At 41.1% G+C, this 259,908-nt stretch overlaps 5 protein-coding genes across 10 annotated transcripts in view; 3 read left to right on the top strand and 2 right to left on the bottom strand.

The window, feature by feature from the left end:
- Nucleotides 1-20,551: 20,551 nt before the first annotated feature.
- On the top strand, nt 20,552-35,696 carry Slc19a2 (solute carrier family 19 member 2). The gene is made up of 6 exons (XM_036202514.1): nt 20,552-20,970; nt 27,764-28,366; nt 29,327-29,552; nt 30,571-30,763; nt 30,956-31,097; nt 33,674-35,696. The coding sequence occupies exons 1-6, from the start codon at nt 20,767-20,769 to the stop codon at nt 33,800-33,802; spliced, it is 1,497 nt and encodes a 498-aa protein (XP_036058407.1). The 5' UTR covers nt 20,552-20,766; the 3' UTR covers nt 33,803-35,696.
- A 14,344-nt stretch (nt 35,697-50,040) lies between these two features.
- Nucleotides 50,041-63,744, top strand: Ccdc181 (coiled-coil domain containing 181). Of its 2 annotated transcripts, none has more exons than XM_036201730.1 (6): nt 50,041-50,257; nt 52,412-52,552; nt 53,825-54,766; nt 56,490-56,636; nt 61,912-62,063; nt 63,402-63,744. In XM_036201730.1, the coding sequence occupies exons 2-6, from the start codon at nt 52,436-52,438 to the stop codon at nt 63,562-63,564; spliced, it is 1,521 nt and encodes a 506-aa protein (XP_036057623.1). In that variant the 5' UTR covers nt 50,041-50,257; nt 52,412-52,435; the 3' UTR covers nt 63,565-63,744. The 2 variants fall into 2 exon arrangements, with proteins under 2 accessions (XP_036057623.1, XP_036057622.1); XM_036201729.1 differs by having other exon boundaries at nt 61,909-62,063.
- A 3,116-nt stretch (nt 63,745-66,860) lies between these two features.
- Blzf1 (basic leucine zipper nuclear factor 1) lies at nt 66,861-86,105 on the bottom strand. Of its 2 annotated transcripts, none has more exons than XM_036202063.1 (7): nt 85,866-86,105; nt 85,117-85,195; nt 77,142-77,575; nt 75,198-75,397; nt 73,242-73,370; nt 70,641-70,860; nt 66,861-68,388 (listed from the first exon to the last, which is right to left on the bottom strand). In XM_036202063.1, exons 2-7 carry the CDS (start codon nt 85,145-85,147, stop codon nt 68,203-68,205), a joined length of 1,200 nt encoding a protein of 399 aa, XP_036057956.1. In that variant the 5' UTR covers nt 85,148-85,195; nt 85,866-86,105; the 3' UTR covers nt 66,861-68,202. The 2 variants fall into 2 exon arrangements, with proteins under 2 accessions (XP_036057956.1, XP_036057957.1); XM_036202064.1 differs by having other exon boundaries at nt 85,893-86,105.
- Nucleotides 86,106-86,146: 41 nt separating this feature from the next.
- Nucleotides 86,147-207,174, top strand: Nme7 (NME/NM23 family member 7). 4 transcript variants are annotated; one of them, XM_036202060.1, is made up of 13 exons: nt 86,147-86,468; nt 86,794-86,984; nt 93,656-93,750; nt 129,182-129,289; nt 131,126-131,292; nt 140,577-140,687; nt 143,317-143,367; nt 145,258-145,465; nt 148,442-148,547; nt 179,501-179,565; nt 181,626-181,694; nt 186,127-186,228; nt 206,950-207,174. In XM_036202060.1, the coding sequence occupies exons 3-13, from the start codon at nt 93,679-93,681 to the stop codon at nt 207,106-207,108; spliced, it is 1,218 nt and encodes a 405-aa protein (XP_036057953.1). In that variant the 5' UTR covers nt 86,147-86,468; nt 86,794-86,984; nt 93,656-93,678; the 3' UTR covers nt 207,109-207,174. The 4 variants fall into 4 exon arrangements, with proteins under 4 accessions (XP_036057953.1, XP_036057952.1, XP_036057954.1 ...); XM_036202059.1 differs by having other exon boundaries at nt 93,653-93,750; nt 206,950-207,173; XM_036202061.1 differs by lacking the exon at nt 93,656-93,750 and having other exon boundaries at nt 86,148-86,468; nt 206,950-207,168.
- Nucleotides 207,175-247,809: 40,635 nt separating this feature from the next.
- Atp1b1 (ATPase Na+/K+ transporting subunit beta 1) overlaps nt 247,810-259,908 on the bottom strand; it is a 20,467-nt gene continuing 8,368 nt past the window's right edge. The window contains exons 3-6 of the mRNA XM_036202058.1: nt 253,749-253,904; nt 252,565-252,749; nt 249,985-250,065; nt 247,810-249,238 (exon numbers count right to left, since the gene is read on the bottom strand). Coding sequence (XP_036057951.1) covers nt 248,975-249,238; nt 249,985-250,065; nt 252,565-252,749; nt 253,749-253,904 — 686 coding nt within the window. The 3' untranslated portion in view covers nt 247,810-248,974. The remainder of the gene's footprint in view (nt 249,239-249,984; nt 250,066-252,564; nt 252,750-253,748; nt 253,905-259,908) is intronic.

The raw sequence follows: 259,908 nt of genomic DNA, 5'->3' as shown, positions 1-259,908 counted from the left end.
TGCAGCTGTGGCACATGTGTGTGCCCACGCCCACATACAAACGGTAAATAAAAGATTCTACAAGCCCATCTTTCTACGTCAACCACGAGTCTTTTAGTTCTCCATGAGCAAAGACACACCTGAGCATGTTTCTCACATTCCAGCTGGACTTGTAAATCTGCCTTGGCTGTGTTTGGGGCAGGTTGCACCCATCGATGTCCAAGAGTACCAACCATCAGACATTAAATAAAGCCCAAATAACCTAGGGAGACCTGGTCATGTGCCTTGGCTTGATCAAAAAGCTGGTGTTGTGTCACATACTGTTTCAAAACTTGGGTTCACCTAAGGGAAGGCACTTACCTGTAAAGAAGAACACAGGGACTGTTGGCACAAGTGTAGCAGTTCCTGTTGGAGCTGCTCCGGGCCAAATTGGCAAGTGGGTTAAGATTCCCTCTGCATCCTTCTTTCTTGTCTCCCCTTGCTCGACAGCTTCTGTGATCATGCTTTTCTCTGAATATTTGAAATCTGGTGGTGCTGCACTGCCTGCCAGTCTGTGAAGCCTTTCAAAATCTACAAAGTCGCATGGGATGGACACTCCATACAAACAGGGTAGTCATTCAGACAGATAGTCAAAACTGTCTGGTTTTGTGAAATAAAACACCCCCAAAGCTTAAGCAAGAACTGTGCAAAATATACATAAGATATAGAAAAGATAGATGGCTAATTTTACAGTATGTACGTATACAAAAACATCCTTATGTATCACAGATACAAATTTTCTAGATTAAAAAATTAATGACAGAAACAACATCAAATGTATTCTCTTTCACGGTGCTGCGGGTTCACAGGACTGAGTTGGACAGTTTCATTGCTGGCTTCATTTCGTGTCACTCCTGTAGTTAGAGTAAAAGCAAGGCCTCAGGGGACTCCTAAGGGGGGAAAGGAGGGTCTTTTCTCTCTTGATGTGTCTCCAATCCCCACTACTTGGCTTCTGCATGTGGTCTTCCACTCAGTGTCCCCGGTGAGTAGCTGGCTTTTTATAAGGGTGGTTCGGGTGACTCTAGGCAAATGCTCAAATGCTGGGGAGAAGAGACCCTCATTCTTTTGATAGTCTAGGCTCAGAGCAGAGGCAGAACGTCACTTCTGCCATGTTCTTTCAGGTGAAGCAAGTGAGGAATAGGTGAACCAAGATTCAGTGTAGGAGGTACTCTGCAGGGTGTGCTTACCAGAAGGCACTGCTAACTGAGGGTTCCTCAGAAACTACGGGTTACCTGTTGCATCTTCCAGTGAGCCTTGTAGATACATGGGAGAGCTTTCAGCATCCTTAGAATAGTGGCTTCCTAGGAGTATTCCTATTTCTGCTGTGACTTTTGTTTTGTGATTCGTGTTACTACCCTACCAAAATTTCTCTAAGATTTTCATTTTGTTAACAGCAGCTAAGAATCTGAAATTTAAAATATATATCTCTTTTTTCCAAGTCTGGCCTTGTGGATTTGCTATTGATTCATCTACAAAAGGCCCTATGTTCAGGCATCTGGACTGAAGTTACTGCTCAGCTGTCATCTTCTTGAGACCTTTAATTTTAGGATAAAAATCTAATACTTTCATTTTTTAATAAGCCCCATAGATTATAAAGATAGTCCTATGTATCTCTACCGTACAATTAGATGGCCTCCTCTCTCTCTCTCTCTCTCTCTCTCTCTCTCTCTCTCTATATATATATATATATATATATATATATATATATATATATATATATATATCACTATATAGCCCTGGTTGTCTTGGAACTCACTAGACCAGGCTGGCCTTGAACTCACAGAGATCTACCTGCCTCTGCTGGGATTAAAGGCTTGTGCCACCATACAAATCTAGGATTTCTCTTGAAATCTACGGAAGTATAACTTGGGTAATAAATATTATGCAGTACCATAAGCAGAGAAATAAATGACAATGTAGTGAAACACTTAATCTGGTTATCTAGTCCATGAGATAAATAAGACTCCAAAAGAAAAGTAAAATTGCTCAAAACTCTTATTAGTGTCAGAGCTAAAGTCAGTCAATCACAGCATAAAATGGAAGTTATAATGTGCATAAGCCACGCCCTTAGACAGGTAGATGTGAGGGTTAATTAGTGACACATAATTGATCTGAAAAAAAAAAAAAAAGTAATTGAGTACCAAGAAAATGTTAGGGCTATAAGTGACTTTGAAGTAAAATACAACTCACTTTTGTCCCTCCTTCCCTGTGAAGTTGTTCAGCTTGGGTACCTGGTATCTCCTGCTCCGACTAACACAACGCACTGTTTGTTATCTCCTAACTGGTTACTGTGGAAAGAAGTGACTCATGGAGGATTTATGATTTGCAAAGAGAAACCAACAATTAAAATCCTAGACATTATTAGTCACTCTAATTGAAAGTCGGAAAAGAATGGTTGAGTGCATCACAAAAATAAAAAGTCCCCAGTAAATGTGGAATTACTTCTTCAGAAGTATTTCAAGTACCAAACAAAAAAATCATGCTACTTTTTATAACACAATTGACCAAGTATCATCTTTTGTGATGAGGACCAGTATAACAACTCAAGGAGAAATGTTTGCCATATGTGAAAAACAAAATGATTGATAGCTAGGACAACCAGAGGGTATAGCTGGCTGGTAACAAGACTTTAAATTGTTTATGTAAATGCTGTGTCTTCCGGTCCCTATTTAAACCATCTTCAATTCATCTGCACTTTTCTATTTTTATAGTAACGGAAAGCTTCTCCGTGTCTTAGGGATGGTGTACAGTAAGTTCAGATTCTTGCTTATTTTTTATTGGCATGGAATTTGGTGACAGCCTCTGGTGTACCTATTTTCAACTCCTTGCCTTGAGGACTTTCCCATGGTTGAGAGCCTATCACCACTGTTCCCCACTCTTTGTTCATGTGTTTGCTTGTGACAGAGACTTGTGATGTCACTCTGCCTCATCTAGTATTCTATTTGTTTGCAGACCAAGTTGGCCTCAAACCTGCCTGCCTCAAGCGCTCATTGCTTTTAATTGCTGCTCTGTTGTCTACATGACTTTTCTTAGGAGTTGGCATTCATCCATAGCTCCAGGATTTTCACAGACGTTAAACAAATGACTGAATGCCATGCCTGAACTTTTTTTTTAGTAGATTTAATAGACCTAGTTATGCTTTTCTCAGGAATAGGAACAGTTAATGTTTGTTTATATACTGAGCCCTCAGGCCTTCTTTTATGAGATTCAGAAAAAATACCCACATAGAAAATTGGAAAATTTAAATGGAATTGCTTTGGTTAGTGTGCTTTTTCTGTGAAGAGATGCCATGACCAAGGCAACTCTTATAAAAAGAAAGCATTTACTTAGAGCTTGGTGACATTCAGGAGTTTAATCCATTATTGTCACAGTGGGAAATAGGGCAACATGAAGGTTGGCATGGTCCTTGAGAAGCAGCTGAGAGTTCCACTTCTCTATCATCGAGCATCAGGAAGAGAGAGACACTGGGCCTGGCTTGAGCTTTCAAAACCTTAGAGCCCACCCCCAGTGATGCACTTCCTTCACCCACTAACAGTAACACTCCCTGGTGACCAAGCATTCAAATTTATGAACCTATGGAGGCTATTCCTATTCAAACCACCACAGAAATTAAGTAAAAAGTTTATTTCAAGAAAAATTGGTTGTAAAAAGAGGAAATAAGCCGGGCGGTGGTGGCGCATGCCTTTAATCCCAGCACTCAGAAGGCAGAGGCAGGTGGACCTCTGTGAGTTCAAGGCCAGCCTGGTCTACAGAGGAAGTTGCAGGACAGCCAGGGCCATACAGAGAAACCCTGTCTTGAAAAACCAGAGCAGAGTTTAACAAAAAATAAACTAGAAAAAACTAGTCAGCCCAATAGACTATAATGTGCATTGTGAAGATCACTTTTTTTTTTTTGCATACACTGAATAGACTAGAACTTTATACACTATTGGCTGGTGGTGATAATATGGTCTGACAGTTCTGGGTATTATAAAGAATGCCCTGAATCCCCTAGCAGCTAAATTAGAAATGAATTGTGAAGCCAACACTCTCATCTAAAAGTAAAATTCCAGAAGATTGTTTGGGGCTGTAGCTCAGTGAAGTCATGCCTACCTAGTACATGTGAGTTCCTAGATTCAATCCCCAAAACAATAGTAATGATTATGATGATAATAATAATCCCAACACATTTTGCGTATGAATGAATGTTTGTCTCTTATCTTGTCCCCAGAAGATTTAAGGTTATTGGACTGAGAGGAAGGCTGACTAGGTAAAATTCTTGCCATCTGTACAAAAGCCAGGTAACATGTGTCTGTAACCCTAGTGCTGGGCAGGAAGAGGGGGTTTAGCCACAATGGTGAGCTCCAGGTCTAGTGAGAGACCTCTGAAAGTAAGGCGAAGAGTGATAGAGAAAGACACTGACTTTGACCTCTGTGCACACACAGATGAGTATACTCCCATACATGTGCACACACACAGGTGAATGTATCCCATGCATGCACACACACAATTAAGGGTACCCCCATACATGTGCACACACATCTCATACACAAAGGATTTAAGTTTGACTGGAAGAAAACATAAGATACTAGTAGCTAACATACCTTAGAAGTAGGAGAGAAAGCATGATTACATGTCAGATCATAAAGAAGCTTAGAAAGGCTGACATGAAAATATAATTCAGTTCTCAAGAGTTATATGGCTTTCGACTTTCAGTGGCCAAGTACCCTTGGGCAAATTGTTTATCCTCTGTCTGTCTAAGCGTAGGTATCCTCAAGTGAGAAAGAATATAGCATTGTTTTAACCATCAATAAGGAAAATTTAATCTATATATCCTTAGCCTTGCTGTGGATGAGCTTGCATTTAACAGGAATGTTTTAATAGTCAAAGCACAAATTAAAACCTTATCATGAGTTATAGAGTGCACTGTTCCCAAAAATATTCAGAAGAAGCACACTTTTCTGGAGACTGAAATTAAACGTAATTTTCTTCCAAAAGGCCCTGAAAGGAGGCCACCATCCAATGTGAATGATGTTGGATAGTGTCTAGCTGCTTTCATGTGCATCCCTCTGAATATGAACCCTTTCAATAAAACACAGTCAAGTGAAAACAAAGCTTCAGAGGTCAGTGCTCTGTGCTCTGTGCCTGGGCTAGAGCTTGGGGTCTCTAAAGTGAGCTCATGTTCATATACACGCTCCAATCATAAATATGTCTCCAGTCATGGATTTGATGGCCATTTGGTGGCAATAAACTCAAGACTGCATTCCCAACTGTGATGACCACATTCCTGCAGGTATGTTATCTCATCTCATCCTAATATAAGCAAATGTTAAGAGAAGTCAGATGCTTTGGGGAGAATAATGGGGAATATATAATTTTATAAAACTGTTTTCATTAATCTAACTTTCTTCCTGATACTTTAGAAAAGATTATCATCCTATTTTGGCAATAGAATATTTTAATCTTTCACACTCAATTCCCTTACACTCTGTCTACACCCTGTGATAGGGACATCAATATCCAAGCATTGTGTGCACACATATATTCTGATTCTTCTTTATCAAGTACACACTAACCATTTCTGAGAATCAACTTTTCTGAAAATGAATATAACACACAGAGATTCTTTCAGCTTGGTTAAAGAAATATATATTGTAAATAAGCTCAAGAAAAGATACCACAAAAGGTGGTTCTGACAGAACCTTCAGTTCTCAAACTTATTTGAAAACCTCTAATGATGGGCAAATACTCTGCCCCAAGTTCTACACTCAGCCATGCACATTTCTGATTCTTAAGGCCTGGTTTTACTAATCACATATGCTTCTCTTTATAATGCTTTGTAGTGTGTTACCATACACTCAGCACAGATTCTAGATAAACTGTTTCTCCCAGTTTGAGATCACGTGGACTATAACCCAGATGTTGAAATACAAATATAAGCTTGCTCCTCAAACCCAGTGTTTGCTTTAAGAAGTTACCATTCAACAAGATTAAAGCTTTGAAAACCAAGCCAGGTTTATAGTTAACCATCTCTCCCCATCCTCTTCCCCAACACATTCAATTCCCTCACACTTTATCTACCTACAATGTTTCGACACTCAATGGGTAAATTATCCCCAGCTCCCATTTCTATTTTAAGAGACCCTCTTTCAAAATAATTTTTTTCACAAATCCCTACTTCTCTCTAAAGATCTGCTGGTAATTGAAAGCTTGTTGGACAAGAAATTAGTTTTCTTTAAGGGTGTGGGCCCTGATAGACTGAACACACTTTAGTGGATGGCCACACACCCAAGAGTGGATGGTCATCACTCATTAGTTGGACTTGATGGGCTTAAAAAAATGAAGACTCAAAGTTAGGTGGGTATGAGATGAAGGATAGATCTGGGAGGAGTTAGGGGTGATGGTGAATATATGAAAACAGGAAATATTAAATTCTCCAATTAATAACTAAAAATAGGGAAACAGACTAAATATAGAATTATAGATAAGACTGTAGTACTCCACTACTAAACTCAACAATGATCTGGCTTCAGCAAATTAATGTAACCCACTATGTTAAATTAATGTCAGTCATTTTTTTTTAAGGAAAAAAAATCACTTTTGTGATACATTTTACCAAAACACATTTTGCCCCATGTTTAGCCCTCAAAGTGCTGGCCTACTTAAGCCTTTCCTGATAAGGATCTGCAGGACTTGCAATCTAAATTCCTTTGAGTGTGCAGAGCTGTTCAGTTATCCCAATGTTTTTTGGGGGGTCTGCCAATTGTTAGCAGCCAACACTTTACCTTCCACCCTACCTCAGTGGCCAGTTCCCAGGAGCAAGCCTGAACCTTGTGTTCTCAGTGCAGGCCCATGGAATGTTAGATCGACCTGGCTAGAAACTCCTGGAGCAGCTCAGCTCTAAAACAACCCTGAGCCACCCAGGCTCAGACCTCTTACACCACCGGATCTCATACCTCTGCAAGACTCTGACTTCATGGCTTCACTTCCATGATTGCTACCTGCAATCCTTGGACGACTCTGGCTTGTTAGCGCTACTTTCCTCTCTTACCTCCTTCCAGGAGGGGGAGGGCAAGCTCTATTTTTCTTCAGCACCTAACTTCTCATATCAGTTCTAACCCCCATCACTGCTCACAACTCAGAGGACTATTTCAAAAATATTAGGGTCTCCCAGTGGTGGCAGTATACTTCTATATATTTGTCAATGCTTATTGAACTATACACCTAAGCTTAGGTGATTTTTACTAATTGAAAATTATACTTTAATAAAGTTGTTACATTTTCTTCTCAAAAAGAGAGGACATCTGAATTCCCTCTGCTCCTTTCTCCTCTGCTTATGAATACACTCCAGCCTCTGCAAGAATAAACAGAACACAAGGGAGATGAAAATCCATTCTATACCCGTTGTCTGGACACTTAAAGAACTACTACTTAATTCTCACATTTATCGTCAGTACTTGTAGAGGTTGACCCATTATGGTAATTAGGTAATAGCAGATCACGAGTTTAAGGTTAATTTTTTTGTGTGTGTGAGGCTTTGTGCAGAGCATTTAAGATGGATGGTCCTTATTTTGTCCTTTGTACTTCCTTCAGAAGCAAATACTTTGCATCAGAGAAAACTGAGCATTTAGGAGGGAGAACTGGTGGACCTTAACCTGAGGCTACCAAATGCTACAGTGGTGGCTGGGTTCTGAACCTATTCTCTCTGGTGGTTGCTTATCACTAAGCTCTTCATTGTAAGTCACATGACGATGTCTCAGAGAATGGGATGGTAAGATACAGAATAACCAGTTACTATGGTTCCGTGTATTTCTCTCCTTCTTGTGTAAAATTTTCAGCTTTATGACTTGATCACATCAAACAGAGCTGGCGATGTAGCTCCGTTGGGAGCTTGCCGAACATGCTCAGGGCCTTGGGTTTGAACCACAACTCCGTAGTAAAAAAAAAAAAAAAAAAGAAAGAAAGAAAGAAAACAAGTGGTTGGAGAGAGAAGAAGAGAGAAAGGAAAAGAAATGAAAAGAAAAATATTCCTTGGCAGGATAAAGAATTGAAGTTCAATGGTCTGGGTGAAGCAGCAGCCACATCCTAGGTCTGTACATCTTTTCTCCTCACCCCCTAGTCTAGAGACAGAACCTGACACCCTACACACACAAGTCAAATACACTACCACTGAGCCACATTTCAGGCCCCATGTGGGTCCTTTTTATGTTTCCAAGCATGAAGAGCTTCTGCCCTAGAATCCTGGAATACAATGAGAAAAGACAAGGTTAGAAATACAAAATGGTATGAGTTGTCAGAAAATGTATAAATCAAGATAAGGGATTTCTGTGTTCTAATACAAAGATGGGTCCTTTCACCTCATGAGTACATAATAGACTCTAAAGTTGGTTTCATCTACAGATTTTTACACTAAAATAGAATAGCTAGGCTGCCTATGGATACAGAGTGCTTCACTTATGTATTGGTGTGACATTATAAATCTACAAATGATCTTCAAAAAAATATTAAGATTGAAGGCAACCCATGAGAATTCAGAAGTTTGTCTACCAACAGACTTATTAAATAAGTCCTATGCTCAAAATACCAGAGTAAACACAAGAAAAGATAAAGAGCACATCTGGTTCTTAATCACACACACACACAAACAACAACAACAACAAAACACGTACAAACCTATACTCCCAACACTCTGGAAGTTGAGGCAGGTGGATGATGAGGCCAGCTTGATCTACACAACAAGACCTTCTCTCAATAAAATATAATGATAATAATAATGATAATTAATAATACTATAACATCAACAGTAATTATCACAACTTGTAAAATAGGAATTCATGCATCTGAGGACTAGAAATTATTTACCTGACAGAATATGGCAAGGGCATGCATGTGGCCTAAGTAATCATGCCCCATAATACCTAAAAGTCTCCCTCACTCTTAAAGATATTTTCTACTGAAACTCTAACCAAGATTCCTCCTCCTCAGAATCAGGACCAGGAAAATACACAATGGGAAATTTTCAGTTCTGGGATTTTTAGTTCAATATTCAGACTGAGGTTCATGAAGAGTGTGCCCTTACCAGTCTCTTCTCTCTGGGATTGTCTGTCACAGAAGCCACAGGAAGAATCGATAACTGAGAGGAGAAAATAATAAGAGTGTGCTGGTGTGTTCAGTGTGCTTGTCTACTGTGAAAAGAGAAACAGGAGAACGCCAGAGCAGAAACATCTTAGTAGATACGGCCCATCTCTGTGGTGCTGGGAATGTCAATGCACTTGGAAAATCTGTTCCTTCAGCCGATTAGTTTGCCACGATGATTATCTCATGGGAGACATCGACACGCCCTTGTTTTGGTTCATTCTGGATTTCTTGTGACTCATTCTCATGTGACTGTGAATGCTGCATTTAGAGATTATCAAAAGAGCGCGCTTACATCGTCATAGAAAACAGGACTTAACACATTTTCATCCAAAGGCTCGGTACGGTCTTTTTAAAAAAAAGAAACGGAGTATCAGAACAGAAATTATTGGCTAGTAGTCCTGTCCATACTTATCCCGTCTGAAACCTGTTCTCTAGGGGAAGTCTGTCTAAATGTGAAGTCATGAAGAGGCTGCCTTCGCTGAGTCAAAGGTGATGAGTCTGAGCCTGGCATTTTGCAAGTGACTGACTGTCTCATCCCTGGGAACTTCCAAAGAACACACCCTGAATTCTGGGTCACATCAGTGCTAATTGTCAGAGGAAACCCAGCAGTAGAGCTAAGATGGCCAGTGAAATGCTGGTAAGTCAGCCCTCTCCTGATTAAGCTCTTCTCCTACCTTTCAAACCTGGCTAGCAGTGCGTTTCGCCCCTCCCCTCTTCCCATCCCTCATGTTGGGAGCCTATGTGCTTGATTCACGTGTGAAGAAGGCAGTTGTGTTAGCAGGAATGGGGAGACAAATGGCATGTAAAGCCTGCAAATGGGTCCGTCTCTGTCATCATACCATGTCATTTGCTGTTGAGTTGATCTATTCCTTTTCCAAGACTCGGTGTGTTCCTACCACAGGGATACAGTCTCCTGGCTGAATCAACACTGGAAACCTGACAGCTAGGAAGACAGGCAAAAACCATCTAGTGCAACTCTCATGTTAGAGGGACTGAGGGTGCAGTCTACAGCCACTTATCCAAAGGCGTGTGACCGACTTGACCTCCTGGGGCCGGACCTTACAGATAAGTGTCTCCTCATTGGGTTGCCTTTGGCTAAAATACATCTCCTCCCCAGATTAGTGTGTAGAGACTTCATGACTCACACTACCCATCTGGGTGGCCAGTAAAAACAGTGTTCCTAAGAATAAAAATTCCATTTTCTTATTGAATCACAGAGGTTAACAGTGTTTGTGATAAAGCCTGTAGGTTGGAATTGTTACATGTCAGCCTGCTTTTCAACTTCAAGTATAATTGCTACCCACATGGCTTTGGGAGTTTCAGGAAAGCTAAAACATTTTAGGAAAGGGAATTTGGGGAATAGTGGATGGGATGGAGATGGATTTTTCTGTGTTCTATTCTAAGAAAAATGCCAAAATTTAGTATGAACACAGCTTCCCAAAAGAGGGATTAATAAACGCCTCATATCCACTTACTCTAGAATCCCCATTGTGGTTGGACCATTTTGTTTCTTTTGCCATTGGCCATCTCATTTTCACCAAATTTGTGCTGGGTGTCAATGGATATGGAGATGGGTATGACATCTATTGCTGGAGATTTTATAGGTGGATGAAGGCTGAGAGACAAACCTTATAATAAAATGTGAGAAGTATAGTACAAGTTAGTTCATAGTTCCAAAGTAGAAAACAGAACAAGTGCCCAAGGAGCCGGGGAGGAACTGATGTCACATCCACTCATTTATTCAATAAATGTAAATGAAATGCATGAGCATGTTGCTAAGCACCATTCTAGAGCAGCAAGTCAAAGCAGAGTTACTGCTTTCATGGGGCTCTTATTTGAGTGCTCCCTGGAAGAATATGAAAAGTAAACATGTTTGCAGTAATGCACATGGAGATGGGTGATAAGTGGGGGGAAGATAAAGTGGAGTATAAAAGCAAAGTGTCTGCGATGGGTTAGTGTTCTACTTTAAACAGGAAAAAGTACTAATTAGACATGAGGGCTGGAAAGATGGCTCAGAGGACCTGGGCTCAGTTCCCAACACCCAAACTGTGGCAATGGCAACAACCATCTGTAACTTCAATTCCTAGGGATCTGATGCCCTTTTCTGGCCTCTGAGAGTACTTCGTGCACATAGTGCGCAGACACATTTCTAGGCAGAACACCCATACACATAAAATTTTTAAAAAACATAAAATAAAATAATTATACATAAACTGAAAAGCAGTCAGGGTGAGTATCTAGGAAGAGAGTGTTGTGGGTGGAGGCAGCAGCCAGTGCAAATCTCCTGAGGTGGGAGCATGCTTAGAGCATTTGGAGAAGGATGAAGAAGTCCACATGACTTTCCCAGAATAGGAAGATGGAGAAGAAGAAAAAAAAACTATCTGTCTATCTATCTATCTATCTATTTATCTATCTATCTATCTATCTATCATCTATCTATTATCTATCATATATACATAAAACCTGTTTATCATTTATCTATCTATCTAGATATAGACACACACCAGTGGGGGAGAACGGACCACGCAGGGTTTTATATGTTACTGTGGTTTGAATTTACCTGCCAAAACTCACTTGAACTTCCCCATTGTGAGGTATGAAGAGTTAGGATAAGGTGGGGCCTCTAAAAAGTGATTAAGTAATGAAGATTCTGCCCTCCATAGTGGGTTTATCTAGTCACGGAGTAGTGGATTGAGTTGAGGGGCTTTCTCAAGAATGGGACTGTAATTTTAAAAAAAAGTCTAGTCCTGGCATTTGTGTGTGTGTCCCTGTAACAGTCTGATGTCCCACACTGCCTTGGAAGTGCAGAGTCCCCAAGCCAGCAGGGAGACTACATCGGAAGCCAAGCTGACACTAGAAGTATGCTGCCAGAATCATGAACAAAATAAACCGCTTCTTTTGATGAATGACTCAGTTTGTGATTTTGGTTCCTGAAACAGGAGAAGAAAAAAAAAAGGACTAAGACATTGACCATAGTAAAAATTTAGGATTTAATTTTAAGTTTTCTGGGACTGCATTGGAGATATCTAAACAGAAGAATGATAGGGTTTATTTGGGCTTTGGGAAGACACCTCTGGATGCTGTGCACGTGGTGGAGCCATTTGAGATTGGCTGCATTCTAATTCAGAAGTCAAAAGATGGACGAGGTGCAGAGCCAGAGTGGAGCAGGGAAATGCTACCGCAAAGTATATACTGGGCATGCTCCAAAGTCCTTTCCCATAACTCCCTGGAGGTGTGACAATGCCTCTCCTGCTTGGTAACACATTCCCAGCCCACACAGGCTGAGCAACAGGTTAATAGGCAGCCCTTTTGTTAGGATGCAACAGGATACAGCTCAACATGTAAGATGGTGCCTTGCTGACTACATACAAAATTCTGGGTCAGGTATTCAGGAAAAGGGGCGGAGATTCACTTAGGAGCGGAGTAAGCATTTTGCTGCAACGTATAGTCTTCTAGCCACCAATTTTTGTCAGGCTACAACTTGCTTCTGTGTGTGAAAGCCATGACAAATTTAGGGACATTTCAAGGACACAGCCTACAGTACCTGGGTGACTGATTCACAACTGATTTATCATGAGTCCTCTGACAGTGGTCTGTCTTATGAAACTAAGTGCAATGCCTTAAACAAGGGGTTCTCAAAAAAACATGCTGAAGGAATAGATTGATATGGAAGATTGATATTCTTTGTGTTCCCAGCCGTAAATTGGGGTTGGGGGATGCGTAGTTTTAGCTATCATATTTAAAGAACTGTAGTAAGACTCTAATACCCAGGGAATGAATTTGAAGGCATTTCAATGTGTTGTTTTCCAGAACTGCATTACAGTATGGAACCATTTCCCCCCCACTCCCCCATATGCATGAGGAATCGGTCCCAAGACTCACACACACTATGATTCTTATAAACAGCCTAGGCACATCCTCTTACAGGCTTTAAGTCATCTCTGGAATATTTATAACATCTAGTACAAGGAAAGGCTATGTAGACAGTTGTTAACCTATGTTGTTTAGGAAAAATGAAGAGAGTTTGTGCCTATTCAATACAGATGCAATTTTATGAGTTTTTTTTTTTTTTTAACATGATAGCCAGCTTTCTTCAGAGTCCCAGACAATTTATATTCTGGGGGTTAAGAGAGGTCACATAAGTAAAGTTCTCATGAGTTCGAGCTGTACACAATCACAAGGACAAGCCACATGTGGGAACATGATTTCCATAGAGGAATCAAAAGGATCGTTTAGACATTTAATTGAAATAACAGCAGCAAGCAATAATAAGTAATGTGAAGTAAACTTCCTCCTATCTGCTACAGCTGGGAGGAACATCAAAGATGTGGTGGGCAGTAAATTCTAAAGATACATCCTGAAGACAGCCATTTCTTCAAGATGCTCCATCAAATGCCTCTGTGGTCAAACTTAACAAAAGGAAAAAAGGGGCACATGTCAGACTTCTCACTTCAATATGTGTGTGTGTGTGTAGATCTGGTAAATAAAATACCTGAGTAGATATGGAAAAAGAAAGTCTTGTGACCTCAGTTTCATCAAAACACAGAATTGTTTTTATGAGTATTTAAAACCCACTGTTAGATGAAAACATGGATGTAGAACCATGCAGAGGAGAAACAGACTGCATATTGAAAGTGAAGAGGTACAAATTAGGAGAGAGAACATAGGGGTTGTATGGTGTGGAGCAGCATTAGAGTATATGTGTGAACAACCATACACTTTTTGAGTTTGTTTCTGACTCTCTTGGTGAGGCTGGTAAGCTGATTTGTAATATATATACCTAATTCTATTATTTATACTGTAAAATGCATTTTAAACTGGGCCCAAAACATTTTTCAAGTTTTATCACACCTCATTTCCCTTCTCTGTTTCTTCCTCTGGAAGTGACGCAATGAGCAAGCCGATCTTAGTTCTTCCTTTTCTTATAAAGTCCCGTGGGCTAGGGATGCAGCTCAGTGGTAGAACATATGTCTAGTATATGTAAGGCCTCGGGCCTATTCCCCAATACTGTGATGAATCATTCAATAAATACAAAAAATAAAAATAAAAGTCTGTATGACACAGAATAGGCCTCTCCGGCCTGCAATAGGCCAAGCGTTAAAAATGCTTGACTTGTTCACACTTTTTAGGTCACTGCTTGCTCGTTAAGCTGCCCTGAAGGATTGCAATGAGTCACATAGACAGCATCAGAATTGAGATCCGCAGAGGAGCATTCATGCTCTCAGATTCATTAAGCTTCTTCAACTCGCTAGTTCCTGTGCTAGATAAACAAGAGATACAAACACAAGGTTTCTGGTGTCAGTTCAGCCACATTTTCAGTGAAATCAAGTTAGTGAATATGTTCATTTTTTTCTTTCTCCTTTGCCACATCTTATATTAATGAATTCTCTTTCTTAGTCAAGTTTTCTCCTTGTCAACCTAAAGTACTCATGTGGTCTTCCAGACTTTGTGAATTATGTCCTTTTACGTCGTTTACATTTCTGTCGTTTGTTTTTACATGTCTCCTAATATTGTTTCAAATTTTCTGGGGATGTGTCTCAATGGCAGGGTGTTTGTCTACCATACACAAGGCTCTGGATTCAAGTTCCAAGAGTATAACAAAAAGAGTGCTTCAAACATGAGTAGATAGACAGTTTTTCTGTGTTATTTATTGAATTACCATTATTTTTAATTGAACAAAATAAGTAAATTCTCATAGACATGAAAACCAATTTAAGTTCCCTGTTCTGTTTCATCTTTATACCTGTTTACTCTGTGTCAAATTGATTTGATTACAAAGCTTCTAAATTTTGTTTTGATATCTGATGAGGCAGAACTCTATTAGTAATTTTTCTTTGTATGATTTTACTGACTATTCTTGAACATTTAAATTGTGCTTTATAAACTTTAAGATACTTTTGAATTCTTAATTGAATATTTCTTGGATCCCTGTTAGAATTTTATTAGAGTTATAGACTGACTTTGGGGAAAAGAACAATTTCATCATATTATGTATCACCTAATGGCATAGTGTGTCCGACAAGTTGTTGAGACCTTATTTTATTATCTACAAAATGATTTACTATTTTGCATACACACTCCATAAAAATCAATAAAACATATTTTTGAAATGTTTTCAATGAAGATGAAAATTACTTATAAAATATAAAGGGCTCTTAAAATTAATAAGGATAGAAAAAAAATCAAAAGAAAAATGGGCAAAGGTCATGAGCAGTATATTTATAGAAGAGTAAGTCCAAACAGTTACCAACACACAGGAAGATGCTAAATACAGCTATAAATGTTTTCAAATTTATTATCGTTATTTTGTAATACTGGGGATCGAATCCAGCATCTCTCACATGCAAGGCAAGCACTCTACTAGCCTCATTTTCCGATCCTCAGACCAATATTTCTCAACTTGTTATATGCTGTCTCTCTTCAGTAGGTAACCTGTGCTGGATAACTGCTGTGAGGAATGGGTGTGCCTTGAAGATTGTCCAATATTTAGCAGACTCCCCAGGTTTGCTCAGTGGGAGTTAGTAGCACCCATTATAGTAAGTAAGTTGTATTATAAGTAAGTATATTAAATTATAGTAAGAAAAAAAGAGAGGCAATGACGAACATCTCCTGTGGGGCAAAATCATTACAGTTTGAGAACCACTGTTTTCTACCCATTAGAGAAACTAAAAGTGTAAAAGCAACAAACCAAATCCTCTTGTCCCTCAACTATTTCTGACTGCCTTTTCTGCTACCAACAGGAAAAAATAATGTGCCTTTAGAAATAATCTCACACCAGTGGTGGTGGTGGTGGTGGTGGTGGTGGTGGTGGTGGTGGTGGTGCACGCCTTTAATCCCAGCACTCGAGAGGCAGAGGCAGGTGGATCTCTGTGAATTTGAGGCCAGCTTGGTCTACAGAGCAAGTTCCAGGAAAGGCACAAAACTACACAGAGAAACCCTGTCTCAGAAAAGAAAAGAAAAAAAAAAAAAAGATAGAAATAATCTCCTAGTTGAGTAGGAATGGATGGGGGTGCAGACAGAAGAATGGGACGAGCTAAAGTACAGGGTGTTGAAAATGTTCGAAATGCATTGTGTGAAATTCTCAAAGAATGCATAAAGCTATTGCAAAAGAACAAAGATAAAGAGAAAGGGAAAACACCAACAAAACAGCTCTCATGACTACCCCTGTAATCAGGATGGAGTAAAAACAAATACTCTTATATTTGCTAGTAAAAACGTAAGCTAGCCCAGCTTTAGCTTGACTGGAGAACAGCTGAGAAACATCTATTAAAAATTTTTATATATGTAGTCTTCAACCAGGCAATTCCATTCAGGGAGTAAATGAAATTAAGCACATATAAACATTTATTGTGCAGTGGTTTCATTATAGCACTGTTAACAATGACCAAAGAACTAGAAACAGTATAAATGACCACAAGCAGGGAACGGTTAAGTAAATTATAGTACACCCACACAACAGACTGCCAACTAGAAGGAACTAGAAGTATAATTTATTGTGTGGGATGTTCTCCACGTAGTACTCCTCAGCAAGATACACAAGAAGCAGAAAACTGTATAACATAATCCTACTTCTTTCAAAATGTATACCCCTACATATGAGTGAAAAAAAACTTTTCTCAATATTCTACTTACTTGTATTTCTTGGGAGAACATAGTATGCAGAATATATAAAGAACTCTTGTGATTCAATAACTAAGAAAACAATTTGAGGAACAAAGACATTGAATGGATATTTCAAATATGCTCAACATTAGCAGTCTCTAGGGAGGTTAAAAACCAAAACTATGAGCTACCACATCATGGGTAGCTAGGTAGGCTACACCTTAGAAAGGAAAATACGCATTGAAAGGGTGCAGAAAAACAGGATGCTTTGTATGTTGTTTGTGTAAAGTAAAATGGTACAGTTTCTATGGAAAACAGTTTGCTCCTTCTTCAGTCAAAACAGAATTCCCAAGTGATGCATCAATCCCTCTCCTTGGAAACACACATCCAAACACTTACACACAAATGTTTATAACTCAAAACAGCCAAAAAACGTGAAAACAAACCAAATGCCCATCAACTGATGAATATATAAACCAAATGTGGTTCATGGCTCAACTATAAAACAGAAAGATGTCCCAACTTATGTAACAGTGTAAACAAAACATAAAGTCCTTGTGCTAAGTGAAAGAAGCCAGAAGTGAAAGTTCACATGTATGAAACTTTCAGAGTAAATACATTCTTAGAGGCAAAGCACATTAGTATTTCCAGGCACTGTGAGTAAGGGATGAGAGGGGACTAATGGCTTCTTAAGTGTGGGTTTGCTTTATGGAGTTGAGAACAGCTCTTATTCCTACAGAGTGAGGGCTCCACCTAGTATAGGAAGGTACTAAGACCATTGAGCTGTCTGTTTCCATATTGCTTTTTTTGCATTATGTGACTATTGCCTCAAGTTAAAAATACATATTCTATGACCATACTGTCCTGAGCATGCCCACTTTCATCCCATCTGAGAAGCTAAATGGGGTTGGAAGTAGTTAATACTTGATTGAAATACATATACGTATATATGAGCACATATATATGTATAAACTTACTTCTGCATTAGTTTCCCATTGTTGAAAATTCACACAAATTTAGCAACTGAAAACAATTACAACCGCTAAGCTCACAGCAGTTGTGTACAACCAGATGGGCTTAGGGAGGATCTCTGATGTTTCACCGATCAAAATCAATATGTTGACTAGACTCTTCTCTGGAGGCTCTGAGGAAGAACCTACTCCAAGCTCTTTGAGCTGCTGCATGGCAGCACTGGCAATTTTTTGAGATAGGGTCTCACTAACTGTCCTGGAACTCCTTATATTGTTTATGTTATCCTTCAATTTAAAAATCCTCCCACTTCAAGTGCTGGGATTGCAGATGTGTGCTACTATTCCTGACCCTTTGGGGATTTTAGAGTCAGGTCCATGTGATTGTAGGGCTGAGGTCCCTGCCTCCTTGCTGTCAGCCAGGAGCCAGACTCTGTAGTCACAGGCTACCCACCTGTCTTGGTTCATAAGCAGCAGAAAGTCTGACCCTTCTCACTCATCAAATGAATCTGACTTCCTTTTCTGCTTCCATGGACATAAAATTGTGTGCTTACAAAGGGCACCTGTGTGAGCTGGGATCATGTTTTTGTACACTGTGAAGATGTCTCTGCCTAAGGTGCCTTCTGATCGGTTTAATAAAGAACTAAATGGCCAATAGCTAGGTAGGAGAGAATCGGCAGGACTTCTGGGGAGAGAGAGGAACTAGGGAAGACTCTAAAGGTCCTGCAATTAAGCCAGCGAGACAAAGAGGGAGAGGGATGTAGAGTATGGAGGAGAGGTAGCGAGCCACATGGCAGAATGTAGATTGATATAAACAGATTAAGTTATAAGAGCTAGTTGGGAGCAAGCTTAAGCTAAGGTCAAGCATTCATAATGAATAAGAAGTCTCCATGTCATTCATTATTGGGTGGTCCAAAGACTGACTGACTACGCCTGTGATTAGGCTAGCTATTTTTGTCATAAAATGTTATGCAATCACATGGATATTATCAAACTCACAGCTTTCATGCTACACTAAAATGGATAGAAGTTATATAACGAAAAAGTTCATTTTGGATCATCGTTAGAATTCTGCCTTTTTCAGAAAAATAAGAAGTCATTTTCTGCCCAGTTCAAGAAAAACTGTTTATATCCACATCTGCACTCATTGCAAAGAAGATTGGAAGTACTTCAATATTCCACCTATAGCAAAGAAAGTGATATATAGGTTCAGTAGGTTTCCAGGACTCGAGGAAAAGATAGAAAGCTGACTTTAGTAGATAGACATCTCAATGTGAGGCCCATGATGGCATGTGTTTGGAATTTAGGTGACTGTATATTTAATAGACCAGAAATTCTCAGTGTTTTTGGTCTCAGCCCTCGTCATTGGGAGCTTTTGATTTGGGTGGGTTAGAACTACTCATATTATCAGGTAGTAGAAATTTTAAACATAACACACAAGCACACATTCTTTTAGCCTACAAACTGATGATGATGGTGAATCATCACACATTATACAGCCTCTGGGGTGTACAAGGGAATGAAGTCTTCCTACCATCCCTTGAAAAGACTCCGTGAAAGAGGCCAACTCCTTGCACTTTTGCAAACTAAGCCACTCACTCATTCTGGTATATTCACTCATGCAGCTTGATCTGCTCTGACATTAGGACAGAGTGAGCCTGTGAGCCTAACAAAGTCACGCAGAGGTGATGAAAGGAAGCACTGGGGATTCCCATCACGTTTAGCCCTTGAAAACAGACAGTGCTTGTTATCTCTGCGTTTTCTGTTTTAGTGAAGAAATGTTCATGGTTGTTTTAGTGATTCTAGACACTAGACAATTGAGTGTAGAAGGAATTACAGGATGAAAAGTCAGATGTAGATCGCCCTCACCAACAGCAGACTTTACCAGTCTGAGAGGGGAATCTCAAGACAGGGAGTCACTGTGACCAGGGGTTCAGAAGGGTCCGCAGTCCGCGGTCTGAGCCAAGGGTTTTGTAGCCAAGGGTAGGGAAGGGGAGTGCAGGGGAATTGAGTAGTCTGTCTAGGTAAGATATTTTTCTTGAAATGGTGAGGTGGGAGATTGGTTAAGAAACCTCCCAGTGTGGGGTTGGAGGCAAGCTGCTTTTACTTTTGCAACCTCGGGGAATTTCGTGAGCTGTGCGCTTCCTGGAATTTGGAGCCTATTTTAGGGGCTTGGTCTTTAGGGGGATTTCCTTTACATAGGCTACACTGTAGTTAATTGCTCTGTATATCCTGCGAATAAAAACAGTGACGAAATAAAGCAAAAACCTCTTGCTGGCTGGCTAGCTCGCTCGCTCTCGTTTTCTTTCGGTCTGTAACAATTCAAGCTTAGCTCTCCGGCTTGAGTCTTCCTAAGGCAGAGGAATACAATGTTGAAAAAAAGAAAAAGCTGTTGGAGGCAAGGGATGGCATTTTCCCGCCTCAAGGTTAAAGGTATGCAGCAGGCCTGTGTCACTAGGTCTCCTGGGAGGAGCACCGACTAGCCATCAGAGTGCTGGCGGAGAAGATTAAGAAGGCTCACCGGGCTGCGGAAGCGCACATCCGGGGATCCCGCTCAAAGGAGCGTTCCGGACGCGTGATCGGCAAACGCCAGGTGACCGAGCCGACTAAATGGTGTACGGTAGGGGGGCGCTGGCACGTGGGATCCCGCCACAGTATCCAGACACCACCGGGACCTGTCGGGCGTCGGAGAGACCCTCACGTCAGAGGGCTGGCACGCCGCCCGGGCAGCCACTGACCACCGGGAGAAGCAGAGACGTGGGCTGTGATTGGCTGTGGCGAGGGGGGGCGGTTCCAGGGGGCGTGGCTCGTGCGCGCCCTGCGGCGGGCTAGGCGGCTGGTGGGGCCTGGCGCGGAGCAGACCTGGGAAAGGGCGAGCGGCGGGAGGGAGGCGGCCGGAGGCGGCTGGAGGCGGCCGGGGCTCGCAGCAGCCTGACCCTGGCGCGGGGCAGTGTCGCGCGCGGTTCCAGGTCCCCGCGCGGGGCCGCGGCTGGAGCGAGCTCCAGTTGGCTGAGAAGGAGGAGGGAGTCGGCTCGGCGTCCACCAGCCCCTGGAGCCCAGGATGGATGTGCCGGCCCGGGTGTCCCGGCGCGCGGCGGCGGCGGCGGCCACTATGCTTCTGCGGACCGCCCGTGTCCCTCGCGAGTGCTGGTTCCTGCCGACCGCGCTGCTCTGCGCCTACGGCTTCTTCGCCAACCTTCGGCCGTCCGAGCCCTTCCTCACGCCCTACCTGCTGGGGCCGGACAAGAACCTGACCCAGAGAGAGGTAGGCGCGGCGGGAGGGCGGGCGAGCTGGGAGGCGGAGCGGGAAGCGAGTTTGCGGAGGGCCTGCGGCGGAGCCCCCCGAGCAGGCTGCGCAGAGAGCTCATCTGTTTTCTGCTGCCTTGGAAAAGCACTTCGTGCTCTGCGTTGCCTTGCTCTTGAGTTTCTAGCGCTGACGTTCCATGCGGGACTGACTGAGCAAGAGGGGCCGCAGCCCGCGCGTGCACGTTTGTGTCAGGCCCTACGTGAATAGGGCTGGATGGTGGCATAACCCGGCTCTGCCCGGACACGTCCTGCAGCAGCTGCCGGGGACAGGGGGCAGTGACTGGATTAAAAACAGAAAACAGTAAGCTCTACTTTGGATGGAATATATCCATACATAACCTATGTATATGTGTGTATACAAATGTATGTTTACATACACACAAGTGTGTATAGATTGTATACCTACACACAGTGTGTGTATATATATATATATATATGTACACATATATATGTACACACATATATATACACAAGTGTGTATGTGTATATATGTATACTTATGTATGTAAGGTAGCGCTGCTTTTGTGTAAAGGTTCTGTTTTCCTTTCCTTGACTTTGTTTACCTTTGACAAGATAGATATACTCTATCCCATAAGGACAGAACAGTAGTACGCCATCGGAATTGGACTTGTTTTAATTAGGTGAGATTGTGTTCGAAGATACCCTGCCCCCTCTGAAGTCCATCTCTGGGATGAAAGCAGATGGTATCACATAATTGGCACTGAGTTTTTCTTGTCTTGTGAAATTGTTGCTTCACCTACAGCTTTAGTTACTTACCTGCATGTGGAGGTTTTGTGGGCTTTAGTGCCCATGGTCCACGATCAAGAACTCCTGCACATTTATTTACTCAAGGACTTGTAAGCACAGCACCTCAGAAGTGCCAAACTCTTCCTACTAAGACACATTATCCCAGCCCTTAGTCTTGACAGAAGAATATATAGACCGAGAGAGAAATGAAACTGTTCCACCCCATACTCTTCCTCGAGTACAAACGAGGGTGAAAGCTGGGGGCTGGTGTCTGACAGCGACTGTCAGCCAAGTGGACAGTGGGTAATTGTCGCCTTTTTCCTACATCTCTTTCCTTCCTTACCACCCAGCTTCCCTGCCTGAGTTGCTGTAGAATATTACCCCCATTTAAACCTTCCTGGTATTGGCAGTCATCTCCTTTGAGGGGCAACTAACCCAATACTCCGCATGACAGGTCAGAGCAAGAGGCGGCACTTCAGACTGGCAGGGCAGAATTACTCCCGTGTGTTGCTGCAGTGTGCCTTTATTCAAGGTCAGTTGGGAAAGAATTGAGAGTCCGTGTTGATTCCCAGATTCTTTGATAGTTAGCAAGTACAGCAGACGTCTACCCCAGTGTTAACTCGTGTTTCCTGGTCACATGGGTCACGTCACAGTTACTCATTATCCGTATGTACTTGGTACTAGTGAAAGGAAGAGACAAAGGCTTCTGATCAGAGCGATTTTTCCAGGAAGAAAATTACCACATAGTTAGAAGAAAGTCTGATGCTGGAGACCCAGAGCAACCACTGAACGTGAGGTGTAGACACCGGGGCAGACATGACTCTGCGTGTGAGCTGATCTGTGCAGTGTGCACTGGCAGAAGCACGTGAGGAGAAACACGCTCTTGGTTTTGATATTTGAAAGCTGATCTCTTTTGTCCCGGGCCCTGGACTGAGAGCTGCTGTGTGCTGTCAATCACATGTTCTGCCTTACCAGAAGGCCTTACATATATATGGTTAGGAGGGTATAGGAGCATATCAGGGGGCTGGGCCCAGTACATACTTGTCTGTTGTGTAACAACAAAGGATGCTTCTCGGTGCAAATTAGTGGAGGCAAGGCGCAGGATATCGGAATGATGGCTGATTCTGTTGGTTATGCCCGTGTTGCCCTTCTTTCCCGTGGAGACTCCTACATTCAAAACAAAAACCTAGTGGCTGAACTAGAACCACACTGTTGTCCTGAAGGAATGAGTGCTTGCTCTCAGCAATGGGTGTTGCATGATTTTTAGTCAAAGTAAATCCCACGTTGTAGTCAGTGACATTTGTATTGAAGTGTGTATTTTCCCCTTGAAGACTTCAGAAATGCCAACCTGGATCATCGTAAATAGTGCTAAAGATTACCTAAGACCCAAGGGCAGAATTTCCTCTCTCCCTTTGCATTTTAAAGATTTTTTAAAATAGAATTTTAGGGAAAGTATTAATTTTCATAAAGTTACCACTTTAAAAGCTGAGGCAGGTTATAGTTGGACTATATCCCAGTCGTTGAAAAACCAAACATTAATAAAGCTATTTATTTATTTTTTGGTGCTAGGGGCTGAATCCAGGGCTCCTTCTGCGTGCTGCGTAAGCACTATACTGAGCTGTATTTCCAGACTTTTTTTTTTCAATTTTGTATTTACATGCATGCCTGTGTGAGTGTTTGTGATGTATGTAGGAGCCTGTGGAGGCCAGAGGAAGGATGCTGGATCCCCTGTAGCTGGAGTTACAGGAGGATGTGAGCCAACTGACAGGTGCTGAGAAAGGAGCTCTAGTCCTCTGGAAGAGCAGCAGGTTCTCTAACCACTGAGCCATCTCTCTAGTCCCATTGACCATTTTGTAGGGATGTTCTTATTAAGTTGCCCAGAGTACTCCTACACTTGTTATCCTTATGTCTCAGCCTACTAGGTGGCTGAGATTACAAGCATTTTCCACCGTACCCAACAGTGATTTTATCTCTTCTTGGCAGCACATGATTTTGATGTGTAGTGCTTTTCTTTGACTTATAAAATCATTCCACACATTCTGCTTGGTACTCTGAGGGAGCCTGGTAGATTCCTTTGCCCCTTTAGTACACCCAGGCTTCATTCATTTGCCAATCCTGAATCTAGCATATTCACCAACTCACGCATGGTCTAATACTCAAACGCATGGTCTCTGCTTACAATAATAATCTGTGTGTGTGTGTGTGTGTGTGTGTGTGTGTGTGTGTGTGTGTGTGTGTGTTTCTGGGCCCACCATGTTTTCAGTTTCCATTTTTAAATGTGTGTATATACGTGCTTCTTATTTGGTTCAGAACTCTTGAAGCTGAAGGTTATTTTACTCTTTTTTGTTGCCTCTACAGAGATTAAGTAGTGTTGTATAAATATGTGTTCATTAAGTAGGACAACAGAACTGTTGACACTATTTTCTTAAGTCTAAAACTGAATAATTTACTTAACTGTGACATACATCTCAGAAGAAAATGAAGACACACAAGTTCTGCCCAAAGTTGTGAAAGAAACTTTGAATAGAACAAATTAATTCCTTTTGATCACGTGGCAGATTTCATCTGAGATGAGAAGTTAGTTATGGACAATTAATAAGGGTATGTATTTTATATATTTTTATCTGTGAGAAGTTGCCCTTCAACAGCCAACAAATCTATTAAAGGAATGTTTTCTGGTGTTAGGACTTCTCTACCGGAAATGTTTTAAGAGAATGTCCTTTGAGAACCAGTCCTAGAGAATATGCAGTCTTGATCTCTTGAGAAATCCCTGTCATGGCACATCCCCAGAGATGATAAAACTTCTGCAGGCAGTAGAAGTAAATTTAGGACATTCTGAATCAATACCAGTTTTCTAATTGAAGAAAGTAGATGTTTTGGTGTGGTGGATTGGGGAGATCTGGTTTAGGTCTTCTCTCTGCTAATCCTGACTGTGATAACTTTGTATAATTCAACATTCTCTAACACCAACTTTCCTTCTTGTAAAATAGCGATGATAAAGCATTTACTTCTTAGGATTGTTGGAATTAACTGGAAATAATTGAGGCAAAGTTCGCAGCGTCACATGTGAGATACTCTCAGAGATGTGCTGCTCTGCTGTTGATACTGGGAGAGTATTTTTTTTCTTGTTTGGTGTTCCTTGTAGGAGAAAAACAGGTCTCTTAATTAGAGGGAGTTAGAGAACCCATCTGGTCTCTGTGTTCCACCTGCCCCATCCCTTACCATATTTAGTTGCTATCACAAGGCTGGTAGCATTACTTTCCCTCATCTTCAATTATCTAAATTGTGGGTTTGTGTTAGTGTAGTGTTAGCCTCATAAGTGTTATTTATTTTGAAACAAGGTCTTACTATGTTACCAAACTAGCCTGGAACCAGTTAGTGGTCCTCTTGCCTCAGTCCACAGGCGTGGGCCACCACACCCTTTAAACTGATAAAGGTTAGGACTTATACAATGAAACTTGGGCAACTAATCATTTAAGGACAGCTACTGCTGAAAGTTACTTGTCTAAACATAAGCAGTATTACTAGAGTGGACAGTTGAGCAAAACTTTGGAACAACAGAAGGTGGGTGCTGAAGGAAGCAATAGAGAACATTGTGAAACGTTTTATTAGCTTAGTAACTGTATGTATTCATGTATTAATTTCAACACATGCATACAGGATACGGGGATTCACCTCTCCACCATTTCCTTATACTCGGAGCCTTTCCGGTTGTTCATAAACTATATAATCAGTTGTTGTTGACTACAGTCATTCCAGAGCATAGTAGGATGACTGTCCCAGGTGTGCTCCGACCTGTCACCTATCCACACTCCATCTGTCTTCAGCCGCAGCCGGAGATAATCACAGTTCTGAATTTATATTGGCTTGTTTGGGCTTCCGCGGATGAAAGTGAACGTGCAGCATTTGTCCTTCTGTGTCTGGATGATTTAACCTAAAGTATATGGTCTGATTCCACCCATATTGCTGCAGGTGGCAGGGTTTCCTTCTTCTGTATGGTCCAGTAATAACTCATTGTGCACCTAGACCACAGTTTAAGGATTGTTGGCCAATAGCTTCTTGGTAGGGAAAGACATGTTAGGGACCTAGGAAGGCACAGAAATATGCTGAGTCACACAGGAGACCGTCAAACTTTAGAAGACGTGAAGGAGAGTAGTATCTGGAAGAACAGGGGTGAGGGGGGGCTGGGAGTTGCTCATTGGAACACAAGTGACAATATCTTTTTGCCTCACCTCACAGCTTTCTCTCAAGGTGGCCTTGATAAGGGAGACAAAGACACTTTGTTTCTCAATTGTTAGAATTTGCACACTTTGACAAAGAATCCCTTCTACAGTTCTTAATTATGATTAGGAAAATTTCCAGGCCACTCTGGTCTGCATAGCAAGTTCCAGATCATTCGTGACAACTGCATAGCTTGGACCCCGACTCCAAGAACCCAAAGCAGCAAGGACAAAACAGAAGCCTGTAGGACATTGCTAGGTGGTGCGCTCCTTGTAAAAGCACATTTTCCGGTATTCTTGTTATCTGGAGAATGGGGTTCACAGTCTAACTGCTTCTAGTCATATAGTCGAATGTTTTCAACTCAGTCTTCAGACCTGTGGAAAAGTAGAGTAAATAATTGATTATGTAATCCTTCATTTAATCCTTGCAACAGACAGTCCAATAGTACAGGTTTTATCCTCTTGTGCTAGTGATAAAGATGAATTCTGAGGGGAACTGAGAAACTTACCTATTCACAACCCCCTATTTTCAGTTAGCAAGCTTGCCTTTCAATTTCATGATCCTATTAGAACAGTACTCATTCAGTGTATTATAGTCTGGATTTTGATTTTGACCTTTTCCTGAGCTAGCAATGACATTTTGTTGTAATGCCAGGCATAGCAGTGAGTCACAGTTCCCTTTCAGCGATTCATTCATGAAGGAAAATAACCAACACTCTGCAGAATACTGTGCTGCCAGATGATGGGCTCTGTAGGTGTGTATATTAAATACGTTTTTTTAATGTGTGTGTGTATGTTTTCAGGAATGAGGGGTGGTACATTTAGCCTGAGTTAAACATAGGATGTCTTCCTCAGTCACTCTCCATTTTTTTTTTGAGACAGAATCTCTCACTGAATTTGTAGCTCATCAATTTGGCTAGGCTAGCTAACTGGCCAGCAAGCCCCAGGGAATCTCCTGTCTCGTCCTCACCAGTGCTAAGATTATACAGGCTTGTGCCTCTGTGCCCAGCCTTTTACATGGGTATCGGGGATCTGAACTCGGGTCTCCATGGTTGCATGACAAGTACACTTTACCAGCTGAACTGTCTCCCCAGCCCAGATACATTTTTTTGATTTATGTTCAGCTGATAGCAAGTTTATTAGCACTTACCCATCCTGAGTTGAAGAACAGTTCTTGTTTACATAAGCAACGAAACTAGAATTCCAGCTGCAGTGTTTCTCATTTAAAATACATTTTAAAGGCTTTTTATAGCATCCCAATTTAAAATTGTGCATAAAAAGAGAAAATAGCAATAAGTTCCAGTTAACTTTATGTCATATAAATCAAAATAGCTGAAGCAAGGATTCTGTGTTCTTACTATAAAGAAGTGATAAATGTTTGTGATAATTAATAACCTAAATATCTTGAGTTGAGTATTGCATAATGTATTCATGTACCACAAGATACACTGTACCTCAAAATTTGTACAACTATATAAATTATTTTTTTGATTTAGGAAAAGAAAAATAAAACACCTGAAACTTACATTTTATATCATGTTACAAATGAGTAAGAAGGATACATGTTGCCTGTAATACTACCACCAAGGGAGAGTTATTCCATCGAGGCATAGACAAAATAATGGTGTGGGACTAGGAAAGGCTGTTCAGGTAGTTATCTCAATTTCCTGCAGCTAGTATTTCTTTGGTTGCTAAGGAAATGTTGATAGCAGATTTGTAAGCGGGAATTTTTGTGACTGGTTGGGTCTTTCGATCGCTGATGAGCTTCTATTCTCTCCTTTCCAGGTCTTCAATGAAATTTACCCCGTCTGGACATACTCTTACTTGGTGCTGCTATTCCCTGTATTCCTTGCCACAGACTACCTCCGTTACAAGCCTGTCATCCTGCTTCAGGGACTCAGCCTTATTGTTACATGGTTCATGCTGCTCTATGCCCAAGGACTGCTGGCCATTCAGTTCTTGGAATTCTTCTATGGCATTGCCACAGCCACTGAAATTGCCTATTACTCCTACATCTACAGTGTGGTCGACCTGGGCATGTACCAGAAAGTCACAAGTTACTGTAGAAGTGCCACCTTGGTGGGCTTCACAGTGGGCTCTGTCCTGGGGCAAATCCTCGTCTCAGTGGCAGGCTGGTCACTGTTCAGTTTGAACGTCATCTCCCTCACCTGCGTTTCTGTTGCTTTTGCTGTGGCCTGGTTTCTGCCCATGCCACAGAAGAGCCTCTTCTTTCACCACATTCCTGCCTCCTGTCACGGAGTGAATGGCATCAAGGTACAAAACGGTAGCATCGTTACCGATGCCCCAGCATCTAACCACCTTCCTGGATGGGAGGACATTGAGTCAAAAATCCCTCTAAATTTAGACGAGCCTCCCGTGGAAGAAACGGTAAGTTTAGCCTTAAATATGCAGTTGCTATTCTGGGCCTTGGCTAATGGTAGTGACACAGACAAGCAAGCCCATTTCATTGGTTCATTCATTCATTAAGATGCAACTGATTGGTGTAATGGGTCACCAATGTACTCTCCTCTAGAGTGCCTGGTTCTCAAAGTCAGGCTGACCTAGCATTACTTAACACCTGGCAGAGGTGTCTTGGGGCTGTGTCTCCATTTTTGTATCCTTACTGCTTGGTGTATATAAAGAAACCGCTCAGAATATATACATACATACATACATACATACATACAGACAGACAGACAGACACACACACACACACACACACACACATATGCTTAATGGGTATCTGAAATGATTCCGTTGGCAATTTGTGTCTACTTGTAGCTTCTGAATTGAAGTTCAAAGTACTTAAAGATACAAACTTGTTTTCCTTTTCTATGCTAGAAGTGATACTTGTTATTTTTTCCCAATGATGCTTTGTTGTTTTGTTACAGAAGGGCAGTAAATGAATGGTAGGAAGAGAATAACAGAAAATTACAAGACATGATTATAATGCTTTCTTAGAAGAGAGGGTCCATCACTTAATCCACCCTCTGCGTTCTTTGTAACCAGAAAGATGAATTAACTCCCCAGTTTATATTTTTAATATGAAAGGGGTGTGTGTGTGAGAGACAGATTGATTGATTCTACGGTGGAAACGTTGGATAGTGAATGCTTTGCCTCAGGTCATGTCATTGCAAACAGTGGAGTCAGGATCAAAACTCCTAGTGTCTTCAGAGCTCATGTCCTTGATAATACATTGTTGTTCTTTTCAAATACATATTTCACTTGAGTGAAATAAGCAGTTGGTTTTTACAAAGGAAAAACAGTCTCTTGAGAGAGAGAACTGAGTTTGCACAGCTGTCTGCACAGTCCCGCCGAGGTGTTTGAGCTCTTTCCTTTGCTGTGTAGGAGGAGCCCAAGGCAGACCGGCTGCGCGTGCTGAAGGTCCTGTGGAACGACTTCTTGATCTGTTACTCTTCCCGCCCTCTGCTCTGCTGGTCTGTGTGGTGGGCCCTCTCCACCTGCGGCTATTTTCAAGTGGTGAACTACACACAGGGATTGTGGGAGAAGGTGATGCCTTCTCAGAGTGCTGTTATCTACAACGGCGGTGTGGAGGCTGTTTCAACCTTGCTGGGTAAGCAGTGAGGAAATGTGGGAGAGTCTGCAGGCAGTGAAGCCAGCCATGATCAGGTTTCCTCACGCCTCCCAAATCTGAAGGAGCCCCAAAGGAAGGGTTTGTTTTGAGCTCTGACTTTCTAATTTAGGAGAAAACTTGGATGTCATCAAGTGGTAGAGGGCAGTGACTGACCCACACGTTGGGGAAATGGAATGCACTAATTTTCTAGCTAGTTTTCTTTGCTTATCCCTGTTCCACTTCCCCATGTTTACTGAGATTTTGAGTAGCAGTATACTATAGTTTGTGACAGTAGCTTATGTTTGTTGAGTGGTAATATGTACCGGACACCTATGTTCTATAGACAACATGTATATTTGTTGTATTGCCAAATTCCCAAGATGGTTGCAGATATTACTGTTGTTTTACATTGGAAATTTTGGACGTGTTAATAATTTGCCTAAGATCACATAAATGGTAGATAGTGAAGTAAAGATTGGGACTCGGGCATGGCGGCTTCAGAGCCTGTGTCCTTGAGGACACGTTCTCTTATCCTTCTTTCATTTGTTGCCCTGGTTCATAAGGTTGTTGGAAGAGTCTACCCCTGCTAATTATGGCACACAGAAAGCACTCCTATATTGTGTGCAGCTTGGGCAGCAGGAGAAGAAGCAATTTCACATATACTAGATTGCTGCTTGGTCTGAAGGACCAAGACTCACCCAGCCATGTTGCCACAGCAGATGCATTGATTTTCTGTGACTGCAGCCTGTGCGTTAGGCCAAGCAGTTATCTCCTTAGCAACATCCCTAGGTCTGTGTCTTTTCCCATCTAATTGCCACGTACCCTGACTGAGTCTCATCTCAGAGGCACCGTACCGTCCCCCCAAGTTCAGAATTCTCTGCTGGAGTTTCAAGGAACTCCATATTCTTGAGCTCCCTAATTTACAAGTTCAAAGATTTTAATAAAATAAGAATTTTTAATGTGTTGAACTAGAGTGTGTTTAGTCAATAACTAGATTACTTTTTTCTTTGTTTTGTAGGCGCTAGTGCTGTGTTTGCAGTTGGCTATATAAAAATATCTTGGTCAACTTGGGGAGAAATGACGTTATTCCTGTGTTCTCTCCTGATCGCTGCTGCAGTGTATATCATGGACACTGTGGGGAACATCTGGGTGTGCTATGCATCCTATGTTGTATTCAGAATCATCTACATGGTTCTCATCACCATAGCAACGTATGTATTTTCACTCAGAGAAGTATTAGGAAAAGATTTTCATACGATTTGTATCATCCAGTAACAGTACGCTTCACGTTGTTGGAGAGGTCGTTAGCGGCGGAAAGAAGGGGCTGTGTTCACATTCAGAGTGAACACATGTAACAGTGAGGAAGAGGTCATTGTACTCCAGCATTGTCTTTCTTTTCACAGTTTTCAGATTGCTGCAAACCTCAGCATGGAGCGTTACGCCCTTGTGTTTGGTGTGAACACCTTCATTGCCCTGGCATTGCAGACTCTGCTCACTCTAATTGTGGTGGATGCCAAGGGCCTTGGCTTAGAAATCACCACACAGGTAAGATCTCTTCATTGACACCGAAAAAGACTGAAAGGATGGGGTGGAGCGTGTTGTATGACAACACCACTCTGAGCAGACCAAAGCAAGCGTTCCTCTTTTCTTTGGTCGCTAGTCCTCTGTACCGTGGAGGGTGTTGAGATCATCTTTTTGAAGAAGGCCTAGAGCAGTGGTTCTCAACGTGTGGGTCGAGACCCCTTTGAGGAAAAATGACCTTTTCACAGGGGTCAAACATCAGATGTTTACATTATGATTCATAACAGTAGCAAAATTACAGTTACAAAATAGCAGTGAAAATAATTTTATGGTCGGTGGTCATCACAACATGGGGAACTGTATTAAATTGTCACACAGCATTAGGAAAGGTGAGAACCACTGACCTAGAGCAATTAACTAGCCTGGAGGGACTGTGTTACTGAGATAATATTGATTCTTTCCAGGCCTAGCCTGTTTACTTCCTCATTCATTGTCCATTCTTTTCTGTCTTTTCCTCTTGCTTTTCTGGTAAGGAAACTCAGGGCCTCAAACATGCTAGGCGTGTGCTCTTCTGCTGAACTAGAGCACCAACTTATTTTTTTGTTTTATGTGTGGGTTTTGCCTGCATGTATGTCTATGCACCACATGCATGCTTGGTGCCCTGAAGCCAGAAGAGCTAGAGTTACAGGTGATTGTGATCCACCATGTGGACCCAGGCTCTCTGGAAGAGCAGCTAGTGCTCTTAACTTTTAAGCCATTTCTTAAGTCCCTTATTCTTAATCTATACACCTGACGTACTGTATGAGATGTCCTGCTTCATAGTACCTCAGAGCTCTTTAAGACCCCTTCCTCCTTTGTATAAAACAACCTTCACCCAAATACCAAGTTAATGACTTACTGCTGGTAAGTATTATGATTCTCAACACATGACCTATTGAGAAAACATTTAGCAAACACTCAAAGAATGGCTATTTTCACCCATTCTGGAATCATTGTGAATGACCTTCTGTATTATAATTTTATAGTGTAGATAGAGTTTGTGGGTATACTCTGTAAAGTAAGCAACTGAATCAGGAAGTGACTGTCTCTACATCCAGCCAAGTGGATTCTTTTCCTTTTTCATGAATTCCCATTATTACTTAATACTTCACACTTACACATGAATTTTCCTAGATACCAAGACTTGAGATGTTAGTGTTAAAATGAATTTTGTTTTCATTAAACAATCTACAAGAGAAATAAAACTAGTTAGTACTTGTACTGAGTGCTTCTCTTTCTCGGTTCTATGATAGACTAGGGAGTTGTCAATACTAGGTGTCAAGTAAATAAATGACTCTGGGAGGGATGAAGGGATTTGTCTCAGATTAAACAGTCAAGAACAGGGTGGTAGAGAGGACTTATGTCTGTGTTTTAGCCTAAACACTACTCTTGGGTAGAGAACAGAGATTGACCCTGCCCATTTTGTGAGGGAGATTACCATTACAGGCAAAGAAATGTGAGTGACATGTAGTGTGGGAATTTAAGAGCACATTGTCAGAAAAATGGCTTACTTATACAGGGAAGAGTAACATTTTGTGGACTGTACGAAACTGGCTGCCGTGAGTCATTAACACCTTTCCTATGAAAATATAGTCACATTTTAAAGAATCTGGCTCAGCCTTAGGGCCACACTGTTGTACCTGAACCTGGTTTGTAACTATTTAATAAGTTATTTTAAGAAGGAAAAAAAAAAAAAATGAAGGTGTTCACACACACACACACACACACACAAGTCAAATAAGGGTCTTCTAAAAAGAATTCTATAGTGCAACATTCTTGGCCTTGTAGTGCCCTCTCCTGGTGGGGAATAAAAGTTCTTGATCTCTTCTTAGGCATACTCACCCATTATTTTGAGGCTACAGATCTAACCCTAACCCTAACCCTTCACTTAGAGCAATGACAGCACTAACAACAGCAAAAATAGTATCTGTGGCATTAGCATTGTGCTAGTAGACCTTTATGTACATGACCTTGTTCATTTCTTCCAATAAGCTTTGTAAAAAATTGTTTAAAATTCCACTTTTTAAATTAGGCTAAGACTCTGAGGTTAAGTATATAGAGTTTTTTCTTCTTTTTAAAAACCGTGTGTGTGTGTGTGTGTGTGTGTGTGTGTGTGTGTGTGTGTGTGTACACATGTGTGAGTGTGCCCTCAGAGGCCAGAAGGTAGATCCCTTGGAGCTAGAGTTACAGGCCTATGAGAGCCAACCAGCATGAGTACTGGGATCCAAACTCTACTTCTCATGTTTGAGTAGCAAGTGCTATTAATTTTGAGCCCTCTCTCCAGCCCCAAGATTAAATACCTTCATGTAGGTTACATCTAGAAAGGGACATGAGGTCGGGATTCAGACTCAGGCAGCTGGGCAGGCTTCACTGCTATCCTGCTAGGCTGCTTCCGGGTCTTCATTATCTGGCACATGTGTAAGAAATGTGGGACATTTCTGAAGTTTAATTGAGAAACTTTAGACATTCCTTTAACTGGGTAGAGTACATGTACAGGTATGTAACAAAACAACTCATCTGTAATTGGTAATTGTATGAATGACTGCTCTCCTCTCTTGTAGTTCCTGATTTACGCCAGTTACTTTGCAGCCATCTCCGTGGTTTTCCTGGCTAACGGTGCATTCAGTGTTATAAAGAAATGCAGACAGCAGGAAGATGCCAACCCCAGCCCTCAAGCCACCACTTCCTAACCCTGCCCAAGCGCTGCTGCCTCCAAGGCAGGACTCTGCCCAGCAACTGCCTGGATGGATGGAAACTCTTTATGGTTCAGATAAATATTTATGAATGTGTATTTCATGGCTTCAAAGCAGCTACTCAGTTAATACCTTGTATTCCTGGAGTTAATATAATACTGTTGAGAGAAGCCAAAACCGAAGCTTTTTTTTTCATGGATTATTTATGAGCATCAATTTAAGAATGACTTTTTCTAATAGACAAAAAAAAAGAAAAGAAAAGAAAAGAGAAGAATTTGATTTTGGAAACCGAGTAATCAAGTGGCACATCTGCTGTTTCCTTGGTTAGCGTGTGAGTGTGATAGTTGAGTCATGTGTGGGTCAGGCCTTCAGAGACCACAGGACGGTGTTAGTCGTGCTAGCCGTGCATTCCGTCAGCATTGCCCCGTCCAGCTTCATCCTACTTTCAGTGTTACTCGTGGGCATGTGTGTTTCTGCAGATGAAAATTGTTCCTCACTGGCAATAGTTGCTCCGGACTAATGTTCTGTCTTCTAAGGAGTGTCATTTCTAAGTTTGTTTTTTAAATTCATTGTATGAATGTTCTTGGTTCCCATTTTGACCATTATGTATTTTTGGAAACTTTCTTTAGACGTACATTTCTGCATTATTCATATGCTTCCCAGAGAAGCTCATTTCATTAGAAAAGGCAAATTTTAAAGCCTGCTGCTAATCTAAATGGGGAGAGCTAACCACAGAACTCACGGTAGGTATGCTTGTCTTTAATACTTCAGTATGACGGACTCGTAATTCCAAGTGGAAACGTCATGTACAGGATAGAGATACAGGCAGCCCATTTTATATTTGCTCATCCTTTTATTTCCAAAACAAAAGTAACTCCTCTCCTTTGAAACAACTTCATTCCCTATGCCTTTCATGGTATCTTGGCTTTCTTATCCAAGATGAAAATGTCAGTAGGAATGGAATTATTCTAAGGCCTTTTTCATTAACTGAGCCTCTTTTTAACTATTGTATTGGAGCTGGAGTTAGGGTAGACTTGATGCCTGCATTCTAGACCTTAGACCTGCCTTTATTCCTAAGGTTAGATCATCTTGAGAGATACTTAAAATTTGTTCCGTTTCCATGTTACTTGAAGAATGGTGTTCTATGTGCTGTTATTTGTGAGACTATTTCAAAGCCAATTTTGTTGCCTTATTGTGCAGAGACTCTAGGCAGGTGCTTTTAACTAGAGGGTTGACTTTCTGAGAACAGAATAGCTAAACAGTGTTATTGATATTAAGATTGCAACACCTGGGACGGGATAGTGTTCCGTAGTAGAGAGCTTGGCCAGTGTTTGGAGGACCCTTGCTCAAGCACTAGCACTGAGAAGACAGTACCGCAGAACTGACACAGGAGAAATAAAGGTTATAATAGGCCATTCCGCACACCTTCCTTTCCAACGGGGGAGAGGAAAAGAGCACTAAGGAGGAGGGGGAGGGCTAAGGGCATAGGGGCAACCTCCAGTTTTACATTTTGTTCACCCTCCGCACACCTTCCCTTTTAGCTCTATAGGAAGTTGATTGCCCAGAAACACGAAGTGCTGTGTTTGAGAAATTTTATTCTTTGTCCTTTAGATATCATGTATTGTGGTACAATCAAATTGTTCACATTACCAAAGCAACATTTCCTTGGAATTTAATCCACAATTTGTGGTACCTAGTCTGATCCTTCTTACCTGTCTCAATCAAGAATATGTTCACATCTTGCTATGTGGCCATATGTGTAGAATGCTGAGCCGATGTGCTGGTTGTACTGTATGCACTTTTATGAAGAAGTGAAAACAATTTGTTGTACTTTTTATTCAATTCTGTATAGATTATAAAACTATTTTTATTAAATAAATATTTTACAGTATGTTTTCCCTTTTTTACTCAAAATTATTTTGAGTTCATTTTTGAAAGGAGCTTTTCGTCTATAAATGTCCTAAGAGCTTTCCTGGGACAGCATTCATTTATAGTTGGACCATCTCTCTTCCCAGGTAACCCTCGGTCATCCCCTTACCTCTTCGGCTGCCGTGTGGCCGGCCCTTTTCACTCTCCCCTGGGCTTCTGTCGCAGCACTGACGGCCACGCTGGCTTCTCTACAGCCCTCGTAGCTGTTTAAAGCATTCTTCTCTTTAGAAGATGGAACAGTCTCCAGTCCCTTTGGTAGCAACTCAGAATTTTAAGTTAAGGAACTTAAAGACAGGGCTGGAAATCCTGTTCCACCCCAGAGTATTCCGACACCCAGAGAAGCACCTTTGTTATACCAACTACAAGACCAAATCAATCTCATCACCAAGCCAGTCTCATTGTGCAGCATCCAAATGACTAGTTCCCTTCGAGAGCCTACTTAGTAGGGCCTTTCATTATTGCCAAAGGACAGCCATCTTTCATGCAAAGATTTCAGATAATAGTTTTTGCCACTGTGGTTTCTTCCCATGTATCTTAGCTGGCTTTCATATTTATAAGCCTTTGAGCAAGGACTGTGTCTTATTTTTGTCATTCATTGCAAAGCAAATATCCTGGTATTACATGAATGTTGAATTATACAAATGGTATTTGATAGACTCAGCTGCCTGACGATACAGTAATTGACTAAATGCCCAACGTTCTCTTAAGAAGGATGCCTTCATAAAATGTTAAGATTAAAATGACAGTATTGGGTATACTGGACACTTCAAAGTGTTGTGTTTGAATGGTAAAACTAGATGATATCTATTTCTTTTACTCATGACATCCTTACAGATAATGTCTTCCATTTCTTTAGCACATTATCCTCAGAGGTGAACCTTACTGATTTGTTCATTTTCTTTGGTAGCACTGTCAGGTGGGTTTTAAGTATTTGGTTTGCACTCTACGGAACTTCTACTTCCTCAGTTGCAAACAAGATGAGACCTCACCGGACTATTAGGAAAAAATGGGAAAGCACATTTGAAAACAGCTCTGTCACAGGCACTGAGTATGTGGTTGAGAAATGGGCTCCATGGCCTTTGTTTCTATTCATAATTAATTTGTAGCTATCAACTTCAAAACTACTCTCAAAATGAATGTTTCAGTCAAAACGAAAGTCATTAGAAACGATCCATGTTCCACCTCCTGATTATTGCTAATTCCTATTTTTCCTTACTTCCTGGAATACAAAGAAAAAAAGCCATGGTTCGTACTATTAGATCACAGCCGCTATGGATGTCTCTCTTGCCAAAAATCAGTACACACTCCTTGCAGCTTGATTGCTAGCCCTCCCAACCCCCATGTTCTGACAGAGAATTGATAAGAAATCACACTGGGCTGTGATCTTGTAAGCCCCTCCCTCTTCAGTCTGCATGATAAATTTATGGTCCTACCTAGCCTGCCTCTGTGCCCTCTAGCCTGTATGCTAGGTCAGGCTAGATCTTGTGATGGGAAGCTTGCTTACTCCCTTGAAACCTCTAAGAATCAGAACCCCCATTTGAGCCGGGCTGTGGTGGCATACGCCTGTAATCCCAGCACTCAGGAGGCAGAGGCAGGTGGATCTCTGTGAGTTCGAGGCCAGCCTGGTCTACAGAGCTAGTCCAGGACAGGCTCCAAAGACAGAGAAACCCTGTCTCTAAAGAACCAAAAAGAAAGAAAGAAAGAAAGAAACCCCCATTTGTTCTCTGGAAGTGAAGGGTTTGCAACTCCCATCATTAGGGTCATTCAATCAGGTTTTCTGGAGATGGGAATGGTAATAATGAGGAAGTTCATCTGTAAGTAATGTGATCTGGCAGCAGTGAACGGGGTTAATTTTTGAGTAGCTACTAAGATACTGGTTGACTCGTCCTTGTAATTGGTCCCATGTAGGTGAGGAGGGCCCTTCTTGATTTACAGCAGTAGAAATAGGAAAGGGGAGTGATTGGAGATTGGTAAATTAACAGTCTACAGTGTGTGTTCATATCTAAAAGTGGCTGAGGAAATTTAAATATTTTCCCCCAAATTACACGTCCTGAAGTAGAGAAGCTAAGGCAGTTCTGATTCCCTCCCAAATCCTCTGAGTTGGTAATCATTTCCCTTCCATCCCATTGTGGAATATGCAATAGGGACAAGGGCGGAGGAAGGCCGACCTTGCTCAGACAACAGTTCCATGGGGGGACAATGCCAGGCTGGGAAGAGCAAAAGTACACAGAGGATTTTAACACATCCAGAAGAGGAAATGGGTAGCTGGCAGAGAAGTCAGTAGCAGCACTAGGGTCCAAGTCATGGGGGTGAAGTGAGACAAAAGTACACCAACCCCTAAAGTGAATCTCACAGTCAAGTCCCTGCAGCCAAGGCCAGCAGCTGGAGACGGGGGCATATCTGGTACGCAGTGGACTCAGTACTATCCTGGATCTGCTCATGAGTGGCTCATGGCCTCTCTCTTACTCTAGACTGTTTGTAGCTCCTTCCTCCACTGTGGGGATTCTGACTACCTATGGAAGCAAAAACTCTCCAGCCAGACAGCTCAGACGGGAGACAGGGCAGCTGAGGTCTGTTAATAAAAGTTCCAGAAATGAGTCAAATTGAGTTTTCTCCAAAACCCATGTTGAATCCCTTGAGTGAAGGAAATCTTTGGTGAGTGTTGGTTATACACCTCTAGTATTTTAAACCTTCATAGTATGAAGCCATACATGGGACCCACCCTATGACATCATTTCTAACCAAATTGTCTTCCTTTAAAATAAGTCCGTCGGGGATGTGGGTGATGACAACAGACATTTCCAAACCATAATCTTACCCACTAAAAATCACAAGAGGAATTGTAACTAAAAAATAAAAACTCATCCCTCGGCTCAAGTATTTGAGTTTGCTCACTTGTTTAAAGAGTTTGATCTTCTCCCTCCCTCCTTCTCTCTCTCTCTTTTATATACCAAAGTTTGTGACTCAACTCTCAAAATTCCCTCCAGAATGATCCCCGAACTGGAGAGGTAACTTCAGATGTTCTTGGAGTGCTAACATGAATGGACTATGAGATGTAGATCAGTGTTCACAGATCCAGCACCTGAACCAAGAAACCCAACAGTGACATCTTGCCTGTGCCTAGTGCTTAGATGGTCAAGAGGCTGTGTTCCCACTGAGAAATCATTCAAGCAACCAGCAAAAGATCTTCCAGCTCCAACAGTTAATTCTTGGTTAGGTTTTTGGATCCTCAGTTTCCCCCATACAGATATTTTCTTTGCATTTCACGCTCATTGCCTGGGGTGTAAGCCATGCTTCCCCCATGTCATGCCTTCAGAAAGAGATAGAGCTATGTTGGTGAGCATGGTGGTGCATGCCTGCAACCCCACCATTTGGGAGGCAGAGGCAAAAAGATGGCCACAAGTTCATGGCCAGCTGGTCTACAAAGTGAGTTCTAGTCCCTCCAGGGGTACAGAGTGAGACCATGTCCAAAAAGGTAGGCACGCTAACGGGGGTTGGGGGGGGGGGGGGGGGGGGAGTCAATCATTAAACCAGGGATAAACAGATTTATTTTGGAATGAGAACAGGCAAAAGAGATCCTGAGACTGAAAAACATCAGCTGGGGGTTTGAAACTGTTTCAAGAACGTTGAGAGTTGGTTCCACAGGAGAAGGGAACATCAAACACAGCAGGTTGAATAAGGTTAGTGAGAGGCAGCATGCATTCTGCAGATGGGAGTGTGGAAGAAGCCCACTTCTACAAAGTAATTCAAAACTCCTTCAACAGGATTCTTCAGCATTGCTGACAGAGGTCCTTTTCTTTTGGAGCTTGTGAGATTATGACCAAAACATTTCCTCAGGGATACTTATATGCAGGGAGGGACTTTACGGTCTTTTAAATGTCTACTGTTAGTGCCCAGAAGAGCCGGAGAGAGCTTCAGGGAGAGAATGAAAAGTAAGAAATGCAGAGGGCGGGCGAGATGAAAACCTAGGGGAGAGGTGAACTTGGGGGCAGCGTTTCCAAGGTTACAAACTGGGGCCTGTTCCTTGTCTTGAAGCTCCTTGCTGTGTCAAAACACAGAAGAAATAACAGAAATGGGGGTAGATTGTCCTCTTACTCTGCCACGAGGGGCTGGAGGATCCTGAGTTTACATTTTAGACCCAGAAAGATTGTACAAAATCCAGCAGCTTATAAAAACTCATTCAGTGCTCTATTGCAGAAATATTGGCTTGCTACTGGGTGTTTCAGATTAATCAGATTGTGAATGTCTAATTATTTCAGAAACATCCAAACATTGTAATGGAAACAAAACCCCTCCACTAATTCAAACACCTTTAATAAACAAGTTTGCTCCTTGGATAGAGGAGGTATTTATTGTTAAAGAGGGACCAGTCTGCCGATTCCCCCAACTCACAGTGTTTCCAAAATGTCAACCCTATTTCATACTTGTTTCCCATTAATTACATGTTTAGTCCACAAATAAAAATTAAAAGCAGAGACTATATTCAAGAATAACCATTCAACAATAACTGAGTGCTCAGAAATGTGTAACTGTCGGTGTTTCTGTTTTCATAGTACTCTACGCTGAAATGATTTTGTTTTCTTTTAAGTTCTTTAGGATTTAAATGTCTGTTTCTATTCCCCCTTGTGCAGCCCCCAGGAAAGCACTGTATGATATTACTGACTCTCTCCCTATTTGCACATCTCACTAATTCCACTAAGGCCACTCCAGAACAGTGGTCTTGTTATAGTTGACCTGAGTAGCTTCCCTTTTCAAATAAGCCTATAAATAAATCTTTGTATTAGCATACATAAATTACACAAAATAACGGGTTTCGCTATGGCAGTTTCATACAGCACACGAGACGTTCCCATGATGTACTTCATCGTGTTCACCTCCCATTATCTTCATGCCTTGCCCCCTCCCACAGTCACTGGCCCCTTCCTTCTCCCTAACAGCCCCCTTCTACTTCCATGGTTTTTTCTTTTACGTAAGTCTCAATTCCACATAGGAGGGGAAATATGTGTTAAATTTTTCTTCCTGAGTCCGTCTTATTCTAATAGGATGACCTCTAGTTCTGCCCATTTCCCTGCCAATAATGTAATTTTGTTCCTCTTTCTGCCTGAATAAAACTTCCTTGTGAATATATGCCACATTTTATTTTTAATCCACTGGTCTATTGATGGACATTAAGCTGATTCCATATCCTGGCTGTAAATAAAAGTGTGACGACAAAGATGGGTGCACAGATATCTCTATAGTGCGCTGACTGAGATCGATTGGTTGCACATGCCTAGAATGGTATAGCTCAACCACTTGGTAGTTCTGTTTTGCTAGGTTTTGCTATTAGCAACTCTGCACCGATTCCCACAGTGGATGCCCTAATTTACCTTCTCACTAACAGTGTATCAGGATTTCTCCCTTCTCCCCACATAGTCACGTGTGTTGTGTTTCTTCCTGGATAACGGCCAAACCTTCCTGGGGTAAGACAGAATTTCGGTATACTTTTGGTTTGCATTTTCTTAGTAATTAAGGGTGTTAAACCTGTTGGGGTTTTTTGGTTGGTTGGTGTTTGGTTTGGTTTTGTATGTTTATTGGCCATTTGTATTTTTTCTTTGGAGAACTGTCAGATTGTGGACTAGATTATTTGTTTTTTTTTTTTTTCTGGGAGGAAGTGTTTACTTTTTTGAGCTCCATATACATTCTGGATATTAATACCCTTTCAGAAGAGGAGCCAGCAGAGGCAGCCAGACAGCTTTGCTGTCAAACCTGATTAGTGTGATGCCAGGCACCCATGTGGTGGAAGGAGAGAACCAACACCCACAAGTTATCCTCTGAGCTACACACACCCCACATGAATGAATGAATGAATGAATGAATGAATGAATAAATGAATGAACGAGTACATAAATGAAGTTCTTCAAGGAAGTATAATTGACAGTGCCCTTTCATAAATTGCCCTTCACTTAGTTTCACTTCTTTTGCAGCTTTTGAGTTTCAGAGCTCCCCTTTTGAGGCACATCCTGCTCTTAGCTGCCCACCCTCCCTCTGCCTCTCTACTGGCTTCCAGAAGCTCCTTATGGGGTCTTTCTTTGTTTCCTCACACCTCCACGTTAGAAAAGCCCAGGCTGTGTTGGCCTCTTTTCTTCTCACCTCCCCTAGCCCCTCCTACCACACCTGCAAGTGTTATCCTCTGGTAACTGAACTACTCATTCACTGATCTCTCCTAACATTTTCCTTCTGTAGTCTTTACCTCTCTGAATTCCAGAATAGCCAAGTACCTAGTTCCATCTTTATTTGATGGCCTACATAACCAGCACTGAGCCAAAAGGCAAACCTCTGATTTCCATTTACTGATTCTGCTTCTAGCTTTCAGTGAATGGCCGTTCCATCCCCTCCTTTACAAAAGCTAAAAGCCTTAAGTCATCCCCAATATTCTTTCTTTCATCCCCCACCCTGTTAAGAAATCCTATCACATTTTTTCCTGTTATCTCTCCGTGTCATCTTTTTTTTTTTTTTTTTCCGTAGAGCTGAGGACCGAACCCAGGGCCTTGCGATTGCTTGGCAAGCACTCTACCACTGAGCTAAATCCCCAACCCCTCTCCATGTCATCTTAATGCATCAGCTTGGATGTTGTCAAGCTCCTTATTCATACTTGTTGCCTGGGAGTTGTTTAGCTACAATTAGGAAATGGGGTAGAGTCTGAAAAAGGACTGATTTGTTCTGCCCTGCATTTCCTCTGCTCTCTCCAGAGAAGGAGGGAAAAGGAGGGAAGGACAGCCATACCACCCTTCTTTCTTTTTAAAACACACTGGGTTCCCTGCTCTGTTATGCATCCCACAATGAAGTGGGGAGAGACTCACGAGGCCCGCCTCTCTCTGCAGAGCAGAGCTATAGGTAATGGTCGCTAGGGGAGAGACAGGCATTTTCTTCAGTGGTACAGCAGCCACTGGTGAGCTGCTGATGCCCCAGCAAATACCCCCACACATGTAAGCAACCCTAATCAAACTAAGTGGGAGACACACACACACACACACACACACACACACACACACACACACACACACACACACACACACACCCCATGACTTGGAAATAAGGAGGCAGGCCAGAGAGGGACAAGAGATGGCGGTAATGGGGTATGAGCACAATGCATTGTATACATATAAGGAAATGTCAAAATATCCCCATGTTGATACGTCAACTTTCATTGCTTTGAAGCAAACTTTGAATTTCTTAAAAAGACATTTTAATGTAGATTTAACCTTAAGCATTGGAAAAACACAATATTCGACAACAGCCATGTGCTGCTTTCTTGAGAGTCACCCCGCATTAATCCTTTAAACAAAATTTTTAAAGTACTTCACATGTACAACCAAAAGGCTGCTACTTATGTGACCTTCATAAAACCTATTTATTAATAATGTTATTATAGCTTATTTATTTGTGCTTTACAATTATAAAAAGCAAAATTTTTACAAACTTATACTTTTAAATTTTAAAATTTTGCCACATAAAGTATTCCTCAGCATTCTTGACTCTGATTATAGAGTAGGATAAATGGAAAACAGCTGTTATTTAATGTTTTAACACAGAAGTAATGAAAGTTGGGAGATGGTTTAATTCAGTTGCATTTCACTTCTTTTTTGAATTTTAGGGCTTTGAGAATATTAATTTATTGAAATCCACACCAAATTTGAAGTGTCTACTTTTACAGCAAAATATACTAGTGATAACTCTCACTAAACAAAAGCTTATGTACAAAGCTAGCTGGGGTTTTTTGTTTTGTTTTTTGTTTTGTTTTCGAGACAGGGTTTTTCTCTGTAGTTTTGGTGCCTGTCTTGGATCTCACTCTGTAGACCAGGCTGGCCTCGAACTCACAGAGATCCTCCTGTCTCTGACTTCTGAGTGCTGGGATTAAAGGCACGCACCACCACCGCAGGGTCTAAAGCTAGCTGTTTTAAAGACCTCTTTTCCCTAATAGAAGCCGAAATAGAGCTATAAAAGTTTCAAAAACGGATACTTTGTTTATACACTTCACTTATTGAACCTGGAGTTTACTGATTGAGCTAAGCTGGATGGATTGTGAGGCCCAGGATCCTCTTGTATCCACCCACCCAGTGCTGGGGTTTCAGGCATGTGCCACTACACGTGGGTTATATTGTAAGTGCTGGGGAGCTGAATGCTGGCTCTCACGCTCCCACAGCAAACCCTTTACCAGACAAGCCAGCTCTTAGATAAATAAATGCATCACATCCACATTCTAAAGGAGAACGATTCCAACACCTACTTAGATTACAACATCTTTATGACCAGAAGAGGAAAGCATCTTCCTTAGCTCAAAGAAGAACATCTATGATAGGCCCAAGTCTAACACCAAACTCAATGGTGGGAAATTGGGCTCTGTGCCCTAAGAGCAGGAACAAGACACGGATGTCCACTCTCATCTGAATGATGGGAAGGTTTCTTTGGAGGAGATATCCAAGGAAGAGCACTCCAGGCAGAGGAAAGATCAAAGATGGGCAGAAAGTAGGTTGTTATAGCCAGGCAACAGAGCGGTGGTTAGGGCAGTTGGTATGCAATGAAAAGATGAGATGTAGGGAGAGACGGGCTCTGATACCTCATGATCTTGGAAGGGAGGTGGGGGTTTGCATTTTATGCTAATAACACTGAAAAGCTTGGAGGGATATGGCCTGATTTGTGGTGGTGGTGGTCTTTTGAGATAGATTCTTATTGTGTCGCTCAGGCTAGCCTGAAACTCCTGCTCTTCATGCCTTAGCCTCCCATATGCAGGGATTACAGTCCTGACTCACATATTTAATCATGCTGGTTGCTGCCAGGGGTTTCTCAGTGTGGCCTTCCGTAATCTTGGAACACTTACTCTTTACATTTGGATACCAAAGAAAAGACGTGCCCATTATCAGCTAATGTCAGCCAAAGGCCTTATCGTATCTAAGTTTTATAACGAGTTTGATAAATTTGAGAACCCATTGAAGATGTGTGTAGCCACTACTGATTTTGGATGTCCAAAGAAGTTGGAAAAATATTGGCTAGAGGACTCAAGCCAATTTCTAACACATTATTTGGAAACACAGTCTTTCAAAATTAATATTCCCAGGAAAATATGACAGTATTTTCACACTTTAAAAAAATAATCTAATGTCACTGTATGAAACCACCAGAAGGAGTCTGCTCATGCCTTTGTTACAAAAAAAGAAAATGAAAAAAAAAAGTTGCTGGGTGGCACACATCTTTCATTTTAGTGACGGGGGAAGAGGCAAGCATATCTATGAGTTCAAGGCCAGTCTATTCTACATCGGGAGTTCCAGGCCAACCATAGGTATAGAGAGACCTTGTCTCAAAATAAATGTTATTAAAGGATTTGGGGGTGGTGGTGGTAGTGGTAGAGCCCTCACCTACTGTATTTGAAGCCCTGGGTGTGATCTCCAGCAACACAACACACACACACACACACACACACACACACACACACACACACACACACTTGAAAGCCCTCCTTAAATCATTTGTTTCTCTTAATAAAAAAGAAAACTGAAAAATCACTTTAAAAATGAATGCTAAGACATGGGGTATTTTTCTAACAAACCAGTACCTTTATCTTCCTGGTCACAAGAACCATGTACTAACCTTCCATATCCCCAGCTGATGGTTGAATGTGAAACTCAGAAAACAACCTCTAGTGTCAGCGTTCCAGAACCTCCTTATCTGTGTTAGCAACTCACTGAACCAAGAATGCCGTGTCAAACAGCCTCTGATTTCAGGAGCGTGTTTTAAGCACATGAACATTTTATAGTAGGCCATAATTGTCAATAAACCAAAATGTCATCTTTGTTGGGTGATGTCAACATTAAAGAATATGAGGAAATATGAATAGACAGACTACAAACTTACAAGGATTTTTTTTTATCATAACCAAATGAAGAACACTGGCTTCAGGGGTGTGTTAGCCTCTACTCTTGTGATACTAATGAGAAGACTGTGTCCATTTCATCACCACCCAATAGTGTTCATAAACCTTGGTAACCTAGCTTCTTCATCTTCTAATTTATTATTATTTTGCTCTTCTTGTTAAATATTGTCTGAAATGCAAACAAACTTCTGTTATAAATTTGCACATGGAAAGAAGCTAAATATACAGACTAGTTTAGTAAACAACACATTCAACCATATGGATACTTATTTTCAAAGAGAAATTATTCATTAGGTGATAAAACTCAACTTATAAACAGAGGATTTACATGTCAATAGTGAAAAGCATACAATGGTTGTTGTTTTCTCAAAGGATAAACTGAAATAAATAAATTTTGTCTCTTTGCTATGGTGATTCATTCTTATTAAATCTTCTTCCACAGTCAAGGGTTGGTCACAGGACTTCTAATCATACATAAGTAAGCTGAAACCTCCCACTAAGAAATCCCTTTAATCTTCTGCCCTACAGGGCCAGGGCCTGCAGTCAAAAGTGCTGAACAAATCTACTACCACGTGGAAGTAATTACACTGCAGATACCTTTCCCTTAGCGCATTTGTTTTAAGGAATGTATTGCTGGCATTTGAGCTAGAAGTGAATTAGTCCTGTGGTGTGGGTCAGAGGCAAACTTAAGTCCTCTGGCCTCTGGTGTGACTCACAAGGGTAAATCTAAAAAGAATATTTGTTTGTTTAATAATTAGGTTGGCTTCATTATATACCTATATTTAGCTATGAAATATTTCTGATATACCGTATCATATCATTTAACTTATTCAGCACATGTGATGGTTAACATTGTCAACTTGATTGGATTGAGACATGCGTAGGAAATTCAGAGAGCGTGGCCCTGGGAACCGCAGTGAGGGTGTTTCCTGGCAAGGAAAAGCCTGCCCTGCATGTGGACAGCTGCAGCAAGCTAGTTTTCTAGATGGTGGAGTGGGTGAAAGGAAGGAACCATCTAGCACAGGGGTGCTTGCTCTCTGCTTTCTGGCCACCACAGGTGAGGAGTTAGTTTTTCCTCTAACAAACCCTTCTGTGTGCCTCACTACAGCCCCAGAAACACAGAGCTAGCTAGCCCTGGGAAGCCACCAAGCAAAGTCAAACTTCCCTCCCAGGAAATTGTTTCTATAAGGTATTTGTTAGCAATGAAAAAGTTTATTAACGTAGTTTGTTTATTATTTTGTATTTTTGTTATTATTTATTATTATGTTCCTTGTTTTCTCTCCCCACAACCACAAGAAATCCCTCGGTTGAAGGCAATGAATATTTAAGTTGAAAAAACAATGTCAGGAGACTGGAGGGATGGGTCAGCGGTTAAGAGCACTTGACTGCTCTTCCTAAGTTCAATTCCCAGCAACCACATGGCGGCTCACAACCATCTGTAATGGAATCAGATTCCTTCTTGTGTTCATGAAGACAGAGCACTCATATACATGAATAACTAAATCGTTTTCTTAAACAACAACAACAACAAAAATTCAGTACATTATCAAATATTTTAATCTACAAAATACCTCAAATTTAATAATTAGTTTCAAACTATAGAGTTTTACAACTATGAAGCCCTTACAGCCCTCTAAATCTCAACCTGTGGGTCACAACCCCCAGGGGTCTAATGACCCTTTCACAGGGGTCTCCTAAGACCACTGGAAAACACAAATATTTACATTATAATCCCCAACAGTACTAAAATTACATTTATGAGGTAGCAACGGAAATAATTTTATGGTTGGGAGTCACCACAACATGAGAAACTGTTAAAGGGTGGAAGCATTCGGAAGGTCGAGAACCACTGCTCCAAATGAATGAGCAGTTGAGGTGGAACACACAGGGGTAAAATGCAGAAAATTAAACCCACTTAGACATCCCATCTGATTTCTTCCGCTTCTTTTCAAATATCCTATTCTTAGCCCTGGCCAGGGGATTCAGAAATCTGAAATTATGAAAAGAAAGTCCAAGGCCTGTGAGAGGTTTATGAGCTTCATAGTATCTTTATATCTTTTAAGCCTTTTGCATTTGACTTTTATTTTATTTCTTTTTTCTTTTTTTGCAACTGGACTCTAGGTGGCTGGCGGCTAGGCTTCGAGTGGATATAGTAGTTTACTCCAAATGTATGGAGCAGCTTGTGGCACGTTAGTACTGAGTCATTCACTACTTGTTAAGTGACAAAATCTTTTTATAATTTGCAAAAACCAGAATAGTTTCTATAAAGTATACTTACCTTGAATAATTCTACAGAAGACATGTTTTGTCACATCTCTTCAGTCTTTCACAGTTTGACAGGTCTAATTTTCTTTATTTATTTAAGCTTTATATTGTCTTTACCAAGCCGAAGCATTTATAGAAAGTTACCTACATTTACACTGTGCTCACTTATTTCTATGTATTGTATAATAAATAAGGAGATAAATTAGGGTGGTAGTATCTATATCTTAGATATTATTTTAGAATACACATATTTAAATTTCATAGTTATATATAACTAACATTAAACAGCAGATAAGGGAAATATATCACCATTTTGCATACACCAGGTTCAGGTACAGTCAATTTAATTCACTTATTTCTATACCCTACAGGCAAAATACAGTCACTTATTAATAATTAACTCTGACAAAACTTGAACGTCATAAAGTCAATCCAAGTAAAAGATAATGAATAGCAAACCAGTTCCTTCATTCACTTGGTTCTTCCTAAATCCACCAGTCCTTACATGCTCTTCACTTTCTCTCCTTGGTCAGTCCTTGGTGGCATACACGCACTCATCTCAGAGGACAGAGGGTATTAAATGGCATACATGCATGTGGTGGAGTGGGTACCTTCATCTGCGGGACTTGAAATCGTAAAATGTGACATTAGTAGTCCACCATCATTCCCCCCTCACCTACGTGTGTAAGCCTTGTGCACTCATGGTGCTTCTCATTCTGTTTATCTGAGTGTTGGCTTCCTCAAGAGCCCTGTTTTCTAAATATGTTTCTCTCTCATCTCTGGTCATCAAACACTTCTTCCTTCAGTAACCATCCTTCTCCTCCAAACGCTTTAGAAGGAAGTTATGAAGTCAGTTACACATACGACTAAATTTGGTCACAATAACATTAGCTTGTAAACTTTACGATGCGTTCATTTTAAAGACCTATTGATCATGTGAACTCAATAAATACTCATCAAACATTTCCGTGGCTATCTGGCTAAGGGCTTGTACATGCTTGAAACCCAGTCTCCACTTGAGAGGGAGCTCACAGTTTCGTAGGAATGAATGCTGTGAATAACTTTTCCAAGGAAATGAGGAGCGACCATGTTTATCCCTAGATCACATTATTAGTTTCCGCATTCTGCTTGTAATCGCTGAGGGGCTGCGATGGGCAGAGAGGCGTGAGGTTTGACTGTACGCTGAACTCTGGTGTGTTTTGAGTCCACAAAACGAGTAGATGCCTTCTGTCTTCTCACCGCCTATCATCTCCATGTAACAAGGTGGCGGCTGTCTCCCCTAATTCCCTTTATTCTTCAAAAGGCAGCTCTGGAGTAAACACTTTGCAGAGAACATTTTTTTTTTTTTTTAATTTTAGTCTCTTCTCAGTCCACCCCCTTTTTAGATAAATTCTCCCCTGCATCACATTGCTCACTTACTCTTCTGATTACACCCTATCTTGTGAGCTCCGTCATGGCTGGATGGGGTATCTGTCCTGGTATCTGTCACTGCAATCTGAATGTTATCTTAGTTTCCTTTTATCCATAAGGATATTTAGGGAAGCTATAGAAAAACTGTAGTTGGTTTGTCTTGATAAGTTTGAATGCTAGAACTAAAAGTTCTATTTTCTTTTATTAAACCCCCCCCCCTCCCCGTGTCAGGGTTTCTCTGTGTAGTTTTTGGTGCCTGTCCTGGAACTCACTTGGTAGCCCAGGCTAGCCTCGATCTCACAGAGATCTGCCTGCCTCTGCCCCCCCCCCCCCACCCCCGAGTGCTGGGATTAAAGGCGTGCGCCACCACAGCCCGGCCTATAACTCCTTTCTGTAAGTAAAATTTTGACTGATTTTTTTTAACTGAGAGTCAAAACAGCAATTAACTATTTGCTATCTTTTAAAAAAATATTAATTTGAGAAATTGAAGACAGAAATGCACTTTTTTTAAAATAAGTTTTGGCAACAAATTCAAAATCTGGAGAGAGTTATACAAATTCCACGCCCGAGGTAGCAGTCCTTGGCCAGGTCCTAGTGTGGATTGAAACCCGAAGGTGACATGTGGATTCCCGGTCTGGGAAATGCTGGCAGGACGTGAGGCGCAGGTGTCGGCAGCGTGCATTCTGCGCCTGCGCACGAGCCTAGGGAGCCTCAGTAGTGGGATGCCCGGATGAAGACCGCAGAGACGCGCCGTTGCCATGGCAGCCGGGTGCTGGCTGCATCAGGAGCCGGCCCGGGGGTGTCACCCTTGCCTTGTTGTCAGAGCTTAGAAAAGGAGAGGAGAGCTCCCGTGGTTTTCTCTGTGCCCCCAACTGCTGCATCTTCTACAGGCAGGAGGGGACTTGGCGGAAGAGGAGGAAAGGACGACTCAGATTCTGGTGGGAGAATCGAGGAGAAGATAAACGTCTGGGCTAGGTGGGAGGGGAGATGGGTGAAGCTCTTGAGAAGAGCGGTCCTCCCAGGATAAGCCCTAGGATCTCCCCAGCCTGGCATAGCGTCGCCGCAGCCATGCACAAGGCGAACCCCTCAGATGCTCGCTCTGCATTTTTGTCATATTATCCCCCTTCTCAATGTTATTGATTGTGCAAGGTAGCTTGCATGGAAAAAAGAAATCAACTCCTAAAATGTTAACTTCCACACGTGGAATACTATCCATTTAGTTGGTGCTAGCTTAGGATGCTCAGTACGAATTCAAATCATTACCTAATTTTGTTAAATATTAGTGTCAGAGCTTGTAACAGATTGTAATTAAAAAAAAATATTTGATAGCACCACAGTCTTGATCAGAATGTTTCAGGAAGGACCTGATGGTTTCATAGTGTTGTGGGGTTTTGCTTAGCTGCTTTTAAAAACAAGTTTTTGCTAAATACTTATTGTATATGAAAAGGTTTTCTCTTTACTGTTCTCTTGGTTCTTGGTGATTCAGCAAACATTGTTTAAAAGGTTATATAGGATAAGACTGGAATCGAAGTATCAGATTAAAGTACTTTTAAATATATTTAAACTGGGAATGAAGTTACCAATACAATGAACATCTATGCACTTGGTTTGGACCCACACTGGAGGATCTTCAGAAACCTACCCACTCAGGAATAGTCACAAACTTAAAAGGAAAGAATTCATTTCTGTCACTTACTGCAGTTCACTGTGTGGAGGGTGGATCTGGCCTGAACCACTTTTGTAGATTTTTATTGATGATGAACTTTAAATGTGTGAAATTCACAGTAATAAAATGGGAAATGCTAAGTCATTTGGTTCGTGGAAGATACCGCTTTATTCTAGTATGTTGACGTGTGTATCGTATGGACAGTTTCCTGGTGACGATAATTAGAAAACAGAAGGTTTGAATATCCTGTGACTCATTTTGAAAGGCTTAAGGGACTTGGCAACAAGAGTTCAAGTTTCCATCGTTTGTTTACACAAGAGCCAGTGGTGCAGTTTATAGAAATTCAATTACACTTCAGATTTGATGCAACTTCATTTATTTCTCATTTACTTTACCCATGCCTTTTTCTTTTAACTTACAGTGGTACGATTTTAATAGCTCCTCATGTGTCTGATATATTTTCATTTGTTACACTGATTCTGGTTTTGAATTTAACATTTTAGTTTTCGTATAGGTGATGTTTCTGTAAGTACTGATGCATAAAAGTCTTTGTTGAATAGCTCAGAAGTATGAACTATTTCATGCATATTATTTGTGAGTTCAGAACTATTATAAAACTCAGGGAAAACATTAAGGGGTTAGTTCTACAGATTTTTTTTTCTTACAGTAAATTAAACATCTTAACAAATTTCAGTATCCCTTCTGTGAAAAGAAAGTTGATTGTGCCAAGGCATGAGTGTGGAAAAATAGCATTTTGTAAAGATGTTTGTATGCCTTTTGTGTCATAGCAAATTTTATTTTATTCTGTGTCATTCATAGTGTCCTTATTTTTAAATGGTAGGTAGGTAGATGGTGTAGGCAATTAAGCCTGTAGATGTTGGCTTATCCAAGTCACCTCAAAATATTATTGTCCTTGATTTCTAATTGAGAAGTTATTGAAGCCTTACCTTTGAGTTTGTCAAGAAAGCCTGTTTTATATATTTAGCTTAAAGGAATAAATATATGAAAAAATACAATTAATATTTTAGAGACGATTATCATCCAGTTAGCTAACTCCTTAGTTATTCAAAAAGCTAAAAACTAAAACTAAACACAAAGCCCAAACTACATCATTTGCTGAGGCAGAGTTTTACTGATTGGTAGGGGATGGGGAAAATCCTTTTCTAAGCCTCCATCTTCTTATCTACTTTAGAAATCTCATAGATTAGGGGTGGGAGATTTGGGGGAGGTAGAAGGGTTGTTAGAAGAAATGTCTGCTATAGAAATGTGTTGCCACTGACGAATATGTACAAACACGTTTACCCTGAACAACGCTTCCTGTTACATGTTTCTATGTGATAATTAGCTTACCCGAAACACTCATCTCTGCCCTCATTCCACCTCTAAACTGGCTTAACATACATCTTTATCTTTTAAAATCTTATAGCATTATCCACTGACAAGTAGAAAAATGAATGAAAGTAAAGTTATTGATTCAAAAGAAAGTGGGGAATATGAAGATGACTTTGAAAAGGACCTGGAGTGGTTGATCAATGATAAAGAAAAAAGGAACGGCAGCATTATAGAGGTACGTGTAAACTACCAATAGCAGGCGTGGTAGTTACTTTAGGAAAGTGCTTTGCAAGCCATGGAAGTCTTCACTATGGTATCTCAGTTAAACTTGGCAGTGCTTTTCTTGATGCGAATTGAGCAAATACCATTATCCCCATCTTGGAGATAAGGAATGGAGACATTAGATAATTTAAATACTGGGTCTTAAAGCTTGGGTGAATGAGAGAATGAGAATAAAAATGCACTTAACAAAGCTCAAGTGATAATGAAATTTTAATCTGAATAAATAATTAATTAACATGATTTAGTCCATCCAAGGTGAAAACCTGAAAAAAAAAAAAAACATGGGTTTGTACTTTTAATATAAATAAATCCTTTAAAAATACAATCTTCCCACTGATAGCTGAAACTTTAAGACAAAATTAGTGCTTCAGAGTAATGAAGACAGAGGAAAAATAAAGGGCTGGTCTGAGCTGTAATATGCCTGTAGAAGTACATTAACCAGGATCCTGGGCTGTTGATCAGATATATGGAAGGCAAAGGCAGGAGAAATGAACCTTTCCTGGCTGTTCCTGTTGCTAGTATGCTCTTGCATATGCAGGCACATGTGCGCACACACACACACACACACACACACACACACACACACACACACACTTGGCATATCTATTTATCTATAATTCTGGGCATGGCCACTAGTGTCAATTAGTGATGAAGTGACAAGGAATGTGACTGGGGTGTCAAGTGAGGTGACTTCAGAAGGACGACAGTAAGAACAGTCATTCAGTTTCCAGGGGAGTAGCAGAAAGAATGTGAGGCACTGAAGACAGCGGCTGTTACAAACCTAACTCCATCTGGATTTGTTATGGGGTGAAGAAATAAATGCAGTAGGGTATGTGGAAAAAACAAAGGCAAAAGTGGAGTTTTTTAAGGTGGCCATAAGAGGAGTTTCCTGCATCATGTGAGAAAGTGTCCGGGATGAGTGGAGGCAGAGCTCTCCTGAGAGGTGAGGTTGCAACAAGGTCTTGCAGCTGGAGTAGCTCCAGATGTGAAACACACACAGGGTTGAAGATTTAGTGATGATAACGAGGACTCATTGTTCCTTCCGGTGTTTCTCTGAGGTGCTCCAAAATATGAGTTATAATATTGTGAGTAAAATGTAAGCCAGAAGCTCTTAGATTCCCCTGCGTATAAAATAAACCATAGAAAAAAATGTGTCAATTGTCCCCCAAATAAATGAGCAGAATCTCAATTGTATCAGAAAGTAGACTCTCATGTCTTTTTCCAGATGGCTTGTAAGAGGGAAGACGATCTTGACCTGGAGTTGAAAGAAAATGAACCAGAAACAGAGCACAGCCAACAGCTCTCTGATCCAGATAAACCTGTGAAAGGCGAGGCCTCGCCCAGAAGAAATGACTTCATTTCCGTCCCAAGTATTCAGCCGCTGGAGCCCATATCGGACTCTGACAGTGAGAACTCCTTCCAGGACTTCAAAGCAGAAAACCAGAGAGATCTGGAGGAAGAAGAGGATGAGGAAGTCAGGAGATATATTATGGAGAAAATTATAGAGGCTAACAAAATCCTACAGAATCAAGAGCCCGTGGACGACAAAAGGGAGCGGAAACTCAAGTTCAAAGACAAACTAGTTGATTTAGAAGTCCCACCGTTAGAAGACAGTGATACTTGTAAAGCTTTCTTAGAGAATGAAAATAATATGTCTGGAAAACTGTCCCAGTTGTGCATTTCCGGTGAACCGGGACAAGAGAATGTGGTCCGGCCAGTTACTGACGGCAGCTGTGAAGAAAGCGATAGAAAGATACTGGTAGAGAGAGACGGGAAGTTTGAACTTATGAATTTGCAAGACATTGAGAGTCAGGGGTTTCTGCCCCCCATTAATAGTGCTAATAATACAGAAAATGAATCCTCACAGGTGCCGCTACAGTCTCCCACCCCGACGGCTGGTGGTGTCAAGAAAGAAGAGCCTGTGGCAAAGGTTCATACTCTCTCTCCAACAGGAGAGCTATTGGCGCAAGTCCCTCAGCCACCTCCCAACCTCAAGACTCGTCCAAGTTCTGCTGCCAACCCAGATCTAAATAAAAAAAACAGGAGAGCTAATCACAGGATACAGTCTGCAGGTGTCTCTCCAGTGACCTCAACGTATTGTCTTTCGCCACGACAGAAAGAACTCCAAAAACAGCTCGAACGGAAGAGAGAAAAGCTAAAGAGGGAGGTAAGAAGGGAGGCAAGTGGGCTTTCGTGTTGAAAGGGGAGTGAATTTTCAGGTTTTATCAGTGTCACAAGACAGGGATGGTTGTGAGCTCTTGTTTACTTTCATGTTGTCAAATCACTGGGGTAAGTGTTGAGAATGTGTGTGTATGGAACACTGCCATTGCCTTGACTCTTTCTTGCAAACATCACAAAAGATAGTAGACCATCTACATTAGACCCAGATAAGATCTCAGAAACGACTCCGTCATTTTAAAGGGGGCACGTGAAAGCAGGGGAGAATCAACTCTTGCTTGGAAAAGGGCAGGCACAAAGCATAGGCTACAGGCTAACTTGCACTATCGTTATTTTATTTATGTGCACCTTATAGATCTTCTGTGTCTATAATTCCTTGATTTGGGGGATTTTAGTTTTAGATTGAGAGCAGAGCCTGGCTGAGGGTGTAACTCAGTGGTAGAGCAGTGCCCAGCATGCACCACTACTGGAGAAGGGAGAGTAGAGACTACCGTCCCTGATGAGATGCTTCCAAGTCTCACATGATGAGAATAGACAGGAAGAAGTCAGATGCCTTGCCCACGCTGACACATCCGGTCCCTGAGAGACCCTGGCTCACCTCTACCTTGCAGCTTGGTACTGTTCCTGCTACACTCCATTCTTTTCCTCACTGATGACCTTACAGTTCTACAGAACAGATGTTAGTAGCTTCCTTCAAGTTTAGATAACTTCTTCTTTATAACAGTAGCTGGGTGATTCAGATACAATTTCATTTTCCTTAACAGTTAGCCAAGTCTCTAAGTGTGCTTCTGGTAGCAAAAATGCTAGTTTATGAATATAAATAACTTGATAAACATTTTAATAAAAATCTCAAACTCCTATAAAACAACATAACTCCTGTATCCTTATCAACAGACTCAAATTTGGGCATATTTTCTGTTTCCTGTTTATTTTTTTAGCTACAGTATTTTATTTATTCAGTTATTGCTTTAATTTTAGTATTTTGCTGTTCTGAAAATAGAACCCAAGGTTGCTAGGCAAGCTTTCCATCAACTAGCTACATTCCCAACATTGGCTAAAGTAGTTTTTTGTTTTGTTTTGTTGTTTTTCAAGACAGGGTTTCTCTGTGTAGCTTTGGAACCTTTCCTAGAACTCACTCTGTAGCCCAGGCTGGCCTTGAATTCACAGAGATCCACCTGCCTCTGCCTCCTGAGTGCTGGGATTAAAGGCGTGCGCCACCACTGCCCAGCTAAAGTGTTTTTAAAACAAGGCATAGACCACATTCTTTGTCTTCTGCATATATTTCCCACACAGTTCTAAGTGAGTGAAGTATTTTATTTCATAACTGTGGTAGCTTTATCACAACTAACTTAACAGTAATGAAAAATGCTCAAGCAATTCATAGTGCGTCTAAAATGTGCCGTCGTTTGCACTGCTGTAATTTAATTAATTGGTACCAAAAGTAACCGAAGAGTTGACGAAAGATACATAGTATTCCCAATGGGTATAATGAACACCATGTAACTATACACTTCCCTGCTTGGCTGCTTTAAAGACCTTTGTTTTCCCTCCTAAGTAATCAGAGGCCCACCCTGTATTTGAAAGAGGAGCCATTTTCGTTTGGGAAGTTTTGAGGCAGGGAATTCTAATTTCAGAAGTCAGAATATATCTATTTGACGCACATACAGCTTCATGAATTTTCTACTAATACCTTTTCACAATCCCTCTACTAGGAAGAACAGCGCAAAATAGAGGAAGAGAACGAGAAGAAGAAGGAGAACGAGGTGGTGTTTAAAGCATGGCTGCAGAAGAAGAGAGAGCAGGTCATCGAAATGCGGCGAGTTCAGCGAGCAAAGCAGATCGAGGACATGAACAGCAGAGTGAGTACACATGCTCTGTGAGACAGACACACGCATAGGACAGGGAAGGGAGTCACACAAGCACCATTGGATAGGGAAGGGAGTCACACAAGCACCATTGGATAGGGAAGGGAGTCACACTGTGCCACAGATAGGGAAGGGAGTCACACAGTGCCATGGATAGGGGAAGGAGTCACACAGTGCTAGGGACAGGGAAGGGAGTCACACAGTGCCACAGACAGGGAAGAGAATCACACAATTGCCACGGATAGGGAAGGGAGTCACACAGTGCCATGGATAGGGGAAGGAGTCACACAGTGCTAGGGACAGGGAAGGGAGTCACACAGTGCCACAGACAGGGAAGAGAATCACACAATTGCCACGGATAGGGAAGGGAGTCACACAGTGCCATGGATAGGGGAAGGAGTCACACAGTGCTAGGGACAGGGAAGGGAGTCACACAGTGCCACAGACAGGGAAGAGAATCACACAATTGCCACGGATAGGGAAGGGAGTCACACGGTGCCATGGATTAGAAAGGGAGTCACACAGTGCCACGGATAGGGAAGGGAGTCAGTAGAAGGAAAACGGTCCAAACCTACCCCTGCAAACTGTGCCATGTGCATGGTTCTGTAGTTTCCTCAGATCCTGACAAAAGTCAGATGATTCTAATTGTATTCAAACTTGCCTAGCACAGAAAATAGAATATATCAATTCATATTTCAAGGCATTTTAATCTTAACATTCAAAGTGGACAACTTTACACACATTTCTGCTCACAAACCTACAGACTCATGTCGCCTTAGAGTAGACAGAGATCATATGTAAAATTTCTCAAATTTAAAAATGCCAAATTTTTAACTTACTTTTTTACTTATGTGCATGAGTGTTTTTGCCTACATGTATGTTTGTGCACCATGTGTGTGTCTGGTACCTGAGGGGGTCAGAAGGGGACATTGGATGCTACCTCAGGACAGATAGTCTCAGAATTGAGTTAAACTGTAGGATAGTGAACGAGTGGTGTAGACTGGTCAGGGTAGAGAAATACCACACACAGTTTGTAGGCCATGGATAAAGTATTCTCTGTTGAGAACAAAGGTGTAGGGAAAACTGTTTTTTCCTAGAACATCAATATTTTCTGTGAATTTCCTGTTTATATAGCCATTTTCCTATTTTCAATTTTATTTTTCTCATTGAGTTTTATGTTAAGAATTTTGATTCTTTATCCATTGTACCTGCTATAAATATTTCTCTAGTCTGAGTCTGACAATGATATTTTATTCTACACTGTGTATTATTACATTTGTAGGTTTTGGCTCTTAAGGATCAAGATATGTGCAGCATCTTTGCAGTCTATTTGCTGGGGAATTGAGACACTGAAATTGAGAGTTATCAATGAGCAGTGTTTGCTGATTCAGTTATTTTGTGATGATATGGGTTTTTTCTTTTGATTTGCTCATCTAGGGTTATTTATTTTGTTTGTTTGCATGTAGTTAGCCTCTTTAGGTTGGAGTTTTCTTTCCAGCCCCTTCTGTAGGGCTGGATTTGTAGATAGAAACTGTTTAAATTTGGTTTTCATTATGGAATGGCTTTCTTATCTATTGTGACTGATAGTTTTGCTGGGTATAGTAGTCTGGTTTTAGATTAGTCTGCAATAAAACTGTCCAGGACTTTCTGGTTGTTAGAGTCTGCATTGAGAAGTCAGGTGTAATTCTAATAGGTCTGCCTTTATATGTTGGTTTTTTTTTTCCCCTGCAGCTTTTATTATTCTTTCTTTGTTCTGTACATTTAGTGATTATTATATGCCAAGGGGACTTTTTTTTTTAGTCCAATTTATTTAGTGTTCTGTATGCTTCTTGTACTTTGATAGGCACCTCTTTCTTTAGATTAGGGATTTTTTTTATGATTTGTTGAAAATGTTTTCTGTGCCTTTGACCTGGGTTTCTTCTACTTCCTCCATCCCTATTATTCATAGAATTGGTCTGTCCATAGTGTCATGGATTTCCAGGATGCTTTATGCCTGTAATCTTTTAAATTTATCATTTCCTTTGACTGAGGTATCCATTTCTATTTTGTCTTCAATGCCTGAGATTGTCTCTTCCACTTTTTGTATTCTGTTGGTGGTGCTTACTCCTGAGGTTCCTGTTAGAGTTCCTAAATTTTTTATCTTCAGTTTTCCCTCAGTTTGGGTTTTCTTTATTGGTTCTATTTCCACTTACAAGACTTTCATTTCACTCCACTGTTTGTTTTCACAGATTTAATAGATGTGTTCATTTCCTCTTTAAGGACCTCTAACATATTCATAAAGATTATGTTGATGTCCTTGTCTTGTGCTTCCTCTATATTGCATTTCTCAGGGCCTATCATTGTAGGGTGGCTAGGTTGTAGTGGAGACATATTGTCCTGGCTATTATTGATTATGTTTTTACACTCATGTCTAGGCATCTGGGTTTGTGAAGATTGAAATTCTCAGTGCTGATATCTGGTCTTGTCTCTGTTAGACGGGTGTTCCATTCCTTGGCTTCTGTTGCCCTCTCTGTTTCTGAGGAGAATGTGGTGGGTAGGTGTAGCTTGATAGAAAATGCTTCTGAGATCCTGCCATTTGTGGCCTCTGGAGGTTCAGGTAGAATGTGTTTCTAGGTATTGGGAGCTGACATTAGGAATTGAGATGGGCAGGGTGGGGAAGCTGAGGGCCCAAAGGAAGGAGGAAAGGAGGATGTGCCACCGAGATCTGCTTAGTCCCCTGGGATGGGGGTAAAGAGGGAGGAGAGGCCACCAAAGCTGGTCTGCTACAGGGCTGGGGGATGAGAATGGGGGGTTGGATTTGGAGGAGAGGAGAGAGAGTGTAGATCTGAGGATTGTCTATTTGCTTCTCTGGCCTGCACAGTTGATGGGTTCCCAAGGAATGCCTGTGGGAGCTGATGGCCGAGACAAAGGGATGGGGTGGTGATGGAGGCTGAAGGAGAAGATCCTGTGTGACCTCTGGAGATGGGGGGCAGAGAAGAAGGGGACACCTCAGCTGGTGGTCTGCTACAGACATGGGGATGGGACTGGGGGATGGATTTGGAGGAGCTGAGGGAGAGGTGAAGATGTGCAGTTAGCCTACCTGCTTCCCTGGCCAGCATGGCCCCTCAAAATTTATTTTTATCAGGGCTGATGAGATAACTCAGTAGCTAAGAACACTGGTTGCTCTTTCAGAGAACCTAGGTTCAATTCTCTACACCCACACACGCCTTATAATTGCTTGTGACTTCAACTCCAGGGTGTCTGATGCCTCCAGTCTCTACAGGCACTATACACACATGCACATACCCACACAGAGACATGCACACATACACATAATTTAAAACAATAAAAGGAATTCCTTTTTTTTTTTTGAGCTGAGGATCGAACCCAGGGCCTTGCGCTTACTAGGCAAGCGCTCTACCACTGAGCTAAATCCCCAACCCTAAAAGGAATTCCTAAAAATAGTTTAATAAAAATTCCAGAAAAGCTAATTAGAATTTCAAAATTATTACAAATATTATTGATACTTTCATTATTCATATTGTTAAAGCAAAACTTTCAATGTCCCAGTTGAAAAAAGATTAGGAAAGGAGTGAATAGTAATTCGCTCCTATAGGTAACCATAGCATAAGAAAAATGATACACACTTTAAAATCAAAGAAATACTAATTGAAGTTGCCATATATCCAATGTAGCGGTTCATCTATTTGCTTATTAGATGACATGTACTGTCTCATGCACGGGAATACAGTTCCAATCAGCACAGGGATACTGTGTCTTACAGAGCAGATGGAATAAGAATCCCTTACAATTTAAAAATGAATAGAGGCCAGAGAGGTGGCTCAGTGCCTTCTTCTGTTGCAGAAGACCAGAGTGGGGTTCCTCACACTCACGTCAGGTGGCCCACAGTTCCAACTCTAGGGAACATGATGCCTTTTGTGTTTCACAGGCACTTGCACACATGTGCACACACACACACACACACACACACATACACACACACAAGTAAAAAATAAATACTAAGAATTTTTGAAATATAAAATGTTAAGTGATAAATACTATGAAAAAAGAGGATTGCGAAATCGTGTGTGTGTATATATTCAGCAATAATTATAGTTTAATTTTTTAAGGATTCATTTTTATTTTATGTGTATGGGTGTTTTGACTACATGTATGTCTGTGTACTATGTGTGTGCAGTTCTGGTGAAGGCCAGAAGGGGCCAGTGGACCCCCTGGAACTGGAGATAGAGATGGTTGTGAGCTGTCATGTGGGTTCTGGGAGCTGAACATGGGTCCTCTGGAAGAGCAGGCCGTCCTCTCAACTGCTGAGCCATCTCTCCAGTCCCAGTAATTATAGTTTTGAAGATGTACCTAGCAGTATAAGTATCTTCTGACAGGTGCTATTAAAAGTAAAGAATGTAGAATTTAAGCAAAAGTTTAACACAGTGTTAAATTACTCATTTACAAACTCTAGTCCATGGAACTTTCAGGAACTACTCCAAAGCCCACAAGTCATTCTAGTCTTTGTTTTATATGCTTATATCTTTGGGGGAAAATATTTTATTTGTCAAAGAGTTCACTTGGAAAACCAAGCTGTTACTTTCTCCATTGGTTGATTTCTCAGTAAGACTGTGGTGGTGTTGGAGGTGGACCTCAGGACACTGAGCGTGCCTGCCAAGGACTCTTGAGCTCCCCTCCCCATTTTCCTCAATAGGATATGTGGTAGTCTGAATGTAATTGACCCCCATAATCTCATAGGGAGTGGCACTCATAGGAGGTGTGCTTTGTTGGAGTGAGTATGGCCTTCTTGGAGGAAATGTGTCACTATGGGAGCGGGCTTTCAGGTTTCCTATGCTCAGGATACTACCTAGTCTGTCAGTCAACTTCCTGTTGCCTGCAAGATGTAGGACTCTCAGCTACCTCTGGCCTGCAAGCTGCCATGTTCCCTGCCATGATGATAATGGACTGAACCTCTGAAACTGTAAGTGAGCCCCCTCAATGAAATGTTTCCTTGTAAGAGTTGCCGTGGTCATGGTGTCTCTTCACAGCAATAGAGTCCCTAACTGAGAAATGAGATGGACCAGTGCTGCTTCCTTTCAGAGCATGACCAGTGCTGGCGGATGCAAGGGGCGTGCATTTGAACTGGGTGCTAGGAGTGCTGTGATGAAGTCAATGTTCCGAAAACTGAATGGGGACTTGCCATCTTGTAGAACTTCATTAAGGTTCTAAGAGGTAGTTTTAGGTCATCTAAATTAAGCAAATTGCGTTTTTTTTTTTTTCTACTCAGCAGGTGAACAGAGACCCACAACAAGCTTTTCGATTATGGCTTAAGAAAAAGCACGAGGAGCAGATGAAAGAAAGGAAGACAGAGGAGCTCCGGAAGCAAGAGGAGTGTTTGTTCTTCCTGAGAGGAACGGAGGGCCGTGATAGGGCCTTTAGACAGTAGGTTCACGTGCCCTCGTGCCTTCGCAGTGGTCAAAAGCTAGGATGGTCTCTTGTCTGTTATCTGTTACCTCATTGGTCCCGAGCATACAGACCGCACTTTAGAGCTTTAGCCTTTGGGAAGGTTGGAGAATAGAGTGAAGGTTGACTCCACTTGTATGAAGTTCCTCCCTCCTCCTCTCTCTCCTCCCCTCTCTCCTTCCCTTCCCCTCCTTCCCTCCTTCATTCCTTCCTTCTCTTTCTGTATCTCTCTCAACCTTGCATTAGACAAGAAAAAGTGAGTGTGCCTTGAGGAAAAGGACTATAGTTTCATCATCCAGAAATCTAATCATGAGTATCAGCACTAGAATGCCTGTCTTCTAAATATTTCTTTGCAAACATAGTCACAATAAAAATATACATTGTTGTCAGGTAGTGGTGGTGCATGCTTTAATGCCAGCACTCAGGTGGATCTTTGTGAGTTTGGGGCCAGCTTGGTCTACAGAGCAAGTTCCAGGACAGCCAGGGATACACAAAGAAACCCTGTCTCAAAAACATATATATACATATTCATATACATATATGTATACACACACAATATATATGTATACACACACACACACACACTGTGATCATATTGTTTCTAAAGTCTTACAACAGGTGATTAATTTGCTTAAAGTAAAATGAAATTCATGACCCAAAAAGTATTTTTTTTATTATTCTAATAGTTGCTTGGGTTTATTTCTGGAAAACTACACATACACACACACACACATATATATATCCCATATACACTTACATTCCAGGTAGATGTGCATAAAGTTAGTTCTTACGTTATTTTAACTAAGCAAGGACTCTTCCTTAATCTTTTTGATGCTTATGTTTCCTTTATCTTTTTTCATGCGTAGCCTTGGTTTTGGTTTTAAGGAAGGGCTGCTCTAGTTACTGAGCACAGGCTCTAGAGTCTCCCTGCTCAGAAGAGTGAGGTAGCAGTTTTGCATCTTGCTGATTTTTTTAACTGGATTGTTTTACAAGCTAATTTCAAGAAATATGCTATTGAAATATAGCAAACATTTTAGAAAAGGACTGGGACACGTGTAAATTCTTAATTCTTGTGTTTGATTACTACCAAACCAAGTAAGTTGTCAGTCTCACGACAGACAGGCCTAATTTCAAGCATTTGATCCCAAGTGTAAACTGCTTTCTTGAGTGAGCCTGGGAAATAAGCCTGAAGTGTTAATACTTTAGCAATTTGTCTCTTGACTCCATTTCATTATAGAAATATTAATTTTGATGTGTTTGTAGGTGAGAAACTTATCATATGATATTCACCAAATCTGATCCTGCCTCTTTCTGTAGATGGCTCAGAAGAAAACAGATAGAAAAAATCGCAGAGCAACAGGCTGTCAAAGAGAGAGCCAGGCAGCTCCGACTGGAAGCACGGCGTTCCAAACAGCTACAGAACAACCTGTACAACATGCCAGATGCCAAATCTTTCCGCTTCACCGACCACTATAACTGAAGCTGTCTGGGAAAGCCTTCACTTGAAGATGCTGCCACCAGAGTTTTGGATGTCATTTCCGATGGACCCAGTGTCTTGATAATACTAAATTATGGAGTGGGATTTGTCTTTTGGTAATGCTGACGGTGAATCTATATTGTCTTCACACTAACACAAAATAAACGTCTCTCATGGTGTTGATTATGCTGTGCTGTCTTGTAGTCTGTTCAACAAACTGAACAACAAGGGAACTCTGTGTTCTACCTCTAAATTGTGTTAACACCTCTATTCAGAAAGCCAGACGAAAGGCATGCGTTTCTATTTATAGTTCCTATGGTCATTTAAAGCATTGCACAAGGGACAGCAAGATGGCTGTGGATAAAGGCACTCGGCCCTGAGTCTGATGACCTGAGGTCAATCCCTGGGCTCCTACAAGCTGTCTTCTGACCACACACACAGTGGAACACACACCCCACATCCCGACCACAAAATAAATACATGTAATAAACATTTAAATCTTTTAATAGAGCAAGTCATAAGGCTTAAAGAATGACTTAAGTCTCTATCAAGGCTTTATACAAAATTCTGCTTGTCAAAATTGAATTTTTAGTGGTGGTGACCTAAACAGTGCAGAGTATCACCTGTTAGTACCATAGAAAGATATCTTTTCTACACTTAATTCTATTTTGTGCATAAAATATGCCTAATAGTGTTTTAGGTATGTTTTAAAAATAATTGTAAATGCTTTACATAATACAAGCCTATGACCTCTGTATGTCTAATGTGTGTGTGTGCATTCATTTACATAAACTCTTAATGTGTATTTTAAGAATTGGAAAATGCAGAGAGAATGGTTTATTCCTGTATCTACTTGATTGTTAGTTTGTTTTTGTGATATGGGATTTATGTAGCCTAGGTCCACCTTGAACTTAGAACCTTCCTGCCTCTGCCTCAAGTGCTGGTGTTTCAGGTGTGGACCATTATGCCTTATATCCATCTCAACTTTTGTACCACATCAAGCCATCTTACATTTCATTGCAATTGGTTTTGACATCCACGTGCATATTATGCAATACTTAATATAGGATTGTGATATGACTTAGAGGCAAACTGAATGCAGATGATGCATGGTACCCAAGTACTTGACTCATGAGTAAAGACATTTGTGAAAAAAATCCAAAGTCCTATCAGTCTCCATCTGGAGTAATTATTTTACTTAATTTTTAATGAAATGAAATATTTCATTTTAGGAAGAAATTGGAAAAGCCTTAGGGTTGGGTTTTGGGAGCAGGAGGAAGCGGGATATTAGAATGGAACAGTGAAGTAAAATTTCTAAATGCTAAAAATACTACTATATGATAGAAGTATTGTAATGTAGAAAGTTAGCTGGGAAAGTAAGGCAAAAAAAATTAGTGGCCCCCAATTTTTCCTCTATGTAACTTATTTTTTAAACCATAGTTCAGCAGCATTTAGTGTATTCACAGATTATACAGTCCCAATTCTATGTAGCTCCAAAACGCTTGTGTCACTCCTCATAGCCCATCCCTGCCTGTGACCAGCCAATGTCAAGGCCTCTTGCCCCACACTTCCTCTGTGCAGATACTGTGTGCTTCCTGATTTGCCTACTCTAGAAAATTCACATAGTTAAAAACACCATCTTTTACCTGTGGCTTCTTCCACTTAGCATAGTGCTTTGGAAGCTCATCCACAATATAGCATGCATCAGTATTTAATTCCTTTTTATGAGAGAAAACATGTAACACGTCTACAGCATCTTTGTTCATTCACTCATCACTTGAGGCATTTCCATCTTTCGGGTGTGGGGAGTAGTACTGTTGCGAACATCACATGTACACAAGTACTTAAGTCTGTCTTTTCTCTTGGATGTGCTTGGATCTGCTGTGACAAGATGCAGTGTAGAGAACACTTATACAGTTTGTCAGTTCCCCACCACAGACACACCATTTTACAGTTAAGGAAAGCCCAATTTCTACATAGTCTCTCAGATACTTAATAGATTTGCATGGTCCTAATAAACAATTGTGTGTGGTTGTTGGCCATTTGCGAATCATCTTTGGGGAAATAAGTCATTCCACTATTTAAATTTTTAGTGAATTTTTTAACATATCCATTGATAATTCCACACATATATACAATGTGTTTTGATCATGTCTACCTCCCATCCAATCCCTCCAACTCATCCGGTACCCAGCTTCACTACATCACCTTCCAACTTTATGGAGTTTTTCATTTCTTATTATCAGAAAGAGATACAGGAATCCAATAGGAGTCACTTTGTAATACTTCCCACTCACTTATTATTGAAAAATATGGGTAGCGTTTAAGTTTTTAAATGCCCCTTCTTGCTCTTCTCCAGACCCTGGTACCAGTATTTGTTCTTTTGTATGTAACCTACTTCATGTAACATTTATCTAAATTAGAGCATACATCAATTGTGTTTTAGAGGTTGAATGTCTTCCTTATCATATATAGATGATTTGATTTATTTAACCACTGACTGATGTTAAGATTATATCTAACTTTTGACAACCATGAACAATACTGCTACAAAAACTGGTGTACAAGTCTATGACAAACCTCGAAATTCTCTTGGCTATCCACCTAGGAGAATGATGGGCCAGGCCACATGATGGTTGTATTTTTTGAGGAACTTCCATGCTGTCTTCAATGGCTGCTGCATTTTATACTCCTACTGGTGAAGTGCAGCAGTTCCAGGTCTCTTCCGATTTGCCTACAATTTCTCTTACTTTTTGTTAATAGCCACCCTGCTATAATAATCTTCATGAAAATGGTAACAACTACATTTCACTCATGACTGATGTTGACGATCTTCTGATGTGCTTATTTGCTATTTGTATGTGTATACAAATATTTATGTGTGTTTTAGGTAACTTTAAATAATTTTCTCATTTTTTGCAAGCATGTGTGGTACATTGTACATTGGATGTGTGCACATGTCTGTAAAGGAGAAGCTTAGGTATTGGGTGTCTTCCTTTACCACTCTCCACCTTAATGTTTGAGACAGGATTTCTCACTTAGCCTGGCGTTCAACGATTCAGCTGGAGTGACTGGCTGCTCCACGTGTGCTGGGGTTAACAGATGTGCATCACTGCACCATGTTTTATGTTAAGTGCTGGCGATCTGGACATGGGTTCTCATGGTCGTGTGGCAGTTTTCTACAGACTGCTGCATTGCATCCCTCCAGCCTCTGCCCCCTTTTCACTGGGCAGGTTTTTTTGGTTGCTGAATTAGAGTTCTTTGTATCTTCTGTCCACTTCTCAGATGTATATTTGTTCTTTTTTTTTTTTTCTCCCATTCTTGGAGCTACTGTGTACCTCAATGCATGAAGGTTTTTAACTTTGGTGAAATTTATTTTTTCATTTCTTGTGCTTTTGTTGTTATATCCAAGAAATCACAGTCAAAGCTGATGTCATGAACATTTCCATTTTCTTCTAAGAAGTTTATATTATGCAAACAGAAAGGAAAGGGCAGCGAAAACAGCTGTCAACAGTAAAAGCCACATGAAGACTGGAACCAAAGTCCATTACTCTGCAAGGAAAAGGACTACCATAAGAAGGAAATAGAGAAATTTATTGCCATTGAGAGCTATAAATATGGCTCAGATGAGTCAGATAAAAAGTAGTAGGTTTGACACTACAGTATAATTTGATTTGGCCAGACTTGCCTTCTCTAATAATTTTTAAAATTCAGTATATTTTTTGATGACAGATTTTTGTGAATATTTAAAGGTCAATAAAAAGGGCATCTTATGATACATTATACTATAATATATTCTGTAACATCTGTAAATTAATGGATTACATTTTCCCCAGGAACTCATTTTCCATCATTATATTATCAAACTAGATATTCCTGTTACAGGCACTACATGTGCCAACATGAGTCAGTAATTATGAATCTGTTTCCTTCAGGTTGTCAACTGCAACCATGCAGAAGACAGAGCACTTTGCAAAAAACAACAGCATGGGACACTTTTGTTGAACTATTTGATGTAGTTCTAAAATACCTTTTTATTTTCCTAATATATTTGTTTAGAAAGATTAATGCCTTTATCCCAGAGTTTCTGAAGGTCTCTTTAATAGCCCAAATGTGACCACAAAGGGAACGCATATCCCTTTTTCCTATACTCCAGCTATTAACTAGCCAGCATGCTCTATGAGGGAATGGCCTTTGCTGGCCCCACACTGCATGCGGCCGCTGTGCAGGGATGCAGCTTTGGCAGCAAGAAAGGAATGGGCGTGGCCACATCCAACGCATGCTGGAGTCTGCCTGCTTTTGTTTTATGCACCAAAATGAAACCTGTTTACAGTTCATATAAAATATATAACAAAAAATAATAATTTAGGGCCTAAAAGAAAGTTACAAAACCTTTTTTAGTTTTAGCACAAACACTGAACTATCTGGGAAGTACTTTGTACTTTAAATATATCTACATAGTTTCACTTTTTCTTACCCTGAGACATTTCTTAAGAAAAATAATCTGGAATCCAGCACATGAAATATCTTTGTGGATATATATTATATAAAGATGAACTGATTTTATTTCTAGCATCATAAGAAACCCAGCTCCCAAATAATGAATCTTGGGTACTCAGCACACCTCCAGAACATTACACATTAAAGAGCAATGAGTTCTCCCTTGCAATGATTGCAGCAATTGAAAGTTATATTTTCATATCTGGTATAGGGATGGAAACGTCCAATATTTTTCTTTGTAGTGAGTAATGTGGGTGGTGAAGATTCAGAAAATGGGTTGTCTGGTGAGCTTTCTGTACTGGTAACTGGATCCAAAATCCGTAGAACCTAAGGTAAAGAAGACATGTCAGATGTTAGCAGCATGCACCATAAAGCCTTGGGTTTCAATGGTACCTAACTACCTATGACTCTTCATTTTGTTTTATGTGCTATCATCAAAAATAACATCTGAATGAATACGAATTTATCCTTCTTCCAAAACACTGTACATTCAGCAATGATGCCTAGTTAGGACATTAACTACCTTTATTTTAGTAACTATGAAACCAATACTCTTTCGCAGACATCTACAGAAGGAATAAAAACAGAAAAATGAAGTTCTATGAGTTCTACCTCATATATCAATTTTCAGTTTTACCACCAAAGCACCCACTGTCTCTCTTCTCTCTTTCATTCAGTTCTTTAGAGTAAGGATCTGACCACCATTTTCTGTGGAAATGCTGCTTTTACTTATAGGAAAATAAATGGCCCTTCTTGTCTCCTTTTAAAAATTATATATAATATTTTATGCTAACAAATATGTTCATAATATGTTCATAATACTTTGTTCTCTCAAATCTTCCTCAGTCCTGGCTTTTCTTGCCTATAATCCCAGCACTCGGGAGGCAGAGGCAGGTGGATGGATCTCTGTGAGTTCAAGGACAGCCTGGTCTACAAAGCGAGTTCCAGGACAGCCTCCAAAGCTACAGAGAAACCCTGTCTCGAAAAACCAAAAACCCCCAAAAAACAAAAAAACAAAACCAGGTGGTCTTGGGTTGAAAACAACAAAACGAAACAACAACAACAACAAAAAACCCGGCATATCCAAGACGCTGCAGCTCCTGTTTAAAGCATCTTGTCATCACAGAAGAGCTACCATGCTACTTTAGGACTTCCATTTGTTAACTTTTAAAATTCAGCTTTTAGACCTTTTATTTTGATGGAACTAAGTTAAAGACAGAAGGAGTAATGTTGCTTATAAACTTTGTGAGGAAAAGAACGGTTTCTCAGTATGGCATATGCTATGACATTATGGGTCTTTAAAGTGAAAAATCAAATGCTAAGGGAATTCAGTAGGAGACTGAGATATGGCAGAAAGTCTTCTAGATTTTAGCCTTAAGATGACAGGGCAGAGATCCTGCGGCACAACATGGTGGAAGAAACGGGAGGGCATTAAAGCTGACGGAGGAAGAGTGGGGTCGAAGTTACTGTATTCATCTCTGAGAGGATAGCTCCTGCAGCAATGGGGCCGGAAGCTCATGAGGCACGCAAAGAGAAGGGCTGTGGGTCTTGTCACTTGAGGGATGTGGCAGGGTAAAGAAGCAGAAGAACAAGCAGCTCTAGACCAGGCCTGGAGCACACCCAGCATTGCACAATGAAGCAGAGAACAGAGAAGACAGGATGGCGGAGGTTAGTTAGAGAAACTGAGGCAAGAGAAGTGTTTCGTGAACAAGGGAAAAGCCAGCTACACTCCAAGGTACCGACAGTAGCTGAGTACACAGCGACATAACCTTCCCGCAAAGAAATAGTAGGAAGAGCAAACAAGGCTTCGAGCAGTTTACTTTTTAGGCACTGATCCTTTCAGTAAGTAGCTGAGCACCTACTATGTGCAACATCATACCAGTCCATGAGGAAAGATCGGAAGACATATTTTCCAGTCTTTAAGTAGTTTTAGAGAGAGAATCATACAACAACAATGTGACACAAGAGCTATCTCGATATGCATACAAAGTACACTGGACACTAAGAAAGGTGACACAATCGTTTAGGCATGTGGAAGAGCGTGCACAGAAAGAGGCATGAGCAAAGCAGTCTATCTGTGAGATGAGAAGGGGTAAGGCTGCTAGAAGAGGAAATGGAACTTGGGAAGTGACCCCTGTAAAGGGGGATGGAAAGACTGTGACAAGCCTTCTGGGCTCTAGGAAAGAGTCGGGCAGGGAGGCAAGACTGGGAGCTGTCTGATTGACATCTGTAAGACAACTCTCTGACAACAGAGGATGGGAGGCCCAGAGGCCGCAGTTAAACAACCTGAGTAAGTGACATGTAAGTACATATATATGTGTGCATTTTCTAATACTTCTGGCTGTGATGGGAAGGTGATCTTCTCCTTAGAATAGAGTAGAAACATTGGGAAATGTAAGGGTCAGAGGAGGAACCTGCTCTAAGATCACAAGCTTATTAACACAAAAAACAAACTGAGGTTCTACATTTCAAAACTCCCAATGCCAAGCAAGCACGACAGGAAGCTTTCAGGAAGGGGTCAATAAAATCTCTTAGCCATAGAACACATTCCACAGCTCACGGAAGAGAAAACATGTTACCTTTTCAGCCATTTTCTCAGCTGGGGTACTGAAGAATTCTACTGTTGCCGGAATCTTCTTTTGATTGCTAACACCAACATTTCCCAGAAGATGAGCGTGCACGGCTTCTGCCAACTTGTGGTTTGAGAGTGCCAGCCCTGCTGTGCTGTGGGGCTGTGTGGTAGGGGAGTGTGTCTGCTCTCTTCCCCACTGTAAGGAGACCAAGAGTTCCTCCAGAAACCTGCGCAGAACACATGTGAGCAATCAACACTCATAAAGACGAAATAGAAGAACCAGTAAGAGGAAGTAAGTGAGCAACACGTATTTCACAAGTCATTTAATATCTTTATCAGAGTTCAAGCCTCAGGATGGCTGGTCGCATAGGTTATAGGGCAGAAGACACTTGTTAGCTATATAACTACCTGGAAATCATGAAAACAAGTAGTGCAGTTTAATATAATCATATTTGGTTGTTGAAGTCTGAATGCTACATCAATCTCCAATATCTAGAGTTAACTTTACTTGGTCAAAATGTATAAACTATTTTCTATATTGTTGGATTTGATCCACTAACAGTCTCTATGAATTTTTACATCTATGTTCACTAAAGATAGAAGTCTATAGGTTTTTGCTTATGATCTAGTTTATCATAATGTTCACCCCCCAAAATGATTTGGAAATTGTTCTCTTTTCTTCTATGCTCTAGAAGAACTTGTGTACCATTGTGTTTCTTTCTTCCTTAGATGTTTATTAGTGGATCCATCTAGGCTAGAATTTCCTTCACTCGGCTTTTAACTACAAGTTCAACTCTTTAATGGGTTAGGGCTAGTTAACTTACATATGTTATTTTTGATGATTTATCTTAAAATTATTTGTGTGTATGTCAGGTGTGCGTACATAAGTGCAGGTGCCCACCGAGCCCAGAAGAGGGCGTCAGATCTCCTGGAGCTGAAGTTACAAGTAGCTGTAAGCTGCGCAGCATGCTTTAGTGCTGAGAACTAAAGGCAGGACCTCTGCAAGTGCAGCACACTCGGAACTGCTGTGCCATCTCCAGCCCGCCTACACCTGTTCTCAAGTAACCTTTGGTAATATGTCTTAAGTTTATCCAAATCATTGACTTGACTGGCTAGAGGTCTCAATAACATCCCCTTATTATCTTTGCTCTATCTACTCAATCTGGTGTGTGCAAGCCTTCATTCCCAGTACTTAACATGCACCATCTTTCCTCAGTGGACTGGCCAGAAATTTTCTTCTTATTTATTTATTCTTCTCTCATACAATACAACCTGACCACAGTCTCCCCTCCCTCCTCTCCTCCCAGTTCCACCACTACCCCTATCTCCACCCCCAACCCCCGACCCACGGCTCCTCTGTTTCCTCTAAGAAAAGAGCAGGCTTCCCCATGATATCAACTAGACACGGCATAACAAGATGCCGTAAGACTAGGCACAAACCCTCATATTAAGGCTGGATAAGGCAACCCGGTAGGAGGAAAAAGTCCCAATAGCAGGGAAAAGAGTCAGAGGCACCCCCACTCCCATTATTGTTAGGAGTCCCACAAAAGCCCCACTTCAGGGCTAGACATTCCTTAACTTTATCTTTTTTCAAAAAAGTTTCATCACAAAATTGTTTTAGCTATCATCATTAATACTCTCTCACTTCTGCTTAATTTGGGTTTAATTTGCTTTCTGCATTTAATTTGCATCTCGGAGTAGTAACTTAAATTACTAATAAGCCTTTTTTAATTTCCCCCCAATAAACCTCCCTTTTTATCTTTTGACAGATAGGATCTTACTACATGGCCCAGACTGGCCTGGAATTCAGGTACTTCTGCCTCAGCTTCCCGAGGGATGGGATTACAGGTATGCACCATCATGGCCAGCCTGGAACAAGCATTTCCCTTGAAACACTGCCTTAATTGCCTGTAACAAATTTCCATACTGTGATAGATTTTGCTTTATTCTTCTAATGTCCCATATAATTGATTAGTAATTATTCAATTACATAAAAGTGCAAAGACCTTTTAAGGAACACTGCCCATGTGTTTTATTATTATTATTATTATTATTATTATTATTATTATTTTATTTATTTTTTTAAAAAGATTTCAGCCTGTTAGTTCTGGAATCAAAGATATGCAGACATGTTCTAATATTGCAAAAAGACTTCAAAATCTCTCCTGTGGGAGAAACAAGTATGTTACTTGGCTTCCCAAACTATAAAAAGTCACCATAACCACACCCAGGAATTACTTTTAAATGCAGAAACAATCTCACTCACAGATCTAACAAATCTTTTCCCTATTAGGAATGTGAGATGCAGTACCACCTTTTCTGGTTTTTCGTTTTTGTTTTATTTATTTTTTTTAAGCTGAGGATCGAACCCAGGGCCTTGCACTTGTTAGGCAAGTGCTCTACCACTGAGCTAAATCCCCAACCCCACCTTTTCTGTTTTTAGGGCTCTTTCCTCTCAGGGCATCTATTTTAAAGTGTGACTTACAGTATACAGCTGGTATGTTAGGAAATGTGGCCACACTGAAACAAATAATCCAACGAAACCTTTCACAACAGCAAAACCTGCGGGAGTCAGCAGGGGAGTTGAGAATGTGAACAAGAGCCGTACTTCTGGGTCGAGGTCATTTCCTGGCGAAACTGCTCCCGTTCACTCAGGAGATCCTGGATGGCGCTCTGGGCATCTCGGTTCTGACGCTGTAGAACAACTCTGAAGTTCGTCAATTCGTCTGCCATTACCCTGAAAGAGATGAAATTTCACATACAGTTCTCCCACAGTACCAAGCACACAGAAGTTGATCGACTACTGCTCTGAATGTCAGTTTCAAAAGCTAACAACAGGATTTAACACGCTCGCTGCTCTGCAGTTCTAGCGTTTTTGTTTTTGTTTTTGTTTTTGTTTTTCTGAGCTGAGGATCGAACCGAGGGCCTTGCGCTTGCTAGGCAAGCGTTCTACCACTGAGCTAAGTCCTGAACCCAGTTCTAGCATTTTAGCTGAGAACATTTTTACATACAGAGCTTCTGAAGCAGGATAAGTTGAAATATTTTTTAAATGACAGAAAAGTACCTAACTTTTTTATATAGTGACTTAAATTATTAAATGCATGCTTCTAACTACAAAAAAACTGAAAGGAAAGGAAGTAAATTATTTTCCTCACTACTCAATTGTACTTTCAGAAAAGTACTGAAAACTTTCTATAAAACAAAGAAGTCTTCCCCTGCCAAGCAGCCTCATTCTCCTTTATAGAGCCAATAAAGTTTCTTATTTTTCCAAAACATAAATTAAATGTATTTCAACATGAATGTGTGAAAAAAATAAATATGTGGAATGTGTTTACTAGAAGGAAAAATTTATTACAAAGTTTTCTACATCTTGCTTTTTTTTTTTAACTAGAAGACAAAAGAAGGAGTATTCAACTACTAGAAAATATCATAGCTATAATACATGAAGAAATGCTAGTCTACAACTTATTCACAATCAGAAGTTCTTAAAGGACAGCTCAGAGACCTTTGGTGTTTTGTGAGAAATCTCCAGATGACTTGTTTTAAATCAGCAGTTATTAAACACATGAAGTTCTGCTGCTGCACATGGTGTCCTGGGTAGTTTACTGCAAACCCTACATGGGTTAGTTAACTAAAAGGAAGACACCACAACTCAAAAGATGCTTCCACAAAACTAGCCTGTAAACAAGCCTGTGGGGGGCATTTCCTTGATTGATGACTGATGTGGGAAGGCCCAGCCCATTGTGGGCAGTGCCACCTTTGGGCAGGTGGTCCTGGGGGTATAAGAACACAGGCTGAGAAAGTCTAGAGGAACAAGTCAACAGGCAGTATACACCCATGGCATCTTGAGTTCCTGCCCTGACTTCTCTCAGTGATGACATATGACCCGAAAGAGATGGAAGCTGGAACAAACCTCTCCCCCAGAAGCTGCCTTTGTGTGTTTCATCACAGCAGCAGAAACTTCAGACAGACAGTGTCTAAAACATGCTCTTTTTGGTGCAAAAGTTGAGGGGAGTAGGGGACAAACAGACAAGGAACCAAGACACACAGCAGATTCCCAAGGACCAGCGTGTTCAGAGGCCTGGACCATAGCCTTGTGGCTTTTTACACGTGTCAGAGTTGCCATAAAGTGAGAATGCTTTCTGTTTATCTGTGGGGAGAAGAACTTGCAAAGGTCTATACACGGATAAAAGAGCGATGAGAACAGAGCATGCTGGGTGAGAGACTACTGTCCTAGGAAGTGGGAAGGAGGTTGCTTTCTCTGGGCAGGAGGGGAGGGTCTACATCTGCCTTTTGTGACTGCAATATTTCCACATTTGATTTACAGTTGTGTTGTTTACTGCAGAAGAGTGAGTTGTAGAATGAAAGGGGGGGGGCATGTATTACCCACCTCCCTCTAAGAGACGGTGTGGCCCTCCAGAGGGGGGTGCTGCCCATTAAATAACGTATGAAGCACTCCGACAGTCTGAAGTCAGAATTTTTCCCTGTTATTTTGTTATGAGTCAAAAAAGTGACAGGCAGAACAAACAGCAGGGAAGGAGATACTATTTACAACAGAAAATACCTGCTCGCGAGGAATTTGCTTCTCCACACATCGCACTGTATTGACATCCGCTCCAGCTGTTCCGAAAGCTGGGCTGTGTTTCGACCTAGTGCTTCGTTTTCTAAAATGAGCTGGTTCTTCTCCCGGGCTAGACGTTCAAAGTGATACTGCGGGTCATCTCCAACAGAGGCCACCAGCAACTTTTTTAACTCACGATTTATCTAGGATGAAGGAAGACAACCAAGACCAAAAGCTTAAGAAATGTCACTGACTTGACTGTAACAAAATTGATGACAGAGAATCTATTTCTGTGTCCTTTGGAGCCTATTCCAATGTGTCAGGTTTTGTTGTTGTTTTGTTTTGTTTTTTGAGACAGGGTCTCTCTGTAGTTTTGGTGCCTGTCCTAGAACTCTGTAGACCAGGCTGGCCTCGAACTCACAGAGATCTGCCTGGCTCTGCCTCCCAAGTGCTGGAATTAAAGGCGTGTGCCACCACTGCCCTGCCCTGCTCAATGTGTTAGTTTTCTGTCTCTTACTTTATTATTATTCCTTAGAAGCCTGTTGGTTTTCTACTCAGAGACAGAAAAGAGGTAAATACAAATAGGGAGGGGAAGGGAGGAGGAACTGGGAAGAATAGAGGAAGGGGAAACCATAATCAGGATATATTATATGAAAAAGAAATCTATTTTCAATAAAAGAAAAAAATTAAGAAAGGAAAAATACAGGAAATAAGAAAAAGTGAACCTATATGAATAGGTATGCAGTTATATCTGGACAGTACAATTATAGGTGTTACCATTTTTATTGTCTTTCTGAATTTTCTTTTTGATCTTTTAAAAACGGTTGTGTGTGTGTGTACACATATGTGTGGAGGCCAGAGGAATATGTCTGTCTCCATCACTCTGTGACTTACTTCCTTGACACAGGGTCTGTCATGGAAACAATAGCTAGTCTGGAGGCTAGGCAGCCCTGCCTTTGTTACTGACCCCAAACCCAGCACTGATGCTAGAGGTGTGCATGGCTATGCCAGGCTTTTTACATGGGTGTTGGGGATTTGAACTCAGGTCCCCATCCTTGTACAGTCAGCATTCTTACCCACTAAGCCATCCCCTAGACCCTTCTTTCTGAATCTTCTAAAATGTTTACAAATAAATATATAACATTTTGTACTTAGAAATTAGCTAAATATATTGAATTCAAATAAAATGATTTAAATATAAATCAAATTTGGACAACAACCACTAATCACTGTGTTGTTACACACACTATCACCTTGCACAAGGATGTCAGTTTTGGGCTAGTGAGATGCTCAGTAGGTAGGGAGCTCACTATGAAGGCCTGACCACCTGATCTGAGTTTAATCCTGGGAACCAAGGTGGTTCCACGAAGTTCTTCTGACATCCACATTCGTGAAGAAGAATGCATCCTTCCCTATACAGTGCACGCGTGCACATGTGCACACACACACTAATATAAAAATGCAAAGTTTAACAGAAACAAGGGAGGGCTAAGGCAACTTTATTAAGCTGCAAAGGTTGAAGTAACACAACTGAACACTATAGATTCTTATTAACGTCTAATGAAGACACAGTAACTTATTTCACACACATCTCCCACCCCCGCAAGTATCAGGCAAAAACACTTGGAACGAATTCTTCAAACGAGGACTGCTAATAGTCAATGGCAAAGATCGACCTGGTCAGTTCATGAATGTGGCCTACTTCTCTGACCACAGGTAGTCTGGTCTACACTGCGCGAAGCGCCACTTCCACCACACTTAGAGTATCAGTCCCCACATGAACTCTACCTAGAGGCCCGATGGCAGAGCGAGAAGTTCAAGAGGAAGCTTTAGAGAAACGACAGCCTATGGTAAATGACATTTCTGAGAAAATGCCGTTTTCCAGCGTGGGATTAAAAGGTCCAGAGGTAAAGATTAGAGTTCACTGAAGCCGTGGGCTGTGCTCACCTCTGTCTGTACGCGGAGCTGGTTTGAAAGGCCTTCTTTGTCCTGAAGTAGCCTCCTTTCCGAATTCTTGAGCTTCTCTAACTGCTTCTTTGCCTCTGCGAGCTCCTTCCTCGGGTCTGTGACTACCTCTGGTTGCAGGTGGACTTCTTGGTGATGGCCCAGAGACTTGAGCTTTGTGGTTTTGGTGGGGATATCATGAGAGATGGCAGCTTTGGGAACAAATATCCTCACAGCTTCAACTTCCACTGCTTTTTCAGTAAGAATCTTTCCCAGCTGCAGAACCCCTGGGCTGTCTGAGGGAACTTTCTTACGTGGACTCTGAAGGACATGTTGATTTATGGGCTGGACTTCAGAGGTGACTTCAACAGCCTTAGGGGGCTCCTCTGTTTCCATTCCATCTCCTGCTCCTCGGATTGGGGTTGAAGTGAGGTTGCCTAATGAAGAGGTCAAGCCAAGGACAATTTACCAAAAGAAATGGTAAGAAAATGCCAAGACTACTTGTTATATGGCAGTTCCCTCCCTGACTGAAATACTCCCTTCTATAGGGAAGTGAAAGTGAACAACTCAAAACAGCTTCAGGAAGTCCCTGAAAATGACCAGATTCACTAGGCCCCTCCATTTCAATAGTAAACAATAAAGGTTGTGCAGAGGAGCCAAGACTAGAGACCAGACCAGCTGCCTGGAAGAAGCAGAAACCAGCCAGACTGCTGGGAGGAGGCTTAAAACCATTGAGGCACCTGGCCAAAACACCCTCCAACCTGCTGAGCTACTTGCAGGCTGTGCAGTGTGCTCCTGATTCCCAGCTTTTGGGGGCTGTCACCTGTGCTGGAGCATGGACCATGGGGATGCAGCTGTCTCTGAGTCATTTCTGCTCCTCTTAAGTAACCCCAAGAAAACTCATTGGTTCACCAAGGTGGACGATGGCAGTGTCCATTCTTTGGTCTGTCCTGGGCTCCCTATCTGGAGTGAGTAGGCGTGTTTGGCATCTTTCCATGAAAAGTCTTGCCAAACAACACTGCTTTGCCCTATGTTCTAAAGTATCAACAGCAAAAAGAAAGGAAGAAATTCAAGAGTAATTTCTAAAACATCATGCATCAACAAAAGATGAATAAAGACTTTCATGCTTAAGATTTCCTTAAGTTAAATGGCTTCTTTCTTAGAAAATGCAAGAGAATTTGTTTCTGGCTTCCATTTTGTAATATACTCCTAGGAAAATAACTTTCTTCTATTTATTTCTATATTGAAATACATGAAGTGGAAATAGTAACAGCCAGGCCATAGGGTGGTGATGAGCAGGAATGTAATAAGGTCAAGCTCTGATGTACTATGGACACTCAATGATGTCAAATATAACAATACATATTAGTAATATATACATATATTTGAAGGTATCTATGTCCCTCATAATAGATTAACCTGTGTTATGCTTTACACAGGGGTAGAGAAGAGCATTGTGTATGTTACACTGGAAAACTGATTAGGAAAAGTATCCCATTCTTACACCTAAAGGGTAAAAATTAAACTAGTGAAACCATTTGGGCTGTGAGACTAAACTCCCTTAAACCTCACTTTTATCATCTTTACATTATCTTTCTGGGGTCATATGCCCTGTGTGGTTTTCGATTTATTTTACATGCACTATGTTTCTAGTATGTACTGTATGCTCTAGTCAATAGATACACAAATAACAATAAATTCATAATGTACAGTAAGGACAAACAAACTAATCAGCAGCGTGATTATAATGATGAACTGAAAGAGGTCGCACACAACAAATACAGTACCAGGCAAAGAATAAAGGCCAGATATTTTGTCAGACCATACGGACCACTGTGCTTAAGATAATATCTAATATAGAAAATAGGGGACAAACACACACACACACATGCATGCACGTGCACGTTTAATACATGGGTGCTGGGACTTAGTAGTAGAGCACATGCTTAATAAAAGTGAAGTATTAATGAACAGTTTTGTGACTACACAACTTTGAATTTTTTAAAAAAAATAGACTTCTAGTTGGGTGTAATGGTGTATGCCTATAATCCCAGTACTTGGAGTCTGAGGCAAGGGCAGTTGAGTTTGAAGCCAGTCAAGACTGACAGTAAGAGCCTGTCTCAAAAAGAAAGAAAGAAAAACGGAATTGAAAAGCAGTAACAGCACGTGTGAGGTTTGGGCTAGATCTCCAGCAGCACAAAATACAGCTACAGCAACAATAACAACAAAACCAAAAACCAAACCAAACCAAAAAACACAGAAGAAATAAATATTAAGTCCTGGTGAAGATCTGTATTATCAAACAGTCTTTCAAACACACTTTACTAATCAGTACGTCTATTTCTTATATCTTTAGATATGCTTGATTTTTGGATTTTCAACACGTAACATTTAAAAGAATCCATGTAAGAATATATGTGAAATGCTGAGAACGGTGGTGGACAGAGTAGGCATTCATTAAATGTCCTTTTACTTTTGTAATTATTGTTCTTTTATGAAATCTAATAAACTTTGCCTACTGATAATGGGGAAAATGAAAGCTTACTTAGTATCATAAAATATAATTCTGACTTTCATTCTCTTATGCTAGTGTTAAAATTACATCACTGGAATATAAGACATTTCATTTCACAGATTTGTTTTTCTATTTGGTATGTGTCAATGTATTGGGAATTGAGTTATATAAAATAGAAGGTACAAAGGTATCTGGGGTTGTAAATTGTATTCTAGCTCACAAAATATATTTTATATTAGGATAAAATCATTTTAATATGCAATACAAATTGAAACAGGCTCATGGCTTTGAGACTAATTTTTGAAGTAATAAAGGAAGATTTCAGGAAGTGAGACCAGGGTTTAGTATTAAAGCATGCTGGAAAACAGCAGCACTTTACAAGGAGAATGCACCACACTCTGTACAATTAAAGAACTACTCTCGTATGGATGGATGTAGACAGGGCCTTACTATGGAGCTGAAGCTGGTCCTGAGGCTAACATGCAGCCCAGGCCAAACTTGATCTGGAGTTCTTCCTGCCTCCACCTCTTGGTACAGCATTGTGGCTGACCTGTTTTCATATTCTTAAAATTTGGTTTTAGGTTTGTCTAATTTTATCTAATGTATTTCATTTTCTTATTTGTCTTGTTTCTGGTGTTTAAGAATGCAGGATCATATATTAACTATAAATTAACAAGAACAACAATAAATTCACCACTAATGTCACACCATTCCTGTCCACTGAGGTTGACCAATAAGAAGAAGGTGTGATACTTTGGTTATGGTTCAAGTAAAAATGGATTCCTAGGCAAGTCATAACATTCATGATCTAGGAGTTTAAATACTGTTATGTAAAAGAAAAACTTAAGTAAAGGAACTTCAAACAATAGAGATTCAAGGTCAAATCACAAAATTCGTTAAAAGACAAAGAAACAATGTGTATTTGACAGATAATTCTTTAAAAAAAACCATCAAAATTCCAATTAAGAAATTCAGCCAACTTTCAATTCCAGTTTACTCTTTATTTGAACTGTCCTACTTACTTAAGAACTCATGGCTATCAGAAAGGACCAATCAGGTCTTGTTAACATGCAGCTGAGCAGGCAGAGCCAGGGCTTTGCATTTTCTTGCCTTTCATATTTTCTTACCATTCTATTTTTCCCTCTGACACACATAGAAACCTTTATTACATATGTGCTAGGCTATGCAGGGCACATTCATTAATAATTACATCCTTCAAGTTCTCAGACAAAAACCTACAGCACCAGCTCTGTAATTATGAATAGTGATGAATAAGGCAAAACCTCAATCCTTGTTCTCCATCCCTTAAAGGGAACCAACCAATATCCTGTATCATTCCGACCCTTAGACCCGTGATCATGTGTTAATCAAATTAAACAGATGTAAAGTTTATGTTTTTTTCATACTGGCTTTCCCATGGACTGATGAGATATGAAGAAACAGAAAAATCACTAGTCTAATGTGGGAGTCTGCCAGAGTCCAGCTCCAACCTGCTCTTACCTTTTTAAGGGTTCTTGGGTAGAGGAGAGAGAAATGAAGAAATATTAGGTAGGAAGATGGAAAGAAACAATTAGAAAGACAGAGACACAGGATAGCTTTGGGAGGGCCCTGGGTGAATACCCAGCCGTGCCCAGAGCTTTATTGAAAAGGGCTTTTTATAATATGCCAGGGGAAGAGGCAAAAGACGTCCCCCTTGCAAGATCAAAGCACACTGTAAAGCCAAGTGTAGACTCTTCCAAACACCTGGTAAACACACCCATGGCAAAATCATCCCCTTACGCAGTCCTGCTGGGTAGAGCAAGCTCAGATTCTCTGACCCTGATAAGGTCTCACTAGGAAGCCTCTGTGTGCCACCACAGTCTAACATTCTACATAGAGACTGGAAAACTTTTTTGGTAAAGAGCCAGAGGGGAAATATTTTAGGCTTTTGGGATGATGAGGTAAAACTGAAGACAGTCTCTAGGTACTTATATGAGAAGACAAAACCAATTTTTTTTCTCTTGATGAAAGAAACTTTGGTCAAGTAGGTAATAATAAAAACAGAATTCATTTTTACTCAGGATAATAACTGATTTACATGGGATTCAGTTACTGCTTATAATCATTAAATTGACTGCAAATTTTTGTTTTAGATTATGGAAGGAAAAAGAATATGATTTAGAGACCATCACTGAACAAATACTTCCTTTATTAATGACAGTGTAAATTTATGAGGGGTGTACTTCAAGTCACATGACTGGGCACAGAAAGAACATCAAACCCCTGAGCCAAGATAATACTAAGTTCCCAGTGCTGTTTGTGGTACAAGCTTAGGCCAGTTATGAACTTCACATCTTCCTGTCACCTGGAGCTTGGAGAATGTTGTAAGCACTACAGTATTTCAGAATAACCTATTTCTTTTCTAGACTAGACTATTGGAAACTACTTTAGTTACAGATAACTCTTCCTAGCTCATCTCACTAGCTAAAGAAATGTGCTTGGCATAAAAAAGAAAAGTAAGTGATTAATTAATGAAGTTTATTAATCTGTTAACACATACCTAATTTCATTTAAACCTTTAGTGAAAAAAAAAAACTTGGGTTTTTCCTGTATTAAATCATTAATTTAGTTCCATTACATTCTAGTCTGACAGACTCTCTGGAACACATGTAAATTAACAATAAAACGGTTAAAATGGGGATGTCACTTGGTAAATTTTAAGACAATATTCTTTTTTAGGGAGTGGGGGGCAGCTGGGATTGAAGCTAGGCCCTAGTGCATGGCAAGCAAGCAGTCTACCAGAGCTGTACCACAGCCCTCTTTTTCATTTTAATTTTGAGATAGGATCTCACTAGGTTGCCTAGGTTAGCCTTGAACTGACTCTGTAGCCCAAACAACATTGGAATTTGTGATCCTCCTGTCTCAGCCTCCCAAGCAGCTGGAATTTCAAGCCTGTGCCACCAGGCCAAGCTTTAATGTTCTTTAAATGTCACCATTATCATCTAGTAAAGTTTACTTATTTTTTTTTATTTATTTAACTTTATTTTATGTGCGTTGGTGTGAGAGTGTCAGATGCCCTGGAACTGGAGCTACAGACAGGTGTGAGCGGCCAGGTGGGTGCTGAGACTTGAACCCAGGTCCTCCGAAAGAGCAGCCAGTGCTCTTAACCTCTGAGCCATTTCTCCAGCCCAAGTTTACTTATTACTTTAGAAAAAATATGCTATAGACAATCAGCTTAATGTTTATGAAGGCGATGTCCAGACCTTACCTCTATAGGCTCTGGATACAGTTTCCTGGTCAAATGTGTGCCCACTTACGAATGATGCATATCCTCTGGACTTTTACAGTACACACCTGTGCTCTAATAGCACCGAGAAGTGCTAGTATAATTTCCAAATTCATCTGCTCATAGAACATTTTCACCCAATCTTTATGACACTATAGAATTAAAGTCGGGTAACGTTTTAGGACTTACAACTATTTAAATGTCTAAGACCTCACTATCCGGTTACTAAACTAACTGTGATGGCCACATTTTCAATGTAGAAAAGTCTATAATCTTAATGTTTTAATTAAATTGCTTATTTTAGGTTTGCCTTCGAGATGAGCCCTAGTAGTAACATCCACCCCTCCTACAATGGCAGTGCTGGCCACATGTTTGGGAGAAAGTTCTAGTGGTACACAAAGCAATCCCATTCCTCTCCTGACACAGTTAAAGAAAATGCAGGCAACTGACAACATCAAATGTAGGTATTCCTTCTCTCGGGCCATGTAGCACAAACATCTTTTTTCACTAACAAGAGCTACATTAAAGTAAGAATAGAACAAACAGTTGTATTACCTGCCTTACTAGATAATCAAGGTAAAATGAAATGATATAAAAATGCTTTTAACTCTAATCCGCATTACAAACAATAACAAAAATAATTTCATTGCCCAGGAGCCTTTCATAGCAATCATACTATATTTAGTTTTTGCTTTTGGCCAAGTGCATTAGCTGCTTTCACAATGGTTGTCATTTAATTGCTATGATTTGCCTTTCATTCCCGGTCTACTGATCTCGCCAGTCTCCCACCTGCTTATTCTAACGCTAGCCAACTCTTCCAGGGATGCAGTATGTTGTTGTACCGGTAAGTTAGATGCAGTGATCTGTCAGCATCATCTCTGCCTCCTGTTTCCTCCTATTTCACCTGCTTTTAAAGGGAAGAGTGCTGCCAGAAATGCTCCCTACAAAGTTCCCCTTCAGAGAACTGCCACTGGCAGAACTCTGGGTACCCAGGGGTACACTAATTCTGGAGTTTACTTTGGGATATGCTTTGACTCTGGCCTATATGAAATGGGAGCCGACTACAGGGGCTGGATTACAAGGAATGTGATCTAGGACAGTGACAGACTTGGAAATTGTTTCTATAAGTAATCAGATACTGAAATAAGGCAGAAGGGAGCAGAAGAGGCAGAAGGTTTACAAATATTGATACTGGGGGCTGGAGAGATGGCTCAGTGGTTAAGAGCACTTTCAAAGACCAGGGTTTGATTTCCAGCACCCACAAGATGGCTCACAATCATCTGTAACTCCAGCTCCAGGGGATCTGATGCCTTCTTTTGGGCTCTGTGTGTACCAAGCCACTTGTGGTACACATTCCTACATTCATACATACATACATTCATACATACATACAAACATACATACAAACAGGTAAAACACTCATACAAATAGATTTTAAAGAGATTTCATAGATGAAACAGAGACTCCTCTGAGAGTGAAACAAGATACAATCAGAGCAGCACTGTAAAAGGATTTGCTTCAATGCTGGAGATGTAACTGTGAGCTGGCATGTTTTGTGATTGAGCAGCTTTGTGTGTGGATAGTTCGTAACTGTTAATTTAAACCTAAAACGTCCAGAGATGTGGTTACTGTATTAGACAGGGAAGAGCTACAATGAATGCTGAAAATAAAAGTGTCATCATGAAAGTCACGGAAGAATTTCAAAAGATAGAGACCGATCACTGGCAGACTAAACATTACAGAGAGGCAAAGCGATGTGGAACTCAAAAGTGACTACTGCACACAGCACTCGCTATGGGTGGAACAGGACCCCAGATTGTCATTATGTTAAAGTTCTAGCTCCTGTGTGACCAAGGTTTGGAAACACGATCTTTATAAAGAGCTAGGATAAAGCCACTTAGGATCCACTATCACTGACATGAAGTGCCCTGAAACACAAATAATTCTCAAGGAACCTATGCCACTTAGTCGCCTGTCTAAAGGACCCCCAAAAGTCTGGGCAGGTCTTTAATCCCAGCACCTAGGAGAGGCAGGCGGATCTCTGTGAGTTAGAGGCCATCGAGTTCCAGGACAGCCAGGGCCACACAGAGAAACCCTGTCCTGAACCCGGACCCCTCCCCCCCCCCCCGCCCCGGTCCCCCAAATAAAACCCCCAAACCAAAAACCAAACAGATTATCATAAAAACAGGAACACTTACTTTTGGTTTCTAAGCTTTTAAGGGTAGCCATTTTTTTTCGTAACTAGTGACAAAGCACTCCAAGACTTTCACCGAAGACCTAGAAATGTATACATATTAATAAGTTAAAGCAATACCAATATATTCAGTTGGTGCCTCTACTTTAAAAGTTAATTGTTAATTGTTTCTGCCTTTAGTACCCACACCTAGACCACCCACGCGGCCATTCTTCATTACCCCCTTTTGACAGGCGGCACTACACATCTACTAAATATTGGAAAACCGGGCATAGGTTTACATATTATCCTCTAAAGTCTAGACTGTAGAGTTAGGTGATAAGTGGCTTCACCACAACCCCTCAAAACGGACTGTTGCCAGTATTGCATACACGGTCTAAACTTCCTGAACATCACAAATCCTTGCTCTGAAAACGTATCCCCGGACACTACCCCAGAGCACACTGAGACCGAAATGTCAGAAACTTCACTGGGGAGATGCGATGCAGAACAGGGTGTCGCGGTCTGGAAATACCGGGTGAAGGTGTGGGGAGGCACGGGTGCCGAGTTTAAAAGGCGGTGTGTGGGGAGGGGGGCAGTGGGAGCAGCATCAAGACTGTCAACCTCATTGCCCAGGGGGAGGATCCCAAGCTTGTCCCTGTCAGAAGAAACCTTCCCAGAACAATCTTTAAATCCAAAGCCAGTGGCCGCCGAGCTCCAGCCCAGACCGCCTCTCCCCACCGCGTCGGTCACCCAGCCGGCTGCAGGATTTACCCGCGATGGTCTTATTTCAGTGCTCACCGCACAGGCTCTTCACGCCCCTCAGTGGCCGGCCAACTTGTAAACTCCTCGGGCATTCGGAAGCCGACCCGCCCAGGCCTTCCGGACGCCTAACGACTGGCTCGCTCGAATCACTTCCTGTTACTCAGGGTTTCGTTTCCGGAATGCTCTTCTCGGGGAGAAGGTCTAACAGCCCGTGCTGTGTTTACAAATGTAGAAACACAGAGTCGGCTATGTGTCGACTCAGTAAGTGAAAAGCTTACTTTAAAAAAAAAAAAAAAAAGAAGGGACCAATCTAGAAGGCGAGCCGTGTAGAGGCTTAAACTTCCGGGTCACTAACAACCAGACGGAGGTGGCTCCGTTGGAAGGGGGAAGGTGGCGTCGCGTTGCCCCAGGCGATGAGATAAAGGGTGGGTCTTTGTGAAAAGGGGAGGGGCCTGATTACTCCCAGCCAATGGAGACGACGTGGCCTGGAGGCGGCGCTGGATAGGGCCTGGAGGAAGGCGGGGCTTGCGTTGCCAGAGTAACCGGATCATCCGCGGTGTTGTCTTCCTGTCTAGATATACCTATTTCCTGTGCTGAGGTCCACAAACTATGGTGAGTATTCCGGGAGGCTCGGGGAAAGGCTCCTGGGCCCTGGTTACTGAGCGTCCAGGTCATGGGGCGTTTGGGTACTCAGAGGCGACCCCAGGCCTTCCTTCTTCACCGCCTTATCGCGCTATGCGCAGTTACTTCTGTCCCTGCTCCCCCTTTTGTCTTGCAGCACCCTAACTTCCACTTGAGCGCCACTAAAACCTCAAGCTCGAGTAATGTAACAGAAAGTAAGGGGGGAAAAGATTCGGAATCGAAGAACAGCCGATGAGGCATTATTTCGAATAAGCAGTTTATAAGTTTGCATTTTCCATCTTTTGCATGTCTCAAGAGTGCAGCCTCAGACTGACGTGGAGGTGTCTCAACACTTACTGGATCGGAATCTTCCCTAAACACTGGAGTCTCCTCTCCCAAATGGTGCAGTTCTGCTTTTTATCTCCTGCCAGGACCGTCCAACAATAGACGTCTGCTGGCTCAGCTGGTAGTTTATTGCATACTTTCCAGGTCTCCGTACTTTAGCAGGTATGTCTTTCAAGATTACTTGGAGAGCTTCTAGAATTCATGAGCACCACCATAAACTGTGACAGAATACGAAGGGGTCTTGAGAATTTGCCTTTTTAACAAGCCTTTGGGTGTTTTAATCCACCCACTGCTCCACTACGCAGAGTTCTAGGTAGCTCATCTTCGGTCTTCTCAGCACTGGAGGGCGGTGGACTGGACAGAGTAAAATACTGCCTTCAGACGAGTATAGCTGTGGCTTAGCAAGAGACAACCCGCGTCTCATGGCTGTTCAGCTGTCCTTCTTGTTACCCAGTCTGTCCCTCTTTCCTGTAGAGATCTTTTCAAACCTTCACCTCACAAACCCTATCCTTCTTCCTCTTCTCTCCCTTCTAGTCACTGGGCAGATTCTAATAGGCAGTGTGTGCAGTATCAGCTCCTTGTTGATCAATGCTTCTGTCCATTTCGTAGCCTTGTATTTTACTTTAGAGAAGGGAGTGTCAGGAGATTATTCATCTACTTTTGCTCTTGATTTCACTTGCTCCCATCTGTATACCCCTCTATGCCATGAAGTAGCATTTTATCTGTTTGGGTTGTTGTTGTTGTTTTGTTTTGTTTTGTTTTGTTTTGTTTTTTTTTGTGTGTGTGTGTGGTGTGGATACTGATTATTATGTAAAGTACATTTCTCACTGAGACTCATGATCTATGACAATCGAAATGGTGTATTTTGAAGAGTAATATACCTTCAGTCTCCAGGCATGCAGATTTATCTTATTCCTTTTTAACCTAGGGACGGTGCTCATACTGTTTGTCAAGAAAACCAAATTTTTAAAAGCCTAAAAATAGTTAAGTAAAAAATTCATGTTTTTCTCGACATCTAGATCTTTCTCCTGTATCATTTGCTGTCAGTCCTTTCCGAGAGGCAGTGAATTGTCTTTAGAGGCGGGGAAGCTAGATGCCCCTTCTCTGTGTGTGCAGTCTAGGCACAGGCAGATAGATGTGGTGTATGTGGCAAAGGTTCTCTATGCAGGGCAGAGGTTGTTCACTTTGCTGTGTGGCTTTCTCATTACTCCGACTGAATTATGTAACCACTGTTGGAGAGTAGCTCAGTTGGTGAAGTGCTTATCTTGCAAGGAGGAGCTGCATTCAGTCCCCAGAATGCCCATGGAAAAAAAGCTAGAGACCGCGCGCGCGCGCACACGCACACACACACACACACACACACACACACACACACACGTGCTTGTAATCCCCGTACTGGAGAGGCAGAGACAGGTGAACCGGTAAGCCAGCCTACCCTGCTTGGTAAGTTCCAGGCCTGTCTCAAAAAACAAATAACAAACCTGACTTCTGTCCTTGGGACCTATGTCATTGAAGGAGAGAACCAACTCCCTTAAGTGGTCCTGTGACTTCTATTCATGTACTCTAATATACACACACACAGTCACTATAAATAAGTATAAAAATAATTGGGCTGGAGAGATGGCTCAGAGGTTAAGAGCACCAGCTACTCTTCTAGAGGTCCTGAGTTCAATTCCCAGCAACCACATGGTGGCTCACAACCATCTGTAATGAGATCTGGCGCCCTCTTCTGTATACATAATAAATTTTTAAAAAAAAGAAAAAAAAATTTTAAATGTGGATAGTACCCAAGGATATCTTCTGTCTTCCATGTGCACATACATGCATGTTCTTGTGTACTCATATACTCATACATAAACATACACATAATGAGTCCTAGGCTAGCCAGAGTCATATAGTGAGACCCTTTCTACAGACACACACACACACACACACACACACACACACACAGAGGAAATTAAGTAGTTTGAGGGTATGACATGATGAGATGCATTTAGGGAAGCTCCTCACAAAGATGTTATTTTCAAACTGAGATTTTAGTAATAGAAGAGATTTTTCTGGGGTGGATCTAGAATATTCCATTCTGAACAGAGGCAAGGTTAGTGCAGAGCTACATTAGAGAACCCGGAGGAAGAGGGGACTGGAGGAGGTGGGTGGGAACCCAAAATACTCTACTACATAAAGCTTGGAAAGAAGTTTAGATTCTGTTTTAGATACACTAACATAATGTGTCTCGTATATTTTACCTATTCCATCATTTACATTTTATTTATTTATTTGTTTGTTTGTTTTTACTGTGGCTCTGCCTTTAAACTTCAGCCATATGAGTTTGGTCTAACAGTACCATTTCCCCCTCTATCTGCAACACTGTTGAAATTTTCTGGAAATTATTTTTCTTCTCTTCCCTTTGTAGATCAGAGATTCCTAATTTCTCTCCTCATAGTTGGTTTTATAACTTGATTCTCCTTTTCTGGCTGCTTTTGGTTTCTGTAATAGCTTCCATAAGGTATGGGGGGTATGCAGATGAGCTGTGATTTTCTCAGAGGCCCTTACACCATCTCTCTTGATGGTACAGCAGCAAACGCTTGGAAGTATTGTCTAGAAACACCCTTTACTGCCAATGAAGTGAACCGTTGCTTTCTGCAAACATTGTCTAAATGACCCCACTCCTAAACACTGGCTATTTTAAGATCGTCTGTTAGTCAGACGTAAGACAGGACAGCCACTAGAACATACTGATAACCTCCCACTCATTTCTGTAGCGTACACTTGCCCATTAAGGTGCTAGTGTTTTCTCTACTGACTCACCTTGCTTTCTGTTCTAGGCTTCTATATGCTTGTGTAATGGCTGCAGGCCTCTCTGTTTTTACATTTGATTTAATCCTTGTCCATAGACCTAATATAGTCAAATTAAACATATATAACACACACACACACACACACACACACACACACACACACATATATATATCGGTTATGCATAAAACGGTTTATTCTGCTGTAGAAATATGGAAAACTATTGATTACAGTCACTGTTACTATTTTGATGAAACACCCTAGGCACATATTTATGTATGTGTGTACTTGTGTATATGTGATATTACCATGTATATTGTTTTTAAAATACGTTTTTCCTCACGTATGTTTTTTCTGGATTAGTTTTAAGAATTACATTTTATATTTTCATTTTTTCCTGATTGAATCCATCCACACATTAATTTGTTGTATTATCACTCTATATAACACATTTTACACATGTCCATTCTTTCTTTAGAATAAATTGGAAAGGTAATAACTAAGTGAGGGATCGTGTGCGTTGTTAAGATTTTGATATGCTGCCAAATTACCCCCAAGGAATTTTCACCAATTTGTTCTCTGCCAGCAGAATGCTACGGTTCCTGTTTCTCTAACACTCAGTGCATTTAACAATGCACTTAACAATAGATTCGATCTTTTACTAAAAAGCCCTCTTGCCCTTCTTAGAATATTGAGAAAGACCACAAATTGCTGCATGTTGTATAAATGAAAGTAACTTATTATTTACCAATAATATTTCTCTGTAATTGTGTTTTCATGTCTCTCATAAAGTGTTAAGATTTGAAATGTATTGTCTATTTGAAATGAAGACGTTACAGCGGGCTTACAAACCCTTTACTTGCACAAAAGTTCCTAGCCCTCCCTTGGAAGAGACAGCTTGTTGCTGGCCCTGATGCGGAGCTAGAACTGGACTTCTTCAATGTTTGCTGCAGGCCTGGCTTCAGCACCTACTGACCAGGCACTCGGGGTTCTCTGAGGGCCATTGTTTTCTCATCCTTAAAATCAGAAAGCTACTTATTATTCAGATTATCTTAAGGCACTTTTATGAGGATCAAATAGTGAATGTTTATAAAAGTAATTCATAAACTGCAATGTACTAGCCATATGAAATATATTGTTTTTATATTAACCAAATTACTCCCTAATGAGAAGGTAGTTGGGAGAAACAGGAAGAGATTAAAATCTAAAACAAGCTTTAGAAATAACCATTTGAAGTTAGCAGTATTCCTGTCCACTTTGACTCTTGAGAAATTTACTTTTGTATATTAAATTCATTTTTCTTCAAGTGCTCTTACAGATTCATGTTCTTGATGAAGCAGTTAGAGGCTAGAGGAAAGAAAGGAGAGGATGAGAAATAGGAGGACTTGGTTTTGGGTTCAGTTTTAAGAGCCCACATGGTTCAGTGGATGGCCACACACCTATGAGAATATGGGTTCCACAAATTGGACTTGGTGTGCTACTAAAAGAAAAAGGGAGGGCCTGACGCTGAGAAGGGGTAGGGAGATGGGAAGTGGATCTGGGAGGAGTTAGAGGGAAGAACGGAGAATGAATGTGATCAATATACATTGTGTGAAATTCCCATAGAATTAATAAAAATATATTTTAAAAGAACCCATTTGGTTGCTGAGTGGAGGTGGCGGTGCACACCTTTAATCCTAGCACTTGGGAGGTAGAGGCAGGCAGATCCATGTTTGAGGCCAGCCAGATCTACATAGTGAGTTCCAAGACAGCCAGGGCTACACAGGAAAACCCTGTTGTGAAAAACTAGACACCCCCCCTCCCCCCAAAGAACCCATTTGGCTTTGGGAGATGGGCAGCTAAACATGTCTGATGTATTTAATCAGGCATTGCATCTGATGTCTGTGGGTTTCTACTCAGTTTAAATGTGAATATTTGCTTCTGTAGCTTGTAATTCTTTGATTTTGATTTTCAGTGACATTTGATCATGAAAATACAATTGGAACATTCAGACCTCATCAACTCCTTGCTACTTGAGTTCAGAATTATGGCTTTGAAAAAATTAAAATCCCTCCATCTTGTGGCAAGTTCAGCTCTATTGTCTGTGTTAATCATCTTTTTGTTAAGTAACTTAACTGCATTTTACCACGTGCACCTACATTTTAAAAAGATAATTATATTCCTTTGATATCTGAATACTTTTATGTTTTTATGCAAAGGGAGTGTGGCTTCTATAATTACCTCCAGCTTTAGAACTACTAAGAGCTTTATGATTTTTTTTTTAATATACTTCATATACATGTCATTGAAATTCAAAATGAACTTGGAACAGTTCATTAGAAATGAACACAGGGCATAGGCTCCTGAACTCTGATTTTCTGTTGAATTGCAATGTAACACACATATGACATACAAAGATAAGACTTTTTTTTCCCCCCTGAGACCTGGTTTCTCTGTGTAACAGCTCTGGCTGTCCTGAAACTTGCTTTGTAGACCAGGTTGGCCTTGACCTCATGCAGATCTACCTGCCTCTGCCTCATGAGTGCTGGGATTAAAAGTGTGCACCACCATCTGGCGAAGACTAACTTTTTAAAAGCACAAATAATTCGGATCACTCTCTTTTAGGAGCTCACAGAGTGAATCTTATTTTAACATAAGACTAAAAGAGACTTCTAATTTTCTTGTTTGTAAAATGAGGTTGATAAAAACATTAGCTTTATTATAAAGATATTGTTATAATTAAATTATGTGATGCTTACCCTAAAGCTTTATATTCTGTAAGCACATTAGTCTTAGCTGTTATTTGCTGCTGTTTTTCTTAAATTTGTTTTTGATTATTTTATATATATAATATATATATATATATTATATATATATATTACTTTCTGATTATTATCATGTTCACCCCCTCTTGTCTGTCTCCTACCACAATTACTAGCCACTGTAGTCCTCTTTCTACATTTCTGTCTTTTTGTTTTGTTTAATGAACCACGGAGTTGACCGAGCGCCACCTCTGTGACTAGGAATTTGTAACCATCCGTTAGAGCTTACCATCAGTGGCTAAATAACTGAAGACCACATCTGACTTTCCCCCAGGATTTACCAGTAGACCACAGTTCATCAGAGAGGAGGGCCACTTGGGCCTCCACCCATCTATTGTTGCCATTTGATGGCCCAGTATGTTCATTTTGATGTGAGATCATGATTGCATTGATTGAATCATGCTCATAGCAGATTTTATAGTACTTCTCACTGTATTTGGGCTTTTCCATTTTTTCTGCCCCTCTTCAGCCAATCTTAGTGGAGGTGGTATGAATGTCCCATTTAGGGTGGAGCACTTCACTCTCACTTATCTTTAGTGTCTTGAACAACCATGCATCTCTGCAGTCACCAATGTTCATTGCAAGAGATATTTCTCTGATTAAGAATGAGAGTAGCAAATTGGTGGTGGTGGCACACACACACACACACCCTTTTTTTTTTCTGAGACAGGGTTTCTCTGGGTTGTTTTGGAGCCTGTCTTGGACTAGCTCTGTAGACTAGGCTGGCCTTGAACTCAGAGATCCGCCTGCATCTGCACCTGCATCTGCCTCCCAAGTGCTGGGATTACAGGCATGTGCCACCACTGACCGGCTGGCACACGCCTTTAATCTCAGCCCTCGGAGGCAGAGCCAGGCGGACCTCTGTGAGGCCAGCCTGGTGTCCAGGACAGGCACCAAAACTACACAGAGAAACCCTGTCTCGAAAAACCAAAAGAAAAAAGAAAGAGAGTAACATTTGTCTATAGGTATACATAGAAAGTATTTAAAAGACAACTTGGCACTCAATTTAGCTAACCAACAGTAATAAGTTCCTGTGGGTTAACTGGGTATACAATACTAGATATGAGTTCCCTCTTGGTGGCAGGCCTGGAAACTGATCCGAGTGCTTGGTTGCCCCCACAACAGTTGTGCCATTGTTGCCGTGATGAGTGCATCTTGCCCAGCAGGTTGGTATTGTAGTTCATAGGGTCTTCACGTGGGTATTGATGGTTATTGATGCTTTTTTTTCCCCAGCAGCCTGCACTGCATCCTCTGGCACCATGAAAGCTGGTCAGCAGGGAAGAAGCTTACAGCCTGGTTCCAGTTTGGTTTCTCTGTATCTTGCACCCAAGGTGTGTGATGTCTTCAGCAATAGATTTTTATCAACTAATTCTGAAGGACAGTCAAGAGGAATGACAAGAGCCTGTATTGTGTAGGGAGCCTCTGGGATCTCTCGGACCAACAACATGAAAGGGAGTATCCTACAGCTGACATGAGATTTTTCTTTTAATAATCCATGGCTATTAGACACAAGCTTCTACTGTTTTGTTATTGACGAGTATTAAGAGAGATTTAAGAAATGGAGGAACACAGAGGAGAAACTAATCCCTGTGACATGATGTTAATTATTTGTTTATTGTTTTTTCCAATGATGGAGACCAAATCCAGAATCTTGTACTTGCTAGGCAAGCCCTCTACTACTGCACTAAATCTCCAACCCAAGAAATGTTAATTAAAAATAACAAAGTTAGTTAACGTGTTATTTTTATTCAGTGACTTTATGCTTTCTTTATCGTATGAATATGTATAAATCCAAAATGAAACTTACACATCTTAATGCCAACATCAATTTCCTAAATTTACCAGAAGGCATTTGGAGACAGCGGGAAACCGTGTTGTTATGGTTCATTGTTAGAGTTCAGCTTTGTTACCTGTATAATTAAGTGCATAGCAGACTTGCTTTCTCTCCTCTCTAATGTTAGTTTTTCTCATTGACCCTTTTTTTTTGTGACCTGTGAATGTAAAAATACAGACTTTGTTTCTATTAGAAAGTACTTTTGTATATCATCTATATATACATAGTACATGTATAGATATTATCTCTATGTAAACATACTCTGTTGTTTTGAGACAGAGTGTGTTTTTTAGATTTCCATACATTCCAGCCACCCTCACTTTTCCCTTTACTTTAGATGCTCCTTCTCTTCCTTCGTACCTGTGCTCAAATGACACGTCATCAGGAGGTGGCACTTCCTGTCCACCCTTCTAGAGCAACAGCCCTAGCTGTTCCCCATCCTGCTTCCGTTCTTCATCTTCTTCCTGTTTTAGTGCCTGATAAAAACATTACAAAGCTGCAGATTTTTCAAAAGCAATGATAGTGTGAAATTCTTAAATTTTTTTTTCTTTTATGGCACCTAAGAGTTTTAAGTAACCCCCAATATCTCTGAAGGTTGCTATTATGTGCACAGGGAAGATAATTCTGTGTGCTTGGGGAATATAAAGGATGAAAATCCCAAGATAGTTGAGAAGAAAGGAAGTTGGCTTCCTGTGCAAACCCTCAATAGTCATTTGCCAGAGAACGTTTTTTTTTTTTTTTTTTTTGTCAAGGCTCTTGTATAACATTAGAGGGACCAGCCTTAATATTATACCCCCCAGGGGCTCAGGAGAGAGAACTACTAACGGTGAGGACTATTTTCGGGGAAATAGAATCTCAGCACACTGAGCTCCATAGTCCACTTGCTTTAATTCCTCTGGCATAACATCCTATACACACAGCTTCTGTTCTGTTCTTATGCCTAGCTCCTTTCTTGCCTGAATTTTCTCTGTTTATCTACTGCTCCCTCTAAGTTCCATCTTAATTCTCTCGTCTTAATTCTGCCTCACCTAGGTCCTTTCACCTTGTTCTTACCCAGCCAGGACTTTCCCATCTGGCGCTTCCTCATCTTCCATCTCGTTCCTCTAGTTCTCTCTTCTAGCCCTTCAATCTAGTTCTTCCCCATCTCGGTGTGTTCCTCTCAAGTTCTTACCCATCTAGTTCTTCCATTCTCTCTTCTCTTCTCCGTCCTCCCGTGCCCCGGGAGTCCTGGTATATACACACTTACAGGCAGTAATCCCTTGGCAGTGCAAAGCCAGGCTTCCAGGGTCAAACAGAGGGGTGATAAGAATAACGTCGAGGGCAGTAATTGTTAATTATTATTTTCAACCCCAAAGGGAAGTGACCAATGGGGAATGAATTGACTAAAGGCTAAATTCAGGTAATATCTAAGAAGAGGGATCTTATGTGCTCAACTATAACCTCAAACGTGATTGGTAGAAAATGTTAAGAATCTATAAGTTGCTAGGTCAATGAGAGAAAATAAACTGTCTTCTTTTTTCCTGTGGCTCCTATCTGTCCAAGCTATCTGCCATTATCTTCAGGGTTGGGGAAAGTGTGCTCAGTCAGTAGGCATCCTGTGCACAGCTAGATGCCTCTGGTGATAGTTTTAAAGGGAGATCTGGAACTAGAGGTAAGATTTGGGAAAGGAGGAAATAAAGCTTAATTGTCATATCCACCAGGCCTCCTCAAACAGGTGGCCTGGATGCTTAAGTCTGTTTTCAGAGAGCACAGAGGTATCTCTGATAAGGTACTTTCCTCCGTCCGGGGATGGACCTGGCCCGATGCTGCCAGTGATGATAATTACAGGGAGGCTTGAATTGGGGTTCTGGCTGAGCATAGCTGTCATCACAGAAGGTTATCTAAATATTCCTAGAAGTGGTTAGGTAAGGAGTTAGAGGCCTATAAAGTTAGTAAGGCTGTAAGAAAAGAGGGTCTGAGCTAAATTGTTTAAAGCTATTACTTAAGATCCACCTGACCTAGGCGGTGTCTCCTTGTGGAATTTACCTTGAATCAGGAGATTTTCATGTGGACTGTTATTACTGCTAGTCCTTGAAAGTGGCTAAGGGAGATATCTGATTCCAGAGGAAGCCTTTCCTGAGGCTGTTCTCCTAATACCTAGAATGTGTATGTCCAGAGAGTGGTCAGTCCACACTGTTGGCCCTTCTTAGGAAAAAGTCAATTGGGAAAACTATGAAAGGCACACATGATTTTCATAACAGAATACAGCTGATATATAACAAGCCAAATGACACCAAAAATTCTTGGAATTTGGCTTCTTCTGAAGGAAATACTTGATCTCTCCAGGTAGTGACTTTGCCATAACCAGCTGAGTTCTTATGATATATTCCTGTGGCCCGCAGCACAAGGCCTACCCAGTACTGTGGAAAAATCTAGAATTCTAGATCAAAGGAGTAGATGTTTATTCTGAGACCCTCACTGTTCTAGACAACCTCTAAACCTTTAAGGAACTATAGAGGCCGAGTTTGGGGAGATGTACAATTTTAGACAAAAAGTATATGATGTGATATGTCATGATAAGAAGTATTGCTAACTATGAGCAATTGCTAACTATGAGCAATTTATAGGGCTGTGAAGTGAGCAATTTAGAAAGGACTGGTAATTGGAAAGTCATGGAAGCCCCTCCATGTTGACCTGACTGAAATGATGATGTAGCATTCTCTAGGATCCCTAGAAGGAGATTGGGCCAGTCAGAGAGAGTCGTCTGTGTAAAGATCCTGGGGTAGTAACTTTGTATGGACTGGGCAGGCTGTATGTATATGGTTAAGAACCCACACTGTAACACTAAAAGGAGACCATGAATTGGAAAGAGAGCGAGGGGGTGGTACAAGGAGGGCTCACTGAGAGGAAAGGGGAAGGGGAAATGATGCAATTATAATGTCAAAACTAAAGCCATTGAAAGTAAGAAGATTGCAGGGTGGGTGAGAGGGTTTGTCTAAGACCCAGTCAGGCCACACAGACCGAATCAGCAATGAGGAAGAGTAGCAGGTGTGAAGAGGGGCCGAGCTGGAGAACCCAGTGCGGCCTGGCGTTGTAGTGCTTTTGATTTGGAAGAGACTTTGAGTTTTTCTAATTCCAATCATTCTGGGACCAACACTGTCACGTCATGCTTAGTGGACTGTGTGCTCTATATTAAGGGGGGTGGGAAAGATGGTGCATCAGTTAAGAGTGCTGGCTGCCCTTCCGGATGACACAGGTTCACTTCCCAGTGGCAGCTACCAACCATCTCTAATTCCAGTTCCAGGGCATCTGATGCCCTCTTCTGGTCTCCTCAGGCACTGCATGCATATGTTGCAGAAACATACACCATAGAGGCAAAACATCCATACACATGAAATAAACATAAATAAAATCTCAAAATATGTATTTGTACATGTGCACATTGAGGAAATTGGCTGCTGATTTTTAAAAACATGTTTGTGATCTGCTCATGTGGTCTGATCCACACATTTAAAGATGAAGTTCAGCTGAGACGTACTTAAAGGCAGTATGTCTTCTGTCTCATTGTAGCATTCCCACTTTCTTGTGTGTGCACACTTGTGGTGTGCACATCTGCATGTATGCTCCCCTGACCCTATGCTGAATCAGCTCTGGTTTCTCAATGAAGGGAAGAATTAAAATCTTTAGTCAGCCCTAAATAAACAATGATACATCCAAGCAATGCTAAATGGACTCAGCATGTTGCATTTATGTATTTATTTATATGTGTGTATGTGTATAATAATAATTAAAAATAGGCCATGAATTTGAAGGGTGGAAAATGGGAGTGAGTGGAGGGGGGCGTGAAGCCATGTAATTATATTGTATTGGTTTGTTTTTTTTTTTTTTAAAGAGGCTTTGGTCGGCGCCATACCAGCAGGTGCCTCTATCAATTGTTTTGCCGTCCTCTTCTCTCCTCTCCAGTCCCTTTTAACCCTCCCTCATTTTTCAATGCCCTGTCTCTATAGGTAAGGACGATATCCCACTGAAAAGGTAAGAGAGGGAGAGGAATAGACACCAGAGGCCCAGGAGGGAAAACTGAGACACTTGTGCATCTGAGAAAGAAACAGAGGTGTCTGCCCCTGCCAGGCACCCCTGCCTTCTCCAAGAGCCCTCTGCCCTTTCTGGGCCCGAGGCTCCAGGGAGGGTAGCACTGGTAGAGGTCCTCCCATTTCCAGCCATGTGCCTTGGGGACGTCCCCATGTATTCATTCTGTCCGGGGTGCTGAGAAGAGTTCTGTAACCAGGTCACTCCTAGTGTCTGCGTGTCCCAGGTGACTCATGGAACTCTTTGCTTGGAAGACGATCCTAATCACTGTCTCGGTGTATTATAGCTAAAGTCTTTTTTTTTTTTGAGCTGAGGATCGAACTCAAGGCCTTGCACTTGCTGGGCAAGAGCTCTACCACTGAGCTAAATCCCCAACTCTAGCTTAAGTCTTATGAGTACAAATTTTAAAAATCCACATCTTAAAGAGGTTTAATTAAAAGTTACATAACTTTAGAGACCTTTCAAGGATCTTGATGAGATTAATACAAGAACCGAAAAAATTATTATGTATATACACACACTCACAGGTACTGTAGACTAAATCTTTTTATTTATCTCACGAGGAAGTGAAATAGCTAGTAGACTTTTTAAAGTTGTTTTCTTCTCGTATCTTTGGTTTAGGTATTAGGAGGCAAGTGAAGAGAGCTGACTGTCCTTCACCTTCCATGGCAGTGGATGTTTGAACCGATAATTTTATCAGTGGCTAAAACACAAGGCTTCACATGTGCTTGAGGATGACCTGGGAAAAAGACAAAAAGTTCAGATTAGGTCCTTTTTTATTGTGAGGGATTAGAAATTGTTGACCCGACCTGGCATGAAGAGGATGTATTCAGACCAAAAGACAACCACTGTGACTTAGGAATCGGAATGGGAGGGAAGCCTCTTGCCCTCATAGCTACTGCCAAGGACTGTTGAAGGCTGAGCTGTGTGGATAGCTCTTCTTGTAATACTGTCCTGGAGCCCGGTGTGGTGACACACGCCTTTAATCCCAGCAGTAAGGAGACTGAGGCAGGTGATCTCTGTAAGTTCCAAGCTAGCTTGGTTTACAGAGTGAGTTCCAGGGCTGTTACACAGAGAAATGCTGCCTCCAAAAAACAAACAAACAAACAAACAAACAAACAAACAAACAAAAAAAAAACCAAATAAAAAACCCAAGAATTTCCTGGGGTTTGTGAACACTCATGGTGACTCAGCTCCATGGTGACAAGGCCTGGGCTGAGGGGTTTTTGGTGTTTTTATCTTAGAGCTCTGTATTCTTTCTAATGTGCCATAATCAGGGCCAAGATGTTTAACTTTTTTTTTTTCTTTAATTCTAGGGAATGACTCCAGCTTTCACGTAGCTGTACAAAGACACTTTATGGTTTTGAAAACCTTCAGTTTCTAGAATATAGGAGTGACACACATACGCTTTTTTGTTTTGTTTTTGTTTTTTAACAAAAAGTCATGGTTCACATGGTGCCGATTGACTAGGCACTTAGCTAACTTACTGTGATTTAGCTCAGGATTAAATTGATGAGGGACCAACTATAATGACTCATAACCACAGTGAACACTAGGTGGCGCTCCTCCATCACTGGATGATGTCCTTTTTGATCATCTTCAGTGTTTATTAATTTTAGACATATTGGTGTACCATTCAGAGGCCATCATTGTAGAAATCAGGAACGCACACCACACAGATTGTCTTGTAAAGTGAAAGAGAAACTTTTTCTTCTCAAGTTAAAAGAAAAATATAAATAATTCTGTTGGATTAAACTTGAAAATGACATTTTTGTTTTGTTTTCTTGTTTTTCGAGACAGGGTTTCTCTGTGTAGCTTTGCACCTGTCCTGGATCTCACTCGGTAGACCAGGCTGGCCTCAAACTCACAGAGATCCGCCTGGCTCTGCCTCCCTAGTGCTGGGATTAAAGGCGTGCGCCACCACCGCCCAGCAGAAAATGGCATTTTTGAAATTTGTTTTGCTACCAAAATGTTGTTTGACTTACTAAGACAATAAGTAAGCCTTTAACATAAAATAATTTCTGAGTTATGTGAGATAATAATGTAGGCAAATGCATGGAAGGAAATACTATCCAATACGTACCTCTTCAGGTAGACTCGATAATCGGTGTTATTTACACTTACTGGTATACAGAGACTTTGATCACTGTGCCGAAGGATGTTCATGCTTACAGCCACTTGATCCCTTACCATCACCATGACATTCTCACCAGTAATGAGTATTCAGCTGTCCTTTGCTCCCGACAAAAATGCAAATAGAGTCAGTAGTGACTTATGCCGAGTGGTGATAGATGCAGTTTATGCAAGCCTGTATGTGCATTTGGTGTCTGCAGCGTTTGGCACACAAAACAGAGGAGAACCCTAAACCCAGGACCCGTCTGCTTTGTCAGCTCTGTCCTTTGTCCCTGCTCCTAAGGCTGTTTGGTGCTGCGCATATACGTGCAGCGGGCCCTGCGGGACTGGGGGTGAGCTCTGGGTATGCTTGTGTGCTGCACACTTCCTAATCAGGGGAAACAGAATGTTCTGAGACAGAGGCACAGACTATAAACACTGTAGTCAGTGACACTGCTTATCTAAGCCATTGACCCCTGGAGAGAAAATTGAGTGAGAGTATTCCGGGATGGCTTGACCTTTGTAGAAATGTCGAGGTCAGTTTAAGGCCACAGTGGAGACAGGGTCCTTCCATCTGCCGTTCTTACCCCAGCTTCAGGGTGTGGTGCCTTTTTGTTTCTTGGACTTTGCCAAACTCCATCCTTCCCATCATAGCCTTATACATTGTTTCTTCCTGGGATGTTTTTCTGCATGACTGGCTTCTCCTTGTCCTTGTTCTGATATTGCTTTATAAAAAGACCTTAATTGTCTCTCCCAGTTGAAGATGAGTTTTTTACCTCTCTCTGCCTAAAGTTTAACACATATACTTACTTATTCCCTTGTCCTTATAGCATTTATTATGACAAGTATTATATCACTTGTTTTTTAATTCTAGGCAGAGGAAGGAAATGGTAGCTATGGTCTGTACTAATAGGGTCCCATCTGATTTGAATATCCCAAGTGTCTGTTGTAGGACCTGAGAAAGAGAAGTCATTGGTACTCATTAAGCAAATGAAAAAAATGAATAAGTTCAACCTTTAAAAATGTCTGACTTGCCCTTTGTGATCACCAGTGAATAAGTTCTGCTTTTCAAATTTATTCATATATTTATTAAAAAGTATTCAGTTGCATTTTCTGTGTACTATGGATATATGTAGACTTTTCAGATGCATCCTTGAACCAGACAGACATTTAGCAGGGGAAATATTCAATAAGCAATAAATATCCTGTCTGTTGCGCTTGAGGAGATTAAGTGCCATAGGGAAAATGAGTAGTGGGAGTTGAGTTGTGCTACTGGTGGCGAATACAGTTTCAAGGAAGGTGACCAGGATCACTCTCGTAGAGATGAGAAAGAATGAGCCATGGGGATGTGGGAGGGAAGATATTCCAGGAAGTAGGAGAGCCTTAGGTGTAGGAAGTAGGGAGTTGGAAAGACTCTGAGGTGAATACAAGGATCTGTGTGACTAAGACAAAGTAAGCAGGAGAGACCATTGTGGGAGGTCTGCTCAGACAAGTAGTTAGAAGACAGACCTTGCAGGATTGGGATGAAATAGAGATGTGCCATATTCATGGACTAGAAGACTCAATATTCCAACAGGGTAGACAGACTGAGTGCAATCCCTGTTAAGCTCCCAGAGGATATTTCTGCAAAAGTTGACAAGCTCATCTTAAATTTGATTTGGTAACATGAAGGACTCAAATTAGCCAAGACAGTGTGTACACATGTGTGCGTGAGTGTACGTGAGAGGCCAGAGAGGTTGACACAGGATGTCTTCCTCATTTACTCTCCACCTTATTTTTGAGGCAGTCTCTCTCACTGAAGCTGGAACTTACTAATAAGGCTGAGTTGCTTGGCCAGCAAGCCTCAGAGTTCTACCCATCTCCACCTCCCAAGTGCTAGAACTACAGATACGTGCTGACATAGTCAGATATTTTACACGTGTGCTAGGAACCAAACTCAGGTTTCCATGCTTGCATATTATCATTTTACCAACTGAGCCATCTGTCCAGCCCCAGCCATGACAGTTTTTTGAGAATATGAAATTAGAAGACTTACCTTTCCTGGTTTGAAACGTATGAAGAAGTTTCGGTACTCCAGACATAGTGATGTGGCGTAGGGATGGGCTGAATGGTAGTGGAACAGAGTTCGGAGCCCAGGGGATAAACTCTTGGGGCTAAATTGATTTTTGACAGAAGTGCCAGCACCACTCAGTGAGGTAAAGCAGTATTTGAACAGCGATTGCTGGGACAGTTGAATATTTTTGTGTACAAGGATCCATTTAGACTCTGAACTCACATCACACATGAAAAGTAGCTAAAAACAAACAAACAACAACAACAACAGCAAATCCATAGACCTAACTATAAGACCCCAAGTCAGAAATCTCTTAGAATGAAGACTAGGCCTCCATCCTGCAGTATTGTATCAAGCAAAGCTTTCTTGGCTGTGACATCAAAATCACAAGTCACCAGTAGTCTTATCCCCTTCCCTGTGAAATGTTCTAGAACTGCAAATGTGAAATGGGGGGAGGAGGGAGAGGTAGGGTGAGGGCAGCTTCTCAAGTACCGTGTCTAGAGCCTAGCTGGACACAGCTATGAACCTGAGTGGAAGAAATGGCGTAAGGGATGCGTTGCAAAGGTGTGGGCGGAGTTAGAGAACCTGCCAGAGTAGGAGCAGCCAGCAGATGTAGGGCTAGCAACACTGGAGAGCTGCTGGGGGCTCATCAGGGTGCATGATGGGAGCTGCCAGACTCAGCTGGAGTGGAGGGACCCGCTGCCAGGGGCTGTGGGCTTCAGTGGAGCTCAGCAACTCTATGGGATCTGCCTGGGAGTTGGGAAAATAAACATATCCCCCTACACCCCCGCCCCAGTGCTCTTCCTAGACCTTCGGCCATTGTCTCCTAGCAAATCCATGTGAAAGCTACAAGATAAAGGAGTCCTTTGGTGAAGTCCGTGTAGGTCACCTACCCAGTGCTGACTATAGACTAGCTGATTGAAGGTCTGGAGGGACAGATGGCAAATGTCCAGCACATACATTTCCAGGCCTAATGGTGTAGTGGTTAGGGGAGAGAGAGAGTCATTAACTTTTATCCTCAAGTGTGCTTATGACCTTGATGATTGCAGAGCTTAGAGATAGCATTTATATTGGTATTTTCTTTGCTATCACAGGGTTTATAGCCCAACTGGAGTCAATTCTGTAATTGAATATTAAGTATAACTAGTATATGATTACTTTAGAGTTATTGCACTACATATATTTAGAGCCAGCCTTTCTGTTTTGTCTCAGATCCATTTCTCTTTTAGTGTTGTGGTTAGTTGACGACAGCAGTCCTAAGGGTGGTCCTTGTCCTGGCGTCACCTAACACCATATCACTGTTCTCCAAGGTGCTAGCCAGGGGAGACATAAGCAAGGGGCAAAGAGGGATCTTTAGATTCTTCCTGGAAATACATAATGAAAAAGTTACAAATATTACTTTTGAACCTTTTAGGATACGGAATATTTTATTTTTGCCATTTTACCAAGATTATAATGTATTATTTATTTCTTTGGACCTTTAATTCAGTATTTGTTTGATGTTTTACACGCCTCAGAACTACCCATGTCACCAAGAACTTTCAAAAGAAGTAAATGATAGTCACAATCTTCTAGAAGCCTGTAATCTGGTTATAGGGAGAATTTTAATTGCACAAGCGTACCAGAAGACAAGCTAGTGTTTTACTGTGGGAAATTCGTCTGTCCCACGAGGAAACAAGGGTCCTTGTAAAGCTGGGCCGGGTAACAAGACCCAAAGCTCTTGCCAACTCACTTATCTGCACTTGGGTTTCCTTATTGTTAATGTCCCTTTGATATCTGGGCCTCTGAAAATCAAATCACAAGTTCAGAATACCCCTTGGCTGGAGTTGGTGTGGAAAGACTTCACAGGAATTGTGTTTGCTTTAAGGCGTCTGAAGCAGTGTTTGCCCTTGATTTTCAGAGAGCTTTCCCTTAATACGAGCATGTGACTTTGATTTTTCACATGGCAGTGACCTCAGAAGTCAAGAGTTGTTTTTTTTTTTAAAGGATAGGGTTCAAGAAGAAGAAGTTTAAAAAACAAAGCCTTTTCTGGATGGGTACTTACTGTGGCCATGGTTCTTTCAGCTTCTCTTCACTCTCCCCTTTAAAAAATATAAGAGTGAGGGTGACCCTGCATATGTTAGCATCACCTCTTCAGGAAACACATGAGTTCGTATATTGATTTTTTTTTTTTTTTCTGTCTTTTTAAGACAGTGGTCTTAGTGGATAGCCCAGGCTGGCCTGGCGCTCCCTGTGAACGCAGGCTGGCTTTGAACTCATGATCCTCTTGCCTTTGCCTTCAGAGTACTGGGGTTTCCGAGTGTAAGCCACGCCTTTGCTGCTGGTGCTGCTGTGCTTTGTTTTAAGCCATACAATGAAAACTGGTCTTGAACTGGAGCTCTGTCTCCTCGGCTTCCCCCGTGTTTGGATTTTGGAAGTGCATCTTGTGAAAGACAAGTATAAAACAAGTTATTGCTCACAATCTTGCTCGGTTGCCATGTTTCCATTTCCTGTGCTTACTGTGCCGTATCTAAGCGCGCTAGGAATTGCTGGCTTGTTTGCCTACTGTGTCTGGTAATAAATTTTTAATGATTCACTATGTTCTCGGAATGTTCGAGGCAAAATGAAGTTTGTTCTTCGGCAGCCACTTTTTGCTCTGCCTTACTGGAAGCAGCTGGCTGGAGGCAGCAGGTTCTCAGGTGCGGCCGACTTCTGATGGAGCTGAATAAAGTCATTCAGGGCCGGCAGAGGCCCAGAGGCCCAGACTAGTGTAGTAGCCTGTTGAACTGTACCTTTACTGCCTCAGAGGCTAATGAAGTCACGGAGAAGCTGATAATTGTTAAAACAGATTAAGAGCAGCTGCCAATTCTAAACTTGCAGATTCTGAAAGTCAATTTTTAGCTAGTTCAAGACATTTATCTATGACATATACGTCCATTTGTGTATGGTATAAACAAGGAGCATTTATGTATGAGCAAAAATGTCTTGTTGCTGCTTGTGAAATATTTTTACTTGAAATAGAGCAATAAAATGCTACTGTGTATTAAAACATGTGTATATTCAGTGCTGCGTTAGACTTGCGTCTGAGAGCATGGCCTGATTTTTGTTGCTGTGTAGCTGGTTTTGCTCTAATGGAGGATTAAAATGACAAGATGTAGCTGCCAGTACTCAAGCTGTAGTGCCGTGCCTATGGACTGCCTAGTCGGACTTTTCTTTGAGGCCTCTCTTCATCTTTTCTTTTCCCTTTTCACATTTGTTGTTGTGTGTGTGTGTGTGTGTGTGTGTGTGTGTGTGTGTGTGTGTATCTGTTTGTCTGTCTGTCTGTCTGTCTGTGTGTGTACGGGGATCAGAGGACAGCTCTCTAGAGTCCATTCTCTTTTTCTATCATATGGGTCTTGGAGCTCAAACTAAGTTCATCTCCACTTCTGACAAGCTCCTTATTTGCTGAGCCATCTTACCAACGCATTTCACCATCCTCCGGAGAGGGGTTAAGAGCATGTGCTCTGAAATCCAGCCGCCTGGGTTCACCTCTGTCTGCAGGCTCTGTAATCACCTTTGCAAAAGGGAAACTCTAGTACTGGCCAGGTAGAATGCAGAAGGCTTCAGGCCAGTGCCTGGTGGAAAGTGCCACTTCTTTACACTGTTGGTTTCCTTACAGTGTTGAACTGTAAGGATTTGTTTATGTGGGGGGCATCATGGTCCTGATGTCTTAATTTCAGAAATCGCTTCTTAGAATTCACAGGATTGGCCACAGAATTGTGTATAAGGGAAGAAGTTGATAAATGTTTTTGGAATGAATAATGATGACACAAATTGAGTATCCAGTTAGGTCTGTCTATATTTGAACTGAAAGAGATAAAATAGACATTGAGTCTTCTAAGAATCAAAGTAGATTTGGAGGCAGAACAATAAGTTGAATCTCTGAACTATTTTAATCTCACTTTTCTGTTGAAAAAATAGGTGTTTAGTTAGAATTATGTATAGTGTGTATTATTGTAAATACATGTATATTATTGTACATACATTACAGTCATCTGTAGTAATAGAACTCGAATGAGCTAACATAACACTGAGTAGAGGTAGAAATACTGAGATTCTCTTTCAGCCTTCAGCAGCACATCCAGTTCCCCCCGTTTCTTTCTTTCTTTTTTTTTTTTTTTTTGGTTTTTCAGGACAGGGTTTCTCTGTAGCTTTGCGCCTTCCCTGGATCTCGCTTGATAGACCAGGCTGGCTTTGGACTCACAAAGATCCACCTGCCTCTGCCTCCCGAGTGCTGGGATTAAAGGCGTGCGCCACCACCGCCCGGCACACGTCCAGTTTCTTACTCCGGAAAATGGCAACTTACTAGGGCTCTCAAGGATTGTGTAGTGTTACATGGCAAAAACTTACAGTGCCACCTCGTGTAAGGGCTCAGAGCTGCTGTCATTTTTTGCAGAGAGGGGTGGAAATTTCTTGAGAATGTTCAAGAAATTATTAACTTTTGTCTATTTTAATATATTTTTATTCCTAGGCTCTTAATCTGTTGCTCCAGTTATTGGAAGCTACACTTTCATGTATGTCTAAATGGAAGAAGTTGTACCTTCAAATTCAGTAGGCCTAACTGTACTGTCTTCTCTCCCTCTCTCTCTCTCTCTCTGTGTCTGTGTGTGTGTGTGTGTGTGTGTGTGTGTGTGTGTGTGTGTGTGTCTCCTCTCTCTCTCTCCCATCCTCAGATTTTCCCTGCCTCTCATTGCTCTATTACTAATTACTAATTTAACATGTGGGTTTTTTTCCCGGTCATCCTTGCTGTCGTCCCGCTTAGACGTGAATTAAAGTAGCTAGTCTTAGTTGATCTTTCTCTTTTAGACACTCTTTTCTAGCATCTCTCTGTCTAGTCATCTGTCCATCTATTCATTATACTGGAAAATGTATTGAGCACCTAGCTTGCCAGGTTCTTTTCTAGTCCCCAGAGATACAGTTTTTGTTGTTCTCAAGAGTGTGTATCCTGATTAAGATACATATTAATCATGACCTTCTTGATCCTGTTTTTTATTTATAATGTTCACTGACCCAGTGATTCAATGTTCCATTTTGTCTTTAAAATCTAAGCACATTGTTGACCAATATTTTTATGTTCTTTGTAAGATCTCAGATTTACAAGTCAGACCTGTGCTCATCCTTAGGCCGGCACTCTGTGGCTTTTGGCATGGTAACAATGTCAGTTATACATTTTGTTGCTATGAAAAAATACCCAAGGAAAGTAACTTAGAGAAGAGATTTAGTTTGGTTTGTAGTAGGAGAACACAGTCCATCATAGTGAGGAAGTCATGGCCATCAGAGCTTGAGGCAGCTGGTCATGTTGTGTCTGCAGTTAGGAAGCAGCACCAGATGAATTCTGGTGCTCAGCTTCTTTTTGCCCTTTTCATTCAGGTCAGCATGCCAGCCTAATGGAATAGTCCTGCCCACATTTAGGGTGAGTCTTCCTACCTTAACTAACCTAATCTAGAAACCAGCTCCCAGACAGACAGCTAAGGAAGGTATGTCTGCTGGGTGAGTCTAGCCTCTGTGGAGTGGACGATCCTAGCCTACTGTAGCTGCCAATCACCAAGCTTACCTCTGGGTCATTTTTGTACTGTTTTTCTTTTGTTTCATTCATATTTATCTTAATTTCATCATTTGGAATTCGGATAAAGCTGACTTCAGTTTTTACTTCTATACACACCCCTTCTCTCATGCAGGGCCCAGGACAAAGTCAAGAAGCTATTTATTTTATCCATTATTAATCTTTCTATACAGTGTCTGCTAATGGTCATCTCAAGGGATGAGCTCCATGCCATCCCCATATTTTATGGGAACTGAGTCAAGGGTTTTTGTTACATTAATAAAAGCAGAAAACTAATCTTGAGTTTTGATAAGAAGAACAAGGAGTAGCATGCACTACACTCTGGCAGTCTCTCCCTCTCTTCTCTTTTTATCAGTACCGATGGAAGTTGAGGGAGGGTAACCCAGTCATGAAGAATACAAATATTTTAAAAGTTCAGTTTAATAGGCCTGGGGTGTGGCACAGCAGTTGAGTGCTTGCCTGGCGTGTATAAGGCCTAGTACAATTCCAAGTACTGTAAAATAAATAAATACATAATAAATGTTTGTCCAGGATATCCTAGCTCCTTAAAGTCATCTAAATTACATTTATTTGTTTGTTTGTTTATTTATTTATATGAAGTATGAAAATAGCTTGCCCCAGGAGGCGGCGATTCTCACCACTGTACCACCAGCACTGCACCTAAACTTGTACTGATTGGTAGAAAATGGGTGAACTGTGACATAGTAGGGGAGGAGAACTATACAAAAGTTCATTCTCAGTCCTTCAGAAAATGGGGAAATATAATGAATATGATAAGCTTGCAGGGAATTTTAAATAAAGTAGTCATCATGGAGATGAAAATTTTAAGTGATGTGAGTTATGACTCACAGGTTCAAGTAAAATAAACATTAGCATACTATGTATTTAATACTTGACATTTCATTGCTAAATTAGTTCTGTAGAAGTGATTGTTCTTGATGGTTAGTCCTTCACCTCACTGAGGGATCATGGTTGCTTCACTGAGCAGTGTTTTAGATGTGTTCTCAGAAAGAGTGCTTCCTTTTCAAATGGGAATTGTAGGTGGAACTCTGTTCTGTGCAGTTCCACCTCAATAGTACCATCCACGACTTTTCTACATATTTAAATGAGAAGCTTATGTGTTCTTGTGATCACTGAACTTGGGAGTCCCAGTCACCTCTTTTTTCAGGCAGTATCTTAGTCTGTTTAGGCTGCTATAAAAAAAATAGCTCATAACAGCAGGAATTCATTTCTCATATTTCTAGAGGGCAGGTATCTCAAGGCCAAGGCATTAATAGAATCAATGTTTGACAAAGACTATTTCTTTCTTTATAGGTAGTGCTTTCTTGCTGCAATCCAATATGGGACCAGAGTAAGGCAGCTTTCTGAGGCCACTTGTGTAAGGGTAGTTGTAGGCAGAGGGTGTTTTTGTTTGTTTGTTTGCTTGCTTGCTTTTAAATACTGCCAGATGGCTCCCAAATAACCACTCACTGACTTATTATTAATTATAAATGGTTGGCTGATAGCTTAGGCTTGTTACTAGCTGACTCTTACATTTTAAATTAACCCATATTTCTTATCTACCCTCTGCTATATGGCAGTACCCTTTTTCTACATGACATACTCATCTTGCTTCCTTTGTGTCTACTCAAGATTCCCAAGGCTCTGCCTTTCTTTTCAGTGTCCTCTCTGTCCCACCTATACCTCCTGCCTAGCTACTGGCCAGTCAGCTATTTTATTAAACCAATCAAAAGGTGCCTTGGCAAAAATATATCTTCACAATGTACAAAAAAATCTTTTTTTTCCATAACAGGAAGTAAGTCTTCAAAGACTGCACTTACTCATAACATTTCACACTGATTATTAGGTTTGTAACATAAGAATTTCATGGAGATACAAACATTCACACCGTAGCAGGCACCTAGCCATTGCATATGCATGGTGGGTTAGTAGCCATGATTAAAATGTCTCTCAGAAATTAATCCTGCAGTTCTTTGTATATACAATTATTTCCCATTTAGTTTGTTTTGAATTTGGTACAAGTATATTAGTAGCTGATAAGTTACCTGGTTCCTATTGGGAGCACGAACACACACACACACACACACACACACACACACACACACACACACTCACGGTCCTTAGAGGTAATGGTAAAGAGAAGATGTGCCTTGTGGGAGAAGACTGTATAGAAATAGGAAAACTCTTGGCCTTGTTTTGTAGGTTATACAAACAGTCTGGTTAATTCATTATCAGTGTTAAAAAAAATAAAAGGTTGGACTGGAGAGATAGCTCAGCAGTTAAGAGCACTGGCTGCTCTTCCAGAAGTCTTGAGTTCAATTCCCAGCAACCACATGGTGGTTCACAACCATCTATAATGAGATCTAGTGCCCTCTTCTGGCATGCAGGCAGAACACTGTATACATATTAAATAAATCTTTTAAAAAATAAATAAAAGGTTGAGAGGCTAGAGAGGTTGCTTGGTGGTTAAGAGCACTGGTTGCTTTTCTGGAGGACCTGGGTTCAATTCCTAGCATCCACATAGCAGCTCACAACTGTCTGAACTCCAGTTTTAGGGGATCCAGCACCCTCAGAAAGACACACATGCAGACAAAATTCCAGTGCATATAGAAAAAAAATGAATGAGTGAATAAATAAACAAACAAATAAATAAATGGTCAATACAACAGAAAATATGTTGCAAGAAAATTTTCAGTAATTTTGCTAGATGTACATTGGATCATAAAGTGAAGTTATTGTTACAGTAGTTTAAAGTTTGTAGGTTATAGTTGGAATTTTCTCCAGTCCCTCCCGGGCCCACAGCTGCTCAGACCCAAGTAAACACAGAGACTTGTATTACTTATAAACTGTATGGCCGTGGCAGGCTTCTTGCTATCTAGTTCTTATATCTTATTCATTTATTCATTCATTCATTCATTCATTTATTTATTTATTTATTTATTTATTTATTTATTTATTTATTATGTATACAGAAGAGGGAGCCAGATCTCGTTACAGATGGTTGTGAGCCACCATGTGGTTGCTGGGAATTGAACTCAGGACCTTTGGAAGAACAGTTGGTGCTCTTAACCTCTGAGGCATCTCTCCAGCCCTAGTTCTTACATCTTAAATTAACCCATTTCTATTAATCTATAAGTTGTCACGTGGCTCTTGGCTTACCGGTACTTTACATCTTACTATTCTTGGCAGCGGCTGGCAGTGTCTCCTGACTCAGCCTTTCACTTCCCAGAATTCTCTTCTCTTCTTATCCCACCTATACTATACTTCCTGCCTGGCTACTGGCCAATCAGCGTTTCATTTATCAATCAATCAGAGCAACACATTCACAACATACAGAAAGACATCCCCAGCAGTAGGTAGCTGGGGAGATGGCTCAGTCATTGAAGTACCTGCCTAAGCTCGAATCCCCAGAACCTGTGTGAGGTGGGCATTCAACTGTAGTCCTAAGGATGGAGAGACAGAGACAGAGGGTTCCTAGAGCTCATTGGCCAGCCAGTGTAGCCAAATCAGTGTGCTCCAGCTTCTGTGAGAGATCCTGTGTCAAAAAAAAAAAAAAAAAATGTGGAAAGCAATAGAGGAAGACATTCAGCATTGATATCTGGTTTACACACACCCACATACACAGTATGAAGCCATCATTATAATAGACTTTTCAATATATAGGAAAATAATATAAGACTATATATCCATTCCAAAATTCTGTATACATTTCATTTTATTTCTTGGTATATGTTATATGTGTTTATATGCACATGGGCATGAGGATGCAAATGCCTTAAGACATGTACAGAGGACAAAGTTGATACTGGTGTCTTCTATCACACTTACCTTATTTTCGAATAATTTTTTCAACCTTTCACTGACCATGGAGCTCATTGATTTTGCTAGGCTGCTGGGCCAGTGAGCTCCAGGGATCGCCCTATCTCCACCTTTTCCTGGTGCTGGAGTTACAGAAGCCTGCTGCTACACTGGGCTCTTATGTAGGTTCTGGAGATCCAAACATAGGTCCCTGTGCTGTGCAGCAGACATTTTATCTTCCAGCCTTGCTTTTCTGATTTTTAAAATAATTTTGAACTCTAGCAGTGCATCTTTTCTCAGTTAAGTCTAAGCTCCTTCAGCCATCTTATTCAGCTTTATAAACATCTTCAGTTCAATCATATTTGCATATAAATAGCTTTCAATATTTCTCTTTTAACAGTGATCTTTTTCACTTCTATTAAATGTGCAAGCAGCAGCATTAACGTTTCTATCCTTCCCACTTTCAGGAAATACAAGTGTAGCATTGTATCAGGCATATATTTGATGATTGGCATATAATTTCTTGAATGAATTTCTTTGAAAAACAGGTTATTTAGGATAGTATTCTCTGTTACTGTTTTGGAGCCAAAAATTCCCAAGTACTGTTACTCCAGACGCGTTCCTCAGTAACTGCTAGTGCTATGTCATTCTGGTCCAGCATACCCTTCACAATTATGAAGGTGAAGTCAAGGCGTTGCCAAACACCCACTGGAGTTTTGAACTCACAGTACTACACCATACTACTGTTTGTACTAAATTTTGCTTTTTTTTTTTTTTTTTAAAGCAAGCCTTTCTATTCCATGAACTAATTATCACTCCCTAGATTCATATAATTTTTAGGAAACGATGGGCTTAATAATGACTTTTTTTTTAATTCAAGCCCATCATGCCCTTTAATACATTCATTCTCCATTGTGTTTTTTGTCTTTCTTTTTGCCCTCCTGTTCGTGTTCTTTCTCTTCCCAAATAGTCCTTTTCGAGCTTCATGGAGAGAGAGAGAGAGAGAGAGAGAGAGAGAGAGAGAGAGAGAGAGAGGGAGAGGGAGGGGGAGAGGGAGGGGGAGAGGAAGAGGGGGACAGAGAGACAGAGACAGAGAGACAGAGACAGAGTTCCACAAACAAAAGAAGCATGCAATATTTGTCTCTATGGTTCTGGCTTATTTCCCTTTATGTGATGGTCTCCAGTCTCACCCACCAAGCAACATAATTTTATTCTTCTCTATGGTTGAATAAAACTCCATTATGTATGCATGCTTCATTTTGTTTATTTGTTGAGAGATACTAGACTGACAATCACTTTGCTGTTGTAAATAGTGCTACAATAACCATGGATCATCAAGAACGTTTGTTTGTTTATTTGTTTTCTGAGTGTTTTTGTTTTGAGACAGGGTGTGACTGTGTGGCCTTGGCTGACCTGGAACTTGCTATATAGACAAGGGTAACTCACAGAGGTCCTCCTGTGTCTGCCTCCTGGTTGCTGGGTATTAAAGGCTCACATCCACTCCTGGCAGATCAGGTATTTCTGTGTGTGCTGACATAGATTCTTTGTGTATATTATCAGGAATGGCATCTGTTAGTTTTTAAGTGGCACTTTACCATTATTTTGTTTTTGGAGTTGACATTTATCTGAGGTAGATCTGGCCTGTCCAGATGGAGACAAGACACTTATCTGAGGTAGATCTGGTCTGTCTGGTTGGAGACAAGACATTTATCTGAGGTAGATCTGGTCTGTCTGGTTGGAGACATGTTAAAGGTGGCTGTCATGTTTTAGTACTCTGCTTGGTTTTTTACCCGAGACAAGCCTTATTCGAGGTGGTTTATTTAAGGCACCTGCTTGTTTAGCATTTGGGATACACAGGTGACCAGTTGTTGAGTACTGAACAATGATAGATTGTTATATCCTTACCGCCTGGATATTTTGATGGTCCCTTTTGCCTCCAGCTCTATGTGGCCCTAGTTGGGAAGGAAAGGGTGATACCTTATTCCTCTGGAATTGGTGACAAAGCAGTGGATCCTGGTGTCTTCTGGAGCTTGAGAGTGCAAAGCCCTGTTTGTTTTACTGTATATGAGGAGAGATTTTTCTGGGATGGAGGTGAGATAAAAGGTTTTAGATGAGACAGGAGGACGCAGTGAGGAAAGCCCTTGAGTTTAGCAGCTGTTTGAGTCACAAGAATTACCTTGAAGGGTCCCTGCCATTTAGGGGAAAGGGGTAAAGGGCACTGGCCTGGAGGAAAGAGAAGAACCTGGCCCCCGATGTGGATTGGAGGTGGACAATGATTGTCACATGGCTGGGGTAATGACCAGTCTGTGTAGCTCCATAGGATAGACCTTAGGTGACATAAGAGAGGAGTTAACAGGCTATCTGGAACAGCTGGAGGGTTGGATAAAAGACCTGGTGCTAGAACTGGTCTTCCATACATTAGTTCAAATGGAGAAATTGAAAGAGGCTTTAATGTCGCTTGGGACATTAGGACAGTCAGCTGACCAGTGACCCTTTTGGCAACCTTTTTGACAAGGCCTTGTTGGGGCCCTCCGTTGGGCAATGGTGCAAGCCTGGGCCCAATGGCCTTCCTTCCCACATTTGAAACAGGGACCAGACGGCTTTCGGGGAGCCGGTTGGGCAGTGTTTGCCAGCATCTGGTAATGTTTCTTTTGAGCTTTTTCATCTCTCCCATGGTACACCTTAAATGCTATCGCCAGCATATCTGCCTGCAGGGTCAGAGGGCCATTCTCTAAACGTTTAAGTTTATCCCTAATGTCGGGGAACTCTGTGAGACGAAGTGGGTCATTAGGAGCTGCCTGCCCTCAGGGCTATCCGGGTCTAAGCTAGTGAACTGAGGTAGAGCCTTGGTGAGCCGCTCTAAGAAGTGAGACGGATTTTCGTCCTTATCCTGAATTATCATTTTCAGTTTTTCATAGTTTACTGGCTTTAGGGCAGCCTTATGGAGGCCTGTCAGGAGACAGGTAATAAACCTATCTCTGGCCAGGTTTCCACGCTGAGTATTAGAATCCCAGTGTGGTTCCTGGTCAGGAACCACCTCAGCTCCTGGAGGATGTGAGGGGTTGGTCTGGTGAACTTCATCTGCATGAGTTCTAGCCTGTTCCCATACTCGCCTGTGCTCCTAAGGAAGTAAATTATTAGAAAGTATCATGTATATATCATGAAAAGTGAGACTATAGGATTGAGTTATATTTTGAAACTGTTTAATAAAGGAAGTGGAATTAGAAGTATAAGAACCCAGCTTAGCTTCTATCTGAGAGAGTTCTGCGAGAGAAAATGGAACATGAACGTTAATCAGTCCATCCACACCAGCCACCTCTCGCAAAGGGAGAACAGTGGACGGGTTTGGATGGCTGGAATCAGGCACTTTAGCAGTTTGAGAGCCTGTAGTAGGTGGAGTGAAAGTTGGAGCCAGAGCCGGGCCTCTGGAAGCGGCTGCTGCCGAGGAAGAAGAATCTGGAAGGGGAGCTGAAGGAACAGACGCCCTAGGAGTAGGGGTGGGAGCCGGAGGTCGGATAGGTGGAGGTTCGTTAGCAGGATCTAGAGTCAGAGAATCATCAGGTTTAGGCATAGCTAGGAGCACATGAGCAGGAGAGGAGGAGTCCAGAAGAGAAGGCTTAGCACTGAGAAAGAGGAAGCCAATGACATAGGGCAACTCTTTCCATTTGCCTGTTCGCTGGCAGAAATTAGATAACTCCCGTAAAATATCGGGATCCAAGGAGCCGCTCGGCGGCCATTTTTTTATTATTTTCTAAAGCATATTTGGGCCATTTCTTAGTACACAGACGGATAAGCTTAGGAATCTTTAAGTAAGGCATCAAGGTAAGAGGTTTCAAAGCCTCAAGAAGGCAGCCTAAAGGAGAATTAGGGCTGTTTGAGTTGGAAACCTTATTTCCCATATCTGCAGCGGAGAGGCAAAAACAAAAAATTAAAAAAAAAAAAAAAACAAGCAACAAAAAACCGTGATCCAGAGGTCAGATATTGGGCATCCCCAGAGATTGGACTTGGATCTACTCGGGCACAGACCACCTTATCAGCTCATCAGCCGATAAGCGCCCCCCCCATGTGAGGCAGACTCCCCGGGAGCCCTTAACACCCTCAGCCGCCCCGTCGGGCGCCAAGAACGTGCCTATTCCACACAGCCCCAGGACGCAACCGACGGTGGTGGTCCCTTCTCGAAAAATATCTCAAGCTGCAGACGTGGGAGGTGGCTGGAAATCTGGGCCTGCAATGGGGGCTGTAGCCAGTGAAGACCGTGGCCAGGGGTTCCCCCGGTTTCAAGAATAACCAGTCATTCTCACGGATTCAGGAAACTGTTTACGCTAGCCAAAAAGGGGAAAACTCACCAATCAGTAGCGGTGTTGCATGCGGATTTGTGCGACAAGGCTAATGGAGAGTGATCTGTCGTGAACGGAGCAGAGTTCCAGTTTTGTGTAGCGCACTTTCCGTCCTGGTTCCTGGGATTCCAGGCACAGAGCGCCCGGAAGTGCCCGTTCCCGCACAGCACCAAAATGTTAGTTTTTAAGCGGCGCTTTAACCTCGAGAGGAACATGTACCGAACACGACAAGACCACAGGAGAGCTTTTATTAAAGAGGATAGAGGTGACAGGCCTGTGTGAAACACACGTGGGTAAGGAGATAAGGGGTGGGGTGCTCATGCAAGATGGCACCGGCTTTATAAAGGTTGGGCCGTGCATGCGTACAGGAACTCGTGTGGGTACTCCACGCATGCGCGTAGGTTGCATGGCTGCGCGCGCACTTTACGCAACCATGTAAAGCCACAGAGTCCCAGTCCCGAGAGATGTCTGACCCGGAGATGGCTATTCTGAACCGGAAATAGTTAGGCGGTCCGCCGGGCAAGCCCAACCGTGTGAAGGCCAAACTGATTGTCCATAGTTAGTGATTGCTGATTTCCTCTTATGGCTATATCCTGTTTTCTTCAGAGTGCTGTCTAGGCAGACTGCCATTCTGTCTCCCTTCCCTTTGCTCTCCTTGCTCATTCAGAACTCTTCAATCTATTTGTCTTCTTTTTGATTCAGTGCATTTTGGCATCAGACGCATCTTTGTTTGAAAGTCCAAGTCTGGCTTCAACCAGCTGTTTGTGAGCATTGGAACCTGTTTTCACGTGGACGAAATGTGCTTCCAGTTGTTGAAAGGATGATAAATGGTGCTGGTGGCGGCGCTGGTGGAGGCGCTGGTGGAGGCGCTGGTTACTGAGCCAAGTGGAAAGGTCACAGTCACGACAGAACCCAGTGTCAGTTTTCAGAGCTTTATTAGGAGGGAAAAGGGGCGGAGGTGGAGGGGAAAGAGGAGAGCCAGGCCTGGAGAGAGAGAAAGATGGTGGTGGTGGGGAGCAGAGCAGAGAAGAGAGAGAGAGCAGAGAGAGAGGATGGGATCTGCGTCTGGCTTTTTAAGGTGAGTACTTAGTCGCCAGCTCGCACTGATGACAAGATGCAAGACCCCAAACTGCACATGTGCAGGAGTGAGGGCGGGATCCTAACATTTGTAGGTGTGTTTTCACGTGGGTGAAGTGTGCCTCCAATTATAGGTATGTTTTGAAGATTATTTACTATAAATGTATGAAACCAGGATGATGTAATGTCAGCTTATCGCATTTCACTCCCACACAATGTAATATTTCATTCCAATCACTTGGAGAAATAAATAAGATTTTAAAAGGTTGGCTAAAATAGTAGTAGTTTAGAAAGCACTGAGTACCCTAATAAAAGCAGCCAAGTATGAGCAGTGGCTCTTGTTGGTCTTTAAAAGCTAGTGGTAATTGGTACCTCACCCCAAAACAGCAACAACCTCCTCCAGCCCCATTCTCTCCCTTGATCGCATTTCTAAGTTTTCGGTCCTTAGGAGTGATGCTGTCAGTATTTGCTAAACTTACTCCTTATTTTAATTTTGCTCTGCCCTCTTGAGGCTTTACCAGGATACCAGGCCCTGAAAAAGCATAGGGAATTTTAATAGGGATTCTGTTACACCAGAAAAGTGTGTTGACACACCCTCTCTTGAGAAGTCTTATAATTTATAATGACTAACTTGAGAGTGGAAGAATTCGTCTTCCTTGGGGATGAGACCCCTAACTGGTTATCCAGTATCAAGTAGTCAACCTGTTATGCCCAGATTGTGGGGACCCCTAAAAGACCCCCATGGAGACTGAATCTTATATGTAAAAGCAAAGAGCCTTTCTTTTCAAGCTCTGGGCTTGGTCTCTGTCTGTCTGATGCAGCGGTGAGAGCAGAGAGGCCTGAGCTCAGGCAAGATGGAATTTTTATCATAGCAGAGGGGAATTCCAGGGTCAGGACCCTGATTGGCTGACATCTGTCTAGGGGTTTCTGTAAAACAGAAACAGGTGTGTGCTAGACTCGGGGACATCTGGCCACCTTATCTAACCTTATCTAATGGTTGGGATGTTTGGGGTGTCAGGTGCTTCCCCTTAGATGCAGGCCCTCCCTGGGTGGGGTCAGCTTATGGCTCTTCCTGGGTCTGGGTGTTGCCTGCTGACCTGTCCTGCAGGCCAGGTTATTAGGTCGGACCCGAGGAGGCACCTCCTGAAAGACCAATGGGGGCGAGAGAGGAAGGAGACCAGGAGACCAGGCGCATAAAGAAAGACAGAGACAATCTGAGTCGCGTCAAGGTCTCATTTATTGCAAAGTAAAGCAAGCTTATATACTGGTGGATATGAGGGGAAGGGAGGGAGATGAAAAATTGTTAGAAAAGGGTTCAGGACGAGGTCTCTTTGGTCCAGTGCTTGAGCAACAGATCAGTCAATTAGAAAAGGGTTAGGGAGAGGTCTCTTTGGTCCGATGCTTTGAACAACTGATCAATCAAACATACTCCAGGAAGTTTAATCTAAAAGTACACTTTGTAGTTTTTCCGGGAGTGACTGTTTTTGCAATTCAATGGGTGCAGTTATGCCAGATCATCCAAGCAAGAAAAGTCAAGGCACAGCTATCTAACTTTTGGTTCCCAACAATTCCCCCCTTTTTCTTTAAAATGGCCAAAGCAGGCTTTGGTCATGACTCGAGAGGGCTCCTGTCTTAGGCTATATGGGGTGCGTCCTGTGTCTGGCAATGTGCCATGTTGAGCTGGTCTTGACGACCTCTGTACGTTGTGCCTCCAGCACAGGCCCCATACTAATCCCGTCATTGAGTACCCTCTAGCCTAAGTGGTTTTTACGTTTGTAGTGTGCTGAACCTTAGCCTTTCACCCGTTTTGATAATTTGATCTGGAATTTCTAAACGATGATAGTGTACTGAGACGGTTTTTGATAGAGCCGAATCCATCTGATTTTTTATGAATTAAGTTAACCGTTGAAAAGCCCAAGGACCAAAGGTGAGGAGGAGACGGAAAATGATCGGGGGGGGGGGGGTGTCCCAATCTTCCCCCACTATATCACAAAGATCTACATATAGGTCTGGGAACCATGCCCCTTTTGGGAATGTGCTGGAGGAAGTGGAATTGGCAATGGTTCCAGTATTGGGGTTCACAATAAGCCAGGTTTGTTGAACTGAGAGATGAGGGCTGTAGTTGGTGTCAACAGCAGGCATCAGCGTGAGCCACATGATAAGGCAGGTAAGGGCAGAATTCCTCATTCTGTAGGAGGCTTCAACCACACCTGAAGAGAGAGAGAGAGAAATCTTTGTCTCAGGGTTAAGGCCTGGACATCATAAACAGTGATGATCATTAATCTTGGCCATCGATTTTAGATTGGGTTTTTGGGGCAGTATATAGCTTGACCAGTCTCTCAGGTAGCCAGTGAGCCCCATTCTCCTTGGAATCATAGATACATACAGACCCTTTTCCCCAAATAATAACTGGATCAGGGCTGCCCCATTTTCCAGTGGTTGGGTCTTTCCAAAGGGCCTGAGCATACCCTTGTTTGGTTTCTGGGTGCCAGTGCCGTTCTGCCGCAGATTTTCCAAAAATATCCAGTGTCAAAAAAATTTAACACAAAAAGGGAATGAGAAAGTAGAGCCTTTTGGTTCCCCTTAAAGGGAAACAGTGTCTCTTGTGAGCCGAGTTTACTAAGAGTATTTTTTAAAGTTTGGTGAGCTCTCTCCACAATACCCTGGCCTTGAGGGTTATAGGGTATTCCAGTGATGTGTTTAATTCCTAATTGTAAACAAAACTGTTTAAATTTATTACTAGTATATCCCGGGCCATTATCAGTTTTTACACCGTTTGGCTGGCCCAGCACTGTGAAGGCATGTAACATATGATTGATAACATCTCTAGTGGCTTCTCCACTGTGAGCGGAGGCACAAATAAATCCAGAGAAGGTGTCTACAGTAACATGTATGAACTTTAATTTACCAAAAAAGGGAACATGGGTGACATCCATCTGCCATATTTGTCCAGGTATAAGCCCTCTGGGGTTTACTCCATAATGGGGTTCAGGTAGGAGCATCAGGCAGTTTTTACAGCTTTTTACAATTTCCCTAGCCTGATCCCTGGTAATTGAGAACCTTTGTCTCAAAGTTTGAGCATTGAGATGATGAAGGCAGTGAGCCTCACGAGCGGCTGCTATCTGGTCATGTTCCAGATGAGAAATTAAGATAGAACATGTAGCAGAATTAGCAAGCTCATTTCCCTGAGCCAAGGTCCAGGCAGGCCTGTGTGGTCACGAATATGGCCAACATAAAAGGGTAATGACCTCTGTCGGATTAATTTTTGCAGTTCAGAAAACATTTGGAAGGTAGAAGTAATAGGTTGAATTAATGGGACCATCTCCAGAGCTTGTAAAGCCCCTACCACATATCGACTGTCTGAATATAAATTAAAGGAGCAATTTTTAAAATCTTTAAAGGCAACAAGTGCAGCATATAACTCCACCAACTGAGCTGACTTGAAAGGAGTTGTTATAACATTCTTTTGGCCATTGAAGACATAGGCAGCCCTGCCATTTTGTGACCCATCTATGAAAAGCACAGGGGAATCTGGGATGGGCTCCATTCGGGTATTTTTGAGAAAAACAAAAGAAGTAAGGGAAAAGAATTGTAGGAGTTTATTACTGGGCATATGTGTATCAAATTTCCCTATATAGGTACAAACAAGGATAGCCCAATCAGGACTATGGGTGCACAGCCATTCAAGCTGTTCCTTATCATATGGCATAATAATGACATCAGGGTCTCACCCAAAGTATCATGTGGAAGTTTTTATCCCCAGCATGATCAATTGGCAAACCAACGAGGGGTAGATGGGAAGGATTTTTCTTTTTGCAACAGGAAGGTGGACCCAGAGTAAGGGCACGGGTTCTTGCCAAAGCAGGCCCGTGGGGGCAAGTTCTGTAGAAAAAACAATCAAATATAAAGGTGAGGCTGGCTCAAAATATCCTATGTATTGTTGGGTGATGGCTGACTCAATTTTTTGTAGTGCCTTTTCTGCATCTACAGTAAGATATCTGGGGGACCGAGGATCGGAGTCCCCTTTGAGAATATCTTCGAGGGGACGTACTTCTCCCTTGGTTATTTTTAAATAAGGTCGTAGCCAATTGATATCCCCAAGAAGCTTCTGGAAGTCATTAAGACAACAGAGCTTGCCTCTCTTGATCTGAATTTTCTGGGTATAAAGAAGGTCTGGATGTAACTCATATCCTAAAAGCAAGAAGGGGTATTGGGTCTGTATCTTTTCTGGGGCTATATAGAATCCTCAGCCTTGAAGTAAAGTAATTATCTTTTGGGCTATATATTGTGTTTTTTCTTCGGACTCCCCTGCTATTAATAGATCATCCATATAGTGTATAATATAAGCGTCAGGGTACTGGATCCTCACCGGATCAATGGATTGAGCTACATATTTTTGACATAGTGTGGGTGAATTGGTCATACCTTGGGGCAATACTTTCCATTGAAATCGGGGGTTAGGTCCAACATGATTCACAACAGGTATAGAGAAGGCAAATCGTTTGCAATCCAGAGGATGCAGGGGGACAGAGAAAAAACAATCTTTAATATCTATAACAAATTTAAAAATATTTTTTAGGGATGGCCACAGGAGATGGCAATCCAGGCTGTAACGCCCCCATGGGGACCATAGTCTTACTTACTTCCCTAAGATCCTGTAACAACCTCCATTTTCCAGTTTTTTTCTTTATTACAAACATGGGAGTGTTCCATGGAAATGTGGAAGGCTCAAGATGCCCTTGCTCTAATTGTTCCTGCACCAACTGGAGGGCAGCTTGAACTTTTTCCTGAGGCATGGACCACTGGTCTATCCAAACCGGGTCGTCAGACTTCCAAGTTATTTTATCGGCTTGGTGTGCAGACAGGGGCCTGAGCCACCTTGGTGCTCTCTGCAGCCCAAGAACAAAATAACACCCCTGACTGGGGTTTCCCTGCATCCATGAGATTTTATTGTTCTGTAACTCTCTTCTCCCAAAGGCACTACTAGCAAGGGAAGGAAATGTTTCCACAGGTCCTCTCAGGCAGCAGGGAGGCTGTGCAAGGTGAACTGCAGTCTGTACTCTGACAGTACATTTCGTATTGCAATGTCACTGTCATTTTCAGCCCCCAAGAGTGTCGAACTTTCAAATGTTATAAACAATGGCACATTTACTATCTGCATTATTAGTGTAGCTAGTTTTATGTTTTATTTAGCAATCTTAATACTGGTCTTACCTTAGCAACCCAGCTCATACGATCACTTTTCGTATACCAGCAACCATGAGACATTAAAGACAAAAAAGATTCATATTCTGTCCTATTTGTTTGCTGTTTTAAAACTGATTTCTTGTTACAATTTTCTCTGAAGCAAAGTAGTGATCTAGAAGGCCAACAGCACCCTTACTAGTTTACAGATCATAAATTCAGTGTGGTGACAACACCCAGGCCACCGTGCTACCCTGCAGATAACTAGTCACATAGACCTCTCAGGTCCTGCTTTTTTCTAGTCAGCATCTTGCTGCTAAAATGATTCTGCCATTTGAAGAATTCAAACTGATGGCAATTTTCACTGTTTGCAACTCTATCTTTTTATCTGGCATATGTTAATATATTTTGCATGCTAAAAATGTGATCATTGAATTAGGGATGTCACTCAGTTGGTATAACACTCGCCTAGCATGCATGAAGTGCTGAGTCTGATCCTCATCACCAACAACACAACTGGGTATTTCTAGCCGACCTCACCCTCACACCCGATCATCCCCTCTATCTGTTAGGTAAGATCTCTCAATTCTCTTTTCATAGAGAGGACATCCTTTAAATTGGTGATCTGGTTTAGAAGGGATTCCTTGGTCTCTAAGAGACCCTGCATTCCAGGTATAGCGGGGCCCATTTGTCCTGTCATTGTCTCCCTACGAATGGGAGCACTCGGGGCGTAGGGAGCGGGACTAACATAGGCAGGCAGAGAGTGCCAGTGAAGGCTCCTCTTGCCTGTTTGGCGGCTGGCGAGAAAGGCTTGGGATCAGAAGAGGGGAGAGGGAGCATATCTCTCTCTTTTCTAACATGCTGCCGCTTCATCCAGCCTGATTTCTGAAGAAGGGTCAAGCCAGTCATCGCCTGTTGCATTCTTATGAATGACAGGATAAATCATTTTATAGGATTTGATCGGGCCAGGAGGCTTTAACAAAGGAGGGATTAATTCAGCGGCAGGGATAGGCTCATCAATAAGGGAGGGGGTGCGCAAGACCGAGGCAGCCACGGGGCTGCCTGTGATCTCAATGTCCCATTTAGTCTCAGGCGGAGCAGCTGCCAGGGGTGAAGCAGCCTTCTCCGTTTTACTTTCGTTCTTTGGCGGAGCAGCAGCCGCGGCTCCCGACTCATTATCGGGCATTGGGCAGGAGGAGTCTGAGAGAAAATCCTCTGCAAGGGCCATTAAATGTGAAGCACGCCCGTCTCCCTCTGCCTCTTTTAAAATATCTCTGATCACACCATAAAAGCTAAAGAAAGCATCTGGGATATCTTCTCCCTGTTTAAGTAATTTGTTGATGTCTTTTCCAACCTTATTCCAAGTTAGTGGGTGAATCCCTGGGCCATTAACTACCAGCCAAGGGCACTTCTCCTCCACAAAAGAGAAGAATTTTATCAGATCCTTTTTCTTAACTCTTAGTCCTCTCTCCCTGAGATTGTCCTTCATTTCTTTAATAAAAAGAACCTCTTTTGATAATCCTTTGCCCATGGCTTATGGGACGACTATGCTTACATCAAGACTCTCCCAGGTTGCACGAGTGGTGCGGTCTGGGCGTCTCTACCTTGCGTTGTCCGGAGCTCCGTTATCCGTCATCCGGTAGGCCACCGTGCCTCGGGCCCCACGTTGAGGCGCCACTTGACCCGTCCTGCAGGCCAGGTTATTAGGTCAGACCCGAGGAGGCACCTCCTGAAAGACCAATGGGGGCGAGAGAGGAAGGAGACCAGGAGACCAGGCGCATAAAGAAAGACAGAGACAATCTGAGTCGCGTCAAGGTCTCATTTATTGCAAAGTAAAGCAAGCTTATATACTGGTGGATATGAGGGGAAGGGAGGGAGATGAAAAATTGTTAGAAAAGGGTTCAGGACGAGGTCTCTTTGGTCCAGTGCTTGAGCAACAGATCAATCAATTAGGAAAGGGTTGGGGAGAGGTCTCTTTGGTCCAATGCTTGAACAACCGATCAATCAATTAGAAAAGGGTTAGGGAGAGGTCTCTTTGGTCCGATGCTTTGAACAACTGATCAATCAAACATACTCCAGGATGTTTAATCTAAAAGTACACTTTGTAGTTTTTCCGGGAGTGATTGTTCTTGCAATTCAATGGGTGCAGTTATGCCAGATCATCCAAGCAAGAAAAGTCAAGGCACAGCTATCCAACTTTTGGTTCCCAACAGCCTGCCGGTAAGCCTGTCACAGAAGCTGTGTCTGGACCTCTAAGCCTGCAATGGCAGCTGTGTGGTCAAGCTGTTTTGCCCCCCACACACACACAACCCTGAAAATCATATACACACAATCAACACTGGATTAACTCAGCAGGTTGTATTTATGCATATATATGTATATGTAACAATAACAACGAAAGAAAAGAGGATAAAATTTGAGAGCAATTGGGGAAATGTTGGTGGGAGAAGGAGTAATGTAATCTTCTTACTTTTGGTTTTTCGAGACAGGGTTTCTCTGTGTAGCTTTGCGCCTGTCCTAGATGTTGCTTTGTAGACCAGGCTGGCCTCGATCTCACAGAGATCCACCTGCCTCTGCCTCCTGAGTGCTGGGATTAAAGGTGTACACCACCATCACCACCACCACCACCACCACCACCACCACCACCACCACCGCCGCCCTGTGGAATGTAATCTTTTAATTAAAAATTATAAAAGAAATGACTTGGAATGCAATTATTCCTTAAGATTTCACTTCACTTGTGAGGCATTAAGTGAAAAATCTGGTAATTTCTTTGAAAACAATTTTGCATGCTTTATTTGCAATACCAGAAATCCTTGAACTAAAACACTTTCTCATCTGTACATATTCATTCCTTTTAAATAAAGTATAAGTTATTTTGTCATAAGCCCTGATAGATAGAGTCCTTAGATTCTTGTTTGGCCCCACTATCCTACCCATAATTATTTTTTAGTTTTAGAGTAGCTATGTGGCATCAGACTGTATTTTAGACAAATCTACTACTAATAAGTGCAGTGCATAATATGACTTTAAAATTTATGCTGGGCATGTTGGCATCCTTTTGTAAGCCCAGGACTTAGAAGGTTAGAGGCAGGGAGGATCAGTCCCAGGCTTGGGCTATATGAGGTCCTATCTCTATATTTTTGGTTGTGAGCCTAGCCTTTAACGGCTGAGCCATCTCTCCAGCCCAAGGTCCAATCTCTAAAGAGTAAAATAACATTTAAAATCTATAAAATGAAATTACATTAATTGTATGAATGTTAAGGCTTTGCTATTTTCATAACACCTTTGATTTCTTTGCGAAGCCAAAACACAGCAGTTAATTTCTCATGACAATAATTTTTTAATAGTAGTTTCATATTGATTAGTGTTATGACTTTTTCAGTAGTGCCTTGCCTATTTTGTAAGTTCAAATTATGAAACAAATCATTGTTTAAGCAATTAAATTATAAATTTTCAAAAGAAAATTGCTACCTGAGTTTTCGGTAGAACATCTATGATTGTCTGGGCTTTCCTAGATGCAAAGGCATGGCCTTTCAGTTTACCTGCTACTTACTTTGTGTGTGCTCTAACCCCTCACTTCCCAGGATCCTATGGTGATGGGGCTGAGTATATACAACTGGAAGGGGATGCACAGGACATATCTAGTGGCTAGACTCTCAGATGGGATCTGAGGCTTCTCCTCACATGCTCCTTCCATGAGGGCGCATGACAGGCCTCCTCATGATGCTTAAGTAATCCTCGCTGCTCTGACTAAGGTAGAAATAAATGGCTGTTGTGTGGAAACACAGGATTCCATCACCATCCTCCTCCTCCTGATTAAGTCTCTTCGAGGAACAGTCTTGGGCTTAGCCAGTGAGTGAGCCTGGGTTCAATACCACCACCACCCAAAATAAAATGACTTTAAAAAACCAGAATATTTTTTGATACAATGTAATGTTTGAATATTTTCTACAAAGTATTTCTGAGAGAAACTGAAATTTTCAATGAAGAGGAAGTGAAAAATTATTCCCGTGACCATCAGGCACAGAACAAACTCAGGGTATCTATATATGTTCTACTGGAATGAGGTTCTCCTTGAGTTCACCTGCAAGGCCAGAACCATGGAAGGGGCTGGGCAGTGGAAGTGCCGTTTCTGGCTTTGGATCAGTCAGTCACCTGACAAGCTCTGTGATGTTATACTTCTCATGTATATCCTGGGTCTCAATTTCTTTGTCTGTAAAATAAAAGATTTGAATAAAATGATACCAAGCATTGATATCACTTAGAAAATGATAGACTTGCCTCAGTGAAGTCAAAAAGTAAAATTTACAAGCTTTGAAAATGAATGTGGCCTGGGGAAAAGAGGGTGGGAAGAATCAGACTCTCCCCTAGTTTCTGCTGTTTTAACAAAATATGTGAGACTGGGTGGCTTATAAAGAAAATATATTTATTTGGCTTATTGTGGTGAGGGTTGGGAAGTAGAAGAGCATCTTTGTTCCATAGTGGACGATCAAAGAGGATGAGTGGGAGAGTTCCCTTTGTGACACCCACTCCCAAAGCAGCACTGATGCGTTAACCTGCGTGGAGACTCTCTAATGTACTCCCTGTGAACATCTCTAAGAGTTCTAATGCTTCCTGCCATCACAATGGAAATTAACTTTCGAGAAGGGTTTGGAAGGGACGTGCAAACCTTAGTGAAGCCCACCTTGTGCCAAGTCCAGATGTCCTGTCCTCATATACCCAAATGCATGTGAGATGCAAGAAGGGACAGTGTGTGTACTTCAAAAGGAAATCAGGAGGTAGAAAGTAAACCAAGTTTGAATACATTTTATAAGTATATATATATAATATATATATAACTTATTATTATATAGTGTTATTTATATTATATATTATAATAACTTATTATTATAAAGTGTTATTTATAAATAATACTTTATAAGTTATAAGTAACTCTTTACTCCATAAAGGAAACAGTACTGGCTTGGGAGTTATTTTTCTGCATCTGTGAGTAGCAATTCCATGGTTTTCTGAAAAGATCTATCTATCTACCTACCTACCTACCTACCTACCTACCATCTATCTATCTACCTACCTACCACCTATCTATCTGTCTATCTATCTATCTATCTATCTACCTACCTACCTACCTACCATCTATCTATCTACCTACCTACCACCTATCTATCTGTCTGTCTATCTATCTATCTATCATCTATCTATCTACCTACCTATCTATCTATCTATCTATCTAATAAATGCTCTATCTGCATGTACACCTGCATGCCAGAAGAGGGCATCAGATCCCACTATAGATGGCTGTGAGTCATCCATCATGTGGTTGCTGGTAATTGAACTCAGGACCTCTTGAAAAGCAGCCATGCTCTTAACCTCTGAGCCATCTCTCCAGCCCTCCATGATTGTTTTATGTATTTGTAAAAATATTTTCATTGAGGTGAATCATGGTTATAGAATAAACTGGCTACTTTTTCAAGATGACAGGAGGGATACTTTTTCCTTGTCTGTAGGTTCTATTGTGAAACTCTAGGTCAAAACTCTAAGAGCTTCGGAGTGCTTGAAACTTTTGGAAATAGTAGAAATTGTTCTCGTCAGTTTTTCTGTTTGGTGTTTACTTATCAGAGAGTAGTACACAGAAAACCTGTCTTGCTTCTGTTTCTCAGAGGTGAACACTTTTGTAGAAACAGTAGGTTTCTACAAAATGATACTTGTAGCTGTGTGGTAGCTACATGAGTGTGTGGGTTCACGCCGTGGAATGAAGACACACAGGCATCTTAAGAATGAATTTAGCCTATCATGGCTGCAGAAGGACTGAAGTACTAACCCTTTGCCTAGGGCAGTTTTATTTCTCTCCAGTACAGTTTAGCCAGTTAATTTCCATATGCTGAAAACAACTTGAAAGGAGCTCCCAACAATACAATGCCAAGTGCAAATTCCTCGATTTCTCAGGTACCACTGTTTTCTGGGTTTCCTGAATCAGGTTTTGCATAGGCCTTTGTATCCTTGGGAAACTCCTAGACAGGATTCACATAGAAGGCTGCAAGGGAAGCAAAAGGTGTCTGCTAACAAAAGATGGATCAGGGCAGGTGCTGCTCAGCAGGAACGCAGCCACAGATACTGCTGTAAAAATACTAAGGAGAGGGGCTGGAGAGATGGCTCAGTGGTTAAGAACACTGACTGCTCTTCCAGGGGTCCTGAGTTCAATTCCCAGCAACCACATGGTGGCTCACAACCATCTGTAATAAGGTCTGGTGCCCTCTTCTGGTCATATATGCTGTATACATAGTAAATAAACCTTAAAAAAATTACTAAGGAGAGAAAAGGTGTTTACTACATTAGTGACAATAGTTTAAACTTGCTAACTTCCCAAGTTTGGGATATTAAAACAAGGGAGTGTCTCGATGGTTTATTGATAGTTTTTAAGTAAGCCTGACTTCAGAACAACTGTGAACTGTTAAAGTAGTCAGATCAGGAGCTCGTGATCCAAGATTGCTGATTGAATTAGGACAATTGAATGGCCATGAAACAAAGATTAAATTCAGCTTTGGAAGACCTAAGTTTATTTAATCAGAAACTAGCAGAACAAATTTCTAAGGAGAATAATTCATTATAATAGCAAAGACTGGCATGTGTAAATATTTGGAAATCCTCCTTTTCTTTTTGTATGACTTACATGAGTGCTATGTGCTGTATGATGGTGATAAAGTTCTTTTCTTCACAGAATCAGAGTGAGAGGTTCGCTTTCGTTGCAGAGTGGTATGATCCCAACGCCTCACTGCTCCGACGCTATGAGCTCCTGTATTACCCCGCAGATGGATCTGTTGAAATGGTAAATGAGGGCTAGAAAGATGGCTCAGTTGTTTGCTGTGCAAGCATGAGGACCTGAGTCTGATGCTCAGCAGTCAGGTAAAATGTCAGTCGAGGTGGTGCCTGCCTGTGGAAGTAGAGATGTGGGGTTTGCTGGCTAGATGGTCGAGCTGAGTGGATAAGCCCCGGGTTCAGTGAGAGGTCCTGTCTCAGAAGATAAGTTGAACCAGGTGTAGTGGATCACATCTTTAATCAAGAAATCAGGAGGCAGAAGCCAGGGCAATCTTTGTTTGAGGCCAGCTTGGTTTTCATAGTAAGTTCCAGGCCAGCCAGAGCTAGATAGTGAGACTCTGTCCTAAAACAAACAAACAATAACAACAACAGCAGGGCGGTGGTGGCACATGCCTTTAATCCCAGCACTCGGGAGGCAAAGGCAGGCGGATTTTGTGAGGTCAAGGCCAGCCTGGTCTACTGAGTGAGATCCAGGAAAGGCGCAAAGGTCTCAACAAACAAACAAACAAAAAAACCACCACCAACAACAACAACAAAACCTCCCCAAACAAAAAGCAAAACAAATAAATAAAAGTAAGGTGTACACAGTTCCTGAGAAGAAGACCTGAAGTTCACCTTTGGATTCCATGCACGTTCATTGGAAGTCTACTCATACATGGGAGCTTACACACTGATAGCAAAATAGCAAAGCTATTTCATATGGGACAGGAAGAAGAATAAGACTGCCTTTGATGTGGTTGATTTTGAAATTGCATTTGAAGATATATATATATATATATATATATATATATATATATTTTTTTTTTAAATTGAAAATAGTTTTTTCATACAATAGGTTCTGATTACAGTTTCCCCTCCCCCAACTCCTTCCAGGTTTTCCCCACTTCCCCACCACACCCTTTCTTTCTCTCTTTCATTAGAATACAGACATCTAAAACACAAAATATAAACAAATCAAAATCTGACAAAACAAACAAACAAAAAGCCAAAGAAAAAAAGCACAAGAAATGCATACACACACTGAGATACACACATTCATTATACACAGGTGACCTGCCTGTGAGATACGCTGATGCAATAGTGGCACAAAGGTGTAGGAGTAACCAACTATTATCTGAAGATATATTTTTATTGGACTTCTTTTTTCCGGAGTGCTGGGATTAAAGGCATGCGCCACCACCGTCCGGCGGTAAATGGTTCTTATAGTCATAGATATTATTATTGAAAGTTGGTATCTATATAAAAAGTCAAATTGAAGAGGATCTAAGAGGGTCTTTGCATTCCTTCATTGATAATCCCTTTAAAAACTCATCCTATTTGGGAGTGGAGGGCCTAGAGAGATGGCTCAGTTAAGAGTGCCTGCTGCTCTTACAGGTCCCGGGTTTGGTTCCCAGCACCTATGTTAGGCAGTTCACAACAACTGTAACTCCAGCTCCTGGCAAGCCAATACGCTCTTCTGGCTTCTGCTCTTGCACTCATATGCACATACTCACACAGAGACACACAAGTATACACATAATTTAACTAAAACACAATTTTTAATGAGCTTATTTAGTATTGGGATGTGTATGTAAAAATAAGGAATGTGAGAATCTGACTGTCTCTAGTTCATAGGTGCTGAAAGTGCTTGGCTAAAATAAGTCTACTCAGGGTATTTTGAAGTATATATTTTTATTATTACTAGATTGGATTTAGAAATAGAGATTTATAGTATAAAATATGATTTGTATGTGTAGTAAAAAAAGCAAAAGGGTGTAGCTATCTTTGGTAAGATAAACTGAAAACTGTTTCTACCTCCCAGTAAGGGTAACATTCTTTATAAGTATTCTCATGTGTTTGGTTCTAGCATGATGTAAAGAACCGTCGCACCTTCTTAAAGCGGACCAAGTATGAGGACCTGCGCGTGGAAGATTTATTTATAGGCAACAAAGTGAATGTCTTTTCTCGACAACTGCTGTTGGTTGACTATGGGGACCAATACACAGCTCGCCAGCTGGGCAGTAGGAAAGAGAAGTAAGATAACAGTTATGTCGTCTCTTCCATTGAAACATTACATGTGACTTGGCCACTAACTTCTGATTTCCCGTTTCTCGATTGGGTTATCACAGCATACTCTCTTCCAGTGACCCAATATAATATTGTAACATTTTTTGAATAGTTTGGAACTGATCTGGGATTTGTTCCTGATTTAGAATAGCAAAGTGATATTCATAGTCTTGGGAAGTGATTATTTGAGGTGGGGGGACGGGGATGAAAAGTTTTTACATACTCTATCATTTTTTATATTTCTCACTAAAACCTAAGACTATTTGAGCATAAACTCTTCTTCCTAAGGATAAGCATGGCTTTGGGAGAAAGGAAGTAATGATGCATGAATCACTGTAACGTCAGAAGACAGTGAAGTTATTTCTTGTGAAAATGAAGGCTTTGTGGAGTTGTTTGGTCTTGATGATAAAGGATAGATTGAATTACCAACCCAGTTAGATGAGCTGGGGGAAAATGCTAGTCAAAGGAATGAGTACAAAGAAAGACACAAAGGCAGGAAATCCTGTCTTAAATTGAGAAGAGCTATTATTCTGCTTGAATAAGTTGGCGGCTACAACTTATAAAAGTTTAATTACTAAAATAATGATCTGAATAATTATGGTTGCAGTAGGTATGACTAGGAAATAAAGAGTGTGTGTGATTAGCAGACACGGAGTAATGCAGGCAGGAGATGTGCTCAGTTGGTAGAGTGTTTGTCTAGAATGGATGAAGCCCCGAAGGCCTGGGTTTGAGCCCCAGAACTGTATAAAATTGGGGGTGGTGGCACATATATGTCATCTCAGCACTTGGGAAGTGGAGGTAGGGGGATCAGAGTTCAGGGTTGTATTAGGTTACATAGGGAGTCTAAGGTCAGCTTGGAGTACATGGAACCCCGCCTTAAAAAATAAAATAAGGCAGGCAATGGTGGCACACACCTTTAATCCCAATACTCAGTAGGCAGATCTCTGTGAGTTCAAGACCAGCCTAGTTTACAGAGTGAATTCTAGGATGGCCAGGGCTGTTACACAGAGAAATCATGTCTCAAAAAAAATCTAATTAATTAATTAATAATAAAGCTCCAAGACAGTCCAAGTCAAGAATGGAAGATTTAGGAACTTCTGGGGTGAGATGATGGATGAGAAACTGCCTCACTGTGATGCAGTAAGTGAAACAAGCCAAGATAACAAAGAACAGACACTGTTCCAAAGAGAGAAAGATTGGGAGAACATCAGAAATTACAAAGAAGAGATAGCTTTCTTTGAGGAATTTTATTCAGCTACAAAGAGTGAAATTCTGACAACTACAAGAAAGTGGATAGAACTGAAGATCATTATGTAAAGTGAAATAAGCTAGACCGATGATAGATATCATATGCTTTCTTTAATATGTGGAATATAGGTAGATAGATGGATGGATGGATGGATGGATGGATGGATGATGGATGGATGGATGGATGGATGGATGGATGGATGGATGGATGGATGGATGGATGGATGATGGATGGATGGATGATGGATGGATGGATGGATGGATGGATGGACAGAGTATAGAAAGGGAACTGTGGAGGTGAAAGGACTGAAGAGAGTAGGTAGCAAGAGGGCATCAAAGAATATACATGTCACAAAAGCAGACAGACTATTGTGGGCAGGGAATGGGACTAACCATGAGTCACCATTGGGGAGGGCAGAGGAGTGGAAAAAGGAACAGAGTATAATGATACAAAAATGTCACTAGGAATCACTATTTTTTATACTAACTAAAAAATAATTTTTAAAAAGAAAATGATATCAACTGTAAAGTGTGGGGAAATAAAAAGCGCAACCCAGTGGGGAGGAGTGGGCAGCACACTGCTCCACTGTGGCTCCCTGGCAGAGTTGGCAGGAAGGGATGGGAGCAGAGGGATGGAAGCCTCATCCAAATTTTAAGCCAGGTGGTGCTGCTGAGAAGACACTAGCATTGTCAAGTGGAATATAGTGTGGAAGTGGGCCAACGCGAAGAGGGAAAGAGGGTAGGGTGAGACAGCGCTGTAAGATGAGCCAAGTCCAGTGCTGAATGAAATGAAAATGTAATGGTGGAACCCATTGCCTTGTGCAGTAACTAAAACAAATTCTAACACCTGAAAACCAGGAAGGCATGAGAATGAAAACACAGGAGGCTGGATAAGACCTGGAAGTGATTCTTCTCATTCTGGTGACTTACTAAATGACAAACTCAAATTTATCTGCCTTTTTTTAATATTTCCTTTCTATCCTCAAGTTATGACTTTTTTTTTTTTTGGAGCTGAGGATCGAACCCAGAGCCTTGTGCTTGCTAGGCAAGTGCTCTACCACTGAGCTAAATCCCCAATCCCAAGTTATGACTTTTGATCTAATTAATAAGGAAGTTTAAGTTGCTTGACACTAGTGTGATCTGTTATTGATCTTTATTCATAGAACTAGCATGTCCAAGTGAGTATTGACGACATGACTGATTGATAAAAGATGATGAATGGGAAAATGAAAAAAGAAAAGAAACTGTAGGGAAAAACTGTGATACTGAGAAGCCAGTCTGTCTGTCTTGTTCACAACTGTCCTACAAATATTTATTGAAGGAATGAATGAATGAATGAATGAATGAATGAATGGCTTTATGTCATTGAAAATGCTTGGTATATAAAGGAGCAATGTCACTGGCAGACATTTCTGCCTTCCTCATCCCTCCCTCCTGTTACACTTGGCTTCTTTAGTTAGCAAGTTATTCTAACAAGTGCCTGAGATAAGGCATCTTATAAAGAGGAAAGGTTAATTTACCTCATAGTTTTGGAGCTTTTATCCTCTGACTGACTGACCTCATTGTGTTGGGCTCCAGCAATACAACACATGATGATGGGATATTGAGTGGTGGGGGAAGCTGTTCACCTCAGGTCAGAAAAGTAAAGAAGGGCCTGCTGTCCTCACACCTCTTCTAAGTTGTGACCTAAAGACCTCCCAGCACCCCATGCCACCCAAACACAGGGTTCTACAGGCTTGGGACTAAGCCTTACATACGGGCCTTAAAGGACAACTGTCCAAGGTATGGCGTGACTTTTCTATGAGGTGGATAAACTGTAGCACAGAGCCCCACCTGTACCTTTTATTCTTATTTCCTTATTGTTTGCCATACTGATTTTCTTCAGTTTTGATTAAGAAACAGAACCAATTGAACATGCAGCTAAAAAAAAAAAAAAAAGAAAAGAAAATCAAACTTTATAGGAAATAAATGACTTAATAACAACTTTCTTCTGAAAATTGATTTCCAGTGTTATGAAAATGACATTTTAATTTTCAGTGTCCACATTTATGAATTGCAGTGTTCTGAGAATAGATTAAATACATTGGAAATGAAATTTTAATTTCTTCATCTTTCTTGATTCTGATTTTGGAGATATATTATTGGAAAGATGATTTTTGTACTTATGTAGTTATTATTGTAGTACCTAACATTAGGGATCATTGTTGAAAGTTAAGCTGTATGTTTAAAAAGGTCCAAAAACTACTTAACTCAAAATGAAAAAAAAAAAAAAAAATCCGTCAAGCCATTTCTTAAAGCTGTACCACCAAAATAGCTGAGTGCTTAATATCTGTGTAGCCCCTATAGAATAGGGTATTTTCCCCTCTGTGGCTGGCTTCCTTACCCTTTCTTTACAATCCCTTTCTAATTCTTGAAATGGTTTGAAGCTCAGTGTAGGGATTAGTGCACAGGTGGGGATGGGCCAAATGTAGACCACTTGCCGCATGGGAGCCCACCAAACAACTGTAAAACTGGGAAAGTCCTTCAGTACTACACCGAGAGGCATCATTGATTCTTAGGAGATCTGATGTTAAGTCAGTGAGAGTAAGAAAATAGCTGCTATAATTCCATGTGTGCGTGTGTGCATGCATGCGTGTGTAGACCAGAGGTTGACATTAGGAAGCTTCCTCTATCACTTTCTGACTTATTTATTCAGACAGGGTTTCTCACTGAATCTGGAGTTCACCAATTTGGCTAGACTGTTTGTCCATGCACCAGGAGTCCACCTGTCTCCTCCTTCCTTGTGCTAGGATTATAAGTGCACAACCACCATGCTCAGTTTTTAAGATGAGTTTCAAAACTTAGACCTCATGCTTGTGTGGCAAGCACTTTACCAGCTGAGCCGTAGCCCAGCCTCTATAATCCCTTTATGAGTAATAAATATCTATAGCTTTCATTCATCATGAGAGTGATATATTCCAGTGTTCTGGCTAGTTTTATTTAAACTTGACACAAGCTTAAGTCACCTGAGAGGAGGGAACTTCAATTGAGAAAGCTAAGATGGAATTGTAAGGTATTTTCTTAGTTAGTGATTGATGGTGGAGGGCCCAGCTCACTGTGGGTGGTGCCATCCCTGGGATGGTGGTCCTGGGTTTTACAAGAAAGCAGGCTGAGCAAGCCATGAGGACCAAACTAGTAAGCAGCATCCCTCCATGGCCTCTGCATCAGCTCCTGCCTTCAGGTTCCTGCCCTGCTTGAGTTCCTGTCCTGACTTCCTTCAACAAGGAACAGTGATATAGAAGTGTAAGCCAAATAAACCCTTTTCTCCCCAACTTGCTTGTCTTTAAAAAAATGATTTATTTATTTTTATTTTGTGTACGTTGGTGTTTTGCCCACCTGCATGCACGTCTGTGTGATGTTGTCCAATGCCCTACAACTAGAGTTACAAGCAGTTGCAAACTGCCACATGGTTGCTGGGAATTGAACCCAGGTCCTCCGGAAGAGCAGCCAGTGCTCTTAACCACTGAGCCATCTCTCCAGCCCCCCAACTTCCTTTTTGTTCTTGGTGTTTCATCACAGCAGTAGAAACCCTACGACAGCTGTCACTGTGATGGGCACTTTGCATGCTCCTGTCATGACAAGTTTAGGTTTTCATTCAGGCTACCAAAGGTCACCTGAGAAGTTGGGATTCATAGTCGACTGGAGCCAAATAAAAACAAAAATTGTCGGAACAGTTGTTATTAACTCTGATCTGTGAGGAGTGAATGTTCTTAACTGATTCTATAGGATGGTTGAGTATCTTGACCAGTCATACAAATAGACAATAAAAGGAAACAAACTCTGTTGGATTTTATTACTCTAAAATGTGTCCATTTTCTGCTACACTTCTAATCCATATGCTGACAAATACTGTTGAGTAGGAATGAATTTTTAAACTAGATATATTTTTTTTGTCTTTTTTTTTTAAGAGCTGAGGATCGAACCCAGGTCCTTGTGCTTGCTAGGCAAGTGCTCTACCACTGAGCTAAACCCGCAACCTAAACTGGATATATTTTAATGTGAATAAATATTTGAAGTATTTAGCCTTTATAAGTATAGTTAATAAAATGCATGTAGTAGTATATATTCCACTGACTTAATTTATTTCTCTGATTTCTCTTCTGATTCTTTTCTAACTGAAAATGGGTAGTAAATAATAGCAGTCTTTTGGGTGACTTAAATAGACTCCTGAGTCCAGGAATTTCAGCTGATTTTATATGTCCATTGCTCTGAAAAGGAGTGTGAGTATCCCGAGCTGCATTTAAGGTGGTATCTGTGCTTAGAGGTATTTAAGGATGGCTTTCTGGGGGCAGGAGAAAGACCTACACCTCCTTTGAATGTTTAAGTACATCCAAATCATTGCAAACATTTGTTTAACTCCGGTGTTCATCGTTAGCACCGTCTGTCCCCGGGCTCTCTTTTCCTGTTAGCACTGGGAGATTCTGTCCACTCCTATGATGCGGCTGCATGTTTCTGTCTAGGTCATATTTTACCACAGCTACAAAACCATCTGCTCGTCTATTCTCTGAACATTTCCACCTGGATTTTCCACAGGTTCTTAAAAATGCACAAATTCAAGATGGAGTTCTCTTTACTGAGTAACCTGCTCCTCCTGGTTTCTCAGCATTCACACATTCACAGACATGCACAGTTCAGAGTTTCCTGAATCCCATCTTCATTGTAACCCCATATCTCGATAGGGGTCACATTATCAACTTACCTTCCCCAACAACTTCCTTATTTATCTTTTTCGTCATTGCATCTTTCGTCATCTTTTGTGATCTTTCCAGTTATTTCCCCTCTGAATTATTGTTTCAAAACCCATAGCACCAGAATCTGAAGTATTTATAGGTTTGTGGGTCTTTCTCTCTTCTTTGGTGTTTTCTGCTTCTTCCTTATGTTGATGCAACCCCTCCACCTGTCTCCTGTACTACCTTTATGTTGTTATTATTTTGTGTATATGTGTGGGAGTACTGCATGAATGTGTATGATAGGTGTGTGCTGTGTGTTTATGCTGAATTACTTGAGGGACAGAATAAAGTTGCTTTGCTCCTGAGAAGGAACTATTGCTTCTGTCTGTTTCCTAGAGGGATGGGCGATTATTCAAGTTCAAATATTTAAGTTCTAGGGCTGGTGAGATGGCTCAGTGGATAAAGATGACAGTTGGTAAGTCTTACGACCTGAGTTTGATTCCCGGGCCCCATATGGTAGAAGGAAAGAATGGAGCCTCTCAGATTGTCCTCAGATCTCCATATGTACACCATGATATGCATGCGCGCGCGCGCGCGCGCGCACACACACACACACACACACACAATTTAAAAGTGTAATTAAACATTCTTTTTTAGTTCTGAATCTATGTGATATGAACATGTGCCTTCTGGCTTACCCTGAAGTTGTAGAATTTTGTCCCAAATTATTTTAGGAATGATCATCTGCTCTAGTCTATTTCCTCCTCTCCTGCAGTGTAGACTAAAGTTCAGGTGGCCAGAGGCCATGCTGGCAAGTCAAAAGCAACTTTGATTCTCACCTGGCCTGAGACTCCATATTTTAGACTTTCTTAATAGTTATTTACTATCTAGTCAGCTCATCTCTGCCTTAAAAATTATTTTAGGGGGCTGGAGAGATGGCTCAGAGGTTAAGAACACCGACTGTTCTTCCAGAGGTCCTGAGTTCAATTCCCAGCAACCACATGGTGGCTCACAACCATCTGTAATGAGATCTGGCGCCCTCTTCTGTATACATAATAAATAAATAAATCTTTAAAAAATATATTTTAAAGGTGCTTGGAATGGTAGTACATGTCTGTAATTCTAGCACTCAGGAAGCTTACACAGAGGGCTGAAAATGCAAAGTTATGGCAAGATTCCTTCCTTATGTCCTTTCTCCCTACCTCCCTCCTTCCCTCCCTTGCTTCCTTCCAATAAGTATAATGCATGTTTTAAGAAAAGTTTTCAGCCAGGCAGTGGTGGCCCATGCCTTTAATCCTAGCACTCAGGAGGCAGAGGCAGGTGGTCTACAGAGCGAGTTCCAGGACAGCCAGGGCTACACAGAGAAACCCTGACTTGAAAAAAAAAGTTTTCAGTAGAAGGATTTCTCTGAACAACTTTGCTGTTGTTACCAGTTAAAATCCTTCATAGAGTGTGTTTTTCTCCAAATCACAGGTTGCCAGGGAGACTCTTGTCCTTTATCCATGGAGTGAGCACATACTTTATGCTTGCAAAAAGAACATAAGAGAAATCACAAATGGGTTGTTATTTAAAATGGATTGTTATATACTTAGAACAGGCATGAATACATTTTGAAACACTTTCCTAGATGAGCATGTTTATTTCGGTAGATCTACTGCGTTCACAGAGGCCTAACACAGAACTGACACGCCCCCTCCACAGTGTCCACACTGCGTTATCTAGGAGGTTGTTCTGTGGCAGGCTGCTGCTTGTCTGCTCACGGACAAGTTGGCTGCATTTTTACATAGAGCATGCTGCCCATGAAAGGATGTTCTGTATGGCTCTGGGAGGATTGTTGTTTTTCAGATATCTGCATCCTGTCTGCTTTGGCGAAGGCTGGCCAATCTGTTTTCTCCCTGTCCATCGAGAAGGCTGATTTATCATAATGTTTAATCTTAAAACTGTCACCTACTAAATACGTGCTTGTTTTGGTGCTAGCAAGGAACTGGCTGCTGCAGCTTGGTGAACTGAGTGCAGGGCTCTGGTAGAAGCTTTTGGAAGAAAAAGCATGATTCATGTTTAGAGGCTGCCGTGCCATTGGATATTCACATGTGCTGTCGGGTCAGAGGGCATTTGCGTCTTTGTGTTTTGACCTTGCCGTGACTAGGGACCCAGGAGAAGAATTTATAGTTACTTTGGAGTCAGTGCTGTATCGGTGAAATTATTAAGGCCACTCCACATAGTTAAAAGGGAGGTTTATTTTGTGGGGTAACTTACAAGTGAAGGGATAGGTAACAGGGTCTGGGAAAGGTGTAGCGCCGTCCAGGGGTTTTCTCTGGAAAACTCTGCTCTGTCTACCTCCAGCATCCAGGGTCCAGGAACCAAGAGAGCTGGCGCATCCGGATCTGGGGTCTTCAGGGTTGTAGGCGTGACAGTTACGGAACCTCAGTGGGGGTTGGAACTTCCAGATCAAAGCTGGAATGGCTACCCGCTGCAGTGCTGACCTGAAAGCATGGCATGCAGAAGTTTGGTGGCTAGAGAATGCTACAGTTCTAGTCTATTTAATGCAATTTCTTGGGGATTAGTTCTCTATATAAAAATATCCTATCATGTATAGATATTTTAAATACCTGCATTTTCTAATTTGGGTATTTAAAAACAACCATACATTTTAGGGATGATGAGATAGCTCAGCAGTTAAAGGCTTTGCTATTGAGCCAGAGGACTGAGTTGTAGTCAGAGGACTGAGCCTGAGACCCACGTGGAAGAAGAGAGCTGACTCTTCCAAGTTGCCCTCTGTCCTCCATGCCTAGGCCATGGGATGCTCATTCCCCCCCCACACACACACGTAAACACACACGTGAAAGATAAATAATTTAGTGTTCTTTCCTGCCCCATTTTCTTCTCTTTTTCCACCACTTCCTCTTATTTTTTTTATTTTATTTTTTATAGATAGTTTTGCTATATATTGTTGGCTGGCCTGGAACTCTATGTAGAACAGGCTAGTCTCAAACTCACAATAAAGATATACCTCCTCTGCCTCCTGGGCGCTAGAATTAAAGGCTGTGCCACCACATCCAGCCTCTTGGTTTTTAAAACTAAGATTTAGCTGATTTTGACTTCTTTGGGAAAATAGTGATCTTACTTTATGTAAGTTTTTAAGAGATATCTTTAAAACACTTCCCTATATTTTTAATTTGGATGGTAATGGTCTGATATGGTTGCTAAGAAAATTACTGCTTGGAATCATAAAAAAAAAAAAAAAAAACTGTAGGACTGTTTTTATTTTCAAATCCATTCTCTATTTCTTTACAGAACATTAGCCCTGATCAAGCCAGATGCAGTATCAAAAGCTGGAGAAATCATTGAAATGATAAACAAAAGTGGATTTACTATCACCAAACTCCGGATGATGATGCTTTCAAGGTAATCAACGGGCTGCTCCTTTGCAGTTGTGTGACGCCATTTATCCTTCCCATCATTCTTTAAATACGCAACAGCGAAAGCAAAACAAAACCCTTTCACTGAATGGCAAATATAGACTACCATGATGAAGCAGGCAAGATGATAGGAATCAACTAGTTAAATAATGACCTAACTCTAAGCAACCAGAGGTTGGCAGATTACATAGCCCTCATTTAACTGTGTTGACTTCCATGGTTCTGTGCTTTCCGTAACATCAATTCCTAACATATCTCTTCTATGTAAGAGTAATGTACTGTATGAAAATAATAGAGGATGTGGCCATCTAATGATATCTGTTGGTTCTGGTTCTTGAAAAGGACACATTTAGAAATGTTTATTTACATTTAATTCATCTTAATGTGTATGCCAATATACCTGTTTACTTCTCTATGTAAAAGTACAATGATTTAACCTAATAAGATACTTTTTAAAGTATTTGATGAAAATAAAATAAGACTAGCCTAACAAGCCTTTTCTATTATGAAATGATTGGGATCCCAGGATAAAGTTGTGTTTATCTTAGGAATGGTAACAAAGCATTCACAGTGCCAGACAAAGAACAGAAATATGGCTCCCCTCTCTTCAGTGCCAGAGTCCTCGGAGTCAAGGCAGGACAGGAATAAATGAAGTGATGTAGCGCATAGCAACATTTTGGTCAGTGATGGACTATGTGTGATGGTGGTCTCATAAAATTCCAATGGAGATGAGAATTTTTTGTCTCCTAGTAATGTTATAGCCCTTATTCCATGGTACACCTTTATCACTTGAGGTGATGTTGGTGCAAACAACAAATGGAGCTCCCCAGTGTATAAAAGTAATCAGAATATGTAACACTTAACAAATCGCTTATGCTGCTGTGGACAGGTCCGGTCTTGCTCAGGTCCAGTGTAGGCACCAACAGCAGCTGTGAGTTCACAATTGCACTGGCTGTGTCGTGCCCAACAGAGAACATTTGGTAGCCCTTCTCCCCATCTTCCATCTCTTACATTCTTTCCACCCTTTCTTCTATGACATTCCCTGAGCCTTGGAGTGGATGGTATAAGTATCTTGCTTAGGGCTGAGCACTCCACTATCTCTTCTCTCGGTACCTTGATCATCCTAGAATCTTTGTGTTCATCACTGTTCACTGGAAAGAGGCTTATTTGAGTAAGGCTTTGGAGAGCAGCATTTGTCTATGGGTAGAAACATAATTGCATAGAAGACAGTTTGACACCTTGTCAATTTAGCTAAACAACAACAGCAGGTTTCCCACAGTGCTCCAAAACCTCCCAAGCTATGGATGATAAAAGATCTTAAAAGCATGCCATACAAAATTAATTCTCAAATCTAAAGGTTGACTTTTTTTTAATGCTATCAGACACTTGTAGTTTATTTGCTATTTTAAAAAAAAGTTAAGGGACTGTAGAGATGGCTCATCAGTGAAGAGCACTGGATGCTCTTCCAGAGGACCCAGGTTCAGTTCCTAGCATCCATGTGGAGGCTAACAAGGATCTGTAACTCCAATCCCAAGGGATCTGACACCCTGTCTTTGCAGCACTAAGGTACTGCATGCATATGATAAACAGGCTAAATCGTGTATATTAAAAATAAATTAACAAAAATTTAAAAACATTGGTTGATGTTTATATATATTTGTTACATAGTATAAATTTTTTTAAAATCCAACAAGAAATCTGTGCAGTTATAAGAAAGACACCTGATTTTCATAGGGAAAGAAAGCTTTTTAGACCTGTAAATTTACTGGAGTAGATTATAATATCATTTTATTGTCTCTACAGTTACAGTGGAAATGGAGATTTTAATATGTATAATTTTTCAAGAAATTTTTAAAAATACAAACATGCAGATCTTTCCCTTGAAGAGATCTTACTAATAATTAAGCAAAAACTAGTAAAGTAAGAACTGTTAGGGGCTTGGGATATAGCTCAGCAGTAGAGTGCTCTGTAGATGAGGGAGGCCCTAGGTTTATCCCCAGTAGATGAAAAAAAAAAAAAAATAAGCTCTAGCCAAAGTTCTAAAGCTTAAAATTAATTCTAATGTTTGAATTAGAAGATGTGTCTTCATTTTTTAAATATAACTTGTTTAGACTTTAAATAACAAACATTTTTTTAAAAGATTTATTTATTTATTAGGTATGCAGTGTTCTGCCTACATGCATGCTTGCAAGCCAGAAGAGGGCACCAGATCTCATGGTTGTGAGCCACCATGTGGTTGCTGGGAATTGAACTCAGGACCTCTAGAAGAACAGCCAGTGCTCTTAACTGCTGAGCCATCTCTCCAGCCCCATAACAAACATTCTTGTTGATCTGATACTTAACATTGTATTGAGAATACAGTGAGATGCTGATGAAATGGAGGACAGATGAAGTGTAGCATTAATGAAAAAGTAAAATTATCCTCTTATATTAATTTTATATCTCAGCATAGGTAGGACCCATGCTTCGGATATGCAATTTGATGAAAAAAACCTTAGTTAATTTACATACAGATCATTTGTATGTGTGTTTTAATCTATATTTTGTTATGTTAATATAATCTAAAATAACTATTTTCAGAAATGTTAACTATTGTTATTTTGCTTATTTTGTAGGAAAGAAGCAATAGACTTTCATGCAGATCACCACTCAAGGCCTTTTTATAAGTACGTGCTTAGCTTGGGGACTAAAATAGTTTTTTTCTATGCATTTATTAGAAAGACTTCTTATATCCACCAGTAAATACTTGAACCTTAATCAGAAACAAATGGATTGCTTATTTAAGTTTTAAGGAACATCCTTTTATCTTTCATTGAACTGAAAATGTGTTTGTAATTATATTTTCTGCTGGGAATTTTGTTGTGCTTTTAAGGTCTTTGTTTTGGTATCTTGTAAATACAAAGCAATAGTCACAGAACTGAATAATTTGATATATATTTTGTTCTTTTGAAAACATAATAGATAACAGTATTTGTTAGAATCTATTATAAATATTTGGATGTAATTAAAGTGAATAATTGGGCATAGCTATTGACAAAGGAATGTCTGTATTTCTAAAAAAGGCAAATAAAATTTTAGCCAATCTGCTGCAGTAGGCATTTTATTTGATATCCTACATAGAATAACTTTAAAAAAAACAAAAACTTTATTTAATAAAATTACTGCATTATAGCTTAATCAGATATCATAAAATATTCCTAAACTTCGTTAGAATTATCATACATATTTTTGGCAATTATTCTTTGTTTTAGGTTCTTTGTATATCTTTATAACACTGAATCATAACTCCTAGTTTAATATCTTACATGCAGTCCATATGCAGAAAGTCTTAATGAATGAACTGGTTGTCTGACATCGGGAAGACATACCAAGAGACCAGCTTTAGTAACTGGAAGTCAGCCCATGATCCGTTTCCTCTCAGTAGTGCCCCTCCTCAGCTGTTATATGCCATCCTCATATTATAAAATTCTGAGTTAATCATATATTAGATTAAATATTTTTGAGGGTTGGATTTTATTTTATTGCATAAATCCTGATATGCAGTGCATGATAATTAAATGCTTATTAAATAGATAACTGCTTCTCCCGCTTTTCCTTCCTTCCTTCATACTTGCTTCTTTTTGTTTGGTTTGGCTTTGGCTGCTAAGGCCTGGCAGTATGTTCAAGGATGCCGTGTCCTCTTAGCAGAGTGGGTATAGATCTTCTTTGTACGTGCTATTTCCTGAAATGTTCCTCTAAGTGAATTGTAGTGATTAATAAAGGAGTGAGAAGGTGATATATACAGTAGTCATAAGGTAATAGGCATGCAGAGGCCTGTTCACTGACTTCCTTTCTCTGAGAAGACCGTCTTCTCTCTATTTGCCTCTGCTTAAGAAAGTGAGGGACTGGGATGTCACTTATTTCAAGTTAAATTTGTCATTGCTGCCTTGTGTACATGAAGAAATGGAAAAATAAAATGAAATGTCAGTTTTCATTCCCAAGGAACTGGAACTAAGGCATAAACTTTTAATAAAACCTTGTGTGTATGGTTGATCATTTAGTGTATCATAACCCAGAGTAGTTTTCTCCTAATAAAGGCTAGTTTTTGACATGCTTTTTCTTTATCACATTGATTTAGAGTTGTCACTCTCTGCATTTGAGATGCACTACAAATTTAAATAAGTTCTTAATTGAAAATGTTACAAAATGCCATGCTCATTATTTTGTTATTATAAAATTCTACCTGACTGCTGTGGTAAACCATATGTCCTTCTTAGAGTAATGGGAAAAGCTTAGTTCAACAATATGCATGTAAGTCAATGAAATCATCAGAATTCAACAAGCCACCTTGCAAACAGTAACGAACCTGACATAACTTCTATAAATGATTTTGTAGCAGACTAGATCCATGTAAAGCATTCCATTCATGAGGGTTTGCACTGCCCATATATGCTTCACTGTGGCCAGAAACAGATCACAACACTCTAGTCCCTGAAATTACTGCTATCTTCATGGTTAAGGCAGATGTCTAGGTTGACAGAGTAGAGAAGTAATTTAAGCTTTTCCCTGTTTCCTAGTGAACTGATCCAGTTTATTACAAGTGGGCCTGTTATTGCCATGGAGATTTTAAAAGATGATGCAATATGTGAGTGGAAAAGATTGCTTGGACCTGCAAACTCTGGGCAAGCTCGTACGGATGCCCCTGGAAGCATCAGAGCCCTCTTTGGGACAGATGGCATAAGAAATGCGGCTCACGGCTCTGATTCTTTTGCATCTGCTGCCAGAGTAAGTTGTTTGGAGAAATATTTTCCTTCTGTTTTGTTTGGGAAATTGTTATATGTTGTTGCTCTTTGGGGGGACGGGGCGCCACCCAGGTCCCAAATATATCACACAGGGTCTTTTTCTTATGAATGTCCAACCTTAACTTGGCTTGTTTCCAGCCAGCTTGTCATAACTTAAATTATCCTGTCTATCTCTTGCCTCTGGGCTTTTATCTTTCTCTATCCCGTATACCTTTCTTTACTTCTTACTCCATTGCTTGCTGTGTAGTTGGGTGGCTGGGTCCCTGGAGTTCACCTCTCCTTCACCTTTCATTCCTCCTTGATTCTCTGCCCAGATTCTTCCTCCTATTTATTCTCTCTGCCTGACAGCCCTGCCTATCCTTTCTCCTGCCTTTCTATTGGGCATTCAGCTCTTTATTAGACCAATCAGGTGTTTTAGACAGCCAAAGTAACCCAGCTTTTCATCATTAAACAAGTGTCCCACAGCATAAACAGATGTAACACATCTTCAACTAAGATTCCACAACAGTTTTATGTCAGAATAAAATATTTCTCCCACTGAAGACTTTGAGAGGATGTAAACAGCTGATGTAGTAGTGGTAAACAACTGTTGACATTTTCTTAGGATCAGTAGTGGTTCAAAGCCATGCCTTTTTAACTTAGTTGTGTTGGTCACAGTCGAGTAGTTTTCTTCCAGTTTGACACTTGTTGCCCACTTCTTTGTGTAAAAGTGTAAGTTGCTGAGCCTCGTGTTTGTGACTGAATTCAATTAAGAATACTAGTTTGCAGATCTGTAGTAGATTTTCCAAAAGAAGGCTTCATTTGAGTGGTATGTTTGTAATTCAGACCAAGCACTGTTGTTAGCTAAGCAGGAGTCTAGGAGAAATACTAGAAATACCTGGACCATGCAGTGTGTGTGAACATGCAAGAACTCTTGGACCAGCAAGATGGCTTGGTGGGTAAAGGCACTTGTATCAACTCCCAGTGTCCTGAGTTTGTTATCTGTGACCCCCATGGTGGGAGGAGAGAATTTATTCCTGTAAGTTGTTCTTTGGCCTCTGACACATAGGTAGACAGACAGACAGTCAGACAGACAGGCAGATAGATGTAATGAAAATTTCAAAGCAAAAAAGTTTCTTTTTTTAAATGAAAAAAAAAAATGAAATCTAGGTCTTAACAGAAAAAAAAATTAAGAATTATCCTAGGAGAGGCTTTCATAGAAGATTGGATTTGTGTACTCATAATATCTAATTTGTAATAGTCCAGACCAGAGCTATCACAAATGTCCAGCAGATGAACAAATGAACAAGCCATGGTGTAGCCATCCATGGCATATCATTTGTCAAAAAAGAAAGAAAGAAAAAGAATTACAGGGAATGGACCTCAATTTTTTTTTTGAGTGAAAGAACCTAGAAAAATAACATATAATATGAATCTACTTATATAAAATTATAAAATTTATTTATAGTGACAAAAAGTAGGATAATAGCCAGTCATAATAATAGGTAATTATTTTTTAATGTCCTGCCAACAACTATATAGACAATATTTGAGTAAATTCTCTTCCTCTCTCTTGCTTATATTTTAAAACAGTATTTACACATCAAGATAAAAGGGAGACTGTTAGAGAAGAGGGTGGGGAGGGCAGAGGGAAGAGGAAGAGGGGAAATGTGGGACTGGATATCAGCACAGTGTGTGTTGGACTTCTACAAAAATATCCTATGAAGCCTATTATTCTGTATAATTAATGTACATTAGTAAAATATGAAAATTTCTTTAGTGTAGCTCTGATTCATTTTATGGTAAATTTGAGCCACGGTCTCACTATGGAGCCATTGTTGACCTGAAACTTATTACACAGGCCAGGAAGACTTGTGCTAGCAAAGGACCTCCTGCCTCTGCCTCCTGAGTGGTAGATTTGACCTTTCAAGTATAAATCCAGTGAAAAGAAAATACTAACTCTGCGGCAGGTTTTGTTTTAGGTGTTACTAAGCTCTGCAAGTTGGTTCTTTTCTTAAATTTATAATTTGGCTGATGACAAGTCACAGCTGTGAGGGATGCATGGTGCTGACTGGGAGGGAGCATCAGGAAAAGGTTTCTAGAGGTGATAGTATTTGGATAGTTCTTTATTCTCTGGCAGATGTTCTGGAGCGTGGAACAGAAGTTTTATGGAGAATATAGTGGAAAGGATAGTGCTGAGAGTTTAGGGCAACATGTAAGGGATTAAAAGAATCGATTAATGTGAACATCTTTGTGGTTCATTCGGATTGCTGACTTCTTGGTTTAATGAGCCATGGGCAAAGCAAATAACCATGGTGTGAATCAGGCCATAATATATTGCTCATTTTGATTTATAATAGAGCTATTGTAAATTATTGTTAATTAACTGTAGTTCTCAGACTCCTAAACACTGGTTTTTGTTTCTGTAATGATGTCCTTGTTTTAAATATTTTATTTTTTTTTTTATTTTTTTGGTTTTTCGAGACAGGGTTTCCCTGTGTAGCTTTGCGCCTTTTTCCTGGAACTCACTTGGTAGCCCAGGCTGGCCTGGAACTCATAGAGCTCCGCCTGTCTCTGCCCTCTGAGTGCTGGGATTAAAGGCATGCGCCACCACCGCCTGGCCTACATATTTTATTTTTAAACTTAATATTAATCTGTATTTATGAACTATACTTTGGAGAAAGTAAGAACTTCCTATTGGTTTTTTTCAATTCTCAGAATTTGTTGAAACCTTGTCACTTAAATAGAGGTCACACAATGGCATCTTTGCGTGGCTTCAATCCTCTCTGCATTTCTTCTGACTGCTAAGTGCCGAAATGGAGCTCAGTTACTCAGTCTTTGCAAACTCATATTCAGGAAATGTGAAACATAGAATTTATATCATGAAACTTTAATTGTGTATATCCAGAAATAGTCTGTAAGTTTCAGACAAGAGATCATCTGTGTCAAAATCCCCTTTCTCATCCCCCTGTATCTGTAGGAAATGGAGTTATTTTTTCCTTCAAGTGGAGGCTGTGGACCAGCAAACACTGCTAAGTTTACCAACTGCACCTGTTGCATTATTAAGCCCCATGCCATCAGTGAAGGTAAGTGCCATGTTGTAGATGTTTTATTAATATACTAGCTTACTTAATGATGAAATTAAAATACTTTAATATTTCAGTTTTTTCTTTGCAGGCACATGAATCAAGGCAACATTTAAGGGGGAATCTGTCTAGGTTTCTGTCTTTATTTTGGTATCTGTGCATCCTTAGCTGTTCCTTTGGCTGTTGATCATGGCTGTGCTAACAGATCTTGCTTCCTTGTCTTCTAACCTTCCTTCTAACTGTCCAGCCACGTAACTGGGGCTCACTCACTTCACATAAATAGCACGCCAAGTACATATTTGAAGCATTGTTATGGCTCAGCAGTTAAGTGCAATTGTTGTTCAGTGGGATTAATCCACGGAGTCTATTTAATGATCAAAGGAATTTATTTAGGGATAAACACACAACCACTGGAAATTTATCATAGGGTCAAGGAAAGCTGAGCTATGTCCCCTGTTGAACAGCTTGGTCCAAGATCTCAGCATCCAAAACCACAAGGTAGCCAAGAGAGGGGGCATATGTGTATCCCAGGTCTTGAGGGTCCCTGGTGGCCATGCCCCAATGGCAGGTGCCTCAAGGTCATAGGTAGGTGTACCAGCTACAGCTGCTTCACTAGGGGTGGTGCTTCAGTGCATGGCTCAAACAGCCACTCACTACAGTTGTTCTTGCAGAGGACCTTGGTTTAGTTCACAACACCCACATGGTGGCTCACAACCATCCACTCACAGTTCCTGGTCCAGGGGATCCCATGCCCTCTTCTAACTTTGAGGGCATCAGGTATGCATGTGTTACACATACCTGTATGCAGGCAAAACTCTGAAACACATAAAATAAATACTAAAAATTTAAACAGTGATTATTACCCCCAGAGTACATTTTTCTTGAGGAAGATGAAGATACTCCCTCCAGTTTTCTACGTCTGAAACAGTTCTTTGATGGATATGAATATCCATATTTATATGTGTGTATATATACACACAAGTGTATGTGCATGTGTACACTGAGAGTGTGCAAGTTCATTTCTTGCTTTTATCTGTTTCCTCATGTGTTTGAGTCAGTTGTGTGCATCTCTATCAGCTACTCCAAGTTGTTTTGGAATTGAGATGTTTAATTTAAAAGTTATTTCTTGAAAACTAGAATATACTGAGTAATATGCAGAATTGAGTGTAGTCTTTATGTATTCTAAGCACAGTAGAAAAACTTGAAAATTGCATATACATATTTGTGTATGAGACAATAAAAATTTACCTGAACCAGGCATGGTGGTACACACTTGTAATCCTAGCACTCAGAAGTCTGAGGCAAGACAATCATGTTTTTTAAGTCATCCTGAACTACATATTGAGTTTGAGACCAGCCTGAACTATATAGCAAGACCTTATTGCAAAAAAAAACAAAAAACAAAAAACCATAACTGCTTCCTAATACCAGACTTCTCATTGTTAACATTTTGATGTGTTTTTTGTGTATTTGTGTGTGTGTGTGCATATATGATATATACATATAAGTATAATGTAGCTGAGATGTATGTCTATATTCTGTTGCTCTAATTTATTTTTTGTGAGCATTTAGGTCTTTGAGACCTCATGAATATTTTAATTATTGATCGAATATTTCATAATAATCCTATGTATGATATTTGGATACTTGGGTTATTTCTAGTTTTTTATTAATAATAACTTGTACCTTTTCCTGTGGTCTTTTCCTTCTGTTGGTTTGCCTTGTCCAACTTCGATGAGATGTTTTTTGTTTTATTATTTTGTTGGTTTTTTGTTGTCTCTTAGAAGCCTGTTCTTTTCTAGTGAAAGGCATAAGGAATGGATAGGAGGGGCATGGGGAGGGACTGGGAGGGGTCAAGGGAGGAGAAACTGTAATCAGAATATATTGTACGAGAAAAAAATCTATTTTCAATAAATGGGAAAAATAAAGATTCTGAAGAATCTTTCTACATAAATATTTGATGACATTTCTAATAATTTCCTCTGGCTACTTTTTTGGAAGTCATATTATTGGTTGAAAGGATATGAACCTTAAAGACCTTATGCATAATTAATGCATCTCTAATTATTTAGAAACTGCTTCATTACCACACTGGTCTTAGGAACATAATTATGGGGCATTTCCACGCATGATGGGTAATAAACATGTATGTTAGTTACCACTGTGCCATAATTATGGGGTATTTCCATACATGATGGGTAATAAACACGTATGTTAGTACCAACTCTGCCAGGTAGCAGACTGGTCAAGACCGTAGACATCATCTCCTTGAATGGGCAGAGCAAGGATGTCCTTAGACATCATCTCCTTGAATGGGCAGAGCAAGGATGTCATGTAGATCGTTGTCATTCTTTTCCAGGTTAGCTAGCTGGAGTCCTGAGAGGTTGGATTGTTTTTCTTAGGGTAGAGCAGGAAGCCCAGGATCAAGACTGTTCTGTTCTGGTTGTGTTTGTTTGTTTGAGACAGGGTCCCATTTCACCCAGGCTGGCCTGAAACTTACTCTGTAGCTGAGAATGACCTTGAATTCCTGATCCTCCAGTCTACTGAGAGTGCTGGCCTCATGGGTAGGTGCTACCATGAAAACCCTGTGTTTTCATGTTCTCAACATCAGCAAAAACACAGATATCACATGGTTAGTAAATTTTCACTGGAAATGATAGCAATATAAGATGGCCAACAGCCTCTGTGGTAATAATGAGATATAGTCTAAAGTCAAATTTATTACTATATTCACATGCTCCCTATAAATTGCTGGTTAATGTTGAACTTATTTTTTTCCTGCCCAGGCATATATATGTGCATATATGTACACACATATATGTAATATAACACATTTACATGCCCAAGGCTGCTTGTGTGTATGTGTGATGTACATATATATGCAAGTACATGTACATATATGGTTTTTCTGCCTTGGAATGGTAGTTATGAATTTATAAATGCTAAAATTCTTTCATAGGTTTTACATTTGCATATATGTGTACAAACATAACATCTATGAGGAAACAAATTCTTAAATTGCTCATCTTCAGCATCTTAATAGTTTTATTCAGTTAAATAGCTATCTGATTTAATTCTGAGGATCAAACCCCGGGCCTTGCACTTGCTAGGCAAGCACTCTATCATTGAGCTAAATTCTCATCTCCTGTTTAAATTTTTTATAAAGAAAAAAATGTGATACTAAAGTAAAATAAAGCAATATTCAAATAAATATTACCTTTAGAATAAATACTAGCATTATAACTTAGATCACATAGGTAAATATAAGTTAGAGCTAATAAAAATAGTTAATTATAATGTCCAAATGCTTGATTTTATTACACACATATATAATTTTTACTTATGCACATTTAAATAATTTTGGTTAGAGCTGTTCTTTAAAACTTATCTGTCTTTTCTCTTTGGTAGTAGACCCAAACCCAGGACTTTGCTTCAACTAGACAAGAGCTTTACTGTTGTGCCACATTCCCATCTACTTGAAAACATTAGATATAAAATTAATTAAGCAAAAGAATTTTTTATAAAATCTTCTAAGATGCTAGCATGAACTTTAGCATTATAAGGTTTTTAATAACTTTTTTATTTCTAAACTTGGATTACAGTGTCACTTTGTGATTGATTTGGAATGTGTGGTTAGCCTAATTCACTGTGGTAATAATGAAATTTGAAGTTTGAAGTCTCATTTCTAACTTTGGTAGCCTCTTGTCATTTTTTACCTCATTCTGTAATGATCCCTTACACTGATAAATTTGATTTTTACCCATGGGCTGCTCTAGGCAGAAACAGAGAGACTTAAAGGGAGTTTCTGGTTCAAGAGGGACAGAAATGGAATGTGTTGAATCCTGACATCCTTCAGAATTCCCTGAGTACCTAATACCCAGGAGACCTGCATTAGGTTTCTTGCCCACTAACCTGTAAGGAAGAGCACAGCCGTTGTGTAGCCTTGTAGACCAGGCCTGGGGAGAGGCCACTGGCAAATACTGTCTAGGACGGGTTCTTCTGTCTTCACAGTGATCTGAAGGAGACTGTGCAAAGTCCATACCGCACTGTAGGATTGGAATACCATGCAGTGAGTTGGAATCATAACTAAGTCCTTTAAGCTTACAGTTGCTGATAAGTGAGTTGTTAGCCCAGTTGGAAGGAAATTGTGAAACAGTGACTGTTTGAGTCATATTTAGGGGGGCGGGGGGTAAATGAGCTGGGGGGGTTCCTGGTGTGCACCGGGAAGTCGTTTACTAACTTACATCCTTATCTTTCAGGGTAGGGATTTCTGGGCATAAACAGTGGTCATGTGCTTGTAGGCAGTCTAAATTCCTAGTCCTACACTTATCTATGAGGTCATAGTAATTTCTCTTCTCATTTCTAAGAGAGCTAGGAAAAAGAGAAACTTTAGTTTTGTTTTTATTTTTTTTTTAATTTTTAATTTTTTTATTTTATTTTATTTTATTTTTTGCCAGAGCTAAGGATCGAACCCAGGGCCTTGTGCTTGCTAGGCAAGCACTCTACCACTGAGCTAAATCCCCAACCCCTTTATTATTTTTTTTAATACACATGGGGAAAAAGTGTGCTTGAGATTTTACAGTCTTTTTATATGTAGATTGAAATATGTTTTCATTTTAGAGTTCAGAATTTAAAAGAAAGTAAAACCAGGTGAATGTTTCATTTTTGTTTTTTAATTTTTAACTTCAAAATTATACAACATGCTTGTTTATATGTTCTCATTACTTATATGTAGTTACTTTAATTCTGTCCATAAAATGAATTCATAAATAAAATACAGGGAAATTAAAATAAATAGTTGCTATATAACTTAATAATTATACACACACATACACACACACACACACACACACACAGACACACATATATATAACTGAAATATCATGAAATAATATGTGATTGAAAGGCAGTATCAAAATGAAAATTTTTATTACATATATGATTTTTATATTTATGTAGGCTTAAACCATTTCAGTTAGTTCTCTAAAAGTTAATTGTAGATAGAGATATAGGTAGATAATTTTATTCTGAAACCCCATTATGTTCCTTAAATACTATTATGTTGACTATTTCCCCCAGATATTGGATCAGTTGTTTTGCCTTTTGTATCCTGCTTGCCTAGTTATAAAATGATAATATGCTATGCCTTCTTCGTGACTAAGGACTGTATGAAAGGTGCTGAGGACAGTACCCAGCACTTGTTGAGTGCTGTACGTTTCCGACACTGTTGCTATCACCAAGTATCATTGGCTTAGTTTCTGAGTACAGTTGCATGATTTCCTAGTAACAAAGCAGTTTAAAACGCTACCAAAACCCAACATCCACAGGAAAAAAAGTAAAATTGTTGTCATTGTTTGAGGAACAAGGGACTTTAATTATTCTCCTCAGTTAAAGCCCGTGTCTAAATTAAGTTCCTAAAGTGGGATTGTTGCTTAAAATGAACCAATTCAACAACTGCTTTGTTTTATATATTCCTTAACAATTTATCTCATTTATACCATGTATCTTGAGCATATCCACTCCCAACTCCTGGATCCCACTTCCCCTAGACATCTCCTAACCCATACCTTTCCCACATTCATGTCCTCTCTTTCCTGAGTTCCTCTCTCCCACCTCCTCTCCCTCCTTCCTTCTTTCCTTCTCCCTTTCTTCTTCCTCTCTTTCCATCCTTTCCCTGTCCTTCACCCCACCCCTGTCATCCACTGAATCCAGTTAGTGATGCCTACTGGCATACCGACTGATCTTATTGGCCTGCTCTTAGTGGATAACCGTAACTGCGGTGAAGTCATGAGTGCAATAGCCATGCCATGTCCAGCAGACAGCACTACACAGCACTCCTCCCATCCTCCAGCTCTGCCTTCTTTCTGCACCCTCTCTCTGCCTTGAAGCTCCCCGAGCCTTGGCTGCAAATGTGGATGGGCAGATTGATAGGGATGACCCAGTTAAGGCTAAACACTCAGGAGTCACTTACTCTTAGCACTTTGACCAGTTATGTGTCTCTGCATCTACTGCTGCCCACTGGAGAAGCTTGTCTGGTCAAGGTTGAGAGCAGCACAAATTGACAGGATAAATGTGTTTCAGAAGGCAGTTTGATAATATGTCCATTTAGCAAAAAACAGTCATTGGTTCCCCTGTAGGGCCTATTTCCTACTAGCCGTGGGCTTTTGACCAGGTGTACAGTACCAGGCCCTGCTTTCTGATTGCCTGTTATGGTTGGTGCTAGGCAAGAGGTAGTAACTAAACTGAGAATGCCTCTTTTGCACATGGGATGACCAAACAGTTTAGCTTTTTAAAAATATTAAGACCCTAAAGATTTGTTAGAAATTTTCCATTCTTATAAAGATTCATTCATTACACAGTTTTATTACATTGATCATAACAGTTTGTTCTGAAGTTTTGCTTCTTTAGTGAAATAAAATCAAGATATTTTAAGCTTTGTCTCAACCTTGAAATCTCTATCTTTCATGACTCTGTGAAACTATGTTAAAATTCCTAATAAAGAACCCTGTTGGGGTTGGGGATTTAGCTCAGTGGTAGAGCGCTTGCCTAACAAGCGCAAGGCCCTGGGTTTGGTCCTCAGCCCTGGGGGGAAAAAAAAAACAACCCTGTAGTCTGTATTTTAATGTTGTTTGGTTGTAAAATTAATTCAGATTTAATGAGGCTATTTCAAAGCAATTTTAATATTTTAAAATAAAGGTATGAAAACACTGTTGAATTTTCTTTGTATAATCCACTGCAGAACATTTATTAGAACACTGGCAGTTTTTAATGTTGGTGTTAGAATTGGCTGTGGTGATGCCTGGGTGAAACAGGGCTGGTAGCAGGAGCATCTTATCACTTCTAAAACTGGTTTCTCTTGAGCTTATTTTAGTGTTTCAGTATTTATTATGAAGAGTAGTTCTGATGCCTGATAGGCTAAGAGCCCCGCAAGACATACTCATTCTCTCTATTCACTCTCCTAATGTAGGACTGATTGATTAGTTAGGCTCCCAGCTTGCTAAGTTAAATTTCCTTCATGGAATTCAGCTTCTGGGATGCTGTAAAGGAGGTATGAACATTTTTGTTTATAAAAGATTGAATTGAAACATTATGAATCGAACTTTGTTTCAGTGACAAAAAAACCTTGGACCAGGCTTACTTAGAAGGTCAGTTTTGCAGTTCTGTGCTCCATAGCAAAGAGTTAAACAGATGGAATTTCTATCAGATGCTCCCAAGTACATTAAACTACATTATGTAAGAATATTACCTTGAAGAGAAATGGATGAGATCTACATGAACAACCTGGATGACAGTGGGAGTAATGAAGGGCAAGATTTGAGGGAAAGAAAGCTTAGGGGAGCAGGAGATCCCAGCTGGATCAAGAACAGAAAGGGAGAACGAGGAATAACAGACCATGATAAATGAAGACCACATGAGAACAGGAATAGGCAGAGTGCTCGAGAGGTCCCCAGAAATCCACAATGATGTATCCTCTGTAGGCTGCTGGCAATGGTCGAGAGAAAGCCTGATCTGACCTAGTCTGGTGATCAGATGACTAAACACCCTAACAATCGTCTTGGAACTCTCATCCAATAACTGATGGAAGTGGATGCAGAGATCCTCAGCCAGGTCCCAGATGGAGCTCCAGGTGTCCATCTGTCGAGAAAGAAAGAGGAGGGTCTGCAAGAGCGTGAATTGTTGAATCCAATATTGCAAAAAGCACAGGGCCTTTCGGATAGCTTGTTGGACTGGTCGTTGTAGTTTGTAGGCGTTGTAGCTGTGTCGAACTATTAATTGCTTTTCTCCCTTGGTAGCTTGCATAGCACCTTTGGATCCTCTGAGAATTAGTCCTCAAGGAGGAGGCTTCCAGGTCAGTTCTATCTCTATTCCTTCAAGTCCCATTTCCAAAGTATGTGGTAGCTTCAACACTGGGGTCTTACTCATATTGTTCTGGGAGGCAACAATGGTAAATGGCAGTAGTTTATGTTGTTTAGGGGTCTCCTGGACTTCCCTGATCAAACTTGAAGGGAGGTTTCCAATACCTAGCACAGGGGCTTATGTTGACTAGTCTATGACTCTTTGGGGAGTATTATATGTGTATAACTCCATTTAAACTACATGTGTGCATGTGCTCATATATACCACATATCAAAAACCTTATTTTTAAGTAAGTTTATAAAACAATGTTTCCCTATGACGTTTCAAATGTCCTTAGTGTTACTTCTCTCTCCTTCCTCCTTCTCCTTCTGAATTAGCAACTCTCCCTTCCCTGTCCACAATTGAAGCCCCTCCCTTTCCAATTCCCCCCTTCATAGCACCCGTGCCCATCCATCTCCCTCTCTAGAACGCCTTCTCCCCCTCTACCCCAGTGGTCCCGTTACTCCAGGTTGTATATTCACATTTAAAGATTCAGGGCTAGAATTCACAGATAAGAGAACATATGGAATTTGCCTTATGAGTCTCAGTTACCCCACTCAGTGTATTTTCCAGTTCCATTTTTTTCTGTTCCATATTTCCTACAAATTTCGTGTTTTCATTTTTCATTGTAGCTCAATAGTATTCTATAGTATGCACACACCACACCTTCATTATCATATATCAGTTGAAGGACACTTATATTGTTTCCATTTCCTAGCTATAATGGTGATGAGCATGGCTGAACAAATATCTGTGGAGCAAGATGTCGAGTCCTTTAGGCATATGCCAAGGAGTGATATATTTGGGACACATGGTAAATCTACACTTGGCTTCTTGAGAATTCTCGACACTGATTTCCATAGTGACCACACCAGTTGGCAACCCCTGGCATCCTTGCCAACGTTTGCTGTCAGTTGTTTTCTTGATCTTAGCCATAGCTATTCTAAGAAAAGATAAAATGGTATTACCTATGAATACCATGCCATTTTGTATAAGGGATCTGAGCATTGCAGGTTCTGGTAAATTCACAAGTTATCCCACAGTCACTTCCCCGGGTCACTGAGGAGCAACTATGTACTTAATTAGGCTGTCTCTGTTACTCCCCGTTTCTTCTGTTCATTAGTCCTACCGTCTAACTTTAGCATCACCAAACACCTCCTCTGCTTCGTTCATACTGCCTTTTTTCTCTCTTCCAGCACATGATGTTCATCTCCTTCTCTTTCCCCCCAATCTCATAATGCAATGTCCTCAGAGTGTGGTTCCCAAATGGCATATTCTCTTGTGTTTCTTGATCTTAACACAGTTTGCTACTCTATATTATGTATGTAAATGTTATTTGTTGTATATATTACATGTTGATTGTTGGCTACTGATCACTGTATGTCTCTCCCACAAGATAGAAACTTTGATTGTGGGGACAGTTTTATATTACTTATTAGGAATTTAATCTATATATCAATCAAGAAGTTACACAAATATTGTCAGAAACTATAGTCTCTCGGATAACTGGGCTTTTAAATTTTATTGAATTCCTTTCTTAATTTAGTATGGAGTTACATTAGGAAACGTTTCTACTGACTTTCAAAAAAAGATGTTCATGATAGTATCCTCTATACGTATATAAGTATAGACTCAAATAGGTTATCCAAATCTATGGCTTTTCTATTTCTGTTCTTTAGTCTGTGTGGTTTAATTTATCAGCTTTCGGGCAGGGGAATCTATGTTAAATTACCATATAGCTTGAAAATAAAATGTCTCCAGTAGGCTCATGTGTTTGACCACTTGGTACCCATCTCCTTGTTTGGGGAGTCTGTGGGAGGTGAGATGTAGCCGGCTGAGGGAGGTTATTGGGGTAAGGTTTATGCCCTATAGCCTGACCCCTGGTTCTAGCCAGAGTTTCTTGTAGCAAGAGTTTTCTCCAGTCCTACCTGACCCACGATCAGGACAAATCTCTCTCCCCACCAATCCTGCAGCCACTCAGACCCAACCAAGTAAACACACAGAGACTTATATTGCTTACAAACTGTATGGCCACAACAGGCTTCTTGTTATCTAGTTCTTATATTTTAAATTAACCCATTTCTACTAGTCTATAAGTTGCCATGTAGCTCTTGGCTTACCGGCACCTTACATCTCGCTTTTCATGGAGGCGTCTTTCTGCCTCAGCCTTCCACTTCCCAGAATTCTCCTCTCTCCTTGTCCCACCTATACTTCCTGCCTGGCTATTGGCCAATCAGCATTTTATTTATACAGAGTGATATCCACAGCAGTTTCTGCTTCAGTCTGCCACTGGGAAGAGACCAACTTAAAAATCTCCTGACTGACCAAGGCCGGGATATCATATGTCGTGCTCCACACTCCCTACCCATGAAACTAAGCCAAACAAATCTTTCCTGGAAGTTGTTTCTGGGCAGATATTTGATCAGAATACTTATTACTGTTTCATGTGATTTTTTTTTTCCTTTTAACTGCTTTTTTGTGAACTTGAGTCACCATTATGTGTGACTATTGTTATCTGTTCGGTAATTATATTGTATTTCACTTTGTTCCCATGTTCTTTGTTTTTTAACTTACAGGGCGTCGTATCTTATTTCATATATATTCAATATAACTGATTTTGATTTCTTTCTAAAAGTTATTTTTCAATCTGATCTATTAGTTTTATAGTGTTTGAATTTAATCTATTTTATTTATTGCAATGGATGATTAGTTAGAATTCATTTGCCTAAAGTTTGTTTTCCACTTTTTATCTTTGGCTTTTCTGACTATCTTTCTGCCAGATGGACAGTCTTTTTATTGTTTCCTTTCCCATTGTTCATGAGCTGCTTTTAAAGCAATAAATGAGGAATAAGTACGGCCTGAAGAAATGGTTCAACAATTAGGAACCTGTGCTGCACCCTTGTTGGGTGGCTCACATCTGCCTGCAGCTCTATCCAGAGGGATCAGATACCTCTGGGCTCTGCAGTTTCCTGCACTTACGTGTACATTCCCCCACACAGATACACACATGTACACATAACTTCTTAAGGGAAAACAGTAAATATCGCCTTGACCTTACTGGCCCGACTGCCTGGTTTTGTGAATACAATTTTGTTTGTGGCCAGCCATAGCTATTCATTTCTGCTTTGCCGATGGCTGCTATTAGGTTGCATAGCAGAATTAAGAAGCTGACATATATCATGTGATGGAAAGAGCTGGAAATGTTAACTACTATCTGTCTTCCATGGAGCCTTTCCCATATATTATATACTTTAATTTGTTTTGCCAAATTTTAGCATGTATACTTACTCTAAATTTTATTAATGAAACTTAAATTTATTTACTCCAGATTTGTCTTGAAATATAAAGAATTTAGAATGCTTTAAACAGCTGCTGAAATCCCCCATTGTTGTGAGAATGTTAAATTTTATGTTTTTATTTTTAAATAAATCTTATTGATTTAATTTACATAACACAAAATGCATACATTCTAAGTGTAAAGTTCTGGTAATGTACTTTGGTGTCTTGAACTCCCAGAATCAAGAAGTTCTTAGTTTATGAATTTGGTTTTGCCTGATGTCTCTCTTTTGGAGACTTTTAGCGGGTGTGTAGGTAGTTTTAGCTGATTGATTGGTTGCTGTAGTGTCCAGTGTCTGAAGTGACTGTTACCTTCCATGGCTTTGCCACTTACTGTTTGGTCTTAGGATTGTTCCCTGATTTCCTTTAAGCCTGCCTTCCCATCTGCTTAGTAGGTGATAGAATCTACTCCCACATAATTTAAAATCACTGTCGTCCTTAACACAGTCTGTACTGTGATATAATGTTAGCTGCTAATAGTAGCTTTAGAGGTCATTTCGTCTATTTACAAATCCATACCAGTAATGTTTTAACTATGTATTTCTTTACAACAAACCACCCTCACACTTAGTTTTTTAAGAAATGACTATCATTGCTCATAATTTGTGTGCCATCAGCTGATAATCCCTCTGCCATAGACCCACAGTCATTTCAACACGAGGCTCCCCTTAGCCAGCTGGGAGCTATGCTGAGGCGGCAGCCTGTGTTTGGCTGTTTCTCAGCTTCCAAGCTCTCCGCATGCCTTTCCTGACTTCACTTCACACTGAGGCCTCTGCTTTCTTTCCCAATTCTGGACACTGCAGCTGCTGTGACTGTGTTCATACTGATGCTCACCATGCTGTTTTCCTGTACCCTTCAGCGGCCCTGTCACCTGTTTGTGGACTTCTGATCTCTTTCTCCCTTTCTTTAGAACAGTTTCTTTCTCACAAGGTCATCATCTTACTCAGTAGTTTTATTGGATCTAGACTGTAAGTCTTCTGATTGAGTCTGATGCTTAAATAATATTCTGCTTAAAATTAATCTCACTTGAGTTCAGAATACTCTAAAGAATGATATGGCAATGAGAGGGTATATGGTATAAATCTGTACCAAAAACTTCAAGACTGACTTCAAGTATACCAAAGTCATACGACCAAGTTAGTTCCAATTCACCCAAATCCCTGAGACCATTCCTAAGGGAACTGCCAGCCATTCTGCCACAGCTACCATGAAGGCACCTGAGGTCATTGGAGGGCCTCATTCCCTGTTCACACACACAGGACACCTGTGTGTGCTGTGTCAACATGGAGATGTGAACTTGATGGTGACTTAGAAATGAACTGACTAAGGGCTTTAAAATTTTTTTTATAATTTATTTTATTTTCATTGGTGTTTTACCTGTATGTGTATCTGTTTGAAGGAGTCAGAAGTCCTGGAACTGGAGTTACAGACATGTGTGAGCTGCCATGTGGGTGCTGGGAATTGAACCCAGGTCCTCTGGAAGAGCAGCCAGTGCTCTTAACTGCTGAGCCATCTCTCCAGCCACCAAGTAAGGGCTTTGAACCATAGACTTTCTAGAGTAAGAAAGATGTGTGAATATGTAGGGTGGCAAAGAACTGGTTTTCAGCACACTCAAAATCACTTTGAGTGACCGTGTTCCCTTAGCTTTTTTCATAGACATTAACTCATCCCATCCTTTCACATGTCGTCTGGAGGCCTGAGCTTTTCAGGGATTTGTCAGTAAGGAACTCTCTGTCCTTTACATGTTTCTACGCCATCCTCATAAGAATCGGTTGTCATAAGAACTATATTGTCAGATTTGGGCATTTTTTAAAGATTTATTTATTATTATGTATACAGAAGAGGGTGCCAGATCTCATTACAGATGGTTGTGAGCCACCATGTGGGAGATTTGGGCATTTTTAATCTTCCATGGAGCGTGCATCATCTCTTAAAGGCTTCTAATATCAGATCATGCTTTCCTATTTTTCCACTTTTCAAATATTTCTTAATAAATATGTCATGTGCCCCAAATCCCTGGATCCCACCTCCCTTGGGACTGGCCGAGCTTGTGCTTACAAGAAAGAAGGAAGCAGTCTGCAGGACAGAACAGTGTGGGAGGAAGAAATGTCTGTGTCCTCAGTCCCTGCAGTGGCACTGGCGTTCGTGCAGAGGACAGGAGAGGAGGTGGGAAGCAATGCCAGGCAGCCCTCACACCAACACAGTGGGAGCACCATCCACCTGCTCCAGAGTCTGTGAGATGCGTTTCCCTTCAGTCCACGACATGTGCACCTTAGCTGTCATCAGCGCTAAAATGATGACATCACCCTCTCCTAGATGACTAACCCTCTCATAGACTAGCACGTGAAACACAGCGAGGGAAATGGTACTCTGTCCTTGGAGCTCTGTGTAACCGTCGGCGTCAGCCCTCTTCTAGAAGTTTCTGTGTACACTTAAACCCAACAGTTGAATGGCTGACTAGTCAAGCACATATGTCAGCTTGCTTCACATCATTGAACGGTGACTCTTCAATCTTAAAATACAATAAAAAGTGAGAAAAAGGAATTGAAATTCCTTTTCAAATATTTACTGATAAAAAATTGAGTGGACTGAGGATACAGCTTGACCAGGAAAGTTCTTGTGTGTACTTTACTGAGAACCAGAATTGGCACCCCAGCACCCACTTTAAACAAAGCTCAGTATGGCAGAGCATACATCTGCAACCCTAGTTTTGGGATAGGAGACAGACAGAGATGAGTGAATTCCCCGAGTTTGCTGGCTAGCTTTGGCCAGTTGGTAAGCTCCAGATTCAGTGAGAGACCCTGCGTCAAAAAATAAAGCTGAGGGCTAAATAGATGATTAGGAGCACTTGTTCTTCCAGAGGACCCAAGTTCAAGTACCAGCACCCACATGGTGGCTCACAACTGTCTGTGACTCCAGTTCCAAGGGATCCAGCGACCTCTTCTGCCCTCCACAAGCACCTGGTGTGCATATGGTACACAGATGTATATGCAATCAAAATACTAATGCACATACAATAAAATAATTTAAAAATATAAGGCGGGGAGTAAAAGGAAGGTGTCCAATGCCAGTCACTGGCCTCCAGGTTTCCACATACATGTACACCACACATGCACATACATACATACATACATGCACATACAACACACATACCCACCACACACAAATGTTCAAAGTTAAGTATAAAATATTTAATAAAACTTTGAATGTATAAAGGAAATTTAAACAAAAATTATAAATGTCATTGTATCTAGCATTTATACATATGAAGTTATTAAGCTTAAAATTAGTGTGACTTGAGAATTTGCCTTATCAATCGCTGGTGTTGTTATATCTCAGTCTTTTTCTTTCCACAAAACTGGATTTCTTGGCAACCTCACTAAGAGACACGTGTAGCCCAAATCATACTTTGCTGTTGTTTTCACTAAATGCTGTTGTATAAAGAAGAGTATTAGAGTCCTTTGGCAGAACAGAATGTTTTAGATAGCCATTCTTAGTGGGATGGGCCCATTGCACTAAATTATCCTAAACCTGAAGGATCACAAAGAAGCTTCTAAGGTATAGAAACAACTGGAAACCAAAAGTAGCTCTTCACTGACCATCCTGTGGTTGTTACTGACCTACCTCGGAGCATAAAATAATGATCTTCCTGTATGTATCAAATTTTCTAAGGCCTGCCTCTGATTAAGGCAAATTACCAGGACAAATGAGGGTGTTGCCTGTCCTCAATTTTTCAGTTTAGTTCTTCTCAAACAGTATTCATCAGGACAACTCAGATGTCTTCAATACATACCCTGATCCCGGCTCTAGGGCTACTGCAACCCAAGTTCAGAAGTTACTGGGTCTACTGGCTCAAAAGCCAAAGGTTACGGCCTGTGAAGAGTGAATAGGCTTGGTCAACAGACTCCCTGAGTGGTTGTAGTGCACCCCAGAAGAGCACTGGCAAAGTAGTCCCACCCCAGCTCCAAGATGCTACTTAATCTGGAGAGATTGATACACTGTGTGGCCCTTCGTGAACATGATTCTTGATAGTCAGATGTTTGTGCAGCTCCCTCCCATATTGACTCTGGACTTGTCTGTGTGACTTTCTTCAGCCTTTATGTCCTTAAGGCATACTGCAGTCAGAGGCTTGCTGAGCACATGTGCATCAGACATTGTCTTGCAGTACTCCAGTTAGAAACCTGGGACTGTGATGTTATGAAGTGCTGGTGCAAACAACCTGGCAGTCTTGCCCTCGAGGCAAGCTACAGCTTTCAGAAGCTTGAGTCTGGTTCTGAGATTTGCCGAGACAGGATGAGTTAGAAATGCAGAGTTCGCTGGCTCAGAGCTCTGTGGCCAGGCACCATCTTGAGGGATGCTGTTGTTTACAAGTCTGAATGTGACCTACCTCAGTCTCAGTAAGAGACAGTTCCAAAGACAGTTGTGGAGGGTAGGAGGGCCAGATGCCGGCAAGCCCCCAAAATGCTCATCCCAGTCAGTGACATGTATGCAGTCTCACCTCCGGTGCCGGGAGCCGACTTCATTCACTGAGAATGACGCAGAGCCTGAGGTCCGGGTTGGACCAATCTCTAGAGCCAGGTGTCAATTGCAGGCTTCACTGATGGAGATGCTGAGACCTCAGATGCTCCCGGAGAGGAGTACTTGACATCTACAGCCACAGCCCTCCACCGTTGATGAATGCTCAGGAGTTTGTGCAGACCTCAGTGCTGTGGCTGCATTCCTAATTTTAGCACACCTGGGAGCAACTCCCTGCCCCAGGGGGTGTAAATTGGGAGCCTCAGAAGGGCGGGGCAATCTGTCCAGTACAGAGACTAAAATGCTACCTGTGACCAGCAGGGGCCGCTGGTCCGCAACTAGGAAAGTGAAAGCCTTTGGGGCTATCAGACCCTGTCCCACAGTTCAGCCGCTGTGTAGACTAGGGAAGACAGTGGCGGATAGCTCCGCCCCTGCAGTGCCGGCAAGGGCGATCTTTTAAGGGCCCAGAAGGAAACTGCCAACACTTACATTTTTCTTCCCATTTTTCTTTCTTTCTTTCTTTCTTTTTTTTTTTTTTTACTTTACGCTTCCTTTGGTTCTTTCCATTGTGCTTTTAGGAACGTTTTTCTTGATCGTATTTACACAAACTTTTATGCTTTTAATTTTAGTCGTCTTCATAAGCTCCATGTACTTACCTAATTTTGTTTGTTTGTTTTCTTTAATGGGCAATCTTATAGCTACCTTTTTTTTACTTATCCTTTCTTCCTTTCTACCTTTAATAGTGTTTTGACTTTATCTTTCCAATTTTTAAAAAGCCTTGTGTGTCTTTACTGTTTCTTCCTTTTTATATTCGTCTGTTTAGTTCTGAACTCTTTCGATTTCCTCTCCTCTGATGTCCTGCTCTTTTCTCTTGTCTTAACATTCCCCCCACTCCTTCTCCTTCAGCCTGTCTTCTCTCCTCTCCTTGCCCCTTCCTCTACCTCACGTATGAATGTGAAAATAATATCCAGGTGGTAAAGCCTAAAGAAAAGACCACTCCAAAGTCAGCACTCACCTCTGAAGGAGGAAAGGCTAATCAGGAGGCCTGTCACGAGAGCACCCGGAAGGGCTTGAGATGGAGCTGGTGATTCCCTCAAATTATGTATTGAACTTCACATGTACATTATATGCTGTATCATAAGGTATATTTTTATTTACAATTAGTATGTGGAAATTAAGTAGATTATAAAACATGACATATATATGTAAACACACACACACATCCCTGTACTTGTGTATAGGTTGACTGTTTTAGAAGAGCATGGGGAAAATGAACACAATAATGACTATCTTCATTAAGATCTGAAATTCTGCATTAGGGAAAAATTTACTTTCATGGTACACCATTTTATTTTAATTTTATGTGTTTTATGATTTCCAAATTAAATAACAAAGAATAGGAGAAATTAAGACAAAAGCTGAAAATTAAACTATTATAACTTATGGTTTCCTTTGGTTGTGTAGGTTGAGTTACAGACATAGAAAAGCTGTGACTTTCTTGTGGTCCCCTTGCCTCAGACTCTCAAGTTGCTGGGATTATAAGGCTGCACCACCATGCTCAATAAGAACTTGACTCTCTTAAGTTTCTAGGTCATGTTCACACTATTTAATGCTAGCCTCATACTTTAAGGATCCTCAGCAGCAAAGCTGCCCCATTATCAACATGCTTGGAACTAGCAGAAAACTCGTCTGTACCAGTAAATATAGTACAAACTCCACAGACAAGGGCAAAAATTTAAATATAGTACACACTTCACAGACAAGGGCAAAAATTTGAATATAGTACACACTTCACAGACAAGGGCAAAAATTTAAATATAGTACACACTTCACAGACAAGGGCAAAAATTTGAATATAGTACACACTTCACAGATGAGGTCAGAATCTGAATATAGTACATTGCACAGACGAGGACAGAATCTGAACATAGTACACTGCACAGACGAGGACAGAATCTGAATATAGTACATTGCACAGACGAGGACAGAATCTGAACATAGTACACTGCACAGACGAGGACAGAATCTGAATATAGTACACACTGCACAGACGAGGACAGAATCTGAATATAGTACACACTGCACAGACGAGGACAGAATCTGAATATAGTACATTGCACAGACAAGGACAGAATCTGAACATAGTACACACTGCACAGACGAGGACAGAATCTGAATATAGTACATTGCACAGACAAGGACAGAATCTGAACATAGTACACACTGCACAGACGAGGACAGAATCTGAATATAGTACACAGTGCACAGATGAGGACAGAATCTGAATATAGTACACAGTGCACAGATGAGGACAGAATCTGAATATAGTACACAGTGCACAGATGAGGACAGAATCTGAATATAGTACACACTGCACAGACGAGGACAGAATCTGAATATAGTACACACTGCACAGACGAGGACAGAATCTGAATATAGTACACAGTGCACAGACAAGGACAGAATCTGAACATAGTACACACTGCACAGACGAGGACAGAATCTGAACATAGTACACACTGCACAGACGAGGACAGAATCTGAATATAGTACACAGTGCACAGACGAGGACAGAATCTGAATATAGTACACACTGCACAGACGAGGACAGAATCTGAATATAGTACACACTGCACAGACGAGGACAGAATCTGAATATAGTACACACTGCACAGATGAGGACAGAATCTGAACATAGTACACACTGCACAGACAAGGACAGAATCTGAACATAGTACACACTGCACAGACGAGGACAGAATCTGAATATAGTACACACTGCACAGACGAGGACAGAATCTGAACATAGTACACACTGCACAGACGAGGACAGAATCTGAATATAGTACACAGTGCACAGACGAGGACAGAATCTGAATATAGTACACACTGCACAGACGAGGTCAGAATCTGAATATAGTACACACTGCACAGACGAGGTCAGAATCTGAATATAGTACACAGTGCACAGACGAGGACAGAATCTGAACATAGTACACAGTGCACAGACGAGGACAGAATCTGAATATAGTACACTGCACAGATGAGGACAGAATCTGAATATAGTACACTGCACAGATGAGGACAGAATCTGAATATAGTACACAGTGCACAGACGAGGACAGGAATCAATTTGATTGGTAGCCAAGGATGTGTCTATTTTGAAGCCTGTATATGAATAGCAATATAGTCTTCCCTAATGTGAGGATGCCAGAGTCATTTGAAACCAACAGAAGAAGCAATGTTCTTGAAATACTATGTCTAACTTTGCAGATCTCCTTAGGTATGGCTTTGGGTAGCTGGAATAAACAAACTGTGTACACATTTAAAAATATGTGCAAACCCAGCTGGCTTTGAGAAGTTTTTAAAATATGTTTCTGGAAATGGTAACAAACAACAGAATTAATTTTAGCTAAGGAAAATATTTATTTTGTCCATAATGGGACAAATGTTTACCTGGCTTGGAGTTAGCCCTCCAGATTTTTGTGGTGCCTGACTCTGCCTGTGGTTCTGCACATAGATAGCGTCCATGTAATTGTACTCATAAAAATCTAGAAGCTTGGAGCCATCTTCAAATGGAAATTGTTCTTATTCTGGTCCCAAAGGAATTTACCTCTCAAATCAGGAAGCCCCTTACCCTGTGGGAAGCTGGAAGTCTCTGTGGCCCAAAACCTTTACTTGTGATCATGTAGCCGACTTGTCTGGTGCGATCTTCCCTTCTTCTCTTTGGGCATCCTATGATCAGTGTGTCTGGTCTTATATATTGTTAGTTTCTGGCTTTCCCTGGCCCCCTACTTTGTTTTTCATTTTTCTTGATCTTTTCAGTCTTAAACTTGCTGCTATCTTATTGCAGCCCAGCTAGCTGTTCCTCACCTCTTTTGCTGAGCTAAACCTAACTTGTCTTCACAGTATGGAGTGGTGTTTGATTGTCCTTCCCTGGGGGGGGGGGGGGACAGGACAGCCCCAGCCATTGAAAGGTCCTAAGAGGAGGTAAGAAGTGAGTCAGGCATGGTGGTCAGAGGAACGTTGCAGTAAACTGACTAGCAATCAGGTCACTTCTTTATTTATACAGATTCATAAGACTCGTGACTTTTTCAAAAGATACAAATTGTGCCATTCTGTCTGTAGACATGTGTTTGTTTTTCTATAACATGTCCAGGGTCATAGGTCTAGTTACAATTAATAAGTACAGATAGAGCAGATTTTGCTTTTGTCATTAGTCCCTCAGCTCTGTTTCAAAGAATCTGTAGACTATTGTTAGGGCAAGCATACTTAGTATATAGCAGTCTGTTTGCAGGCGGGCAGCACTTATGGTTTCAAAGAGCCAGGTAAATAGCAAATATCTGAGCCAGTTCAGGTGAATCATCATGTCTTGAATAGTGTACTATCAGTCTCTAGAGTACAAAAGCTATTCATAAATCAGCCTATCATTGACTGTTTTTTTCCCCTTGGGACATATCCTGCATAACCTCCTATTTAGTTTGTTACTTATTCAGCAAACTCTGAGCATAATGTAAGAGGAGGCCTCTGATCTGTTGCCGGATTTCCTGGTCAGTTAGAGCTCACCAGTCTCCTTTAAGTTTACATTGTTCTCATTATTCTGTTTCAGTTTGCATGGGGGCGGCTGTACCAAGAAGATCCTGGAGTCATGCCTCATAAAAAACGTTTCTAACATCTTTGTGCTTATCACAATCTCCAGAGCATAAGGAAGATTTCTGAATAGGACCAGATACAGTTATCTCCCCTAAAAGCAGGATGGGTAATAAATTTAGGACTTTCCTGAGGAGATTCAGACATAATTTTCTCAGGGAAAGACATTAAGTGAATTATGATGTGGAAAGCCCCCCCCCCCCCCCCCCCCCCGCCCCAGCATGCCACGAGCAGACCACACCGGAGGGTGAGAGACAGTATGATAGCGATTGTGGCATTCAGCTCAGCCCTGCTGGGACCATGCCAGACAGCTGTGCTGGCTTCATGACGTGCCTGTTTCCTGTGGGTATGGCTGTGCTGCCCACGAGTTGTTTCTGTAGGTCTGTCCTGTCCACACTCTTTTGGTATGGAGCCTGCCTTTACTGCCTTCTACTCCCTAATTACATCTTGATTGATTGTGGTATGCAGTCACTACATTGTGGGTGACTCTCTAAAGCTCTTGTATCCGTTACTCCTTTCATTGCCTTGCAATGAGTTTATGTGTAATTCTTATTAGAAAGTTGGTAAGGAAAATGTTCATTTTTAGATCTGGATTGAGATATAAGTGGAGGGTCAGTAATGATATTGTTAAATTAAATCTGTTTTGTAAACCTACTTGCTACTAGGCTGGATTTTATGGTCAGATAATGGATCAATGTGAGATTCTAAGTGCCTTTCTTAGTTCTTAATTTAATAGTTAAACTGAATCTAAGCTCTTATATGTTACTAAATTAGTGCAATTATACTAAATATCTGTTTATTTTAGGAATAGTCCACTGTACTTTGGATTTTAAGTGGCCTTTCAGTGCTCATACGTTAATGGTATATGTAGTTCATGGTGATATTGGAAGGTGGTAGGAACTTGGAAGTGAGGCCTGGTGAGGGTCTTTAGGTCACTGGGGATGTGTCCTTGAGGTGGATGACAGGAGCCCAGCCCCTTCTCTCTTGTTCCCTGGCAATGTGGTGGATGATTTGCTCCTCAGGCATTTCTGCCATGCTAGGTGGTCTAATCACAGGCTTAAGAGACTGTGTCATAGAATGAAACCTTCAAACTGTGAGCCAAAAGGAGCTTTTGTATGGTGATTCTTCAACTATTTGTTGAGTAATGGAAAGGTGACTGGTGTATAGACAAAGCAGTCCCCCAGGCTTCCAGACATACTGGAAAATTCCCAGTGAAAAGCTATTGCTTAGTAACTTTTCCAGAGAAGATGAATGTTTCCACTACTTTTATATGCAAGGTTCTTTGTTATGCATGTTTGCCTGGATTAGTATTAAATTCCTTCTGTTGAATGTAGTAATCCTTGTGATTTCTTTTACATTTTGACACTGCAAATTAATCTAGATGCTCATAATCTTCAGCTTGGATTTGGCTTTATGATAATAATGTTTTAAAAACAAGCTATTTTTTAGTTAAAATGTCTTTTATTTCACTAGATATAAACTTTAAAGGCAATAAAATTTCTCCAATATGATTTAAATTAGTAGTAGTATTTAGTATATCATCTATATATCCATTTTGTTAGTTTATATACTCTTGGCTGTATCAGGATGAAATAAACCTTCCTTAAAACATCTTACATGAGTAAAATATAAAATTTCTTTGTGGGCATTTCCCACTGTTTCCATCTCTTTTTTTTTTTTTTTTTCACAGACCAAGCCTTGACCTTTATTATTTAAAAAAGCTTCATATTTATTTTGCTTTCCAACCCTGTGATTGTGCCTTCGACACCTTCACAACAATTTTCCGCTCCTCAATAAGGAAAGCCCACTTGATCCTGTCACGGACACACTTGGCACACATGGACCCACCGTAGGCCCTGCTGGCGTGCTTCTTTGTCTTAGACAATCTCATAAGGACTTTCGGTCTCCCAGCACGAACCCCTCGAAGCCTGCCTAGGCACACACTGCATGCGGATTTAGGTGCTTTTCCAACCTTCTTGGTATAAAGGTAAACAATCCTGTTGCCAGGGGTTCGAGACAGCCTAGTTTTGTTAGAGGCTGTGTTGTAGGAAAGCCTACAAACGCTGGACCATTCTGAGTGCCTCTAAGCACCGTCCCCGGAAGAGCTATTTCCATCTCTTAAAGTTTCTTTTCAAAAGATCTTATGCACATGTCTGTGGATGTATCCTGATGACCTAATTATTCTCAAAGGGTCTTCCTTTTAATCCTCTACTTGATTATAACAAAGGCCAAGAATGCATGTTCCCCTATCTCCTAATACAGCCCCATCAGACTAGAATCTCAACACAAAACATTCAATATGTAGGACTACTATGATTATATGAAGTGTTGTGTGATTAGTACATACAACACATTTGAGAGGATTACTGCCATAATTCATGTAGATGCCCTGTACATGTGTTCTGAGAAGTAACTGCAGAGGCCGTTTTTCCTGACTTCCCTGAATGCATGCTCCTGAACTTGCTGAGAAGGTGAGCTCATCTCCATTGAATTGCTTTTGACTTTTCTGTTAAAAAAAAAGTCAAGGTCATCTTTGTGTGGGGCCATGTCTGTTCCCCAGATACACATGCATGCAGCTGCTCTGCCAGTCCTCACTCTCCTGATGACAGTTGTGAGTAGAATGAGCCCTCCCCTGTTCTTTTCTTTATTGACAGTGTCTCACTCTGCACCCCACACTGGCCCTGTCTCCTCCTGAAGCCTGGCCAGCCTGGACTTTGCACTGCAGCTTCCCTACTTCAGTCTCACAGATGCTGGGAGGCAGGTGTGCAGGCCGATGCCTGGCTCCACCTCATTCCTCCCTGAACTTGCTTAAACTAGTCTGATTTCTTCCTTTCTTTCTTTTTTTATTTCCATGTAGTATTATAATAACCTTATCTTTATTTGTATAAAAATTTACTAGGTTTTTGGTTGGAATCATGCTAAACTCATTTATCAACTTAAGAAGGATTACAACTTGTTAATGCTCGTCTTGAATCCTGTCACCTTGTTGAAACCAGTTACTACTTCTGAGATTTAGTTATAAATCAACATTTTTTTTACATGGGAATCTTGTTCCATGCAAACACACGGTTGTATTTTCTCCTCTCTGATCTCAGTGCCTTTCACTTCCTTCTATCTTGGATGCATGGCTTTGGTGACCTCAAACAACACATCGAGATAAGGAAGTTTTCCACCGCCACCCCCTTTTTTCCTGAGTTTATATTCTGAAGAGTGTTGCAGGTTTTTTTCAAAATCTTTTCTACATCAATTAAGATGTAGACCATGTGATCTTTTTCATAGTTTATCAACATAGTTGCTGCATTCATTGACTTCAAATAATGAATATAAGGCTTGTATATCTGAAATAAATCCTACCTGGTATGTATTTTCATAGGTTGATAAATTTGTTGGTTTATCTTATGTTAAGAGTTTTTGCATCTCTGTTGTTGAGAGTTATTAATAAGTAATTTTACTTCTTACATTATCCTTGTCTAGTTTAGGCATCACAATAATAATATCATTTTCATAAATGAATAATTATCCTACTTTTTCCAGTTTATTTTGAGAAAAAATTTATTTATTTAATGTTTTATTATTTATTTATTTTGTTGTTGTTGTTGTTTGTTTGTTTGTTTGTTTTTTCCCAAGACAGGGTTTCTGTGTGTAGCTTTGGAGCTTCTCCTGGAACTCGCTCTGTAGACCAGGCTGACCTTGAACTCACAGAGATCTGCCTGCCTCTGCCTCCTGAGTGCTGGGATAAAAGGCTTGTGCTAACACTGACCGGTTTGAGTTTTTATTTATATGCACTTATATGACCTTTAAAAATGTGATTTTAGCTGGTGGTAGTGGTGGTGGTGGTGGTGGTGGTGGTGGTGGTGGTGATGGTGATGGTGCACACCTTTAATCCCAGCACTTAGGAGGCAGAGGCAGGTGGATCTCTGTGAGTTCAAGGCCAGCCTGGGTTAAAAAGCAAATTCCAGTATAGTCAGACTTTCTTTGGATCACCAGTACCCAAATAATGACATGGAGACTTCTTATTAATTGTGAATTCTTGACCTTAGCTTAGGCTTGTTCCCAACTAGCTCTTAAAAGTTAAATTAACCCATTTATATTAATCTACTTTTGCCCCTGTGGCTCATTACCTCTTCTCAATGCCACATACCCCACTTCCTCTGTGTCTGGCTATCAAATTCCACCTCTTTGATTCCTTCCCAGAATTCCTATCTCTGCCTGAAAGTCCTGCCTATCCTCTCCTGCCTAGATATTGTTCGTTCAGCTCTTTATTAAATCAATCAGAAGGTGCCTTGGGCAGGTGAGGTAAAACAGAGGTGCATCTTCACACAGTATGATCAAATATTCCACAACATTCCAGAATATTCCAGAGCTGTTACAAGGAGAAACCTTACATCAAAAAAAAAAAATTAATATTTTAAAATCTGAATAACAGTTGTAAAAATGTACTTCTCTTTACCTTTTTCTTTTTTATTGTATAATTTCTTTTGTTTTATTTTTAATAATTGCTTAGTGACCATCTTCCTATACAAATCCTAGAACCACTATTTATAATAATTTCTAGGGATGGAATTCTTTTATGTTTTATTATTTTAAGTGAACATACAAAATAATGGGTTTCATTATGGCATTTGCATACATATATTTTATTTCATTTCATTCTTATTCAAATTTCAGCAGGGCAAATAGGACCCTATGAGCTCCTCTCCAATCCATTGACAGGTACAGTCTTTGTCTTTCCCATAGCAAACAGCTACAGAAGCTTTGATAGTGGCATCATGGTTGGATAGTATTTATAAGCCCCTTTCTCCATATTCTGGCTCCCATATTCTTTCTGCCCCCTCTTCTATTTTGAACCAAGAGCAGGTTGTATAAAAAGTTTTATCAATCAACTGCCCCTTATTCTCAGCACCCTGAGCATCCAAATCTCTATATCCACCACCATTCATTGTAAAGAGAAGCTTCTCTGATTAATGCTGAAAGTAGCGTTTCCCTCTGTATAAGAAGATGGAAAGATCTCCCATGCTCATGGATAAATAGGATTAACATAGTAAAAATGGCAATCTAACCAAAAGCAATCTATAGGTGCAATGCAGTCCCCATCAAATTTCCAACACAATTCTTCACAGAACTTGAAAGGGTAATTCTTAACTTCATATGGAAAAACAAAAAACCCAAGATAGCTAAAATTATCCAGAATAATAAAAGGACTGCTGGAGATCTCACAATTTCAAGTTGTACTACAGAGCTGTAGTAATAAAAACATCAGTGTACCCAGTTTTATTTTGAAGTCTGTGATCCATTTGGAGTTGAGTTTTGTACAGTTATAAGTATGGATCTATATGAATTTGTGTGGATTTATGTCTGGGTCTTCAATTTGATTCCATTCATGAATGCGTCTGTTTTTATGTCACTACCATGATGCCTTACAGAAGGTCTTCAAGTTTCATGAGGTCCCATTTATTAATGGTTAATATTAGAGCCTCTGCTACCTGTGCTCTGTTCAGGAAGTTCTCTTGTATCAATATGTTCAAGGCAATTCCCCACCTTCTCTTGTATCAAGTTCTGTGAAGAATTGTGTTGGGAAATTTGATGGGGATTGCATTGCATCTGTAGATTGCTTTTAGAAGGATGGCCATTTTTACTATGTTAATCCTACTTGTCCATGAGCATAGGATATCTTTAGTCATAATAATCAGAAATTGGAGCAAACCTAGATGCCCCTCAACGAAAGAATGGATAAAGAAACTGTGGCACATTTACACAATGTTTAAAAATAAAATCATGAAATTTGAAGGCAAATGGATGGAACTATAAGAAATTATCCCAAGTGAGGTAACCCAGACCCAGAAAGATAAATATGATATGTATTTGCTTATATGTGGATATTAGCCATTAAAATAAATGAAAGCCAACCTACAGTCTATAGACGTAGAGAGGTTAGATACAGAGGAAGGGATGGGGGGGGACGCACATGGATCTCCCTGGGGGGAGGAAATAGCGTATATTTTATGGGGGAGGATTGGGATGCAAATGGGAGGATCAAGTGGAGATGGGGGTAAGATAGGGCTAAGCAAGGGAATGCAGGGAGAGATAGCTGGAATTGAGGAGCCTTTGAGGGTTGATATGGAAACTTAGTGCAGTGGAAACTCCTTAAAATACATGATGGTGATCCTAATGAGGTCTTCTAATAATGGGCATGACAGAGTCCCAGCTAGCAATCTTTTGTCACCCAAGTAGTACTGGGACTGGTTTATTCAATTGAGTTTTTGGCCAAGGGGATTCCATGGAAATCCCTGAGCAACTCAGGCTATTCCCAGGACAGTGGGTTGCTCTCCCCAGACTCACTACAGGTCCCCATTGCTGAGGACAACACCTACACAACTCACTGAACATGGAGAAGTCAACCTCGAGCCTACATGGCCTTCACCCTTACATTCTAGTGCCTTTGCTGTGGGAAGGTACTCTGCAAGCTACCAAAAGAGGAATGTAAACACTAACCCAGCCACAAAACCTGTGACCTGCAATCTGCCCTGCCTGTAAGATATGCTAGGCCAGTGGTGCAGGCAGAATTTGTGGGAGTAACCAGCCAACGTCTAACTTGGTGTGCATGAGTTGGGGGGGGGGGGGTGCTGTGCTCAGCTGTCTGTACTCACCGTGCATCAGAATGTCACAGTTTTCAGGAAGGACTGTTTGTTCCTGGGTCTGGCTTTCCAGCTTCAGCGTTTCCTTCTCGGGATGCAGTGTTTTACTTCCTACATAAACAGGTAGCATAAGGAGGACACTGCTGGTGCAAGAGAAGAAAGCCCCCTGGGTTCCCTGTCTCAGTTTACAAGACTACAAGAAGAAGAGGGATTGTGCTGGGTTTGGGGAGACTAAACAACGTAGTCAGTCTCTGTTTCCGTACTCGGTCTTTGCTTCTCTTGACTCTTAGCTTTGTCCTTCCATGTACGTTTCCCAGGATTTTGGAAGAAAGGAGAGCTGCCAGCTGTAGAGGGTTCAGACCCTTGTGAACACAGTGGAAAGTGTGTTTCCCCAGTTCCAGCTTTAAAAAAAATCTCGGGGAAGGACTCTGTGGCTTAAGCTAATTATGATTCTGATCCTAACTAAACTACTGTGGCCTGGGAATCACAGTGCTATGATTGGTCTTGCTAAGATCTGGCGTCACCTCCTGACATTTTGATGAAAGTCATAGTTAGTGGGTCATATAGGAAGTTGACAGTTCCCTTGCCAATCAAATGATTAGAGAAATCACTTACCTTAAAGGAAAATTGGGTATAGTCACAGGAAGAGCAAGTTTTAAATAATAAATATCTAATATTCCGTGAGTTGATATGAGAAAGACATCTGAAAAGAAGCTTTTGAACAAACCAGGTGAAAAGCATAATGAGTGGAGATGGAGAAATGATTTGACATTCCAGCATTTAAGAGGTGACATTCATGGAGTTCTAAGCAAACTATTATAAAATACAGTAGCTGTGCAAACATTAATCAAGTAAGATGCTCTCTCTTTTGACCCGTTTGTCCTTTGCTTCCTGGGCTACCATTTTGTTTTATTTTATTGCTACATTCATGTGCTTCATTTACATGGTTATTACCATTTGTTCAGTCATGTGAACATTTCCTATCTAGGACAGAGTACAGGACATATGGTTATTGACTTTTTGTGTTCTAAGCGATTAAACACAAAACTGCTTTCTTAAATGCGTCTGTGACCTACCACCACACATAACCAAGTGGACATAAAAAGGCAGTTTCCATGGATATTGAGTAGGCTGGATATCAGACCTGGGAGCAGTAATATCACACAACCTAACTAGGAAAATTTCAGGTAGGAATTAGGCCTGTGTCTGACCGTAATGGTAATATAATGTATGCTGTAGCATCATACTTGTCTGTAAGTAGAATTATTGTGTTCAAATGATACATCCCACAAAAGAACATAGCTTAATAGGATTATAGATGTATAATAGAGGTTTGTAATAGATACAGACTATAGATTTATCTTTATATTGGCTAATGCAGTACTGACCCACACTTTCATCAAGATTCATATATCAATGTGTAATATTTTTTTATGTAAGAGACAGAGTTGTAGTTTACTTGAAAAATCCAGGTTATTTCTCGGCAACATACAGTGATTGCTGTCACAACTCTCAGCAGCTAAGGATGCCTCCATTGGGTCTACATAAGACTGGGCCCCTCAACAGTCAGGAATGGATGAAGGAGAGGCTCCAGGGCCCTGCCCCTCACTGCTGAACTGCCTGTTACAGGTAGAATCAGAGTGAGGAGTAGGGAGTGTAATCATTGCTTTCACCCGCCTCCAATAGATCATCCCGATCTAATGGTGACACAGATGGCCCTGGTTAAGTGGGTCACAACTCAAACCGAAGGTGGGATTCTGGGAAAGGGACTGGTGGGATGGTGGTGGTGACAGGAATGAGGGAGAAAAGAGAGAGTGACTAGTTTATTATATGTAGTAAGATTTTTATTTGAGGCAAAACTATGTCAAAATTAGTGCCATACTCTTAAGAGTCAGCAGACCCTCACCTTATAAAAACCACCCGTTTGTGACAGAATTTGTGTGCAGATTCTTCCTGTGACTTCTGAGACTATGCTGGTTAGTTTCTGTCAACTTGACACAGATGTTGAGCTAGATGGAAAGAGGGACTCTCAGGTGAGGAATTGCCTCCATCATGTTGGCCTCTAGGCAAGCCTGTGTGGCAGCTTCTTGATTGTTGGCTGCTATAGGAAGGTCCAGCTCCCTGTGGGAAATACCTGGCTTGTATTAGAAAGGAGTGGTGGCACATGCCTTTAATCCCAGCACCCAGGAAGCAGAGGCAGGCCGATCTCTATGAGTTTGAGGCCAAAATGGTTTATATAGCAAGTTCCAGCCCAGTCAAAACTACATAGTAAGACCCAGTCTTAAAAAGCCAAAAGAGGGCTGGAGAGATGGCTCAGAGGTTAAGAACACTGGCTGTTCTTCCAGAGGTCCTGAGTTCAATTACCAGCACCCACATGGTGGCTCACAACCATCTGTAATGGGATCTGGCTCCCTCTTCTGGCCTGCAGGCTTACATGCAAACAGAACACTATACATAATAAATAAATAAATAAATCTTTAAAAATAAAAAAATTTTTAAAGCCAAAAGGAGAAGGAGGAAGGAAAAGGGGGAGAGAAGAAGAGGAGGAAGATGAGGAGGAGAAGAAGAAAGAACAAGGAAGAGAGAGGGGAAGGAAAGGAAGGAAGGAAGGAAGGAAGAAAAGAAAGAAAGGAAGGAAGGAAGAAAGAAAGAAAGAAAGAAAGAAAGAAAGAAAGAAAGAAAGAAAGAAAGAAAGAAGGAAAGGAAGGAAGGAAGGAAGGAAGGAAAGAAGGAAGGAAAAAATAAAGAAAGGCTATACAAGTTATGAAGAGCAAGCCAATAATCAGGGTTCCTCCATGGTCTCTGTTTTAGTTCCTGCTTCAGGCTCCTGACTTGAGTTTTGTACCCTGACTTCCCTTCATGATAGAGTGTAAGTTGTAAGTTGAAATAAATCCTTTTGCCCTAAATTTCTTTTGGTCATGGTATGTCTTAGTTATTGATCAATTGCTGTGAAGAGATACCACAACCAGAGCAACTCATAAAAGAAAGCATTTATTTAGGGGCTTAGTTACAGTTTCAGAGGGTTAGTCCATTTCCATTATGGAGGGAATCGGGGCAGTAGCTGAGAGTTTACATCTGATCCACAAGCCATGGGGAGAGAGAGGGAGAGGAGAGGAGAGAGGAGAGGAGAGGAGAGGAGAGGAGAGAAGGAGAGAGAGGAAGAGGGAGAGAGAGAGACAGACAGACAGAGACTGGACCTGGACCTGGTGTGGGCTTTTGAAACCTCAAAGCCCACCCTACATGACACACCTCCTCCAAGGCCACAGACCTCTTAATTCTTCCTAAACAGTCCATCAACTAGGAACCAAACATTCAAGTATAGGAGCCTCTGAGGGCCATTTTTATTCAAACCACCACAGTGTATAATATCACAGGGAAAATGAAGCGAACTAGGGCACAGACCTTCTGTTGGGTATAATCTCTCTGCCATCTTATGATCACTCATCTTTTCTGGGTCACTCTCTCTTTCCTGTCTTTATGTAAAGCCTGTCATCCTTCAGGACTTAAGAAAATACACATTTTCATTCCCCTTGAAATCTCTGTCTCCTTTTCAATTATTTGACTTTCCCTCTTATATCCAGTATCTTGTCATTTTACTTTTTGGTTATGTTATTTTAAAGTCATTTGATTTTCATGATCTTTTCATCACTAGATTTATGGGGCCTTGCAGGCAAAATAGTGGCTTCATAGCTTTCTGCATTGTTCTCAGGACCATCATTGGTACTGAAGCATTTACCGAGAGAATCAAATGATTAAGTATGGTGCTCTGTTCAGGGACTTACCTACTCTCTCTTGCAGAGATACTGCATTTTCCTTATTTGGAGTAGAAGCAAGGAACAATGATGTTGAAAATTTGTATTTCTTAGAAGCCTAAAATAGTTTTAAAATTTATATTTTGAACCAATATTTTTTCATTTTTAGGACTATTGGGAAAGATCTTAATAGCTATTCGAGATGCATGTTTTGAAATCTCAGCAATACAGATGGTAAGTTTTGCAATGAGCCATAATGTATGGAAGAATGTTTTTTAATAAGCCTTAAAATGTGTTTAACTGAATGTTCACCATGCACTTGAGATTTGAATTTATTAAAATTAAAGACACACAAATTCAATAACCTGGCTGGATCTGGTAGATTAGGCCTTTGATCACAGCATTCTGGAAGGAGAGGTAGCTGTGTGTTTGAGGCCAGCCTGATGTATGTGCTGATTTCCAGGCTAGACCAAACAACAACACAACAAAATAGCAACAAAAAACTGAATTCAATAACTTTATAATAAAACCATTTTAATTACTTAGTCTATATAATAATTTACTGAGATACTAATATTTAGAGACAATAAACCTGATTTAAGCTTCAACGTTTCTTAGAACTTGAAACTTCAGCTGAAAAGTAGGGGACGGCTATCTTGGCCTTACAAATGACAAGTAGAATCAAAGTGAGGTGTGTCAATGAGCATTCTGTGTTCTACGTTTCTTAGCAAATAGTGAAGGAAGAATGTGATGTGAGTTCAGATTCCTTTGGCACTCTCAACCTGGGGCTGGTTTCTAAACTGTCCCTTATGTGTTAATTAATCTCCCTCATGGCTCTTAAGCCTCAAGCCTATACTCACTTAGAATTGCCCCCTCAGACATTCTCAGAAAGCCCTTGCCTGAAGCCATCACCCATATTTTGTAATAGGGGATGCCCTTGTGCTGCACACACTGTACATTTGACAAGAAATCATAAATAATGTGAACCATGATGGGACATTATAGGGTAATGGTAAGTGTAATTGTTGGTGTCAGACATTTTCAGAATCTAGGGTCAACAATTTTCTAGGCATGTGACCCTGTTCAGGCATCCTTAGCCTCGGATTCTTGTGTAGGCCATGAGAATGTTATTATTTGCCACTGTAGGTTTATGTTGTAGATTAAACAGACTTTTTAAAATTACATTTTATGTTGCATTTTGATATACTAATGGTAAAAGTTGAATGACAGCAGGATAAAGCCTTGAAATCAGACCAACTTCCCTTCCTGTAATAGTAATGCCGCCCATACCTGTCAGTCCTGATGTGAGTTGTTGACGGTGTAGATTGACATTTCTCAGTGATCTCCAGTCTTGACAGTTCTGGAGAAGCAAAGGAAAGGGGGTAAAATTCGGGTTCAGATGCCCTTTCTTTAAATTAATGTCTTAGTTAGTGAGACTGTGAAACATAACATTTTATTCCTAACTGAATTTAAAACAAACCTTGATTAGAAATTGTTTGAGTGTTTCCTAAGCACATAAATCTTATTCACACTTGGTTTTGATGGCTAGAAGGAAGTTCAGAGCTGACATGCTTAAGTATTTGTTACAAACCAGGTGTGGCGATTTTTCCAAATGCGTGTAAAGGCAGTAGCATAGCTTTCCATTCTCCCTGCGAGCTCTGAAGAACCTGTGCCTAGTGACATTTTGTCTTGTATGTCTAATCTCCCAATGAACAGCACGATATTGCCTGTGCCTCTTTTGAAGCCCTATCAAGAATAGGGTTTCATTCTCAAAGTTGTAGAGTAGTGGGTGAGAGCATGGTCAATGGGGTCAGATTCTGGGAGTGACAGAAGGTCAATTTGGAGAAGTCTTATGGTGCCTCTGAGTCTTAGCAGTAACATGCTAAGTACTTAGGCCATAGGATTGTGAGAATTATATGAAATAGTACATGTATAAAATCCAGTCCAGTATCATATGTTAAATATCCAATAAATCTCAATAAATAAATATAAAGTTATTATTGAACAGCTGGTCTTTAATAATACTTTCTTCTTCAAAGAACAAATTATCCAAGACTTACATTTTGAAGTTAAAAGAAGAAGACAGGTATAGTGGCAAGTCGCTATCATTTCAGCACTTGGAAGGCTGAGACAGAACAAATTCAAGGCTAGCCTGGGCTGCATAGTGTCTTTGAGGCCAGTGTGGGGAAAAGACACCACATAGCAAAAAGTAAAAGTATTGTGTCCAAGGAATGATCAGTGCTGAATGTTAAGTTTAGCTCACTTTATCGGCTTACTTTTTTTTTTAAATGTAGTTCAATATGGATCGGGTTAATGTTGAAGAATTCTATGAAGTTTATAAAGGCGTTGTGCCTGAGTATAATGTAAGTATCAAAATAAATATTAAATAATGCAACTGAAAACAATGTGTGTGTTTCAAGTCTTGGAAATCTTACAATTATTGAAAGTATTTTTAAGGATTATTACTATGTCTGGTAAAGGATTAATATCCAAATCTATTAATAACTCAAATAACTGACTAGCAAGATGACAATTAACTTAATTTTTAAAACAGAAGAAGAGCCAGGTAGTGATGCACGACTGTACCTAATGCTTGGGTGGTAGAAGCAGAAAGATCAGGAGTTGAAGGCCAGCTTGGGCTGCATAGTGAATCCTGTCTCAGAGGAGGAGAAAGAGGAGAAGGAGGAGGAGAGGAAGGAGGAGGAGGAAGAGGAAAAGGAAGAAGAAGAAAATACAAAGAATCTGAAATGATACTTCTTAAAAGAATGAATGTGATTGTCCAACAGATGAACGAAAGATGTTCAGTATGAGGTTTGAAGAGAGGGCTCAGTGGTTAAGAAGGCTTCCTGCTATTTCAGGGGCCCAAGTTCAATTCCTAGGACTGCCAGTTATTTACCCTTTTAGAGCTTTTATTAGCCGATGTATAGAATGAGAATGATGCAATACTAGAAGGTTGTTGTGAGAATTAATTAAAGCAAATCATGAGAGTACTTGGTAAATAGCTGCTGCTGCTTCTGGTACTGTGTAGTTTAGGAGTAATCTTTGATGATGGGTTTTTTGTTGGCAGTTTATACTTACATTCAAACTTACTTCAAAATTATCTAAAAAAGGATAGTTTTGACCTTATCTGTTATCATGATAAGGCCATATACTGATTGAACATCTACTATAGATTTTACAGTTTTGTGATAAAATGATGTGCATTGATAGAAGTTAAGTTCTAGTGAAGATAGACATTCATCCAATCATTCCATGTACAGCTGACTGTCTGGGGTTAGCAAAAGACTCTTTAAAAAAAAGTTTTTAGAAAATTTCTCCTTAACTGACAATTGGGAGCACCAAAACATTTTGAGTCAGTTTTTAAAGAAACACATTATGTGTTTGGTGGCATTCTTTGCTCGGCGTCTGTTCATATCTTATAGACAGGGATTCTGGTATTGCAGTGGTTCTCACCTTTTTTAAAATTATTAAATATGTTTATTTATTAAAACTTTGTTTTCCATTTTACATACCAACCCCAGTTCCCCCTCCTTCCCTTTCTCCCACCTCCTCACCTCCCTCCCACTCTACCCCCATCCACTCCTCAGAGTGGGTAAGGCCTCCCATGGTAGTCAACAAAGTCTGGCATACCAGGTTGAAGGAGAGTCTAGCCCCTCCCCATTGTATCAAGGCTGAGCAAGGTATCCCACCACAGGGAATGGGTTCTAAAAAGCCAGTTCATGCATCTGGGATAAGTCCTGGTCCTGCTGCCAGGGACCCCACAAACAGATCGAGTCACATAGCTGTCACCCACATTCAGTGGGCCTAGTTTGGTCTCATGTTCTTGACCTCTTCTTCTTCTTTTTTCTTTTTTCTTTTTTTCTTTTTGATTGTCGAACGTCATTTATTGAAGGAGGGAGGAAGTCTTAAATACAGACTTACAGTACAATGGGGAAACCCCGGTTGGCAGAAGTTCACTTCTGATGGTTTTTTTTGAGCTGAGGAATGAACTTGCTAGGCAAGTGCTCTACCATTGAGCTAAATCCCCCACACACCCCCACCCGCCTCCTGATGTTTTACAATCTAACTGCATCTAAGCAGTTAACGCCCCATACGCTGGATTCCCAGAGGAGGAGCTTCTCTTAAGCATTCAGGAGGGTGGAATCTCACAGGGAATAGCATAGGGAGGATATCAAGGTCAAGGTCAAGGTCAGCAAGCAAGGCAACAGTTACCCAAAACGGGGGCCAGGAACCTACAGGTCCTCCCCCCTTTTACTAAAAAATGAGTTTCTGACTTGGGTTTCGTGGGATGTCAGTAGGCCACACAGGTGTTCTGTCTTAGGTTGGTGAGTGCCCCCTAGGAATTACCCGTCTCTGAATACTCATTATCATACAGGCTCAATTGTGTGAGAGCTGCAGAGTTGACTGTTACCAAAGATCTCTAAATGGCGCTGGGCTTGCAATCTGTGAGTTCGACACAGAAAAGACCAACAGAAGTCTTAATCTGCCCATAGCCGGTAGGTTAAAGGGTTCTCACCTTCTTAATACTGTAACTCTTTAATACAGTTCCTCACGTTGTAGTGACCCCCCCCACCATCAAATTGTTGCTACTTCATAACTGTAATTTGCTACTGTTATGAATCATAATGTGGATATCTGATATACAGGCTCTCTGATATCTGACCCCTGTGGTGGTCATGACCCACAGGTTGAGAACCACTGTGGTATTGACTCCTCACAGTTCTCATTTGTCTGAAGAACTCTATGCCTTTGATTTTAAAAATATGTTGTGATTTGGTACATGTTGTAGATGGGCAGACCTTGCTGCTGCTGCTGTCTTTGCTCTCCTGTAGTGTTTTATTTTGTTTCTCTTAACTTTTAAGATTTGTTTTGTTTCTTGCTGGTTGTGATGGACTCTCTTATATTTTTCTTCCCTTTATAGTCCTTTGTTGGACTTAGAGGTTTGTGGATAGAAATTTGGAAAACTTTTTATGACTTATTTTGTGAAATAGATCTCTGTCAACTTTTCTTCCAGGACACCGTGTTAGACAGTGTGACATTGTTCTACAATGCCTTGTTTTTCTTCCTTGTTGGTGTCCTTACTTGTGTTGAAGCTGTTTTAGCACTTGTTTTAGATTCCTTGATCTGCAGTATCATCCAGAGCACTTTTTAGTTACATGTCTTTCATTTCATTTCTAGATTTGAGTCTTCTGTTACTTAAGTTTGCCTTGTCATGTCCGTTTCTCCTATAACTTGAGCATGCAGGCTCATTTATAACAGCTGTGCTAGCAATCTTGCATTCATTGCATTGCCCCTGTCTGCTGGGTCCACATATGCTTACTGACTTGTTCTTTGGTGGCTGGTATTCCGCTGCTTCTTCTCATGCCTGGTATGACAATTGGTTTACAGTATATTGAGTGTGATGAAATGGATTGTTTCCTGTAGAGAGTGCTGCGCTTTGCTCTGGCTTTCAGTTAAGTAGCTTTGGTTCAGTTTGACTCTGCTGAGGCTTGCTTCTAAGCTTTGTCAGGTGAGTAGAGTCCATCTCATTACCTAGGCCAACCATGGTGCAGAGCCCTTCTGAGGCCTCCACCTGATGTGGAGCCCCATGTATTATGAGGCCTTCCTACTCCATATGAGAGAAGCACTGACTCCTCTCAGCCATTCTGAAGCTATGGAACCTCCTGCTAATTTCACTTCACTGGTGAATATATTTTATGCACTACTCACCACCCAAAAAAAAAAAAAAAAACAAAGTGAAAACTCTCTGACAAAGTTAGACATAGAAAAACAATTGGCTTTATATCCTTTTTCCTAACTTGTATTCATTACCTGCATTTAGTCCTTCCTCATCCTCTAATATTTATCCTTTCTTGTTTTCTTTTCTACATGTTCTACTGTACCCACATGTATGTTTGTTTACATATATACATATATTATTGGATATGTTCCAAAGATGAGGGAGACCCTGTGGTTTTTTTCTTTCTGATATCATGTGACCTCACTTAATATTATACATCCTAATTTCATTTGTTATTCTGCAATTTTTGTGATTGCATTTTTCTTTGCTGAATAGTATCCCATTTGTTGGTGGACAGGTAAGTCAAGTTAATTCCAGTTCCTTGCTATAGTGAATATAGCAGCAGTAAACATGGGTGTGGAAGTATCTCTCTGGTAGGGTGTGGAGTTCTCTTGTATTCTGCCCTGAAAAGCCTGTCTGTTGGGCTCTAAAGTCTGTCTCTGCAGCACTGCAGGAATGTTGGGTTCTTCTGACTTTCCTGTCTGCAGATGTTTTCATGCAGCAAGATGGAAGACTCATCTGGTTTGCTACCTTTCCCCCTTTCCCAAGAGTCACGGTCCTTTGGCCACTACCATTCATTACACAGAAACTAGCTCATCTGTTTTTTTTTTCCTAGTTCCTAGATGTTACTCCTTGTTGCTAACCACATTATAGATTTTTTTTAAGGTCCTCCAGAAAAAACAGCACTTTCAATTTTAGGAATATTAGTTTGATGAAAATGTGCTGAGGGAAAGAGGGCATCTGAAAGGAAGGTGTGCTAGAACTGATTGTAGGTGATGAGAAGAGGGAGAGCATGGCCTCAAATGCTAGTGATACTAGCCAATGAAGTGAGGAGACAACACTTTTGAAGCAAAGGTGGCCAGATGTAGGAAGTGCCTTTGTCCAGGACACCAATGGGAAGGAGGCAAAGCTGGCCATTTTCAGATCGGAAATGGTGGGAAAGGAGCACAAGTGAGAGAATCGGGGTAAAATAGTTATTTTCATTCTCTTGTTTTCTCCTACATTGTCTATCATAGGATATGGTGACAGAAATATGCTCTGGCTCTTGTGTAGCCATAGAGATCCAGCAGAATAATCCTACAAAGACATTTCGAGAGTTCTGTGGACCTGCCGATCCTGTAAGTCTTTAAACTATTGCTCTATTTTGTGTCATGGATTAACTAAATACTTTAACAAATTCAATTTTATAAATATATAAAAGTGAATATGTGCAAAAATTGTTCAAAATAGTATTTTACAAAAGAATAATTCTCATTTGCCTAATGACAGTAGAGAATGGACAGAGTATTATTTACTTTGGCACTGTTTTCTTGTTTCTGTTTGCTAAATTATAAGTCAAGGCAGGTAATTTTTTAATCTTGGAAATAATTTTTTCTAAGATATTATCCTTTCAAATAGAGTATAAAACTAAATATGAAAAATATCAATGTGGTGGCTGTATTCTAGATTCATAAGAACATATGAGCAGCTGAACTTGTTTAAGTGGGATAGAACAGTGATGTACAAGTACATGTATACAGAGCTTCTAGAACAATTGGACTTATAGAGGAAATGACAAATAAAGACCAAACAATTGGTAGATGCGGCAAACTTAATGTTGAAGAATTGTGTGGTAAGAGAGCAGCTAAAATAAGGGCAGTTTTAAACCTTGTTAGAGGAAGAAAGATTTGAAGGAAAAATCAAGTGCAAGAAAGATAGAAGGGTGTAAAAAGGCTGTATCACAGGCACAAAGACAACGGTGAGGAGCAAGAAATTTCTGGGGTACACAGAAGGTCATTTCCCTGGCTTCCGTTGAAATAGTTTCAGAAGCATGAGGAAGTAAGTATTTTCCTAAGTAGAGGAAATAAGGTAGAAAATGTAATTCTTATATGTTAGGAAAGGATTCTTTATATGTAACTCAATTTTAAGAATTATTACAGAATTTCTTTGGTACAACTGAAGCAAATTGAATTGGAAGAGATTAATGAAAGGGATTCTAGAAGTTAAAAGGAACAGACCTGACAGTACCTGGCCTCCTTTGTGTCTTTTAGGGAAAAGGGTAGAAATGACACATGGGTTGTGAAAGGTGATGCTTACTGTAGAGAACACTGAGAGAGAGTGGTGCTGATGCTGTGTATTTACTGAATGTCAGTCATGGCAAGTTAAGAAAGGATACCTTTGACCTGAGGAGAAAGCCATTTTGTTGATTTTAATTTCCACTTCTGTTTGATGGCCAAATGGGGCTTTTGTTAATTTTTGAGAAAATTAAAATCTGAATGATCACCTGACAAAATAGGAAAAATTAGAGAAATAAAAATAACAAAAAAGAAACAAATTAAGCTTTAACATTGTTTTATTCTCTCATATACACAGTAAATAATGATTGAACCTGTACTGGCACTTATGGATATAAAGATAGAAGCTTCAACTAGGCAAAGTGGTACACATGGTAGTCTGACGACATGGAAGGCTAAGGTGGGAGGGTCATTAGAGCTCATGAGTTTGAGGTCAACTTTGGGAAGACAACAGAAACTTCTAAGAGTTTTCAGCGTATCACTTAACTTTCATAAGAGGTTAGTTTTCATGTATTGTTGCTATCCCCTTACTGAATATTTACAGGTAAAATGGAAATGCAGAATTTTAGCATAAGTAGCTCAGCCCAAGGATGGGTAGCAAGGGAGCTTACGGAAGAGCATGGCATCTGAATGGATGGATGAGTATGTGATAAAGGTGGAGATGGTGTGATTGAAGATGGATGAAAGGTAAAGCATCACTTTACAGCAAGCCCTTTCCTTCTTATGGTGCTCACGTACAGGCATAATGGCCAAGGAAGTGCTCACTGAGGAAGGATTGGGGCCTGAGCACAGGGGTCTCCTGTAGACATGGCAGTACTAAAAAGGAAATCACGGTGATTCTCTTCCTTTCCAGATATTTATTCAATTAACATTTCTGGTTGGAGTAGTATATGCATGCTGCTAGGTTCTACAGCTGGGGCATAATGAAAATGACTAAGCTAAGTTCCTGTTTTCTTAGAAGCTCAGTCTCATGGTTTAGTTTGGAGATTTTTCTGTTCTTGGATTGTGCCTCCAGAAGGTGTAGTTAGGATCACTCCGCTGTGGGTTTTGATTTTGTGTTTTTCATTTTCGTTGTTTATAAGCTGACACTAGATCTTAATAAGTACATGTATTATATTGTATCACAATTTTGATTGAAATATTTGAATATCAATCCTACATATTTGTGTATTTTAACACATGTTCCTTGGGAAAAGTTCATAGACTTCATCACATTTCAAAAAAGGTTGTTGGGACAAGGAGAGATTGAGAATCCTTGTCCTAGAGAACAGGAGATCTACAGAGTTCCAGTAAGGATTCCTGGAACTAGAAAGTGTTATCTTAGCCTATGGACGTTTTCCCTTTGTTCCTTTGCTAGTAGTACTCTTCCCTGCTCTCTGGCCCCGTCCTCCAAGATATCCCTTATATACCTCAGCAAATCCTTCTTCATCCTCTTAACTTTTGCTCCCACCCTCCTCTTTATATTACATTAATTATGTTTATTCATTGGTTATTTGGGTGGGTTCATTCCTTCTTCATCTGCCAAGTATTTTTTGGGGGGAGGCCTCTCGTACATTCAGTTCTTTCCTAGAGTCTGGTGATATAGCCGTCAACAGACAGTAGCCCTTGCCCTCATAGACAGTATAGTCTCCTAGAAGGGATGGACCATGAACGGACCTGGAAAAGTATAATACACTGTGTGCCATGGTGGCAAATCCCAGGGTGGAGGGACAATGCAGGGACGAGAGACAGAGTTACCAGGAAAGGAAGGAAGAGAAAGGTGGAAGCTTACAGAGTTGACAGGTGAGGGAAGTCTCTGAGCAATCCAGATAGAGAACAGCAAGTGCCAGAGCTGGAGTACACCTGGTGTGTTACAAGACCGCTGTGGTGAGAGTGGGGGAGAGATGGGAAGGATAGTAAGCAACTGAAAGCCTTTAGCTTTTCCTCTGTGGAGGAGGGGAGCCTTTGGAGAGGCCATCAGAGCAGCAGCAGGGCCTCACACATTTCCATGGGCCTTGTCTGGCTTTTGTGGGGTGAAGAGCAGGAGGAAGGGTGCATAATGCATAGTTGCTATGTAGTAGAGCTCAGAAACAGAGCCACCTGCAAATGCTTCTTGTTTCTTTCCCAATAAAATGAAAAATAAACCTGCATAATGCTTACATCAGCTAATGTGATCATGCTTCTTAGAACAGTGCCTAGTGTGTTGTATTACCAGCTCGTTTTCCTTCCTGTTTTTGAGTTCTTAGGGAATGTGCCATGAGGCACCACACAGTAGATGGTGGGCAGGATGAGAAGACTTGAGTGAGCTTGGAGGTGATTTCACTTTTAGAACTTGATTTTACAAGAGTAGTTGAGTAAGTTAGGATATGCTATATGTTGCCTTTGGAGTGAGAACCTTATTCCTTCAGAGAAGTATGTGTTAGTTGTAGTAAAGCTAAAATTATATAAAATTAGGAGGAGACTACTGACATTGTCCCAATTAGAATGTTAAGAATTAAGAAATGAGTGGGGGGAAATGTTACAAAAGTAATTATTGTTTCTTCAATAAACTGTATCACTTTATTTTGTAAGGAACAATTAAAAGCAGACATTATGCTGAAATAATTACTCTAACACTAGTAACATGTGTGTCTTTGTTACTATACTATTGCTGTAAAGATACACCATGACCAAGGCAATTCTTATAAAGGAAAGTATTTAATTGAGGAATTGCTTATAGTTTCAGAGGCTCAGTCCATTATCATCATGGTGGGGAGCATGACAACATGTAGGCATGGTCTAGAAAAGAAGCTGAGAGCTGCATCCTAATCCAGAAGCCTACCCCAGTAATATACTTCCTCCAACAAGGCCACACCTCCTAATCCTTTTCAAATAGTGCCACTCCCTGATGACTAAGCATTCAAATATATGAGCCTTTTATTCAAATATATGAGCCTATACAGGCCATTCTTATTCAAACTACCACAATATGTTCATAGGGCTTCTGTTTTGATCATATAGAACCATCCCATGAAGGATCAGAAAATTCATAGGAAACTTTTTTGTTTACAATCTTCACCCTTCATATTTTGTGTATTGAAGAAGGAAAAGAAACTTCCAGTGGAATTATTATCATCTACAAAGAGAGCAGACTGGCTCAAGGAACTCCTCACATTTAAGAGCTTCAACAGGTATAAGTTCAAAATTGGATAAAGCCAAGTCAGGAATTTATTAAAGTTTAATAGTAGTCAGACATTTCTGGATATGTCTTGTAATCTGTTATAAGAAGGAAAATAAAAGTTGACAGGCAATAGGAAAATAAATGGAGAGTTAGTAAGTGCTTTCAGGGAGGCATGAAGTATATTAAGATTCTTTTTTTTTTTTTAAATCGAATGATTCCATTTCTTTTGAATAAATACCAAGGTTTCACAGAAGTTTTGATCTAAGTGAGCAAATCTTACAGAATGGAATTTCCCCAAGGTGAAATGAGGATCTACCCTTTCAAGTCAAGGGTTAATGTGGTAATTTGAATGTAATTATCCCCCATATTGTCACTCATAGGGAGTGGTACTACTAGGAGGTGTGGCTTTGTTGGAGTGGGTATGACCTTGTTGGAGGAAGTGTGTCACCGGGGGAGCAGGCTTTGAGGTTTCTTATGCCAGGATACCACCCAGTGTTTCAGTAGACTTCCCATTGCCTGCAAGATGTAGGACTCTCGGCTACTTCTCCAGCACCATATCTGCCTGCATGCCTTCATATTCTTCATCATGATGATAATGAGCTAAACCTCTGAACTGTAAACAAGCCACCCCAGTTAAATGTTTTCATTTATAAGAGCTGCTGTGGTCTTGGTGTCTCTTCACAGCAATAAAAGCCCTAACTAATGCAAATAACATATAGGTAGTAAAATTACAAAATTTAGTTTTGAAACATTGGATGGACCATTGTAATAGATAATAAGGTTAGTGAGCTCATAACAAATAATATATTTTAATTCTTTTTTATTTGTAAATCAGTTAGAGTATAAGGTACCTGATTTAGTCCTAACAGTGATTCAGTGAGATACAGATGCCATTATTTACTGATATTACTGTTATCCCATTTTATCTACAAGGAGACAGAGCACAAATAAATCTGCACCAATCTCTGGACCATTCTCTACAGTCAGGCACCTCCACCAGACAACCCTGTTGGGTTAGGAATGAGCATGTCATTATGGCAAAGGTTCTTAATTCTCAAGGGGCTACAGCATGAGCCCTCCAATCTCCAGTTTTCACATGATTCTAGCAGCTAGCTTGACTGCAGATATGTGCGATCACCAGCAGAGCAGCAGAGTCCTTGTGATGTCAGAGACTGAGCAGTCTGTAGGAAGTGTTCCCGTTCAGTTGGCCTCTGCCATAGTACAAACTGGTGCAGAGCACATAGCTTTTTCCTTGAGTGGTTGACACTGCAAATGTTAATGTCAACAGGCATGGTGGCACACACATGTGTCGTCTCCATTGTTGGGAGGCAGAAGAAGAAAGATCATGAGCTCAGGGCCAGCCTCCACTACACAGAAAATTCAAGCCAACCTGTGCTACATGAGACCTTGTTTCAAAAAACCTATAAAGGGCAAGGCTTGGTTAATTACTGAGATATCCTGGTGATTTTCTAAACTTGTTCCTTTCTAAATTTCATTCTTAATTGTTGCTTTTATATATTCAACCATGTGCCCAGTGCTATTTATGTATCAGGCATTCCTAGACCATGGGATGCAGTGGGCCTGGAGAGACTGACATAAATCCACTGTCTGGCAGTCTTTGTTTTACAGGTAAAATAAGTACAGTGAAAAGGGATATGATATGGGGGATGAGGAAAAGATACCTGTCTAAAGATGGACAGCAAGCATGGTCCTTAAGAGTCCTTCTCCTACCAGTTCAGAAGCAACAATTGTGCTTCTAAACCACAATGTTCTCCCTTAGGAGAAGTCATGAGTAGCATGGAGAATAGAATGTAGTTAGGAGGACATTCCCGGGCACTTTCAGTGCTTAGCAACAGCAATGCACCATCCATACATCATCCACTATTCTTCCGCAGGAATCCAAGCTGGCACATTATTTGTGCTGACTAGTATTTGTATTTGGATGTGCCATTCTTGAAGAGATCTGGCTCACCTCCTACCTCCATGGACAGTCACAACTGTAGCTGTGTGGTCACTACACGAGTGTGTGGGTTCACGAGGGTCCATGGAATGAAGACACAGAGGCATCTTACAAATGAATCTAGCCTATCATGGCTGCAGGGGGTCCAGCCTCGAAGGACTGAAGCACTCTTCCCTTCCACCTAGGGCATATTTATTTGCTCTTTTTTACAGTTTAGATAGTTAATTTCCATACCTTCAAAGCAAACCAAAAGGAGCTCCTGGAGACCAAATGCCAGGTGCAAATTACTTGATTTATCAGGTACCTCGGTTTTCTGGGTTTCCTGGACCAAGTTTTGCATAGGCCTTTGATCCTTGGGAGACTCTCTGATCCTTGACTCTCAGACAAGATTCACATAGGGTGAGAAGAGGAACAGAAGGTGCGGTTAAACAAGGAAGGATTAGGGCTGGGTGCTGCTCTCTGGAGCCAGGCCTGGAGCCCAGCAGGAGTGCACTGCACACAACATTCTCATTCTCTTCGTCACTGATGACCTCTGTTTCACTCTAGTAAGTGTCACCATCTGAACATTGTACACCGGCCGCTTACTGGACGCTCACTCTATTTCCTGCTTCCACCCTCTAACCATGGGAAAGGGAAGGAGTTTTGTCTTTTCTTTCACTGATATTTTCAGGACATCTGGTATCTAACAAATAATATGTTTTGGAAATAATGAATGTTAGTTCAGGTAATTATTTCTTTAATAAATATTAACTAATATTAAATAATTTAAGATCTCTTGAGGCTGAGAATGTAACTCAGTGATAGAGCAGTTGCCTAGTATGAGTGAGGCCCCATGTTCAATCCAGCACCACAAAGGTACCTGTTTTTCTTTCCATTGTTAAAAGGTTACAGCATCCTTTGCCCTAAAAGACTTTCGAGTAACCAGCCATATTGTCAGACACGTCCCTGTAACAGTCAGAAGGCAGGACTTGAGTTCCCTAGAACAGTGCACACTGGGATGATGAGGCTCAGCACCAGCTGGGGCTGCTAGCATTTAGGAATCCCTGGAGGCCAGCGCACATGCGCAGCTTTATCTCCCTAACACACACGTGCTGTTGTCAGCTTCAGATGTCAGCTCCCAGAGGCACTGCTTAGGACAATAGGCTGTGCATTGAGATTAAACCGTTTTTTTGAGATTCTAGGAAATGACCAATTTGGATACAAAAGACCTCGTCACTTTACAAGTCTATTCATGGGTAAAAAGATAACCACATCAGTGCCAGGTTTGAGTCCAGGCTCAGTTACTATTAGTGTGAAGAATACTGAGCCATGATGTTCTCAGGATGTGGTCAGTAAGGCATTTTATTTATATCTCCATGAGACAGTCCTAACACTTGCAAGGCCAAAGAGAAGGACTTAAAGAGCCCTCAAATGTGACCATGTAGGCATATATGACCCTTTCTAATTTTGAATGTTGATTTTTTTTGTTTGTTAATGACAGATAATAAGCAAAAATCATTACTTCTATATAGTTAATTAAAAACATGATATTTTTGAAAGCACTTAATTGAAATATAATGAAAATATTCACTCATATGATTTAGGAAGTAGTTATTCATATTATGAAAGAAGTCTGTACTTTTCATAAAAGTACTTTAAAAATATGTCTTACATTTTAAATAAAACCCAAGGTCAACACATTTCACATAAAAAGTGACAATAAATATGAATGAGTGACTGGGGTGTCATGTGTCTTTTTTCCTGATTTATCCTATTAATTAGTGGAAATGAGCTTTACCTTATTTTTTAGATAAATACCAGATTAGATGAGATCGTGTTTAAATAATTTCTATTTCTGGTTTTTCTAGACTCAGACATAAAAGCAAAAGCCTTAGTACCCAAGTTATCTAGTGTTTTTCCAACTTTTGCCTTTGTTCAGGGCAGTCTAGCTCCAAGGACGAATAGTTTTCCAATAAATCCTAAAACCCACGCGTAAAGTCTCATTTCAAGCGTTATGCGTACGCTGTTTCCCTTAGCTGCAATTTTGTTTTCAACAGTTTCAGTTTTTCATCATCAGCCATGGTCCAAAAAGAGTACATGGAAAATTCTAGAACTATGACTTTTATTTACAATGGGCTATTATAATTTTCTGTATTACCTGAGTTAGTAGTCTCTTATTGTACTTACTTGATAAAGTCAACTTTATTAAAAGTTTTGATGTATGGGAAAAACAGTGCCAGGTTTCATGCATCTGCTGGGGGCTTGAACATATCCCTTGAAGATGGAGGGTCAATAGATGCTTACAGAAATCCTATAAAATCTCTTCTTCTCCTTTTGATTGAACTGGAAGGTGGACAGTAAGAGTTCAGCAAGCAGTGAGCATTCATCCCTGGGCGTTAGCAGCAGCCAGGAAACCAGTGCTCCTTGTTTTCTGCCCAACTATAGCATGCATTATAGATGCTCCTAGGAGAGTATGCTTACTGCAGACCTCGGCTACCAATCTTCAAGTATCTATGTAGGGCTGCACCCATCTTCTGCTTGCTTTGAGAGGAACAGCTGGCTTGCTTTCCCCCTCAGGAAGTGCAAGTACTATGTACTGTTTGCAGTGAGTCAACTTGACCTATGTGGTTTTTGTATTGCTCTCTCTCCAGACTTCCAAATCTCTCCTTGACTGATTCCTCACAAGTGAAATCAGATAACAAAATCAAAGGAGCCATCTCTGTTCTGTGAGAGATGGAAAGGAGCAGACTTACTTCTTAACAAAAAATCAAAGGAGCCATCTCTGTTCTGGGAGAGATGGAAAGGAGCAGACTTACTTACTTCTTAACAAAAAATCAAAGGAGCCATCTCTGTTCTGGGAGAGATGGAAAGGAGCAGACTTACTTGTTTGGCTTTCTTCCTAGTTACCACAGTGGCTCGTCAGCTACTCAGGTCATGTCAACTAATTCATAATTCAGGTCACCCTCCAAATGAGCAACATTATGGAAAAGAACTAAGACTCAAGAAAACAAAATTTGATTATCATTTTTGTTTTTCTTCTTTTCAGAAATAAACACTCTAATTTTGGTTTTAAACTATTGTGTTTATGTGTATTTTAAAAATAAGATTAAAATATCATCCAATAGCCAGTACATTGTAACACCCCACTTAATTATGTTTTATACTCATTTTATTAAATATACTTCTGCAGGGTGGGGGAAGTGGCTCTTTTGGTAAAGTGCTTTTGACCTGAGCTCAGTCCCTAGAACTCATGTAAGAAAAGCCAGGTCTTGTGATTCCAGGAGTAGAGAGGTAGCTTCCTTCATTAGCTCCTGGCTAGTGATCTTGTGGGTGCAAGAATATATCATAGAGATTCAGCTGTGTATTAAAGCTAAACTTTGACCGGCCAAGGGTCTGTCAAAAGGCAAAGCCATTTATTATGAATATTTAGTGTTACCCAGCCTTTAATATTCCAGCTGTCTTCTGCTATGAAATCTGTGCGTGCCCAGGCCAATTGGTAAACAGTTCAGCTCCCCAGACCTGCTGAACTACAAAGTTACTACCTGTCCCGCTGAGCTTAGGAGACAAGCTTTGTTTCCTGTGCTAATGAAGCTCAGACCATCCCCTCACCTTGAGAAGGCCTAGTGGTTCTCCAGAGCACTTTGACTGAGAACAAAAGAGGTTTTTACATAGCAACATGAGAGATAAAACAACATTCCTGAGGAGGCAAGGAACCACGTGCCCAGGGAAAGAAAGAATAGGCATTTTCTGTAGACAGGGACAGAACAGCATGGCAGTTCCATAGAGGGTAAGCAGATCTCGAGTAGAGTTTTCTGAGTGCCAGGAGTAGACTAGCAGAGATGGAGAAAGGGGACACACAGGACGAAGATGAGGCTGGAAGTATAAGAGTTAGTCGTTAGCAGGACTATGAGCTGGGGAACTAGACAGAACTGTAGTTATGGAAATAGGATTTCATCCCAGAGAAATAAAGTAGACAGATATAGAGGTTGTTATGTCTAGAGTTATTCCTGCCCTGAATGCCTGGTGGAACTATAGCTGAATTGATAGAATTTTGTCTTAAAGGAATAAAGTTAACAGACATAAAGAACATAGTGTACATAGATTTTTTTTTTCCCCTAATATCCCATGCCAAACATAGCAAAGCCCCCTTGGACTCTGGGGAATTGATATAGTGAGAGAGAAACCCTTCTCAAAAAAAGTAGTAGCCTGAAGGGCTTGAGGAATAACACCCAAGCTTGTTTTCTGGCCTCCACGTGCACACACACACATGTACACACACATACACATGCACGTGCGCACACAAAAAGACTTGTTAACATGGTTATTAAAAGCTAAAAAGCCGGACTGTGGTAGTGCACAACGTTAATCCCAGCACTCGAGACAGAGTCAGGCCGATCTCTGAATTTGAGGACAGTCTGGTCTATAGAGCTCTTTCCAGGACAGCCAGGGCTACACAAAGAAACCCTGTCTCAGAAAACAGACAAAAAGCTGTGTAGGTGTTCAGCGTGGAGTTTGGCTCATCTTCCTGCTGTTGCTGATTTTCTCATCCATCCTTGTAGATGTCATCGAGACTGCGCTTCCATCTGAATGTTTGCGAGAGTTTGTATTATTACCTTTGAGTCTGTTTCTGAAGGTGAAGTTACTGAATTGAGATAAAACATGTCCATTTAAAATGTATTTTGTTTACTCTTTCTAAAACCATAGTAGCATAAGGGAGAGACGTTTAAATTATTGCATGGTTCCTTTGATTTTTTTCTGAGTAACAAGATGGATGCTGATTCCTAAGGCACATTAATATATGAAAGAATGAGCTGGGATTCAGAATACTAATTAACCTTGGGTGTTTGTAAGCAGGAGGCGCAGCCGGGAACAGCATTTGTCCATACATTGTACCACAGTCCTCAGCTTGTCACAGTCCACACATTAGGCTGTGCGGAGTGTGCACTAAGCAGCGCACACATGAATTTTTATTAAGAATGAATGGCTGTTCACCAAACAGAAATTTATCTTCTATGTCTTTGCCCCTGCGCAGAGAGTTTTATTTGCTAAACATACTGTATTCTCTTCTCTGCCTCTGAGTCAAACCAACAAAAAGAGTGTAAGAAAAGGAAAGCTGAGTAGCCAGTAATCTATTAGCGTAAGTACTGGGAGTAATAGATTCTGAGAAGTTATTGAATTGCTGCATTCAAATCTCGCCTTTAATTACATTTGAAAGCAGAATCCAATTATAAACATATATTACATTTTTAAATGGTTGAATTACATAAGTCCATGTATCATTGCACTGATTTAAAAATAGGATTTTCTGTAACTTAGCTTATCAATCATCAGGAAACAAATGAGGAAAAATTCTGGAGAGACTGTGGAAGGAAAGGAGCCTTGATTCAATGCAGGTGGGAGTGTAGACTGAGACAGCCCCATGGAAGGCAGTGTGGTAGCCTCTCAGAACACTGAAACCCGATTTCCCTTATGATACCCTTATGAGTCCTGCACAGATCGCCAGTGAGCTCTACAGCCTACACAAAGACTTGCACACATGTACAGCTCTTTTCACACTAGCAAGGATGCAGAGTCAGCCGAGATGCCCGTCACTGGATGACTAGATAATGAAAATGTACATACACATGATGGGGTTTCATGCCGTTGTAAATAGAAATGAGATGATGGAGTCTTCAGGGAAATGGATAGAACTGGAAAATAATTATGTAAGCAAGACTACCTAGGCTAGGAAACATGAGTACCATGTGCCCTTTCATATGCAGATACAGCGTCTAAACATTAATATATGTATTCAGCTGGGAGTAAGTTTGAGAGAAGCCAGGATGCTAGAAAGGGACCCATGAGATGGGATAAAAGAGGCTTGAAGGAGGGTTGTGGGGCTGGCAACAGAACCAAGCTGGGGAGGGGGGGGAGGCAACAGGGCGGAAGCATAAGGCAGGAGGGACATGGAGGACAGCAGCAGGATACTGTTCTTGTCACTGATTCCTCAGTACTGTATTTATATAGCATTTTCATTGTATTAGATATTATAAATAAAAATGATGAAAGACACTGTAAAAGAAAAGATCAATTAAAGGGTAAAGAATTAAAATAACTATACAAAAGATTTCCATACTAATAAATGTTTGTGTTATTTATGACTTGTAATTTCTGGAGGCCTTTTTCATGTTTATGGAAAAATGAGCCAAAAATCAGCCTTTTTTTCTAATGAGTCACTTATCAACAAAATATCATAGTATAAAAAAAATGGTGAATAAGTAATACAAATAGTTTAAACAAGTATTTCACTATTTCAAATGACTTAATAATACAAGATAAATAAATCTTTCAAAACTTGAAATAATGAGTGGATAAAATGGCATTTTATGCTTTTTAAACATTCATTGTGAAATGACTGTGCCAGAGAGTTCTTACAGGGGAATAGCACTGTAGTTTCCAAAATACCTGCTGACATGTGACACTTGTACTAGAAGTTGACTTTGTACCTTTGGAAAACTTACAACACCATCCTTCATGTGTGCATTTATTTTAGACTCCCTTTTTCAGTGAAAACTTAGGGAAACTTTTAAATGTATACAATATAATAGATATAAAATAAATGAAAACATCAGGTAATAGGGCAAATGGGACTCAATGACACAGTGGATGTTGGAAACCTTGCCTTATATTATGTAGTTGAAAGTAATATAATTTGCTGTTTAGACTTACCAACAACCAAATTCTATGAATTCATTGGGCATTAAACAAATGGATCGTTCAACAAAACCCCAAGTTTTCCTAAGAGAATTTCTTCCTGAATCTCAGGAGAACACACCATGTGGCCCAGCACTCACTGTCCTCAGTGATAACCAGTGTCCCAACAAGAAGCTGATGGTATCACTGTAGTGAGTCACAAGTATAAAATAAGTCAATAGTGTCTGACCTCACCACTGTTGCAATATCTGCGTATGCCTCTGAAAGAAATGATGGACTCATTTTATTTCCTTCAATCACTTTTATATAGATGCTTTTCTAACTCTGATTTTAATAAGTACTAAGTGACAGTAAGTTCAAAATTAAACTCCCTGGAGAACAGCTACAGTGTGGTAATTGTTGATCCCTACAAAAGGGCAGAGTGTGTGCTTCTCTCCTTAGCTGAGCTAGCTGTGTTTCTTGGAGACTAGGGAGCATGGCATGGTCATACAGTTAAATGGATGGCTACCCTTGGTGAGTGGCCACAGGAAGGAGTACACCCAGAGGCAGGACCTGGACTCATTTTGACTAACTTGCTGTGTAGACCTGACTGGATTGTCAGGTTTCAACACTGTAGTGAACAGATTATGGCTCTACCATTTTAGCCTGAAATTTAAAGATAGCCGAACATTTGGGACCCGCTTCTTGTCTTTTGCCAAAAAAAAAAAAAAAAAAAAGGTTCATTCAAACAAGGAAGAACAAAAACCAGTCAAATAGCCATAGGATATCTGTCCTCAAAGGCTGATTTTTCTGATGCGTCATCTGAGAGATGCATTTCTCACAAAAGATACCTTCAGGAGTTAGAATGAATTTTTATTCATTGTATATACGAGAAATAGTGCAAGTCTACACTCTCAGAGATGGTGTGTTGTAGTTACCCAGTGGGCTCCTATGAAGCTCTCCACTTCAGAGCTGTACAGTGCTATAGAGACTTGGGGTCTGTAGGGGCTAATTAGTTACTTGTGCAAGTCTCAAGTTTCAGTCAAGACTGTACCTGGCAAAGCTTCATCCAAGAGCAGCAGGTGAGAAGTGGCTGCATCTCTGTATGCAGTAGCAATCCTGGAATGTTCTTGAGGTCCTACATATATGTTCTGGTCAGGGTGCTGTATTTCTCAGAGTTCCCAGGTAACACTTTGCAATTCAGTCTGTGTAGAGGTTTTGGTGCTCGAGTTTTTAGAACTATGTATATTTCATAAACCATGGTGCATAGTCTTTGAATACTTATAAGGATCAGTGCAATGCAGGCATCGTATGTGAAGTAAATCCTTGTGTGAAATGTACCGAATGCTATCAGAGGTATTAAAATGAGTAAGACTCCCACCCCACTTCCAATAGATTTTCCAACTCTGGGAAAAGGGTCATAAAAGTTACACACTTACTGATAATCATTTGAGCAACTACTGTATACTAGGCGAAGTGTGCCATTTAGGATACAACACAGAACAGTAAATAAATAGGTACTCATGTGTAGGCTTTAAAATGTTAGACTAGCCCAGGGGTATCTAGTCTGGATGTCTGGGACTACAGTGGATGAGGGAAGAGAAACTGAGTTGGTGAGTGGCCGAGAGTGGGATGTGGGGAAGGTGATGGGGTTGATCAGTGATATGACATGTGACATCCAGCAGTGTGAGTGCTGGGACTGGACTTGCTCAGCATTCAGCCAGGTCACTATTGGGTGGCAATTCTAAAGTCACTTTTCCTGTTGTTTTCTAAGATATTCAGCTGTATCAAAATTCAAAGTTGGCATTTGTTTTTAAAATGACTACTTTGTTCCAATTGTATAAGAGAAAAAGTGAATTTTTGTAATAGGCCCTGAGCAGTGCTTTGGTGGAGAAAAAGCAGAGACCAAATAATCTAGACGAGAATGAGGAGATGGAGTGAGTTGGTTTTTGCTTTTTCCTGTAAATTTGGTAGGAAAAAAAAAGCTCTCAAAGAAGACACTGAGAAAAACTGTTTTCTGGTGACAGCAACTCTTAAGCAAAGTTATCCAAGTAACATGCTCTGATTTATTAAACAGTCTCATTAATAGAATAATTCAACACATTCTGAACACATGATTGTGTCTCTTTCTCCTCCTCCTCTCTCCTCACCCCTCCTCTTTTGCACGTGCGTGCATGTGTGGCGTTGGTGCTAATTCCAGGGTCTTGCACATCATAGGCATGTGTTCTACCACTGAGCTTTTCTAGCCCCTTCTTTTGCTTTCTTAATTTGGGCCTGGTTTTCACCAAATTGTCTAGATTGGCCTTGAACTCACCCTGTAGGCTCAGACAGGCTTCAAGATTATGATTTTTGAGGCTGGAGAGATGGCTCAGAGGTTAAGAGCACAGGCTGCTCTCTGGAGGACCTGAGCACAATTCCTATCCCCCACATGGTGGTTGACAACTATCTGTAACTCCAGTTCTACATCCTCTTCTGGCTGCCATGGGCACCAGGCACGCGCATGATACATCCTCATACATGCAGGCAAAACATCCATACACAGAATAAAATAATATTGGGTGACTGCCTCAGTCACCAAAGCAGGTAGAATTACAAGCTGTATCTATCGCCAGTCCCAGCAAAATGATTCCTTTTTAGAAAATACATAACTAAGGAAATATGCACAGTATTGTAACTGTGAGGAAGAGTTGATTCTCCCTGTGTGAGACTCTTGCCTCAAAGTTTTATGCCTCGGGGTCATACATAAGAATGTGAATTAGCTAAAAGTGGTGGCACAGGCTGTAATTCCAGCTGTTCAGGAGCTGAGGTAAAGGATTGCAAGTGTAAGAACAGGCTGGGCAGTTTGGTGAGACGGTGTCTCAGGGTGAATAAAATAACGTCTGCAGATAGGGTTGAATGATAAAGCATTTTCTTAGCATGTGTGAATCCTTGGGTTTGATACCCAGCAAGAAACAGGAAATGGAAGGAAGGGCAGGAGTGATGGAGGGGAGGGAAGGGCAAGAAAAGAATGTGGGTTAATGCATTTTAGCGGAATATATTTTTAAAATATAGTAATATATAAGCCTAACAAGTGAGCTAAAAGATCATGTACTGTAACATACTCTGATGTTTATACTGCCTATTCATAAGTGTATGTCTGTACCAGAAGACACCTTAGTTCTGGAGGGAATTCAGATTTGTCTTAATATTGCAATATTACTCTGATTGATTGTCCCCATCTCATGTGGCATTTTAGTTGGTGACATTATCCTAAGTCCCAAAGCAGGTCACTTTCAAAGATACAGAATTAGTGTTCAGGGATCTCAATTCCATTCTCAGTCATATGTGCCTTAGTTTGCAAAATTCTGATAAGCAAAATCATCAATGCACAAGTAGATGAATTGATCAAGGAAGATGGCTCAGTGGCTAAAGTGTTTGCCACACAAGTGTGAGGACCTGAGTTCAGACCCTCAGAACCCATGCAAAGCCAGGCATTGTGGTGTGCATCTGTAATCTCAGTGTTCTATGGTGACATGGGAGGAGAGACAGGCAACCCAGAAGCTTTTGAACCAGCTAGGTTATTGTGCATTGTGGCAAACAGTGTGACTCCATATCAAACAAGGTATAAAGCAACGATCGACATCTGAGGTCATCCTTTGACCTCCATACATGCCCTGTGGCACACATATGCCCCCACCCACATACACACATACACACATCATACACATACGTGAAGATAAAAAGTATAGGTCAATCAGATGGTGATTCCATATGTCAAAGGAGTTTTCTTCAGAATTCCTGGAGATAACACTCTTGGAAAATGTAGTAAAAAGGAGCTTTGAGCACTGGTAGCCAAGAGTAGAGTTAAAGACTATCAACTTGAGCCTTACTTATCCTTTGATTCATCCATTCACCCATCTGCAAAGTCCTTCATACTGATCCCCCATGCACCTTTCGGGAGCTTTCACTGTGTTGGCTGTGTAATGATCATATGTCCTTGTTGTTAAGTTTGTGTGGCTGGCAAGAGTGAGCATATGTGTAAACAAATGGGATAAACGTGTAATGGTAGAGGTAAGGAGGCCTGTTAGGAGACCACTAGAGTCTAAACATGAGAGTAAACTGTAGCAGGAGGGTAGGAAGGGATGGGGATGCTGTGCCAAGGGAAAAGATCCCTATGATGTGACAGACTGGGGGTGGGCTCAAGGAGGAAGCAGGCAGTTGGGGATGACTCCATAGCTTTTTTGCCTAGATTATGTGGGTGAATTGTGGTTCTGTTCATGAGGAGGGGAAATTAGGAAGAGGAAGTGCTTGGAGAGAAGATAATGGGATTAGGTTTGGACAGATGGAGTTTAAAATTCCAGTGGAATAACCAGGTGATGTTGTTGTAAAGGCAGAAGTCAGGGACTAAAGTGTCATCTGGAGAGACATGTCCAGCACTCAATGTGATGGGAAAGAGAGAGCCAGAAGGCAAGGAAAAGTAAAAGATTGAATTGTGGGTGGTAAGAGAAATCCAGGAGCCTGAGAAGGAGATTGATTGGATCATAGCACCATGTGAGATTAATGAAGGGGGAATTTCAGGAACATGGGAATGACCCAGAGTGCTCACATCCAAGAGGCTCCCAAATGAAGAGCATCTATGACAATATAAAGACTGTTGTCCCTTGCCGGAGCGGCATGGGTGGCATTGTGGGTAAAAAGGCGGAAGAGTAAATGAAGGTGCAGCTTACTTTGACAGACACGGAGAGACGACACAGCTTTTTCCTGCTTGCATTCCCCTGCAGGAGTGAGGCCTGAAAGAGCAGCTTACTACGGGAGCGATTTGTTCTTTGTCCAGACATGTTTTACCCACTGGACAGACAGACCCGTTCAGTACTCAGTGGCATTCAAATGCACACAGTCTCAGAATAATGAAATAAACATTCTCTTCTTTGTTTTCAGTTTTGTGCTAGTCACCGTACTGTTTGGTAATTTTTTTTTTTTTACTGCCGTAGACTTAGACAGTATTCATTAAGATGGAATTTTCCCTCCCACTGCAGGATTACCTGAGCGGAATTTTAAGTGCTTGTGATGAGATGTGAAATAACAGAGCACTCTGGAGCTGGACACCAGGTTGTTGAGGAGCATGAATATGCCAGGAATTTGATGGTTGGAAAGGCTGTTGACTTTAAGTGCAAATAAATATTACTCTTCAAGGAGTCCAATTTTCTCAGCACAACCTATCGTTTATAAGTACTGAAGTTTCTTCTAAAGGACTGTTTATTTATGGTACTAAATGAAATTGTTGGTACTTTGTGTGACCTTGTTGTATCTGGGAGATATTTCTGTTTGCTAAGGATGGATTGTGTGTGCATGGTGGTTTTCATCATAGAGTGCTAATAGAAGAAAGAACAGAAATCTGTTAGGAATGATTAGGGGAATCTGTTGGAGCATGAATGGGGCTTGTGATGAGGAAACATTGCTTTTGGCATTTCATGTTCATGTTGTATAGTTGTTTAGATGTGTAATGTGCACATATGACATTTCAGTTAACCAAGACCTTTTTTATATGATCCAAAATGAAGGCCTAAGCAGACAAAGTGGAGGATGGTCCCCAAGTAGCATGGCATGCTGGTTGTTGTAATAAGTAGGAGTACTCCAAGAATACAAAGAATAGCAAGAGAAATATATAAACTGGTCCCTTAGCCCTTTGTTGTTACTGTCTGCTATTCCTGACTGTGCATAACTGTATGGGTATGTGACTGGCAGAGTATGCCTACTTACACTTGCGTCACCACAGTCAGGTGGGTACATCGTGCCACATCAGTACTTATAAACGATAGGTTGTGCTGAGAAAATTGGACTCCTTGAAGAGTAATATTTATTTGCACTTAAAGTCTAGTGAGAAGAGATGATAGGGAATTGCTAACCTATGGGACCACATTCAGTATATAGGCTCAATGTATATTGATTCAGCATGTTCTTACGGTGGTGACATGTGGCTATAATTAAATAAATGAACACTTTAAAAGCACCCCTAATTTGTTGTGAAGGTTACTTAGTATCCATGTACCATAGGTGTGCCTGGCACAGTTTTGGTTTCTATGTCCACAGAAGTAGACTGTCCTTCAGTAACTTGGCCACACAACCTGTTCTTCTCTGTCTTCGAACATTCCAACCTTCCCCTTGGCTTCAGCCATGCTTATACCTTAAGACTGCTGATATCAATCCTTTCCTCACACCTGAAGTTTCCACTTCATCTAAGAACCCATATGCTGGGGATCTGTTTCCCATTTCACTTCTGTACTTTCCTACCTGATGAGCTGAGCTCAGACCCACTGGTCTGCCTTTCCATCATCTTTCCCTCCCCCATCCCACAGGTCTACACTTTCTTACGTATTTAAAACTTTTGCCCAAATGTTACTGTTTCCTTATTGTGCTCTTGTATTGCTGTCTATCTATGCCTCATTAAATCCAGGGCTATTTGTGGCCATTTTTCTCCCTGAAGATGATCTAATGCTAAGCAGATTTAAAGTTGTTAAAACTATAAAATCAATACCATGAAACTGGTTCATTTTAAATAAAGTTAAGATATTTACTAACCTTATAAAATTTTCGCAATAATCTTGTTTGATGTGATGTAGCAGGAATCTTAAAAGGTCTTATTAATGAAATCAAACCTGAGGCCAGTTATTGGGGTGAATGCTGGAAGATCAGAGAAGCAGAACAAGCCACAGCTATCTCACCTTGCTAGTTCCTCAGCTGATCCTGTTTCCTCAGGCTGGAAGCTTCTGAGTGTGCATCCAGAATGGATCTCAGCTGAACTGTGCTGCTCCAAAGCCTGAACGCTAATCCAGCCAAATGCTTAACTAACTAAATGCTTAACTAACTCTGGTGCCTGGTTTTCACATCTTATATATCTTTCTACTTTCTGCATCACTCCCTGGGATTAAAGGCTGGGTTTCTGGGATTAAAGGCGTGGGCCACCATGCTTAGCTGTTTCTAAAGTGGCCTTGAACTCAGAGATCCACTGGCTCTGCCTTCCAAGTGCTGGGATTAAAGGCGTGCACCACCACCGCCCAACTTCTGCTATAGCTTGCTCTGACCCATTTTCTAGCCACCATTTTTGGCTTTGTTCTAGTGGCTGTCTATTCTCTGACCCCAGATATGTTTATTTCAGGGAACACACAATATTTCAGGGAACACAATACCCACCACAATGTGGTTCTAATAATCCATTGTAAAAAGAAATGTAATTGTTTGTCTCCTCATATAATGCATTATACACTGGGCCACAGAAAAGGCCTTGCTGTGTATCTTAGTTACTGTTCTAATGCTGTGAAGAGACACTGCAACCAGGGAAACTCATAAAGAAAGCATCTAATTGGGGGCTGGCTTACAGTGTCAGAGGGCGGATCCATTATCATCACCATGCAGACAGCAGGTGGCAGGTGTGGTGGGAGAGGTAGCTGAGAGCTGCATCCTGATCCACAAGCAGAGAGAAGGGATGGGGCCTGGGTCTGGCATGGGTTTTTGAAACCACAAAGCCCACCGACAGTGACACACTTCCTCCAACAAGGCCACACCTTCTGATTCTTCTAATCCTTTCAAATAGTTTCACTCCCTGGTGACCAAGCATTCAAATATCTGAGCCCGTGAGAGCCGCTCTCATTCACCACACCTGGGCAGAAAGATGACTCAGCAGGTAAAGGAGCCTGCTGCCAAGACTACCAACTGAGTTCAGTCCCTGAGCCCTACCCACAAGGTGGGAGAGACCTGACGCACAGCTTGTTCTCTCTCTCTCTCTCTCCCTCCGTTCCTCCCCGCCCCTCTCTCTCAGTACTAAGATTTTTTTATATTTAAAAATTTATACTGGTAAATATAAAATTTTCAGTAAATATGAAATTTTCAATTTCAAAATTTTTATATATTCATTTTGTTTCCCAGAAAAATTAGCACCCTCAATGTATAACTTGGATTTTATAAAATAAAATAATTAAGATTTTTCATGTAGCTAATGTTTTTTCTTACTAATACCCTATTACTGACTTTAACCTATATGTGTATGTGTATTTCATAGGAAATTGCCCGGCATTTACGTCCTGAGACCCTCAGAGCAATCTTTGGTAAAACTAAGATTCAGAATGCTGTTCACTGTACAGATCTGCCAGAGGATGGGCTCCTAGAGGTAAGACAAAGCATTGTGGGAATCCTGCTTATACTCCGGGTGCACCAGTAATCTCCAAGTTCTTGTACATTTCAAACCATTTTATAGTCTGGGGTTACATTGGTTCTTGGCCATCCAATAACTTTATATTAATAGCTCAATAGATCAAATAAATATACCCAAGCATTCACCCATGGTCCTAGGTACTCCAGAGGGTGGCACAAAAAATTTCTTTCCTAAAAAAAATTAAAGTTCACTAGTTCTTTGAGTTTTATATGATATATAAAACTTTGATCACATTGAACCCCATCCCAGACCCATCCTCATCTCCCTACACACCCAGCTGTATACCACCTTTTTTTAAAAACAACAAAGAAAAAAAAAATAGAGTCCAATTTGTGCAGCCTAAAATCTCCTAGGTGTGAGGCCATCTGTTGGAGCATGGTAAAGTCACACTGTAAAGAAAACAAACTCTTCTGGTCCCAAAGCTGTCAGTTGCCAATATCTCCTTAGCTAGGAGTAGGATTTGTGACCACTTCCCTTCAAGAGAGGATTGTGTGACTTCAGCTTGCACCAGTCTTGTGCATGCTATCGCAATCTCTGTGAGTTCTTACGTGCAGCTGCCATGTTCTGTCTAGAAAAGAGTGTTCCACTATAGTCATCCTCTGCCTCTGGCTCTTATCCTTTTTCTGCCCCCTCTACTGCAATGCTCCCTTAGCCTTGAGAGGAAGAGGTGTAACCTAATATCCTATTTAGAGCTGAGTGTTATGCCGTCTCTTATTGACTGCACACTGACCAATTGTGGGTCTCTGTGTCAGTCACCATGTACTGCTGCAAGAGGATTCTCTGTGAAGAGTACAGAGATGTTGGCCAATGGGGTTCTAGACCCCAAAACATTAAAAGAGATTGTCGTTGGTCTTGATTAACCTTCTAGAACTTGACCATAAGATACCACAAAGAACATGAAGACATTTAAGCCAGTACTGACATGGAAGTTTCATCTCTACGGGCTAGCTTTCATAGTTCTGGGACGTGATATACACACTGCCAGAGGAGAAACGTAATCAACAATCTTACCCAGTTTTGAACCCTGCAAGTTACAATAACTACTGGCTTGACAAGAAAGCTCTCTAGTGCAATAGTGGCAGAAACACCATGGGAGTAACCAACCACTTTCTGACTGGATTTATGGCCCATTGCTCAAGATGGAACCCATACCTGCACTGTTATTGGTGCCAGAAGAATCCCTTGATACCAAGAGTTCCCAGGCAGCCTGGGAACAAACGGAGAGCAGTAAGAGCCCATCTTTCAGGATTCTCCATATCTAGAAAGCTAGTCATCAAATAATTAATAACATTGATTAGCATAGATTATAGTTTAAAGGATTTATAAGCAAGAGACTATAGCATTGATTAAATATATAGAATACATTTTAAAGCTGCTATTATTAAGTTGGAGTCTTAAAAATGTGCTAATGAGATTTAAAAAGTCCAATATACAATACTATAGCACCATTTACTGGTACTTTTTATATGCCAAGTTCTACCATAATATTTTGTTTAAATGATTTATTTTATTTTATTTTTTTACTGCCTTAGCAACTCTACTAAGCTGATTGTATATCTGGCTTTTCAGGAAAATGAAATTAAGATTCATAGAGGTTAAGTAACATCCTCAAATCAAATTATAAACAGTGAACAAATTATTTTTAAGACTGAAAAATGATTTGATTTGGCTTTAAGAATGTTTTCTTTCTTCCTTCCTTTCTTCCTTCCTTCCTTCCTTCCTTCCTTCCTTCCTTCCTTCCTTCCTTTCTTTCTTTCTTTTTTCTTTTTGGTTTTTTTCTCTCTGTCATTCTAGCTGTCCTGGAACTTGCTCTGTAGACCATGCTGGCCTCAAAGAAGAGATCCACCTGCCTCTGCCTCCCAAGTGTAGGGATTAAATGCTTGACCATTACCACCCAGCAAGAATGGAATCAATGTGTGTAATGCATAAGAATGTAAAAAGTGGTAAAGAGGTCCTCAAAAATGTAAAGCTACAAATTCTATATGATCCAACGATATATCCAAAAGAATTCAAAACAGGGCTCAACTCCTGGCCCTGGTGGTACGTGCACACCTTTAATCCCAGTACTTGGGCAACAGAGACAGACATACCAAGGCCAGCTAGGGCTACATAGCGAGACCCTCTCTCAAAATAAAAGCATGATTCATGCTGTTCCTGACAGCCATATGTTCATAGCAGCATCATTCATAATGGCCAAAATCTGGAAGCAGTTAAAATGCCCACTTAATGATGAATGGATAAGTAAAATGTGGCTTATGCATATGAGGGATATTCCCACACATCTTGCTACATGGGTAAACCTTGATGACATTATGCTAAGCGAAATAATCAGTAGCAAAAAGTGAAATAATATATGGTTACTGTTATGAGATACCTAGAGTTGTCAAATACATAAGGATTTAAAAAAAAAAAAGTATTGTGTTTGCCAGGGGCTACAGCTAAAATAAATAGAAAGTTATAGCTAAATTGGTAGAGGGTTTTTTGGTAGTAAAGGGTTATGGCGATGAATGATGATAGTTGCCCAACACACAAGTGTGTTAAAATTATAGTCTACACCTAAAATGGGAAAGCCAAAAGAAGTTATTTTTAAGTCAAAAGCTAAGGAAAAAGTTAACTGTTTTCTCTTTTATTGAATAGACTCTTTCCTCATACAATATATCCTGATTACAGATCCCCCACCCCCACCACTCTTCCCAGTTCCTTCCCACCTCCCTTCCCATCCATACACTCCATTTCTGTCTCTCATTAGAGCAGACTTGTAAAAGATAAAAGCGAAACAACAAAATAAAATATAATAAGATAAAACTATCACATTAACGTTGGACAAGGCAAACCCACAGACAGAAAAGAGCTCAAAGAAGGCATAAGAATCAGAGACCCACTCGTTCACATACTTGGGAGGCCCATAAAAAGTCTAAATTGAAGCTGGGCATGGAGGTACACACCTTTAATCCTAGCACTCCGGAGGCAGAGGCAGGCAGACCTCTTGAGTTCGAGGCCAGCCTGGTCTACAGAATGAGATCCAGGATTGTAACAGTCAGGGCTGTTACACAGAGAAACCCTCTCTTGAAAAAGAAAAAAATACTAAACTGAAAGCTACAAAATATATGCAGAGGACCAGACACAGACCTGTGCAGGCCTTGTGCACGCTGCGTCAGTCTGTGAGTTCACACAGGCTTCCTCAGTTGATTTCGAGGGCCTGTTCTCCTGGTGTCCTCCATCCGCTCTGGCTCTTCCGCTCTTCCACCTCCTCCTTTGCTGGGTTCTCTGAGCTCTGAGCGGAGGGGTTTGATGGAGACAGCCCATTTAGAGCTGTGTGTTCCAAGCAGTCTCAGCCTCTCTCTCTCCCTCTCTCTCTCTCTCTCTCTCTCTCTCTCTCTCTCTCTCTCTCTCTCCCTCTCTCTCCCTCTCTCTCCCTCTCTCTCCCTCTCTCTCCCTCTCTCTCCCTCTCTCTCCCTCTCTCTCTCTCCCTCTCCCTCTGTGATGTCTGTCTGTGGGTCTCTTTGTTCCCATCTGAAGCTTCTTTGATGCTGGCTGAGTATGGCACTGATCTATGAGTATAGCAAAATATCATTAGGAGTCATTTTTATTGTTACTTTTTTTTAAAATCAGTAGTATTTTAACCTAGGTCTCTGGGCCATCTATCTAGTCTCTGGTTCTTGGTCACCCAAGCAGTATTGGATATGGTTCCATTTCATGGAGTAGTCTTAAGTCAAATCAGACATTGGTTGGTTACTCCTACAAGCCTTGCGCCGCCATTACCCTAGCATATTTCACAAGCAGAGCAACATTGTAGATCAGAGGTTTTCTGGCTGGGTTGCTTTTTATGTTTCTCTTTTGGTAGCCTGCAGAACACCAAATGAAGTTTCCATTACCAGGACTGGGTTACAATCAATTGAGTTGTTGGCCAAAGAGGTCCCAAGGAAATCCCCAGACAACCAGGCTGTTGCCAAAACAATCGATTGTCCTCCACAAACTGACAGCAGGGTCCCACTGCTGAGGACATCACCCACACAACTTACTGAACATGGAGAGGTCAAGATGTGGCCGACATAGAACCTCACCCAAAAGAAGAATTTTTAAGGAAAAATTGTTTTTTTTCTTGACACAGGATCTCACTAGGTAGGCCCAGCTGCCCTAGAGCTTGTTCTGCAGACCAGGCTGATAATTCAATTCACAGAGATATGCCTGCCTCAGCCTCCCAAGTGCTGAGGTTAAAGGCGTGTGTCACCATGCCCTGGCCTGAAAAAAAAATTTTTTTAACTTATGACTTCTAAAGTTTTTTTGTGTCAATTAAAAGATAAATAATAGCTGGGCCATGGGTGACATACACCTTTAATCCCATTACTCAGGAGACAGAGACAGGCAGATCTCTGAGTTCAGGGCAAGCCTTATCTACAGAGCAAGTTCCAGGATAGCCAGGGCTACCTGGGAAACCCTCTCTTGAAAAATCAAAATAAGTAAATAAATAAAATAAAACATAAGTAATAAATTTAAGTTAATATTGTATAAATGGCCCAAATTGGCTGGTATTCTTAATATATACTTATTTTATTGATTCTTACTTGTATAATAAAATCCATTAGGCTTTTTAAGATTATTTCTGCCTTTAAAGTCACATAGAAAAATTTCTCAAATCTTTACTTTTTATTTTCCTATAATAGAAACATTAAACCACATGGAATTTGTTTGGCATTATATGTGAACTATCACAGTGTTACATATTAAATATTCCATCCTTATGTTATATATTATCACTTATTGCATAATTTTCATATACCTGTATCTGGTTTTTATATTAAGTATGCGCCAACAAGATATATTCTTATTGTTATAACTTATATTTTATAAAAGTTTTCTTACTTCAGTTTATTCCTCAGATAGACTGTAGATATGTTTTACCTGGTTCTGTTCTCGATAAGATACAAACAGGACCCTAACTGACTTGAGAATTTGTTTAGAACTTAATGAGAAGATGGCGTGTCTGTACACCTTTCTCCAACTCTGTATGAGTATCTTTCCTTTTATACCAACCATGGGGCCATTTATATATATCCTAGGAATAACTAACTTTCAGCAGCTTACAGTTTTATTGCTATAGAGGATGACTCCATTATCTTCATCAAGATTATCTGGTATAGCTGAAGACATCAGTTTACTAAAATCTTACCTAAACTTTATGCCCTAGTGTAAATTTTAGATGCACTTGATAAATAATATAACAGGTGTTATTTTTAATTATCCAAAAGTAGTGTTTACTGTAAGTTCAGTTTATAACAACATTCCCTGCTCCTTTTGACACATTAAGGCTTATAGGTTAGGTTTGAATAGAATCCGTTACTCAGTGAAGCTGAAATCCTGTTAACCATTTGCTTTCTTTCCATTAAAATATTATCAATTGTATACCTGTGACTTTTGTTCATATAATTTGAAACAGATTATTATTGGTCACAGTTTAGAAAGACATTTAAATGTAAAAGGATTAAAACATGTCTAACCAAACTACACTGTATATTTCATTGCAAATTAGTATTGTGCAGTTTAGAAGGAGGAAGAGTTGTAGGAGTCAGAGGGGTTAAGACATCACAAGAAAACCCACAGAAACAACTAATCTGGCTCATCGGGGCTCACAGAGTGTAAACCGACTACCAGGGAGCCTATATGGGACTGACGTGGGCCCTCTAGATATAGATAGCTGTAGCTTGGTCTACTTGTGGGACTCCTAACAGTGGGAGCATGGGCTGTCCCTAAGGCTTAGCTGGCTTGTGGGAACCTATTCCTTGTGCTGGGTTGCCTTGCCCAGCTTTAATACAAGGAGAGGTGCTTAGTCTTACCAAAAAAAGAAAACAAAAAATGTCTGACTGAACTATACCAGATATTTTGTTTCAGATTTATACTGTGAAATTTAGAGAATTACTCAAAACGCAGAAGTTAGAGTTCTGTCAGTGTCAGCGCCCAGCATGTGGCTAATTCCTGCTTAACTCGATCTTGGGTAAATTCCGTTTCCTCCTGTGCCCACTTCTAATATCAGTATAATGTAATTGGGAATGCTGTTAGAGCCAAGACTGTTTTCTTAGTTGGAGCTTAACTCTGTAGTGTGCTTCTTGACTTTATTGAGTTATGAATGTAGAAATCTGCCTTCTGTGGATGCCACTAGTCATGACAAGACCAGCTTTGTGGTCAAAGGAGCAACGGCCATGATGGATTTATAATATGAGAAGTCCTAGGATGACTGCACTGTCAGGGTCCTCTGATACTCTGCTAGCTGCAACTCTGATGTTCTGAAGTTCTGTACTGAAGAAAACATTAGTGAGAAGAATGGTGAGCTCAGAGAGTCACCAGAGCGTGACTAACTTTCTGTGGTGGGCAGGTTCCTAAGGAGGTGATACCCAGTGCAGATGAGGCTGAAGTAAAGTGAGCTCTCAAATTGCTATGTTTGACAGCTTTGTGGCAGCTGTTATTGAAAACCTGGGGGCTTTTCCATACAGTTTGTCCCCACGCTCTGCTTCTCAGGAGACAACTAAATCGGGACCATTGACAGCAAGGCTGCAGACTTGAAAGCTGGGGTCGTGGATGTTCATGGAAGGAGTATTCATGGTCATTAAGTTGGACACAGTGTGCATAGCTAAAGAGAGTTCCTGTTGCCCTACGACACTGTTCATCTAGGGTCAGAGGTCCATGTGTGTGTTCACAGTACTGTGCTTCCCTGTACCGGAAAAGGACCGCCAGCAATCAAATAACTTCTGAGCAAGCTGCTCATCTCACTGATCCCAGGTTTCCTCGTTCTGTGAACTGAAGATAGTTAACAGTACTTGCCTTGTCAAATGGCACAGGGTCTAAAATGAACAGTTGTTCCTGATACTACAGTACGGGGGTCTGTTTGTACATACATACTTCTACATGACACTCATTCATACCCTGACTTTTCCCTTTGAGACAAGATATTACTGTGTAGCCCAGGCTGGCCTCAGACTCACAGAGAACTACCTGCTTCTGCCTCCTAAATCCTGGGATTAAAGGCGTGCACCACCACACTGAAATTGTCCTTCTTGTAAAAGCACTTCAGTCTGATTTCTGAGAGGAAAGGAGCAATAGTTTGCTTAGTGTTTCATCCATGGAATGAAAGCATGTAGCATTTCCCCTTTTATCCTAATGAAAACTCTGTAACAGTGAACTCTGACCCTAGCTGTATGAGACTCACCAAGGCAGTTTTTAAAATACCAGTCCCATGACACACTTCTTGAGAGTCTACTTAAAACTTTCTGGAGGCTGGCAAGATGGCTTAGCCTGCCACCAAGCCTGATGACCTAACTTTTGCAGGTTGCCCTCTGACCTCCGCACACAAGCTGTGTTGTACACAAATAATATAATTTTTTAAGTGAAGAAAATTCAGTTTTGAAAAAAGCCCCAAGTACAGTAAGCACGGAAAGTTTCTGTGAGAATGTGAAAGTGAACTGCCAACTATCCCATATTCCTGAGGACCTTAAGTCGATTTTAACACAGAAGGCATTTTCCTACACGGCCCCATCATGAGCATCCAGATTAAGAAACTGGCGGTGATATATGGCTGCCATCTCAGACTCTGAGTCCCGTCAGTTATCTCAAGGCTTATGAACACAAAGCACGTAGGTCAGAATCATTCATTTCATTTCATTTTCTCCTTAGTTCCTCTCAGGCTGGCACAGCCACTCAGTTTTTCCAGTTAGCTTTCATGACTTCGAATCTTTGAAAATACCAAAAATTTCTAATGAAATTACTTCATTTATTTCTTTGGCTATCAGAAAGTTTTCTAGATAGCTTTCGCTTGCTCCTCTAACGTGACGCTGACTAGTTCATTTTGCTGATGGTGTGCATTACTCATGTAACGAGCGTTAGTTCCTTATTGTCCAAGAAAATGAGCAATGCCCTTCTTAGTTTGTGACACCACCTGTGTCTACTGTTCCCTGATCCACCTCAGGGTCAGTCCTGGTCTTAGTCTGGTGCTGGTGATCATCAAGGATCATTTGTCATTTCCCCAGCCTTCACTGAAGGAAGCGCCTAATTCTCTGCCTTCCATTTTGCTTCCATGGTCTGTTCCAGGACCCTCTTGTCTTACTATCTCCATCAAGACTAGAAAACACTTGAATGGACTCTGGTGGCATACTCAAGACCATCTGAATTCTGTACACCAGGGTCATAGGTCAGTCACCCTGCACTCAGATATCTGTCGCTTAAAATTTAAACACATCACAGTTGACTGGGGAGCTGGCTTAGGGGAGCACCCACACAAGCATAAGGACCTGAGTTTGAGTCCTTGGTATCCACCTGAAAAGATGTGTGTGGCCACATGTGGCTGTCACCCCAGTGCTGGACAGAAGGGAGGATGGAGCAGGAGAATCATTGAGGGTTGTGTCCTACCTACATAAAAATCACCAAGCTCCATGTTCAGTGAGAAAGCATGTCTTAAAGGAACAGAGCAGAGAGCCATAGGGGAGGACACTCAACATCCTCCTTTGGCCTCCACATGTATACATAGGTATACACAACTGCACATACATGTATATACACATTTCTCTCTCTCTCTATCTCTCTCTCTCTCTCTCTCTCTCTCTCTCTCTCTCTCTCTCACACACACACACACACACACACACACACACACACACACACGCACACACTGCATTGAGAACATAAGTAAACAGTTTACAAGGATCTTGCTCCCTGGTCTCTAATAGTAATTACGTTAATTTTTCTATATAATGGTGAAATATGGACCTTCCCTTTTTTTCTTTTCCAAACACCCTATAACATAGTCATATCACTTTTTGATTGCTGACTGGAATTTAGGAGGCAGTTAAATATTGTATGCATGAACAGTTGGGGAAAGCAAGTCTGAATTCAGACAAGTCATTATGGACACATTCTGGTTCTAGGGACTCAGAACCAGCTAGAAATCAACAGAAGTAGAGGTAAGTGTTGTGATTGGACGGTCCCGGGTGTGCTGGCCGTGGTTAGCACAGGCATCTCCTTTTCCTGACACCGTGATCTACTCTTCATTTTAGTTTCTGTCTTGAAGGAAGCAAAGCTGATTCTTACGTGTATACTGTCGAAGGAACACGGTGTATGAAGAAAAGAGCAAACAGCTTCCTCTTAGGATCTAAAAATAGGCTAGCAGGGCTGGCGCTTTGGCCCGGAAGTGGGAAATGGCAAGTGAAGAGTTAGAAGGGTTGCCGGGGCTTGTACAATCACGTGAAGACATGAACTCCACCCAGAGCCGCCAGGGATCCAAGGGAAGGTTCTGTGCAGGGTAGCACAGTCGTGTCTGTGTTAGATAGAGCATTCTGGATAGTCAGGAGAACTGGTCATGGGATCACTATAGAGAAAGAGCAGGTGGGGTGTGTGTGGGTGTGTGTGTGTGTGTGTGTGTGTGTGTGTGTTGTAGAGAGGGGATGACTCTGAAGATAACTCAGGACAAGTTTGGGTAGCCTTAGTGAAAGTGGCCATTAGGATGTTAGGATGTCCAGGAGCCATGATTTTCCGACAACATTTAGGAAGGACAAAGTGACGCACAAGAACAGCTGGATGTGAAGGATAAGCCAAGGGGACAAACCGCGGTGATGCCTTCCCCTGAGTGCGGAGTGGTGTCTCACAGGTTAGACATTGAGTCTTATTCAAAGACAAGAATGGCCGTCTAGTAACAAAGTGCCGGAATAACTTGCCCTGAATAATTATAATGCCTACTTCTTCATGGAGTTTCTGTGGACATTGATTCTATAGTACTGAAGCATTTGTTGTAATGCCTAATGCCATAAAGAGAATTGTAAGTCCATAGGTCGTTCAGTTTCTCAGTTCATCCATGCTAGCTTGTTTTAAATTAGTTCTCCCATTGTGAATGGGAACAGGATGAATGGCATAAAGACAATAGTTAATGTGATTGATTACCCTGTGTGTAGACTGTCATATAAAAAAATCAGTGGAGACAGTAGAAAATATTTCTGAAAAACACGTTTACTTAGTAACTATGGAAAATCCACAAGAAATAGATACCAAACCATAGGGCTAAAGAAGACCTTAAACAGTCAGTTAATATCTCCACACATTGTCTCAGCTCCTCTGCCTATTGTGAGACAGTGTTTCTCAAAGTGAGCAGCAGTGTGGGATCTCCTGGCAGGCTTTTGGAAACAGTTTACTGTACTCCCCTCTGGTCTCTGATTGGCTAGATCTGGCCAAGCCTGAGAGCTTGCATGTCTAACAAGTTCTCCTTTGGCAGTGTTGTGTTGGATCAGGATGCCACGCTTGGACAGCCGCTACCCTAAGACGGAGAAACTACACACTCTCACTATTATATTCTCTTGGTTAATGTCCTCAAGTTTGGGACTTCTCACACATGGACATTTCAAAGAACAGACCAGTGAAGCCACTGGGAAAAATCATTTCCCATCAGCATCAGCATCATGTTGTTTTAAAATGGTGGTGGTGTACAGAGAATACAGTGGTAGCACTCATCTGATGCATGGGCAGCAGGAAAAGCTGTCTTGTGTTGATAGTTGAAAAACAGCCATGAAAATCACTAGCTCAGGCAGCTAGCTCCACGTCTGTGGGGAAATCCTCCCTTCTCCTCAGGTGACAATGGCCACCAAGCCTGGCACAGCACACCTTAGATGCCCTGGCTTTCCAGTTTTTCTGGGAAGTGATGAAAAGCTGTCATAGATGACTGCCATTTGTGGAGTGACAGTCAGCAGTCATGGAATTTCCACCTAATTGTGGAATCCTTACACTCTTTCTTGGCTTTATTCAGAGCGGATGTAGAAGACGTATATCATGTTTCATAACACCAAAAGGAATGTAAACTGTTTAAGGCTTCTTACGACACAAAAATATTGGATTTTATACCTGCTAAAGAAAACTGTACAAATTGCAATACAGTACACAACTAAAATCCTTTCTAATTGTGTAGAGAGTTCGCATCTTTTTTTATATCTAGAATAAATTGAGCTCAAATATATCATAAGTATGAATCCTAAAAACTATATTCTGCTATGACCAATTGACAAAGGTTGAATCTCATAGTTTTCTATTTCAAAAATCACACTTTTTAAAATAACTTTTGAGTCCTTCAGTGTAATATATGGAATTTAAAAATAACTTTTCTGAATTTTAAGTTAATGAATTTCATTCATTAGCTGGTAAGAATGTATGATCATTTCGTTGGATGCTGTCTTATTACAGCCTTTAAGGAAGTGAGAGTTAGATCAGTATAACAGGGTGTGCTTGCAGAGTTAAGTTGTAGTGTGGATGTAAACAGTGTTGATAGACAGTGCATACGGAACGGTTGGAAACAGTAAACATGAGAGCTTAGTGGGGAGCATTGTAGCTGTGGCTGGAGGGACCAGGGAAAGTTCACTATGGAGATAGCACTGGAGAAGACCTTGAAGAATAAAGCTGGTTTTATAATGTGCCAAAACAGAGTGTGGCAAGCTGTTGTTGGGTTTATCAAAACTGGTTGAAATGGAGGGTTGTTTTTAATAAATTGTGGGAGGTAAATATGGAAATATAAATTGCAGGGAAGTTATGGGGCCTTTGGAAGTTTTCTGGTAACAAGAAGCATTAAGCTATGGATAATAAAAGTAACAAATGCTATTTACCGAGCAGTATATGCCACATTTGTTAAATGGTTTGCTTGGATCACCTGGAAGTTCCGTTATCTCCAGTTTGTACGTGAGAATGACGCTCTCTTGAGTGGAAGGACCCCTCTGGGATCACACTGTACGTAAGTGGCAGAGACTGAAACTCAAACCCAAGCCTGCCTTAAGTTCCACACCTAATGCTTTTGTCACCAGAAAACTTGGACCAAGATGGCTAAAATGTTTGAATTCAAGAGCCAATTCTTGACTTACTGGTAAGATTCCAAGACCACTACTAGACAGATGTATATTTCCTTGATGGTTTACCGGAGCCCACTATGGGTGAGTGTAAGAGATTTTTCTGTGCATAACAAACAGCAGCTTCTTTGGCTATGGAAAACAGGATCCATCAAAGGTTTCTGAACCAAGAAATGACCTGATAAAGCAGAGTCTCCTTAACCAAAGATGGAAGTTGAAGGTGTAATAGTAATGGAAACGTATGCTGTGCTCATCCAGTAAGACGCCTGAAGGACATAGTAGCCCAGATATTGAGAAATGTCCTACTGTGAGCAGTAATCCATATCTACATGAATACAGTTCCTGAATGATAGCCTGTCTCCCACAGCCTCTGCTCTAGAGAACATTGGCTTGTGTTTTATGTTAATTATTCAATCCCCAGTGGCCAGGCATTCAATACACTGTTCTCAAAATTCATTAATATTGAAAGTAATGACAATACATTAAGGGCTAGCTCTGTGGCTAAATATTTTAAGTACAGCAAATGCATCTTGAATCAGACGATCTGAGTTTAAATTCCAGATCTACCACTTAGTTGATATTTAAGTAAGTTGTTTAAACTGTTGTACCTCAATCCCTCCTTTAAAACTCAGATAATAATAATAATACTTACCTCAGAGAATAGAGGCAAGACACAAATTAGTTTGTGTTAAAGCAATGAGAATGGATTGAATTAGGGACTGGAGAGATGGTTCAGCAGTTAAGAGCCCATGCTGCTCCTGCAGAGGACCCACGTTTGATTCCGAGCTCACAACTGTCTGTAACTCCAGCTCCAGTACCATCTCTGCCCTCCACGGGAACCTGAACTCACAGTCACACATCCAGTCACACACACATGCTTAAAAATAAAAACACAATCTTTTTAAAATCTATTTTAAAACAATAGTCTCAACTAATATTGATTGTCTGGTATTATCAAAAGTTTTACCACTTTGACCATTTAAAAATGTATTAGGATCAAATGAAAAGGCTATAATATATTTTTAAGAAGAGCTCTGTTCTTTAAATTTAAATATCCTAAATATACCATGAAGGAACTTATATTACACTTCACCAGTGAAAAAATAAAATATACCAGTTTATAGTGTCTCACAAAAAGTGCTATTTAAAATTGATCTTGTTTGAAAGTCCTCTTCCTCATTGCAAAATACATGAAAAAGTCGATAGATGTGTGAGAGGGAGGTGGGATTAAAAGGCCTGGGCCGCAGAAGAGGTGATGTGTGTCTGGAGAGAGAGAGTAAAATGAACCATGTGGTAGGACTCCACTTGTCTAACACTTGAGTGTCAAGCCGTGGGGTGCAGTCAGTAGCTAAGTCATGGCAAGAGACTTCTGAAGGTGGATGGAAAAGAGGCTACGTAAAAGGCTAGGGCTGATGGGACCCACTCATGAGCACTTCCCCAGCCCTCCACGTTTATGAATTAGTCTTTGAGAACCTGCCTTATGTCTATTTCCCTTCTCTCCATATACACTCAAGGCTTCTGTCCAGTGCTAAGCTCCACCCCAGCATAAAGGGGCCATTGGGACCAAAGCTTCCCTGGGGCAGATGTGTGGCTCCTGGGTCCTTTGGGCGCTCAGTTGTTCTTCACCCATTTATTCATCTCTTGCCACATCTGTCACTGGTTCATCCACCTGCTTCTGAGTCCTCCCCCAAAGCCTGACTAGGGTGGTTCTGATATGGCCTTCTGCTCATGCTCACATGTTCCCTCCTTCTCAGCCTCTACCCAGGACAAAAGAGGAATGGTTGTAAGTTTCATGGCGTGCCTGATGGGGGTCAGGCTTCTTAGCTTCTTTTTGCAAAGTATACACCAGCTTAATAAGACTCCAGGTGTAATTTCACTCTAGGAAACAACTCACTCTGCTTTCACCAAGTAGAAAACACGCAAAAATCTTATTTCAAATACATCCTTTTAAAAAGAAATGATAAAGAGAACTTTAGTGCAAGCCTGCGTGAGTGCATGTTGCATTTGGTGATTGAAACACAAGCCTATTCCCTTGCAAGAAATAGACCTAGCTATACTTGCTCCTTTGGTCTTCCTTCCTTCCTTCCTTCCTTCCTTCCTTCCTTCCTTCCTTCTTCCTCCCTCCCTTCCTCCTTCCTTCCTTTCCTTTCCTTCCTTCCTTCCTTCCTTCCTTCCTTCCTTCCTTCTTCCTCCCTCCCTTCCTCCTTCCTTCCTTCCTTTCCTTCCTTCCTTCCTTCCTTCCTCCCTTCCTCCCTTCCTTCCTTCCTTATATTTCACTTCATTTTATGTATGTGGGTGTTTTGTCTATGAACCACATTCATGCCTGGTCTGTACAGAGGCCAGAAGAGGGCACTGGATCCCTGGAACTGGAGTTACAGATGGCTGTGAGCTGCTGGAAATCAATCCCAGGTCCTCTGTAAAAGCAGCCAGTACTCTTGGTCATCTAGCAATCTCTCCTGCCTCTCTTTTTTCCTTTTCCAACCTCTCTTCTCCATCAACCAGATAAACTCTGTTGGCAGCAAGTGAAACTCAAGGGTCATTCACTTTTGCAGCTGAGGTTTGAAAGGTGCAAGCTAGCTGAGCTGATAGGGAGGGAATGGGAAAGCATCTCTTTACTGCTGTGTACTATAAGCAGAATCCAGATGCTTTTCCATTCCTACCAACTAATGCTTGTCTTTATTTTTTCTAAGTTTTATTTATTTATTTAAAATTGTGTGTAGGCATGTGTGGAGGTGCATGCAATTCATGTATGTAGTTACGGAGGTCAGAGGTGTTAGGTCCCCTGGAGCTAGAGTTATAGGCAGTTGTGAACCACCTGACCTGGGTGCTGGGAATCAAAGTTGAGTCCTCTGAAGAGGAGTTTGCACTCGTAACCACTGAGCCATCTCTCTAGCCCAGCTTGTCTTTATTTTTACCTTGATGCCTTCAGTAATGCTATTTCAACTTAAAGGAGTATGAAATTTTCTTGAGATTTTTCCATGATAGATTAGAAGCTGAACAAAGGTCCTTGAAATCCAGGGTAATGCCAACAGCCATTTCTTCATTAGCTGTGACCTGTCATTAAGATGCAGCTCTTTCTTTTGATAGCCAGGGTCCAGAGAGGCTAGTTTGCCATCTGACTCTTAAATTTGCCCTTTTTATAGAACACAGAAGTATTTGTTACAGGCTTAAAACAAGTATTCTGTAGTTAAATGGAAGTTGTTAAGGACCAGGAAGGCACCTCAGATCATAAACTGGAAAGAAATGAGAAGCCTGATTCATCTTAGATATATGTAAGTGAGAAGCATTATGCCATGCTGATATGTCCTCTAAAGAAGTGTGTAACTAAACATTAACCTCTCAGAGTTAAATATTATTTAAAGCCAGCAAATAGATATGCCCCTCTGATTTCATTTCTGGAAATCCTGAAGGCAAAGAACCATAGCATTGTCAGAGTCTATTGTGGTCAAAAAGAACAGCTGAAAAGGCCTTTGCTCTCTGCCCTTTGACCCCAACTCCTTGTCTTTGATCTGCACACAGTTCATTTCTTAGTCACGGACTAAGTAAGCATTTCTGAGATAATAAGTAACTCTCCATAACTGATTAAAGATCTTCAGCAAGAATTTAGAGAAGAGCCTAAAACATTAATGGTCTAATCAAATTCATCCTCTTTTTATTCATAAAGATTACCACTGCTCCTCTTTTTGTCCATTAGGCAGTTATATTTCTATTCTGATGAGAAAAAAGTTAGAGGAATAGTCTAACTGAAGGAAATGTTAGGCCCGGGGTTTCCAAGGACAATTAGACTCAGCAGCTTTTGAAGATTGTTGCAAGCTTTTAAAGAACTTGAAAAGATTTTACTTCAAATGTTACATACCTCAACCATAATAAAGGTATTAATACCATGTGAGTAACTTTCTGTGAAATAATCAGGAAAGAAATTTCCTGCTCTTGATTAATCGGAACATGCATTCAACTACCCAACAGCCCATCAGACAAAATCTTGACATCATCTTTTCAGTAGCAAAGTCACCTTCTGGGCTTGATTTAATTAAGAATAATTTAATTAGCCCGAAGGAGGTAGGCAGATCTCAGAGTTCAAGGCCAGCCTGGTCTAAAGAGCAAGACAGCCAGCGATACACAGAGAAACCCTGTCTCAAAAAACAAAAAATAATGAACAAGCAAACAAACAAAAAGAACAATTTAATTAAGAAAATATTATTTGTTTCAAAGTCTACTGAGATAGATTAACTACTTGATATAGTTAGAAACTTACTAAGGCCTTGTTGTGACTACTTTTATTTATTTTTACTTTACGGAAATGAATATTTTGCTTGCATATACATAAGTGTGTGTTGTGTGTGCATGGTACCCATGGAGGCAAGAAAAGAGGACATGATCCCTTGGAATTGGAATTGGAATCCATGTGGATGCTGGGAATTGAACCAGGGTCCTCTGAAAGAGCAGTCAGTGTTCTTAGCCATGGAGGCAGCTCTCTTCCCTTTGAGACCCCTTTTAAAAGAGCACCCGGCTGTAGAATTTATTTATATTCTGCCATGCCATCTGATTATTGGTTTTGTATTTGTTTGGGTTTTCTGATTATGTTTTTAACTTTTTTATAGTTTTATCTATCATTTTTAATTGTGTGTAGGTGTGTGTGGTTGTGTGTAAGTGACTACAGGTGCCCATAGAAGCTAGAGGTGTTGGATCCCCTGGAGCTGGAGTTACAGGTGCTGTGAGCTGCCTGAAGTGGGTGCTGGGAACTGAACTTGGGTCTTTGGCAAGAGTAGCAAGTACCTTAATCAATAAGCTATCTCTCCAGCTCTAAATGTGTTTTTATCTATATGATGTCAGTGTAAAATAGCTTGGAAAGAGTCCTTGCCTTGTGCCCGGAATTGCTCTAAGCACTTTATATGCATTAACTAAGCTAGTGCAAGGACCCAGTGAAGTACGCCTGATAACTCCATTTACAACTGAGTTACTGAAACACAGACTGCAGTAGCCTTCCCCAAGCCATTCAGCTGGCACGTGACGTAACAGAGACTTGAACCTGGGCAGTGTGGGTCCAGAGTCTGTGCTCTCTAACCTCACTACCTTCCCATGCAGTCTCTTGAGCACGTGCTAGACTAGAGAATGAGAGTAGTTAAAAGCTAAACGTGAGGGAGATATTACAGAAGATCCCTGCTCACATTTCAGCTCCGTCTTAGCTAGTTATGCATTGTGTGTTAGATACCATTATTCTTTCTTGACGTTTTAAAAAATTCAGTTTTCTTATATAGTTCTTTTTTTTTTTTAAGTTTCAAATTCATGTTAACACGGTGTAGAGATTATGGCTTGCTGGCTCTTCAGTCTACCTTGGCCTGTTGTTTTATATATCAGATACAGTTTACTCTATCCATGAAACTTCCCATCACTATAGTGATCAGGGAGAAAGCTGTATTTGCAGTCTCAGTGGGTATTTTAAAAGATGGTTCTTCCAGGGGCTGAAGAGATGGCTCAGCAGTTAAGAACACTGGCTACTCTTCCAGAGGACTCAGGTTCAATTCCCAGAACCTACATGGCAGCTCATAACTGTTAACTCCAGTGCCAGGAGATCCAACACCCTCCCACAGACATACATGCAGGCGAAACACCAAAACACACAAAGTAAAAAATAAATTAAAAACAATGTTCTTTCAACGAAGCTTCTGATGATTCTTTCACTGCCTCTCCTCCACCATTTCCTGTGCTACAGTCCCTGCCTCACGACCATCAATGCCTCTAGCACAGGAAAGAGGAGTATGAAAGCAGATGCGTAGACTAACCTTCTCACTGGCTTCCATCCAACCACACCGTGCAAACCCATTACACACTATGCCCATAGACTGTTATGTAAGGAGTGGTGTAGCAGCGATAAACACTGGCCCCATTAGCATCTTCCATAGAACTGCAAATTGCTTAATCTGCTGAGTAAATGAATCACTACTGCAGGTTTAAAGCCACAGAATAATTTCGCTGCTTAGAGTATCCGTGTGCAGAACTCTGTGCAAAGTCCTCCCCTTTGCTCGCTGTTCATTAACTCTGTGGTTACTGTACAATCACTATCTGAGAGCTAAGATCTGCTGCCGACCCGTCACATGGCAAAGGGTTATGAAACACCGCACACAGTGAGCATGGCGGAGCTTTCCTTGGTGTCCTGCAAGGGAAGATTTCTGAGGCTTGCCTTCAGATTGCTTCAATAAAGAATCTATTGCTCCGTTGCTTGTGTGGTGGTTTTCTGTAACAGAAGCAACACCAACATTGGTTACTCAGGATACAGTACTTTGAAGACATCTTTCCAGGAGCTAAATGACCTGGTGGTGTGCGCTGCAATTTGAATGGCCTTTGCTGACACTTGAACTTACATTTGTTCGTTCTCCCGACTGATACTCAAGTGTGTTCTCTTAGCTGGAGGGTGTTATCTGTATGTAATCTTACATCTTCTATGTTGTGTGTACACTTTGGCCCTTCTCAGGGCTGAATAAGACAGATTCCATTCCCAATGAATTGAATGGTCTGTAGGAAAGACTGTCACATTTTCCCCTCACACAGTAAGTGCTAGGAGACAGCCTCTGCAGGTGTCATGGCGTCCAGAATCATTTAGCCATTGCCTAGCATGAGAGTCAGGTGAAGTTCTTGGAGGATAAAGATCTGTTCTAAGTATTAGAGGCTGGATTTTAAAAAGGGTCCTATTATTCTAGCAGAGGAATGACATGTATACTAGAGAAGTCCATCAACTTTGTGAGTTAGACTCTAAAATAATATGAGGGAAAGGAAGGTAGCTGACTCTCACACTGTGTGGCTGTTTTACGTCATGCTTGGGAATTTTAGATTTGTTCATACAGTTAGACTCAGAGCTAGTTCCCTGACACTGATTTCAAAGTGTTGTGAATACAGTAAAACATTACCATGGCCCTGTTTCATATATCAGGAAACTGTGCTGGTTCAACAAATCATCAGGAAGACTTCCTTAGCTAAACCCAAAATCACAAATCCATTCACTATTTTAGTGAGCCTCACTAAACACCAAACACTGGCAGGGGAGTGCTCAGAAGAGATAATAGTGAGCAAGAGATGCATCCCAGACCACTGCTCAGAATAACAAAGAAAGCATGAATTAGTCAGTTATCACTAGAAGAGACAGAGAACTCTGACTCTAATAGGGAAGCTGGTTCCGGAAGGGGTTAAGGGTTTTCTTAAGGAAAAGATATTTGAAATGAGACCTGAAGAAATGTCAATCAGAAAAGAAGGGGGTTAAGTCTCCAGCAGAGAATAGTGTGTGCTAAAGCTGCTGGGAAGGAAGAAAGGACCAGAAAGTGCACTGGCAGGCTGGCTTCAAATGACCTGGAAAGATGGCTGCTAGACCAGGGTGTTTTATGAATGGGCACCTTCATCCTAAAAGCAGCAGGGAATCAATGGGGGGAACAGGTGCTGGCATGATCGGTGATTTCATTTTAGTTTGTTTGTTGGTATTTATTAAATTAGTGTAACAACTGGGAACCATCCATACTACACATATAAGTTCATCAAATGGCTTTGTGATGTAGCGTCTCCATGTGGACAACAGTGAGGCTGGCCTTGCAAATGAGCCGAGACCTGGGCCAGTAGCTCCTGCTCCCTGTGCAAGAGTTAACATACTGGGCATGTGCCACGAGGTTACAAAATTTGAGGCTCCCTCCCTAAACCCCAAGCATTTCTGGATTCTAGTTCGAAGCAAACCAGATCAATCAGAATCTGTCCTTGGTTGTTTTCACCGTTGAGGAAGTGCCGTGCTAGACGTACCCAAATGAGTCCCTCATCAGTAAGCCTGGATTTCTCCACAACTCAAGATGATTTTTTTTTCCCTTTCCTTTAGTTATAAGCACAAATATACCGTATTGTTTTTCCATGCTGGTAAAAGTGTAGTGTGTGCTGTATGATCAAGCATCTTTTAGCTAAAACTTGAAGCTTGAAAACTGAATTCCTAGGAGAATGAAACTTCTTATCTTGCTCTGGCCATGCTGTAGACAGTGCAAAATGAACATTTAAAAGAAGTCCAAAGTCTGTGCATGCACAGGTGTGGTCAGAGAAGTTAGCTGAGCTTTTAATAGCTATGAGGTCTGAACTTGAGTTCAAAGGCAAAAGTTTAAAGTCTTGGATTGGTAAAGTAAAAGTTAGAACTTAGATCTTCTTATGCAAAGTGGACATATCGTGGCTTTTATTAAAATCCAAAGTATAAGGGAGGTTCAGGAGCATAAGGATTTGGAATCTGGAGGGGGTGATCTGAATTTAAAATACCCACATTCTCCCCCTACCAACTTCATGAAAAATTATCTTACTCAGACTAATTTTTCCCATATGCAGAATAGATATAATGGCATTTCCCAGTAAGGACTATGTGAGGCTGTGTCATAAAGGGCAATATCAGCAGAGTTCAGTGCAAAAGTCAGAACGTGTTCTGTTTCAAGACCATGATTCAACAGGAGGGGAATGAGTGCAAGGGTGAGGATGTTAACTACACTCTTGGTTTCTCACATCACTTTCCCTTCATCCAGAGGTGGGCAGCTGGTTTTGCTGCCACCTCAGTCACAACTGCTAGCCTAACTGTCTCTCGCAGCCACGATCCAGTAACAAAACAGTCTGTCTTCTCACTGGGAATATTCAGTATCCCAGGCCTTCAGAGGAAATGGATCGAGTTAGTGAAGTCTAACTGTAGCAAGAACTTTGAGGAAGCCTGGGGAACATAGTTTGTAGCTTTTCAGCTACCAAATAAAAGTAGACTGTCAAGTGAGTGATCTAACTTTGGTGTCTTCCTCAGGGTGCAGCCTGGGGTCTGGCACCTAACAAGTGTTCAATAAATGAAAGTTGTGTATGTGGGAGGTTCTGCTGTTGATTTATTAGTACCTGAAGTACAGACAGCACTTCATGTCTATGCATAGTTTACCTTTATTAACCTAAAGAAGTTGACTTGGTTCTCTTCTTAGATTCCTGTAGAATGCAATTAAATCTAAACCATCATCTTTGTTGGGAAACCCCATTATTTATAAGGGAGGTTCAGGATGGTAGCATAGAATGAAGCAAGTTTCTATGCATTTTAAATTTTTTAGTGTGTGTGTGTGCTCACGCAGTGTGGATGCATGTGCACATACATATCCAACACGCATGTGGAGATCAGAGAACATTTGAAGAAGTTGATTCTCTCCTTCCACACGTTGGCCCCAGAGATCAAACTCAGGTTGTCAGGCCTCATGGCAAGTACCTCCACCCTCAGAGCCATTTCACTGTCCCCCGAGTTGTTTGATTTAGTTAGATGATAAGGCCAGATTCAGCACTATTTTGTGATAGAATGTATCTCACAGCATTAAGTATCTAGGACAGGATAAATATGTCCTGTAAATGTCACAGTGATTTTGAAATTATTTTCTACCTGCTGAGGAAGCCGTTACAGGCCTTGGTTCCATGACTGTTGTTCTTTTTATTTGTTTGTTTGTTTTGTTTTGCCTCTTTTATTCATTTCCTTTTCTTGGCTCATTTCCCTTCAATCTGACACACCTGTGGCTCCCAGAAGCCTCTCTGACAACACATCTGCGCTTCTCTGTCTCCACCCATTTTAAGATGAACAAGAAAGTACCAGGTAGTAGGTCAGCCGCAGCCCCCCCCCCCACCCCCCAACTGCCCCCCCTTCCTCCTGTTTCCATATCTCCTGACTCTAGACAGCTCTAGATGGAACTTTGTTTTTGCTTAAGGAAAGAGAGAATCAATTAAAGGTGACTTATAAGAGTTTACACAACATTGTCAGCTAATCAAATGAACTTAGAAAGCACTAGGCATTCCAGTTGTCTTTTGAAGGGCAAGGGGTAATGTAATATGGCTTTCTCCTTTAGCTTGGTAGCATAATTTTTTCTCAAATCATGTTTTTTCTGTATTTTATGTACACTAATCAGTCAAATAAAAAAAGCATTCTTCTTTTCAAAGTCAATATGAGAAATAAACATTTCAATATTTAGAGTCAACAGGATTGAAATTTTTTATTCATTTAATTACCCAATAAAATGTTCTTAGACACTTATCTACACTTAAAATCCAAAATACTGTATTAATACTTTTTCCTTTGTACATTTTGTTGTTGTTATTTGAGACAGGGTCTGACTGTGTGTCCCTGGTTGGCCTGGAACTTGCTATGTAGACCAGGCTGGCCTCAAACTCTTAGAGATCCACCTCTATCTGGCTCTGAGTGCTGGGATTGAAGGTATGTGTCACTACGCCCAGCTTGCACAGCATTTTTATTCAAATTCTGTGGGGCAAATTATTAAACTAATGAAATGTGATTACTTATTGGTAATTAAAACACATTTTCTTTACTAATCAGATTTCCACATGGTATCTGAGTAATAAACTCCTGGAATGCTTGTGACTCCAACACTGGAGTATTTCACTCATGGTAGTGGAAGCAGGTAACAGATTGTGGAATTCCCTGTAGTGCTTAGTGAGTGGAGCAGAGTCACGCTGGACATTGATGCCAGGCTTAGGAGTTCAGGTCAAGGCTGTTTCTAACTGAACCCAATATTTTAAAAATCTGTTTTGAACCTCTGGCATTCAAGAGTCATCCAAACAAGTATACAAAAATTTAAGGAAAACATACAGATTTATAACCTAAAGGAAATGAAGAAAAGAATTTTTTTCTACCCATGGTGCGGTATGAGGATTTTCACTAGTCTTTTGGGAATGATAGTAACTCACATGATAAGCATTTCACTGGTACAGATTTTATAACTAATTACATTCCAAGGGAATGAATACATATTCTTCCTTGTTCAAGCACTGAGTATTTTAGTATTGTAAAAACTATCATGCTGTCCTGGTAAGCATTTTCCCTTATATACTCAGAGACTAGGTTCAAATGCCAAGTTTAAAAAGGTTTCTACACACTTGAATTAGAAAGTCTAGACAAAAGTCATAGAGAATATCATATGCTAATAGATGACGATTTCATCGCATTATTTTTGAGTATTGATTCCCAAGTTAGAAGCATAGTAGAATTCTACAGTACCACTAAAGGACTCAAAAGTTTCTCTCCACTAATTAAACCTCAAAGAAAGGGAACAATAAGTTGCTTTAAATTATAAAAGAACATAGATGAGTAGCTTTGTTGCCAGTGCCATGAGAGTTCAAGAACCCTCTGATTTGAAATAGTGGATATTTAACACCAACTCTTCAGTCTTTAAACAAAGTGTAAGGTTTTTTTTTTTTTAAACATTAAAAATTTTTTAAGTAAAAGAGGCTACATTATAATGCTAAGACTTTGGTGGCATAGTGTCATTTATTAAAGAACACATCTCTCTGATGGGGTCCAGTGGTAAACCACTAACTAGTTCAGCATGTGACCCCCTGGGTTCAACCTCCAGCCTGACAGAAAGAAAGTAAAATAAAACAAAATTAAACAAACCCTGTTCTTCCTTCATATTGAAAATTTAAACTATTGTTCCCCTGTGTGTGCGCGTGCATGCGTGCGTGCGTGCATGCGTGCGTGCATGCGTGTGTGTGTGTGTGTGTGTGTGTGTGTGTGTGTGTATGTAAGTAATGTGTGCACAGGTGTGCCAGTGTGCAAAAAGCCAGAAGATGATGTCTAGTATCCTTCTCTATTCTCTTTACCTTACTCTTTTGAGACAAGATCTCTCCCTGAACCTGGACCTCATACTTTTGTTTTTGTTTTTTGTTTGTTTGTTTGTTTGTTTGGCTAAGCCAGCAGCCAGCAATCCCCAGCACTAAGGTTACAGCTGTTCTTCAGACCCACCTAGCTTGGTTGCTGGCATCTTAACCCAGGTCTTTATGATTGATTATGCAGTGAGCACTCATGACCCTTGTGCCCTCTCTCCAGCCTCCTAACCTGCAGTTTGAGTATAATGTTCCATGTTCACTGAAAGATTACTTTAGAACTCTGTGTGGATCAAAGATTCAGGAAGGTCTTATCTTATCTCCCAGATTATTTGGTCATGAGAATAAGGTCCACTTTTAATATAATCATGGACTACATTTAAATTCCTTTTGGTTGACCTTAAGACTTGGAGTACCCAGTAGTACTTTGGTCTCCTGTGTGTGTCACAAACAGAGGTATCTTAGGAAGGTGCAGAGAGGTCATTGTAACTTTAAAAAAAAATGTTACAATGTGGATAACGCCTTTGACCAAAACCAATTCATTTCTCCTGAGTATTTTTGTCATTTTGACTCATTGTACAAACAGGCTATTTATCAAGATTTGACACTCTTGTAGAGGGCTAGAAAGTTTTCTGTTTTGCCAGGGAGAGTCAATGAAGAAGATGATAATTTACATTCCAGGCACTGTTATTCCTAGCTCATGTCCACACAGTAGCTGGGCTTTGTATTAACCATAACGGTATCCTACATGGGTGAGAAAAACCAGATCTTGAGTGCTTGGCATCGCAGATGTCGTTTGAAAGACTGAAGGGCTAAGGTCCAAAGAATGGGGTATTTACTTTCCACTTTTATTGTGAAGATGGTTTAAAACTTTTCAAAAGATTAAGGGTCTGATGATAGCATCTGTGGTCTTTCTGCATTGGTTTAGAAGTGTTCATTTTATTTTTATTTATTTTTCTTTGAGGCAAGAGTCTCACTGTGTAGACCACTCTTGCCTAGAACTTAAAAATCCTCCTGCCTCCTCATCCCAAGGTCTTGGATTACAAACAGAGATCATTTACCTGGTTAGAAGTATTATATTTTTCTGGTTTTGTATGTCCACAGATGAGCATCTTACCTATCAAGACATTTTCCTTTGGCCATCATTAGCCTGGCTACGTCCACACTGAGTCCTGTCTCCTTCCTGGGATTATCTTCTTTGGGTCCTCTTCAACTAAATGATCAGAGCAGTGTTTCCTTTTAGTTTTCTTCACCCACAACTCACCAGCTTCTTGTGTTTACTTTAATCATTTCCTTAGTAGCTGGGTTCCTTTGCTCTGGCAATCATAACTAACTACAACAGTCTGGGTAGCAGACATAGTAGAAAGCTATTTTCTTGTCATTCTGGAAGCTAGGAATCCAAAATCAAGTTGTTGATTTATTTATTTTTTCATTTTTAAAGTTTTATTATGCAAGATTACATAAAGCTATTCTCATAAAAATATAAACTGTGTTTTGAGAATATTCTCTCCATACCCTGCTGCCTCCCCTCCCTCTCTTTCTTCTCCGGGCTCCTATTAGCCTGCTTTGTACACCAGGTAGTTTGAATTCTCTCTTGTCATCTGTTCATGTGGGAGTTTATGTACCTGTAAAGCCTAGGACACTTGAATGAGAGAAAACATGCAATATTTGTCTCTCTGAGACTGACTTGATTCACTTAACATAATTATCTGAAGTTGCATCCAATTTTCCACAAACAACATAATCTCATTCTTACTACTGAAAAAAAATCCATTGCATATATAAAGTCACAGTTTCTTTATCCATTCCTATTTAAGGACACCTAGCTTGGTTCTGTAATTTAGCCATTGTGGATGGTAAATATTGATGTGCCAGGATCTCTGTGGCATGTTGTCTTAAGAGTCCTTTGGGTAAATCCCAAGGAGGTATGTAACTGGGTCGTTTGAGCCATGTGCTTTCTGGTTTTGGAGGACCCTCCTTACTGACTCCCATAGTGGCTGGAGTAGCTTACATTCCTGCTAGCCAATGTGTAAGGATTCCATTTGTCTGCACCCTCATCAGCATCTCGTTACTTGTTTTCTTGATGAATGTTATCCTTACTGTGATATGATGGGATCTCAGTGTAGCTTTTAATTCCATGTCTCTGGTAGTTAACGGTGTTGTGTAGATGTAACCATCTTGTTAAATAAGAAACACAGAGCCAATGCAGAGATGAAAGCCCAAGAGGTCAGAGCAATAGCTAAGAGCTAAAAACCTTACCCTTCACTGCTGCTCCTGTCCTTCCCTCAGCAAGAGACCTACTTCCTGTGTGTCTTTTTTATAGACTTTCTGTTCTGCCTTCTCATTGGTTGCAAACCCAACCACATGACCTCCTTGTCACTGCCTGTCTGTACAGACCTGCAGGTCTTCTATGGTTGGTATTGAGACCAAAGGCATGTCTCCATGCTGGCTGTATCCTTGAATGCACAGACATCTGCCTGTCATGTGATCTGGATTAAAGGTGTATGCCACCACCACCTAGCTTCTGCTATGGCTTGCTATTAGCTCTGACCCCCAGGCAATGTTATTAACATACAAATAAAATCACATTTCAGTACAAATAAAATATCACCATAGTGTTGAACATTTATTGATTGAGTTGTTCATTGTTTTAGTGTTTGGTGTTTTTAGTTCTTTATACATTCTAAATATTAATCCTCTGTCAGATGTATAGCAAAGATTTTCTCTCCTTCTGTAGACTTTCTTCCCTAGATTGCCTCCTGTGCTATAGGGAAGCTCTTTTTATTCCATTGTCAGTGTTGGTGCTATTTCCTGAGCAACTAGAGTCTATTCAGAAAGTACTTGCCTGTGTTAACTATCTTGACAATATCAATGTCCCTGCTTTCCTCTGTCACCTTTAAAGCTTCAGCTCTTGGACCCATTTGGAGTAGACTATCATACAAAGTGAGAAGTAGAACTCTGGTGTCATGCTTACATGTGTGAATATCCAGTTTTACCAGCACCATTTATTAGAAGCTGTCTTTTTAAGATGCCAGCAGATGGCCACGATTCATACAGTCTCAGCCTCTTCATAGCATCCCACCATCCCACTAGATTAAGGCTCACCTTAACGGAGGTATCTTAATCACTTCTATAATGACCCAGTCTCTAAACATCATCTCACTGTGAAGTGTTGAAAATGAACTTTGAGAGAGGGGTAAAAGGAGCCATAATTCAGCCCATTACAGTACCCTGCCATAGACATCACAATAACTCTTGATCAGAGAGACAAGGCTCAACTGAACATCAGGGGAGTTGCATGAAAAAGACTCACAGCCGAGGCGTGCCTTGAGCCTGTGCCTTCAGGTCATCCAAGTGTTTCCTCTGAAACCTCTGAAGGAAAATGAAATAAAACTCACTGTGAGTGTGTACCACTTTATCCTTATCTGTTCCTCATAGATGGACAATTAAGTTGTGCCCTTTTTTGGCAGTTGTGAATAGTGTTGTTGTGAGCATAAGAGTGTAGATGTCTCTTTAGCTAGTGGTTTCATTTCCTTTGGTTATATATCCACTAGTGAGATTGCTATATCATATAGTGCTTGTTTTTAATTTGTTAAGAGACCTCCACACTGTTTTCCACTGTGGCTATACTAATTGCTCCCTCCCAAAAATGTGCACGGACCCTCCTCTCTCCAGAGCTTAGCCAACACTGGTTATCCTTGGTCTTTTTAATAATGGTCATTCTGACTGGACGGATACAATACCTCATTGTGGACTCTTTGGTCTCTAAAACAAATGAACTCCTGTCACTTGTAACACGGTTGGAACTGTCGATCATTATGTGACCTAGAATGAGTCAGACACAGAAAGACAAGTGCTGAGCAGTCACCTCTACATGAAGTCTGACAGAGTTGATCTCGCAGGACTGAGAACAGTCAAAATGGTGTAATCGGGGGCTAAGGAGAAGAGACGGAGAGGGAGTTGGGATGAATTTGATCACAGATACTAAGTTATGGTTAGGTAGGAATAAGAGGTGGCAGCAGATAACACTGATGTATTGTACATTTTCAACTACTGGGAGAATGATTAGGCCTAGGGGCACTTGCTTTTAGTTCCAGCACTTGGGAGGCAGAGGCAAGTGTGTCTCTGTGAGTCACAGGCCAACCTGGTCTGCATAATGAGTTCTAGGCCAGCCAAAGCAATGTAGTGACCCTTTCCCTGACAAAATACAACAGCAACAAATGCCAGATGCCAGCAGGAAGTATTCTGAACACATTATCATAAAGAAATGATACCTTTTTGAGGAAATATGTTAAACCTGATTTAAACATTATACAATGTATACATGTGTTGAAACAGTACATAACACCCCATTAACATAATTTTTATATTTAATGTATCATTTAAGGATAAATTTTAACGTAAGTAAAAAATAAAATGAAATATTTTTTTCAGCACTTCTTATGTGCCAATGCAAGGCACATTACATGTATCTACTTAAATCCTCAAAATGGTTTTATAAGATAGGAATGACCAGTGTTCCAGTCTGTGCCTTTTGCCTGCATGCTGGTGACTAGGGCTGTAGTCACCTACGTGATCAGCTGGGAACAGTTGACTTAATAGTCTGAATTGGATTAAAAAAAAAAAAACCAGAAATTAAGAAATGAAGGAAACCTGAATTTTGTACAGCCCTGCCACTTATATCAACTTCTCTTTTTTATGCCCTTTCCATCCCCTAAAATTGATTAATGGGAGAAAGCACTGGATTGAACATTTTTACCCCACTGAGATCAATACTAGAAATGTTTAAGTTAATTGGGTCTGTGCTTTTGGCTGCAGCAGGACAGTAGAAACTGACCATGCTGGTCATGAGGGGTGGGCTGGCACCCTGAGTCCCTGTTTCCTAGATCAATGCTTACCATATTACCAACAAAATGGCAGTAGACTAATAGGTCAAGGGAGCTCTAAGCTTCTAATTCTCTTCTGTCACCTTCCTAAGCCTCACAGGCAACCCCTCCGTCCATGTCGCCCTTCCTGGGCACTGTTTCTACCCTTACCTGCCTGCTTTCACCAGCTCCACCTTAAGCAAGCAACTAGCTAATGGAAAACAAACAATATGAAGGGCCACAAACTGCTCCTCTGAAGAGCCCGGCAACACCGTAGCTCACACAATCTGTGTCATCCTCTCAGCTCTGCCAAGGGAAGCAGAAAACAGCTGCAGACCTTCCCACAGGAACCAGTGTGCTCTAAGATGTCCACTGGCACAACCAGGCAGTGGGCCACATTTGGCTACTGGGCTGGAGCTTGGCAACAACCCTTTATCTAAATCAGGGTATGTTGAATTAGCACAGATTCTCTAGCTGTTGATGACATACAACACTTCCCATTCACTGAATAGGAAAATCAAAGGGATTATACACAAGAGAAGACATTTGTTCACAAGGCTTACTTTCCTTCACATTACTAATAAAACTTTTAAAAGTATTGCTAAATAAAATCCTCAGAAGCTAACCTTAAGAGTAAAAATTATTGATTGTTCTTAGTTAATGAAGTTAAATGTATAGTCTTATCAAAATGTATATCTGTTACTTAACAAATACAAAGGATAATGCTAGCTGAACCAAAAGGGATAAAATTTACCTAACAATATTAATGTGTCATACAGTTTCTTACCTTAAAAATTTTTCCCATTCTTTCTTAAAATTATATTATATTATATATTTATATAAATATTTACTTATTTACTTATTTACTTACTTACTTATTTATTTCATTCATTTATTTATTTATTTATTTATTTATTTATTTATTGTGTGGTTATGCATGTGTCATGGCATCCCGTGGAGGTCAGAGGACCATTTGGGAGAGCCTGTCTTCCCTTTCATCATATGAGTCTGAGGGACTGAACTCAGGTCATCAGGCTTGATGGCGAGGGTAAAGCCACCTTTCGGCCCCCACCCTTTACCTTGGTCATTTTATTTCATTTATTCATGTGTCATTACAAGAGAGTTGTCTGAACAGAAGGACCCCCTGAACCCACTTTGACTTCAGTTACTATTCAGTCACATGAACCACAGTTCACAGAGCACAGGGACAGAGAGCACGGCACTAACAGAACTAATTCTCTGCTCTGCTCCTCATCTGAGAGTTGAGCCTTAAACCCTGATCTGAGGGTCTCACTCTACCTCACAAAATTCATCTCTTGCATTTGCACACGTTCTTTTCACTGATATAACTGAATTATTATTAATAATCTCTTGATCTTTATGAGGTGATTCAAGTCCATCTGTTCATTGATATTTGTACTGAAAAACCACTCAGTGTTTAGGATGTAGCCAATGGCATCTCCCTTCTCCCTCTGCATTTATTTATGTATTTATTTTGGCAAACTGTGCATGACATCTACTGTCTAAGGATGACCCCTGTGAGTTACATCTTTCTTATCTGTGGCCTGGATAGTCATTTCCTATTCAGTGTGGGCTATCTCTGGATTTATTCTGAGCAGGAGAGTGCAGTGGAGGGCTCCTCTCCTGTTCTTGGCCTAAGCCCTAGGAAGGCCCAGCAGCTTCTGCCCTTGGCAGTCCTAGAAACTGCCATGCAAGGAATGTGACTTCCTTCTGAAGACTCAACCATGTGGAGAAGCTCCGAGCCGACACGGAGAGAACAGAATCTTGGCTATCTCTACTAAGCTCCCCCTCTCCTCCTCCTCTGCCCAAACCCATGTGAAGGAGCCATCTGGGACATTTAAGCAGAGTGCACATATCTCAAAATTTCCTTTAAATATACCGTTATGTTATGATTGAATTGAAGAATAGTTGTGTGAGATCCATCAAGGTGTATGTGCCTTTGTGTTAACAATTATGATGAGTGGGATGGAGAAGGGGCATTCATGGTCAGATAGCATCTCTGAAATGTCCCTGAGGAGACACAGCACCTTTGGCATGTCCCCTCAGTCACCAGGTGGGTGTCTCAGTGCAGTCACACTTCCCAGGCAGGGCACTGAAATGGGCACTAAGTCGCTCTCTTTATAATGGCTGGACTAGTTGCTTTTCTCAGGCTGTGGCCTAATACGTGACGACGAAAGCAACTTCAGGAAAGGAGGGTGATTTTGGCTCACAGTTCAAGGGTGCCGTCCCTCACGGAGGGGAGGTCCTGGGGGTGGGAGCCAGCAGGGTCATGTTGCATCTGTGGTCAGGCAGCACTCAGATCACACTCTCCTCTTTATTCTTTTTATTATTTATCCTATTTATTCAGTCAGAACTGAACCCATAGAATAATGCCACTCAGATTTAGGTGGGTGTTTTCTCCACCTCCCTTAACCTAGTGTGATAATCCCTCATGGACATGGGCAACGGCTCATCTCTAGTCATTCTAGACCCAGATGAGTTGAAAATCAGTATTAATTATCCCCAGGACTGTGAGTTGTAAAGAAACTAGTGAAGGTAGAGCTCATCTTGGACTTTATGGAGAACAAGGCCAGGAGAAATTCTTGAGCTGATGAAATACAAGGAAGCTCGGGGTGTTCTGACCCCCACATAGGGAAGTCTTCTTTCTACCCATGTCCAATGTGTTGTTTTGAATTATTCTGGCATGTTGTTAGTGTCTGTAGTAGAGATGTCAAAAGTGGTGGCATATGTTTAGCATAAGTGGAAAGTCAACATAGGCCATGGAACCTCCAGGCTGGTGGCAGCAAGTGGATTACAATCAGAATGAGGTTCCCCGGCTTTGAAGCACAGCTCCACTCCATACTAGCTGCTAAGACCTAACCTCAGTTTCCTGAATGGTGTACAGAAGTGGTAGTTATGGTCACTGAGTACACCAAGATGGGGAACTTCACAAAGCTCTTCAAACACCATCACTCTGGTTATTGTCACTGTGTCCTCTTTTTGCCTGAGAGGGTCAGAGAGGCCAGAAGTAGAACAAACTGCAGAATTTCTTGACATGAAAGAGAAGTCAGGAAGTAGGCAGAGCTGGTGCTGGTTCAGTAGGTCAGGGGTTCAGATCCTTCATTGATCTTAGCTTTCCCCTGTGACTGCCTCTGTGTTCCCTGGTGGCTACTGTCCTCCAGCATCCTGGGTTCATTCCTGGCAGAAAGAACTTGAGGACAAAAGATACAAGAATACAGCTCATTGGCTATGCTTCCATTTAAGGAGCGTTCTGGAAAGCTCTTCCTAATGACATTTGCTTATGTGACGTTAGTCACAAACAAGTCTGCTCACTTATAACAGAGGCTGCATGCTTTTCTACCTGTCCCCACAGCTAATTCAGTGATTTTTACAGAAGTGAAGACCTCCTGTCTCACTGCCATCACTTCTGTGGTCTAGAAACACTCATCTTCTCGCTGGTGTAAAGCTCCAGAAGGGGAACCGTGGAGTCTTTCCCTCTTCCAAACACTACTTAACTCCGTCACCATTAACCTAGAAAGTCGGTGGAATTTTAATCCATTTAGTTCTGTTTTGGCCTTTGGTATTATTTTTCTGTAATAAATAATTTAAGAGAAGAATATTAAACTTTGGTTGCAGTAAATTATCCAGATTTATGGTGAATCTGTAGGAGTTAGGGCTTTCAAAATAAAGCTATGCTGAGTGAGACCCTCAGCCTGATAGACTTGGACAATTCACGTTTTTGTACCATTCCGGGGAATCCAGGAACTTTGGAGATATTTGTGGGTCACAAATATTCTTCTTGTTTCATAAGGAATCAAGGTTGATTCATGATAAAAAATGTTGGTGAGGGGTGGTGACAGGGACCTACTGTAAACCCAGCCACTCCTCTGGGGGCCAAGGCAGGAAGATGACAAGGTGAGAGCCAGCCTGAGCAACTTCAAAAACTCTTCCTGAAAAGAAAGCATGTAAATGGTGTAGGGATGTATGTAGCTCAGTGGTTGAGCCCTTGCCTACTGTGTATGAGGCCACAGGTTCATTCCCCGTATCACAAAAGAGAACAGGAATGGGGTCAGTCATTTCTTCCTCCGCTGGAGTACTCCCTGGTTCTGTACAGCCTGTACTGTTCGTTACAAGCCAGCTGTGGCCTTAGAGGCCCAGTCCTCTCCCCTTGCCTTCCTTTCCTATGGGTCTGTTATTGTTCTAGCACCATAACTGGTAGGAGGCGGGAAAGAGGATTATGGGTTAAGCTTCCTTTTAATGTGTGGCCAACTTGGAGAAAGAGCCAATGATAAACATGTGTCAGAAAGATTAGAGAATGCATGCTGTGGATGCTTAGCGATCAAATATTTATCGTCTACCATAGACAAAGACGTGATCAGAATGGATGAGGTATATTTACCCTGAAGGAGTTGTGTGTCTATGAGAAAGGACATTTCAGGTACAGAGACCCTAGTCTGCTTTTGTGGGTCATGAAAGGAAGCTTGACTAGACACAAGCACATGCTAGTTTTAGTAGGCTGCAGCAAGCAAAAAGGGAGACAGTGTGCCGGCCAGTTACGCCATAGTCAATGGATACTGGCTGCGCCGGCTCATTTCATGTCAACTTGACAGACTAGAGCCATTTGGAAAGAGAGAACTTCAGTTGAGAAAATGCCCCCATCAGTGGGGCCTCTGGGCATGCCTGTGTTTCATTTTCTTAATTAGTGATTGATGGGGGTTGGAGGGCAGCTCACCATAGGCAGTACCATCGTCCCTGGGCTGGTGGTCCTAGGTGCTGTTAGAAACCAGGCTGAGCAAGCCAGAGGAGCAAGCACTCCTCCATGACCTCTGCATCAGCTCCTGCTTCAGCTTCCTGCCCTGAAGGACTTGTGAACAGGACATATAAGCTGAAAGGAACCCTTCCCATCTCAAGTGGCTTTGGGTCATGTATTTTATCACAGTAGTGGAACCCTAGGACAGACTGTGACCGGCTTGTTAAAGGTGGAATAACCTGGAAAAGCACTGAGTGTGCAGCCAGAATCATTTCAAGAGTAAACTTTAAAATTAGTACATTTAAAAATAACCATTGAAAAATGATCAGTGACTCCTGCTGAAATATGACTAAGTCTTAGAGAATACTTTTTAACACCATTGGGGTTGGGAGAAGCAAACAGGTGTGACATTATCAGTCATACTTGTGGGGTTTAATTTTTGAAGAACTGGAGAGAGAGAGAGAGAGAGAGAGAGAGAGAGAGAGAGAGAGAGAGAGAGAACCACCTTGAAAGCAGATGAAGCCACATAAGGAGTCCTGTACTGACTTTAGAATGAACCTGGAAATGGACACCTGTGAGAATCTACTTAAAGAGAGAGAGAGAATGGCCGTGCTTCCCCTGAAGAGAAAGTCGGCCCCTTTGTGTGAGGAGTGGTTCTCACGATGGATTGCAGGGGAGGATTCAGAAAGAGCTTGAGGACATAGGGTTTGCGGAATTAGGGGATGGATAATCGCGTTCACTCTGTCTTTAGATGTGTCCGCTGTAGGACCTACAGAAAAGGAGGAAGTCTTGGTTTTCTCTCTTAGACTGTGTTAGAGCTCATTGACTGCAGTGGGGAGGCCAGGTTTGTATCTCTTTAATCAGGTTTTTGTTTGTTTGTTTGTTTTTTGTTTTTTGAGACAGGGCTTCTCTGTGTAGCTTTGGGTTTCTCTGTGTAGCTCTGCGCCTTTCCTGGGACTCACTTGGTAGCCCAAAAAAGTCCATAAATGCATATTTTTTTTGTCAGAGCTGAGGACCGAACCCAGGGCCTTGCGCTTGCTAGGCAAGCGCTCTACCACTGAGCTAAATCCCCAGCCCCCTCTTTGATCAGGTTTGAATGTTTCCTCTGAGCCTCTCCATCTGGCAGCTCTAGGTTTCCTATAGCTACCACTCCTTCTTCACAAATGTGCATTTGTGAATATTCTGGGGCATCATCAAGCTGTGGCTGAAGGAAGGAGGAGAAGGGACGAGAGTCCACACAGGAAGTGTCCAAGGCTCCCACGTGTCTGCCCGCTGGAGCTCCCACCACCAGCACACAGATTCATCCTCCTCATCCCTGCTCAAGGCTTCACCGGAGGTGCCAGCTCAGGTCCAGAGAGTGCCAGCTCCACTTGCTCACTCCACCTTCTCCTCAGCTCCGCAGGCCTGTTTGACTCCCATTGCTTACTTTCTTTTGTCCTTTGGTCCATATTTTCAATGGAGAACCAACTTTGACCTCTTGTGGCCCCCACAGTCAGCTTTGGCTTCATGGGCCTACAATCTGTGCTGCCACACAGGGTCACATGGTCTCACATTCTGTCACTGTTTAGAATTTCTTTTTTTTTTCTTTAAAGATTTATTTATTTATTATGTATACAGTGTTCTGTTTGCATGTGTCCCTTCCTGCCAGAAGAGGGCACCAGATCTCATTACAGATGGTTGTGAGCTACCATATGGGTGCTGGGAATTGAACTCAGGACCTCTGGAAGAACAGCCAGTGTTCTTAACCCCTGAGCCATCTCTCCAGCCCCTGTTTAGAATTTCTTAATGGGTTGTGAATGCAGGCCTACACTTTCATTTTGCACTAGTTTTGTATCACACTAAGGTGGTGGGTGTATTACTGCAGCACTGGCTGCCCTCATGGCCAGGCAGACAATGGGACTGAAGGAATTGCTTTTAAAATAAGCAATGAGCAGGACATGGCGGCAGATGCCTTTAATCTTAGTACTTGGGAGGCAGAGGCAGGAGGATCTCTGAGTTTGAGGCTAGCCTGATCTACAGAGCAAGTTCCAGGACAGCCAGGGATACACAGATAAACCCTGTCTTAAAACAAACAAACAAACAAATAAATAAAAAATAAACCTCAGTATCATATTATTGGAAAAGTAACAAAACTGTACCTCTGCCAAATTCACACTAACTAGATTTCATCTGAAAATCTGCCTTTACGCAAGCATGTAATCTGTTCTGTGCTAGAACTCACAAAGGTGGGATAGATAATCCCTAAACATTTGAGATAAACTCCTAAATATTGAATATCCTGTTTTAAAAATCAAGACATAAAATGACTTGGAATCTTCCTACCACTCAACCTAAAATTAAGAAGTATTTGAAAATAGACTCTTACACTTATTTTCAGTGAAAAGGCTGAAACATCTACAAAGAGAGGCCATAATGTAAAGCAGGGTTGGTGAGCCTTGCAGAGATTCAACATCAAATCCCTGGGTTGTGAGTTCCATGGGGTGTGGGAAGAGTAGAGTAGGTAGCAGAATTCCTCGGCCTGTCTTTACTAGTCTCCACACTTGGGCAAACTCCACAGACCCACTGGGAGCTTTTGTTGAGTCTATGCTTGAACCAATTACAGAACATTTACATGTATTTAACCTCCACTGTTAACAAATAAGCATTATTATGATTCTGGTACAATCATCTACAAATGAAGAGACTGGTCCATAGAAGCTGTGCCTTAAGGGAACTCAGTCAGTTTCCTGTAAATGGTGCTTTTCCTGTCCTGACCTCCGGTCCCAGATAACTGAATATGAATTATAAATGTTCAGCCGATAGCTCAGGCTTGCTACTAGCTAGCTGTTACATTTTAAGTTAACCCATATTCCTTATTTACACTCTGCCATGTGGTGAATTCTTTATTAACATGGCTCATTTATCTCCTGCTCCCTGTTTGTCTGGCTGGTGACTCCTGACTCCGCCCTTCTCCTTCCCATCATCATTAGTTTGGCCACCCCGTCTATACTTCATGCCTAGCTACTGGCCAATCAGCATTTTATTAAACCAATTCGAATGACAAATCTTTACAGTGTACAAGAGAATTATTCTACAGAAGTTCCCCATCTTCTTGTAGGAGACGGTCACCTGACCTGAGAGCCAGTTTGTCATAAGGAGATAGAACTAGTTGATAAAATGAGACTGGCTGGGTGGTGGTGGCGCACACCTTTAATCCCAGCACTCGGGAGGCAGAGGCAGGCAGATCTCTGTGAGTTCAAGGCCAGCCTGGTCTACAGAGTGAGATCCAGGACAGGCACCAAAACTACACAAAGAAACCCAGTCTTGAAAAACAAAAGAGAGAGAGAGAGAGAGAGAGAGAGAGAGAGAGAGAGAGAGAGAGGGAGAGAGAGAGAGAGAGACTGAGACTGTACAGGACCAAGTGTTAGAGGTAGTGTAGCTGTAAACGGTTGCCCTGTTTAAGTCTAAGATTGAGGCAAGTCAGCCTTCAAATGACTCTGCTCAGGAGTGTTTCATTGTCCAGTGACAGCAATTATTTATCAAGCTAAATTTTGGTGTCAGGTGTAATTTGCCCTTAAAACTAAAATTAAATGGTAACCCTCTTTGTGAAATGTTTTGTCCTACTGGTGACCACTCCCCTTTCTGCCACTGCACTGTTGTGACTTTATTCTATCACATGGACTTTCCTCTTTCCAGACTATGAACTTTTGGAAGATCGAGTCTTCCCCATCTTTAAATTATTGTGGATGTCGTGTGCACAGTATGTTAGTCAAGTGGGTGATTGACAGGAGGAAAGGAAGATGTATAGACGGAAATAAACCATTTCCGACTTATAGTCTAAAATGAAAATGGGGACCCTATGTGTCTGGAGGCTCCCTCCCCATGTAGTCAGTGCTCAGTCCAGTAGGAGACTCCAGAGAAATCTGCAAAGGCAAGAAAGCAAGGCCAGCCCTAGGCAACAGTGTTGGTAGTCATGGACTCCCTTGTGTTTTTCATTTTCTCTAGTCCAACCACCAAAGTGGCTCTTCTCCCAGCCAGGGGCTCCCTTGAATGAATTCCCCAGGCCTGATCCAGTGCTGGCCACTTTAGATCAATGCTGTTTATCAAAACTACTTCCTTGTCTCCTTCTGACAGGGCTGGTCTGTTTCCCCACCACCACCACCACCACCCCCACACACCCTGCCCTAATTTAATGATTATAGATTCCTATACCAGTTACAGACACCAAAGGGCACTGACAGGTAATATGGTCCAGTCATGTGAATGAAATCAATCTGAATGAAACACATAACCCAAAAGATAGACCCAATAGAACTGTATCAGGCACTGTGCCTGGGTGTCAGGTTACCCACACTACCTCCCCCATGGCCCATATGGAGCCAACACTTGGAAATGACAGACTGTGTGTGGGACTCCTGACCCTATATGTCCACATTTATACAGGGCTGTGGTGGAGCAAGGTGTAGATGTCGTAGCTGCATTACAATATGACCCTTAGAAAACAGAATTCACTGGCGATGAAAGAAAATGGCTGGGATCCGTGGCGTCAGCCCGCAGAGTGGACTTAAGTCTCAGAGGAAAAGGAATCGAGATACTGTCCTTGTGCTGCGGCTGTGCTCATCTCACAGAGTAGGATGTGGTGCTGATGGAAGCCACTGGTTGGTGATGTCTCCCTCTGTCACCCAGGATGGAGGAGCCCAGGATTAAAAGGACTGTGCTGGGGGATGTCTTTCTGTACGCTGTGAATATACGTTGATAATGCTAGCCCCTCTCACAGAAGAGGGAGCCAGGTTTCTCTGTTGAATTTGAAGGCCAGATCTCTTTGTTTGAAAGTGTTCTTGAGCAGACTTTGGATAGTGTTTTTCTGTATGCAGAAGGTCTTCAGTCCTGGACTTTCAAGTAACCTCATTTGATCCTTACTGTAGGCAATATAGTCACAGAATGGAGGTGTTTGCCCCTTTGAAGAGCCAGTTTGAGCTGTTGCTGGGTTTGGAAAGGTTCTGATAACTGGGCTTTCTGATCACTGATAATGTTTTAATTTAGAGTTGGGACCACTCCATCTGGTAATAAATATGGCTGGAGCAGACAGGGCTCGCTATTGTTCTAGAACCAATGGGGTTCAAATTCAGGTCTGCCTGAGCAGGCACACAACTGAAACCTGGCTTCTGTTTCACTGTACTTTTAGATAGCAATGTTCACTTTTGCAGTTTCTACCAGTTGACTGCCCCTTGAGGTTTCTGTACCATTTTCCTTTACATATTTACTACTCTACACAAATGTTTTTCAAGGCCATGGATGGAAAACTATTCTTCCTCGTTCTTTCTGAAGATACCAATACAATGAAAATAAAGATCATTATTTTCAATAGATAATACTGCCCACTAAGGCTGAGCCCTGGCCTGTCTCCAATTATTATTAACCTGGGATTAGGGCATACTAATGCCATTAAGGACCATGACAGATGCAGAGAACCCTCTCCTTAGTTACTCCAATGCCAGCCTTAGATTAACACTACCTTTGAAAACCTCCTTCCCTTAGTAGTGGCTCTCTCTGCATATACCCAAGAAGTAGCTGGAATACACAATGTGTACATGAAAAAAAGCCACAGTGAGTGAATAGAAGCAGCAAGAATGTCCAGAGTATGCAAGCACTTAATACTAGTGTGTGTGTCACTGCAGAGAGATACCTTGACCCAGTTCTAGCTTCGAGGATGCTTGACAAAGCAGGTACATGGTCAGCAGTCAAGCATATGTTAAGTCAAAGAATGCAGACTACATTGGCAAGGCCCCTCGCTGGTACTGGCCTAAGGATCCTGGGAGGGTACTTGGAGAGAATCTTGAATGATGTAGTAGGTAGAGAACTGGTGTGTGTGTGTGTGTGTGTGTGTGTGTGTGTGTGTGTGTGTGTTCAAGAACCTTGGGGGCACAGGATCTGGGAAACCAGGTTTGGTCTCACCAAGGTGGTGACCTTTCAATGGCCTCAAAACTGTATTTTTGCCCTCTGATTGAAGTAAGTTCTTTCCTTTCCTGAGATCTCAAGACCCCACTCTACTCTCCTTATTCACAAATATCACAAACATTGATTCACAGCCTAAAAAAGAGGAGCTGTATGGAAGCATGGTAATAAACACCTCAAATCCCAACACAGTAGAGGCAGACAGATCTGAGTTCAAGATCAGCCCAGTCTACATACTGAGCTCCAGGCCAGCTGTGGTTGGCTTAAAAGAAAATGGCCCCTAAAGGAAATGGCACTATTAGGAGGTGTGGCTTTGTTGGAGGAAGTGTGTCACTGTGGAGGCAGGCTTTGAGGTCTCAAGCCACACCAATGTCTCAGTTCACTTCCTGATGCCTGCCAATCAAGATGTAGGACTCTCAGCTCCAGCACCATATCCCAGCATGAGAAAGGATTAAACCTCTGAAACTGTAAGTTACCAAAATTATGTGTTTTTCCTTTAAGAGTTGCCATGGTCATGGTGTCTCTTCACAGCAATAGAAACCCTAAGGCACCAAGGCTACATAGTGAGCTGTGTCAATAAAAGAAACCATCTTCTTCAGAGAAGGGACACCTTCTGTTCCCATAAATGTGACTTTTTGAGAAAGCCCACTTTCATATTGAGGATACCACCTATGAATTTTGCTAGTTCCCCAGTAATTGAAGAGAATTCCTAAAATCTGTGAAGTTAGACAATTACAGCCATTCAAAAAAAAAGGTGCCTTTTGTTCCTCTGGTATTGATTTGCTATTACATAATTGGCTGCTGTAGAGAGAAGAGTCTATACATAATGAGGGAAAAGGTCTCACTCTGACTCCTGAGTTCAGGAGGATTTTTAGTATGGAACAGTGGGTGGGAACTAACTGTTACTAGTATGTATTTATAATATACATAAATACAAAGAGCGCTCTACAGTACTCTTTCAGGGCCAGCTGGCATGCACCTGAGTTCTTAGGACTAGCCAGAAGGTAGGAATGATTGTTGTGCTGTGGTTACACAGGCCTTCTGAAAGGTTTCCAAGTTCACATGTCCCCATTATTTTAACTTGCATGTCCCTATGTTGGCAATACAAAAATCTTAAAACTCCATTATACCAGGAAAAAAAATGTTCAAAATGTGTAATTTTTTTCTTTTCTCACACTAAGACTAATTTTCAGTATGGTAAATAAGTACTTTGACTAATCCCTGAACCAAAGCAAAATTAAGCCTTTTAATTTACTAAGTCTCAAACCTAACATCGTCTTTGTTTCTTTTTTAACTTAGCTGCTAGAAACATCTGTACATACACACACACTCAGTGAACACACTTGTTGAGCTGTGGTTATTGTTGGAGAAGCCACAATTTCCTGCCTTCTGTGCAGAGTGGAACAGCACTGTGAAACTTCTAAAACAAGCTTCAGGATTACTGGCTTTCTGCCTCTGGTTAACTCAGTCATCCCTGGGGGAGAGGTGTGCCTCCCGCTCCCCTGCTCCCATGGGCACCCTGATCAAGCTCTGAGCAGGTGGGGGAGTCCACACGTGCATGTCAGCTAATGATGGCCTGTGCTTGCCTTTCAGGTCCAGTATTTCTTCAAGATCTTGGATAATTAAGAACACAGAAAATAAAGACGGCACAGACTGACACTCAGCCCAGTGAGTTGCACACGTGAGGAATGTGTTCATTCTTTTATTGTCCGTTGTTTTATCCTGACCGACACAAGATCAACAGAGCACTGTGCTCCTGGCAATTATTACATATGTTAGAACATGGATTTGCACTGGAGACAACATTTAACACCAGTCTATGGGGTACTGCATTGCTTTTTATAAAGTTCAAAATAAAGATTTTATTTTCAAACAAGTGACTTTGGTTTATTTCATACATTACACTTTTTCTTGCAGAAAAAAATAAAATTGTACAACTGCATAAATATAAAATTCTTCCACCATGAAAATGGTTAAAACATTCATAAAGACACAGCACCAGCACATGATGCCTCCAGAGAAAGGAAAGAAGGAAAAGAAAACATACAAAGCAAATGAATTCGCCCCATCACTGGCCACAGTGATGGGCAGATCCAGATCTAGACACAGTACAGCTTCAGAACACACTGGAGGACAGATGGCGAGACAGCATTCAGCACGGAGCACAACACAACCCATCACCTTTTTGTGGTCTTCTGTAGTGTCACTTAAAATTTAAAGGGCAGTTCCCCCATGACAGCCCACCCCCCAGCCCCAGGAAATAAAGATAAAAATAAACACCTGATACCACAGGGAAAAGACTATGGAGTGTGTTAAAAATGCTCATTGATGGGCCATTATCTTTGAAATTTCAGAGCCAAAAAATAAGAAAGAAAAGGAAAAAGTACCATGCCAGTTTTATTCCCATTAAATATTTACACCTTGGACAGCAAACCTTGCTCACGTAAAGTAGAAAACATATGATAAAACATGGCTTGAAAAATGACCAGAGTGCGCACCTATAGTACTGTACACTAAATAAAATAGACAAGGCGGCAATACTTAGGGGGCCAGAGCACTGCTCACTACAAGTCAGTTATGGAATCTAATTTACAGTAAAAATGGGCATGTCCCAAGGCTCAATTTTTATTTTTCTTTTGTCATTTACAGTAGAATAAATATTTTGTTGCTATTGCTACACTTTAAATTTACATTCTAACCTATTAAATGCAGAAGCTAGTGTAAAGCATAGAGATTAAGTGTAGGTCCCATACGTATGACAGTTTGTTCAAGACTAGTAGGTTTGTGTATCTTTAACTTATTAAATGGCTAGTGGGAAAGATTTGTGCTTGTGATCAGCTCTTAATTAAAATTTTTACTTCAAAGCGTCCCTGAAAACGGTCTTTCTCACTGTACCCAATGTTCTCACCATATGCCTTACACTCAATGCGAACCTCAGTGTCCAAGGTGAGGTTAGTGAACTGCACAGCCAGCAGGGGCTGCAGGTACTTGGGCTGCAAGAGTTTGCCATAGTAGGGGTAATACTGCAGAGGGAAGCCATAAAATCCGCCCATTCCAAAGTAGTCTACGTTTCCGACTTTATCCTTGTCTTCATCTTTCTGGAAACCAAAAGGAAATGTGACTTAATTTTAATGGAACACCTCACAGGGGGCTCCTCTTGTTCTTGTGTGCAGACTCCCCTACAGTCTGCAAAATGATTGCTAGAGGAAAAGAAAACAAGCTACCCCGTGGCATGCCTACCTCAAGCCTCTCAGAAGTCAGGGCCACCAAGCACTGGGTGGCCCTACAGGAAGGAGGTAATTTGGCCACCCATAGCAGCCAAGTAACATTCACAACAGGGGGCTGCTTTCACTGTGCAAATGGAGAAACTGAGGCAGAGGCCAAGGAAATATTTCTCAAAGCTGACAGCCTCCAGGTAAGAAGGCCAATAGTGAGAGAAATCTCTGCACTGTTCTGATGGATACTGCTTTGTTACGGACATTGTCTCCAGCAATTTTTGTTTGCATATCTGCCCCTTATTTCTTATATCTCTCTATCTCTTGGCTTGGTACCACAACACTAATTTTTGGCATTCATTAAAAGAGAAAAAAAAAGTTGGCCCCAAATGTTTAATACATGCTGTGGGCTAGCTGGCCTCTCAGGTCCATAAACCCACATTCTATTAGATAAATTCAGATATTTGAATTTCTCATGCCAGTAAACAAACTTGGTTTGCACAGTTCCAATTCATCTTTTCAGTTTCTTGCATTCAAACTGCCCCTCTGACTCTGTGTGGCATCTCATCCATTCCTCTCATCTGGCCCCACTCCCCTCCCACCCTCAGGAACCCTGAATGCATTCTTACCTTGCCAGCACACAGAACGGGTAGGACATTTGGATTATACCTCACCGCTGGATAAGCCTCCGAGGACTCATTCTTGGGAGGCTAAAAGTGAAACCCACATTGGTTAACAAAATATTTTTTTTTTTCCTGGAAAATAAAACTGATCGGTAGCCCAGACAAATACACATTGTTGACAATAAACCACTGAAGTAATAAAACACTGAATCAGGAAAGTGAGTAAGTGACTCCCCACATCAATTAGCAAATTCTGTTTGATTTTTTTGAAGTGCCCATCAGTGTCCAACTGTGGTGATCACAAAGGAGTGAGAAGCAGCCCAGCACTCAGAGGGATGCTGATGCTAATCTTCTGGAAGCCTGACTCTAACCACAATGACAAGTTAGAGACTGGGTGACTGCTCAGGGGACCGTCATTACAGGGGGAGTCGGCTGGCGCCTCCTCAAAACCTAGGGTGAGAAAGGGCACACGCTGGTACCCTAGGACTCTCTCTTTCCAATTCTGTGAGGTACATCCAGCACCTAAACCAGGTAAAGGTGGCATTGTCTTACTCCGATGGAGTGCTGGGACTGGGTGAGTCCAGGAGACCCAGAGACAGTCTGAAAACAATGGCTACAGCAAAATACAGAGCCTTCCTCCTACATCCCTGGTTCAAATCTACCTCCAAAGAAGGGTGATGAATACGTACTGGTGGAAAGCAGTCATTTGCTTACACACATTAGCACTGCATCTGAGTGAGGCTGGACCTGAGGCATGGCCTACATACGGTCTAAAGAACAGCTGTCCCACCAGATCTACACATCAGTGGGGGATTCATATTTGGACACTACTTGTAGAATATGAGAAAATGAGCAGCTAGACTTGACTCTCTGGAGGCTTTCTGCTACCAATATTTCTGCCTTGAAAACTTGGAATAGAAAACACTTAAGATGTTGCCACAATCTACCCTCAGAAGATCTGGAACCAGGCACACCAATTGGAATGAGTAGGTACTGCACTCTAACAAAAAATAATTCCACTGACAACAGCTGGCGACTTGGGTGGGAGAGACAAAGGAGAAAGAAGAAGCAGTGGAGGAACTGGAGAGCAAAACGAAAAGGAAGAGTCAGCAGCTAGCCCAGAGCAGGCCATCCAGATATGGAAAGACAGACACCACAACAGGCCAGCCTTGGCCTCTGAAACAGGAACCACAAAGTGTGCAGTGAGGAACATTCAAAGCAAATGACCCCGAGAGCAGCAATTGGCTTCCCTCAGATACACCACACCAGTTCCTCCTCTTGCTAGATCACCCTAGCCATGTAAATGTCAACTACAAGTGTGGAATTCTACCTCTGGTACTCCCCATTAAATATGCTTATCTGTGTGGGAAGATCACAATTCTGCTGAAAGGCACATTAACATTCACAAGAGAGCCATCAAGAGGAGCAAGCGGACAGCCATTCAGGCAACCAGCCATCTACCCACAACTGGTTCTTGCCTCTGGTAGAATAAAGGAGCTTTGATGCATTCTTGAGGGTAACTTTTTCTGCTGGGCTTGGTGGCACATGCCTTTAATCCCAGCCTTCAGGCAGGTGGACCTCTGAGTTCAAGGCCAGCCTGGTCCGCAGAGTTCCAGGATAGCCAGGCTACATAGAGACACCATATCTCAAAAAAAGAAAAGGAAACTTTTCCTCTCTACACTGATTTTCTTTTGGGTAACCAGTATTATGGAAAGAAATGGACAACATGCAGTAGAAACTGAGTGAATGGAAGGAGACAGGTTTCAGAGAGGAAGTGAGCTTGTTCAGGTAGCTCAATGGATTGCGGTCAGTTCCCCCTCAGAATTAAAATGTATACACTAATATTGGGCAGCATGCATGTTCTCTTTAGAGGAACCTTCAGGCAGGGACCAACCATGCCTACGGAAGGTTTAATTCATGATCTGAGAATGGAATAAGCACTTAAAAGAGCCGAGACAACACCAACAACTTTTTCCTTCTAAAGAATTTCTCAAAACAGTGGCAATTTGCTGGTTTCAGTGATCAAGGAATGTTAGAAACTACATGGTTATCAAAGTTCAGAGATGGTGTTATTTTCTGCATAAATCATCATTCAGGAAAAAAATGGTTTTTTTTTTGTTTTTTGTTTTTGTTTTTGTTTTTTCAGATTAACAGGTAGCATTTCTGAAATAATCCTGTTGCTCCATTAAGCCCAAACCAAAAGCAGCCTGTAATCATACCCCATAGCCAGGGGACTCTCACACGTGAAAATACCTTTTTATCTGTTTAGTGAAGCAGAGTATTAAGACATAGCCGTGAGCGAGCATCTCTGCAGTGATGGGACGAAAAGGATAGGGTGATTAGGCCAGCCTGCGCTACATTGAGATTATGTCCCAAAAAACAAAACAGGGCCATGCTCCAAAATTTGGCTGGGGCACTCAGTCTGCACCTTTAGGAACCGATATGGTCGCCCTCGATGCAGGAGAAAGCTTTTGGTATAGTACTACTTATTGACAGCACTTCAAAAGTAGCAGTGAGTGTATTTTGAAACACCCTGTCTCATCCACTAAGCCACAAAATGCATGTGTCCTGGAAAACACCACTTGCCTTAGGTTTGAAGCCCAGGACTCGGTTGAGCTTTACAATGAGGCAGGGTTTCCCCTCTCTGTAACCGTAAGAGTCATCATGGAGTCCGGAGCAGTTCCCCAGCCAGTCAAGCTTGAACCTGCACACTTTTCGCTCTCCTCGTTCATGGTTAAATTCTCCCCGTTCCTTGGGTTCACTGGGCATACCTAAAAAAAGCACAAACACATTTACAGAGTGTGCCAGCCATTCGCTCTGCACTGCTAAGAAGGAAAAGAACTTTTTGTTCCTTATATTAATCTCCCATGGAAGACAGCGCTACACGTGGTCTATATTAGACAAGGGCTTCCAACAAGCTGTCTGTCTGTCTGTCTGTCTGTCTCTCTCTCTCTCTCTCTCCAAAAGGTAAATGTTTAGCAAAGGCAATCACCGGGACATGAGCCCAAACCTGAACTGCTTACCACCTGCGCTTTCTAATCAGTCTGTACTCTTCTAAGGCAGTGGTTCTCAACCTTCCTAAATGCTGTGACCCTTTAATACAGTTCTCATGTTGTGCTGACCCCCAACCATGAAATTATTTTTGTTGCTACTTTGTAATTTTGCTGTTATAAACCATTACATAAATATCTGTATTTTCTGATGGTCTTAGGACCCACAAGGGGAGAATCACTGCTCTAATGGTTTGCTTAGTTAGTTAGGGCTGAAAGAAAACCAGACCATGTCTAAGCAGCAGCAGCAGCAGCAGCAGCAGCAGCAGCAGCATTTTAACAGGTCTACACACGGCTTTGCTCAGAAACATCATAACAAGAACATGAATTCAAAGGACTGACAATAACTTTTTGACCTGAAAGAGTTTGGGTCAGAATTTTCTGGAGCTAACAGGAAAACAATGAATATATTTTATTGCATATTTGATACATATTATTTACGGCTATCCTTATCATAATGTATATTTCACTAAATGAACTATTTCCCCTTCAACATGATTTCACCTTGCTTATCACTTGTGTCTTGTATTTTTGGGTGTGAGCCTAGCCTTTAACGGCTGAGCCATCTCTCCAGCCCACTGTGTCTTTTTAATTATTGTAAAGTATGGTGACAACCTCGCGTCAATTCTAACAAAAATTCAGTAACACTGCCTTTAAATACTAAATTAAACAAAAACTGGCAACTCGGTCACTATTATGAATCTACAATGAGTCACTTACTGCCGCAGTCCTCAAAAATCATGTCATCCTTCTGGGCCAAATCTTTGTACTTGTCCAGGAACCTAACGATGCTTAGCACATAGGTCTCGTAGCTCTTGGGGTCAGTAGGACGAAAGGAAATTTCAGTCTTTTGGATCTGAGGAAGATGTGTCAATCCTACAATAGTAAAAGTAAGAAAGACCAAGTCAGTGGGAAGGCTGGAGACTCCAAAAGCAGGCTTTCCCTGTACAAGTAAGCTTCCCTCACCCGTCCACCCCAAATCCCCATTTCCCTTTCAGATTCAATCTGATGGCATTTAGATTAGCTCTCTGAATGCAATGGTGATGATGTACTATCAGATAGCCTCCAGTTCCCTTGCTAACACTTCACAGTAGACGTTACCTTGTTTTGTGAATGAGGATATACCACTTGCAATGAAAGGTTAAGTGTTCTGTCCAAGGCTGCAGAGAAAGCAGAGCCAGAATTCCAACCCAGGCATGCAGTTCTCCAAAGCCCGCGGTTTTTCTGGTGCCCACCCATACACGCGCTCTTAAAACTGCACTGCCAGCAGCCGGTGTACACGTGGCTCTCCCTTCGATAATGAATAACGTAGACACTTTGAGCAACAGCCTGCTCTTATACTCCATGTCAACGAATTATACAAGTCTCAATCTCTCTAACCTCAAGACTGCTCCCCAAAGACAGTCCTTTGGCTCTTGTAACCTAGGGTAGATTTTTCAGCTTCTAATGGGGGAGTTCAAGATATAGATGCAGTTACTAATTCAAATATCTGAGCATGTCAGTACCTATCAGGGTGAAATTCAAGATACACGTGACGTGGGTTTGCATTCTGTTTTAAGCCTCTCATGTCCAGAAGCCTGTGCCTTCACAGGGTTTCCTAAATGGGCACTTGGACAATACTACACAATGGCACTATATCCAGGTCAGGGAGTTGGAGAGGCAATCACAATGACATTCCACCCCAGGACAGCCAGATAAAAGATACCCAGTTACATTCCACTTTATCAAATAAACACAGGACAGTCCTTTAGTAGGAACACACACACACACACACACACACACACACACACACACACACACACACGTTCACCGTTTAACAAATTTCAATGTCACCAGCTATCTTGTTGTGACATCAGACAGCCTTGCTGCTCTTATCTCCATCCCGGATTGGCCCTGTGTCAGGGGGCCTGCTCATCTCGAGCTACACCTGACCTTCCGTCACCTCTGGTGGGTGGGAGCACCCACACCATTCTCAAGTCGGTTAAACAGGCAGCCTCATAGGATCTACCCGGGCATAACCTCTGAGCCCGAAGCACCCTTGGTTTGGAATGACTGCTCTGGGGAATTAGAATCTAATAGTGGCCACATGGATGCAGAGAAAGGCATAATTAAAGTGGAGACATAACCAGCGCCATTAATTATTGAGCAGCACCATTTGTGGTGCTTGAGAACAAGGCTTCAACAGAAGCTGGAGTAAATAGCTGTTAGTTTTTCCACTGAGTGAGGACTGCTTTGAGCTAAGTGGGGATGGCCCAACAGAGGGAACTCTGAGCAGCCACCTAGAGAGATGACAGAAGGAATGGAGATAAGTGAGAGCTGGATCGAAGTGCTTAAGACGAAAATATCAAGAGTGATAATAAACACCTTCTTGTGCAGCATGGTGGCGCACGCCTTTAATCCCAGCACTCAGGCAGGTGGATCTCAACGAGTTCAAGGCCAGCCTGTACCAAGTTCTAAGCCAGCCAGAGCTACACAGTGAGACTTTGTCTCAAACCAAATCAAAGTGAAGAGTATTCTGGAGGGCTCAATGAGATAGCTCAGCAGGGAAAGTGCATGCTGTATATAAGCCTACTAACGTGAGTTCAATCCCCGGGGACCTCCAAATGGTGGAGGGATAAAACTGACTCCACAAAGTTGTCCTCCTCTGCCCTCCACATGTGGCCCATAGCACAGGCACCCTGCACCTTATCTAACAGTAATGAATTGTTTCAAAAAATGTACAGAAACTTCTTGAAAAGGCTAATGCAAAACCCAAAGAATACAGGAAAAAAACTGTCAATGGATAAAAAGGAATACTGCTTCAGAATTAAGACATAAGAATCTTCAGCTTGAAATAAGTAAAGGTTACTATGATTAAACATTCTCCAAAAGCTCATAAAGCCAGAAAAAAATTGTTTCCATGTCTAAAACAATCTAAATATATTCTAGACAATCCTTTCGTGTTAAGTTGGGAAGCTGGCATTGTGACCTTCCTATGTGCTTTGAAGCAATGCAGGGAAAGCCACTGACCTCTGCAAAGAGAAAACAGGCAGTCAAGGGCAAGTCCAGAAGCTAGCACGGGGCAGCAACAGGAAACAGTACTGAAAAACAGGACAGGCAGCTAGAGAGCCGTGTGTGCCTAGTCTGAGCTATAAACCAGACATTAAGTCAAGGTGATTTGCCTGGCCCTGGGGAAATGAAGAGCACACACGCCCAGTGCTAGAGAATAAAAAGTCAGGAGGATGGGGTGTTTTCCCAGAGCAGCCCTGGGATCCAGAGAAAGTGGAGTCTTGAGGGGCAGTCCCGCCTAAGAGACCAGGACAAATGTCTGGGAATCTGTCCGGCAGAATGGACAGAGGAGAACTATGTGCTCAGGGTTACCCAGCTTTCCTAGTCCAGGGAGAGGGGGGTGGGGGGTAGGGTTCTGGAGGCAGCTTGGAGCGGGAAGAAAGCAAAGTGATCAAATGTCAGGAGGCCGGGAGCAGCCCCACCCATCTTTCAGAAAGGAGGGAAGCTGGAAGACACTGAACTTCAGGCAGCTGAGGAAGGGCCACCAGTGTGGTAAGTGCCAGCCGTGCCAGCTTTGGTCCCCAGCAGGGCAGGTGATTCAGCAGAAACCGAACTGCTAACAAAGCAACAGAGTCCAATGTGAGGTTTGGTCTCACCCCACGAGCTGCAACAACTAACGTGACCATAGGTCACCCAGAAAATAAACAAGGTGGGACCCAGATTGCGAAGCAAGTTCACCCATGGCACTGTCCTTATGTCCTGGCTTCAGCTGGCATTCCCTGCTGCCTCTCATTGCCCAGCTGCCTCTCTGTATTTTCTTTCGGGGGGAGGGGGGGGCACTCAAGGTGCCGTTGCTTTGATGTCTGTGCCGAGGTGCAGGGATACCACTTCTCTGAGGAGGCACTTTTCAATCTCACCATTTCAACCCCAGGCCCCCCCATTAAGAGAGACAGGATGGCACGTGCCAGAGCCCCAGACATGAGCTCCTGGAACTCAGATCGTCTGTGAGCATGTTTTTCAGGACCTCATGTTCACCCAGTTGTCTATGCCGGCCTTACTTACCAGTAGCAAGACCATCGGCTAGCTACCCACTGCTTACCAACCGACCTGTGAAATGGTGTGTACTGCTGTGACCTGCAGCGCCACCACTGACCAAACAGTGACGTGCGCGCGCGCGCGCGGTCAGTGCCATTCCTCTCTAGTCAAGGCAAATCAATAATGACATCACTGGAACCACACCAATTTCTACCTCATAGCTCAACCCACCACACTCCCCAAACCCCCCCCCCCCCCCCCCATCCCCTGCCATCTTGCTAACTGGTGTTTCTGCCAGCTAATGGGCTTCTGGCTTCTCCTTGCCCACTCCTAAAGCTGTTAGTAACAGCTGAACAAGGGTAAGCTCTGCCTGCAGTGGGAACACCCAGAGGCCGAAGAGCAGACTGTCCAAGTACTGCCTATGCTTTCACCCCAGAGGCCCTGAAGCAGATCTAGCCTTCTTGCCTCTTGCCTGTCAGAGCTTAAATGGACACTAAGGAGGAGCTCGGTACAACTCTGCTCTGCCGCCACCAATGAAACTAGTCATGAACTACCCAAGGAAGTCACCTAAGGAAGGACTGAAACGATTTGAGTAATGTTAATATCTGCGTTCTTTTAAGTCCTTCAACTTTACATTAAGATCTGGAGTAATAAAAAACATATGACTTCACACTTGCCCTCTCCAGATGCACCTGCCTCTCCTGACTCCATCTCCTGAGAAACAGAGGAGGCAAACACCCCCACTTCTGGCTCTAGTGGATGAGCACAGTAGAAGGAATGGACAAGGGAGGGGGAAAAAAGAAAGCGTAGTCCACTAGCCTGCATTTTGTTTCCAGTCAGGTTTATAATGTAGCAAACTTGTGATTGCTCCATCAGCTCGCAGAGCTGAAGCATTTAAAGGAGAATGTAGCCATTTTAACCTTGCAGCACTTTCTCCAGTGAATCCCAAAGCACAGCTGCTGGGACCTGTCATTTGATCCATCTGATGACTCACAGCCAAATACTCAACAGGTATCATCTTCCAGAGAAACCTCCAAGGGCACAGGAAGCTAACAGAAGCATTTACACGAAGCCATTCACATCTCCTATACACAAAGTTCAAAGTACTTTGTAATTAAAAGGGAGGAATGACAATAGCTTATACTTCCACAAAAATGCACCTTTACAGGTCTCCATGTCAATCTGAATAACCTATTATTTATTATTTTATCAACTTACCTAACAGAATTCTGGGAACCAGTTCCCTTCCACTTACCTTTTGCGTCAGGGTTAGCATGTGACTAGAGGCTGGATTAGCCAAGAGTAAATCGCCTGCCTCGAGGCAATGGTCACATATACAGCCTGACACCTCAAACCTGCTCTCTTTGAAAAGTCTTGGAGGAGCAGTTTCTACAGACTATGGAGCAGTTTAACCACCAGTGATGTCCAGAAATCTGTGCCCAAGTCTAAACTAAATTCCACAAACTCTGGTTGCAGGTCCTTCCCTGTTTAAGAACTACCCATCAGGGGACTTTTCTCAGAAGAAGGAATTACTTAGTGTGGATGCTTTATCTTTCAAAATTTAAAAATAAGTTTCACAGAATATTGTGCTTGACATTTTGGCTAGTTCATAATTGTGTTTATTCCCAAAATAAAGAGGGTGACACTTCTTTAAAGGGGAACACATTAGACAAGCACCAGGCGTTTTACACTGTGCTTTTTTGTCTAAGATCTAACAAGGAAAGCAAGTGTATACTTGACTTGTCTAACTTCAAAACACAGCATTTGCTAATAACCTGAAATCTGATACCTTAGTATGCATGATACTCTAGGGGGGCCTATCCCTGCACGAAGTGAGAAAAGGTACTTTCCTGGTCAAAAGAGATTGGGTAATACATCATGGATCTCCTTCGTTGCCCTAATCTCTCTGGGGTCTAGTCACATCAGGTGGCGAATTCTAGCGTGACAGCACTAAGTTCACTGACCAGTCCTACCCTGTCTGATTCTGCACCAGCAGAAATGAAGATGTCTTTCCATTGCTGTCCCCCGGGGTGGAGCTCTCTTCTGTGGATGCCACAAGCCTGAGATGACCGTGCCATATCTGGCTTTTTGCCCCCAGGATCATTTCCATGACTTTGTTAGTTCGTCTTACTTAGCAGAGGTCCTGGCTCTGCTTACTCATCTTCAAAGGAGTAAAGCCCATTTTTCTGGAGGTCTAGGCTGACCTGAAACTTGTGGCAATCCTCCTGCCTCTCGGCCTCATGAATACTGAGGCTTAAAGGCACGAGACATTACATCTGGCTTCCCAAATGTGTTTTATATTTATCACTGGGCTTTCTGAATACCTAAGGGACTCTACAAATACACTACATGGGCAAGAGAGTTCTGGAAGCCTGAGCTCTTCCTCTTTAAGCCCTTTAATGAACCACAGGTCGGGAAAGCTTGCACTACTGATGCTGTCTCCTCCGGGAACAGGCTGGCAGGATCCATCAGAGGGTGGGAAAAGAGAGCAAGCAGCAGTCAGACCCAAATGTCAGCTAGGCGATCACAAATCAACTGACTCTAACTGGAAATGACATAGAAGTCCCCTAACACTCTGAAGTGACAGTTCCTCCAAAGCACTGGGAGAAAGTGTTTTCGACTCCTACTTCTGAAATTGGAGAGGGCCGATCATCACGTGATTTGAAAACAGTTTTTCTGAGCCGGGCATAATGACTTCTCAGAAGCCTGCAGCATGTGGATGAGGGGGGGGCTACAACGGCTGTGCCCTTGTGAATTAGATTAGCTAATGTTCATCCACTCTGCCTTCCTGCCCTGATTCTGGTGGCCCACATGCCAAGAATTTGATCCTTTTAAAATGAGTTCTGTCCTCACTGAG

This window comes from Onychomys torridus, chromosome 11 (assembly GCF_903995425.1).
Source record: "Onychomys torridus chromosome 11, mOncTor1.1, whole genome shotgun sequence".
NCBI lineage: Eukaryota > Metazoa > Chordata > Mammalia > Rodentia > Cricetidae > Onychomys > Onychomys torridus.
This window is presented reverse-complemented; position numbering and strand designations above follow the sequence as displayed.

Excerpts from the sequence above, each read along its gene's own strand:
- Slc19a2 (XM_036202514.1), top strand. The coding sequence starts at position 20,767 with ATGGATGTGCCGGCCCGGGTGTCCCGGCGCGCGGCGGCGGCGGCGGCC. Across the intron at positions 20,971-27,763 it reads AGAACCTGACCCAGAGAGAG|GTCTTCAATGAAATTTACCC; the intron begins GTAGGCGCGGCG and ends TCTCCTTTCCAG. Across the intron at positions 31,098-33,673 it reads GCTTAGAAATCACCACACAG|TTCCTGATTTACGCCAGTTA; the intron begins GTAAGATCTCTT and ends CCTCTCTTGTAG.
- Blzf1 (XM_036202063.1), bottom strand. The coding sequence starts at position 85,147 with ATGGCTACCCTTAAAAGCTTAGAAACCAAAA. Across the intron at positions 77,576-85,116 it reads TAAAAGCTTAGAAACCAAAA|GCAACCTCACTTCAACCCCA; the intron begins GTAAGTGTTCCT and ends CCTCTTCATTAG. Across the intron at positions 68,389-70,640 it reads CTGAGAAAATGGCTGAAAAG|GTTCTACGGATTTTGGATCC; the intron begins GTAACATGTTTT and ends TCTTTACCTTAG.
- Ccdc181 (XM_036201729.1), top strand. The coding sequence starts at position 52,436 with ATGAATGAAAGTAAAGTTATTGATTCAAAAGAAAGTGGGGAATATGAA. Across the intron at positions 52,553-53,824 it reads GGAACGGCAGCATTATAGAG|ATGGCTTGTAAGAGGGAAGA; the intron begins GTACGTGTAAAC and ends GTCTTTTTCCAG. Across the intron at positions 62,064-63,401 it reads CGTGATAGGGCCTTTAGACA|ATGGCTCAGAAGAAAACAGA; the intron begins GTAGGTTCACGT and ends CTCTTTCTGTAG.
- Nme7 (XM_036202060.1), top strand. The coding sequence starts at position 93,679 with ATGAAAGCTGGTCAGCAGGGAAGAAGCTTACAGCCTGGTTCCAGTTTG. Across the intron at positions 140,688-143,316 it reads CGGATGATGATGCTTTCAAG|GAAAGAAGCAATAGACTTTC; the intron begins GTAATCAACGGG and ends CTTATTTTGTAG. Across the intron at positions 186,229-206,949 it reads TCTGTGGACCTGCCGATCCT|GAAATTGCCCGGCATTTACG; the intron begins GTAAGTCTTTAA and ends TGTATTTCATAG.